Below are 252,275 nucleotides of genomic sequence, written 5' to 3'. Positions count from 1 at the left end.
TCATTCGGGCGACATTTTTTTCACTCGTTCATAATCGATTGTGTCCACCAATGGGAATTATTTACAACCAATCCGATCAGAATTTCTGATCGCTCGAACGATTTTTCGCTAGAAATTGGACCGTTAGTGGCCAGCTTTAGGCTGGGTTTAAGTGGCCAGAGCAGTCTTGATATTACAAGAAACAGAGGGAGGCCTGGAACCCACTACAAATCGCAAATCGCTAGTACAATCGCTAGCGTTTTTAATAAGCGATTTGTAAGCGATTTCATGAGCATTTTCCGGCGCTTTTTGGGATCAATTTTAAACAGTGTAAGCTTTTTGCTAGCGATTGTGTAGTGATTTGCGATTAGTAATTTTAATTCTGATTGGTCCTTTCAATGTATCATAATTTTATTTACAGTTGCAATCGCACTCAAATCCCTATGTGTAGCGATTCATGAGCAATTTGCCAGCGCTTCAGTACATTACATTGAAGCGCAAACGCTTTCAAAATGCTGCATGTCCTGTGATTGCGATTTTGCTAATCGCTATCTCTACTGTGGAATTTGTTACATTTATTTACATTGGCAGAGCGTTTAGGGAAAGCGCTCCCCAAACGCTCAAAAAATCGCTCTAGTGGGTTCCAGCCCTAAGACCATGTTAAAGTGGACCTGAACTCTCTTGCACTAGACAGAAGGAAAACACAGAGAAATGCAACCTGTATGTATTTAGAGAGTTTAGCCTGTGTAAATCCCCCTCATCTGGGACTAATCACAACTGTAATTTGATCTTTCAGCTGTGTCAGCTGGCTGCCACGGCAGTGCAGCTCATTTGTAAACACATCTGCTTCCATGAAGCAGGAAGTAGACTGCAGATTTATTGCAAGATTTGTATCAACTGTACCAAAGAAATACTATTCTTTAAAGGTTACGTAGTTCGTTTGGCTGAAAAAAGACATTCGCCCATCAAGTCCAACCAGAAAAAATAAATAAATAAAATAAGACTAAAACACCATCCTGAACCTGCACAGATCCCATATATTATATAGGAGAGAACAGAGGCGCCAAAAGGGTAAAAGGGGTTTTAAAAGAGCTTAAAAGCCAAAAATTTGGTAATTAGAGGTGGCAGTGGTGGACTTACCTCCTCCAAGCAGACACAACACGACTGTACATTCAGTCTATTTATTAACGAACTCCTGCACATATCCCAATTGATCCAGTAGAAGACGAAAAACCTTACAAGGCCTGGGCAAATTAGCCTTAAAAGAGAAATATTCCTTCCCGACTCCAGATGGCAGTCAGATAAATCCCTGGATCAACTCTTCTGGGAATCAACTAAAGAGTATAGCCGTGGATGCCCTTCAATGCAAGGAAAGCATCCAAGCCCTCTTTTAGGCTATGTTCACATCTAAAATTGAAATCGCTTATGGCAGCGATTTTTGTTTTTTTTCCCCTGCCGGCGCTCCACTGTGCTGTACGATTTTGTGCAAAGCGTTTTTGTAAGCGCTTTTGCAGAGTGATTCCATTTTTTCACTTCCTGACGTCAGTCAGGAAGTGAACTCTTTGACCCGGAAAAGAATAAATACAATGTAATTATTCTTCAAACCGCAAACGCAGTCGCTGGATAAAAAAAGAAACGATTTGTGAGCGTTGTGTTTTTCCTATGCTTTCCATTGTAGCAAAATCGCCCCAAAAATGGTACATGCAGCCCTTTTGTGAATGGAAAGCACTCAAAACGCGCTAATATGAACTATCCCATAAGGATTCATTGCGCAAGGTATTTTAGAGCGTTTTTCAAAGTCGCCGGCGCTCAAAAGCGCAAAACACCCTAGGTGTGAACAAGCCCTAAATGCAGATATAGAGTTTGCCATAAGTACTTCCTGAGGTAGGATATTCCAGATTTTAACCACTCTCACTGTGAAGGACCCCTTTCTAAATAGATGACAAAACATTTTTCCTCCATGCGCAGATCATGTCCCCTTGTCCGCGGTACAACCCTAGGAAAAAAAGCTCATCTGCCAGGCTTTTGTATTGCCCTCTGATGTATTCATACATGTTAATCAGGTTATTATGCTGTTGCTTATCTTTTAGAGCAGGGAGGAAGTTCGGAGTTCAGGTCCGCCTTAAAGTAAATCAGATTGGTTTATATATCAGACAAGCCATTTTACAGTACCCAGAGTTGTCTTCATATTACAAAATACAGAGCAAGGTCATGTTATAATTGCCTAAATAATCTCCTTATTGGCAAAACATGAGTGGTTTCCATTAGGGATGGTCAATGAGATGGAAAAAATTCTGAGTGAAGAAGGATTGTGTATTGTGCAAATTACATATGCAAATGTATGCGGCTTGAAAATGGACCAATCAAATTCCACTATGGCCGGATTTGATTGATCCCTTTTCAAGCTACATACTGTACATACTAAAATTTGCATACTAAAATCTGCATAATCCTGCAATAACTTGGAATTATTTGCAGCTCATTGCCCATACCATTTCCATCACAGTTTCCATCTTACAAGCACCAGGGTAAAAATGTACCTGAGGCGGCGTGGGGGGCGGCAGATGGGATACAGAGGCATGTTCCATGGTCTATACCAGAGGTAGGGAACCTATGGCTCAGGAGCCAGATGTGGCTCTTTTGATGGCTACATCTGGCTCTCAGACAAATCAGTAGGGGTTGATTCACTGAGCTACACTGCTCAAGCAGCGCAGCTTTATGTGGCAGAGCATTCTCAAAGTAGGCACGCTACTGCTGTAGCATGCACTACTTACTCGCGCTCCCCCGAAACTAACAGCTGCTCCAATTATCCCACCCTGGACCCTGTCAGGTCCAGTGACTTTGTAGGACGAGATCCCTGCACTTTGATTGGCCCAATAGGCTGCCTGTTACTTGACAGGCGCCTATTGGGCCAAAGTGGGGATCTCGCCCTACAAAGTGAAACCCCAAAGTCAGTTAGCTAATTGTACAAGCTGTTAGTCGGTATTTCTCCTGTCTGGCTCTCGAGGAAATTGCTGATGTTGCTGAAACCCAAGAGAAGCTGAAGACGTGTCTGACACTTCCACTGCCCGGCGGATCAACTGTATATTCATCACCATGGCAACAGGGATGTGAGCCTCTGCTGCGCATGTGCACTGTGCCAGTTTGAACCATTTTGTATGGCTCTCACAGAATTACATTTTAAAATATGTGGCGTTTATGGCTCTCTCAGCCAAAAAGGTTCCCAACTCCTGGTCTATACCATACCTGTGTGATGCCTATGCGTCCCCTCCCCCTCCTTGCACCGTAATGTCACCCTCCCCCCTGAATTTGCCGACATGCAGCTTGTCAGCAATCTCGAGGGGGAAGAGGCATTGCTTGCAGGAGGGGCACTCATTCAAAACACCCACTCTGAGCGTCAGGAAGGCTCCCTCCCTCCTCTTACCGGCCATTCACCGCCTTTCTGAACTCTGGGCTTCTCAGATGAAAGCACAGAGCTCTGAATGCAGCGTCGTGAACCCTGAAAGCAAAAGTAAGCCGTTACAGGCTTTTCATTTTAAAAAAGTAGCCAGCTTGCGTTCTCTTTAAAGAGGAACTGTAGTAAAAAATAACGTAAATAAAACTTACTTAACCACTTCGCACACAGACCTTGTTTACCACTTATGGACCAGAGCTGTTTTGACAGTTTAGCTATGCCCTTATTTATTCAGAAATAACTTTATCCCTACTTATGACACAGAAATGATATATATATATAATGTTTTTTTTCAAGACAAACTAGGCTTTCATTGTATGACATTTTTTCCTCAAACAATTTTGTTTTCTATGCATTTTAATGGGAAAACAAAGAAAAAAAATAGAAAAAAACATTTCTCAGTTTTACCAATTCCAGTTTAAAAATAAAAAGTGCTACTGTAGATAAAAAACACAAATTTTGTTTGGCTATTCTTACTGCTTATTATAACAAAACTTAGATTATGTTCCTGCCACAATTTATGGTGAAGATATTTGATTCTGAAATAATGTTACAGAGTGTATTTTTCACTATGAAATGAGAAGATAAAAGTATTTTTAATGGTAAAAATCAGTCTCATTAGCTCAGGAAATATATATTCCCATTCACCAATTAGTGCTGCATCAGCTAGTACCAGAAATGAGCACAGGAGCAAGCCCAATCCTGCACAGCACTGCTTCTGTACGGCATAAAGAGACACTGAAGCGAGACTAAATCTCGCTTCAGCTCTTATATATAGCAGGGGCACATGTGCCCCTGCTAAAACGCCGCTATCCCGCGGCTGCACGAGGGTCCCTGTCCCCCCAACCCACCCCCCGCAAACCTTGGTCGCAAGTTGGTCGTAGGTTTTTTTCTTCCTGGAGGCAGGGCTAACGGCTGCAGCCCTGCCTCCAGTCGCGTCTATCAGACGCGCATCGCCGCCTCTCCCCCGCCCCTCTCAGTGAAGGAAGACTGAGAGGGGCGGGGGAGAGGCGGAGATACGCGTCTGACAGACGCGCATGGGGCAGGGCTGCGGCGGTTAGCCCTGCCCCAATGCGGAAGCGCTCCCCCACATTACGGAGGGGATTTGGGGGGACAGGGACCCCCGTTAAGCCGCGGGATAGCGGCGTTTTAGCAGGGGCACACGTGCCCCTGCTATATATGAGGTCTGAAGCGAGATCTATTCTCGTTTCAGACTCTCTTTAAATGAAGTCACAGAGGACGTATATCTACTGACTTGTGGATAAAGTGGTTAATTTTGTCCATTGTAAAATCTATTCTCTCTCTGGTTTACTTTATTACAGGTGACATCTTTAGTTTGTCAGGTGCAATGTTTGTTTCTGTGAATTCCAAACCCAGTGAGAATAATGTCTGCTCTCCCACAATCCTCTGGGAGGAGAATTCTGCATAGCTGAGCAGCCTTGGCTAATCATGACTGGGAGGGTGGAGTTATATATACCAATATATAAAAACAGGACATGTTTCTGAGGCTGACACCAGGAAAATTACCATAAAAGTGCATCTCCTGAATAATTTGCTGCATTCTACTACAGTATATGTTGCTACAGGATCTCTTTAGGCTTCAGAGAAGATTGCAGCCTGTAGGCATGAAAGTCTGTGGAGGAGATAGGGGCCAGAAAAGGAGATCATAACCAGTTTTATTTTTTTATTTTATTATTATTATTAATCAAAGATTATGTGTAGATTAAAAAAAAAAAAAGTTCTACCGATTGGCCATGGCCACACATATCTGTAAAACTTTTTTTTAGCATAAGGCTTTAATTGTTTTTGGTGTTTATACTTTATGATATATTGTACATGACATTTGGTGATTAATCCATGCACGGATGGGGTAGTTTTTAACATTCCAAAATGCTAAACACAACATTTGCAGGGATTATATAATTGCGGTGACATATCCAAGTTCATATTTGCTCAGTTAATCATATGTAAATAAGAATGGAATTAAACACAAAAGAATGAATTCAGGCAGCCCCGTGTGCCGCGGCCCGCAGATAATCAGCCTCCACTTGACATTTAAAGTTTCAACAAGGAAGAAAAAAATTCTATCCAAACAATTTCACATATCGTCATACTTGCACCCATACAGTATATTTACATTTCCTGCAATTATTGTACCAAAAGTGGCACAATTTGTTTTAAGTGTATTGTGTATTTTATATTTTAAGCATTTCTGTGGACCGTTATGCAGTGGCGTAGCAATAGGGGGTGCAGAGGTTGTAACCGCACCAAGGCCCCCCTGGACCAGAAGGGCCCATTAGGGTCCCTCCATCCATCTTATTAGCTTTTCATTGTTGCTATGCTGGTAATGAACACCTCTATAAGTGCATTGAACAGTAGTAATGCTTAGCTAACTGCAGGGCAGTTTCTAGGCTACATTGCGCCCAGGGTGATGGTGTAAAAATTGCGCCCCTTCCCCCCCACCCTCATGGACTCACGAACCCTTACTATTTAGGGACAGTCACACAGCCACAGGTCACAAGTAGATCTGCCTACTTACTAGTGACCAGCTGCTCATCCAGGAGGAAGCAGGACCGGGAAAACACACAGGCGAAGAGAGCTTGGGAAAGCAGACTCCTCCATGGGCGCCGCGCACTGACAGCCTGCAGTACCGCTACAGGACATCAGGTGTCATCACACGGTGGTGACGTGATAATGACTTATCGTCTGACGCAGGCAGCCTAGGAGGAGTCAAGGAAGGTGATCACGCTGGTAATCTTCTTCCATTTGGCTGCACCGCGCGTCACCAGCTAGGGAGCTGGTGACATGCAGGGCAGCCAAATGGAAGAAGAAGATTATGACCTTAGCAGAAGTTATGTCCTTCAGCCTTCACCCCCCTTCTTCTACTTGCCAGTCTGCCGCACTGCCCAAGAAATGGCCCTGACTAACTATTTCCTTACTCTGATTACACTTCTCTGACACTGAATCTGTCCTTGGTAAGTTTTGAGGCTCTATATCAATAGAGTGCTTGGGGCCCCATGTAAAACTCGCACTGGGGCCCCAAGCAGTAGTGTTGCTGATATTTTTTTTGGTTTTTTTTACACTTAGAATTTTTTATATTGGATCCAATACAAACAGTTGAATGTGCCGCCTGATGTGATGATGCAGTGTGCGTCCCCTGGTGTTGGGCGTATGCAGAGTCATCACATCAGGCAGAAATTCAAATCATCATCAGTAGGACACGCCGGGGTACATGATCGCCGAGCGACAGGAAGCAACAAACGCAGAAGAAGAGGAGATCGCCGCCGGGGATCCCGCACAACGGCAATGCTGCAGTCGAGTAACAGCAATTGCTTGACGAGCCCGACTCATACTTACCCATTGTAGCTATTTTTTTTAGAATGAGTCAGGCTCGTCCAAAACAATAGGAAGGCTAAAATAACGTTTATCTGGATAGAAAATAAGAGTGAGAGTTCTTCTTACAGAAGGTGGACCGGACCACTGGGTGGGGTTAAGAGATTCAGCCACATAAATTTGGGTGGACAGAAATAGTCGATAGTAGAATATTGGTAAATTTACTGATACTCTTGCCATGCTAATGATGATAGTATAATATAGGTAATAGATATCCTAACCCTACAAAGTTATTCCCAGAAGAGTTGATCCAGGGGTTTATCCGATTTCTATCTGGAGTCGGGAAGGAATTTTTCCCTTTTAAAGTGGATCCAAGATGAACTTTTACTCATTGCATAATTGTGTTCCTTTCCTATTGTTTATAGGGCATTCCTCAAGCCAAATACTTTTTTGCTTTTGTTTTAATACTCTAATTCCCTATTCCCTATACTCTAATTCCCTATTCTACTGACCACAATAGCATATGTGGTCAATAGAAGAGCCAGGCACAGAGGTGCCTGGCTCTTCTACTGACCACATATGCTATTGCTCCGTTATTGCCTGATGAAGTGGGATCAAACCTGCGAAACGCTTTGCATATTTGGAGTTCATAAATAAAATATATCGACTGTCTTTACTACAGTCGTTGTGTGTCTACTTGGAGGAGGTAAGTCCACCACTACCTCCTCTATTTACCAATAATTTGTTTTTTTAAGCTCATTTAACTTCCTTTTATCCTTTTGGCGCCTCTGTTCTCCTGCATAATATTGAGTCCACCCCTTTTTCTCATCTACAGAGAGCAGCTTCTTATTCCTGAGTGGGGTCAGGAAAATCTCCCCACCTGCCTTTACAGTGGTTGCCTAATGGTAACCCTGGTTTGTGAGTATTAATATTTACTCTATCTAGTAACCATTTACCAGTACATATTACACTATTGGGGCTCTTGGTGTTCCTTGTTTTTACACTTATTTCACGACCTTGTGAGATGGGCCCCAAGGTCGTGAAGGGCACCAAGGGGAGGGGTGTGAGCATTGTTGGGGCCCCATCAAAGCTTTCAATGAATTGTAGTTCTGCGACTGTATTTAATGTTCCAAGGTATACTCCTTTAACTTTATTTTGCGTCTAAGGACTTGCAGCTAGGTTATAAACAAACCAATTAACCAAAAATAAAAATGAAAAAAAAAAATCTGCAATTTGCAAGTAAGGAAGTGCTTAGTAACACTGCAGCCCAATGTCACTGTGTGTGGTGTGACCTGCCCGCCGCCATGCTTCATCAGCAGTAAGAGAGGACAAACAGTGTTCAATAAGTGCTGCGTTCTGCAATGTATGTGCATTTCTGTGTGTTTATCCCAGCTGGGGCATCCCCAGTCTCTCTGCTGAGTAATGTCCCAGCACCGGCCCTGAGTGCTGCTGACTCATCCCATAATCCCCCGGGAGTCCGCTACCTCTGCAGATTCTGAGCCAGGTTCCTCTAGGTGGAGAGGCAGGAGACACCAGGATAATTTATCCCGTTATCCCATCTGTATGCGTTATGGAGGACAGATCCACATGTAAAGCTACATATCCACCAGCAGATGCGGCTAAATGGGTTGGGGATCTCCGCCAACGAACGCTCGTTTCCCCCGATCCATCTGGCCGAATCTACAGACGTCACTTACAGTGTCAGAAATGAACGATCATGTACTGCAAACGATCGTCCACATGGTCATGGTAAAACCCGCACAAGTCGGTGAGGATCGGAATGATCCTCAATGACTTAATCGAACATGTCGGTCATTCAAAAATAAACGATCGCCATGGGTGGTGTGCATTGTTAAACATCTTTTAACTATTTTTTGTTGAACGATGTTGCACTATATCGTGTGAAAAATCATTCACCACGCAAAAATTAAAAAAAAAAAAATCGGTAAGTGGGTACGGGCCGTAAGTGTAGCTGAACACTTAACAATTTTTCCTGTTGATATTTGGCAGATCCAATCACTCATCAATGGTGCAAACCATGCCCAATTTCCAACCAAAATCAATGAAATCAGGGTATCCCCCCAGACAGAAAATATTGCTTGATCGACGGCAGGTCGGGGATGCAGCAGAAGTGGTGTTCAATTTTGGCACGACCCGCAGTGTTGGCAGCGGAGCTTACACATCTGTCTGCCGGCGTGTATTCGCTTGATAGCCGCTGTGCGCCGATTCCTGCTGCTTCTCTCCTTGAGGTGCTTGTATCCCGTAACAAACAGTAGAAGCCGAACACTAGAGGTTTATAGTGGTAAGGTATGTGCCACCAGGCCTCTAGTATTTGGCCTCTTGCGTTTGTCACGGGTTTTACAGGCACTCCAGGAGGCACAGGGAGGAGCTCCCAGCGGACAGGTGAGTGTAATGAAGGCACAGGGAGGAGCTCCCAGCAGACAGGTGAGTGAAGTGAAGGCACAGGGAGGAGCTCCCAGTGGACAGGTGAGTGTAGTGAAGGCACTGGGAGGAGCTCCCAGCGGACAGGTGAGTGTAGTGAAGGCACAGGGAAGAGCTCCCAGCGGACAGGTGAGTGTAGTGAAGGCACAGGGAGGAGCTTCCAGCGGACAGGTGAGTGTAGTAAAGGCACAGGGAGGAGCTTCCAGCGGACAGGTGAGTGTAGTAAAGGCACAGGGAGGAGCTGCCAGCGGACAGGTGAGTGTAGTGAAGGCACAGGGAGGAGCTTCCAGCAGACAGGTGAGTGTAGTGAAGGCACAGGGAGGAGCTCCCAGTGGACAGGTGAGTGTAGTGAAGGCACAGGGAGGAGCTCCTAGAGGACAGGTGGGTGTAGTGTAGGCACAGGGAGGAGCTCCCAGCAGACAGGTGAGTGTAGTGAAGGTACATGGAGGAGCTCCCAGTGGACAGGTGAGTGTAGTGAAGGCACAGGGAGGAGCTCCCAGCAGACAGGTGAGTGTAGTGAAGGCACAGGGAGGAGCTCTCAGCAGACAGGTGAGTGTAGTGATAGCACAGGGAGGAGCTCCCAGCGGACAGGTGAGTGTAAGCTCCCCTGCCAACACTCTGTATACCCCGGGGAGGGGGGGAGGTGGAGGACATAGATAGGGTAGATCTGGGGTACCCAGCATGCTGAAATCTATTGAAAATCTGTGTATAGTATGTGGAAGGGTTCAGTCCCTCTCAGATCAGATTTGGAGAGGGATTTATCTGATGGCACTGTCTAGCCACCTTAATGCTAGGTACACACCATACAATTTTCTGTTAGATTTACCTGCAAGATCGATTTTTTTCAAAATGTCCGCTCTTAACATCGATCTATTTTTCAATCGATTTCCATAGAAGTAAACAGAAATCAATCAGAAAATCAATCTGAAAATCGATCAAGATTAAGATCAGACATGTTGGAAAAAAATCTATCTGGCAGGTACCGGTAAATCCAACAGAAAATTGTATGGTGTTTACCTGGCATTAGTCTTTCCTACTCCTGCCACAACGATGTTGAGGATTTAGAAAGCCTACGCATGTGGAAAAATATGAGGAATTAACAGAGCAAACCTGACGTGGAAATATACATATGAGAGAAACAATTATATCTATAGTCCTAATCCTCAATGGGACTTTCTTGAAATCCCACAGCCTTATTTTGATTTCAAAGGTTAAAAGTCTAGTTTCCAGTTCTGACTTTCTCGAATGAATGACATCAGATTTTTAACCACTTGACGACCAGGGGATATTTTCCTGCGCTGTGCTGCGTGGGCTCTTCAGCCCCCAGCACAGATCGTATTAGCAGCAGGGCGATCAGACTTCCCCACTTTTTTTTCCCACTAGGGGGATGTCCTGTTGGGGGGTCTGATTGCCGCCGCTATGTATGGCCGAGCGGGGGGTGCTCCTCAAAGCCCCCCTCCGCAGCGATTCCCAGCCTCCCTTTCTTTCCCTCCCTCCCCTCCTCTTTCTGGGCGGCACAGGACGGCGATCCGTCCTGCGCCTCCTCTGATAGGCTTCAGCCTATCAGATGCCGGCAATCCCCGGCCAATCAGAGGCCGGGGATCGCCGATCTCCTTTACGGCGCTGCTGCGCAGTAGCACCGTATGATGTAAACACCGGGGATTTCTTCCCTGCGTGTTTACAATTAGCCTGCGAGCCGCGATCGGAGGCTCGCAGGCTGTTCACGGAGACACCCTCCGAGAACTGACATGGAACATGGAAACACCACTTCGACCTGCCGACGCCTATCGGCGTTAGGCGGTCGTTAAGTGGTTAATGTTCACGCAGCTCTCAGATCTCTTAAGGTGGTCACTAATGATCCAATCTTTTTCATCCAATTTTACTAAATCTACTGTATGTAGTATAAGAGTAAATTGAGTGAGTATACTGAATGGATGAAAAAGATTGGATCATTAGTGGCCACCATTTAGACTTTTTATCTGTTCTGTGCACCCAGGTGTGTTTCTCAGCCATACAGGAGCTTTATTACCTTTAATTTGTTATCAGTGATTCTGATTTGCCAATCACTGACCAATTTTATCACCTCTATCTAGTATGAGAGTTTACCTACACAATCTGGTCATAATATTCAAAATCTGTTCTACATGGGGATGGTAAAATTAACCAATCAAAATTGAAGGTGTATATAAGGCTTTACAGTGACAAGACAATAATAAAAAGGCACACAGCCAAGCTGCAAGTAGGGTTATCACATACACATTTATCTTATGTTACACACACATTTTAAGGTTAACTTACACACACATTCAAGGTTCCTGTCACCAGAAACAATCTTTTATGTAACTGACCATCCCTATTCCCCATATAATTATCCTGCCTAATTTATCTAAAGTAATGTGTTCTGTGTAAAAAAAAAAATCATAATTCCTCCCAGGCCACAGCCAGCTAGTTATAGAAACAACCAAAGTGCATTAAGTACTGTATATCCAATTCAATCAGAAAGAGTTCTGCTGCTTACAATCAGTGTAGCCTGTGCACAGAAGCTCTCTAATGTGTTTATTTTAAAAAAAGCAATACTTTATCTCTCTTTGTAGATCAAACAACCTTCCTGCTTCTAAGTGTCAGGTATATCAGTATTACCTCACCAGCTGAGAGCGGTGCGGCCGCCGCTTCCGACGTCACCCCGGCGGCTGCCACATCCTCTCAGACATCTTGCGCAGCCTCTGGCAGGACAGGTCTATCCTCTGCACATCAAATTAGGTCAGCACGCTCGCGGGCGGGGCAGCAGGACCTTTATAACTTGAGGAGACGGGTCAGCTGATCTTGCGGTCAGCTGACACCAACCTGCCAATCACACGCTGCTGATTGGTTCAGCCCTCTGGGCGGGTGGCTTGAATTTTCTTTCTGTATTTAACCACTTAACGACCGCCTAACGCCCATAGGCGTCGGCAGGTCGTTAGTGGTATAGCACGGAAACGGCCGCTCGATCGAGCTCGATCGAGCGGTCTTTCCATGCCAGTTCACGGAGGGTGTCTCTGTGAACAGCCGGAGAGCCGCCGATCGCGTCTCGCCGGCAAAATGTAAACACGCGGGGAAGAAATCCCCGCTGTTTACATCATACGGTGCTACTGCGCAGCAGCGCCGTAAAGGAGATTGGCAATCCCCGGCCTCTGATTGGCCGGGGATCGCCGGCATCTGATAGGCAGAAGCCTATTCTATCAGGCGCAGGACAGATATCCGTCCTGCACCGCTCAGACGGGAAGGGAGAGGGAGGGAAAGCCGGGGAGGGCGGAAAGCGCTTCGGAGGGGGGCTTTGAAGAGCCCCCCCCGGAAAGTGCGGGTAGCTGGCGGTGATCAGACCCTCCCCAGCAGGACATCCCCCTAGTGGGGAAAAAAGGGGGAGGTCTGATCGCCCTGGCTATTTCCTGATCGGTGCTGCGGGCTGGAGAGTCCACGCAGCACCTATCAGAAGAAAATCCCCTGGTCCTTAAGTGAGAAGCTTGGAGATGTCATTTGCTCATTGGCTGTTGTTGCGAATACTTCACAGTGCTAGCACTCAGACCTTAGTCAGATCTGTGTGTGCTTTGATCCGGCAGGACCCCGGGGATTTCACACTAGACTAGGATTATTATTATTATTATTTGTAAACTGATATTAATGTGCATGACCTTTTGCCTGTTCCTCTGATTACTCTCTGTCTTTCGATTCTGTACCTTTATCTATCTGATCTGTTGCTGACTCCTGCCTGAATACCTACTACTACGAGTTAGCCTTACGATTCTGTACCTCTGCCTATCTGATCTGCTGCCGACTCTTGCCTGTATACTCACTACGATTTTGCCTAACGATTTTGTACTGCTATATGACCGATCTGTTACCGACTCTGACCGTACGACAACTCTCTGCTAAAGTGATAGCCCCTGACACTAGGACTATCACTTTCCTCAGTTACTGAATTATTACGGTGCACCTAATCACGTGTGATCACACTCTGAATAAAATACTGACTTCTGTACTGAAAAAGCTAGTACTGATTATCAGATCCATTAGTTCGTTTGGTAGCTAGTGAAAGATTAGGGATTTGTGGTAATGCTTAAATGCACGCAAGAGGACCCCAGTGTGAAGGACACACGAAAAATACGTATTGACACGGAAAATACGTATTAATACGGAATACAGCCACTTTAGGACCCAGGGGAATCCACACCAGCAGGAGAGGAGGAGCTAATGGAGTATATCAATCCAGAGATGGCTGTTCACTAATCACAGGCTTTGAGAAAGGCGGCCGTAGTCCGCTGAAACGCGTAAGCCCTCATCATACAACCCACGCTGTCCAAAATTGCTACAGGAACAAATGCCTTGCAGCCGCATCAACTAGGTACAGGACGCACTTAACGGACTGACCCACCCAAGCTGTTACCAGGCAACAGCTGAGCAATACAGGACGCGGGGAATAGGTGACGTCACCGGAAGTGAACCAGCCGTCACCCGGAACTACCTTAGTGGTGGACGGCGGAACGGATTGAGGATACAGCGTGTGCACACGCTGAGTTGAGTCACGGAGCGGCCGGCCGGAGCTCTGATTCAAATACTGGACTCCAACCTGACCCTAAACCTACCCGTCAGGAACGTGAGTAGAACTAGTGTGGATGCTTTATTGCAGGAACCATAGACGCCAAGGTAAACACTAATAACTCATCTGGCTCTACTTGGAACTTATAGTGAAGAGGATACACCCTTGTGATGTGATAACTAGTTCCCCATGGGGTATCTCTATTGGAGCACATCAACTTACTTTACTCCTATTAAGGATTAAAAAGACATTACAAGTGACACATATTCAGAGCTATCAATAGAGACTATACCATACAGATTTTTTATTTCAAAACCTCTCTATTTTAGTTTTTATCCCATTTTTTATCCCAATTTTTATCTTGATTTTTTTCATGCACATTGGAAGGTCTGTGTATGTCTGAGTGAGTGGATGATATGTATATACATTAAATATGAAATATATGCAATATCGTGATGAAAAAATTGCTTTATTTATACAACAACTGACAGTTTGTGTTTTATAAATATATTTTGAATAAATTCTGATAAATGTTTTCATTAAGTTGAACAGTATCTATTATTCGCTAAACTGCTAGATAACATCTTTAGGCCCAGCGCAACTAGTCTCTTTGTTTACTATTGATCTATCAATTTATATGAGGTGAGTGGGTCCCCATATTTAACTAGTCTGCAGCAGGTGAAACAGCACGCTCATAGGAGCACCTCCACAAGCGCCCTCCATATTGCTTATAAACCTATGTGACTAATCTATCAGTATACGGGAAATTGTAATTGTAATCCTGCTTTAAGAAATTAAAGGGGAACTGAAGAGAGAGGTATATGGAGGCTGTCATGTTTATTTCATTTTAGACAATACCAGTTGCCTGGCAGCCCTGCTGATCCTCTGCCGCTAATACTATTAGCCATAGCCCCTGAACAAGCATGCAGCAGATCAGGTGTTTCAGTGGTTCAGACTTATAAGTCTGATCTGACAAGACTAGCTGCATGCTTGTTTCTGGTTTTAATCAGATACTACTGCAGAGAAATAGACCAGCAGGGCTGCCAGGCAACTGGTATTGATTAAAAGGAAATAAACATGACAGCCTCCATATACCTCTCTCTTCAGTTCCCCTTTAAGTAAAACAATATTACAGGCCAGCGAAGTTCCACTAACCTAAAGAGGTGACGTCACCGAGAAGCAGTGCACGCGAAGAGCCAACAGACTGAAAGTACAGCGGGCGCACTTCCGAAGTGGACACGGAAGTGACGTATGCAGCACAAAGGTATCAGTCCGGCGAGCGGCGGGCATAGGAGCATTATCCGGGGACGCTGAGCCAGATGAGACCTACATAGGAACGGTAACCAGCAAGGATCCCAATAAAATCCAAAGAGAGTGTCATACCAATATCAGGGAACACGTGAGTGTAACAAACACTGCCTGTCTGAAAGAAAGATATATACTCAGGAAACTGTATCTTGAACTGGAGAGACTTTCAACACTTGAAGATAATCATATTTATCCAAAAAGAAATGAGTAGTATGATAAGAGACTAAATACAAATCCCCTGAATAGATTTTTAGATCTTTTAGATTGCTAGTGTCAGTTTAACGCTTTTATATTACTAGTGTTAGTAGTCAGGTAGGTGGGACAGAGAGGCCTCTCTGAAGTATGTGTGAATGTTGATGGTGTATGGACAGTGATACAATTTGAATTTTATACAATTAAACTGCTATTTGAATTTTCAGCGCGTGCCATTGTGATACATATTTTGAATATTACAGGCAGTTCTTTAGCATACAAATTCACCTACTAGGCTCAATTCACTGAACATTACCACATTAAATACTGCAGAAAACAGCTGCTCTTACTGAGCAGTGTGTTAAATGTCAATTCACTAGGACTGTTACCACATGGAATACTGAATTTACCAACTAGTGAGGGCTTTGGAGCTGGAGTTCAGGAGTTGGAGTAATTTTGGGTACTTGGAGTCGGTGGTTTCATAAACTGAGGAGTTGGAGTCAGAGGATTTTTGTACCCACTCCAAAGCCCTGAAGACATGTTCTTAACCATTTCAGCCCCCGGGTACTTTTCACCTTATGCATCAGAGCAATTTTAACCTCCCATTCATTCGCCAATAACGTTATCACTACTTATCACAAAGAATTGATCTATATCTTGTTTTTTCTGTCACCAATTAGGCTTTCTTTGGGTGGTACATTTTGCTAAGAATTATTTGTTCTAAATGCATTTAAACAGGAATATTTAAAAAAAAATGGAAAAAATAATTTTCTTAGTTTTCGGACATTATAGCTTTAAAATAATACATGCTACCATAATTAACAACACGTCTATAACTTCAGTTCCCAAAGCACGGTGCTTAGGGGTAATATTTGATTCTTCTCTCTCATTTACTCCTCACATTAACTCCCTAACCAGCTCCTGCCATCTCCAACTCAAAAACATAGCACGTATCCGACCTTTTCTCTCCCATGACACAACCAAAATGTTAGTACATGCTCTTATTATATCTCAATTGGACTATTGCAATATATTGCTTGGTGGACTTCCAACTAACAGACTAGCACCGCTCACTTCTGTACTGAACTCTGCTGCTCGACTTATTCATCTCTCCTCTCGCTCTTCCTCTGCTGCTCCTCTATGTCAAGCTCTTCATTGGCTACCAATTAATGAGAGGATTCAGTTCAAACTCTTAACCCTAACCTACAAAGCTCTCCACAATCTCTCCCCTATACATCTCCTCACTAGTCTCCAGATACCAACCCAGCCGCAATCTCAGATCTGCACACGAGCTTCTTTTATCCTCTTCTACAATTACCTCCTCACATTCACGTGTACAAGACTTCTCACGTGCCTCACCCCTCCTCTGGAATGCCCTTTCACAGCACATCCGCCACTCTCCCACCTTTGAAATCTTTAAACGCTCCCTCAAAACCCACCTTTTCCGACAAGCATATTCTCTAGCTTAGGCCATGCACCCACTAAATAACCTAATTACGCACTGCCTGTACATATACTGTATACTTCCCCACCTCTTGTTTCCACCCCATTCCTTTAGATTGTAAGCTCGCAAGGGCAGGGCTCTCACCCTTTTGTGTCATGGAATGTTATTAATTTAATTGCTTGCACACTGTTAGAAATTTATACATTTTAGTCATCATGTTAAATCAAATTGTAATCAGCAGTGCTGTATTGTGTATCAGTGTTCATATTTGATGTATATCATTGTCTGTATCATTATGTATCCCTTGTTTGTTTTCTTACATTGTACAGCGCCATGGAATATGTTGGCGCTTTATAAATAAATAATAATAATAATAATTAAAACCTATGTATTTTATTTGCCCATTTGTCCTGGTTATTAAACCATTTAAATTATGTCCCTATTACAATGTTTGTTTTATACATTTTGTAACATTTTATTTGGAAATAAAGATGCATTTTTTTCATTTTTGCGTCCATCACTATTTACAAGTTTATAATTTTAAAAAAATGCTCGTAATGTACCCTCTTCACATGCATATTAAAAAAAAGTTCAGACCCTTAGGGAACTATTTATGTTTTTTTTTGTTTGTTTGTTTTTTAATTGTAATTTTTTTTTTTTAATATTAATAATTTTACTTGGGTAATTTTTGGTGTGGGAAGTAAACAGTTAATTTTAAAGTAAATAATATGTGTTTATTTTATTAGAAAATGTATGTAGATGTAGTTTTACTATTTGGCCACAAGATGGCCACAGTGAAATCTTTTTTTTTTTTTTTTTTTTTTTTTTTTAGTTGTGGAGAGGAAGATTTAATTTTTCAGCATGACCTGGCACCTGCTCACAGTGCCAAAACCACTGGTAAATGGTTTACTGACCATGGTATTACTGTGCTCAATTGACCTGCCAACTCTCCTGACCTGAACCCAATAGAGAATCTGTGGGATATTGTGAAGAAAAAGTTGAGAGACGCAAGACCCAACACTTCGGATGAGCTTAAGGCCGCTATCGAAGCATCCTGAGCCTCCATAACACCTGAGCAGTGCCACAGGCTGATTGCCTCCATGCCACGCCGCATTGAAGCAGTCATTTCTGCAAAAGGATTCCCGACCAAGTATTGAGTGCATAACTGAACATAATTATTTGAAGGTTGACTTTTTTTGTTTTAAAAACACTTTTCTTTTATTGGTCGGATGAAATATGCTAATTTTTTGAGACAGGAATTTTGGGTTTTCATGAGCTGTATGCCAAAATCATCTATATATATAATAGAGTAAGTGCCTCAACCTTCAAGCAAGAAGAAGAAGTACTTTGCATGAGAAAATGTATGCGTGCTCAATCACCAAGTTTTAGGCTTCTTTTCCACGGACTGTTGAGCTGTGTGCTCAGCAAGCAGTTACCAGGCAGCAGCAAGCAGTTACCAGGCAGCAGCAAGCAGTTACCAGGCAGCAGCAAGCAGTTACCAGGCAGAAGTGAGCAGATACCAGGCAGCAACAAGCAGTTACCAGGCAGCAGCGAGCAGTTACCAGGCAGCAGTGAGCAGATACCAGGCAGCAACAAGCAGTTTCCAGGCAGCAGCAAGCTGTTACAGGCAGTAGTGAGCAGTTGTAAGAGTTTGAGAGGCATGTTACTGCCTATCAACTGTCCGTGGATAAGAGGCCTACCCTAGCAAGTCTGGCTTTGCAAATCTGGCTTAATTGGCTATTCATGAGGCAATGCTCATGCAAATATGCATTTGCTTTTGCATGCCAAACTATGCAGGGTCAAAAAACCAATACTGCAAAGCGGTCGCCCTGCTACATGCCAGTGACGAGCGAAAATGCAAAAATTTGTTTCGAGAAATTTTTACTGAATTTTCGCCTAATTTGACAGGCAAATTTTCCATCTAATTTTTTCACGTTAATTTTCGCCTAAGGTCAGTCATTTTCGCATTACTTGCGTATGATTGCGGACATTTTCCACATAAGGGCATTAGCGCCCGCATTCAGAGAAGTTTCTTGCGCATTATTGCGGGCATTTTTCCGTATAAACGTCCGCATAGATTGAATTTCCATGCGGATTATTGTGGACATTTTTCCGCATAAGGGCATAAGCATCCGCATACAATGAATTTTCGATGCTGGTCGAAAACGCAAATATTTCTGAAGATTTTCGTGAAAATTCGCCAAAAAACGAAAACGGGATTTTCGAGGCGAAAATCCGCAAGCAACACTGCTACATGCTACATTAGCACTATCCAGGAGCGCCACGGGGAGGATTCCCAATGCCCCCCTTTTATACAACCAGGGGGACCACAGGGTCCCAGGCTCTCTCACTGCCTGGGAACCACAGCGACACCCCGGAGGGGGAGGCGCAGGCGACCCCCCCCCCCCAAGCGTGGCCAGCGTCGGGGAGAGCCGTCCACACCCACCTCCCAATATTAAAAACAGGCACTTACCTTAACGTCCATTGCGTTCTGCTACATGCGCATTAACTTGAGGGCACCATATGAGAAAGGAGTGAAGCATGGGTCACCCCGAGCTTTAGAGCTCAGGGCTGGCTCACATACAGCACTCCAGAGGGGGGGGAGGACAGGTGCAGACAACTCACTGCAGGGCTCACACCACCGGAGCAAGCCATCCACCACCTGCCTCCAAAGGATACAAACTGCAAAAAATGATTTCCATGAGAAAATGAATGCGCATGTAGCAGAACGCAATGGACGTTAAGGTAAGTGCCTGTTTTTAATATTGGGAGGTGGGTGCAGACGGCTCTCCCTGGCGCTGGCCACGCTTGGGGGGGGGTCGCCTGCGGCACCTAGCCTCCCCCTCCGGGGTGCCGCTGTGGTTCCCGCGGTCGCTCCGGTTGTATAAATAGGGGGCATTGGGAATCCTCCCTGTGGCGCTCCTGGATAGTGCTAATGTAGCATGTAGCAGTGTTGCTTGCAAATTTTCGCCAAAGTCATTTTCGCATCGAAAATCCTGTTTTCGTTTTTTGGCGAATTTTCACGAAAATCTTCAGAAATATTTGTGTTTTCGACCAGCATCGAAAATTCATTGTATGCGGATGCTTATGCCCTTATGCGGAAAAATGTCCACAATAATCCGCATGGAAATATAGACTATGAATGTATTTTGTAGGTACTGATCTTTTGCAGGAACGGATCTTTTGCAGATAATGATCTTTTGAATGTGTACAGCAACTTTTGTGTGCAGCATCTTGCAAATATTTCTATCTAATGGGGAGTGCAGCTCAATAGAATAGACTGTGTAGGTGTGGCTCTGATACTACATGGAAGGGGATTAAATTGGTCTGTGATCTTTCATTTTTCCAAAGACTTTTATCTGATGTGTGTACCCACCTTTATTCTTCTTGCTTCAAGGTTGAGGCACGTACTCTATTAGATAGATAGAAGATGCGGCGTATGCTACGACGCGGGACGGCTAGTCAATATTAAAACAATAAAAGGCTTGAACTACTTCAGTTGTGTGTATTTGAATCTAAAATATATGAAAGTCTAATGTTTATCAGTACATTACAGAAAATAATGAACTTTATCACAATATGCTAATTTTTTGAGAAGATCCTGTATATTTTCTCTGTTAGATCTTTTCCTGCATTGTTCCTAACAAGAGAAAATACAGACGAGAGTGAGCGGGATCCAGAGGCGTAACTAGAAATCACTGGGCCCCGCTGTGAAACTTTGGATACCTCCCCCCTTGCACAGGTAAACTGAGAACCAATGTTATTCAGTTGGCTAGTGCACATTTTATGTGTTTATCCCATGCAGATAAAAAGAGACAGCAGTGTAGCACTACAGGCATTTTCTCTATCAATTACATTGGCTACTGGGATAAAACATGCATGTTTTCACACATACAGACACACGTGATGTGCAGATAACGCACATAGAAAACTAAAACATGATTGTGCTCCCAGCCTCAGCTTATTACACCCCCCGTCTGTTCATCTCTGATGGAGCAGAACTGGCTTTGCAGGTTCCTCCAGCGTTACTACAGTGCACACTGCACAGCACTAGGGAAGGGGGTTGAGAGGCTGGGAGTGGGGCCTGTACACAAGACCCTGCTGCACACTGAATAGGAACTGTCTACAAATCTTCCTTTCTCTTTGTATGATTTATTATCAGTGGCTGAGCAGAGGCAGCCATTACAATAATTGTGCAGAGAGCAGAAACTTTTTTCTCTCTGTGCTCTTAGTTGTCAGTCTCACAGGACAGGGAAAAGAACTTCTCCCCTACGGGGCCTCCTGTGGCTTCTGGGCCCCCCTGCAGCTGCATCCCTTGCAGGGTCTATTGTTACGCCCCTGGGGCGATCATAACAAGATATATCAGTAATCATGACACCCCTCCCCCAAGAAAAACAAACAAACCCCTTACCTCGATAACAAGAGCTGTACGAAAATAATAAACTAAGTAGTGTAGATAGTGTATATATTGTTTTCCACGACTACTTCTAGAAATAACATAATTAAGCAGGCATATCCCCCAAATAACATAATTAAGCAGGCATGTACCACAAATAAAATAATTAAACAGGCATGTCCCCCAAATAACATAATTACATACAGGCATGTACCTCAAATAACAAATACTTAGGCATGTACTCCAAATAACACAATTAGGCAGCATGTTCCCTAAATAACAATTACTTAGGCATGTGCCCCAATTAATAAAATTTGCCTCAACGCAATGCGTGCCCACCCACCCCTCCCCCAAGAATGAATATATATATATATATCTCCTATGTAATAATTAGCCTGTGTCTCTGTGTCCCATCATCACGTGCCGCACTGACAGCTGTTGGGACAGGACGAGGATGGGTGCGCGCGGCGGGAGTGCTGACATGCGGCGGTGACAGACCTAGAGCCCGTTTTTAAATGGGAATCTAGAGGGAAGAACTGCACATAGCAAGAAGGTGGGGCTAGCGAAGAGCTGTGCATATTTAATTAAGGGTCACGCCAGCACACACATAGGCCCAGTCAGAGCCGGGACAAGGTCCTTCAGCGCCCAAGGCTGAGGCTGCATAGTGCGCCCCTCCATCCCTCCCACCCCAGCCGTCACACACTAATTGCTATTAGACTAAGAGGGCCACAGGGCCCCCAACATCCCCAACACCTTAATATCTAGTTATCTGGCTTGCAGTCACTGCTATGTATGTCCTTTTCTTATTTCTTTGTGCTTCAAACACAATTGGGAATGACAGCTGAATGAATTGTGCGTCCCCTCCTACACTGCGCCCTGAGGCTGGAGCCTCTTCAGCCTCTGCCTCGGCCCAGCCCTGGGCCCAGTGCACACCAAAACCGCTAGCAGATCCGCAATATGCTAGCGGTTTTGGGAGCTGATTTCAGAGCGATTCTAGGTATGTTTAGAGAGGTTTTCTAAACATACCTAGCGGTTTTTGGTGCGTTTTTTTTTTGTATAGCAGATTACACATATTGTTACAGTAAAGCTGTTACTGAACAGCTTCTGTAACAAAAACGCCTGGCAAACCGCTCTGAAGTAGCGTTTTTCAGAGCGGTTTGCGTTTTTCTTATACTTTACATTGAGGACGAAACGCTTCAGAAAACCGCAAATGTGCAGCAGGAGGCACGTTTGCGGCTGGGAAAAAAACTCAAACCGCTGGTGTGCACCATCCCATTGCAATACATTAGTCAAGCGTTTTTACAGGCGGATGCGGCCGGCGGATCGCTCAAAAAACCGCTCGGTGTGCGCTAGGCCATAAGCCTGGTGCACACCAGAGGAGTTTTTCGGAGCGTTTTGAGTTTTTAAATCTGCTGCTTATGTTATCCTATGTGTCTGTGCACACTGGAGCAATGAGGTTTTGTAAAAAAAAAACCATAGCATTAGGCCCAGTGCACACCGGGCGGATCCGCCGGCCGAATCCGCCTGAAAATCCGCATGGCTAATGTATCTCTATGGGCTGGTGCACACCGGCGGTTTGAGGTTTTTAGCAAGCTGCAAACGTGCCTCTTGCTGCACGTTTGCGGTTTGCTTAAAACCTCAAACCGCTGGTGTGCACCAGCCCATAGAGATACATTAGCCACGCGGATGCTGATGCGGATGCGGCCGGCAGATCTCATACAAAATCCGCTCGGTGTGCACCCGGCAAATATCGTCTCTCTGCTCCCAAAACCGCTAGCGTTTTGTGGATCTGCTAGCGGTTTTGGTGTACATTGGGCCTCACATTGGGAAGAGCTTTTGAAACCTCTAGCGTTTGGGCGCTAGAGGTTTCAAAAGCTTTTCCCAATGTAATGCTATGGGTTTTTTTTTACAAAACCTCATTGCTCCAGTGTGCACAGACACATAGGATAACATTAGCAGCAGATTTAAAAACTCAAAACGCTCAGAAAAACTCCTCTGGTGTGCACCAGGCCTCAGGCCCAGTGCACACTGAGCGGTTTTAGGTGCGATCCACCGGCCGCATCCGCATGTAAATACGCTTGGCTAATGTATTTCAATGGGATGGTGCACACCGGCGGTTTGAGGTTTGTAGCAAACCGCAAACGTGCCTCCTGCTGCACGTTTGTGGTTTTCAGAAGTGTTTCGTCCTCAATGTAAAGTATAGGAAAAGCTCAAACCGCTCTGAAAAACGCTACTTCAGGCCTGGGGCACACCAAAACCGCTAGCAGATCCGCAATACGCTAGCGGTTTTGGGAGCCGATTTCAGAGCGATTTTAGGTATGTTTAGAGAGGTTTTCTAAACATACCTAGTAGTTTGGGGTGCGTTTTTGTGTAGCAGATTACACATATTGTTACAGTAAAAGCTGTTACTGAACAGCTACTGTAACGAAAATGCCTGGCAAACCGGTCTGAAGTAGCGTTTTTCAGAGCGGTTTGCGTTTTTCCTATACTTTACATTGAGGACGAAACGCTTCCGAAAACCGCAAACGCGCAGCAGGAGGCGCGTTTGCGGCTTGGCAAAAACCGCAAACCGCTGGTGTGCACCATCCCATTGCAATACATTAGCCAAGCGTTTTTATAGGCGGATGCGGCCGGCGGATCGCTCCAAAAACCGCTCGGTGTGCACTGGGCCTCAGAGCGGTTTGCCAGGCGTTTTTGTTACAGAAGCTGTTCAGTAACAGCTTTTACTGTAACAATATGTGTAATCTGCTACACAAAAACGCACCCCAAACTACTAGGTATGTTTAGAAAACCTCTCTAAACATACCTAGAATCGCTCTGAAATCAGCTGCAAAAACCGCTAGCGTATTGCGGATCTGCTAGTGGTTTTGGTGTGCACTGGGCTAGGCTCTCAGCAGGCAAGCTCTGTGCTCCATGAGTCAGGCAAAAGCAGCAGAGCAGAATGAGAGACTGAAAAACATAAAGTAAGTTTAGCACTGATGCTGCACCTAGTCTGTTGCCCTGAATCCCGTGATTCAGTCTGTTTCATGGTAGGGCCGGCCCTGATATGGATGTGAATGTGGAGGTTAGTGGTGAGACTGTCAACATGACAATGTTGGATAACAACAAGCATGGTGTCAGAAGCAGCCCCACCCTCAAATCTCCCCTACACACACACCTTCCCCCCAGCCCACTACTGTAGATGAAGGATGACGTGACTTATTTTTTGAAAGTAAAGTGAAGGTGAGCAAGTGGAGGCTGCCATATTTATTTCCTTTTCAGCTATATCAAATACCTGGCAGCCCTGCTGATGTATTTGGCTGCAGTAGTGTCTGAATCACACCAGAAACAAGCATGCAGCTAATCTTGTCAGATCTGACAATAATGTCAGAAACACCTGATCTGTTGCATGCTTGTTCAGGGGTAAAAGTATTAGAAGCAGAGGATCAGCAGGATAGCCAGGCAACTGATATTGCTTAAAGCGGAATATAACCCTGCATTTCAACTTTGCTCTAAAATATTATTTACAGCATATTATATGCAAAAAGCATTTTTTTTTTTACTAGACCAGCATTGGAAGGGTTAAACACAGAGGTTTCAAGGTCCGTGGAGAGATATGCAGAAGTTCAGATAGATACATTCTATTTAGTTACATATATCTATTGATTAATGTTACACACTCTTTGGCTGTCCTCCAAGCTCCTTCTCAGTCAGAGAGATGAGTCACATTCAACACTTAGGCCTGGAACCCACTGAAAACCGCAAACGCAAAACGCAACCGCTAGCGTTTTGTCTGAGCGGTTTGCAAGCGGATTCATGCGCGTTTTGGGTTGTGTTTTGCAACATTGTATTTTTTTCCCCAGCGGGTGCCTAGCGTTTTGCGTTTTGCGTTTTTATCCTGATTGGTCCTGTGAATTATTTTTAATTTTGTTACAGTGTGCTGAACCTCAAAACGCTAGCAAAACCGCTCAGTTTAGGTTTTGCTGAGCGTTTCTGCTAGCGTTTCAATACTTTACATTGAAGCGCTAACGCTCCCAAAATGCTGCATGTCCTGCGTTTGCGTTTCTGGGAAACGCAAACGCTCCTGTGGAAGTTGCCCCATCCATTAACATCAGCTGAGCGTTTTGGCAAAACGCTAGCGTATCGCAGCGCTGCCAAAATGCTCAAAAAAACGCTCTTGTGGGTTCCAGCCCTTAAGGTGCATACACACATCAGACTATAGTCTTTTGAAAATGAAAGATCACAGACCAATCTTACCACCCTTCATGTAGTATGAGAGCCATACTCCACACAGTCTATTCTATGGAGCTGAACTCCCCATCAGAAAAAAATCTTTGCAAGATGCTGCACACACAGATACTGTACAGACAGAAAAGATCAGTATCTGCAAAAGATCTGTTCCTGCCAAAAATGCATTCCTGCAAATTGCAATGATAGTCTATGAGATCTGCAGATCATCATACACACATGATTTAACTGACATTCATTTGCAGATCAAGCAATCATCCGCAGATCTGAAAATCCATCCTGGTGGATCTGATCTGCAGATGAATGTCAGTTAAATCATGTGTGTATGATGATCTGCAGATCTCATAGACTATCATTGCAATTTGCAGGAATGGATTTTTGGCAGGAACAGATCTTTTGCAGATACTGATCTTTTGTGTCTGTACAGTATCTGTGTGTGCAGCATCCTGCAAAGATTTTTTTCTGATGGGGAGTTCAGCTCCATAGAAAAGACTGTGTAGAGTATGGCTCTCATACTACATGAAGGGTGGTAAGATTGGTCTGTGATCTTTCATTTTCAAAAGACTATAGTCTGATGTGTGTATGTGGCCTAAGGCCCAGTGTACACCAAAACCGCTAGCAGATCCGCAATATGCTAGCGGTTTTGGGAGCTGATTTCAGAGCGATTTTAGGTATGTTTATAGAGGTTTTCTAAACATACCTAGCGGTTTTGGGTGCGTTTTTGTGTAGTAGATGACACATATTGTTACAGTAAAAGCTGTTACTGAACAGCTTCTGTAACAAAAATGCCTGGCAAACCGCTCTGAAGTAGCGTTTTTCAGAGCGGTTTGCGTTTTTCCTATACTTTACATTGAGGACGAAACGCTTCAGAAAACCGCAAACGCGCATCAGGAGACGCGTTTGCGGCTTGGCAAAAACCTCAAACCGCCGGTGTGCACCATCCCATTGCAATACATTAGCCAAGCGTTTTTATAGGCGGATGCGGCCAGCGGATCACTCCAAAAACTGCTCGGTGTGCACTGGGCCTTAGATACATTTATGTAAACAAAATGTATCTATTTCAGCTTCGGATGCGTCTGCAGAAATCTCCAGGAACTTTAAAGCTCTGTGTAACCCTTCCAATGCTGGTCTAGTAAAAAAAAAAATGCTGGTTGCATATAATATACTATAAATAATGTTTTAGAGCAAAGTTGAAATGCAGGGTTATATTCCGCTAAGGAAACAAATATGGCAGCCTCCATATCCCACTTGCTTCAGTTGTCCTTTAAAATAAAAAAAAATAAAAAATGTTTTTTTTTGTTTTGCACTTTTCATAAACCGCCCCCCCCTAGTGTTATCAGCACTGCTGTGTATAGTTATAAATATACATCTTTATTCCACCTCTGAATATAATTTACACGGCACACTATTTAAAGAGACTCCGTAACAAAAATTGCATCCTGTTTTTTATCATCCTACAAGTTCCAAAAGTGTTCTGGCTTACTGCAGCACTTTCTACTATCACAGTCTCTGTAATAAATCAATGTATCTTTCCCCTGTCAGACTTGTCAGCCTGTGTCTGGAAGGCTGCCAAGTTCTTCAGTGTTGTGGTTCTGCTATGAACTCCCCCTTCCAGGCCCCTCTATGCACACTGCCTGTGTATTATTTAGATTAGGGCAGCTTCTCTCTTCTCTCTTATCTTTTACAAGCTGGATAAATCATCCTCTGAGCTGGCTGGGCTTTCACATACTGAGGAATTATAGACAAAGGCAAAGCTGTTTGCAGGAAGAAACGAGCAGCCTGAATCTTCAGTGCATGAGAACTGCAGGGGGAAAGAAACACACAAATGATCTCTTGAGATTCAAAAGGAAGGGTGTATACAGCTTGCTTGTGTATGGATGTATTTTCTATGTGTGGACATACTGTACATCAATCTACTTCCTGTTTTGGTACAGTTTTAAAAAGTTTGTTTTTAACCACTTTTAATGCGGCGAGGAGCGGCGAAATTGTGACAGAGGGTAATAGGAGATGTCACCTAACGCACTGGTATGTTTACTTTTGTGCGATTTTAACAATACAGATTCTCTTTAATATTTTATTAGCTGTTTATCCCCTCATTGTTCCTGTAGCTTGATGTACGATGTACTGTCTATTATACAGAACCACGGAAGATGTTGGTTCTGTACGTATCAGAAATAATAATTATAATAACAATATGAAATAAAAATACCCCAAAAAGTGAAAATGCAACGCTGACCCCGCGGCCCCCGACAGTATTATGTAAACACACATTGGAAGCAAGAAAGCGCCCCTTTGCCTCACATTGGTTCACATGGCGCTAAAGAAAAAAATGCCATTTTCTGTCCCCGCTTGTCCCTATTATTGCAGGTCGCCCGTGACTTTTAACTCGTTTGCTCTATGTAAATTAATCAGGGCCGCTTTTCTTCCACGCGCGCTTTCTAAAGTCTGCCATTTGCAGCATTATTATCATGTCTTTGACCTTTCTGAAATATTTAGGACCTCATGCAGGCTGATTGCTGGATGAATATGTGAGAACGTGAGCCGGATACTAAGTGGCTCTATTATACGCAGAGCTGGGAGGGAGGCGCAAAGCACCGACAGCGCAAACTGGGACTGTGATTGAGCCTGGCTGATTCCATACACCTCCAGCATGAAAGTGTGTGTGAGGAAATTAGAGGCCAGTTATACTGTTCTTTTACAGAGAAGGCACCTCGGAACCATGGGGCCCCCGAATGTTCAGCACAACCCTTCCCTTGTTGTATCACCCTTGTGAGACGGGCCCCCAGGCTATAAGGGTTACAGGGAAGGGGTGTGAACATTGTAGGGCCCCATCAAAGTTTTGCTGGGGGCCCCATGATTTGTAGTTACGTCTCTGACTGGGGGCACCTATACTGGACTGCCTATACTGGGGGCTCTTATACCTGGCTACCTATTCTGGGGGCACCTATACATGGCTACCTATAATGGGGGCATCTATATTTGGCTACCTATACTGTGGCATTTATACCTGGCTACCTACACTGGGGGCACCTATACTTGGCTACCTATAATGGGGGCACTTAGAGCTGGCTACCTATACTAGGGGCACCTATACTTGGCTACCTATACTGGGGGCACCTATACCCGGCTTCCTATACTAGCGGCACCTATACCTGGCTACCTATACTGGGGGCACCTATACCCGGCTTCCTATACTAGGGGCACCTATACCTGGCTACCTATACTCGGGGCACCTATACTTGGTTTCTTATACAGGGGGCACCCACACTTGACTACCTACCTACCTATACTGAGGGTGTTTTTTTTTTGTTGCACTGCGGCTATAACATGTGGTGCAAATTGTGAAATGCTGTGAAAGCAGGATAATTTACAGTGTACCGGAGCCAAAGCTTGCGCACAAAATGACATACTTACCTTAGAAGAAGGAAGCCTCTGGGTCCTAATAAGGCTTTCCTCCATGTCCTCTCTGGTCTCCCCATCACTGATTCATTCAGATGAACGCTGCCATTCACCTCAATGCAGGGGGCGGTGGATTCTGGCGTTAAATGACAAGGATGGACCCAGGCAGCTGTCTGCCCAGTGGGGTAGCAATAGAGGATGCAGAGCTTGCGAACGCACTGCGGCCCCTGGACTAGAGGGGACCACTAGGGGGCGGGGCCCTCCATCATCCCTCTTACTAGCTTTTTATTGGCACCCGCAATGCTTATCAGTTAGGCGGGTGTGTGTGTGTGGTCAAGATTAGGCATCAGGTAGGGTGTTTGTACGGTGGAGGGGTTAGGGTTAAGCGTCAGTTAGGGTGCTTGTGTGGGCAGCGGTTAGTGTTAGGCATCAAGAAGAGTGTCTGTGCAGGGAGGAGGGGGTGATGGTTAGGGTTAGACGTCAGGGGGAGGGTTCTGTGTGAGAGTAGGGTTAGCTTTAGCTGTTTAGCTCCCTTACAGGGGTTGCTTTTGTTTAAAAAAAATCCCACATGAGGAGATGGACTAGTCCAAAACCTGCCAGCTCTGTCATATTTCTAATACCTATTGAAAGTGACAGCAACATAGGAGAATAGTCATTCATGGATCATTTTACTCTGAGGGAAATGTACTTTTTATTTGTGGGTGTTTATATGTATTGTAAATTTTACAATTGTCCTAGGCGCCCCAATTTCCAACCCCCCTTTTATTACGTACCTGCCGTGGTCGACATATGTAAAGATTCAAGTTCTTCTGATCTGAACACTCATGTCTAATAAAGGAGTAGGAAGAACATTTGTACCCAGAGTTCCTCTTTAAACAGCCACTTATTAACAGGGAAGTACCCTAGATTAGGTCCAGATCTCAAATGATTCATTGTTTATCCTCTCAAAGTCAGCAAAGTTTCTATAGCAGACGTACTGCGCCGGCGTTTTCAGCTCAGTGCGTTGGTGGGTTAATGACGCCCTGCTTTCGTTTTACTTTACGTCTTAAAATACCTCCCGCGCTATTACCTGCTAAAATATTTACTCAGCGAACCTTATATGAGTTATAAATAGCCATAGGAAGTCGAGAGTAATGTAGTCATCATTTCTTAAAGCATTGATCTTTATTAATATTAATGCGCCGTAATGCGGGCTGACGTCAGTCTGATAGTTTAGGAGTAAGCAAGTTCTTCGTGTTTCTCCCTCAAGGTTCCTTTAGAGCGCAAGCTCCTGAGGACAGAGCCCACCCTGACGCAATTTTTTTAATTGGTGTTGAGAAAAATGAAAATCCTGGTGCGGTTTTGTGATTCCTGCTGTCTGCTGTTAGGTAGTGAGATATCACATCAGAACGCAGTAAGGTTTGCTGCAAGGCTATTACATAGGGTGACCAGACATGTCCTCTTTTTTAGCATGGTTTCCTCTGTCCTCCAGGCACTCCAAAAGTTCAGTAAAATGTCCTCCTTGCACAGAATCAGAAACAGAGTTGACTGCATTTTACTTTATTACATATGTGATATACATATGAGATATACTGAGATTGAGCAGACTTTGGCTTCCGTTACCGGGTTATCAATATTTATAACCTTAAGAAGTGGGAGTATGGCAACACAGTTTATATTCTAGATCAGGGGTAGGGAATCTATGGCTCGGGAGCCAGATGTGGCTCTTTTGATGGCTATATTTGGCTCACTTACAAATCAAGCAGCACAGCTTAGTGTGGCAGCACAAGTAAAATTTTCTAAATAGGCACGCTACTGCTGTAGCATGCACTAATAACTTACTCACACTCCCCGCAAAACTAACAGCTGCTCCAATTGTCCCACTCTGGACCCTTTCAGGTCCAGTAACTTTGTAGGACAAGGTCCCCGTACTTTGAATGGTCCAATAGGTTGCCTGTCAATTGACAGTCAGCCTTTTGGGTCAAAATGAGGGGATCTCATCCTACAAAGTGAATCAACCCCCAAGTCAGCTAGCTAATCGTACAAGCTGTTAGTCTGTATTTCTCCTGTCTGGCTCTCGGGGAAATTGCTGATGTTGCTGAAACCCAAGAGAAACTGAAGATGTCTGACACCTCCGCTGCCCGGAGGATTAACTGTATACACATCACCATGGCAACAGGGACGTGAGCCCTACTGTCCCAGTTTGAAACATATTGTATGGCTCTCACGGAATTACATTTTAAAATATGTGGCGTTTATGGCTCTCTCAGCCAAAAAGGTTCCTGACCCCTGTCCTAGATCCATCCGACAGCGCAACTAACCAATACTTTTTGTAAAATGTCAAATGAAAAAGAAATAGAAATGTCTAAAACAGAGAAGTTGCAAGTTTTCTGATTGTCACAAGACAAAATGTCCATGTTTTGAGGCAGGACGAAAAGAAACTGTCACATATGGCATTGGTACTAACCAGAGATGGATTAAAGAGGATCTGTTATGTCAAAAGATCCCCTGGGGGGTACTCACCTCGGGTGGGGGAAGCCTCCGGATCCTAATGAGGCTTCCCACGCCATCCTCAGTGCCTCAGGGGTCTCGCTGCAGCCCTCCGTGCAGCGGTGACGTCAATATTTACCTTCCTGGCTCCTGCGCAGGCGCTCTGACGGCTGTCGGCTCCGAAGTAGGCGGAAATACTCGACCACCGTTGGGTCTGCTCTACTGCGCAGGCGCAAGTCTCCGGCACCTGCGCAGTAGAGCGGACCCGACTGAGATCGGGTATTTCCGTCTACTTCGGAGCCGAAAGCAGCCACAGCGCCCCCGCTGGAGCCAGCAAAGGTAAATATTGAATCTACAGTCGGGTCTGTCGCCGGCTGTTCGGAGGGCTGCAGCGAGACCCCCGTGGGACAGAGGACGGCGTAGGAAGCCTCATTAGGATCCGGAGGCTTCCCCCACCCGAGGTGAGTACCCCCCAGGGGATCGTTTTGACATTACAGAGTCTCTTTAAGATGTAATGGGACCCTAGGCAAGTTTCTTAGATTTTCCACCCCTTTGTGGTGCTTTGGTAAGCAGAAGTGGAGAGAGGACAAAGAAGGAAGCAGGTGGGCCTCTTGACACCCTTTAGACCCCTGGCACTTGCCTAGGTTGCCTGGTGAATGATCCTGCTCTGATGGTAACCGTGGAGTTGGAGTTATTTGGTCATACAGCATTTGTTCTCCTTTCTAACGGTCTCTGTCCTCCTTTTTAGCCGACCCCATCTGGTCACCCTACTATTACAGTAGATGCAGGAGAATTTGAGCTTCTGCAGACCTATGCGCAAACCCCACAGCATGAACAGCCTGCAGGTACAGTATGAGAGATTCTGATGCCGGGTGTGCGCACACAACTGCAGCTCCACATCTGCTATGTCACTACCCTTTCAACAACTTCAGTATTGTGCCGCAGGTAAGTCCCTAGTATAGGTAGGTAGAGATAACCGCCTGTATAGGTAGTAGCTATAAGTAGTAAATATGGGAAGCCGGATGTGCCCCCCCGAGTAGGTAACCAGAAGTAGCCACCCCGTATAGGTACCTCAGATGTGCCATTCAGTGAAGGTAGCCAGAAGAAACCCCCACCTGTATAGGTAGCCACCCCCCCACTATAACACTGTATAGGTAGCCCCCACTGTAACAAGAGGGGGTCCCAGTATAGGTAGCCAGATATGCCCATTGTGTAGGTATCCTAAAGTTGCATTTACTATAGGTAGCAGTATAGTTGGCCCTGGTATAGGTAATAGGTAGGCATGAACCTCCAGTATAGGTAGCCAGACAACCCCCCCCCCCAGCATCGGTATCCAGAATAGCTCCCCCCTCAGTATAGTTAGTCAGAAATGAGGATGCTTGGAGGTAGGTAGACCGCCAGAGACTGGCGTGATATGTCACTTCTCACCAGAGCCTAAGGGAAGGGGTGGGTGCCGTGGGTCTCCAGGGATAGGTGCCTCGGTATAGATAGTTAGGGATAGGTGCCTCGGTATAGATAGTTAGGGATAGGTGCCTCGGTATAGATAGTTAGGGATATGTGCCTCGGTATAGATAGTTAGGGATAGGTGCCTCGGTATAGATGGTTAGGGATAGGTGCCTCGGTATAGATAGTTAGGGATAGGTGCCTCGGTATAGATAGTAAGGGATAGGTGCCTCGGTATAGATAGTTAGGGATAGGTGCCTCGGTATAGATAGTTAGGGATAGGTGCCTCGGTATAGATAGTTAGGGATAGGTGCCTCGGTATAGATAGTTAGGGATAGGTGCCTCGGTATAGATAGTTAGGGATAGGTGCCTCGGTATAGATAGTTAGGGATAGGTGCCTCGGTATAGATAGTTAGGGATAGGTGCCTCGGTATAGATAGTTAGGGGTAGGTGCCTCGGTATAGATAGTTAGGGGTAGGTGCCTCGGTATAGATAGTTAGGGATAGGTGCCTCGGTATAGATAGTTAGGGATAGGTGCCTCGGTATAGATAGTTAGGGATAGGTGCTTCGGTATAGATAGTTAGGGGTAGGTGCCTCGGTATAGATAGTTAGGGATAGGTGCCTCGGTATAGATAGTTAGGGATAGGTGCCTCGGTATAGATAGTTAGGGATAGGTGCCTCGGTATAGATAGTTAGGGATAGGTGCCTCGGTATGGATAGTTAGGGATAGGTGCATTGGTATAGATGGTTAGGGATAGGTGCCTCGGTATAGATAGTGGTATAGATGGTTAGGGATAGGTGCCTCGGTATAGATAGTTAGGGATAGGTGCATTGGTATAGATGGTTAGGGATAGGTGCCTCGGTATAGATAGTGGTATAGATGGTTAGGGATAGGTGCCTTGGTATAGATAGTTAGGGATAGGTGCATTGGTATAGATGGTTAGGGATAGGTGCCTCGGTATAGATAGTTAGGGATAGGTGCCTCGGTATAGATAGTAAGGGATAGGTGCCTCGGTATAGATAGTTAGGGATAGGTGCCTCGGTATAGATAGTTAGGGGTAGGTGCCTCGGTATAGATAGTTAGGGGTAGGTGCCTCGGTATAGATAGTTAGCGATAGGTGCCTCGGTATAGATAGTTAGGGATAGGTCCCTCGGTATAGATAGTTAGGGGTAGGTGCCTCGGTATAGATAGTTAGGGGTAGGTGCCTCGGTATAGATAGTTAGGGGTAGGTGCCTCGGTATAGATAGTTAGGGATAGGTGCCTCGATATAGATAGTTAGGGATAGGTGCCTCGGTATAGATAGTTAGGGATAGGTGCCTCGGTATAGATAGTTAGGGATAGGTGCCTCGGTATAGATAGTTAGGGATAGGTGCCTCGGTATAGATAGTTAGGGATAGGTGCCTCGGTATAGATAGTTAGGGATAGGTGCCTCGGTATAGATAGTTAGGGATAGGTGCCTCGGTAGAGATAGTTAGGGATAGGTGCCTCGGTATAGATAGTTAGGGATAGGTGCCTCGGTATAGATAGTTAGGGATAGGTGCCTCGGTATAGATAGTTAGGGATAGGTGCCTCGGTATAGATAGTTAGGGATAGGTGCCTCGGTAGAGATAGTTAGGGATAGGTGCCTCGGTATAGATAGTTAGGGATAGGTGCCTCGGTATAGATAGTTAGGGATAGGTGCCTCGGTATAGATAGTTAGGGGTAGGTGCCTCGGTATAGATAGTTAGGGGTAGGTGCCTCAGTACAGATATCCAAGAGTAGGTGCTGGAACACAGGACAGGAAGAAGTATGTAGATGCAGCGCCGCAAACTGAGAATTTGATATTCCCTCTGCCGCTGCTGGTGCACGTAGGGAGGACGAGCAGGCCCCTCAGTGGTCCCGGTCGCACGGGCGACTGCTGCGGCTGTGGCCCCTGCGCCCCTGGGGACAGCACCGAGGCAGTGTCACAAGGCTGATTCCAGAGAGATTTCATGCTAAAATCAATCTGCAATCGGCCCGCGGTGTATGGACAGCTCATACAAATCCTGCAATAAATTTGCAGTGTGTCTACTTCCTGCTTTCGTGGAAGCAGACATAGGGTTAACATCCTGTGTTTACAAATTAGCTGCTCTGCCATGGCAGAGGAGATTCCTGAGCTGACAGCTGAGAGATTGAATTACAGTTGTGATTAATCACAGATGAGGGGGAATTAGGCTAAACTCTCTAAATACACACAGGGTGCATTTCTCTATGTTTTCCTTCTGCCCTGTGCAAGAGCTCAGGTTCACTTTAAGATGAACTGGGGCCCTATTCAAGTAGTAGCATTGGCTTCCCTTCTGGACTTTTTGGTAAGCTGGGGTGGGAGAGAAATAAAGGAAGTTGGCAGCTGGGCCCCTTGACATTTACTAGGCCCCAGGCACCTGCCTAGGTTACCTTGTGGATGATGCTGCACTGCTGCCAGGAGCCCGTACCTCTTGACCCAGTGACCAGTGACCACATACATGCCGTCAGGACAGCTGAGCGTCACCTCTGCTGCAACACTCTCCATCGGTCCAGAGGAAACCTGGCAGTGGATCCATTGGTTATCCCATGAAGCATCGATCACTGGCAGATTTGATTATAATGATTGAACCTGCTGGGGAAAATTAAGAAAGTCTATGGGAACCTCAAAGAGACTCAGAGATGAATAAAAAAGAAGAATCAATACTTACCCGGGGCTTCCTTCCGCCTCATAAACACGTCTAAGTCCCACGCCGTCCTCCTGCGGTCTGTCGTTCAGCCGCGGTGAGCACCGGTAACAGGCTCAGTGACGTCAGTCCGGGTCTACTGCGCATGTGCGGGAGGTCTGAGCATGTGCGGGAGGTCTGAGCATGTGCGGGAGATCTGCGCATGTGCGGGAGGTCTGCACATGTGCGGGAGATCTGCGCATGTGCGGGAGGTCTGCACATGTGCGGGAGGTCTGCGCATATGCGGGAGGTCTGCGCATATGCGGTAGGTTTGCGCATGTGCGGGAGATCTGCGCATGTGCGGGAGGTCTGCACATGTGCGGGAGGTCTGCGCATGTGCGGGAGGTCTGCGCATGTGCGGTAGGTCTGCGCATGTGCGGGAGGTCTGCGCATGTGCGGGAGGTCTGCGCATGTGCGGGAGGTCTGGGCATGTGCGGGAGGTCTTGCGCATGTGCGGGAAGTCTGCGCATGTGCGGGAAGTCTGCGCACGTGCGGGAGGTCTGTGCAGATCCATAGGGTAGGATTTAGACCAGGGGTGCCCACACTTTTTTGGTTCGCGAGCTAATTTAAAAATTGCAGAGCCGAGGAGATCTACCACCTCCCCCCATACACACAGTGTCTCTACCCCCCCCCCCCCCCCCCCCATTCTAGATAAACCATGCAGCAGCTACATCACCTGCCAACAGTAAAAATGTTCACTGGAGTTCCTCTTTAAACGATCACTCCATTTCTAGTAAGTTCATATAACACTTCCCTGGTACTTGCGCCACTGCAACAGCCGCTGGAGAGATACGTAGAGGGCGCACTTCTCATGCGTAGACTGGCCGCGTGTGATGGAAGTGTGAGGACCCGTACCGGCACGGCAGAAGACTGAGGACAGCAGCGTGAGAGCGATCCGAGCGAATGGGGCTGGAGGAAGCCCCAGGTATGTATAAAACGTTTAATGTAATCCAGCTCTGAGTGCCTTTAAGAGCGTCTAAATCTGAGGGCCTCATGAAAGTCTTGCTATGCGGCCCAATAATCTCTAGCTACGCCACTGCTAGGGGGGACAGCATAAGGGCTGGCGAGGCGGCGTTACTAGTCCGATCTCCGAGAGATTTCATGCTGTGGTGTATGGCAGCCAACATATTCGATCAGAGAGAGTTCTGTCTCTTGGGAAAATGTATGGTCAGATGAAGAATGTGCTGATCGACCAAGAGACAGATCTCTCTCTGATCGAAGAGAGATCTATTGCCCGTTCATACACCACAGGCAGATTCCTGATCAATACCTCGGGGCTGGGTCCTTCATCCATACACGCACCCCACGTGGTTGCCGGAGTAACGTGGCCACGTGTGTGACGTCACATACGCGCCCACGTGTACGCCGATAACCACGTAGAGCACTTACGGATGAAGGACAGATCCATAGTGCGTTCGACGCTTGTTCCGATATCACTTATTATTACCGCCACACACTTGACTGAATACGGTGGCCTGACATCTTGCAGCATGTCCAACCGATTAATGCGACCGATTTTGGCGCCAAATTGGTCGCATCCTCGATCAGGCATGCACTTGGCGGTACCAATTTTCCTTTGATTCAGATAATCAGATGGTCGATTGGCCGCCAAGTCACCTGATGTATGGCCACCTTTGCAGTGTATTGCACTGATCTGTGGTCCCCAGAGACAGCACTGAGCTGAGGTAAAGCAGAAGTGCTACAATAACACGTCCATAAGCGGTGATCTGCAGAAGCTGGGCTGCAGGTTGCTTTGTGCTGCACTAAGCAGTGGGCAGAAGTAGAGTTCTCAGGTTCACAGCCCAGGGAGAGCGGGGGAGTGGAGTGGGCGGCTGCCCATTGGCTGCCCTGTGTGGCACTCAGGCAGCGGGGACGGCCAGTGTCTGTGTACAGGAGCGAAGCGTGCGGGCGCAGAGCAGGAGAGGACGCCGAGCACACACTGCAGGTAGGAGATAATTGCCTATAGGGGATTGCAGCAGCTCCAGCCTTGCCTGACAACAACTGCTTCATCTGCAGCAGCCTGGTTAGCACTGACACAGCGGAGGGGAGAAATCTCACAAGCGATGAATCCCCCCCATGCAGAGGCTGTGCTCTTGTGCAAGGTGAGGGAGAGGAGGAGGAGGAGGATGGGGATGATGGGAACCTGGAGCTGCTTGTGTGAGGACAGCTGGATCAGGTTGACACGGGGGCAGCCTGATATACATTGTACTGAGAGTAAAGCTATACATTACAGGAAGAGGATCTATACACTATAATCTACAGGGGATAGGCACACCTCCTATAGATTGGGGCAGCCTGATATACATTGTACTATATAGAGGAGCAGCTGATAGAGTATATACATTATAATGCACAGGGGATAATAATGTACAGGGGATAGGTACACCTCCTATAGATGGGGGCAGCCTGGTATACATTGTACTATATAGAGGAGCAGCTGATAGAGTATATGCATTATAATGTACAGGGGATAGGTACACCTCCTATAGATGGGGGCAGCCTGGTATACTATATACAGGAGCAGCTGAGAGTCTATACATCATAATATACAGGGGATAGGTACACCTATAGATGGGGCAGCCTGGTATACTATATACAGGAGCAGCTGAGAGAGAGTCTATACATCATAATATACAGGGGATAGGCTCACCTCCTATAGATGGGAGCAGCCTGATATACTATATACAGGAGCAGCTGAGAGTCTATACATTATAATGTACAGGGGATAGGCACACCTCCTATAGATGGGGCAGCCTGGTATCCTATATACAGGAGCAGCTGAGAGTCTATACATTATACTGTACAGGGGATAGGCACTCCTATAGATGGGGCAGCCTGGTATCCTATATACAGGAGCAGCTGCGAGAGAGTCTATACATCATAATATACAGGGGATAGGCACACCTCCTATAGATGGGGGCAGCCTGATATACTATATACAGGAGCAGCTGAGAGTCTATACATTTTATAATATACAGGGGATAGGCACTCCTCCTATAGATGGGGCAGCCTGATATACTATATACAGGAGCAGCTGAGAGTCTATACATCATAATGTACAGGGGATAGGCACACCTCCTATAGATGGGGGCAGCCTGATATACTATGTAGAGGAGCAGCTGAGAGTCTATACATCATAATATACAGGGGATAGGCACACCTCCTATAGATGGGGGCAGCCTGATATACTATGTAGAGGAGCAGCTGAGAGTCTATACATCATCATATACAGGGGATAGGCACTCCTCCTATAGATGGGGGCAGCCTGATATACTATGTAGAGGAGCAGCTGAGAGTCTATACATTATACTGTACAGGGGATAGGCACTCCTCCTATAGATGGGGCAGCCTGGTATATACAGGAGCAGCTGCGAGAGAGTCTATACATCATAATATACAGGGGATAGGCACACCTCCTATAGATGGGGCAGCCTGATATACTATATACAGGAGCAGCTGAGAGTCTATACATTATACTGTACAGGGGATAGGCACACCTCTTATAGATCGGGCAGCATGATATACAGGAGCAGCTGAGAGAGAGAGTCTATACATTATAAGAGGATCTATACATTACACTGTACAGGGGATAAACACACCTCCTATAGATGGACACAGGGGAGATCTGAAGGGGGGTGGGGGCAGCCTGATATAGTATATACAGAAGCAGATGAGAGAGTCTATACATTATAATGTACAGGAGATAGGCACACCTCCTATAGATGGGACGCATGGGAGGTCGGGGGGGGGGGGGGGGACAGCCTGATCTACTATATACAGGAGCAGCTGAGAGAGAGTCTATACATTATGAGAAAAAGGAAGCACAAGAGGATCTATACATCATAATGTACAGGGAATAGGCACATCTCTTGTAGATGGGCACCGGAGAGATCTGGAGGGACAGCCTGATATACTTTAGACAGGAGCAGCTGAATGAGAGTCTATACGTTATAATGTACAGGGTATAGGCACTCCTCCCATAGAAGGACACGGGAGATTGGGGGGGGGGGGGGGGGGTTCTATATACTGGAGCAGCTGAGAGAGAGTCTATAGGTCATAATGTACAGGGAGTAGACACATCCTATAGGTGGGCACAGGGGAGATCGGGGGGTGGCTGATATACTGTATACAGGAGCAACTGAGAAAGAATGATATACATTATAATATACAGCCAGGGAATATGAGGGGAGCCCAAGAGAGTATATACATTACAATATGATAGGAGGGGACCATAAGTACAGAAGTAATTGCCTCTGCAGCCTTATAGATGGGCACTGGGGGGGGGGGGGGGGTGCAGCCTGATATACTATATACAGGAACAGCTGAGAGACAGTTTATACATTAGAATAGGAAGGGGAGCACAGGAGGATCTATACAATACAATGTACAGTGGATAGGCACACCAGGCATGGAGAGATCTGGGGGGTAGCCTGATATATTATATACAGGAGCAGCTGAGAGAGAATCTATACATTATAATGTACAGGGAATAGGCACACCTCCTATGGATGGGCACAGGAGAGATCTGGGGGTAGCCTGATATATTATATACAGGAGCAGCTGAGAGAGAATCTATACATTACAATATAATGTACAGGGAATAGGTGGTGAGCACAAGAGAATATATACATTACAATATAATGTACGTGAAATAAGGGGGGGGGGGCACAATAACAGCAGTGATTGCCTCTGCAGCAGGGGATAGGCACACCTCCTATAGATGGGCACAGGGGAGATCTGGGTGGACAGGAGGATCTATACATTATAATATACTAGCTGATTGCCCGGCGTTGCCCTGGTATGTATTTGGCTGGTGTTGACTCCGCCCACTTTCCCTAACCCTAACACACAATGACTCAATGACCTAGTTTGTGAGCTTTGCATTGTTTGGCATCAATAATTTGCATTGAAATGAAACAAATCTGATTGGCTTTGGCTCCACCCTCTTTTCTGAATTTGAACCCCAGTCACCCAATGACCAACTGTAACAGGTTTTAAGCTTGTGTCCTTAACAGTGCAAGAATGGCAGCAATTGAATATTCCCCTTGAAAAGCAATACATGAATTTGGATTGGCTTTTGTAGGATCCACCCTCTTTTATGAATATTAATCCCAGTCACCCAGTGACCAACTGTGCAAAGTTTGAGAACCCTACCGTTAACAGTGTAAGAATGGCTGCAGTTTACACTTTCCCAGTGAAATTTGTATTTGTCTCCGCCCACTGATGACTCAGCATTGCCTGGGTATGTATTTGGCTGGTGTTGGCTATGCCCACTTTTTCTAACAGTAACAGACAATTACTTAATTACTCAATGACCAAATTTGTGAGCTTTGCAGTCTTTGGCATCAATAATTTGCATTGAAATGAAACAAATCTGATGGGCTGTTTGTGTCTCCACCCCTTTTCTGAATTTGAACCCCAGTCACCCAATAAATAACTGTACCCAGTTTGGGGCATGTGCCATTAACAGTGCAAGAATGGCAGTAATGAAATATTCCCCTTGAAAATCAATAGGTGAATTTTGATTGGCTTTTGTAGGCTCCATCCACTTTTATGAATAATAGCTGATGAATCGGCGTTGCCCGGGTATGTATTTGGCTGGTGTTAGCTCCGGCCACTTTTTCTAACCCTAACACACAAATACTCAATGATCAAGTTTGTGAGCTTTGGGGTCTTTGTCATCAATCATTTGTATATTCCCATAGAAATTAAACAAATCAGATTGGCTGTTTGTGGCTCTGCCCCTCTCCGGCATTTGAACCCCAGTCACCCAATGATCAACTGTAGCAGGTGAATTTTGATTGGCTATTATAGGCTCCACCCACTTCCCATAATATTAATCTCAGTCACCCAGTGACCATCTGGGCAAAGTTCGAGAACCCTTGCCAGTAACAGTGTAAGAATGGCTGCATTTTATATTTTCCTAGTGAAATTTGTTTTTGGCTCCGCCCACTGTTTGTAACCTTGACACACATTCACTCAATGACCAAGTTTGTGAGCTCTGGTGTCCTTGGCATCAATTTGTAATTTACCAGTGAGATGAAACAAATCGGATTGGCTGTTTGGAGCTCCACCCCTTATCTGAATTTGAACCCCAGTGACTTAATGACCAACTGTAGCAGGTTTGAGGCTTGTGCCATTAACAGTGCAAGAATGGCAGCAATTTAAATATTCCCCTTGAAAATCAACAGGTGAATTTTGATTTTCTTTTTAGGCTCCACCCACTTTCCTGAATATTAATCCCAGTCATCCATTGACTAACTGTGTCATGTTTGAGAACCCTGCCAATAACAGAATGGCTGAAATCAATCTAACAACCAATCCTAAAATAACCAACTGTGCCAAGTGTGGGGATTCTGGCTCGATTACTGTGAGAATGGCAGCCTTTTCCATTTTCTCCATTCACTTTAATGGGTGGAATCTGATTTGCTGTTTGTAGCTCCGCCCAGGTGTGCAGGGGGGACGCGAGACCCCCAGAACATATCATCCCAGGTAGTAAGGGATCTGTGTACCAAGTCTTGTTCAAATCGGTCAAGCCGTTTTCACGTGATCACACACACGCACGCACGCACGCACGCACGCACGCACGCACACACACACACACACACACACACACACACACACACACACACGATTTTATATATATAGATAATGTACAAGGGATAGACACACCTCCTATAGATGGGCACAGGGGAGATCTGGGTGGACAGGAGGATCTATACATTATAATATATAATGTACAGGGGATAGGCACACCTCCTATAGATGGGCACAGGGGAGATCTGGGTGGGCAGCCTAATATACTATATACAGGAGCAGCTGAGAGGGAGTCTATACATTATAATGTACAGGGAATAGTACAGTACTGATCAGTGATGCTGCAGCAATAAATACCATCAGCTTAGCTTCCTGTCTGTGCGGGTTTCCTTCAGGCACTGTGGTTCTCTCCCACATCCCAAACACTTCCTGATTAATTAATTAGTAACCCCCTCCCAACCCAACCAAGTCTCCAGTATGTGGTCAGGATATTGGACTGTGGTAGGGAGGTTAGATTGTGCGATCCCTTAAGGGACCCACACGAAAGGGCACACCCTGGATCTTATATTTCATTCCGGACTTTTAATATCACACATGGATATAAACCCAGTGGTATGGTCAGACCACCACACCATCCACTTCTCTCTGACAGCACCAGCGATAAAACACAGAGGGAAAGAACTCATAAAATACCGTTCACTGAAAGATGTCTCACCCCAGCATGTTCAGAATATTCTCAACTTCGACGCATTAACCAATCATTGCGCAGACCCAGACTCCATGGTCCTGATATACAACCATGCAGTGTCATCTGCCTATGACGCCCTCGCTCCAGTTCGCATCAAACGATCTACACCACTTCACCATGCACGGTGGTTTGACAGCTCACTAAAGGACATAAAGAAAGAAGTGCGCAGACTAGAAAGGAAGTGGCGAAAATCTCAGAATTCAAAAGATAAACACACCCTTGTCTCTCACCTGGAAAGCTACCAAAATGCGATCACCAAGAAAAAATCCTCCTACCTATCACAGGAGATCGCAAAGGCCGCCAACAGACCAGCCCAACTATTCCGCACAGTTGATAGACTATGTAATCCATCCTGTCTAAAACCCACTATAACTCCCTCAAAGGAGCTATGTGAGAAATTTGCTTGCTACTTTGCTGACAAAGTATCTTCTATTCGGTCTCTCATTCAGTCCACAGCACCCAAGACTCATGCAACTAATGGAAATAGCTGCAAAAACAACCTAACACCCTGGACTGACTTCAAAAGTATTAGTGAGGAAGAGATCTCAGACATCCTCTGTCGTCTCCGCCAGACAACCTGCGACCTGGACCCTGGACCAACTAAACATATGCTGAAATGCCCTGACCTGCTTGGTCCAGCATTTCACAAAATAGTAAATTGCTCTCTGCAAGCAGGAAGGTTTCCTACCTCTCTAAGGCCTGGAACCCACTGCAAACCGCAAACGCTAAACGCAACCGCTAGCAATTTGTAACAGCGGTTTGCAAGCGGATTCATGCGCGTTTGCGGTCGCGTTTTGCAACATTGTATTTTTTTGCCCAGCGGGTGCGTAGCGTTTTGCGGTTTGCGGTTTTATCCTGATTGGTCGTGTGAATAATTTTTCATTTTGTTACATTGCGCTGCACCGCAAAACGCTAGCAGAACCGCTCAGTTTAGGTTTTGCTGAGCGTTTCCACTAGCGTTTCAATACTTTACATTGAAGCGCTAGCGCTCCCAAAATGCTGCAGGTCCTGCGTTTGCGTTTCTGAGAAACGCAAACGCTCCTGTGGAAGTTGCCCCATCCATTAACATTAGCACAGCGTTTTGGCAAAGTGCTAGCGTATCGCAGTGCTGCCAAAACGCTGCTAAAAGCGCTCCTGTGGGCTCCAGCCCTAAAAGAAGGAATCATCAAGCCCCTTCTTAAAAAACCTTCCATGGATCCAGATGCTATGAGCAGCTACAGACCTGTCTCCAACCTCCCCTTCTTAGGTAAAGTTATTGAAAAGGCTGTCTATCTGCAACTTGAAACCAGGCTGTCAGTAAACAACATCCTGGACCCTCTACAATCTGGCTTTAAGAAACACCACAGCTGTGAAACAGCCCTCATCCAAGTCTGCAACGATCTGCTCATGGCAAGGGACAGAGGGGAATGCTCCATCCTAATCCTGTTGGATCTCTCAGCTGCTTTTGATACAGTTGACCATAAAATCCTGCTTAACAGACTGCAGGAGTACTGTGGCATCAGTGGATCAGTCCTCCAGTGGTTCAGATCATTCCTGACTGACAGAACACAGAGAGTATCCCTAGGACCTATAATGTCCAAACCTGCACCTCTACAATTCAGAGTGCCACAAGGATCAATCCTATCCCCTCTGCTGTTTGCAATCTACATGTTGCCAATCGGTACACTTATCCAACGACATGGCCTGACGTACCACTGCTACGCCGATGACACACAGCTATACCTGTCCTTCAAACCTGGTGGAACAGACCCTACCCCAAAAATAAACTCTTGCTTAGCTGAGCTTCAGGCATGGATGAATGATAACTGGTTGAAACTGAATGCTGTCAAAACTGAGGTCCTGTTTGTCCAAAGCCAGCACTCACCATCAAAACAGCTCTATCCTAAAGCAACACCAATCAGGATTGGGAATTCAGACATAAACAGCTCCAACCTTGTGCGCAGCCTTGGCGTACTAATCGATGGGGAATTGAGTTTCAGAAACCAAATTTCATCTGTAGTTAAATCTTCCTTCTTTCATCTGAAGAACATTGCAAAGATTAAACATCTGATTCCCCCAGAGGATCTTTAAACCCTAGTCCACGCCTTCATTACATCACGGCTGGACTACTGCAATGCCCTTTATGCTGGCCTCCCCAAAAAGGACCTGCGTCGCCTGCAATTAGTGCAGAATGCTGCTGCCAGATTGCTAACAAACCAGCCTCGCCACTGTCACATTACACCGATCCTTCGCTCACTGCACTGGCTACCAGTAGAATGGAGAATACTCTTCAAGATTGGACTGCTGACATTCAAATCCCTGCACAATCTGGGCCCTGGATACATGAAGGACTTGCTGAAGCTGCACCACACCTCTCACAACCTCAGATCAGCAAGTTCTATAAACTTGGTCACTCCCAGAGTGCACCTCAAAAAATCTGGAGACAGAGCCTTCTGTCATGCTGCCCCTACTCTTTGGAACTCCCTACCACACCCAGTAAAGACAGCACCTTCCCTGGAGCTATTCAAATCCAGACTGAAAAGCCACCTGTTTAGCCTGGCATTTCCAGATTTATAAAATTCTTCCTCTGTACCACGATGGTCTGAGCCATGCTTATGCGCTTTGAGTCCCACGGGAGAAAAGCGCTTTACAAATGTTATTTGTTGTTGTTGTTGTAGTGATAGGAGTTACTCAGTGTACTCTGTATGACCCCGTATAAAATGTCAGCGCTGTATAAATACAGAATAATATCCTAAAACTGATGTTATTCAGCCTTCATTTTGAGTGAGGGACTTTTTGCTCAATAAAGGGGCCCTTACACTGTTCGATTTCAGCCATCGATTGATCGACCGATCGATTTATTTATTTTAAAACATAGAAGGGGCGTAACAATAGACCCTGCAAGGGATGCGCCTAGAAGCTGCAGGGGGCCCATGGGGAAGAAGTTTCTTTTCTCTGTCCTGAGAGACTGAAAACTTAGGGCACGGATAGAAAAAGCTTTCTGTTCTAATAACTGCATCTGCTCAGCTACTGATAAGGAATCATACAAAGATTTGTAGACAGCAGGCACGGGCTTAAATTCGGATTCAGGTAATCTGGATAGTTACTACCCGCCGGATTTCACCCAGTAATGCTGTGCGGGCTGGGCGGGGGGGGGGGGGGGCGTGGGTGTGAAGCTTGCCCGTCTGCGTCTTCTTCGCTCGTCCCTTGGCGCCTTCCACGATGCGTTCCAATGCGCCGTCACATGACTACAAACACTTCCTCCTTCAACCCGGAAGGAGGAAGTGTTTGTAATCATGTGACGGCGCATTGGAACGCATCGTGGGAGGCGCCGAGGGACGAGCGAAGAAGACGTCAGACGGGTAAGCTTCACACCCCCAGCCCCTCCCCTCCGCCCAGCATTACTGGGTGAAATCCAGATAGTAACTATCCGAATCACCCGAATCCGAATTTAAGCCCATGCCTGGTAGACAGTCCCTATTCAGTGTACAGCAGGGTCTTCTGTACAGCGCCCAGCCCAAACCTCTCTACCCCTCCACAATTGCTCTGTACTGTAGTGATGCTAGGGAAGTCTGCAGAGCCAGTTCTGCTCCATCAGAGGACAGAGTGAGGCCTCGTTCACACTGCGTTCCGCTTGCATTAGCGTTTGCGTTGGACTTTTGTTTAGCAATTTTTTTTTATTCCTGGGGCTTGGGTGGGTGTTGCGTTTTTGTGAAAAGCGCTTTTCTAAGCACTTTTCCCGAGCGTTTATTTAATACACTCCCTGACACATGTATGTATATTTAAAAACGCGAATGGAATCACTGCACAAATCGATTTTGTGAGCGTTTGCGGTTTTCCTATACCTTCCATTGAGGCAAAATAACCCCTAAAATGGTCCAGGCGCTAGGCCTGAACGATAAATCGTTTTTGAATCGAAATCGCGATCACGGAAATGACGATTCCGTGATCGCCATAGCAGCGATTTTTATCCCCCTCTCCTGTCAGCATTCCCCGCTAACGCTCGGTGCAGCAGCGGTTTGGGGCGGCGCAGCGCCAGTACTTTCAGTCGCCGTGACGGAAGCAGCTCAGTCTCTCCTCCAACTTCCGCCTACTAGTGTGCAGCCAATCAGCAGAACGGATGGCAAACTCCGCCCACGGGCTCTCACACTAGCGGCGGCTGTCTCCTCTCAGTACCTTAACATCACTGGTCCCCAGCCCCCAGCCCACTATTGGGTCACAGGACAAGTTGCACCAGGCCACAGCTACATCCCCTGCCTCTTCACTGCCGTGTTCAGCCGCGGCTATAATGTAATTTAAACTTCGGCCGAAAAGCCTCCAGTCCCGCCCCGTCCATCACAGCTCCTGCATCAGCCGCGTCATGTGCACGTCCCGCCCCATCCTCTCTTTTCAGCTTGTCAATCATGGACAGAACACCCCCTCCATTGCTGCTCATTCCATCGGCTGTAGCTTGCCAATTATGCACGGCCCGCCCCCTCCATCTTCATCAGCTTGTCGCTAGTGTGCACGGCCATGTATGTGGCCATGCAATTTGGAATTGTACAGTCCTGCCCCCTCCCTCAAAATAGCCAATCACGGGCAGCGGGACTTTTTAGGAAACATGGGGGGGAATGTAATCACAAGATGTCCACAGATTACAGCAAGCAGGTAAACCTTTCTCATTACTTTGTGCAATATTTTGTTAGTTTATTCCTCCTGATTGTACTTGCAACCATTGCTGAGGGAGGTTTAAGGTGGCCATACATCTGCAGATTAAGCAGCCAATCGACCATCTAATTCGATAATTAATATTGAATTGGATGACAATCGGCGCTGGCAAAGACATGCTTGATCAACAATGCAACTCGCCCTCCCTTTTCCTAGTGGTGTCCATTGTGAATTTAGTGCTGAATCTTGATTTAAAGAAAATCGTGAATCGAATCGAAATCGCAATTTCTGACAGAAATCGTGCGATTCAATCTTTTCCTAAAATCGTTCATGCCTACCAGTCGCTGCTTTGCTGCACGCACAGCGCACGAACCGCGCTGATATGAACCTTCTCATAGAGATTCTTTGCACAGGCGTTTTGTGGGCAATTTTAAGAATCGCCTGCGCTTGAAAAAAGGCTGAAAACGCCCCTAGTGTGAACGAACCCTGGGTGTAATAAGCTGAGGCTGGGAGCACACTTGTCTGTCGCATTTCTGTGTGTGTTTTCTGCACACCACGGGGCTTGAGTCACTAAACCGTGATAACTCAAATATCACACCTTATCAAAGATATCACACCTTATCAAAGATATCTCACCTTATGAAAAGATATCACACCTTATCAAAGATATCACACCTTATCAAAGATATCACACCTTATCAAAGATATCACACCTTATCAGAGATATCACACCTTATCAAAGATATCTCACCTTATCAAAGTTGACGCGCCTTATCAGAGTAGCATAGTGTGTGCTGCAAATTTATGCCTGCTAATTGGCAATGGCACTCGTCCTGCCCTGAGCCCCTGAGGGTTCCTAGCGCTCACTATGCTACTCTGATAAGGCATGTTAACTTTGATAAGGTGTGATATCTTTGATAATATAAATATGGCAGCCTCCATATAGCTCTCAATACAGTTGTCCTTTAAGAGAACTCATGGAGAAGCATATGATCAGTTTGATCAGCTGATAGATTTGTAAGGCTCTGATTTGCTGGTTGGTCATGATGATGTGCTAAACCAGGAAGTCATCACAGCAAATCAGAACCTTTTAAATCTATCAGCTGATCAAACTGGTCACATGACCCTCCATGAATTCTAAGCATTTCCATCCCTACAGGATAGGGTGATTATCATCAATCATGTGACTGTCGGTGGCTGTTGGGCCTGGTTCTGTCAGCTCCTTGGTGTGACAGGGCTGGTGTGTTGTGCTGCTGTGTGTTGGGGAACAGATGCAGAGAGAAGCTGTAGAGTGGAGCATTTGTAGAGCAGGTACAGAGAATTAGGGCTGCTCAAATCCTATCCGGGAGACACCGAATAGTTGCTATCCGGATATCTCCCAGTAAACCTGTGCGGGGCGGGGTCAAGCTTACCTGTTTGAGGTCTTCTTCGGTCCGTCCCTCGGCGCCTCCCACGATGCGTTCCACGCGACGGTCACGTGACTACAAAAACTTCCTCCTTCTGGGTTGAAGGAGGAAGTGTTTGTAATCACGTGATGCACGTGGAACGCACCGTGGGAGGCGCCAGGGACGTACGAAGAAGATGTCAGACAGGTAAGCTTGAAACCCACCCCGCACAGGTTTACTGGGAGATATCCGGATAGCAACTATCCGGGTGTCTTCCAGATCCGGATTTGAGCAGCCCTACAGAGAATGCATGCTTTGGAAAAATAAATGCAGGAGTATCTATAGAGCGGCTTGCCTTGGAAAGAAGTTGCATACTAATTATAGGAGGTGTACTCTCCGGAGATCCGGGCCGTGACATCTGTGGAGAGTACGCCTGTGGAAAAAGCTTTATACAATCTTCAGGGAGGAAAAAAGAAAAAAAACCATCATTAGTATGCATTACTGTGCGGGAATAGTGACTGTACCTGGAATACTGGTGATCTCCCATTAATCAGCCAAAACATTAAAGAGACACTGTAACATCAAAAAGTTCCCCTGGGGGGTACTCACCTCGGGAGGGGGAAGCCTCAGGGTCCCAATGAGGCTTCAGACTCCATCCTCTGTCCCACAGGGGTCTCGCTGCAGCCCTCCGAACAGCGGCCTGACAGATCCGACAGCCTGTTCAATATTTACCTTTCCAGGCTTCAGCAGGAGCTTTCGGCTCTGAAGTAGACGGAAATACCCGATCTCAGTTGGGTCCGCTCTACTGCGCAGGCGCCGGAGACTTGCACCTGCGCAGTAGAGCAGATCTGACAGCGATCGGGTATTTCCGCCTATTTCGGAGCCGAGAGCCGCCACAGCGCCTGCGCAGGAGCCGGGAAAGTAAATGTTTACATCGCATCTGTTCGGAGGGCTGCAGCTAGACCCCTGAGGGACGGAGGATGGTGTGGGAAGCCTCATTGGGACCCTGAGGCTTCCCCCTCCCGAGGTGAGTACCCCCCATCGGAACTTTTTGATGTTACAGGTTTTTTTTAAAGAACACCCAAGGCTAAAATAAACTAATGAAATAAACAATTGTATACATCGGCCTTCTCCTAAAAATGACTTTTTAAGTTATTCCACGGTTTTATTTTATGTTTAAATCTACTTTTTAAGATTTAACTGTTTTATTGTTTTTGCTCAATGACACATTCATTGAAGTATGCCAGAGCTAAAATCTATGAACTATTGACCCTTTTATCTCTTGCCTGCCCTAAGAAGCCATTTTCTGCTAGGAAAGTGTTTTATAGGTGGAATTTCTTATCAGTGAGGGTCACACTGTAGTCACTTCCTGTCTGAGTCAGGACTGAGTCAGCCACTTACTGCCACAGCCACTTATATTTAACTCTTTCAGACAGAGTAAGAAAAAAAGGAACACAGCATAGTTATTTGTGTGCTAGGCACTGTACATACCTATGTCTATCTTATAATGTCACATGTCACTTCGGGTATCTTTTAAGGCTGCTTTCACAGTGGGACGTTACAGGCGCACGTTAGAGCAGCCTGTAATGCAGCCCAACTCACAGTAATGAAAAATCAATGGGCTGTTCACATTGCCCACGTTGTGTTACAGTGTAACGCTGGACGTTCAAAGAAAGTGCAGCATGCTGTGCGTTATATGTGGTTTTAGCTGTGTTAGACTGTTTGCACATGCTCAGTAAGGGGAGAGTCCTATTGTTCCTAGCCACATGGCTAATTAATATTCACTGCACTGTAGTGTTGTCCAGATCATGAAGGATTCGGATCTTTGATCCGGATCTTTTTTGTGAGTCGAATCATCCGGATCATCACAATGAAGGATTCGGTTCACAGTGGATGTCTGGAAGAAACAGGAACTGCAGCTTCTGTGCACAAGCACAATCTTCCTGCTGCATCTCTCCCTTCCCCATTAGCACCCTTAATGTGCCCTCATTCTCCTGCACCTCTCACTCTGCTGCACCCCTGCTTCCCTAGTAAAATGATTCAAAGATTCGGTTTAAAGATCCGGATCTTTTCAATGATCCGATTCGAATCATCCGAATCAATGAAAAGATCCAGACTTCCCAGGATAGCACCAAGAACCTCTTAACGCGGCTCAATCTGACGTCCAACTTCAACACCACCATGTTTTGCGTTAGGGGCACGTTATGCGACCTTAACGTCCCCTAAAACGCAACGTCTTGGTGTGAAAGAGGCCTTAAAACCATGCTCTGTCTTTTAAGCTATAAAACAAAAGCAGAAATAATAACCCTTTGAACTTTTCTGCAATAAAACCTTATCTAAAGCTGTCTCTCACTGTTTCTTGGCTGACAACCGAGGTGACATGTGACATGATGAGATAAACATGTGTATGTACAATGCCAAGCACACAAATGAAAAAGTTAAACATCAGGTATGCAAGTGACAGTTTGTGCCCGGGTCGGACTGGGTCAGACTATAGCAAAACACTCACTGAAAAGTAATTACAGCCATAAAACACTTTCCTGTTAGTTAATGGCTTCTGAGAGCAGGAAAGAGCAGATTAGTGAATAATGGCGCACAGCGCCTATGCATAAAAATGGCGCTGCATTAAAATGATACGCTTATCGCTATTTATCGTTGGTACTGCATAATAATGGCGCACAGGGAAAAAAGTAGAAAAACGGCACACACTAACGTTATTTATCAATAGTGGCACACACTAACGTTATTTATCAATAGTGGCACACACTAACGTTATTTATCAATAGTGCCGTTCATTTGCCAAACAGCAGACGTTATTGCCCACAGTAACGTTATTTACCAATAGCGCCCTACATAACCCAAACTGCAGACGTTATTTAACTGCAAAACGGTGAATGAATTTAATGTAACACTGTCAAGGTTAGGGTTTGGCACCACCAGGGGAGATTTAGGGTTAGGCACCATCAGGGGGGTCTTAGGGTCAGGCACCACCAGGGGGGTGGTTAGGGTTAGGCACCACCAGGGGGATGGTTAGGATTAGGCACCACCAGGGGGGTCTTAGGGTTAGGCACCACCAGGGGGGTGGTTAGGGTTAGGCACCACCAGGGGGGTCTTAGGGTTAGGCACCAACCGGGAGGGTCTTAGGGTTAGGCACCAACCGGGAGGGTCTTAGGGTTAGGCACCACCAGGGGGGTCTTAGGGTTAGGCACCAACCGGGAGGGTCTAAGGGTTAGGCACCACAAGGGGAGTCTTAGGGTTAGGCACCACCAGGGGGGTCTTAGGGTTAGGCACCACCAGGGGGGTGGTTAGGGTTAGGCACCACCAGGGGGGTGGTTAGGGTTAGGCACCACCAGGGGGGGTCTTAGGGTTAGGCACCACCAGGGGGGTGGTTAGGGTTAGGCACCACCAGGGAGGGTTTAGGGGTTATGGATAGGTACAGAGAGGGTTCTGTGTGTTAACGCTAAATAACAATAAGGCTTTAACGCTAAATAACAATAAGCCTTTAACGTTAAATAGCGATAAGCGGCAAACGGATTAGCGGCAACACCGTGCGCCATTATTCGCAGGCGCCATTTTCAGATGGATCCGGAAAGAGATAAAAAGGGTTAGATTTGAGCTCTGGCATCTTCAGTGAAGGTGTCATTGATCAGAGACAATGAAACAGTAAAAACTAGATTTAAATATAAAATAAAACTGTGGGATATCTCTAATAAGTCATTTTTAGGTTACTGAGGATAGATACAATTGTTTTTCTTAACAGTTTATTTTTGCCTCGGATGTCCTTTAAGGCTATTTTCACAGTAGGACGGTGCATTTGATGCGGCGTTAATGTCGCTCAACGCGTTCCTAACGCAACACATATACACTTTCACAGTGCAACGTTAAAGTCGCACGTTAGAAAATGTATTTACTGTGGAACTAAAACGGGGCATGCGGAATATTTTAACCTCCTGGGCGATACAGGGCAAACAGGAAATCCTGTTCAGAACGGGATTTCCTGTTTAGCTTCCCCCGTCGCCATGGCGACGATCGCGATGACGACTTTGTGACGTCAAAGGGAGTCCCGATCTACCCCTCAGCGCTGCCTGGCATTTATTGGCCAGGCTGCACACGGGGTCTCGGCGGGGGGGGGTTGGGCGGCCCTATAACGCGGAGGGTAGCGGCAGATCAGCTGCGTGTGAAAAAAAAAATATGCAAATCGGCCAGCAGGGCCTGAGAAATCCTCTGCGGTGGTAATGGACGGGCTAAGCTCGGGATTATCGCCCAGGAGGTTAAAAAAGAAAAAAAAAACATTACTGAGCATGTGCAACACAAGTAACGCAGCAGAATCATTGCTAAAAGCACAGCATGCAGCACTTTCTAATAACGCTACACTAAGTGCTCACTGGGTCGGAGAGCTCAGAGAAGCTTTTTTGCATAGATAACTGAAATTTCTTAACTCTTCCTGTACTGGAAAACAATATGGGACTCTTTTCTTTGCTACTAGTGTTCTATTTTTTAGCTGTACTACACATACAGTTCATTACCTCAGAAAGTTTATTTTCACTTCAGGTTTGCTTTAAAAGCACCAGCGTAATATTGTGTATACTGTAAAAAAAACAAAAAAAACCCCACTGTCCTGTCACCTTGACATCAAACTCCATGCGATAGAAGAAGGGGCGCCTCTAGCCATTTTGTCACTCCAGGCGAGAAAGCCTGTGGCGCCCCCCCACAAGTGGCGGCCACTACGTGTGTGTCCCCACAACCCCCCCTCCCCTTGCGTCCTCCCCATGGGAAAAAAATCGGAATGCAGGAGTGTTTCACCAAAAAATAATCATATTGCAGCAGCATTTCACCAGAAAATAATCATAATGCGACAGCGTTTCACCAGACATTACACTTACTGCGGCAGCGTTTCACCAAAAGATACACATAGGCAGGGCTACTTTCATGAGGCACAAAGGGGGACAGAAGGAAGTGCAAAGCGGGACCGAAGGAGGCACAGGGGTACTGAATAAGGCACACAGGGTGACATAGGGAGGCACAGGGGACAGAAGGAGGCATGAGGGTCAAAAGAAGTCACAAAGGAGGCATAAGGGAACAGAAGGCTGTAGAAATCACACTTCACACACCTGTCACAGGCCTATTCTTCTCCAGGCCTGGAAGCTGGTGCCGAACTCCCGCAGGTACACCACTCCTGCAAACACTTGTACTCTGGACACAATAAGGAGACAGCACACAGGTAGCTTCTTCAAATAATCTGTATTAGTGCCATACAGTTACAGAGCAGACAGGGGACACAACATGTTTCGGGCGTAGCCCTTCCTCAGGTGTCTGAGGGAACAAAAGGAGGCACATAGGGGAACAGAAGAAGGCCCAATGGGTGACAAAAGAAGGCATAGTGAGGCACAGGAGGACAGAAGGAGGTACACAGAGGGGAAGCGGGCGGTACAGGGGGACAGAAGAAGGCATGAGGGCCAGAAGGAGGCACAAGAAAAGGACAGAAGGAGGCACAGGGGGACAGAGGGAGGCACAAAGTGGGGCAGAAGGAGGCACAAAAGGGGGCAGCAGGAGGCACAATGCGGGACAGATTGAGGCACAAATGGGGACAAAAAGAGGCACAGGAGGAAAGAAGGGAGCACAAGGAGACTGAAGGAGGCACACAGAGGAAAGAAGGAGACACAAAGGGGGCAGAAGGAGGCACGATGGGGGACAGAAAAACAGTTTATTTTTGCCTCGGATGTCCTTTAAGGCTATTTTCACAGTAGGACGGTGCATTTGATGCGACGTTAAGGTCGCTCAACGCGTTCCTAACGCAATGCATATACACTTTCGCAGTGCAACGTTAAAGTCACACGTTAGAAAATGTATTTACTGTGGAACTAAAACGGGGCATGCGGAATATTTTAACCTCCTGGGCGATACAGAGCAAACAGGAAATCCTGTTCAGAACGGGATTTCCTGTTTAGCTTCCCCCGTCGCCATGGCGACGATCGCGATGACGACTTTGTGACGTCAAAGGGAGTCCCGATCCACCCCTCAGCGCTGCCTGGCATTTATTGGCCAGGCTGCACACGGGGTCTCGGCGGGGGGGGTTGGGCGGCCCTATAACGCGGAGGGTAGCGGCGGATCGGCTGCGTGTGAAAAAAAAATATGCAAATCGGCCCAGCAGGGCCTGAGAAATCCTCTGCGGCGGTAATGGACGGGCTAAGCTCGAGATTATCGCCCAGGAGGTTAAAAAAGAAAAAAAAAACATTACTGAGCATGTGCAACACAAGTAACGCAGCAGAATCATTGCTAAAAGCACAGCATGCAGCACTTTCTAATAACGCTACACGTTACACACTAACGCAACGTGTGCACTGTGATTTTTGCACAGACTTTGCATTGCTGTGCGTTAGTCTGCGTTAAAATATTTTATAACGTGCGACTTTAGCGTCACACTGTGAAAGAGGCCTAAGTGCTCACTGGGTCGGAGAGCTCAGAGAAGCTTTTTTGCATAGATAACTGAAATTTCTTAACTCTTCCTGTACTGGAAAACAATATGGGACTCTTTTCTTTGCTACTAGTGTTCTATTTTTTAGCTGTACTACACATACAGTTCATTACCTCAGAAAGTTTATTTTCACTTCAGGTTTGTTTTAAAACCATATTGTGTATACTGTAAAAAAAAAAAAAAAAAAAAACCCCACTGTCCTGTCACCTTGACATCAAACTCCATGCGATAGAAGAAGGGGCGCCTCCAGCCATTTTGTCACTCCAGGCGAGAAAGCGTGTGGCGCCCCCCCACAAGTGGCGGCCACTACGTGTGTCCCCCCACAACCCCCCCCCCCCCTTGCGGAACAGATTGAGGCACAAATGGGGACAAAAAGAGGCACAGGAGGAAAGAAGGGAGCACAGGGAGACTGAAGGAGGCACACAGAGGACAGAAGGAGACACAAAGGGGGCAGAAGGAGGCACGATGGGGGACAGAAAAAAGCACAAAGGGGGCAGAAGGAGGCACAGGAAGACAGTAGGAGGCACAAAGGGGAACAGAAGGATGCATGAAGGGAGACAGAAGGAGGCACAAAAGGGTGATAGAAGAAGGCAGAGGGGGAAGTAAGGAGGCACAGGGAGACAGAAGGAGGCAGAGGGGGACAGACAGACCCACAGGGAGACAGAAGAAGGCACAAAGGGGCACAGAAGGAGGCACAGGGGGACAGAGGAAGGCGCAGGGACAGAGGTGACACATGGAGACTGAAGAGGCACATGGAGACAGAATGAGGCACAATGGGAGACAGAGGGAGGCACATGAGGACAGAAGGAGGCACAGGGGGACAGAAGGAGGCAGAGGTGGCACAGGGGGACTGAAGGAGGCACATGGAGACAGAAGGAGGCACAAAAGGAGACAGAAGGACAAACAGGGGGTCAGACATGACACAAGGGACTGAAGGAGACAGAAGGAGGCACAAAAGGGACAGAAGGAGTCACAAAGGGGAGAAAAATGATGCACAAGGCACAGAGGGACACAGTGGCAGCCTGCAACGCTAAACAGATGCAGCAGAGGCAAGTAATAGAACACCAGTTGGGGCGGGGCTTAGCCAGGGGGAGTGGTTTAGTCCAGGGGGCGTGTCTTAAGCCAGCAACATGGCGCCCCCAGGACCAATGGCACTCCAGGCAATGGCCTGTACTGCCTATGCCTAGAGGCTCCCCTGGATAGAAGAAAACTCTATGCAGTTCCATTCAGTGCTATGACTCAACAAAAGGACTTTTCCACAGATTCAAAATCCAGTATTAACCACCTTTGGTCAAAGGGCTGGAATTTGTCCCAGCAACCCCGGTGCTCAGTGTCACAGGGACACCACCCCCTGGAATCCACTTGACCAATACAGAATAAAGAGATGGCACACCACGGGTTAGCAATCTCGCTGTATTGAAGTTTATCAGACAGTGCACAACTGGTTTCGTGCAGCCCCCTTCCTCAGGTGCCACAGATTGCCTCTATGGATCTGATGTCGTCCATTGTCCCGTACCACACTCAGCTTAGTGGTGGGAGTAAAATGACAGGAGGGACACCTCAGTAAATTTGTCCAATACGAAGTTTATTGTAAATAAAAATAAATCTCACAATAGAGGATGTTGTGTGCATTACTTGCATCCAGGGGTCCTATTCCAGCTAGGACCTCCAAGTCAAATTGCACTTCCCTCCCCCAAGTGGTACTGAATCAGTTATGCAATGTCGTTATAAGTGGTTGCCCGATCTCACCCGACCGGTTTCGATTGATACAGGATAAAGCGCGACAGCAGGACAAGGGGCGACATCAGACCCACAGAGGAAATCTGTGGAAAATTCCTTTTTTGGAATCGTAGACAAGACAAAAAACATTTTATATTGTGTTTTTCTCCTGATGGACTCAAAACGCTGGAGCTGCAGCCTCTAGGGGGCGCTCAGTAGGCAGCAGCAGTGTTAGGGAGTCTCAAGATCTCCTTACTGAATAGCGGCTGGCTTACTAATCAGGAAGAGATGAGATTTGAACCCTGATCTCCTGTGTTAGAGGGCAGAGCCCTTAAAGAGACACTGAAGCGAAAAAAAATGATGATATTATGATTTGTATGTGTAGTACAGCTAAGAAAAAAAACATTAAGATCAGATACATCAGTCTAATTGTTTCCAGTGCAGGAAGAGTTGAGAAACTCCAGTTGTTATCTCTATGCAAAAAAGCTATTAAGCTCTCCGACCAACTTGGTCATGGAGAGGGCTGTTATCTGACTTTTATTATCTGAACTGTAATTGAACTGTTTACTTTTCCTCTAGCAGAGAAGAGTTTATTACTTCACAGACTGCTCTGAAAGTCTCATTTTGAATGCTGAGTGTTGTGTAATCTGGACATATTATAGAGTGATGCAATGTTAGAAAAAACACTATATACCTGAAAATAAAAATATGAGAATATTTTCTTTGCTTCTAATCTTCTAGTAATTATTCATAGTACACAACCAATTCATTATATCATATATTTTTTTTCGCTTCAGTGTCTCTTTAAAGGGAACCAGAGAGGAACGAGGGGTGAAAAAAGGCAAAGATTTTATACATACCTGGGGCTTCTTCCAGCCCCATAAGCCTGAATCGCTCCCACGCCGCCGTCCTCAGCTTCCTGGATCCGCCGGTACCGGGCCCGTCACTTCCGGCGGACGCGGTCAATTGTCCGCAACACAGGGGCTCCCTCCATACATGTACGCATGCGGCTGCGCAGTAAGCAGCCACATGCGTATCTGTATGGGGAGAGCACCCTGTGATGCGGAGAATTGGCCGTGTCCGCCGGCCGACTTGCCAACTCGCGGCAATGACGGGACCCGGTGGCAGGGGATCCAGGCAGCGGAGGACGGCGGCGTGGGAGCGATCCGTGCGTATGGGGCTGGAGGAAGCCCCAGGTATGTATAGTTCATCCTCTCTGGTTCCCTTTAACCAGTACTCTTGTAGCACTGAATGAAGATAGGTACGGGACTTGGCCTTCTACTGGCAGCTGCATGTACATTAGAGATGGCCCGAACGGTTCGCATGCAAACTTATTCGCGCAAACTTCGGTGGTTCACGTTCACGATCGAACGCGAACTTTATTGCGGTTCGCCCCGCCCCTTATAATACATCATCTACATCACAGTCAGCAGACACAGGGTAGCCAATAAGGCTACACTCCCTCCTGGAGCCCCCCCCCCCCCTTATAAAAGGCAGGCAGTGTCAGCCATTTCATTCACTCGTGTGGCTGCAGTAATTAGAGAAGGGAGAGAAGAACCTGCTGACATAGGGAAAGCTTAGTTAGGCTCTTGTGTTAGGCTTGTTAGCTTGCGCCTTGCTTTTACTTATTGCTAAAAAGCACTCCTCATCCTCAACAGCTCTTTTGAGAGCTAATGTTGTTCTTGTGATCTATTTTTTTTTGTGTATGTCCCACTGACACTTGTGTTGCATACACAGCCTTGGTAATTCCTACTGTGCCACTGCCAGCCCGGCACATTCAGTGACTACCTGTGTGTATGACAGGTGCATATTTGTGTGACAGGTGCAACAATCACTGCATACCCACCTGTTGTTGTTGTTGTTCAGTGCACCTACCTACATGACCGCACCTGTTCCGGGTACCTGTGTGTGTGACAGGCAGCCAGGGCTGTGAAGTTGGGACAAAAATCTTCCGACTCCGACTCCTCAGTTTATGAAACCATGACTCTGACTCCAACTCCGACTCCGGGTACTCAAAATGGCTCCGACTCCTCAACTCCAACTCCTTAGCCTAATACTTAACAGGGCTGTGGATTTTGTACAAAAATCATCCGACTCCGTCTCCCGACTCCTCCGTTTATGAAATCAATGACTCCGACTCCAACTCCGGGACTCCAAAATTGCCCCGACTCCTCGACTCCGACTCCACAGCCCTGCAGGCAGCTGCACATTTGTAATAACTATCACTGCATACCCACCTGTTGTTGTTGTTCAGTGCACCTACCTACCTACCTACATGATCGCACCTGTTCATAGTACCTGTGTGTGTGACAGGCAGCGGCACATTTCTAATAACAATCACTGCATACCCACCTGTTGTTGTTGTTCAGTGCACCTACCTACCTACGTGAGCGCACGCAGTTTCACTGCACCTGTTCAGGGTACCTGTGTGTGTGACAGGCAGCTGCACATTTCTAATACCAATCACTGTATACCCACCTGTTGTTGTTCAGTGCACCTACCTACCCCCCCCCCCCCCCAGATATGGACAAAACAGGTAGAGACAGAGACAGGGGCAGACCCAGAGGCAGGTCACCCGGCAGGTCTGTTCGAGGTCGTGCTGACGTGATTTCGTCCGGCCCTGGACCAAAGTACAGTGCTCCAAAGAAGGCACGTCCCATCAACTCCCAGGATTGTCAGGACGTGGTTGACTATTCAACACAGAACACCTCATCTTCCGCAGCCACCAGCGCTACTACAAGCACCACATCCGCTGCATTTGACACTTCGCAGGAGTTATTTGGTGGGGAATTAACTGATTCACAGGAATTATTGTTACAACAAGATGAAGGCGCTAAGCAAGTTACACCACCTCATATGTCTGAGTCACTATGGACATAGCGTGTGAGGAGGATGATGATGAAGTACCTGCTGTTGGTGCAGTTTATGAGGTGTCTGAGGCAAGCAAAGCTGGGGAGGATGATTATGATGATACGGATGCCACGTGGGATCCTAAGAGACAAGATGACCAAGGGGACACTTCAGAGGGGGAGCCAGAGAGGAGTAGGAGGAGACAAGTTGCTGAAAGAAGCAGGGGGAGCTCGTCGTCAGAAACAGCTGGTGGCAGTGTCCGGCGCCATGTATCACCACCTATGGCCAGCCAGCCAACATGCCCTTCAACGTCAGCTGCTGATGCCACCTGCTGATGCCACCTGCCCGCGTCACTTCCCTCCAATCAGCGGGAGGGAAGGGACACGGGCGGGTAGCGCCGATACGGAGGAGGCGGGGGAGCGGCGCTGACAGACAGTGCATAGGTAAACATTGTGCTGGCGACACGCTGTGTGTCTCCAGCACTGCGGGGGGTATAGCGGCGCGCAGGGGGGTCCTGGAGGCACACCATTGGGCAACAGAGGCTGGTGTTAGTGTGCACAACCAGCCTCTGTGCCCCACTAACATAATTAAATCCCACCTCGGGTTCTCTTTAAGAAGACACATGGAGAACAAACTGCAATGGGAAGAGCACCAGAGGAAAAGCAGCACACAAAAGCAAAGCCACCCTCCTTCTCCTCTTCCTCCTTCAGGTGCATCATCTTCAGCCGCTTTCTACCTTGCACCTTCACAATCACAGCCACCCTCCTCCACTTCGCCTCTCACCTTGAGAGGTTCCTGCTCCTCTGCACACAGCTAGCCAGGTGTCATCGAGGGAAATCTTTGAGCGGAAGAAGCCAATGTCTGCCAGTCACCCCCTTGCCCGGGGTCTGCCAGCTGGCTTGACGAAACTGTTAGCTTGCCAGCTGTTACCATACCAGCTGGTGGACTCTGAGTGGAAGTGCAGTGGAAGATACCAGGCCGCAATTATTTCTCAAAAAAGGCAATACCCAAACTATACTGTGAAGTTGAAAGGCAAGTGGTGTCATTTCTGGCACACAGCGTTGGGTCAATGGTCCATCTGACCACGGATGCCTGGTCTGCCAAGCACAGTCAGGGCAGGTACATTCCTTACACAGCCCATTGGGTCAACTTGACTGCCTTCTCCGCCACCATCAACAGGGTCCAGCAGGACTCCAGGCGGATTTCTGAATTTTTAAGGCCGCTGCTAACAGCGGCCGCTATAATAATTTTTCTGGTGCGTGTACATGTCTGCCTAATTTTTCTGGCTGCACTGCAGCAGCAACAACAACAAAACAAAAGGCATGTACATACATGTGTCAATTCTCCTTCGTGATTGTTACCTTGCTGCGGGGGGCTTGCGTATCACAATGAAGCAATGACCACCGGCTATATGAGTGTCTCGGGGGGTGGGGGGGGGGAGGAGGGGTCGTCGCTTCATTGTGGACAGACCAAATTTGATCAGCTGGACAGTCACTGTTGTTCTGTCATTGAGCTACCTTAGCCCTGCGACCATATGGGCTTGAAAACCGCCATGGCCTGCACTCTCGCCATGGTGCGCACCAGTCCAGCATAGCCGTCACTACACAAACAGCTGTGTGCGGTGTGTTACACAGTGAGTTTGGTGTGTCAGTGTGAAGCAGTACACTAATTACACTCCCCGATTGATGTATACGCATGCAAGATGTTTTAAAGCACTTTAGGCCTCCAATTTAGCATTCAATGTGATTTCTGCCCTTAAAACGCTGCTTTGCGTCACATCCAGATTTTTCCCCGGGACTTTTGGCGTGCATCCCACTGCACCATGCCCCCCTCCAGGTGTTAGACCCCTCGAAACATCTTTTCCATCACTTTTCTGGTCAGCATAAATGTTTCTAGTTTTCAAAGTTCGCATCCCCATTGAAGTCTATTGCGGTTTGCGCGAACCGAACTTTTGTGGAAGTTCGCGTTCGAGGTTCGCGAACCAAAAATCGGAGGTTCGAGCCATCTCTAATGTACATCGCCCTAGCCTAGCGAGTGGTGTTGGGATCTGGCGATAAGGGGGTCTGTGATGGGCCCCTGAAATGCAAGCGAAGTGTGGGAGAGTTGGGAGATACCTCTTAGGGCTCCTCCAATGATCTTCCTAGGTGTCCTCATCTCCATGACTACAGCTGTGGGCTACATGAAGTGAGAGGATACTGTAAACATCGAGGTGAGAACACAAGGAAAAGATAGATAGTGGGTGGAGCCTGGAGAGGTATGTACCTCCTCTCCTGCGAGGGAAAGGAGGGGACGACGACGACTTCTACTTGTGTCTACCCTTACTGGGGGGCTACTTCAGGCTACCTACACTGTGAGCGACATCTAGCTACTTACAGTAGGGCTCCTCTTTCTATCTATATTGGGGGGCTACTTCAAGCTATCTATACTGGGAGGCACATCTTTCTATATATACTGGAGGCTACCTAACATTGGGAGCCTGCTCTGGCTGCACAAACTGGGGGGAGAAGCTCTGTAATACTGGGGGGGGGGGGCAAAGTATATGTCGCTATCTAATACTAGGGGGATACCACTAGCTACCTATAAATCTTTACCAGTTACCTTTAAACAATGCCAGTTGCCTGGCAACCCTGCTGATCTACTTGGCTGAAGTAGTTTCTAAATAACACCAGAAACAAGCATGCAGCTAATCTTGTCAGATCTGACCATAATGTCAGAAACACCTGATACGCTGCATGCTTGTTCAGGGTCTATGGCTGAAAGTATTAGAGGCAGAGGATCAGCAGGACAGCTTCAGTAAGTGGGTTTGGGTTGCAGTTTGGGCATTCGTCTCTAAAGTGTCCACCATCACAGCTCTATAGCATCTTACTTAAGGTGGCCATACACTTATAGATTTGCAGCAGATTCGACCGTCAGATGGATTCCTGTCAGATGCCTGTCAGGTCGAATCTGAATCTGATGTGTGCCACACACTAGGAACAGATTTTTAATAGATTACAGAATGAAATCTATTGGAAATCTATCTAAATGCATTATTGGACCATTAGATCCAATGCAACTCTATGGGCCATCTATCTGCTGCCAGCAGCAGATCAACCTAGATCTTCCATCCTGTCTGATAGATCAAATTGATCGAAATCGGTCTCACATCGATCAATAGATTTGATAGAATCAATTACCAATCGATCGATTCCATAGAATCAATCGATGGCTGAAATCAACCAGTGTATGGGCCCCTTTAGTCGCATCTGTGCTGCCATGGGCGTTCATTCTAAATAGGTGTTCATAATAATGTGACCGCAACTGTGTATTTACATTATTTATCAGTGAAAAATTTGAGATTGGCCTATTTTATTTATTTAAGTATTTATATAGCGCCGACAGATTACACAGAGTATATTGTCTTGTCACTAACTGTCCCGCAGAGGAGCTCACACTCTAGTACATAGTCATATGTCTAGTGTAGTGCATGCATCATAGTCTAGGGCTAATTTAGGGGGAAGCCAATTAACTTATCTGTATGTTTTTGGGATGCGGGAGGAAACCGGGGTGCCCAGAGGAAACCCATACAGACACAGGGAGAACATACAAACTCTTTGCACATGTTGACCGGGCTGGGATTCGAACCAGGGAACCAGTGCTGCTAGGCAAGAGCGCTAACCAGTACGCCACCGTGCTGCCAACATATATATGTTACAAATACACTTCTTGTTTTGCTATGGGCAACTACACCGCTTTTATACTTCCATTTCCTTGCCCTTGTCTCTTCCATGGGGTCTTCATTTCCTGCTGGGACTTGCAGTAGGCAGGCCAGCAGTCGGCGGTGTACAGGCAATGTGCGGCTGCAGTGTATCACAGAAGTGCCTCTTCCTGCTGGGACTTGTAGTAGTCCAGCAGTCAGCAGTGTAGAGGCAGTGCACGGCTGCAGTGTATCACAGAAGTGCCTCTTCCTGCTGGGACTTGTAGTAGGCCAGTGGTCGGCGGTGTACAGGTGCAGTGTATAACAGAAGTGCCTCTTCCTGCTGCAACTTGTATTATGCCAGCGGTCGGCGGTGTACAGACAGTGCGCGGCTGCAGTGTATCACAGAAGTGCCTCTTCCTGCTGGGACTTGTAGTAGTCCAGCGGTCGGCAGTATACAGGTAGTGTGCAACTGCTGGGATTTGTAGTATGCCAGCGGTCAGCGGTGTACAGGCAGTGTGTGGCTGCTGGTACATGTATTATGCCAACGGTCGGCGGTGTACAGGCAGTGTGTGGCTGCAGTGTATCACAGAAGTGCCTCTTCCTGCTGGGACTTGTAGTAGTCCAGCGGTCAGCGGTGTACAGGCAGTGCGTGGTGTCAGTGTATCACAGGAGAGTGCCTCTTCCTGCTGGGACTTGTAGTAGTCCAGCGGTCAGCGGTGTACAGGCAGTGCGTGGTGGCATTGTATCACAGGAGAGTGCCTCTTCCTGCTGGGACTTGTAGTAGTCCAGCGGTCGACAGGTAGTGTGCGGCTGCTGGGACTTGTAGAAGTTCAGCGGTTTGCGGTGTACAGGCAGTGCATGGCTGCAGTGTATTACAGGAGAGTGCCTCTTCCTGCTGGGACTTGTAGAAGTTCAGCGGTTGGCGGTGTACAGGCAGTGCATGGCTGCAGTGTATTACAGGAGAGTGCCTCTTCCTGCTGGGACTTGTAGAAGTTCAGCGGTTGGCGGTGTACAGGCAGTGCATGGCTGCAGTGTATTACAGGAGAGTGCCTCTTCCTGCTGGGACTTGTAGAAGTTCAGCGGTTGGCGGTGTACAGGCAGTGCATGGCTGCAGTGTATTACAGGAGAGTGCCTCTTCCTGCTGGGACTTGTAGAAGTTCAGCGGTTGGCGGTGTACAGGCAGTGCATGGCTGCAGTGTATTACAGGAGAGTGCCTCTTCCTGCTGGGACTTGTAGAAGTTCAGTGGTCGACGGTGTACAGGCAGTGCATGGCTGCAGTGTATTACAGGAGAGTGCCTCTTCCTGCTGGGACTTGTAGAAGTTCAGTGGTCGACGGTGTACAGGCATTGTGCGGCTGCTGGAAATTGTAGTGCCCCAGTGGTCGGTGGTGTACAGGCATTGCGCGGCTGCTGGGACTTGTAGTGCGCCAGTGGTCGGTGGTGTACAGGCAGTGTGGGGCTGCTTGGACTTGTAGTAGTCCAGTGGTAAGCGGTGTACAGGTAATGTGCGGCTGCTGGGACTTGTAGTACGCCAGTGGTCGGCGGTGTATAGGAAGTGCATGGCGGCAGTGTATCACAGGAGTGCCTTGGCTCCGTACGCAGCTAGGCTTACCGCCGGCTTATTGGGGTGTCAGGTTTAGCTGGCTAGTGACTGTTTCTTTGCTAACACAACAGGGCTTAGACACCTAATACCAGGCGGAATTTCCACAGCCCTGCTCTGGTATTTTAATAAGGTTAAAACTTTTCAGACAAAATGAAACCCTATTCATCGGTGTGAGGTCACGGCGCTGTGTACACATGGATTATTCACCAGGATTAGACGAGAGGTCTAACAGAGCTGCCGCAGCTCCCCTCCTGACCTTCATGCTGAAACTGTGGGGATCACTCCGATGGGGTGCAGGGGATCATGGGAATGTAAATATTAAAGTGGACCTGAACTCTTGTACAGGACAGTGGGGAAACCTAGAGAAATCCACCCTGTATGTATTTAGAGAATTTAACCTGATTCCCCCCTCCTCTGGGGCTAATCACAGCTGTAATTTGATCTCTCAGCTGTGTCAGCTGCCTCGGCAGAGCAGCTCATTTGTAAACACAGGATGTTAACCCTATGTCTGCTTCCGTAAAAGATTGCAGATTTATTGCAGGATTTGTATCAGCTGTAATAAAGAAAAGTTTTTTTTTACTTTAAAGGTTATTATGCTGTTGCTTATTTGTTAGCAGATAGGAAGTTCTGAGTTCAGGTCTGCTTTAACCACCAGCAAGCAAGAAAATACTCAGAATCATTTTTATATTACTTTTTCAACTGCAAAGTGATGAAAGGTTATTTTAAAGAGACTCTGAAGTCTCCCAAAAAATCGGGTTTTTACTTTAAAACCCTCTGTAACATAATTGTCCAACCTAAATCGCAGCATCCCCGCAGCTGAAAATTTGATTAATCACCACAAACTCCCTGGGGCACATTGCGGGGAGCGCTTCCGCATAGAGGCAGAGCTTTGTGCTGTAGAGAGGCAGAGCTTTGTGCTGTAGAGAGGCAGAGCTTTGTGCTGTAGAGAGGCAGAGCTTTGTGCTGTAGAGAGGCAGAGCTTTGTGCTGTAGAGAGGCAGAGCTTTGTGCTGTAGAGAGGCAGAGCTTTGAGCTGTAGAGAAGAAGAGCTTTGTGCTGTAGAGAGGCAGAGCTTTGTGCTGTAGAGAGGCAGAGCTTTGTGCTGTAGAGAGGCAGAGCTTTGTGCTGTAGAGAGGCAGAGCTTTGTGCTGTAGAGAGGCAGAGCTTTGTGCTGTAGAGAGGCAGAGCTTTGTGCTGTAGAGAGGCAGAGCTTTGTGCTGTAGAGAGGCAGAGCTTTGTACTGTAGAGAGGCAGAGCTTTGAGCTGTAGAGAGGAAGAGCTTTGTGCTGTAGAGAGGCAGAGCTTTGTGCTGTAGAGAGGCAGAGCTTTGTGCTGTAGAGAGGCAGAGCTTTGTGCTGTAGAGAAGCAGAGCTTTGTGCTGTAGAGAGGAAGAGCTTTGTGCTGTAGAGAGGCAGAGCTTTGTGCTGTAGAGAGGCAGAGCTTTGGGCTGTAGAGAGGCAGAGCTTTGTGCTGTAGAGAGGCAGAGCTTTGTGCTGTAGAGAGGCAGAGCTTTGGGCTGTAGAGAGGAAGAGCTTTGTGCTGTAGAGAGGCAGAGCTTTGTGCTGTAGAGAGGCAGAGCTTTGGGCTGTAGAGAGGCAGAGCTTTGTGCTGTAGAGAGGCAGAGCTTTGTGCTGTAGAGAAGCAGAGCTTTGAGCTGTAGAGAGGAAGAGCTTTGTGCTGTAGAGAGGCAGAGCTTTGTGCTGTAGAGAGGCAGAGCTTTGTGCTGTAGAGAGGCAGAGCTTTGTGCTGTAGAGAAGCAGAGCTTTGTGCTGTAGAGAGGAAGAGCTTTGTGCTGTAGAGAGGCAGAGCTTTGTGCTGTAGAGAGGCAGAGCTTTGGGCTGTAGAGAGGCAGAGCTTTGTGCTGTAGAGAGGCAGAGCTTTGTGCTGTAGAGAGGCAGAGCTTTGGGCTGTAGAGAGGAAGAGCTTTGTGCTGTAGAGAGGCAGAGCTTTGTGCTGTAGAGAGGCAGAGCTTTGTGCTGTAGAGAAGCAGAGCTTTGTGCTGTAGAGAGTCAGAGCTTTGTGCTGTAGAGAGTCAGAGCTTTGTGCTGTAGAGAGGCAGAGCTTTGTGCTGTTGCTCTGCCTCTACACGCATCCATCTGCCCAGATCGCCGCCTCTCCCCGCCCATCTCAGTCTTCTTTTACTGAGAAGGGCGGGGAGAGGCGGCGATCAGCGCTGATTGACGTGCATGCAGGCAGAGCTACAGCCCAAAGCTCTGCCTTCCCGGGCAGCAAAATCCACGGCCAGGAAAGTCGTGGATTTTTGCCCAGGGAGTTAGGGGTGATTAATCGAGTTTTCAGTTGCGGGGATGCTGCGTTTTAGGTGGGGCAATTATGTTAACAAGGTTTTTAAAGTAAAAACCTGATTTTTTTTTTGAAGGCTTCAGAGTCTCTTTAAGGTGATGCTGAAAAATGATCTCCTGGAAAAAAAGGTGAATTGAATAAGGGCTGTAATATCAATTTGTAGTGCAGCTCAAATCCGGAACCGGGAGATACCCGGATAGTTGCTATCCGGATATCTCCCAGTAAACCTGTGCGGGGCGGGGGGGGGGGGGGGGGGGTGTCAATCTTACCTGTCTGACGTCTTCTTTGGTCGTCCCTCAGCGCCTCCCACAATGCGCTCCACGCGCATCATGTGATTACAAATACTTCCTCCTTCAACCCGGAAGGAGGAAGTGTTTGTAATCGCGTGACCACCGCTTGGACCGCATTGTGGGAGGCGCCGTGGGACGGACCAAAGAAGACGTCAGACAGGTAAGATTGACCCCCCCGCCCACCCCGCACAGGTTTACTGGGAGATATCCGGATAGCAACTATCTGGGTATCTCCCGGTTCAGGATTTGAGCAGCCCTGTCAATTTGTATGCTGAAAAGTAAGTGTTGAAACTGCTGATCATGTATGTTTTCAAAGGGTTGCTGTATGAATTTAAGGTTATACTTATTGTAATATTTATATAGCGCTGACATATTCTGCAGTGATGTACAGAGTATATTGTCTTGCCACTAACCGTCCCTCAGAGGGGGTCACAGTCTGATCCCTACCATAGGGAAGCCAATTAACGTACATTTATGTTTTGGGGATGTGGGAGGAAACTGGAGTGCCTGAAGGAAACCCATGCAGACACAGGGAGAACATACAAACTCCATGCAGATAGTGCCCTAGCTGGGATTTGAACCGGGGACCCAACGCTGCAGGATGAGAGCGCTAACCACTACACCACTTTGTTGCTGTTTACTGTATATTCCTGCGTATAAGCCTATTTTTTAAGCCTTGAAATCCTTCTGAGAAGTCAGGGGTCGTCTTATACGCCGGGTGTCATTGATGCCGGATGATGCACCCTATCCTGTTACCGCCTCTCAGATCTCGCTGCTGAGGACTGTAGTGATGCGGCGCAGGCCCACGTGTGCGAAATCTGAGAGGCAGAGAAGGAGGTAAATAGGATACAAGGGCGGGGCCAGAAGGGTGAAAGAGGCGTGTTTTATAGGCACAGCACAATCTATTCTTCCATACCGCTCTGATAAACAGGGAGGGAGGGAGAGCTGACCAATCCGCTTATGGAGAGGGAGAGTTGACCAATCCAACCAGTCAATCACCTGTATACGGTCATATACTGGGTACCACGTACAGTACCAGTATATGATGTTTGTTTTTTTTAATTTTTATTTGGTGTGCGTTGGAAGTGGGGTAGTCTTATGTGGCGAGTATATCCCAAACTCTATATTTTAACTGGAAAAGTTGGGGGGTCGTCTTATACACCCAGTCGTCTTGTACGCTGGAATATACGGTACTTAGGAACTAATAAATTAGAGGAGCCTTCCCGGTCCTCTTTCCTTGTCCATGATCCTCCGCTTCCTCGCGATTTATTCAACCAACTGGTGTGATAAGCGTTTAGGAGCCCTCGGAAACCTTCCCTGAGTGCTTTTGAAGACAAGCGAGTTGCGCATGCGCAGCACAGAGCCGCCCGTCTTATGAAGTGCTCGAGGGCTGCTACCGAAGCCTTCTAAGGACTCCAGAAGGAGTGGGATTTCAACAGGGGGTTAAGGGTGGACCGAGGGCACAGAGAAAGAGGACCAGGAAGGCTTTATGGCAGGGGTAGGGAACATTGGCTCTCCAGCTGTTAAGGAACTACAAGTCCCACAATGCATTGCAGGAGTCTGACAGCCACACTCATGATTAATAAAGGCAAATGCATGCTGGGATTTTTAGTTTTATCACAGCTGGAGAGCCAAGGTTCCCTACCCTTGCTTTATGGGATAGTCTTTCTTCTACATAGGAGTATCAAACATTTTTTTAGCTGGCTTTCCGAGTCGATGCAGCTTCAATAGAGTTATCTCATATGACATAAGTGCACTGCTTTTGGCCCCAGTTGGCAGAACTTGTTGTACTGTAAATTCTTATTCTTAGAATGCTGTCATCTCTCTCTCTCCTAGCAGGTAATATAGAAACCGAAAGTAAAAGTCCTCTGTCATTTTCTCACACTGCCCCCTAGTGACAAGTGGCCATAAATACACATTACAGCAGTACTAATTAGAAGCAAGAAAATGTAACAAAATAAATAAATAAAAAAATGTGCTAAAATAAATTGGCCTGGAGCACTTGCAAGCCCTTAAATAAATTGGCTGCTAAAGGGTTAATATGCGAGCACTCTGAGCCAAGACAAATGTTAACAGTGTTTTCTATTCCTGACATTACTGCAACTATTCAGAAATGTAGCTGCATCTCTTGATCAGTTTTGCATTCCTATCGGTTGCCTTTGCTTTTGTCGTGCAGGGATGAGGGAAGACTGTTACTTTGCCAGCATGAGGGACACCAGTTATTTTGCCTGTTTGGTTGGAGGTGGAGACCTGCTGCTGCTCTACCCGATACACAGAAACAAGGACTTGTCCGGATACTTGACAGAAGAAGACTTTCAGGGCATCACAGACTTCAATGACCTGCCCACCTCTCTCTTTGCCTGCAACGTCCACCAGTCTGTCTTTGAAGATGAGTCCAGCAAGGTAAGGTCCCGGCCTAAGAGGAGAAATGAATATTACTGGCGCTTGTCAACCACAAGATTCGCCAGATACGCTGTTGGGGATGGTCTACGAGATGAAAATAATTCCGTGTCAATGCAGGATTATGCAAACTTTGTATGCAACTTGAAAATTGACCAATCAAATCCTGCCGAGATGGAATTAGGTCCATTTTCAAGATGAAAAAAATTTGTACACAACATTTGCATAGTCTTGCATATATTTAGAATAATTTGCATTTCATTGACCTTTCCTTTTGTCAGTATAATGTACATGTTAACCATGTTGTGTGATTGTAATATCATGGAGGATTCTTACAGAAGACAAGGTGAAAAACTCATTGGTCAATTCTTGGCCAATCAGGAGTTGTCTTCTACTGTGTATTCTGGAGCTGGTGGAATCATACCCGGGGTGTGAGGAGATGCTTGATTAAAAATACAAGACCGCCCTGGCGTTATAAGCGTGCTAGCTCAGTTATGTATGTAAATAGAGGTGCAACAATAGTGGATGCAGAAGTGGCAACTGCACCCAGACCCCTGAACCAGAGGGCCCACCCAGCATGGCAGGTCATTTTCCCATGTGTCCCACCTTAGGGCCCTTCCTTAGCCACAGTATTACGATAGCTCTTCATTAATAGACAGCTGAAGTGAGAGGGATATGGAGGCTGCCATATTTATTTCATTTAAAGGACCACTATCATGAAAAAAAGAAGGCAGTTAAAAATCTGACAGAACCAACAGATTTTGGGCCAGTCCATCTCCTCACCGGGGGGGGGGGGGGTTCTAGGGGAGGGGAGTGGGGGTTGGGTTGGGGGGGGGGCGTAGGAGCATAGAAGGTAAATATTGCAGAAGCTGACATCCACGACGGCTGATTTTTGGGGGGCTGCCACCACTGGATCCCGGAGGGTGAAGAGGAGGGAGAAAGCCTCATTAGGATCCAGAGGCTTCCCCCTCCAAAGGTAAGTACCCCCCAGGGATTTTTTTTTACCATTTCCCTTTAAACCTAGGCAGTTGATGAGACTCCTCAGAACAGGGCAACGTCAGTGTAAAATGCATCGAGAGGAACGAGTTGGCAATTTGTGGATTAAGCTTCTTACCATCCGCCATTAATGAATGAATCTCTGTATTTGCTCCTTTCTGCAGAGATGGAGATGGCTTAGAAATGTCCTGTAAGGCACACAGTTTATTTACAGGGCACTAGTGAGAAGCAGTGGCTGGCATTGTCTAGTCATGCTGTGTAGTTACATGGAGGATGCCACATTGATCTGTAACCTCTCACCACCTTGTAGGAAGCCAAAGTTCTGCCTCTCTAAATCAAACCGAAACACAGATGATCCAAAAAGTGAGAAGACGGCATTCACTAAGCAGTGCTAAGCTATTAACCCAAATGGTCTTGGTGGACTCCCGTCCATGCAATACTACTACTTCTCAGCCCAACTTCAACATATGGCAACATGGTTCTCCATGGAGAAATTATACAACCCAGAAGCCCTGGAATACAGTCTGGACCCCTGGAAGTCAAGTGTAGCTATGGACCTATTATCCCAAAATATTCCTACAAGAAAATCCACAAACACTATTCTAGCTCAAGCTCAACTGGTATGGAAAAGGGCACACTTCCTGTACAACATTGGGGGGCTTGATCCACACACACCGCTATGGAACAATAAAACACTTGCAGAATTTATTACCATCCCAGATACTCCCTTCTGGCAACGCTCAGGTGTGATCTTTCTGGACCATATTCTGCATCACGGCAAACTAAAAACCTTTGATATGCTTGTAGCCCAATTTCCTAGCTTATCCTCTCAATATTTTCTTTACCTCCAGCTAGCTCATGCCTTCCGCAGACAATTTACTCTGACCCCTGTTGTGACAATGGCACACCCAATACTTACATTAATTAAAAATGGGCCCCAAAAACATCTAATAGGGGATATATACAAAGAATTGATTAACTCTAAGGCTCTAGACCGCACGCAAACATCCAAAAACAGTTGGGTAGCAGTAGGGCTAGATATTGATGAGGATGATTGGGAAGATGCCCTAAGCAATGTACGCAAAGTCTCAGTATGCATTAAAGAACGTGCCACTCAACTATACATCTTGCATCAAGCATATTTAACACCAACCAGAGTGGCCAAATATAAATCTGACTCCAATGCAAACTGTCCCAAATGCAACTCGACCAACCCTTCCTTCTATCACCTTATATGGGAAAGCCCGCCTATAGCGGCATTTTGGCTACAGGTTGTTAACTTTCTGCACGATAAAATGGGCTGCCCAGTTTCCCTCGACCCTAAAATATGCCTGTTAGGACTACAAATAGATGAAGACACTCAACCCTGCACTAAAATATTTAGCAGCGAGACTTTGTTTGCGGCAAGGCAGGAGATCGCCCTAAAATGGATATCCATAGAATCACCATCACTATCGGGTTGGAGGAGACGCATAGAAAATACCCTAGCATTTAAAAAACTAGTGTACACGCATAGGAAGCGTGCACAGCAATACTCCTTAATTTGGGACAGGTGGAAAGATAAAGTTTGACACGTCCAAAGTCTGTGTAATTTCATATGGCCAACTTGCCTCAGGGCAACATGTGTACTGTGGTGGTCACTCTATCCATCCTAAACTGTGTTTTACACTATCCTACATGATGTACCACTGTAGTACTGCACTATTAATCATTTATAAATATATGACTGTTCCCTTTAGCTATATATGTACATTATATATCCTACTTGCACCTTGTTTTCGTGCTGTGCGGAGAGCCCCCTTTCTCTGTATAATGTTGTTATATGCCTGTTCACTGTGACCTTTGGAAATATGCCAATAAACTTTGTTTTTGGTTAAAAAAAAAGCAGTGCTAAGCTGGTCAGGTCCTTGTGGCATTGGGTTTAGGGATTAGCAGCGGGTAGGGTATCCAGCCTTCTTCTTTCCTTTGGTTATAAAGGGCTCAATTCACTAACCAGTACTGCATGTATTGTTACTGTGGTCTGTGTGCCTGTTGGAGAAATGTCCCCCTGACGTCCTGCTGTCACCTAAAGATTAAAGTGATCCAGAGCTGAGAGGGTTATGAAGGCTGCCATATTTATTTCCTTTTAAGCAATACCAGTTGCCTGGCAGCCCTGCTGATCCTCTTCCTCTAATACTATCAGCCAAAGCCCCTGAACAAGCATGCAGCAGATCAGGTGTTTCTGACATTATTGTCAGATCTGTCAAGATTAGCTGCAGGCTTGTTTCTAGTGTAATTCAGACACTACTGCAGCAAAATAGATCAGCAGGGCGGCGAGGCAACTGGTATTGTTTAAAAGGAAATAAATATGGCAGTCTTCACATCATTCTTACCTCAGGTTCACTTTAAGGGAGCAAATTCTACTTAAAGTGAATCGGAGACGAAGCACCCTCATGTATTTTACCATATATATCAGTGGGAACATTAGAGAAAACACCTACCCTGCTCTCTGTTTCATTCTTCACTGCTCAGCCTGCTTCTAATCAGCCCTGATGAAATCCCCGACTGAGCATTCAGTCTGGCTTTGCTAAGGAATCATTATAGCTGAGTTATTATAGCAGAGCCAGCAGGAGGCAGGCTTGGGCTTGAAAAGACATCAGAGAAGACAGAATCAGCTATGATGATTCCTGAGCAAACCCAGACTGAATGCTCAGTCGGGGATTTTATCAGGGTTGATAACAAGCAGGCTGAACAGTGAATAATGAAACAGAGAGCAGGGTAGACGTTTTCTCTAATGTTCCAACTGATATATATGGTAAAATACATGAGGGTGCTTCATCTCTGGTTCACTTTAAACTTCTTCCTAGAAATCCTCTAATGTATGTTCCCTATTCTGATTCACTTTAAAGTGAACCTGAACTCTTGCACTGGACAGAAGGAAAACACAGAGAAACACTCCCTGTATGTATTTAGAGAGTTTAGCCTGTCTAATTCTTCCTCATCTGTGACTAGTCACAAGTTGTAATTTCATCTCTCCCCTGTGTCAGCTGACTGCCATGGCCGATAAGCTCATTTGAAAGCACAGTATGTTAACAATGTGTCCGCTTTTATGAAAGCAGGAAGCAAAAACTGCATATTTATTGTAGGATTTGAATCAGCTGCTGTTGCGTATCTCTTACAGCAGTAAGAAAGTTCTGAGTTCAGGGCCGCTTTAAAAAGTTTAAAGTAAACCTGTAAGGATAAAAACCTCCACTAGGGGTGCTCATGAGGGGTAAGCCTCTGGTCCTCAAGCCGCCTGCCATCCATACTAAACTAACGCCCTTAATTAAACATAAGAGCCCCCCACAACCCTGCATGACAGCGGTGGCGTTTGCGTCGTACAAAGTGGTTGTTTGCGTGCGCAAGGCTTTCGGCAGAGGTGTTGTTTGCGCTGTAGGTGGGGATTGTGTTTTGCGCAGGCATTGGACGTTGTTGGCTTTTACATTGTAGGCGGTGGTTGTGGTGTGCGCAGGATTTTGGGGGAGTGGTGTACGCGATGTAGGCGGTGGCTGTGGTGTGCGCAGGATTTTGGGGGAGTGGTGTACGCGATGTAGGCGGTGGCTGTGGTGTGCGCAGGATTTTGGGGGAGTGGTGTACGCGATGTAGGCGGTGGCTGTGGTGTGCGCAGGATTTTGGGGGAGTGGTGTACGCGCTGTAGGCGGTGGCTGTGGTGTGCGCAGGATTTTGGGGGAGTGGTGTACGCGCTGTAGGCGGTGGTTGTGGTGTGCGCAGGATTTTGGGGGAGTGGTGTACGCGCTGTAGGCGGTGGTTGTGGTGTGCGCAGGATTTTGGGGGAGTGGTGTACGCACTGTAGGCGGTGGTTGTGGTGTGCGCAGGATTTTGGGGGAGTGCTGTACGCGCTGTAGGCGGTGGTTGTGGTGTGCGCAGGATTTTGGGGGAGTGGTGTACGCGCTGTAGGCAGTGGTTGTGGTGTGCGCAGGATTTTGAGAGAGTGGTGTACGCGATGTAGGCGGTGGCTGTGGTGTGCGCAGGATTTTGGGGGAGTGGTGTACGCGCTGTAGGCGGTGGTTGTGGTGTGCGCAGGATTTTGAGAGAGTGGTGTACGCGATGTAGGCGGTGGTTGTGGTGTGCGCAGGATTTTGGGGGAGTGGTGTACGCGCTGTAGGCGGTGGTTGTGGTGTGCGCAGGATTTTGGAGGAGTGGTGTACGCGCTGTAGGCGGTGGCTGTGGTGTGCGCAGGATTTTGGGGGAGTGGTGTACGCGCTGTAGGCGGTGGCTGTGGTGTGCGCAGGATTTTGGGGGAGTGGTGTACGCGCCGTAGGCGGTGGCTGTGGTATGCGCAGGATTTTGGGGGAGTGGTGTACGCGCTGTAGGCGGTGGTTGTGGTGTGCGCAGGATTTTGAGAGAGCGATGTACGCGATGTAGGCGGTGGCTGTGGTGTGCGCCGGATTTTGGGGGAGTGGTGTACGCGCTGTAGGCGGTGGTTGTGGTGTGCGCAGGATTTTGGGGGAGTGGTGTACGCGCTGTAGGCGGAGGCTGTGGTGTGCGCATGCAAGCTTTTGATGTTGATGTTTGCATTGTGTTGTGCACGCATATGCTTTCGGGGGCAGTGGCATATGCGTTTTAGGCAAGGATAGCGAGGTGAGCGCGCGCACAGACTTTCGGTGGCAGTGGCATACAGGTTGTAGGCTGCGATTCTGGTGGGCTTGCTTACAGCCTCTGGGTGGTTGTGGTGCTTTGTCTTTAAATTAATGCAAAAGTACCCACTAACAATGAAATTTTTTTATCAGATGCGATCCTCTGACACAATTTTATTGATTTGAAAGTAATCGCAGGATAATTATTGCTCCCATAAACTGGTCATTAGGACATTTTTCTCTCTTCAGATAGGATCGTAAAATCCATCATCCTGATTGATTGCATTTTCCATGCCAGTCAACCAAAGAATCATTTTGCATTGATTTTTCGATCATAAAAATTGCGTCAAGATCACAACTGCTGAAAAAATTGTGCCGCTAGTGGGCACCTTTATGCAAATAATGGGGAATAACTTGATTTTTTACTTTTATTTTCTTAGTGCGATCTGCTCTACTCGAGCCCGTATGACAGTTCTGACAGAGTAAGTGGTGTCGCGTAGTTGGCCAGAGGCCTTATCCTCAGATTCCAGTGACTTTTTTTCATTTGCTATATTAAGCTGGAAGATAAGCCCGTGAGATGATTGGTTTAAAAGGATGAGCGTCTGGGCAAAAAATAAACTTATCTGTGATATTGTCAGTGCTGGCTCTCCAGTCATTTTCTGCTTGGATTCCCATGTATTCTGTTCCACTTACTGAAGCTGTGTGAACGCTAATCTCTTAGCCTGTACAAAGCCTATATGGGATTAACGTACTACTCGCACAATGGCAACTTCCACAGATACTTGTAATACTCACAGCACATAACTTTCACCACAACGGTACAAAACGCCTCTCTTCTCTAATGCTCAACACAGCGCCCAACACCTAATGGATTGTCAGTCACTAAGACTCGAATCATGAGGTGTAGAGATGGCCCGAACCTCCGATTTTCGGTTCGCGAACCTCCGCAAACGTTCGCGAACATGCAAACTTTTGCGAACCGCAATAGACTTCAATAGGGAGGCGAAAACTAGAAACATTTATGCTGGCCACAAAAGTGATAGAAAAGATGTTTCAAGGGGTCTAACATCTGAGTTTTTGCATGGAGGAGTGGGATAGATGCCAAAAGTCCCGGGGAAAATCTGGATTTGACGCAAAGCAGCGTTTTAAGGGCAGCAATCACATTGAATGCTAAATTGGAGGCCTAAAGTGCTTTAAAACATCTTGCATGTGTATACATCAATCAGGTAGTGTAATTAGAGTTCTGCTTCACACTGACACACCAAACTCACTGTGTAATGCAGGGTAAACAGCTGTTTGTGTTGTGACGACCATGCTGGACTGGTGCGCACCATGGCGAGAGTGCAGGCCATGGCGGTTTTCCAGCCCAAATGGTCGCAATGACAGAACAACAGTGACTGTCCAGCTGATTGAATTTGGTCTGTCCACAATGAAGCAACGACCTTATTATCTTTGGTGTTCCACCCCCGAGACACTCATATAGCCGGCGGTCATTGCTTTATTGTAATACGCAAGCCCCTTCACCACGGCAAGGTAACGATCACGAAGGGGAACTGACACATGGGAAAGCCTTTTGTTTTGTTGTTGCAGCTGCAGTGCAGCCAGAAAAATTAGGCAGGCATGTACACGCACCAGAAAAATTATTATAGCGGCCGCTGCTAGCACCGGCCTTAAAAATTCAGGAATCCGCCTGGAGTCCTGGACCCTGTTGGTGGTGGCGGAGAAGGCAGTCAAGCGGCCTGCAGGCAGAGATGCTGACGTGATTTACGAAATCACGTCAGCACGACCTCGAGCAGACCTGCCGGGTGGCCTGCCTCTGCCTGTTGTTTTGTCCATATTGGGGGGGATGAAGTGAAAGGTATGCACTGACTTGACTAATACAATATGCAGTCACACAGGTGCAGTGAACAGGTAGCAGTGACTGGTATTACAATACAATGTGCAGCTGTCACACAGGTGCAGTTAACAGGTATGCACGGACCGGTATACTAAACAGTGTGCGGTCACAAACTGGTGCAGTGAACAGGTAGCAGGGACTAGTATTACAATAATGTGCAGCTGTCACACAGGTGCAGTTAATAGGGATTGGTATTACAAATGTGCAGCTGTGTGTGACAGTTGCACATTTGTAATACCAATCCCTGTTAACTGCACCTGTGTGACAGCTGCACATTGTATTGTAATACCAGTCACTGCTACCTGTTCACTGCACCTGTGTGACCGCACGCTGTTTAGTATACCAGTGACAGGTACCGTGAACAGTTGCAATGACTGGTGGTATATTACACTGCTTGCGCTCACGTAGGTGCACTGAACAGGTTACAGGTATGCACTGCAGTGAATGGAATTACAAATGTGCACCTGTCACATACACACACAGGTGCCGTGAACAGGTGCAACGACTGGTGGTATTAACACACACACACAGGTACCGTGAACAGGTGCAATGACTGGTGATATTAACAATGCGTGCGCTCACGTAGGTATAGGTAGGTAGGTGCACTGAACAGTGAACAGGTGCAATGATTGGGATTACAAATGTGCAGCTGCCTGTCACACACACACACACACAGGTAGTCACTGAATGTGCTGGGCCTGGCAGTGGCACAGTAGGAATTACCAAGGCTGTCTATGCAACACAAGTGTCTGTGACACACACACACACACACACACACACACACACACACACACACACACACACACACACACACACACACACACAAAAATAGATCACAAGAACCTTATGTACAGAGATGAACAGAAGAGCTGTTGAGGGGTGCTTTTTTTAGCAATAAGAATCAGCAAGGAGCAAGCTAACAAGCCTACAAGAGCCTAACTAAGCTTTCCCTATAGCTCTCTCTGCAGCAGCAGCAGCAGCTCTCCCTTCTCTAATTGCTGCAGGCACACGAGTGAGTCCAATGCCTGACGCTGCCTGCCTTTTATAAGAGGGGGAGGTGGGGCTCCTGGAGGGAGTGTAGCCTGATTGGCTACAATGTGCCTGCTGACTGTGATGTAGAGGGTCAAAGTTGACCCTAATGATGCACTATGGGGGCGAATCGAACTTCCAGAAAAGTTTGCGGTTCTCCGCGATTGCGAACCCCCGGAAGTGCGCTGCTTCCCGTTCGGGCCATTTCTAATGAGGTGTAGAGAGTGCTGTTTATTCTAATAAGATGGATATCTCCTTATAGAATCCTCTACAACCGATCCTATAATGGCCAGGACTATGTCATAGATGGAACCAAGTAGAGTAAGAACACTTACTGTATATAAGTTTAATTATAAGGTTCTATGATCCAAGTACAAACATAGGCTATAGCGCTTTATTTCCTTCCACAAACTTATATAATCACAATCTCAGATCACGACATGACCTTCTTTTGCCCTCCTTGAGAATCACCTCCTTGCATTTACAGTGGTGTGAAAAACTATTTGCCCCCTTCCTGATTTCTTATTCTTTTGCATGTTTGTCACACTTAAATGTTTCTGCTCATCAAAAACCGTTAACTATTAGTCAAAGATAACATAATTGAACACAAAATGCAGTTTTAAATGATGGTTTTGATTATTTAGTAAGAAAAAAACCTCAAAACCTACATGGCCCTGTGTGAAAAAGAAATTGCCCCCTGAACCTAATAACTGGTTGAGCCACCCTTAGCAGCAATAACTGCAATCAAGCGTTTGCGATAACTTGCAACGAGTCTTTTACAGCGCTCTGGAGGAATTTTGGCCCACTCATCTTTGCAGAATTGTTATAATTCAGCTTTATTTGAGGGTTTTCTAGCATGAACCGCCTTTTTAAGGTCATGCCACAACATCTCAATAGGATTCAGGTCAGGGCTTTGACTAGGCCACTCCAAAGTCTTCATTTTGTTTTTCTTCAACCATTCAGAGGTGGATTTGCTGGTGTGTTTTGGGTCATTGTCCTGCTGCAGCACCCAAGATCGCTTCAGCTTGAGTTGAGAAACAGATGGCCGGACATTCTCCTTCAGGATTTTTTGGTAGACAGTAGAATTCATGGTTCCATCTATCACAGCAAGCCTTCCAGGTCCTGAAGCAGCAAAACAACCCCAGACCATCACACTACCACCACCATATTTTACTGTTGGTATGATGTTCTTTTGCTGAAATGTTGTGTTACTTCTATGCCAGATGTAACGGGACACGCACCTTCCAAAAAGTTCAACTTTTGTCTCGTCGGTCCATAAGGTCTTTTCCCCAAAGTCTTGGCAATCATTGAGATGTTTTTTAGCAAAATTGAGATGAGCCTTAATGTTCTTTTTGCTTAAAAGTGGTTTGCGCCTTGGATATCTTCCATGCAGGCCGTTTTTGCCCAGTCTCTTTCTTATGGTGGAGTCGTGAACACTGACCTTAATTGAGGCAAGTGAGGCCTGCAGTTCTTTAGATGTTGTCCTGAGGTCTTTTGTGGCCTCTCAGATGAGTTTTCTCTGCGCTCTTGGGGTAATATTGGTCGGCCGGCCACTCCTGGGAAGGTTCATCACTGTTCCATGTTTTTGCCATTTGTGGATAATGGCTCTCACTGTGGTTCGCTGGAGTCCCAAAGCTTTAGAAATGGCTTTATAACCTTTTCCAGACAGATAGATCTCAATTACAGTACTTTTGTATTTGTTCCTGAATTTCTTTGGATCTTGGCATGATGTCTAGCTTTTGAGGTGCTTTTGGTCTACTTCTCTGTGTCAGATAGCTCCTATTTAAGTGATTTCTTGATTGAAACAGGTGTGGCAGTAATCAGGCCTGGGGTTGACTACAGAAATTGAACTCGGGTGTGATAAACCACAGTTAAGTTATTTTTTAACAAGGGGGGCAATCACTTTTTCACACAGGGCCATGTAGATTTGGAGTTTTTTTTCTCACTAAATAATAAAAACCATCATTTAAAACTGCATTTTGTGTTCAATTATGTTATCTTTGACTAATAGTTAACGGTTTTTGATGAGCAGAAACATTTAAGTGTGACAAACATGCAAAAGAATAAGAAATCAGGAAGGGGGCAAATAGTTTTTCACACCACTGTATATTATACAAGACTTCTCACGTGCTTTACCCCTCTTCTGGAATCCCCTGTCACAATACATCTGTCATTCTCCAACCTTTGATATCTTTAAACGTTCCCACAAAACTCACTTTTTCCGACAAGCATACGCTCTCCCTTAGGCCAATCCCCCTTTGACCTCTGGCCAACTTGTACTCCTACTAGATAACCTAAAACAACCTGCCTCCAGGTATGAATAACAAAGAGTCAGTGCAAAATACAGTAATATGAATAAAATGTGTAACAAATTCCAAGACACAAAGGGGTGAGAGAGCCCTGTCCTTGGGAGCTTACAATCTAAAGGAATACTGGGGGAACAAGAGGTGGGGTAGTATACAATATTACCCCACCTCTTGTTCCCCCATATTCCTCTAGATTGTAAGCTCTCAAGGACAGGGCTCTCTCACCCCTTTGTGTCTTGGAATTTGTTACACATTTTATTTGTATTACTTTTGTCACTGTAATTACCATTTCTGTATGTAGTACTGACTCTGTGTTTTGTATATTGGTGTATAACATTGTCTGTATTATTTTGTACCCCATGTTTGATTCTTACATGTGCAGCACCATGGAATATGTTGGTTCTTTATAATTCAATAATAATAATAGTATTAGGTTAATTATAAGGTTCTATCATCTAAGTAAAAGCAAAGCACTTTATTACCTTCCACAATATATAGGGCCTGATTCACAAAGCGGTGCAAACTTTTTCGCGGACTTTTGCGTGCGGAAAGTGCTGCGATTCGCGCGATCGCGGCACTTTGCGCGCGCAAAAGTCCGCGAAAAAGTTTGCACCGCTTAGTGAATCAGGCCCATACAGTGGCTTGCAAAAGTATTCGGCCCCCTTGAAGTTTTCCACATTTTGTCATATTACTGCCACAAACATGAATCAATTTTATTGGAATTCTACGTGAAAGACCAATACAAAGTGGTGTACACGTGAGAAGTGGATCGAAAATCATACATGATTCCAAACATTTTTTACAAATCAATAACTGCAAAGTGGGGTGTGCGTAATTATTCAGCCCCCTTTGGTCTGAGTGCAGTCAGTTGCCCATAGACCTTGCCTGATGAGTGCTAATGACTAAATAGAGTGCACCTGTGTGTAATCAAATGTCAGTACAAATACAGCTGCTCTGTGAGGGCCTCAGAGGTTGTCTAAGAGAATATTGGGAGCAACAACACCGTGAAGTCCAAAGAACACACAAGACAGGTCCAAGACAGGTCAGGGATCAAGTTATTGAGAAATTTAAAGCAGGTTTAGGATACAAAAAGATTTCCAAAGCCTTGAACATCCCACGGAGAACTGTTCATGCGATCATTCAGAAATGGAAGGAGTATGGCACAACTGTAAACCTACCAAGACAAGGCCATCCACCTAAACTTACAGGCCGAACAAGGAGAGCGCTAATCAGAAATGCAGTCAAGAGCCTATGGTGACTCTGGATGAGCTGCAGAGATCTACAGCTCAGGTGGGGGAATCTGTCTGTAGGACAACTAACTATTAGTCGTGCACTGCACAAAGTTGTCCTTTATGGAAGAGTGGCAAGAAGAAAGCCTTTGTTAACAGAAAAGCATAAGAAGTCCCATTTGCAGTTTGCCACAAGCCAAGTGGGGGACACAGCAAACATGTGGAAGAAGGTGCTCTGGTCAGATGAGACCAAAACTGAACTTTTTGGCCAAAATGCAAAACGCTATGTGTGGCAGAAAACTAACACTGCACATCACTCTGAACACACCATCCCCACTGTCAAATATGGTGGTGGCAGCATCATGCTCGGGGGGTGCATCTCTTCAGCAGGGACAGGGAAGCTGGTCAGAGTTTATGGGAATATGGATGGAGCCAAATACAGGCAATCTTGGAAGAAAACCTCTAGGAGTCTGCAAAAGACTTGAGACTGGGGCGGAGGTTCACCTTCCAGCAGGATAACGACCCTAAACATAAAGCCAGGGCAACAATGGAATGGTTTAAAACAAAACATATCCATGTGTAAGGATGGCCTAGTCAAAGTCCAAATCTAAATCCAATCGAGAATCTGGCAAGATCTGAAAACTGCTGTTCACAAACGCTGTCCATCTAATCTGACTGAGCTGGAGCTGCTTTGCAAAGAAGAATGGGCAAGGATTTCAGTCTCTAGATGTGCAAAGCTGGTAGAGACATACCCTAAAAGACTGGCAGCTGTAATTGCAGCAAAAGGTGGTTCTACAAAGTATTGACTCAGGGGGCTGAATAATTATGCACACCCCACTTTGCAGTTATTTATTTGTAAAAAAAATGTTTGGAATCATGTATGATTTTCATTCCACTTCTCACGTGTACACTACTTTGTATTGGTCTTTCACGTGGAATTTCAATATAATTGATTCATGTTTGTGGCAGTAATGTGACAAAATGTGGAAAACTTCAAGGGGGCCGAATACTTTTGCAAGCCACTGTATATTGGGTGCTAGTAAGTTCCTCGTTTTGCCAAGAAAGAAGAAAGAATCATCCAACTCCTTCGTTTATGAAACCACCGATTTCAACTCCAGGTATCCAAAATTGTTTCGACTCCACAGCCCTTGCAGGGCTATGGAGTGGGTACAAAAATCGTCCGTCTCCAACTTCTTAGTTTATGAAACCTCCGACTCCAGGTACCCAAAAATTGTTCCGGCGCAGATTCTCCGACTCCACAGCCTTGCAGGGCTATGGAGTAGGTACAAAAATCATCCATCTTCAACTCTGACTCCTCAGTTTATGTTTAATGTTTTGTCAGTTCAGGTACTCTTTAAACAAAAATTGCATCCTGTTTTTTATCATCCTACAAGTTCCAAAAGCTATTCTAATGTGTTCTGGCTAACTGCAGCACTTTCTACTATCACAGTCTCTGTAATAAATCAATGTATCTTTCCCCTGTCAGACTTGTCGGCCTGTGTCTGGAAGGCTGCCAAGTTCTTCAGTGTTGTGGTTCTGCTATGAACTCCCCCTTCCAGGCCCCTCTATGCACACTGCCTGTGTATTATTTAGATTAGGGCAGCTTCTCTCTTCTCTCTTATCTTTTACAAGCTGGATAAATCGTCCTCTGAGCTGGCTGGGCTTTCACATACTGAGGAATTACAAACAAGGGCAAAGCTGTTTGCAGGAAGAAAAGAGCAGCCTGAAACTTCAGTGCATGAGAACTGCAGGGGGAAAGAAACACACAAATGATCTCTTGAGATTCAAAAGGAAGGGTGTATACAGCCTGCTTGTGTATGGATGTATTTTCTATGTGTGGACATACTGTACATCAACCTACTTCCTGTTTTGGTGGCCATTTTGTTTGATTATAAACAAACTTTTTAAAACTGTTTTTAACCACTTTTAATGCGGCGAGGAGCGGCGAAATTATGACAGAGGGGAATAGGAGATGTCCCCTAACGCACTGGTATGTTTACTTTTGAGCGATTTTAACAATACAGATTCTCTTTAAAGCCCAAAGCCATACTGATTACACCTTTATACCTTATCATGTGTTGCTGTGCCTTCTCCATAATTTCAGTATTATGCGCACACTTTTTACTTAGGCTTGTTCTAATGAGGGATATCCCTGTGTGTGCGCCGAGATGGGGAACACATTAACCTGTGGGCCGTTGTAAAATATGCCACATCTAATTATTACCACACAAATACAAAATCTCTGAGGTAAAACAATGGAGGTTTCTTGTCATAAGTGGAGCACGGTTCTGCCATATGCGCTTGTCATGTCAGACGGTGCTCCGGGGCCTGTGTCACCTTGTCATCTGGCTGGCGGGACTGTAGTAAAGAAGGTATTTTAGTTCTGCGCTGTTAATGTCACACTAGAGAGTGTCTGCCGCATAGTGAGGAGTCTGGGTGAGTTTTTTTTTTATTATTACTTGTACATTTCTGACAAAAAAGATTTTCCTCACAGGAGCCTCCCTCACAGCTAGAGAAATGTCACCTCGCCATGGGAAAACTAGAATCGTCAGGGGAGGACCAGTTAGCAAGCATGTCTGTGTACACGGGTTACACAACCAATTTTTTTTTTCAAACATGTGTTATAGTAAAACATTTTGTATTCATTCTATAAAACATTCAGTAGTTGAAGTTTTTGAAGAAATGCACAACCCCACAAAAATATACGTAGATGTGCCCAGGCAAGCTCAATCACCACTTGAGCAGCATGTAAAAAGAGGATGTAGCCGGCACCAACATTAGCTCTTAAACTTTTTATTAAAGACTGTCATATGTATATAGATGGCAAAATATACAAAACAGCGACGTTTCGGAGCGTTCAGCTTGCTCCTTTCTCAAGCCATGACAGTCTCAAAGTGCTACAATAATAATCACGTTTATATACCACATCACAAATTTAAACTATCCAATAACAAGGCTTACAGACCTCACAAGCCAATCCCCATCCGTTATAGCAAAAACGGACCTGATGGGGAACTTATGTATATATAGTTTGACCAATGGTAGGTGTAACTCACCCTAGATGTGCGTCTGCCCCGCCTGACATGCCGGACTCGGTACAGCCTCCTAGCCACATCCGGGAGATGGTAACTCCCCCTGGTCAGCGGACCTGATGGGGAACATCCGGGCGGGACGAAGATGTAACATCATAGCGTTACCAGGGAGACGAGAGGGAAGCACACGGAGCTCTCCATGTACTTCCCAAATGCGGAAGGATGACGTCACCGCGTAACGCCGGCTGGTCATGTGGAAATAATCCACCAATCAGCCGGCCCTGCGTCTCCCTGACTGGCAACAGCGGCGCCGAGCTGGCCGCGTTGTCATAGAGATGGAGAGGAGGCTGTAGCAGCATAGTCATAGGGGGCAGGCACACACACACATGCAGAGAAGCATCATACTAAAGGAGCAGATAAACGCACCAATACACAGCACAGTAGAGAACACATATGGAGATAATAACATCGCCCCAGATACACAGCATATAGATAACATAAGGCCAGGAACATAAGTAGTAATGTATAACATGAGAAATTACATGAATGGTGTTAGATCATATTCCCGATTCATGCCGCGGGGCTCTAGGGTATCCAAAGTGCGAATCCAGAAAGCCTCACGGAGCAACAGACGCCTGTTTCTATCACCACCTCGTTTTAGCAAGGGCACGCTGTCAATAATTTGACAGCGCAGCTGACTAACAGTATGTTTGCACTGAAAAAAATGACAGGCAACCGGTTGGTCCACGAGGCGTTCTCGGATTGCATGCTTATGTGCTGACAGTCTAACTTTAAATTTTTGAGTGGTCTCTCCTACATATATGAGGCCACAAGGACATTTTAGAATGTATACTACAAATCTTGAGTCACAATTGTAGGTACCCCTAATATGATATTTTTTACCTGATCTAGGGTGAGTAAAGACATCACTCCTGATGACCGAGTTGCAGTGGACACAGTTAAGGCAAGGGTACATGCCTTTTCTAGATCCCTCAGGGGGCCTAACAAGTGACCCCATATCAGCATGGGTCAGTTGGTCCCTCAAAGTGGGGGCCCTTTTGTATGAAAAAAGAGGAGGGATATGGAATTCAGAGACCTGGGGAAATGCTAGGCCTAAAGAGGGCCAATGTTTTTTAATTATGCGTGCTATGTCCACACTTAGGACATTATATTGAGAAACAAAAGGGATGCGACTACCAGCATCTCTCCCAGGTCTCTTGGATGTACACACAGCCGTCCTGCGCGCCTCTGCAACCAGGTCCTCAGGGTAATGTCTAGCTAAAAATTTCTGAGATATCTCATTAAACCGGATTTCTCTCCGAGTGTCATCACCCACTATGCGATTGACCCTTCTAAATTGGGACTGGGGTATAGACCTTATGGTGTTAATAGGATGAAAGCTCTTGTATGACAGGATAGCATTCCTGTCAGTGGGCTTAACGTATAAGTCAGTGTGAAGAACACCATCAGAGAACATAACCAAAGTGTCTAAGAAATTAATTTGTTTGTCATCACAATGAGATGTGAGTCTGATGGAATCACACTGTACATGTAATTCACCCACAAATTGGTCAAGGGTCCAACGTGGCCCCGCCCACACGCAAAACACATCATCAATATATCGTAGCCAACAAAGGGCATATTTTTTGAACAATACATTGTTATACACAAAAGACTCTTCATACTGGTTCATATATATGTTTGCGTAGGACGGGGCCACATTGGACCCCATCGCCGTTCCGCGTACCTGTAAATAGAATTTGTCATTAAATATGAAATAATTACAGGTTAATACAATCCTCAGTAGCTCCACAATAAATCTAGTCTGATGCTCATCAAAGTCAGAGGCAATAAATAGTGCATGCTGGACAGCCTCCACACCCCCATCATGCGGGATGGAGGTGTAGAGGCTCTCCACGTCCAGCGTCACCAACAAACTGTCTGCGGGTATATTATCCATGGTAGAGATAAATTCCAAGAACATGGACGTATCTCTGATATATGACTTTTGTGCAATCACAAACGGTCTAAGTAGAAAGTCCAAGTATTTGGCAAGAGGGGATAAGATGGAATCAATGCCGGCCACTATGGGCCGACCTGGAGGTGACTGTAGCCTCTTGTGTATCTTTGGGCATAGGTACAGACAAGGGGTCCGTGGATGTTGAATTTTCAAAAAGTTACTGAGTTTGTCATCAATAACACCTGATGTAACAGCTTGATCCAATAATTGGTCAATCCTACGTTTAACGTCTGATAGGGGGTCGCAGGGTAGCAAAGAGTAAGTGGACGCATCCCTAAGTTGTCTCATAGCTTCATCTAAATAGTCCAAAGTGTCCATTACTACCACTGCGCCCCCTTTGTCAGCCGGCTTAATAGTAATAGAATCCAATGAGGAAAGTTCCTTCAAAGCTTGTCTTTCTGTTGCTGACAAATTGTGACGTACTTTCAGACCAATGTAATTAGATCGTATCAATTGATCCACCTCCGTCTGTACCTTAGTAGCAAAAATATCAATCACCTGACACGATGGAGGATTGAATTTACTAGGGAGTCTCAAAGTAGTATCACCCAATCTTAGCATACTAGGATCATCATTGTGAGACACAGCAGCAGTGGAGATAAAACGGGACTGTGAAAAATAATGTTTCAATTTGATACGTCGGAAGAAGCGTTGCAGTTCGATATCAAGTCCCAGAGGGTCAGGCCAATGGGTGGGGGCAAAGGAGAGTCCCTTGTTCAACAAGGTCAGCTGTGCATCTGTTAGTTGGTGAGAAGAAATGTTAACCACTATGTTGTGGACGGGTCCGGCCTCTGCTTGGGCCGCTGACGAAGTCTTTCCTTTATGTTTCCTGCGTCTGCCCCCCCGCCTTGTTCGTCCTGACTTGAGAGATTGTCCGTGGAATCCTCTGGCGTACTCACAGGGAGAAAATCCGAGGATCCCCCCAGGTTAGGATCAGTGGGAGGTATATTAGGTTTAGGTATGCCTTTGGGATTACGAGGTTTTTGAGGTCTCATGGGGCGTTTATACGGCTGTTGCCAGACATAGACGTAACCCGTCGTGTAGTCAGCTTCGTCCCTTTGAAACTTTTGCCGCTTGATGGTCTCAATCTGGGTTTTTACTGTGTGACAGTATTTGGCAAAGTCATCTAAGAACTTCGACCACTGGTCATCCGATAAAATGCTTTGAAGTTTGGATTTAAGGTCGGAGATTTGTTTATCCAGTTTGGGAATTTCCAATTGTATACGTGACATGGTGAGAACCATGGCGTCAAAGGCAGCTCGGTTCCAGATCAAGGACCATGTTTGGCAGAAGGCTGTATCGGTAGGAAACATGATGGGGCTTACATGAGCCCTGATGCCTCTGGGAATACGTCCCAGTCGGTGGTATTCTGCAAGTGTTGCAGCATGTAGTTCAAAAGCGATCCTAGTTTTTTGGATCTTCTCCAGTTGTCTCCTAAGGCCTCGTTCATCTGCCGCACTAAGGAAAGCAACTTCAGCGGTAGCAGCAGATACTATCTCTGCCGTGGCTTGTTGTGTAAAGGCAAAGGTGAGTGTCTCCATATCCACTGGATCCATGATGCAAAAAGAAGGGGGTGCAATTCAAGTGGTAACAGCAGTTGAAGTTTTTGAAGAAATGCACAACCCCACAAAAATATACGTAGATGTGCCCAGGCAAGCTCAATCACCACTTGAGCAGCATGTAAAAAGAGGATGTAGCCGGCACCAACATTAGCTCTTAAACTTTTTATTAAAGACTGTCATATGTATATAGATGGCAAAATATACAAAACAGCGACGTTTCGGAGCGTTCAGCTTGCTCCTTTCTCAAGCCATGACAGTCTCAAAGTGCTACAATAATAATCACGTTTATATACCACATCACAAATTTAAACTATCCAATAACAAGGCTTACAGACCTCACAAGCCAATCCCCATCCGTTATAGCAAAAACGGACCTGATGGGGAACTTATGTATATATAGTTTGACCAATGGTAGGTGTAACTCACCCTAGATGTGCGTCTGCCCCGCCTGACATGCCGGACTCGGTACAGCCTCCTAGCCACATCCGGGAGATGGTAACTCCCCCTGGTCAGCGGACCTGATGGGGAACATCCGGGCGGGACGAAGATGTAACGTCATAGCGTTACCAGGGAGACGAGAGGGAAGCACACGGAGCTCTCCATGTACTTCCCAAATGCGGAAGGATGACGTCACCGCGTAACGCCGGCTGGTCATGTGGAAATAATCCACCAATCAGCCGGCCCTGCGTCTCCCTGACTGGCAACAGCGGCGCCGAGCTGGCCGCGTTGTCATAGAGATGGAGAGGAGGCTGTAGCAGCATAGTCGTAGGGGGCAGGCACACACACACATGCAGAGAAGCATCATACTAAAGGAGCAGATAAACGCACCAATACACAGCACAGTAGAGAACACATATGGAGATAATAACATCGCCCCAGATACACAGCATATAGATAACATAAGGCCAGGAACATAAGTAGTAATGTATAACATGAGAAATTACATGAATGGTGTTAGATCATATTCCCGATTCATGCCGCGGGGCTCTAGGGTATCCAAAGTGCGAATCCAGAAAGCCTCACGGAGCAACAGACGCCTGTTTCTATCACCACCTCGTTTAGCAAGGGCTCGTTTTGACAGCGTGCCCTTGCTAAAACGAGGTGGTGATAGAAACAGGCGTCTGTTGCTCCGTGAGGCTTTCTGGATTCGCACTTTGGATACCCTAGAGCCCCGCGGCATGAATCGGGAATATGATCTAACACCATTCATGTAATTTCTCATGTTATACATTACTACTTATGTTCCTGGCCTTATGTTATCTATATGCTGTGTATCTGGGGCGATGTTATTATCTCCATATGTGTTCTCTACTGTGCTGTGTATTGGTGCGTTTATCTGCTCCTTTAGTATGATGCTTCTCTGCATGTGTGTGTGTGCCTGCCCCCTATGACTATGCTGCTACAGCCTCCTCTCCATCTCTATGACAACGCGGCCAGCTCGGCGCCGCTGTTGCCAGTCAGGGAGACGCAGGGCCGGCTGATTGGTGGATTATTTCCACATGACCAGCCGGCGTTACGCGGTGACGTCATCCTTCCGCATTTGGGAAGTACATGGAGAGCTCCGTGTGCTTCCCTCTCGTCTCCCTGGTAACGCTATGACGTTACATCTTCGTCCCGCCCGGATGTTCCCCATCAGGTCCGCTGACCAGGGGGAGTTACCATCTCCCGGATGTGGCTAGGAGGCTGTACCGAGTCCGGCATGTCAGGCGGGGCAGACGCACATCTAGGGTGAGTTACACCTACCATTGGTCAAACTATATATACATAAGTTCCCCATCAGGTCCGTTTTTGCTATAACGGATGGGGATTGGCTTGTGAGGTCTGTAAGCCTTGTTATTGGATAGTTTAAATTTGTGATGTGGTATATAAACGTGATTATTATTGTAGCACTTTGAGACTGTCATGGCTTGAGAAAGGAGCAAGCTGAACGCTCCGAAACGTCGCTGTTTTGTATATTTTGCCATCTATATACATATGACAGTCTTTAATAAAAAGTTTAAGAGCTAATGTTGGTGCCGGCTACATCCTCTTTTTATAAAACATTCAGTAGAAACATTGCAATTTTTGAATACAGTTTTAGAATAAGAAAACACTGCTGCACCAGTTCTTAGACCCTCTGCCACTCCCTACTGCCAGCTCTTGTCTCTTTGGGCCCTTATTATTTCATTCACTTTTTTTTCCCTCTTAGGACAGTGATCTGCAAACTTGGCTCTCCAGCTGTTAAGGAACTACAAGTCCCACAATGCATTTGTCTTTATGAATCATGACTGGCTGTCAGACTCCTGCAATGCATTGTGGGACTTGTAGTTCCTTAACAGCTGGAGAGCCAAGTTTGCAGATCACTGTCTTATGGCCCATACTCACGGGCTACAATTGTCGCCGCAACACGCGGCGCGCGCGTGTTGCAGCAACAGGTCGCCCGTGAGTATGCGCCGTTGCACGGGCGCGCACCCCGAACTGTCGCCCGTCGCTGATGTCGCCAGGTGATTGAACTGTTCAATCGCCTGGCGACAGTCGCCGCCGCAACTCCGCTGCATCTGTCGCTAGTCCGCGTGAGTACGCGGACTAGCGACAGCAACCTCCATTGAGGTATACGGAGCTTCCGGCAGGGGGAGGAGGAACGTCGGCGACAGCTTCCGTCGCGCCGCTGGTCCCTCTTCCGCGTGTGTACGCGGAGGGACCGGGCGAGGAGCTGTCGCCGGCCTGTCGCCCACACGCTCACGTGTGCTGGCGTCAGGCACAAAAAGTTGCTCGAGTATGGGCCATAAGAAGATACAGTCATTGTTCAGCTTTTCAGCACTCTGCAAATCAAAAATTGCAAAAAAACAAGTAGGTATAAAAAGTACTGTGAAAATTATACTTAGTATTTTGTTGCTTGCTGGCGGCTTAAAAGACATTTTATTTATAAGGTGTGATATCACCTAGGAGAAAACTTAGGATGAAAAAACAGGCTTAAAGGCTCTTTCACGCTTGGACGTTGCGTTGCAGGGGACGTTAAGGTCGCATAAGGTTCCCCTAACGCAACGCATGGTGCTGCTAAAGGTGGACGCTACATAAAGCCGCGTTATGCGGCTCTTGGTGGGCCGTTTTCGTTTGATAGTGATAGAACGAAAACGGTGCATGCATATGAATCATTGCTAGCAGGCAGAGAACCGGCAATGATTCATATGAATCATTGCTAGCAGGCAGAGAACTGAGAATGATTCATATGAATCATTGCTAGCAGGCAGAGAACCGGCAATGATTCATATGAATCATTGCTAGCAGGCAGAGAACCGGCAATGATTCATATGAATCATTGCTAGCAGGCAGAGAACCGGCAATGTTTCATATGAATCATTGCTAGCAGGCAGAGAACCGGCAATGATTCATATGAATCATTGCTAGCAGGCAGAGAACCGGCAATGATTCATATGAATCATTGCTAGTAGGCAGAGAACTGAGAATGATTCATATGAATCATTGCTAGCAGGCAGTGAATGATTCATATGAATCATTGCTAGCAGGCAGAGAATGATTCATGTGTATTCAATAAAACAACATTACTGAGCATGTGCAAACAGTCTAACGCGGCTAAAACCGTGTATAACGCACAGCATGCTGCACTTTTATAGAACGTGCAGCGTTACACTGTAACGCAATGTGGGCACTGTGAACAGCCCATTGATTTTTCATTACTGTGAGTTGAGCTGCATTACAGGCTGCTCTAACATGCGCCTGTAACGTCCCACTGTGAAAGCAGCCTAAAGAAAACCTGTACCAAAAAAACACTCTGGGAGATACTTACCTCGGGAGAGGGAAGCCTCTGGATCTTAATGAGGCTTCCGCCATCCTCCTCCGTCCCGGCAATGCAGCGCTGCGACCCCCCAAAAAGCGGCGAGGTAAATATTTACCTACCGCGATCCAGCGCAGGTGCTCTAGCGACTCTTCATTCGGGCTAAGGGGGAAATAGCCGATCGATCTACTCTACTGCGCAGACATGAGTTCTTTGCGCCTGCGCAGTAGAGCGGATCGATCAGCCTTGGCTATGTCCGCCTTAGCCTGAACCAAGAGCCACTACTGCACCTGCGCAGGATCACCATAGGTAAGAATTGCCGCACCTGTGCACTTTTTGTCAGGCTTTGTCGAGGAAGCTTTGGGGGAGTCGCAGCTGGATTTCCCCAGGCCACAGAGGACAGGGAAGCCTCATGGGATACAAAGGCTTCCCCTCCCCTGGTAAGTATCCCCCAGAGGGAGAATGTTTTGGTACAGGTGTAATAGTGAACCTGAATTGAAAATAAACTTATGAGATTAGGAGTTTTATGTGTACTATGGATGATAAATGGAGCATTATTAGCAAAGAAATGAGTCTCATATTTTTATTTTCAGTTTTATAACTTTATTGTTAAGATTGCTTCAGACTGTCACTGCTGCTGTTACAGAACGAATGACCTTTTGAACTTTGCTGCAGTAAAACCTTATTAGAATCCTTATCTCACTGCTTCTCAGCTGTTCTGCTTCTATTTACTGTTTACTATGGAAACCATACTGAATTGGACAAGCTGTTGACTATTTTTTTTTTTTGCATAGATAGCAACTCAAGCTTTTTAACTCTTCCTGTACTAGAAAAAAGGATAGGAACTTCTAATTTCTTAGTAGGGATAGTACTATTTGTCTGTATGTTTATCTAATCATTTGTCACATGTCCCTTCGGGTATGCTTTAATAAACTATTGATCTGTAAATATATGTGAGTATGAAAAGGTGGGAAATTCATTAATGGGTGTATAAAAGTTTTAAGAACTTGCCCCTTTAGTGGCATGCATGCACATCTAAAGGGATGCCAGGAATGCCTTTTACTTTTGAATGTTGTCACAGAACAGAAGCAGGAATGGCTAATGCAGACCACTTGCCATGTTTTTCAAACCTTTAGATGCACCGGACCTTAAAGTGAACCGAGCACCATTTTAAGCACCCAGGCATCTCATTAGCACATTAAAAATACATGCCAACAATATATCTCATTATTAAAAAAACCTTCCATTTTACCATTTATTTTTACATTTAAAGTTTTACGTCACGTTGTTAACACAATACCTTTTCATCAACAGAGGGGGGTGGATAATTAGAAAGAAAGAAAGGTTGCTTAGTTCCCTTTGAAGCGGGATTGTCACAATAAAAATCAAATTTCAACAGCAACTGGTCTGAGTGTATTAAGTGATAAAGATGCTAATCCTGCATTCAAAACATGGCTGTCCACAGCGGCTGTCTGCTGCTGTACTGCTCAGAGTGCCCTGTTCACGTGGCCTCCGTCTTCTTCTCCCGCATTGGTCCAGGCGGTTACTGTTACACTAGTGGCGTACGTACGCCAGCGTCACGTCAGCATCTTATGGTCTGAAAAATACGGTATACCTGAATAATCAACTCTCTGGCCAGAAGTGTGAGAACAGCCCCTAGTGAACTGAGGCCAGTGTGGAGTGTGCAGAAGATGCTGACTCTCATTGACTCTCATGAGCACTGGGAGACTTTGGAGCGAATGAGTTTTTAATAGGTGTAAATGACAATTACAGTTATGGGGCATCGAGTAATGCAGGACAGTTGCCTGTAGTGCTTCTTAGGGAAAACAATCAGGATTTGTGTTTATATTGTATAATGTGGGTCGTTCTCTATTCCGCAGTAACTGATTAATGTAGAGCAGGATTATTTCCCCTGTGATAGAGCAGGCTGCAGCTTTGCATCACTGCAGGATATGTTGTTGCTTTCTTATACATTTTACTAGACATGCCGGACTTGCCCTCAGTTCTATTCAGGAATGTAGATGTAAATAGACTCTAGTAAGTGCCACATTGTGTTAGCGTGTACGTGTGTGTGTGTGTGTGGGGGGGGGGGGGGGCTGTGTAGTTCTCAGTGTAGGCTGAGGGATTGCGTATCTTTATTCTGCACTGTTGCCAAAGCAGGCCATACCCTACAGGGTTTCTCTTTTTTAATTGATAGGACATTTGACTCAAACACAAGACTCAATTTTAAAGAGGAACTCCAGTGAAAATAGCGTAATGAACAAAAGTGCTTAAGTTTTACAATAATTATGTATAAATGATTTAGTCAGTGTTTGCCTATTGTAAAATATTTCCTCAGCCTGATTTACTTTGTGACATTTATCATTTGGTGACATTTTTACTGCTGGCAGGTGATGTCAGTGGAAGGAGATGCTGCTTGCTTTTTTGGTAGTTGGAAACAGCTGTTATTTCCCACAATGCAACAAGGTTCACAAACAGGAAACTGTCAGGACCATGGTCCTGACATTCCACTGTGGGAGAGGTTTCACCACAATATCAGCCATTCAGAGCCCCCTGATGATCCATTTGAGAAAAGGAGTAGATTTCTCATGGGAAAGGGGGTATCAGGGTATTGGGATGAAGTTCTATTCTTGGTAATGTTTTCTCTTTAAATAAACTTATTTCCACACAATATCTGCCCTACTAACAATCAGGGTTGCTCGGGTAGTACTTTTTAATACCCGCCCGGATCCGGGTACCCAGATATTTGGATTCGATTCGGGTACCCGGATCCGACCTTGTGGATACCCGAGTGAATTCGGGTATCCGACCAAATTACCCGCGGGTACCCGACCTATTCGGGTATCTGGATAGAAAAACCGGAAGTGTCCTTTAACCTTCCTGCCGCGCAGGAAGATATCTCAGCCCCTGGTGGGGCGATTCGCCCCATTTAAAGTGCTGTGCGCGCATCTAGCACTTTGCTAGCCGCGCGCACAGCTTGATCGCCGCCGCTCTGCGGCGATCGCCCGCACGCAGTGGCGGAAGAGGGCCCCCCCCGCCAGAGCCCTGCGCTGCCCGGACCAATGAGTTCCGGGCAGCGCTATGGGCTGGATCTGAGGCTCGTGACGTCAGGACGTCGGCTGACGTCCATGACGTCATTCCGATCGTCGCCATGGCGACAGGAGAAGCCAAACGGGAGCGCGTTATATACGCGTTCCCCTGTTTGCTATAGATGCCGGCGACGATCGCACTAGAGGGACACATGCGCCCTCTAGTGGTGTTTCATATAGCTACCACTATGGTAGCTTTACATGAAACAAAAAAATAAAAATAAAAAAAAACAGATTTCTGCCAATTTGGCACAAAAAATCAACCGCCAGGAAGGTTAAATAGCTCATGTTTTTTTTTTAAAGGAAAACACTAATTTATTATTTGGTGGACATAAAATGAAAAAAAAAAAAAAGCTGTCAATTAACATCAGGACTGGTTCCAGACAGCGGTCGTGCAGCCCACATTGTGTCCACATTCCAATCGCACAACTGAGACATGACAGTTTTCAGCCCAGACACCTCCAAAAAATGACACCGCAATTGTGTTTTGGGTTGAATTTAGGTGGTGGTATCAGCAGCAGTGGCCTGTGGCACCGTGGCGGTGGGAGCCAACGCCAGCTTGCTTCAGCCTCTTGAACTCCTCTTGCTCAACAACATGTTTTTTGGCCAGATGGGTGATGAAGCTGGAGGTGCCATATTTGTAGGGGTCACAACCTCTGCTCATCTGTAGTTTGCACACATTGCATATGGCAAACTTGCTGTCCAATGAGGGCAGAGTGAAAAAACGCCGGATTGGGGAGGTGAAGATCCCCCTGCGGCCTGAATGGGATGCTGCGTTTTTTTTCCCTGTGGCGGTTGAGGGTTGAGTGGTGCGGCTGGTGGTAGCGGCAGAAGGATGTAGTGGGTCCCGCATTCCACTGTCTGCAATGCTGATCCTCCGTGCCAAACCCACCGATGCATCCTCCTCCTCAGAGTCAGAGCTGACATCCCCATCCTGTGGATGGTAGTCACGGTCCTTCATCCCATCATCAACGTCATAACCCCCCCCTCCTCAAAACCCAGAACATCCTCCTCAAACTCCTTGCGGCTAACAGCCCTGAGTTCAATCGTGGCGCCTGGATCAAAAAGTTTGCTGACTGAGGGTAGGCTGCCCGCTGGGGTCAACACTGACATGGCAGACCTTCTGAGGGTGGCCGTAATGTTGCTCCCTGTCCTCTTGCCCTTGCTGCCCCTCCCCCGGCTGCCGGTGCCAGCAGACATAGTACAACTTATACGTGATGATGTCACCAGATGATGTGGGGTACTTTTACTTTAATGATATCGGGGTTGGACTTTAAATCAAATCAGCATGGAGTGACAGACCGTAGAGTAGAGGACTGACAGTGCACACTATCTGTCTAACTGTCACACTGACAATGCTCAGCACAGCAGCACTGCAGTAATCTGTAGTAAGCTAACACAGTACTACTCTTTCTAACAACTAACTGCAGTACTAACTAACTATATAATACAATACAATAACACAGTACTCCTATTCCCTAACCTATACTGTCCTGCTGGCCTGCACAGCACACACAGACAGAGACAGGACCTAACTCAGTGAATGAAATCAAACAATTACACTAGCTAGCTAAAAAAACAATAGAACAATAATGTAGTAAAGGTGTTTAGCACTCAAAGCTTTAGGTTTATCACTGTATACAGGCAGCACTTTCTAAGCCAACAGCACTGGAGCAAGTCTGTCAGTGACTAGTGTTGTCCGGATCATGAACGATTTGGATCTTTGATCCGAATCTCTTTTATGAGTCGAATTATCCGAATCATCAAAATGAGTGATTCGGATCGCAAAAGGGGCGGGGCCAGGAGCGACACCCCCCGCCTCTCAGCGGGCAGCGGGGTCCTGGAAGCTGAGCAGAGATGGATCGCTCTGTTGGAGGGGAGCCAGCCTTGCAGGGACAGGTAGATGAGAGAGAGGGGACATTGGTGCCACTGCCAGATATGTGTAGAGCACACATACTGGCTATAATGTGCTGCTCATTATAGGCTGTCTGTTCCGTAGTTGTGCACAGTGAACACATTGGAAGCTTTTGGCTCAGCTCAGCACAGCTCAGTAACTTTGCAGGCACTGTGATTGCAGGGCAATATGATCCTCCTGCACTGCTCTAAACAGCTGCACTTCACTTCTGGGAATGCTTTGGGGAATGCTTTCTTTCACTGTGTGACGTTTGCATTCAAAGTATACAGATGAAATATATGTAAAGCATATGATTGCAGCATGTGGGTATTGTGTGCAAACAAACATTTCTGCTCTCTGCTCGTCTCTCCTCCCTTCTCTGTCCACTCCCTGCCCTCTGTCCATCTTCTCCCCTTCTCTGTGTGTCCACCCCCCTCCCCTTCTCTGTCCACCGCAGGGAAAGACCTGTCCTGCTATTCATTTCACCCCCGAATGCTTCCGTAGTAAAATGATCCGAGATTCGGATCAAAGATCCGGATCCTTTCAATGATCCGATTCGAATCATCCGGATCATTGAAAAGATCCGAACTTCGCATCTCTATCAGTGACCAGCCAGCCAGCCAGCCATACAAGCAAGGACGATCTGTCTCATCCTTATTACACAGGGGGGCTGGCCAGGGTTCCCTTCTGTGATTGGGTGCCAGGGCTTAGGCTGGGAGGCCTCTGATTGGCTCAATGAGGTCAGGTGGGGCTGGCCAGAGTTCCCCTCTGTGATTGGTTGCTAGGGCTTCTGCTGGGAGCCCTCTGATTGGCTGGGAGCCCTCTGATTGGCTCAATGACATCATCTCCCTTGTTACAGTACCCAGATCCGGATATCTGTCGGGTACCCGCAGGTATCCGGATTATGCGGCCAGATACCTGCATAGAGCTATCCAGATATTGGCCCAGGTATCTGGATCTGGATCCGACCCGGATAGCGTAAAAATGGTCGGGTACCGTACCCGGATCCAGATGAGCATCCCTGCTAACAATATTCTCCTGTGTTCCTCTCTGGTCACCTCTACTCACTCCCACTTACAAGACTTTTCTCGATCCTCTCGTCTCCTCTGGGACTCCCTCCCTCGAAACATCCGCCACTCACCCACACCCTTTTAGGCACAATTTGGAAACTCACCTCTTCAGGCAAGCATACTCTCTCACTTAGGACACTTCGGCCACTGACCACCATTTTAGCATCTCATACACAGCTTCCTTTCACTTGCTGTCCTATTCCGTAACCCTTTGGACTGTAATAGTCCAAATGACAGACGAAAGATCGTTCCAACTGACATCGTGTAATTATCTTTCAAAGAAAAAATGGTTAACGGGCGGTTACAGATTGCCGATATATGACGATGCTCTTGCATTTTGAAAGACCGTCATGACGGATCAAATCTGATCTGTTTTTTTTCAACATCCCTTGTGTGTATACATTTTTAAACAATGTTTCTGTTAATGTCTATGGAACTTCCTCCTGCATCCTTCTTCACTTAACGATCCTATCGTTGGTAATCTTGCAGTTTATTGCTGTTGTCCACAACCCATCGGTAAAAAATTCGTTAGTATAATGATTGTGGAAACGTTGTTGGTCTAGCTAATTGGTCAGTGCTGTCTTATCCTTCTGTCTCTCAATGCTGTGTAATGTGCGTATGTATCGTCCACCCCTGTGGAAAAATCTGTCATTGATTTGTTCACTGCAGCAGCCGCAATCCACCATTGTGTTGTTGTGTTAACCATTATATTGTTTATATCCTATTTTTATACCTATACGTTGTTCAGCACCATGGAAGATGCTGGCGAAATAAAAAAATCATAATAATAATTTACTTTGATCGAATTAGCAATCAAAAATTAATTGGTAAAGGCAGTAGTATTTATTGATCGCATACAGAGAGGAGCCTTGAGTGGATTGATGCCTGCATAGCTTTGTACTGCATTGAGAGGTACAAAGCTAGCAGCTGAGGCTGTTTGGGATATTTGTGAACAGATTTCTGCTGAAGTCTGATGCAAATTGAGTGTTGCAAGCTGATGAAACACAATAGGGGAAAGAGGCGCCCTGGTGTGTATAAAACTTATAAAAGCAATTAAAATGGAAAAAAAATTGAGGTGGCTTACCTCAGTATTAACGAGAACTTTGTAAACACAAAGGGTATTTATTAAGCACAGGCAACACGTTTCGTGAGTCTGAGCCCGCTTCCTCAGACCAAAAAAAGTGCTTAAAGAGACACTTAAAGGGGAACTGAAGAGAGAGGTATATGGAGGCTGTCATGTTTATTTCCTTTTAATCAATACCAGTTGCCTGGCAGCCCTGCTGGTCTATTTCTCTGCAGTAGTATCTGATTAAAACCAGAAACAAGCATGCAGCTAGTCTTGTCAGATCAGACGTATAAGTCTGAACCACTGAAACACCTGATCTGCTGCATGCTTGTTCAGGGGCTATGGCTAATAGTACTAGAGGCAGAGGATCAGCAGGGCTGCCAGGCAACTGGTATTGTCTAAAAGGAAATAAACATGACAGCCTCCATATACCTCTCTCTTCAGTTCCCCTTTAAGCCAGAAAAATAAATGAGTTTTACTCACCTGGGGCTTCTACCAGCCCCCTGCAGCAGTCCTGTGCCCTCGCAGCCACTCACTAATCCTCTGGTCCCCCGCTTCCAGCTAGTTTCGTTTTTGCAGACAGGCCCGTCAGGACTGGCAATGCGTAGATTTTTCCGCATTCCCGACTGTAATTAGCACTACTGCGGGCCGCAATGCGTACAAAAATACGCGTTGCGGCATTACGCACGCATAGATATGCGGAAACGCGTATTTTTGTACGCGTTGCGGCCCGCAATAGCGCTAATTACAGTCGGGAATGCGGAAAAATCTACGCATGGCCAGTCCTGACGGGCCTGTAGGCAAAAACGAAACTAGCTGGCAGCGGGGGACCAGAGGATGAGTGAGTGGCTGCGAGGGCACAGGACTGCTGCAGGGGGCTGGTAGAAGCCCCAGGTGAGTAAAACTCATTTTTTTTTCTGGCTTAAGGTTCACTTTAAAACAACAAATAGCAGACCTCAATATATACATTCAGTTTCTAGAAGCAGCATGCATGGTGAAACATTTTGCATGAATACTAAATTTTAACCTATCTAAATGACCATATCTGGCAGAATCACAGTGGGGACATGTACCTAATATAGACCCAATTTTCCAAAGAAAGAGGGATCAATGTCACAACAAACAACCATACTAATATCTGCTGCCCGTGTATAAAGAGAAACCTCTATGGAAAATTGCAGCAAAAGGCTCCGTGTGCAAAAATTGCAGCTGTGAGACAAGGAGTGTGGCTGCATCACACTATATACAACTATCTTTGCACACGGATCCATTTGCCGTAATTTTCCATAGAGGTGTCTCTTTATACACATTGCGGTAAAATCACTTGCCCAAAACAGAAGCACTACTGTTTTGCGCTTTTAAAGAGAACCAGAAACGAAGCACCCTCATGTATTTTACCATATATATCAGTGGGAACATTAAAGGACATCCGAGGTGAAAATAAACTGATGAGATAAACCATTGTGTCTATCCTCTTCATCCTAAAAATGACTTTTTGTAGATACTCCACAGTTTTACTTTGTATTTAAATCTAGTTTTTTTTTACGTTTTTACTCTCTGCTCAATGACACCTTAATTGAAGTATGCCAGAGCTCAAGTCTATGAACTATTGACTCTTTTATCTCTTTCCTGCTCTCAGAAGCCAGTTACTGACTGTAAAGTGTTTTATGGCTGGAATTTCTTATCAGTGAGGGTTACGCTATAGTCCGACCCAGTCCCAACCCGGACAGAAGCCGTCACTTGCATACCTGATGTTTAACTCTTTTGGGCAGAGAAAGAAAACATTTAACACAGCACAGTTATTTGTGTGCTTGGCACTGTACATACACATGTCTATCTCATCATGTCACATGTCACCTTGGGTATCCTTTAGAGAAGACACCTACCCTGCTTTCTGTTTCATTATTCACTGTTCAGCCTGCCTGTTATCAGCCCTGATAAAATCCCCGACTGAGCATTCAGTCTGGCTTTGCTCAGGAATCATTATAGCTGAGTCATTATAGCAGAGCCAGCAGGGGGCAGACTTGGGCATGAAAAGACATCAGAGAAGACAGACTCGGCTATAATGATTCCTGAGCAAAGCCAGACTGAATGCTCAGGGATTTTATCGGGGCTGATAACAAGCAGGCTGAGCAGTGAAGGATGAAACAGAGAGCAGGGTAGGTGTTTTCTCTAATGTTCCCACTGATATATATGGTAAAATACATGAGGGTGCTTCGTCTCTGGTTCACTTTAAGTGTGAATGTGCCCTAATGGGTTATAACTGCATTACTGATCACTAGGGATGGTCAGGATAATGCTAATGATTGTGAGTTTCTTTCAGATAATTCAATTTGGAATGAAAAGACTCTCATTGACCAGCACTACTGAACAGTAGGCATGAGAGTGAAACTATACCCGCTCGTGTCCGAGATGGGGCCATGGCAGGGAGGGTTAATCTACCTGTGTGATGCGCTCCATCCCCTGACACTTCCCATGTGAAGGAGGAAGTATTGCGAGGATGGAGTGGTGAATTAAAGGACCACTATTGTGAAAAATTGTAAAATTGAAACTACATACATATAAATGCACATTACTCACACAGTATAATGCACTGCAAATTACAGTTTTCCCATGTAGGCACTGAACATCTGACTGATCGATTTTTAATTTTTCCATCTCCTCATGGGGATTCTAAGTATTACTTATTACTAGCCACTATGGTGGTGTAGTGGTTAGCACTTGCAGCCGTGCACTGCGTCTACACCGCCGACCGCTGCACTACTACAATTCCCAGCAGGAAGTAAAGACCCCATGGAAGAGACCAGAGCAAGTGTGAGAAAATGCGGAAAAGCCGCCGCGTGCGCTCAGAGTAAGGCGGCTGTTTCCGCGTCCAACGCGGCGGTCTGCACGCGTGGGCCTACATCTGCTAGTATGGCCGAACGCGGAGAAACCGCCGCATGCCTTGATAGCGGTGCGGCGGTTTCCGCATCCAGCGCGGCGGGTGGTACGCAAGACATGTCTGGTGTGGCTGGGACTGATAGTCCACACAGGTTCAGAAGGACGCGCGCGCGCGTTGAGAGGCAGAACTTTTATGACAGCCAGAAGGGAGTCAGCTGACCAAGCCGGTCAGCTGACGATTGTACCAGTTCCCATTGGTCCAGCACTTAGGGGAGGCGCTGGAGAGCGCTGGGCTATATATACTGGGTGCTGGTCATTCTCTGGTTGTCTGCCGTTGCGATCAATACGTGGAAGCACTCAGACCTTATTGTCAGAATCTGTGTTATCATTCTGTTATACCTCAGACTAGTTCCAGGGTGTTGATGATCAAGGACCTCACACCCAAGATTAGGAATCTGTATTATCATTCTGTTATACCTCAGACTAGTTCCAGGGTGTTGATGATCCCAAGGACCTCACACCCAAAGATTAGGAATCTGTATTATCATTCTGTTATACCTCAGACTAGTTCCAGGGTGTTGATGATCAAGGACCTCACACCCAAAGATTAGGGACTTGTGTTACCATTCTGTTATACTTCAGACTAGTTTCAGGGTGTTAATGATCACGGAGCTCACACCCAAGACTAGGCATTGTTTATTATCTGTTATGACCTTCTGCTTTCCTGACCACTCTTCTGTTCACTGATTTGGTACTTCGCTATATCTGATACTCTGTTGCCAAACCCTGCTTGCCTTAGGATTACCGAATCAGCCTCCTGTCTTTGTACTTTGTATGTCCGTGTGTTGCCGACCTGGCTTGTCCGACCTTGAGAACTATCTCCCCAGTTAAGAGATAGTTCACAGATCAATCAGTGACATCCTCCTATTGGTGTCACTCACGCTCTGGTCCTTCCCTCTCCCAGTCTGACTCCTCCCTGCGGGAGATTCTCAGGCTGCTGGAAGGTACTCATACTCTAGCAGTATTCCTTACTGCCTTTGTACCTGTCCTCCTGATATTGTTCTCAAAGTATTACTGTTGCACCAAACACTCATATCTCTCAGGTGTCCAGAGGTTAGTAATATATCTGATTATTGGTGATACTGCAGCTCGTCAATAATCAGGTATATATCTGTATTCTTGGTGATACTGCAGATCACCAATAATCAGACCCTCTCTGTGTTACACCGATCGTTACAGCAAGGAAATTGAAGTATAAAAGCGGTGTAGTCGCCCATAGCAAAACAAGAGGTGTATTTGTAACATACATATGCTGGGCAGCACAGTGGTGTAGTGGTTAGGGCAGCACAGTGGTGTAGTGGTTAGGGCAGCACAGTGGTGTAGTGGTTAGGGCAGCACTGTGGTGTAGTGGTTAGGGCAGCACAGTGGTGTAGTGGTTAGGGCAGCACGGTGGTGTAGTGGTTAGGGCTGCACGGTGGTGTAGTGGTTAGGGCAGCACGGTGGTGTAGTGGTTAGGGAGCACGGTGGTGTAGTGGTTAGGGCAGCACGGTGGTGTAGTGGTTAGGGCAGCACGGTGGTGTAGTGGTTAGGGCAGCACGGTGGTGTAGTGGTTAGGGCAGCACGGTGGTGTCGTGGTTAGGGCAGCACGGTGGTGTCGTGGTTAGGGCAGCACGGTGGTGTCGTGGTTAGGGCAGCACGGTGGTGTCGTGGTTAGGGCAGCACAGGGGTGTCGTGGTTAGGGCAGCACAGGGGTGTCGTGGTTAGGGCAGCACAGGGGTGTCGTGGTTAGGGCAGCACGGTGGTGTGGTGGTTAGGGCAGCACGGTGGTGTAGTGGTTAGGGCAGCACGGTGGTGTAGTGGTTAGGGCAGCACGGTGGTGTAGTGGTTAGGGCAGCACGGAGGTGTAGTGGTTAGGGCAGCACAGTGGTGTAGTAGTTAGGGCAGCACAGTGGTGTAGTGGTTAGGGCAGCACGGTGGTGTAGTGGTTAGGGCAGCACGGTGGTGTAGTGGTTAGGGCAGCACGGTGGTGTGGTTAGGGCAGCACGGTGGTGTAGTGGTTAGGGCAGCACGGTGGTGTAGTGGTTAGGGCAGCACAGTGGTGTAGTGGTTACGGCAGCACAGTGGTGTAGTGGTTAGGGCAGCACAGTGGTGTCGTGGTTAGCACTCTCACCTTGCAGCGCTGGGTCCCCGGTTCGAATCCCAACCAGGGCACTGTTTTCACAAAGTTTGTATGTGCTCCACGTGTCTGCGTGGGTTTCCTCCGGGCACTCTGGTTTTCTCCCAAAACCATACAGATAAGTTAATTGGCTTCCCCCTAAATTGGCCCTAGACTATGATACATGCACTACATGAAACATACATAGACATATGGGGCCCATGATGGGCCCTGGGACAATTTCCCCCTTTGCACAAATGATAACACCGGCACTGTGGGGACGGCACAATAACTACTGGAGTGTTGTAGGCTGGACGCCACGGCTGACAGCAGTAAAGTCTGGGTAAGCCTGAAAACCACAATGTTTTCTCCTTTAAAAAGAAAAATGTAGCGACTGCAGTTCTCATTTCTTTCCTGGCAAGTTCCTAACAATGCATACACAATACTGTATGACTATAAATAACCCTCTGAATGATTCCCTGGAACTGGCTGGTGTATTGTGAGAGCAGCTCCCTCCAGTGTTGCTGTTGTGCAGTTTGCTGTCCCAGAAGCCTTTGCAGGCAGTATAAATAGGCTCACAGCAGGACAGGTTGTGTGTGGAGGATCATATTAATGGGAATAGGGCTTCCTTTTCACACGGGATCATACTCTGCCTCATCTGATCTGCCTCTATTTTTAGGGCTATGAACACTTTTTCTTTTGTTTTATTAATAGGGTGACCCCAGCCTGGTGGAAAGTGACCTCCCTGCGGCTGAATGATGTCACTATTCCCAGGCCCAGCGTGGAATGTCTGCCCTGGCGCTATACGTCTCCTATCTAGCTTTTATCAGATGCTGCTTTCCATTTAGGGATGTCACTATCTCGCTGGGCACGGGGTTATCATCCTATAGAAGTGGCAGGCAAGAGGCTGTAAAGTGATGCTGACGTCTCAGCCACGATAGCGCTATCACTTTAAAAGCTCTTAAAGTGGACCTGAACTCTTGCACAGGACAGAAGGAAAACATTCAGAAATGCACCCTGTATGTATTCAGAGTGTTTAGCCTGTTTAATTCCCCCTCATTTGTTACTAACACCACAAGTTGTAATTTGATCTATTCCATGTGTCACATGACTGGCACAGCATAGATGGCAGATAAGCTAATTTGAAAGAACAAGCTTTTAACAATATGTCTGCTTCCATGAATCAGGAAGTAGAATCAGTGTAGATTTATTGCAGGATTTGTAACAGCTGTAAAAAACAAATGGTTTTTTGTTTAAAGGTTATCATGCTGTTGTGTATCTTTTAGAGTCGAGAGGACATTCTGAGTTCAGGTTCGATTTAAAGGGAACTTGAGTTCATATCCTGTGAAAGAAAAAGAAGGGACACCGAGAGCCCAATATAGTGTAGTAAGTTGGGTGATGGGTAAATGGAAAAGTATATGATGGATATACTCACAAGTCAGGGTTACCAATTAGGCAACCACTGTGTAGGCAGGTAAGGAGATTAGGCCTGTCCTCACTCAGGATTAAGATGTCGCTCTCTGTAGATTAGGAGAAGAACGGGAAATCAACCCCTCCACCAGGGGTGGATGCTGATATTGTAAGGAGAACAGAGGCGCCAACAGAATAAAATATATCTAAAAACTTTAAAATTCCTCGGGAGGCGGTGGTGGACTCATCTCCCCGAAGCAGACATGATACTGACGGTTTTAGTACAAACACATTTATTTATATACTCCATCATACAGCGCAACGCGTTTCACGGGTATATTCCCGCTTCAGGCAATAATTAACAGGAGTACACACAGTGCAGTCTTTAGGTCACTGTGAGCAGCTTATCGTGACCTAAAGACTGCACTGTGCGTACTCCTGTTAATTATTGCCTGAAGAAGCGGGAATATACCCGTGAAACGCGTTGCGCTGCATGTTGGAGTATATAAATAAATGTGTTTGTACTAAAACCGTCAGTATCATGTCTGCTTCGGAGAGATGAGTCCACCACCGCCTCCGGAGGAATTTTAAAGTTTTTAGATATATTTAAGTCTGTTGGTGCCTCTGTTCTCCTTACAATCTCATATCCTGTGAAGTAGAGATGAGTGTTCCGCAGCAGATCGCTGTTACGAAGGTATCAGAACTGAACACTCATTTCAAGCACAGCGGACTGCGGTCCTGGGGGTTAACTTGCCCTTGTAGCCACCTTTGTGCGCTCCCCTCCATTGTGCTTTCCAGCTACTCCCTCCATTCGGCTGATAGTGGCGGCGTCAAGGGTGAGTTAACAGCTGCAGTCCTGTGTGCAAGCTATTCGACAAGCTCTTTTGCATAGATAAGAACTCAAGTTCAATTCTTACCGAACTTCAGATTATGTCTTAATAGGGTTAGCACTATATGTACATATGTTTATCTCCTTATGTTAAATGTCACTTTAGGTACTCTTTAACTGTATAAAAACCCTCCTGGTAGGACTGCTGATAGTCCTTTTTCTGGACCCAGTTTGACTATTCTTGGTCATCTTTTGGTCACAACCCGGTTTTCCTGACTGTCCATGATTTTCTGCCTTGACTTGGCCTTCCTGTTGCTAACCTCTGAAAGCTTGATATTGCTTGACTGGAGGCAGCCCTGATCCTTGTTTGACCCCTTGCCCTTGTCATCTTTTGAGCCTGATTGCTTACAGCCCTGACCTCAGTCTGCCATAGTTGCTCCTTCAGCCAGCTTCTGTTATCACCATCATCTGCATAATCTCTCTGATCTCTGGTCAATCTCCAAGCAGCAGAGTCACCTAATCAGCTCAGGGAGAGGCAGAAGGTTTGCAACTTGGGATTTCTCATCAGCAGTGAATCCAGTGGCCAGTAGACCATCATCCCTTGCAGGTGAGTCTGCATCCCTTGCTATTGGCTGGCTTTATTCTCTATATCAATTCTCGTGTTCCTGTACCCACTAAAATGCTAGATGCAAGAAGCCGCAGCCATGATGTCCATACAGCGGAGGATGTGGGCAGACAAAGGGGATTCAAGTAGGAAATTGTATCTGGAATTTTGGTCCCTTAATTTACCAAGCTTGGAATCTTGGTGCTTATAGAATAAGAGGAAACCAGGAGCCTGATAATGCAGTACCATTAGGTCAGATGTAGTAGGACAGACATGTGAGTGTATTATATGATGCATCCTATGTGCCTACAGTGAAATAAATGTCCCCGCTCGGTCATATCAGTCTTCAAGGACCTGGATGGTCGCTCTCATTGTGTCTTTCCTAATTGTAGATGAACTACAAGTAAGAGGAACTATCACTTCCTTTTTTTTTTTTGCAATTGAAGTTTATTGGAAACTTAATAGTACAAATCTGCATTACAAGCACAACATAGATTTTCATACATTAAGTACAACCGTAGCTTGGTATAACGCTTAGTAAACAGGGTCATCACTTGTTATAACAGGATACAAAGAACATACCTCTTAGTATATTCATAGTACTTGGAAGATACTAATGTTTAAATTTACAAGAAAAAATCATATAGAGGCTTAGACACTAAGAATACCTCTATATAGAACTAGTTGCCCATGGCGCTTCATCCGGAACAGGCCTTATGAAATAAGCCTCATCTCTCACGATGGGAAGAGAAGTATATAGGGAGATGTAGGAAGATGGGAAAGGTAGATGCTATATTTAGTTATTACTCATATATCGTTTGTATTCCTCCGTGCATTGGAATTCATTCCAAGATGACCAAGTCAGGGTATAACGCTCCGCCTTGTCTTGTGACAAAAGCATCATATGTTCCATGGTCTCTATACTATCTACTCTTTTCAGCCATGATCTAACCGAGGGTGCGTGAGGAGATTTCCGTAAAAGGGGAATCATGGCCCTGGCTGCGTTGATCAAATGAATAACAATTGATTTTTTGTATACTTTGATTGGATCTGGAGTATCATGAAGTAGGAGCCGACCAGGAGCAAAGGCAATTTTATCGCATGATATTTTTTCTATCAGGCGATGTATTTCAGTCCAGAATGGGACAATCTTAGGACAAGTCCAGAAAATGTGTAGAATATCACTTCCAGTTGAACCACATCTCCAACATGTATCTGGAGAGGTGGGGAAAATCTTATGCAATATCTGAGGTGTTCTATACCATCTTGACAAGATCTTGAAGCCCAATTCCTGAATGTTAACATTCAGTGAGCCTTTATGATTAAACAGAAATATTTTCTGCCATTGCTCCTCGTCTAACCCCATGCCTAGGTCTCTCTCCCAAGCCTCCTGAAATTTAATTTTAGATGGAATCATTGTTGAGACAAGCATTTGGTAGATTTGTGAAACCAGGTGTCTATGTGGCTCAGTACATAGCAATAGTTTTTCAAAATATGTCAGATCAGGGGACCATGCAGAATTTTTACACAGGGATTGCAAGAAGTGTCTTATTTGAAAGTATTGCCATTTGGAAAGAGGAGTGTTATCTCTTTTTGCGGACATTTCCTGGTAGAGCATAATCTGGCCCCGTGTCAGAAAGTCCCTTACTCGCGGCACAACTATCACTTCCTTAGGACGTTTACTAGATAATACAATGAGGTTTTTAGGAGGGGCCCATTATCAATTAACATATGCACTAAACTATAAGAGTAAAAAGAGATGTCTTACCTTCTCAGAAGAATGGACACCAAAGTTGGAAAATGTTTTTTTTTTATTCAAGCCTAATTACTATGTTCACAACGCATTGCGTGGGTCCCTATCAGGACCCAAGAAAGCAGGCAGGGACCTGCAAAATGTGTTGTCAACATTGTAATCATGCTTGAATAAAAAATATTTTCCATTTGTTGGTGTCTATCATTCTGAGGAGGTAAGACACCTCTTTTTTTATTCTTCTAGTACATATGTTACTTATATGATATTGGATGCCTCCTAAAAACCTTGTTGGGCTAAGTTGGAGATGGGTCACTCTTTTAAGTACTGTTGAGTTTGATTTATGTCTGTCCAGCCAGTTCTGTGGTTCGGATACCTCTGGGCAGCTCAGCCAGTTCTCTGACCTAATTTCTGTCCACTGCAGCAAATGTAGACCTCTGAAAACTCACTTCAAGCTGCCTTTTTTTGTGTGCCTAGAGAGTTGTAATGTTTTAGCCACAGTTAAAAGAATGACCTTCCAAAAAACATTTCTATACCACTTGCTGTGTTGACTGAGATGAAAGTCTGTAATTGTTGGATTTGTTGAAGCAAACCTGGGACATTTAAAAAACAAAATAGATACTAAGGTACACTTTAATTGCCTCTGTTCAACAAAGAAAGAGCCAAATAACTGCTAGCACAGCACTGAAAGTGGGCAACATTTAGGGACAGGGACAGTGAAAGCTTTATCTGAATTCCAATGTTTTCCAGCTTTGCTTGTTCCCTAGATGTTCTTTATTAGGGCAACTTCTATGCATACCATACTTACCAACAGAAGAACTTAAACAATGCTGCCATCTAGTGTTTAAAACCCTCATTGATGTAATATTGATGGAGTTCATTAAATGCTTGTTCTTTGTGGCAGTTATTTATTTACATACAGATGAACCTTGGTTTGCAAGCATAATTCGCTCTGGAAACATGCTGGCAATCCAAAGCACTCTTATATCAAAGTGAATTCCCCCATGAGGATTACTGTAAACTCAAGTGATTATAGAGAAATATTTAAAGCGGACCCAAACCAAACATTTTTTTAATTTAAAATATTTAGTTGCACCACTCTGACGTATACAAAGATAAATAAACACTCCTTCAAGCCTATGAGCATTTCAGTGCATGCTTTTCACCCTTCTCTTTTCATAACTAGAGTTATACAGGTCTCAGCCATTAGCAATTCCTCCTTTGCCGGACACCACCTACTCCACCAGTTTGCCGGATTCTGTCCCGGCAATATGAAAGGAAGGGAGGGGTTCCTCCAATAAATGTAAAATATTTTATATTTGTCATCATGCAGCTGAAAAAAGGCTGCTATTTATTATTATAATTTAGAAAATAGATTTTATTTCTGAAATCTTGTATTTTTAATTTGGGTCCACTTTAATACAAAGTACTGTACTGTATACAATAAAAATGTACACAAGACTTTCCCTATAACAGAATTATTGCCATATGTTGGCTCGCCTCAACCTTCTTTTTTTTTGTGTGGCTTTAAGGTCCTGTTCACATCTAAAATCACAAAACGCTAGCGATTACCTCTAGCGTTTTAGGAGAGTAATTTTTCAATGAATAACGCGGAACAATCACTGGACACTGTAGCGTTTTGGGAGTGATCGCGATTAGCGGTTCTATACATGCTAATTGCGATCACTCAAGAATCGCCACCAAAATGCTGCATGTAACGTGTTTGCGATTATCGTTAATCAGTGAGAACACTGCATGTGCTAAGCAATTTTAAAAACCGCTAGCGGTTTGCGGTGAGCGGGAATTGAGTGATTCCCGCTCAGATGTGAACGGGGCCTAACAAGGGACTAATCCAATGATCGTTATTTTTGCCTTCTTTAAAAGATTTTACTGAAATGTGACATTATACGGTCCCTACACTCATAGTAAATACAGTTAAGTACAATCCTGCAATGCCAAAGGGAGAATAAACATTGTCTCAGTTTTGATAACGTGGTACGCTTAAACATTTTTGTTTGTATATCAAGACGTTCCTTGTAAGTTAAACACGCACTAAAACCAAGTTACTCTCAATCCAAGGTTTTACTGTACTATTTTGTTTTGGTTCATCCGTAGAGGGGCAACGTTTGTAATAATGAACTCAAAGTGACACTGAAGAGAAAAAAAACTCATGATATAATGATTTGGTTGTGTAATACAGATAATGAATAGAACATTAGTAGCAAAGAAATTAGTGTCATATTTTTATTTTCAGGTATATAGCCTTTTTCTTTATAACATTGCATCATTCTCTAATAATTGCAGTTTCCACAATAAAATCAGCATTTTAAATGATTTCACAGAGCAGGCTACTGACCCTTTGAACTTTTCTCTGCAGAAAAACCATAAGCAAAGAGGAAACAATGAGAGACAGTTGAGTTAAGAGCTTCAAAAGACAGTGCTGTCCACGTCTTTATAAAGTCCCAGAGCTCACAGAAACTCTTTTGCATAGATAACAACTGAAGTTTCTTAACTCTTCCTTATGTCTCTGCTCCTAATGTTTTATTTCTAAAGGGGCCCATACACCTAACTGTTTTTCTGCAGATATACAGCAGATTTGATCACTGTGATTGAATCTGCTGTGAAATCGTTGCGCAAACGCTGACCGAATGATCAATTTCCGTCCGAAATCGATCATTCCCATCGATCCGTCCGTGCGGAAGATTTCGCTCGATCGCCGGCGGGTCGGGAGTGCGTCGATAGCGGCGTTCCAATGTCCTGCGGCCCACGCTGGCGGCAATACATTACCTGCTCCACCGGCGTGTGTCCCAGCTGTCACCGCTGCTCCTTCTCTGCTGGGTTCCGGCAGGCTTCACTTTTTCCTGTCCCGACAGGAAGTTTAAACAGTAGAGCGCCCTCTACTGTTTAAACTTCCCCGGACAGGAAGAAGTGAAGCCTGCCGCTGCCCCCCCTGCATACATTACCTGCTCCGCCGGCGCAAGTCCCCGCTGTCACCGCTTCTCCTTCTCCGCTGGGTTCCGGGTTTCGGCTGGCTTCACTTATTTCCTGTCCCGACAGGAAGTTTAAACAGTAGAGCGCCCTCTACTGTTTAAACTTCCCCGGACAGGAAGAAGTGAAGCCTGCCGGAACCCAGCAGAGAAGGAGCAGCGGTGACAGCGGGGACATGCGCCGGCGGAGCAGGTAATGTATGCGGGGGAAGGGGGCAGCGGCAGCCCAGCAGATGGTGAATCGGTTTCAGGCTGAAATTGATTCACAATCTGTTTGCAGTAAAGGCAGCCATACGATCCCTCTCTGATCTGATTCGATCAGAGAGGGATCTATCTGTTGGTCGATCTGATGGCAAATCGACCAGTGTATGGCCACCTTTAGCTATACATATACAAATCATTATATTATAAGTTTATTTTCACTTCAGATTCCCTTTAACGGGGATATAAAGCAGAACCTAGGCAGGTGGTTAAGCAAACAATTGACATAAAAAACTTGAATAATGATTTAGGCCTCTTACACAGTGGGACGTTGCGTTTTGACGTTAAAGTCGCAACGCAAACTAACAAAAATGTCACAACGCAACTCTATGCCCCGTTATCGTCGCATACAGTAGAGCATACAGGCAATGAAAAGTATGCTTCCAGGTCATTACTGAGCATGTGCAAACAGTCCAACACAGCTAATAACGTGTATAGCGCACAGCATGCAGCACTTTCTAACAACGCTACACGTTACACACAAACGCAACGTGTGCACTGTGAATGTTGCACAGACTTAGTATTGCTGTGTGTTAGTCTGCGTTAAAACATTTTCTAATGTGCGACTTTAATGTCGCACTGTAAAAGAAGCCTGACACAAGGCTGTGGAGTCGGTACAAAAATCCACCTATTCCAACTCTGCCTCCTCAGTTTATGATTCCTCCGACTCCCGACTTGACTCCGACGCCTCTAATTTGAATATAACAGTATTGATGATTGAAAGTATGTAACAGAAAAGGCATTGGATCACTGTCAAAGCTTTGGAATTTCAAAGCTATATTAAGATGGCATTTGCTTTTGGGAACAGAAAGCTCCTGGCCAGGAAGCTGACACTCTTACCTGTGAGCCATCACGGCCTGTCATTGCCAACATGAGTGCCCCAGTATGTTGTAGGTATATTAAGATTCACCGGAGCCCCATATCTATTGGGTTCCAGCGTGTAGCCCTGCCACGTTGTAGAAGAAGACCTCTCTACCTTTTCAGTGACTGATATAGAGAAGGCCAGTGCTATTTTCTGCAAGGGGCAGATCTGTGCACCGAAACCCAGCTGATACAGAGTTTCAGTTTATCTTATTAAACAGACAATGGCCTTGATTCAGAAAGCATTTCCGCATGTAGTAAAGCATAAAACAGCTGACTTTACCAACCACTTAGCAAAATGTCAATCATAAAAGCAGTTACCGCATGAAAAGCTGACATTCCTGAGAAGTGAGGCAAATTATCGCCTTATGCGGTGATTATCTCAACACATGTCAGTAAATGTCAGTTCATAAAGATTAGAGCAGGCGGTAATGGCATGAAGAATACCGCCTGCTTTGAAGAGGTGATAAGACAGCGATAAGTGCAGGGATTAATGGAGACTCAGCAGAAGCAGTGAGCAGTGATGCTCAAATCCGAACTTTGGGTGAACCGGGATAGTTGTTATCCGGATATCACCCAGTATACCTGTGTGGGCTGGGCGGGGGTGTCAATCTTATCTGTCTGACGTCTTCTTCGTCCTTCCCTGGCGCCTCCCACGATGCGCTCCACGAGCGTCACATGAGTACAAACACTTTCTCCTTGGACCGCATCGTGGGAGGCGCCGAGAGACGGACCGAAGAAGACGTCAAACAGGTAAGATTGACCTCCCCGCCCACCCCGCACAGGTATTTGGGTGAAATCCAGATAGAACTATCCGGATTCACCCAAAGTTCAGATTTGAGCATCACTGGCAGTCAGACACAGGCAGCAGCAGAGCGATCAGAGCAAACAAGGCTTCCCTGAATACCCTAGGCTGTGTTTTTAACCTCTTGGGTACCTGTTTTTCAGATGTATATTTGCTGGAGAATCTCTGTTGCCAACTCATCCCGTTAATTACTGACACATATGAATTATACAGGTTTCGTGGCTAGGTAGATGCAGTTAAGGCACTGATAATGTGTAAGTAGCCCCAGAACCTGTATAACTTAGATGTGTCAGTAATTAAAGGGATGAGTTGGCAACACTGCTGGAGATGAATATCAAGCGTGGCATGTGTAACGTTTCTTGAAGTTCTTCTGCGCTGTGGCAATTAAATAGAATGTTTAGAAAGGCTAATAGCCCGATACAGAGCAGATTCAGGGCAATGAGAGGCAGTAAAACTAAACATGCACATCTAAACTGAAGCTGGGATGCCTTTTTTATTGTAATGCTGTCTCTGCAGAACAGCCAAATGTAACAAATCAGCCAGCGACATTCCTCATGTTACCACAGCTCAGTTCGGTAAATCCCCGCATTTCTATTGCAGCTGTGAAAATGTTTATGAATTAGCATACAAAAGTCTAAAATACTGAATGCAGTATTTTCCCGACGAGAGTTTTTTTTATCACAAAGCCTTTTATGAATCGAGGCCAATGTGTTGGGACATCCTAACTTTCAGGGCGCATTCACAGTGGGACGTTATTGTCCTGCATTGTAAAGTCATTATAACACAGGATAACACACTGTAATGTTAAGCCTATGTGACATTCACAGTGTGACGTTAACATCGCTTTGCAAAATGTTGCGTTATGGATACTCACTGCTTGCAGTGTGCTACCTCTAAATGCAGACGTTACACATATACAGAGAGGCATACTTTTCATTGCCTGTATGCTTCACTGTATGTACTGTATGCCATGGTAACGTAGCGTTAATACCCTTTTTTTTTTGCATTACAACGCAACCTCCCACTATGACTATGCCCTGAAGCATTAAAGTACCTTTTTTTTTTTTTAATGTTCTCGAGAGATGCATTTTAACAAAACTTGGGATATAGCTGTAGAGTAGCTGTTAAATAGAACGCAAAACTAGACAAGACAAATAACATTTGTATTGCGCTTTTCTCCTGGCGGACTCAAAGCCCAGAGCTGCAGCCACTAGGACGCGCTCTATAGGCAGTAGCAGTGTTAGGCAGACTTGCCCAAGAAACTCCTTACTGAATAGGCGCAGGCTTACTGAACAGGCAGAGCCGAGATTCGAACCCAGATCTCCTGTGTCAGAGGCAGAGCCCTTAACCATTACACCAGCCAACCACCCTTCTTCTCCTATACTGTTCCCTGATGTCTAGTGCCCTTTATCTATACAATTCCCTGATGTTTAGTGGTCCTCCCTCTCTCCCCTATACAGTTCTCTGGTGTTTAGTGGCTTTCACTTCCTCCCCTATACAATTCCATAACGTTTAGATGTCTTCTCTCCCTCCCCTATACAGTTTCCTAGTGTCTAGTGACCCCCCTTCTTTCCTCATACAGTTCCCTGGTGTCTAGTGGCTCCCCTTCCTTCCCAATACAGTTCACTGGTATCTAGTGCTTTTCCCCTCCCCATATGGCTTCCCTGGTGATCTGGGGCTTACCATCCAATATAGCTTCTCTGGTGGTCTAGAGTGGGCCAAACATAATGCAAAGTGGAGAAACCATCTCAGGGCCAAATCTGATGCCTCTGAGGGCCACATTTGGCCCATGGGTCGGAGTTTGACAAGTATGCCTTAGAGAATATAACATGCAAGACTGTTTCTTTGGATAGTCATTTTCATGACTGCCCGTAGAGGGCACCAATGCTATTTAACATTTTCACAGGCATTTTTCAACTTCTGTAATTTAATTTTCTGTGACAAAAGTACAGTACTACAGAATACCCAGAGCTCATGGAGACCCAGAACCACCAGAGACCGAAAAACCCACTTATTAAAACGCTGAAGGAAGAATTATGAAAAGCAGATCCTCTTCACGTAAACTAATTATGGAAATATTGACAGGTAAAAACTTTCAAGAAAAGAGAAACAATCTCAGAGGCACAATGCTGGTGTCTGTGCCAGGAGGCGGGGCATGGGGAGGAGGGGACATAAAATCCAACATTCTGATCAATTTAAATTTCCTTTTTTTTTTTTCTTTCTCTGCCTGAAAGAGTTAATGATCAGGTATGCAAGTGACAGTTTTTGTCCAGGTCAGGACTAGTGATGTATCGAACATCAAATGTTCTATATGCGAATTTACCGCAAATGTTCGCAAAGTGGTAGTTCGTGTCGGGCTCTATAGACTTTAGTGACAGGCAAACAGCTGCCGACTTTAGCGGTTAATAGCAAAGCCCCCTTACGTGCTAAAAACACCAAAAGGGGAACTGAAGTGAGAGGAATATGGAAGCTGCCATATTTATTTCCTTTTAACCAATAGCAGCAGCCCTGTTGGTCTATTTGGCTGCAGTAGTCTCTGAATCACACCAGAAACAAGCATGCAGCTAATCTTGTCAGATCTGACAATAATGTCAGAAACACCTGATCTGCTGCTTGCTTGTTCAGGGGCTGTGGCTAAAAGTATTAGATGCAGAGGATCCACAGGGCTGCCAGGCAACTGGTATTGCTTAAAAGGAAATAAACATGGCAGCCTCCATATCCCTCTCACTTCAGTTGTCCTTTAAAGTTCTTGTGTTGAGGGTGGGAAATGGGTTTCCCCGAACGTGTTAGAAACACTAAATTTGCAGGGTATTTTAAAGGGGAACTGAAGTAAGAGGTATACAGAGGCTGCCATATTTATTTCCTTTTAATCAATACCAGTTGCCTGGCAGCCCTGCTGGTCTATTTTTCTGCAGTAGTGTCTGAATCACACCAGAAACAAGCATGTAGCTAGTCTTGTCATATCTGACTTTAAAGTCTGAAACACCTGATCTGCTGCATGCTTGTTCAGGGGCTATGGCTAACAGTATTAGAGGCAGAGGATCAGCAGGGCTGCCAGGCAACGGGAATTGATTAAAAGGAAATAAACATGGCAGCCTCCATATACCTCTCACTTCAGTTGTCCTATAAAGTTCTTGTGTTGAGGGTGGGAAATGGGTTAATGGCCGCAGACTTTCCCCGAACGTGTTAGAAACACAACATTTGCAGGGTATGTTAAGAAGAACAGTGGGAATAAGAGGAAAGTTGGAACAGTCTTTAATGTTTTCCTTTCTTCTACTTTTCTTAGCCTTTTCTCTGTTTTGTCCTATTATTTTTAGGGCTTATGCCATAGTGCATCTCCAGGTCGCTTTTTCCAATGATCTTCCCCAGACCTTGGATTGATATCTTTCTTCTCTGTGGGGTGGGCTCGATTCATATTTTCCGATGGGCCCTGGGCTCACCTGAAGGGTTATTATACACCGGTTGAGGTGTACAGTGGGGTCTGTTACACGCACACAAGGGCAGCCATGTGGATCATAGGTTATTAGGTGCATGTTACAGTGGCTTGCAAAAGTTTGGGCAACCTTGTTAATCGTCATGATTTTCCTGTGTAAATCGTTGGTTGTTACAATAAAAATTTTCAGTTAAATATATCATATAGGAGACACACACAGTGATATTTGAGAAGTGAAATGAAGTTTATTGGATTTACAGAAAGTTTCCAATAACTGTTTAAATAAAATTAGGCAGGTGCATAAATGTGGGCACTGTTGTCGTTTTATTGATTCCAAAACCTTTAGAACTAATTATTGGAACTCAAATTGGCTTGGTAAGCTCAGTGACCCCTGACCTACATACACAGGGGAATCCAATTATAAGAAAGAGTATTTAAGGGGGTCAATTGTAAGTTTCCCTCCTCTTTTAATTTTCTCTGAAGAGTAGCAACATGGGGGTCTCAAAACAACTCTCAAATGACCTGAAAACAAAGATTATTCACCATAAGGGTTTAGGGGAAGGGTACAGAAAGCTGTCTCAGAGATTTCAACTGTCTGTTGCCACAGTTAGGAACATATTAAGGAAATGGAAGACCACAGGCTCAGTTCAAATTAAGGCTCGAAGTGGCAGACCAAGAAAAATCTCGGATAGACAGAAACGACGAATTATGAGAACAGTCAGAGTCAACCCACAGACCAGCACCAAAGACCTACAACATCATCTTGCTGCAGATGGAGTCTCTGTGCTTCGTTCAACCATTCGGCGCACTTTACACAAGGAGACGCTGTATGCGAGTGTGATGCAGAGGAAGCCTTTTCTCCACCCACAGCACAAACAGAGCCGCTTAAGCTATGCTAAGCACATTTGGACAAGCCGGCTTCATTTTGGAATTAAGGTGCTGTGGACTGATTAAACTAAACTAAAATTGAGTTATTTGGGCATAACAAGGAGAATATGCATGGTGGAAAAACAACACAGCATTCCAAGAAAAACACCTGCCACCTACAGTAAAACATGGTGGTGGTTCCATGATGCTGTGGGGCTGTGTGGCTAGTGCAGGGACTGGGAATCTTGTCGAAGTTAAGGGATGCATGGATTCCACTCAGTATCAGCAGATTCTGGAGACCAATGTCCAGGAATCAGTGACAAAGCTGAAACTGCGTCGGGGCTGGATCTTTCAACAAGACAACAACCCAAAACACTGCTCAAAATCCACTAAGGTATTCATGCAGAGGAACAAGTACAACATTCTGGAATGGCCATCTTAGTCCCCAGACCTGAATATAATTGAAAATCTGTGGTGTGAGTTAGAGAGCTGTCCATGCTCAGAAGCCATCAAACCTGAATGAGCTAGAGATGTTTTGTAAAGAGGAATGGTCCAAAATACCTTCAAGCAGAATCCAGACTCTCATTGGAGCCTACAGAAAGCATTTAGAGGCTGTCATTTCTGAAAAAAGAGGATCTACTAAATATCGATTTCATTTCTTTTTTGTTGTGCCCAAATGTATGCACCTGCCTAATTTTATTTAGATAAATATTGCAAACTTTCTATAAATCCAATAAACTTCATTTTATTTCTCAAATATCACTGTGTAGGTCTCCTATATGATATATTTAACTGACATTTTTTATCGTAACAACCAAGATTTATACAGGAAAATCTTGACGATTAACAAGGTTGCTCAAACTTTTGCATTCCACTGTATAACACGATGAGTGGCTTGGTTATAAATGGACCAGGGCTGTCTACATGTGGAACTGGCAGTCTCATGCTTGTGGTCCTGGGTGTCTCTGCTCACCTCTGCATCTTTAGAAGTCCTCAGTGTCACTATTGTCATGCAGGAGGCCTGTGTGTGACAGCGCTGTCAGCTCTGTGAATAACACGCCATACAAAGGTCTTTGTCTATAGTTTGGATACAATGATGGATTCCACCTGGCAGTGACAGCTTGCATGGCTTCTTGTACTGGACGCCTATCACCTGCAATTGTCTGAATAAATACAGCATTATCTTATTATCATCTGCCTTCCTTTTCAAACTTAACAGATGCTTTTTACATAATATTCAGCATCAGTGAATTTCCACTTCACGTTGTAAAACGCTTCTATGGCTGATTAAAGAGGAGCTGTCAGCCATACTATCTCAGAAAAAAACAAAACACATATCTAAGTAGATAAATGCTTGTTCCACTTACATAACAGATGTATTGCACTGTCCACATGTTGATTTTAGTGATTGGCATTTCCAATTTTAAGTGTGGCTATTTTGAAGCCAATCCTGATGTCATTTCCTCCCTTACTCTCCTCTGCCTGATTGTTTATGAATTGCTCGTCCTCCACTATAGAAAGTTCATTGTCTCAGCATGAGAAATATTGGCCAATCAGAGAGGAACAGAGGTGTGGGAGGGGAATCAGAATGTTTTATTTCACCAAGCATGACTGGGTCATGCCCGGAATTGGTTTTAGCAGCAACAGGGCCCGCTGGCAGTGAGAAAAACAAGACAGTGCAGGAAAAATGATAATGCTCCATAAATACAATGACATTTCAAAAAGGAAGTCCAATGAAACAAAAAACAAAATAAATAAATAAATAAACACACACAACAGTAGTAGTGCAAAACCCACTCGGTGACATGGGTGCAGCCCCTAAAAGAGGAGGCAAAGAGGCTTCAGCCAATCAGGCTGCATTAGTTAAGTCTGAGGGGAAATAGAGAAGCAAAAAAGGACAACCCAGCATGCCCTGCAACTTCCTTTTTGCGTACCAAATTTTGCGTGTACCAAATAAGAGTCAGGTAAACTGGGGAATGATCATTTATCAACAAGAAAAGTAATAGAGATTTTACCTTTTGGATTGCCTGGTTAGCATCCTTATTACTTGTTTACCAGATAAAAATAAAGAATGGATTTTTGCTTTTATGCCCGACAGTTACACTTTAAAGCAGGAAAAGTAATAGATCCAAATGTTGGATTTTAGGATCTAAACGGGAGAGGAAATGCCCTAATCGATAATTATCTTCTGATTACTTTCGATTGTAAAAAGCGTGCTGCAAGATCGCATCTGATGAAAAAATTGTACCGTTAATGGGCAGTCCACACACATTTATTTTACAAATTTTCCCACTGCTGTGTCTCCATGCTCTGGTCACTCAGACAGAGTTACCGGCTAGGCATGAAATAGTTGACGGCCAAAGCAAAGCTGACCAATAATTGTGGAGTATTTCCTGTAGCTGGCTATTGGCTGTGGTGGACTATGATTTCCTCTAATAGATGTGCTGGGAAATATTACAGCTCTCTCTTTTGCTAGTGACCAGTACCTAATATGGCTAGGGTTGCCAGGTGTCCGGTTTTAGACCGGACAGTCCGGTTTTTGGCCGCTGTGTCCTGTCCAAAAAGGCATGTTAAACCGGACAATTAAGATGTCCGGTTTTATGCCTTTTGCCACTTGCCGCCACCCGTCCGCCAGCGCTGCGCGACCGCTGATTCGCTGCCTGGCTGTCAGTCAAAGGCACAGCCAGCCAGCTTACGCGGCGTAAGTTACGCCAGCTTATGTACCGCCCCCGAGCCCGCGCTTCCCGACGTTGCTACGGCAACGCCAACGCTGCGTTGCCAACGCACGCATGACGTGCGTCACTCACGTCATTTGCAATGCGATTCTGCATCTGCGAAGGAAGCAAGGTAAGGTCAGGAGTCTGGAGATATGGTGAGTGAGTGACCCATAATTCTCTGGTTGTATTTCCGCTCTTTGTGTGCATTGGCTCCGCTCTATCTCCCCTCCGTATAGTCCAGGCGTGACTTTCAATCTCATTCAATCTCGCCTGAGCCCGCTGCTTACTATACTTTACACTTGAATTCATACTATTGTACAACACAATTTATACTGTTATACTGTTATATTTGTTATATTTGCTCAAAATGTGTACATACATGTATGCACAGATTTATATTTTAACTTTATGCCTATGTATGTCCACTTTATTGTTCTCAATAAAAAATTTTGGTGGGAAAAAATAAATAAATTTTAAAACTTCCCGCAAGAAATCGACCACTTCACTGTGCAAAAACGCCATAAATGCATTGCATTATTTGCATAGTTTTCCAGTTTTGTAAAAGTTTTCTGCTCTGTCTCTTATTATGTGCATTTACTGGTGAAAAGCGGTCTCTTATTATGTGCATTTACTGGTGAAAAGTGGTCTCTTATGTGCATGTACTGGTGAGGACAGTTAGTGACATGGCTATGTACTCTGTAATGTGCTGCAGAAGATGTCAGTGCGATATAAATACTGTAAAAAACATTTTTTAAAAAGCCCATTGCTTAGCCCCACTCTACATAAAAGTGCGCTTCTGACTCCGCCCCTAACTCCACCCCCTGTCCGGTTTTCTCCATCAGCCGACCTGGCAACCCTAAATATGGCTGGGTTAATATATCCAGTATGGAAAGCAGTGAGGGTCATTTTCTCAGCCTGTAATGATCTGGAAGAAGGGTCAATAATTGCAATGCCTCTAAGTGCATTCACAGGACAAGAATAGCCACTGACAGGCCACAGCCAGGGAAATCCTTGTCCATTATACAATCATTGTCAGCTCCCTGCTGCCCTGGAGTGCTTGGCCTTGTCACCTCGTCTCTTCCTGCACAAGCGCCTGACTATATCAGTAATTCTGACAGGCAGGAAGACAACACAAAACATGAATCAAATCTGAAGCGACGCTGGGAAAAAAGTCAAATACTCACCTATGGAGAGGAAGTCTCTGGGTCCCATAAAGGCGTACGTAAATTTCAGGTGCCATGGAAAACTGGTGCCGGAACCGGGCCGATAGTATAATATTGGTCAATGTAACAGTACTTTTTAAAGTGTTAATTTTTGTTAGTAAAATATTGGTAATTGTTACCAATATTTTACCATAGCTAAACCTAACCCTACTCTCATGCAGAACCCTCCACTACCAAAGCCTAACCCTAAGTACCCCAAGTGCCCAAGTGGTACCTAACCCTAAGACCCCCTCCCCCAGTGGTGCCGAACCCTAAGACCCCCCCTTGTGCTGCCTAACCCTTAGACCCCCCCTGGTGCTGCCTAACCCTTAGACCCACCTGATGGTGCCTCACCCAAAGACTCAATGGTGGTGCCTAATCATAAGTTTCCCTTCTGCACAAACCGCCTTCCTGATGCCCACCTGCCCCCCCCCCCAAAAAAAAGCCCTTTGTTGCCGGCTTCAAATCAGAGAAAAAACACGCAAAACATGATAATTATCGGGCGTAGCTTGGCGCCCAAATTACCCTTTTGGCGCCGGCTTGACGATATTTTCAATTGAAGTCTATTGCCACGCCCAATTTGTCCAGAAGACGCATGCGCCTGTTTTGCCTGATACCCTCATAGAGCCTTCCTGGTGCTCTCTCTCCGTGCCTTTCTTCCACTGCTGTCCCCATCTTGAAGTTATTTGAGCAACTGGTAAAAGACACCTTTGGGACTCCTCATGAAAGCTGCGGAAGAGGACTTGCGATGGTTTGCGTTCGCCAGCGCGGTAAAACGAGCACAGGCAGCACGGTGGCGTATTGGTTAGCGCTTTTGCCTTGCAGCGATGGGTCCATGGTTTGAATCCCAGGGAGGGCACTATCTGCAAGGAGTTCGTATGTTCTTCCTATGTCTGTGTGGGTTTCCTCTGGGCACTCCAGTTTCCTCCCACATCCCCAAAACATACAGATACGTTAATTGGCTTCCCCCTAAATTGGCCCTAGACTATGATACATACACTACATGATACACACATGATTAGATTGTGAGCCCCTCTGAGGGAAAATCAAGTGACACTATACTCTGTACAGCGCTGCGGAAAATGTTAGTGCTATATAAATAATACTAATAATAATCGGCAGCTTGCTCATGATTGGTAGCAATGATTGGATGAGATGCCCTGATTCCCAGCCTGGCACTGGATGCCAGTCTCCAAATGTATCTCTATTGCTTTCTTCAAATCTATCACTATAATTTGTTATACCAGGAAATAAAATAATACATTAAAGAGGAACTGCAGTGAAAATAACGTAATGAATATATATTTTTTTACAATATTTATTCATAAATGATTTAGTCAGTGTTTGCCCATTGTAAAATCTTTCCTTTCCCTAACATTCTGAAATGTATCAAATGTATCACAGGTGGTCTTCCTGTCAGGTGATCTCTGCGGAATGTTTGTTTCCTGACTTTCCAAAGCCAGTGCAAAATGTACCTGGTCTCCCAGAATGCTCTGGGGGGTTCAAGAATTCTGCATATCTAATCAGCCTAGGCTAAAGATCACTCGGTGGGCGGGGCTACTTACCAATATAGTCATATGTAAATATAGGAAGTGTTTCTAATGCTGAAACTAGGAAAATTACTATAAAAGTGGGTGGCCTGAATAATTTACTGCATTTTACTGTGGGTCACTACAGTGCCTCTTTAAAGCGGACCTGAACTCAGATCTTCCTCTCTGCTCTAAAAGATAAGCAACAGCATAATAACTAAAGAAAAACATGTCTTTGTTACAGCTGATACAAATCCTACAATAAATCTGCAGTGTGTCTACTACCTGCTTTCATGGAAGAAGACATGGGGTTAACCTCCTCTGTTTACAAATTAGCTGCTCTGCCGAGGCAGCCAGCTGACACAGCTAAGAGATCAAATTACAGTGGTGTTTAGTCACAGATGAGGGGGAATTAGACAGGCTAAACTCTCTAAATACATACAGGGTGCATTTCTCTATGTTTTCCTTCCATTCTGTACAAGAGTTCAGGTCCACTGTAATCTGGTTGGTATCAGTACGCTGCATACATACGATCAGGTGAATGCGTTGTCCTGTTTCCTAGCTGTGTTTGCGTGTGGAGGCTGAACACATGGGAATGAGCACATATATAGCACGCTGTGCCCTCTGGTATGCCGCGGTCTCCCGTTAGGTCAGAGCAGTGACTGCGTTGTCAGTGACTGCAGAGTCCTGGTAGGATTCAAGTTTAGTACATAATCGTGTTGCGTTTGCTCCGCTGCACTCGCCTGCAGCTAAAAGGCTTCAGAAAATAGACCTCTCTTATGTCAGTGCTGCTGGTGATGTCACTGCTGGGAGAGACAGACTGTTACTATGCTCCCCTCGCTCACTGTGGCCACACGCACAGAGGAGAGCGGAACAGCTGTGACAGGCAGGCATTGTCACCGAGCCCCGAAGAGTTCTGTGCTGGGAACAGCTGACCTGCAGGACAGCGGACGGGATCTAACGATCAAGCTCGCCGTTCACAGATGAGGTCTAACGATTATTTCCAAGCAGCGGACGAGGTCTAACGATCATTCTCAAGCTCACTGACGAGATCTAACGATCGCTCCCAAGCTCACCATTCATAGACGAGGTCTAACGATCATTTCCAAGCTCACTGACGAGGTCTAACGATTGTTCCCAAGCAGCGGACGAGGTCTAACGATCGCTCCCAAGCACACTGACAAGATCTAACGATCGCTCCCAAGCTCACCATTCACAGACAAGGTCTCACGTTCGCTCCCAAGCTCGCTGCCAAGGTCTAACGATTGCTCCCAAACTTGCCATTCACAGACGAGGTCTAACGATCGCTCTCAAGCTCGCTGACGAGGTCTAACGATTGCTCCCAAGCTTGCCATTCATAGACAAGGTCTAACGATCCTTTCCAAGCAGACGAGGTCTAACGATCAAGCTCGCCATTCACAGACGAGGTCTAAAAATCGTTCCGAAGCTTTCTGTTCAGCTTCTGGCTTTTCGCTGGCGCCAAACTACGCCCCCGCCATGCCCGCCCGTAGCGTGGACTTCGATGTCACCTCGCTGGTGGCATGTGCGGTCGACATGGAGGTTTTCACCAACCAGAACGTGAAGGTAATGTGCCGGCTTTTTGCAAGGCCGGGTGTGCTGGGATTTGTAGTGCCACAGAGAATTGTAGCGGTGCTTTAGTGTGTGTGTATGATTAAGTATGCTTAAGGACACCTGAAGTGAGAGATATATGGAGGCTGGCATAGTTATTTCCTTTTAAACAACGCACATTGCCTGGCTGTCCTGTTGATTCCCTGCCTCTAATACTATTAGCCATAGACCATCTACAAGCATGCAGATCAGATGTTTCTGACTAAAGTTGGACTGGATTTGCCATATGCTTGTTTCAGGTGTGTGATTCATACTCTACTGAGGCCAGATAGATCAGCAGGGCTCCCAGGCAACTGCATGTGAGAAATTGATAGATGATTTCAGTACAAGAAGCATTAAAGCACACCTGAAGTGACAGCGATACGGAGAGTGACATATTTGCAGTGTTTCCATTTAAACCATGCAAATTGCCTGGCTGTCCTGCTAATATTAGTTTTAGCCATAGACCCTGCACAAGCAGAACTGATGTTTCTGAATGATTTGACTGGATTTGTTACATGCTTGTTTCAGGTGTGTGATTCAGACTCTACTGATGCCAGAATGATCAGCGGGTCTGCTGGGCAACCATGTTAGATAAAAGAAAATATATATTGCAGCCTCCATATTCCTCTCTCTTCAGGTGTCCTTAAAATGGCTTAAAGTGACCCCAAGGTGAAAGTGATATGGAGGCGGCCATATTTATTTCATTTTAAGCAATACCAGTTGCCTGGCTGTCTGGCTAAAAGTATTAGAGGCAGAGGATCAGCCGTAGACCCTGAACAAGCATACAGCAGATCAGGGGCTTGATTCACAAAACGGTGCTAACTGTTAGCACGCCTGTGAAAACCCCCTTAGCACGTCTAAACAAGCTTTTCGCGCATAAAACTTTACGCGCGCAAAACTTTATGCGCGTAAAACTTTATGCGCGTACTGCACAGGGCGCTCCGCGCGAAGTGTCCATTGAAGCCTATGCTTAGCGCGCGTAAAACTTTGCACGCGTAAAACTTTGCGCACACAAAGTTAGCGCACGATCTGATTGAGAAATCCGGTGCTAACCTACTTAGCACCCCGGTTAGCGCATCTAAAGACTTTAGACGTGCTAAGTAGGTTAGCACCGCTTTGTGAATCAAGCCCCAGGTGTTTTTGATGTTATTGTCAGGTCTGATAAGATTAGCTGCATGCTTGTTTCTGGTATTATGCAGACACTACTGCAGCCAAATAGATCAGCATGGCTGCAAGGCAACTGCTATTGTTTAAAAGGGAATAAATATGGCAGCCTCCATATCACATTAAAGTGGGGCTCTGATATGTAATTTCCAGGCATTGCTGATTTTAGTCTTCTTCTTTCATGATGCTGGTACCTCTCCTGCAGCATGGAGAGTATAAGCTGTTACCGTGGTGCTGAATTACAATGTTTGGAGAGAAGAAGAGAGCGTTGGTGATTCAGTAGACCGCGACGTGTCAAGTGGCAGATCCTCACCTGTGTCATATTAGATCATAGTGAAGATTGCTGAAAGGTTAGATGAAATGACATAGCATGACTGCAGCTGCTTGGCTCAAAAGGTGTTTTTTGAATGGTGTTCTTGATTTATTACAGAAATTCTCCCTTTATAAGCACGTTTGCTACAGCTTTTGCTTCTATTTCACTTATTTTGTAGCAATTCCTACTATCCTCTGATATGACCCAGGCTAAAATTTCAAACCCTGGCCACCTACTAGTAGACTTAAAAAATAAAAAGTCCAGGATTGCTGGCCCTCCAGCCTTTGTAAAATAAGGCTCATACTGATAGCGGTACTTATCCGTTAGCCGGGTGCATCCTCTAGGTGGCGATAATTACTATTCCCCCTCCAGGCTGCCATGGACAGTAGGGAAAGATTTAACTCTGCTGGAGTTCTATCGCCACCTAGAGGATGCGCCCGGCTAACGGAAAATAACCCTGATAGCAAACTAGCTACAATGTATTATGAAGTCTGCTTCAGTAATGTTAGAAATATATACTTCCCACTGTTTCTTAAAGGGAACCTGTAGTGAGAGGAGTACGGAGGCTGCCATCCTTATTCTCTAATAAACAATGCCAGTTGCCTGACTTCTGTGCTGATGCTCCGCCTCTAAGGCCTCTTTTCTACGGGCAGTTGATAGGCAGTGAAATGCCTCTCAGACTCTCACAACTGCTGACTGCTGCCTGGTAACTGCTCACTGCTGTCTGGCAACTGCTTGCTGAGCACACAGTTCAACGGTCCGTGGAAAAAAGGCCTTAGGCCTCTTTTCCACGGACTGTTTATAGGCAGTGAAATGCCTCTCAAACTACAGCCTCTCAAACTAATGCCTCTCAAACTACAAACAACTGCTCACTGCTGCCTGGTAACTGCTCACTGCTGCCTGGTAACTGCTCGCTGCTGCCCGGTAACAACTCACTGCTGCCTGGTAACTGCTTGCTGCTGCCTGGTAACTGCTCACTGCTGCCCGGTAACTGCTCGCTGCTGCCTGGTAACTGCTTGCTGCTGCCTGGTAACTGCTTGTTGCTGCCTGGTATCTGCTCACTGCTGCCTGGTAACTGCTTGCTGCTGCCTGGTAACTGCTCACTGCTGCCTGGTAACTGCTCACTGCTGCCTGGTAACTGCTTGCTGCTGCCTGGTAACTGTTCACTGCTGCCTGGTAACTGTTCACTGCTGCCTGGTAACTGTTCACTGCTGCCTGGTAACTGTTCACTGCTGCCTGGTAACTGCTCACTGCTGCCTGGTAACTGCTCACTGCTGCCTGGTAACTGCTCACTGCTGCCTGGTAACTGCTCACTGCTGCCTGGTAACTGCTCACTGCTGCCTGGTAACTGCTCGCTGCTGCCTGGTAACTGCTCGCTGCTGCCTGGTAACTGCTCGCTGCTGCCTGGTAACTGCTCGCTGCTGCCTGGTAACTGTTCACTGCTGCCTGGTAACTGCAGATTTCAATTACGAACAACATCTGGAACCATTTAAAAGGAATTGATAGTACAGTAATACCTGTGCTACAGCGCAAACTGACCAGCAGGAACAATTTCTGAGGTAGCAGGGAGCCCAGCTCCAATACTGGGGGTCAGTTATGGGGATCTAAGAAGGAGAATAAAGTGCAGTAAACCTTTTTTTTTTTTTTTTTTATTTCAATTCACAAGACCATATTGCACTTACTATCGTGTTTCCCCGAAAATAAGACACTGTCTTATATTAATTTTTGCTCCAAAAGATGTGCTAGGGCTTATTTTCAGAGGATGTCTTATTTTTGGGGGAAACACTGTTAGTTTTCCTATACAAAATGTATATACTGCATGCCATGCTGAAACACAAGCTGCATACACAGCGCTTGTGGTTTACAGATATTGGCTCTCACTTTCAATAATTTGATTCTGCTGATCATGTGGGTAAGAGTCTATTTCTTGCAGGCAGAGAACTCTGTCAGAGGTATGATAGGATAAGCTGTGTGTCTTAAGGTGCGTACACGCATTACATGCGGCAACGACGGGTCTATCAGACCCTCACGCTGGGCGGACGTTCAGCCAACAGTAGTGCGTGTGTACGTGTTGTCGGCGGACTGATAAGGCTGTTTCTGAACGATCCGCTGAGCAGATCGTTCAGAAACAGCTTGATCAGTCTGCCGACAGCGCATACACACGCGCTACTGTCAGCTAAAAGTCCGCCCAGCAGGAGGGTCTGACGGGCCCGTTGTTGGCGGCCGTAGTGCGTGTGTACGAGTCTTTAACGGAAGAGGAGAAGTGCTGCTGATGTTTATCAGGACAGATCAGGAGGGCTGGCTCCAAGAAAAACACAAATTGCCTGACACATATACAACAGGACTGTAGAACTCACATTATACTGCTGCTCTCCTGTATCCAGGCTTTGTATTGAGCGTGACTTGCTGGTGTCATGTGGGCTGCTGCTAGGGCTTACATTCGGGGGATGTCTTATATTTCAAGCATGCTAGGAATTCCTGCTAAGTCTTATTCTCAGGGGATGTCTTACTTTAGGGGAAATACGGTAGAATGTAAAAGTTGCAGGCACATAATAAAATCATGAATTTCCCTCCAGCTCTGACGAAGGCGGATATGGCCGAGAAGGAAGGATCGGACTAGGCACCAGTGAAGGGAGATCCTTAAAGGGATTCTTAAAGAGAAACTGTGACCAAGAATTGAACTTCATCTCAATCAGTAGCTGATACCCCCTTTTACATGAGAAATCTATTCCTTTTCACAAACGGATCATCAGGGGGCTCTGCATGGCTGAATTTGTGGTGAAACCCCTCCCACAGGAAACTGTGAAGACCATGGTCTTGGCAGTTTCCTGTCTGTGAACCCTCGTTACATTGTGGGAAATAGATGTTTACAGCTGTTTCCAACTGCCAAAAAAGCAAGCAGCAGCTACTTCCAAGGACATCACCTGCCAGCAGTAAAAATGTCACCATGTGATAAATGTCAGAATGTAAATCCGGGAGAGGAAAGCTTTTACAATGAGCAAACACTGACTAAATCATTTATACATAATTATTGTAAAAAGAAGCACTTTTATATTACATTATTTTCACTGGAGTTCCTCTTTAAGCCTTAGGTAAAATAAAAAAAACAGTTTAACTTACCTGGGGCTTCTACCAGCCCCCTGCAGCTGTCCTGTGCCCTCGCAGTCACGCATGGATCCTCCTGTCCCCCGCTGCGATTTCGGCCGCTGGAGCACTGCGTAGGCCTAGCCACGCGTCTCCTTCTTCGTGTTCCCGTCTGCAATAGAGCTATTGAGGACGGGAACACGAAGAAGGCTACGCGTGGCCAGGCCTGTCGGCCCTGTCTGTGAATTGAAACTAGCTGGTGGCGGGGGACTGGAGGATCTGTGAGTGACTGCGAGGGCACAGGATGGCTGCAGGGGGCTGGTAGAAGCCCCAGGTTAGTAAAACTGATTTTTTTTCTTTGGCTTAAGTGTCACTTTAAGGCCGGTTTTACACTGATCTTTTGCATTGTTGTGGGGATGAAATGCTCCTGCCGCGTCCCACCGCAACAAATAAATATCTTAGGAGGGCTTCGCCGATGGTGGCGTGAGGGTAATTTCCAACAGATTTCATGCCAAGATTCAGGGCTGTAGAGTTGCAGGCAGAGTAATTTTTGGGTCGCTGGAGCCGGAGTCGGTGGTTTCATAAACTGAGGAGTCGGAGTTGAAGTCCGATGATTTATCAGTGTTCTCCCCAGAATTTTTATCCAGCCGGGTGGCATGAAAAAGTAGCTGGGTGGGGTGCTACCGGGGGAATGCCGGGGCGGTGCAAGTCTACTTACAGCATAGGAGTAGGATAAGTAGTCAAGCCGATGACAGCCGGGTGCTCCCTAAAATTAGCCGGGTGGAGCACTCAGCTAAAAGAGCCTGGGGAGAAAACTGTTTTTGTACCTACACCATAGCCCTGCAAGGAGGGTGGAGCAGAGGTATTGGAGTCGGAACAGTTCTGGGTACCTGGAGTCAGTCGGAAGTTTCATGAACTAAGGAGTCGGAGTTGGAGTCGGTTGATTAAGGGCTCATTCACACTGCCTGCGTTTTAGCGTACTGTAGCGCAACGTACTAACGCTGCGCTTTGCTATGGTACAGAAAGTCCATAGACTTTCATTGTACCATTCACACTGAACTGAACGATTTAATGCGCTGCGTTACAACGTGTCAAGAGACATCGTAACGCTTGACGCATTGAAGCGCATGTGACACGGACCACAATGGTTGTCTATGGGCAGCGCAAGTAATCGCACAGTGCATGCGATTACATGCGGTACAGCGGCCGCGCTATGCTAATTGTACTCCCACAATTCAACTTGACAGCTTCCTCTGCGCCACATCCTTTCTGGACGACAGAGAAGCGTCAATAAAAGAAAATCATAGGACAACTCTGCTCATCACTGATTGGCTACTGCTTCAAATGCTAGATGTTTCAAATTTCGCAACGCAACGCAACGCATACAAAACGCATATAAAACGCATGACAACGCATGAATACTCAACGCAGGAACTTTCCAAAAACGGATGGTGTACTGCACACGATTTGCAGTGTGAATGAGCCCTAAGAGTTGAAGTCAAGGAGTCTGAGCAGTTCTGGGTACCAGTAGTCGGAGTCCGAATCCAAGGTTTCATGAACCGAGGTTTCGAGTCGGATGATTTTTGTACCGACTCCATTCCACTAAATCTATTGGAAATGGTGTGTAGTGTGGCCAAGCAGTGGATCAGATTCGATCTGAGAGGGATCTATCTAATGGTCGATCTGGTCATACATGGGGTGATGTACGACCAGCTGTCTCTTTCTACAGATTGCCAGTTGTCTGGCTGTCTTCAGCTCAGTAGTGTCTGAGTTGCACACGCAAGACACACACACAGCGCACATCCCATCCACCTGCTGCTGCCGTCCCCAGGGGAGTCCTGCTGCACATCTTCTTATCAGAGATGTCTGGAATAACCTGCCAGCTATTATCTGTCTGCACATGATTGATTTTCATAACAAGGACAAGACAAACCAATCAATTGTTCTAATGAATTTGATGCGCGCCAAGTGTCGTTCCTTACACTCTCACCACCGTTGCCTGGACGGCAAGCCGTAGCCCGCTAATCATTGGCTGCTGTGGCTCGTACATTCTGTCTTCCTGGCGTATCTTTGTCATCTTCATAACACAATATTTCAGGCACGAGCCGCTGTGTGAGGGCGTACCATGATCCCTTCATCACACCCGTTCTCTTGGGGGGGAGGAGGCATGATAACATAAAGTGAAAGGTATATGGAGGCTGCCATATTTATTTGTTTTTAAATAATACCAGTTGCCTGATCCATCATGGGTCTAAATCACCCACCTGAAATCAGCAGCGCAGCCAGGCAATGTGTATTTTTTCTTAAATGAAATAAATATGGCAGCCTCCATATCCCTCTCAGTTCAGTTGTCCTTTGAAGTAGAACTCTACAGCAGAGGTGAGTTTGGGAGCACAAGTCCTTCTTAAAGGATACCCGAAGTGACGTGTGACGTGTGACATGATGAGATAGACATGGGTATATACAGTGTCAAGCACACTAATAACTATGCTGTGTTCCTTTTTTTCTTTCTCTGTCTGAAAGAGTTAAATATCATGTATGCAAGTTGCTGACTCAGTCCTGACTCAGACAGGAAGTGACTACAGTGTGACCCTCACTGATAAGAAATTCCAACTATAAAACACTTTCCTAGCAGGAAATGGCTTCTGAGAGCAGGAAAGAAATAAAAAGGGTCAATAGGTCATATATTTTAGCTCTGGCATACTTCAATGAGTGTGTCATTGAGCAAAAACAATAAAACAGTTAAAACTTAAAAAAAGTAGATTTAAACATAAAATAAAACTGGAATATCTAAAAAGTCATTTTTAGGAGAAAGAAGATAGATACAATCATTTATTGCATTAGTTTATTTTCGCTTCGGGTGTCCTTTAACCTTCCTGGTGGTAAGCCCGAGCTGAGCTCAGGCTATGCCGTGCAGGAGGATTTCTCAGGCCCTGCTGGGCCGATTTGCTCACTTTTTTTTCTGCAACACGCAGCTAGCACTTTGCTAGCTGCGTGTGCATTCCGATCGCTGCCGCTCCGCGCTGGATCGCCACTGATCGCCGTGCCCCCCCCCCCCCACCCCGTGCGCTGCCTGGCCAATCAGTGCCAGGCAGCGCTGAGGGGTGGATCAGGACTCCCTTAGACGTCACTAAGTCCATGACGTCGGTGACGTCATCCCGCCCCGTCGCCATGGCGACGGGGGAAGCCCTTCAGGAAATCCCGTTCTTTGAACAGGATTTCCTGATCAAAGATCGCCGGAGGCGGGGGGATGCCGCTGTACAGCGGTTATCATGTAGCGAGCCCTAGGCTCGCTACATGATTTAAAAAAAAAAAAATAGTGCTGCGCAGCCCCCTGTCGGTTTCTAATAGACCGCCAGGAGGGTTAAGTGCACCTGAACTCTGGCACTAGACAGAAGGAAAACATAGAGAAATGCACCTGTATGTATATAGAGAGTTTAGCCTGTCTAATTCTCTCCTCATCTGCAACTAATCTCGCGTGTAATTTGATCTCTCAGCTGTTAACTGGCTGCCTCAGAAGAGCAGCTAATTTGTAAACACAGGATGTTAACACTATGTCTGCTTCCATGAAAGCAGGAAGTAGACACCGCAGATTTATTGCAGGATTTGTATCAGCTGTAACAAAGAAATGTTTTTCTGTAAAAGTTATTATGCTGTTGTGTATCTTTTAGGGCCCGTTTCCACAAACCGCTCCGAATCCGCAGAGTTTCCCCGCAGGCAAATCTCGCGGGGAAACTCTGCCATAGGAAACTATGGTGCCGCCGGCCGAATCGCTTACCCTAGCGATTCGGCCAACACTGCCCACAGTTTTCACGCGTGAGGCTGGGAGTCCCATAGCCGCGCACGGCTTCTGGGATTCGCCTGCGTTCCCGCAGACCCGGAGGTGCCGCCGTGCGTCTCACTGACGCATGCGGCACAAGTGGAAACGGGCCCTTAGAGCAGAGAGGAACTTCTGAGCTCAGGTCCGGTTTAAAGGATGCATAGAGTGAGAGAGATATGGAGGCTGCCATATTTATTTCCTAATAACGATACCAGTTGCCTGGCAGTCCTGCCGTTGTTTCATGCTTCAGTAGTATCTGAATCACACCCCTGAACCAAGCATGCAGTCAAACTTGAGTCAAACATTGACATGCTTGTTTAGGGTCTATGGCTAAAAGTGTTAGAGGCAGAGGGTCAGCAGGACGGCCAGGCAGTGTGCATTTTTTAAAAGGAAATAAATGTGGCAGCCTTGATATCCCTCTCACTTTAGTTGTCCTTTGAAGTAGAACTCTACAGCAGCTAGCCTGCAGGCTAGCGAAGCATCTGTTACTATGGTGGGGTAAGAGGGTGACAGTGTGGCTTTCTGTGGGCATGGAGGTGTGCACCATTAGGCTATGTTCACATTATAAATCGCCAGCGCTATAGCAAGAACTGAGCGATTTATTGAGAGTTTTTAAAGTGAACCAGAGATGAAGCACTCTCATGTATTTTGCCATATATATCAGTGGGAACCGTAGAGAAAACACCTACCCTGCTCTCTGTTTCATTCTTCACTGCTCAGCCTGCTTGTTACCAGCCCTGATAAAATCCCCGACTGAGCATTTAGTCTGGCTTTGCTCAGGAATCATTATAGCCGAGTCTGTCTTCTGTTATGTCTTTTCAAGCCCAAGCCTGCCCCCTTGTGGCTCTGCTCAGAAATCAATATAGCTGAGTCATAGCAAAGCCAGACTGAATGCTCAGTCGGGGATTTTATCAGAGCGGCTAACAAGCAGGCTGAGCAGTGAGGAATGAAACAGAGAGCAGGGTAGGTGTTTTCTGTAATGTTCCCACTGATATATATGGTAAAATACATGAGGGTGCTTCCTCTCTGGTTCACTTTAAAGCACTTTACCCTGCGCTTTGCACATAACGCTTTTGCAGAGCAAATCATTTTTTTCACTTCCTGACGTCAGTCAGGAAGTTAAATCTTTGACCCGGAAATGAATAAATACAATGTATTTATGCATAAAAGCTCTCGGGAAATCTCTATACAAAGCGTTTTTTCAAGTGCTTTGAGATTTCCCTATACCTTCCATTTAACCAACGCGCTCAGAAAATGGTACAGGTAGCGCATTTGCAATTTTAGTTAAATCAAAAATGTTCATGCGCAATCACACATTTTCGCATCAAAACCGTTACGGCAAAATGCTAGCGCAGCCGTGATATGAGTTAGCACGGTTTAGTGAATTAACCTGCTGAGCGGTCTGGACGAGCTCAGCTCGTCCAGTACCGCCGGAGCCTGCCGCTCAGGCCCTGCTGGGCCGATTTGGCTCAAGTAAAAAGCAGCACATGCAGCCGGCACTTTGCCAGCCGCGTGTGCTGCCTGATCGCCGCCGCTCTGCGGCGATCCGCCGCGAGCAGCGGCGAAAGAGGGTCCCCCCAGCCGCCTGAGCCCAGCGTAGCCGGAACAAAAAGTTCCGGCCAGCGCTAAGGGCTGGATCGGAGGCGGCTGACGTCAGGACGTCGGCTGACGTCCATGACGTCACTCCGCTCGTCGCTATGGCGACGATGTAAGCAAAAAAAGGAAGGCCGCTCATTGCGGCCTTCCTTGTTTATTCTGGGCGCCGGAGGCGATCGGAAGAACGCCTCCGGAGCGCCCTCTAGTGGGCTTTCATGCAGCCAACTTTCAGTTGGCTGCATGAAATAGTTTTTTTTTTATTTAAAAAAAAACCTCCCGCAGCCTCCCTGGCGATCTTATCAGAACGCCAGGCAGGTTAAGACCATAGTGTGAACCAGCCCTTACACACGCTAGACTCTTGCCAGAGGCAGTTTTTATTAGCCGAATTCGAATGCTCTCATATATAGCTTTATGGCAGACATACAGACATACACTATGTATTGTTTTTAATAGATTCGATATCGGGTTTGATGAAGACTGACTATAACTAAAACCTTTTACAAAGCAGGGCCTTCAACTATGGATTTTGGCCAAACAATCGATAGAATATTGATCGGAATAGTCCATTCTTCTATGGTAGCGAATGTAAGGTTACAAGGTAGTAAAATGGTTGATATTGCCTGACGGATTTGTAACTGAAGATCTCTTATTACCCAGACTGAGCACCATCTATGCCTAGTGACAGCAGTAAAATGCTGCTGAAGGAGATAAGAAGCGAGATGGAGTAATCCAAATCCAGCAATCAGCAGTCATCTTCCAGGATTCTGGCGGCTCTTATGTGGAGATAATAACTGGTTGCTAGGGGTTACAGCACATCCGCCTCTTTCTTTGAACAGCGTTTGTCCCGATTTTATCTGCCGCTTCCATTGTATGCGCTGCCTGTTCTGCTTGGCTGCCTCTCCAGGGCAATCACAAGCCTAATGAAGTCAATTATCCTCTCGTATGAATTTCTTTGCTTGCGACTGCAGTAGAAAAATCGTGAGCCGCTGCCGGCTCTCCCTGGGTGATATGTAAATGAGCTGCGAAGAGGGGGAATACAATCACCCTCACCACCGGGAGGGGCGGGGAGAGCCCAGAGTACGGACCTCAGATAGTGGGAGAAATTAGTGCCGCTGCGAATGGGTCATGCATACAGATTGCTGGATTAGAGCAAGTTGCCTGGGACACACAAACACACACACACACACACACCACATTACACACACAACACACACACACACACACACACACACACACACACACACACACACACACACATTACACACATTACACACACACACACACACACCACATTACACACACAACACACACACACACACACACACACACCACATTACACACACACACACACACACCACACATACATACCACACACACACCACCAACACACACACTCACCCACACTCCACACATACACACACAAACAACACCACAAAAACACACTCCACACACACCTCACACACACATACACACACACACACACTCCACACACACCTCACACACACACACACACTCCACACATACACAACACCACAAACACACACAACACCACAAAAACACCGCAAACACACACACCACACACACACACTCACACTCCACACACACACACACACACACAACACCACAAACACACACACCACCTACACACTACACACACATATAGACACCACACACTCCACACATGCATCTAGGCTTTGTGGTCACTGTGGCAACAACAGAACATTCATAACCACATTACTCAGAACATGATCCCAAGGTAATAAATACTAGGAGTCAACAATATTACTATTGTTGTTGTTGTTCCTGATGCGTCTCTTTTAGTCCAGAAGGGACATGCGCACAGTACTTTGGCGCAAGAATACTCTTCATTCACCTGATTTGTATAGTGGTTTCTAAACAAAATCTTTGAACCACTTGGATCAGTTCCTGTCCCACCAGTGAGCCTAGAGATGATACAGTGGGATGTGAACGTTTGGGCATACTTGTTAATCATTAATATTTTTCCTGTATATATAATCGTTGGTTGTTAATATAAAAAATGTCAGTTAAATATATCATATAGGAGACACACACAGTGATATTTGAAAAGTGAAATTAAGTTTATTGGATTTACAGAAAGTGTGCAATAATTGTTTAAATAAAATTGGGCAGGTGCATACATTTGGGCACTGTTGTCATTTTATTGATTCCAAAACCTTTAAAACTAATTATTGGAACTCAAATTGGCTTGGTAAGCTCAGTGACCCCTGTCCTACACACACAGGTGAATCCAATTATGAGAAAGAGTATTTAAGGAGGTCAATTGTAAGTTTCCCTCATCTTTTAATTTTCTTTGAAGCCACTCGGGGGTCTCAAAACAACTCTCAAATGACCTGAAGACAAAGATTGTTCACCATCATGGTTTAGGGGAAGGATACAGAAAGCTGTCTCAGAGATTTCAGCTGTTTGTTTCCACAGTTAGGAACATACTGAGGAAATGGAAGACCACAGGCTCAGTTCAAGTTAAGGCTCGAAGTGGCAGACCAAGAAAAATCTTGGATGAACAGAAGCAACGAATGGTGAGAACAGTCAGAGTTAACCCACAGACCTGCACCAAAGACCTACACCATCATCTTGCTGCAGCTGGAGTCACTGTGCATCGTTCAACCATTCGGCGCACTTTACACAAGGAGATGCTGTATGCGAGAGAGATGCAGAGGAAGCCTTTTCTTCACCTACAGCACAAATAGAGGTATGCTAAAGCACATTTGGACAAGCCAGCTTAATTTTGGAATAAGGTGCTGTGGACTGATGAAACTAAAATTGAGTTATTTGGGCATAACAAGGGGCTTTATGCATGGAGAAAAAACAACACAGCATTCCAAGAAAAACACCTGCCACCTACAGTAAAATATGGTGGTGGTTCCATCATGCTGTGGGGCTGTGTGGCCAGTGCAGGGACTGGGAATCTTGTCAAAGATGAGGGACGCATGGATTCCATTCAGTATCAGCAGATTCTGAAGACCAATGCCCAGGAATCAGTGACAAAGCTGAAGCTGTCCCAGGGCTGGATCTTTCAACAAAACACTGCTCAAAATCCACTAAGGCATTCATGCAGAGGAACAAGTACAACGTTCTGGAATGGCCATCTCAGTTCCCAGACCTGAATATAATTGAAAATCTGTGGTGTGAGTTAAAGAGAGCTGTCCATGCTCGGAAGCCATCAAACCTGAATGTACTAGATGATCAAAATACCTTCAAGCAGAATCTAGACTCTCATTGGAACCTACAAAAAATGTTCAGAGGCTGTAATGTCTGCAAAAGGAGAATCTGCTAAATATTGATTTCATTTCTTTTTGGTGGTGCCCAAATGTATGCACCTGCCTAATTTTGTTTAAACAATTATTGCACACTTTCTGTAAATCCAATAAACTTCATTTCACTTCTCAAATATCACTGTGTGTGTCTCCTATATGATATATTTAACTGACATTTTTTATCGTAGTAACCAACGATTTATACAGGAAAATCATGACGATTAACAATGTTGGCCAAACTTTTGCATCCCACTGTATAATGCTGCTATGACAATCACACGTCTTCACAGTTGGTTTTGGCAACATCATTACTGCTAGTATCTCGGTGCTGATATATTATGCTGTAGTAATAACAATGCCAATAACATCCTAACTAATGAAAGGCACGTGGCCCTGCATCCTGTACCTGTGTCAGTGCTTTTGCACTACTGCGCTTGGCGGGCTGTGCGTGCGGTAGGTGGGTGCGCACTTGCGGTGGTGACAGACCTTCAGCCCGTTTTAAAACAGGCTTAGGTCACTAGTGGCTAAATAATAAGCCTTGTGACTAGCCACACCAAATTTTCAGTGAATTGTGTGTGTGTGTGTGGGGGGGGGGGGGGCAGGGCACCTCGGTAGGGGGAAGCTTCTGGACCCTATCGAGGATTCCCCCGTTCTCCTGTGTCCCACGGCGGTCTCGCTGCAGCCCACGGAATGCACAGCCGACAATTTGTCAGGCTGTGCAATATTTCCCTTTTCTGGTTCCAGCGGGAGCGCTGTTGTGCTCGGAAACAGCCGATCTCAGTCGGGTCTGCTCTACTGCACAGACGCAGGAGACTTGCACCTGTGCAGTAGAGCGGAACCGACCGCGTTTGGGTATTTCCGATCCGAATGCCGCTACTGCCGCTGCGCTGGAGACGGGAAGATAAATATTTACATCCGCGCCATTCGGGGAGCTCGATCGCTGCCACTGTGGGACGGAGGAGGACCTATCGAGTTGAGTACCCCCCAGGGGAACTTTTTATGTTACAGATACTCTTTACAGAGGAGGCGAACTACCAGGTACATTTAAAGCAATACCAGCGTGCAAATGTGTTATTGAATAAGACTACTTTATTGCTGGACTTATCCAGAAATCTATATACAGTATTTTTCGGACTATAATACGCTCATGACCATAAGACGCACCTAGGTTTAGAGGACAGTAACCAGGGGAAAAAATATGCTAAACCTGGAGCATTCATGGTGAAGGGGCATCTTGTGGCTTATGCCCCCTTAGTACCTCATTCCCCCTTGTACGTCTTGTGTCTCCTTGTGTCCTCTTCTGTCCCCCTTGTGGCGTCCTGTTTCCCCCTTGCGTCCTCCTCTATGCCCCTTTGTGTCCGCCTTGCGTCCTCCTCTATGCCCCTTTGTGTCTGCCTTGTGTCCTCCTCTATGCCCCTTTGTGTCTGCCTTGTGTCCTCCTCTATGCCCCTTTGTGTCTGCCTTGTGTCCTCCTCTATGCCCCTTTGTGTCCTCTGTTTGTCCCCTGTGTCCTCCTCTGCATGGGCACCGTACAGGGAGTCCCCGACATTGCAGCGGGTTGGAGGTTTGTATTGACAGTCGTTCACAAATCAGGAACTCTCTGCATTTGGACTATAAGATGCAGTGACTTTTTTCTCCACTTTTGGGGGAGAAAAAGTGAGTTTTATAGTCCAAAAAATACAGTATATCATACAGCTGTGTAATATATGGATTTCTGGATGTGACCAGCTATATCGTAGTCGCGACGGACAAGTGCGGACCATCTCTTTTTTATTATGTTGTTGCCAAGTTTTTGCTAACCGGGTTCAGGGACCGTGTGGAGTGAAGTGGTATCCACACTTTTTTGTACACATTTCGAAGGACACAAGTATTTTAAAAAGCATAGATGACAAAGGTTATTGGTATTGAACGCCCGATCTGATGAAACGTCTTGCAGGTCAGGCCATCATGCCCCCATCACGTCCTCGTCCCAGCTTGTTTCCTGTTGCCATGGCAGCACTGGGATGTTAGTCCGGGGGAAGCATAAGGTGAAGATTGTGCTGATGTCCTAATAGGAAGACGGGAGGAGGGTTTTATACCACATCCCTGGAGCCCCGTGGCCTCGCTCGCGAGTTAATGCTCAGCTGCTGGCTGATTTGCCGTAGAAGAGGATCATCCTGACCTCGCAGCTTCCTTCTGCTTGTTTGTCAAGAACAGAAAGTACTTTCAGAGAAGAGCTGAAACTTTGGGCAAAGGTTGAGATCTAAAATGTCAAGTTGTTGTGTCGGCACTTATCAGTGGATAATGGGTAAATACTGCCTCTCAGGGCGGCATCTGTGCGCGTGTGATATTTACCGCTCCCTCGGGAAAACAGTCAGATTGCAGTCTAGATGGGATGACCTTGCGTTCTCCTCTGTGCACGCTGCACGCCAGAAGTGCCTCATACACAGGGACAGAGGGGTTCCGGAGAACTGATAATGTTTTCGCAGGGATTCATGTTCAACGTAATCTGTTTGGTCCTCAAGTCATCCCCACTACCTCAAAACCACTGTTAAAGTAAACCTGAGACAAAGATAGCGAGGAGAGGGCCAGCGCATACCGCAACAGGCTGCATCTGAAATGACCAGCAGTACACATGTGCAGCACCTCTAATAAGCTATATGCACACTTTGCATTAAAATCAGATGCAAAACATATGCACAACTACTATTACTTACCATGCAAACAGGAAACTCAGGAATATGGGCTGGGAGAAGCTAACCTGGTAGTTACATACTAGCAAAATTAGGAAAAGGGGGGGGGGGGGGGTTGCGCATCCCTAAAAACATGCTGCAATTGACTGGTTAATCGTTCAGGCATGCACCACCTCTATTAGGCTGAAAATGCATGCCCTGCGTCCAAAAACAAATGCTACATTTATTATGCTATGGAGGAACTTTGGCTTCCACTATAGTTTGCATACAAAGCATAATATACTGGACACTTGCACCACGGTGAGGTAGACCTCCGGGCAAGTGGCCTAACCGAAGTTTAAATCAACATATGTATAACCCTGGGAGCAGCTAAGCAAAATTGTGTAACTTACATTTTAATGGACAGCGAGGAGAGGGCCAGCGCGTACTACAACAGGCTGCATCTGAAATGACCAACAGCTCACATGTGCAGCTTCTCTAATAAGCTACCTGCACACTTCGCTTTTTAGGGATGCGCAACCCCCCCCCCCCCCTTTCCTGAGACAAACATAGCACAATGATTTGTACCTACCTGCAGCTTCCTCCAGCCCCCTGGAGTCGTCCTGTGCCCACGACGTCCCTCTGAGTCCCACTGGCCATCAGCAGCTACCCCCGCTACTGCGCATGCGCGGCCCTGAGACACGCGCACCCTAATCACGCTCCCATGCCCGGCAGTGCTATGCGCAGTAGCAAATTTTGCGTACTGTGCATGTGCAGAACACTCCCTGCTGTGGGAGCATGGTGAGGTGGCGTGTGGCCGGCCAGCTTTGTGGGGGTCACCGCTGCTGGCGGACAGCGTGGGCACAGTACGACTCCAGGGGGCTGCAAAAAGCCCCTGGTAGGTTAAACTCCTTTTTTAATTCGACAAGATTTCCTTTAAAGTAAACCTGAGACAAAGGAAGCGCAAGGATTTGTACTTGCCTGTGGCTTCCTCCAGCCACCTGTAGTCCGTTAGCTTTCTCCCTTTCAGTCCGGGCCCCTCCATTCTATCACTGGGGCAACCACAACCCAGCTGGGTTGTGGGCCACTGCGTATGTGCAGTCCTGGCCATGCACCCCCCCTATCATGCTCCAATCGCCAGGAGCACAGATATAGTTTTCCAAGCCCAGAACACAAGGGCACCTGGTATATAATGTTAGTTGTGTGGTTATTTTTACATAAAGCTCGGTTCACACTTAAATCCGTACATTTCAGGTCCAGTCCAGTACTGTCCTGTCAGTTATGCATCATTTTTGCATCAGTTTTCTATCAGTTTTACCTGACTGGACCAGAAATGTACACCTTTTTTGTGTGAACACAGCCATAGAAACTCATACAAAACTGATGCCCACTGTCAAAAACTAACAGGACTGGACTAGACACTTTTTTATGTGTAAACCAAGCATTGTGATGCAAGCACCATCCAATTTTCCCCAATGCTTGTTGCATTGTTTAGCATTTCTGCTGTTCCTAGCATCCAGTGGAAACTGCAAAACGCAGAAAAAACTGCAACGTAAGGCTGGGTCCACACTTGTGAGGTTGCAGATCGGAATGCATTTTAAACGATTGTTCAAAATGTTGTGCTTTTGCAGCATACATTTCCAGTCCGTTTAAACAAATGTCAAAAATGTGTCCTTCCTTCCTGTGTAAAGATGACGCTGAGGGGAGGAGCAGGCAGTAGGCAATCCGCTTTGGCATCCGTTTTGTGTGCAAAGTAGTGATGGGAATTCCGGCTCTTCTCGGAGAATCGGCTCTTCTGAATCGGCTCCCATTAAAGAGCCGGCTCTTATGGCTCTGAATCGGCTCTTCATTAAAATTCACCAGACACCACTCAGAATCGGAGTAAAAGCCCCGCCCCCGTCTCCATGACAACTCCAGACTGCTTCTCTGACTCGGCAATCCCTCCTGCTACTGCTCTGTTCCGCCCCTACAAGCTGCAAGAGGAGGACTACATCTCCCAGCATGCCTCAGCGCCCTTTATTACACAGCAAATCAGAGCTGTGTGGGGCGGCTGAGGCATCGGCTCTTTCAAAACTGGGAACCGGCTCTTGTCGTTCGCAGCAAAGAGCCGGCTCTTAGAGCTGGCTCGTTCGCGAACGACCCATCACTAGTGCAAAGTTCTCTGTGTAAAGGGGGATGCGTTTTTGTGTTGCCTTTCATTGCCTCCATGGGGATCTGGGCTCCGGGAAAAAGTGCAAAGTCAGGATTCTCCATTCAGTTTTCATGCACAGAATCCCACGGATCCCTTTTTTTGACCAGAGTGAAGATGGACGCTATTTTTAACATTGGGATCCGTGACTCCGATTTTCTCTGCGTCATAATGCATCAAAAACATAAAACACGATTATGGTTCCTAAACAAGTGTGAACCGGCCCTTATATCACAAAGAAACTCATTGCATTTACATCTTGCGATTTTCAGTGGAAAACAGCCCTAGAGGTACGGTAAGCAGGAGAGGCCAGTGCATTGCTGATCTGCATGCATTGAGGTCCCGAGGTCTGACTTTGTCGACCGCCTGCACGATTCAGGTCAGGGCTTCAATAACAGGTCCTCTTTAGGGATGTTGTGTGCTGCAGCTCCGGTGGTCTGGCGGCTGTTTTTCCAGCAGTAGCATTAGTCTAAGCTCTGTGGAAGTGCCATTACCTGACCCTGCGTGCAGAAGTCTCAGAACAAGCTGTTCCAGTCATTGATGCGCTATTACTTCTCTCATTCCCTCTCGTACAGAGCTGACGTCACCAGGTAGCGGGGCTGACAGGCACACTGTGACTCCTGAGTGCTCCGCAGCCAGGAACATGCCGAAAATTACAGCCTTGCTTCCTGTTCAATATAATGACAACCTGTCGTAAGAGGAACACTAGTGCTTTTTATTCCCAACCCTTTATGAAAATGCACGTTCCTCGCCTTGTTAATAGGGTGCTCTAGGCTAGAACAAGTGTGGATTTGGGTAAACACCCTCCATGCGACTCAATAGCCTCCGTATACATTCTGCCCTGGTCATTTCATCTCTGACCGCTCATTACCGCGTATTTTTGTTTATGGGCTCTGTCCAGGGCTGGATTTAACATAAGGCACTGTAGGCAAGTGCCTACAGGCACCCGATGATGATAAGCTGACTCAGGGCTAGTGCACACCAAAATCGCAATTGCTAGCGCTTAGCGATTTGGGATTTTGTAAAGCAATTTTCAGAGTGATTGGTGAACGAATGAGCATGTTTGCACATTCATTCAAGCTGAATCACTCCTATAAATGCTACATACAGCACGATTGCAATTAAAAAAAAATATCACAACGCTGCTGTGGGAACACCCTCATAGGGTTACAGTAGCCAAACGCTTTTCAAAGCCCTTGCGATTTGAAAAGCGATCAGAAGCACTCTTGGCGTGCACCAGCCCTATCTCTACGCCTCTAGTGCCTCCCTCCCTCGTTACCTATGTAGAGTCCTGGGGCCATATACAATTCACTTTTTCACCTGAGTTTTCTCCCAGGTGATATTTTCATAAGTTGTCATGAAATGCTATTTAAAGAGACACTGAAGCGAAAAAAAAAATGATGATATTATGATTTTTATGTGTAGTACAGCTAAGAAATAAAACATTAAGATCAGATACATCAGTCTAATTGTTTCCAGTACAGGAAGAGTTGAGAAACTCCAGTTGTTATCTCTATGCAAACAAGCCATTAACTCTCTGGAGAGGGCTGTTATCTGACTTTTATTATCTCAACTGTAAGTGAACTGTTTACTTTTCCTCTGCTAGAGGAGAGGTCATTACTTCACAGACTGCTCTGAAAGACTCATTTTGAATGCTGAGTAGAATGTGTAATCTGCACATATTATAGAATTGTTCAATGTTAGAAAAAACACTATATACCTGAAAATAAAAGTATGAGAATATTTTCTTTGCTGCTAATCTTCTAGTAATTATTCATAGTACACAACCAATTCATTATATCATATTTTTTTTTCCGCTTCAGTGTCTCTTTAAACAAGTAAGAATCAAAATAATTTTGATAGTACCTCTTCACCAACTTCTTGGTACTTTTTTAGTTGTAAAATCCTGAAAATTTAATTTACAGAGAATTACAGAGATTAGACATTTTTCTCCTATTTTTCTCCTAGCAATCCGCTGACTGGATCTCCCTTCAGTTGGGGGCACCTCTAGCAACTTAAAGCTGAGGATAGCTCTGGCTACCTATGAGCTATGACCCTGACAGCTCCTACACCAAGCCACTCCTACTACCAAAATCTAGCAAAAATAACTGGCATAAAATACCGCCTCCAAAACCTAACACAGCACCTCAGGGCAAAATATATATTTCCCTCATATCCTAGTGCAACACACCCTGGTGCCAAATACATATTCCTCCTCTAAACCTAGTATTACCTCCCTTCAGTGGCATAGCTAAGGAGCTGTGGGCCCTGATGCAAGTTTTACATTGGGGCCCCCCAAACACTCTATACGTTTCAATTGATACAGTGCACCAAAACCTGCCAATGGCAACCACAGTGTCAGAGGTGCAAGAAGAGGATGGGGAACAGTTTATTAATAATTACCACTATTCAAAGTATCTATAGAAGTCATTATTATGAGCTCAGGACCAATAGAGAGCTAATACTGAAGTTGAGGGAGGGTCCTTCGGGGCCCCTCTGGCCCAAGGGCCCCGATGTGGTCGCAACCTCTGCAACCCCTATTGCTACGCCTCTGCCTCCCTTGGTGATAAATAGCATTGCTCCTTCTACCCCCTTCCACTTAAAGTGACACTGAAGGGAAAATAAACGTATGAGATGAATTGTATGTGTGGTACGGATAATTACTAGAACATTAGTAGCAAAGAAAAGGGTCTCATATTTTTGTTTTCTGTTATATAGCTTTATTTATATCATGCTGTCATATTTGCAGTTTAGAAACCACACTCTGGGGTTGATTCACTATAAGGGCCTGTTCAGATCACAAATGCGGATGGCCATGCGTGCGGAACGCGTGCGGACCGCAACGCGTACGAACGCATGGCCATCCGCGTTTGTGTGCGTTGCGTGGCTGATCCCATCACTGAAAAGTGAATGGGACAGCCACGCGTTTTAGCAAAATCTGCATGCAGCATGCGTTCCCGGACCGCACAGGTCCGGAACGCATGCAGTGTGAACATCAGACATTGCACTCTATGCAATGTCTGATGTCGTGCGTATCGGCCACCTGCACGCGTTTCCAAAACGCGGCTGGAAACGCGTGCAGTGTGAACGGGCCCTAACAAATAGCGTGCCTTACCAGAGTTACCATGCCTTATCAGAGTTAACGTGCCTTATCAGAGTAAGATAGCGAGCGCTACAAACTTATGCCTGCTAATTGGCAATGACGAGAGCTCCATACGTCCTGCCCATCAGGGGGCTGTGTATGGCTGATATTGTGGTGAAACCACTCCCACAAATGATGTCATAACCATTGTCCTGACAGTTTCCTGTCTGTGAACCTCATTGCATTGTGGGAAATAGCTGTTTACAGCTGTTTCCAACTGCCAAAAAAGCAAGCAACATCTCCTTCCACTGACATCACCTGCCAGCAGTAAAAATGTCACTATATGATAAATGTCAGAATGTAAATCAGGAGGAGGAAAGATTTTACTATGAGCAAACACTGACTAAATCATTTATACATAATTTATTGTAAAAATGAAGCACTTTTTTATTACATTATTTTCACTGAAGTTCCTCTTTAACTCTTCCTGTACTGGAAAACAACATGAAACTTTTAGGGTTAGGCATCGGAAGAGGGAGGGTTCTGTGTGTGAGTAGGTTTAGGTTGAAGAGAAACCGTAACCAAGGATTGAACTTCATACCAATCAGTAGCTGATTTTTATTCCAGGTGCCTTTTTGAACCTCCCTGGCGGTAAAAATAAAAATTGCGCTATATTCTTCAGTTAGCACTTTGCTAGCTAATTATGTCCCCCAAGTGCCTCCGGTCCCCACCGATCACCCCCGATCACTGCCGTAATACGTACCCCCCCCAGGGATCCTGCAATGGCGCAGCTGCAGCCTTCAGCTCCAGGCTTCGCTATGGGGAGGATCGGGACTGCGCATGACGTAGATGACATCATGTCCGCTAATCGCCATAGCAACGAGTGAAGCTGGATCGTGAAGCTGCGGCTCTCGCGGGATCTTGGACAGGTAAATATTGCCGACGGCGATCGGGGGGATCAGAGCGGTGCCAAGGGCCTTGGGGGACATAATTAGCTAGCAAAGTGCTAGCTTGGACATATAGCGCAACTTTTATTTGAAATAATCCTCCCGCAGACGTAGCCTCTACAACTGCGTACCGCCAGGGAGGTTAAATGTATGGCGTTTAGACATTATTTGTTTGTACTGTTCATTGAATAACTTCCAATAAAGCTTTGTTGTAATTGTGAAACTCATCACTGATCCCGCCTCCCCAGAAAGAATCCATTTTTGCTGATCTGTCCAGGGAAGTTTGTTTTGTTCCGCATCATTTGGGCTATCACATTGGATTATCTTATTTGGGTTTATTTTTAGTTTTAAGTTTCTTTGTTGTGATTTGTTTCTTTCAGGAGAAGTTTGAATCCCTGTTCCGATTGTACGACGATTGTGTCACCTTACAGTTATTTAAGAGCTTCCGGCGGGTGCGGATAAACTTCAGCAATCCCAAAGCGGCAGCACAAGCCAGGATAGAGCTCCATGAGACACAGTTCCGAGGGAAGAAGCTAAAGCTATACTTTGCACAGGTAAAGCTGCTCCGCCCATCACTGAGGTGTGACGCACAGAGAACTCCTTGATTGGAGGAGAACGCCTGCAGTGCAAAACGGAAATTATGGCAAAAAATGGTAATTACAGTAGAATCTCGTTATAGTAACTCTGATATAGTTAATCTCTGGATATAGCAAGGAGTTTTGAATCAGGATGATACCATTTATTAGCTAACTTAGAGATGAATAAACAGTGAGCTTTCGCCTTCTCTGGATATAGTAAACTCAGTCTTCAGGTCCCAGCAAATGCCTCTGTATAACTATACTATGGCCTCAATTCACAGCAGTTTAGACTAGTCTACAGATGTTTTTTAGTCTACTGATGGTTTGGTCAGTTGCATCAAAGGGGAATTCACTGTTACCAAATGTTATAGACCTGTTTTTAGACCTGGTCTAAACCATTTGGTAATTAGGAGGGTAAAGCAGGGGAAATGATCAAAAGATGCAATTCACAAACGAGTAACTATGACTGACGTCCTTCTCCTCCGATGAGCTCTCTGCATACAATTAAACTCCTGCATAGTTAATTCAAAAGGTTCCAGCCTCACATCTAAAATACCTCACAGAATTACTTTACCTACAGAAATCAGCTGGCCTAATCTGGCAGAAAAAGTGGGTGTGGTTACTGCTTGCTTGCCTTTGCGAATTGTGTAATTACTTAATGTTAGACCAGGTCTAAAAACAGGTCTAAAACATTACACCAAACCATCAGCAGACTAAAAACCATTTGTAGACTAGTCTAAACTGCTTAGTGAATTGAGGCCAATGTATGACCAATTCTGATATAGTAAACTTCTGACATAGCAAACTACTTTTCCTGGTTCCTTGGAGTGTATTATAAAGGGATTCTACTGTATGAGTAATTATAAGCAGGGCTGTGGAGTTGGTAAAAAAATGATAAAGAAAGACTCCGACTTCTCAGTTTATGAAACCTCCGACTCCAGGTACCCGAAATTGTTTCGACTCGAAGGCCTGGTGCACACCAAAAACCGCTAGCAGATCCGCAAAATGCTAGCAGATTTTGAAACGTTTTTCTTCTTTTTCTGTAGCGTTTCAGCTAGCATTTTGCGGTTTTGTGTAGTGGTTTTGGTGTAGTAGATCAGTGTTTCTCAACATTTTATTGGTATGTACCCCTTTTAAAACCCTGTACTCACCTAGCATAGTAAACATTATCACAAGTACCCCTTGACAAATATATATTTAATCGTACTACATGATAATTGGTTCTAAACAATTTCCAAGCATTTACTATTGCTTTTAACTAGCTAAAATACTAATTTGATGTTGTTTAAATATGATGTATCATTTTCTAAAATTCTAAATTGGTTATTTTTGGTGAAGTATATCAAGCCTGAGTACCCCCTGGAACCATCAGAAGTACCCCCTGGGGTACGCGTACCACACATTGAGAACCTAGGTAGTAGATTTTATGTATTGTTACAGTAAAGCTGTTACTGAACAGCTACTGTAACAAAAAACGCCTGGCAAACCGCTCTGAAGTGCAGTTTTTCAGAGCGGTTTGCGGTTTTCCTATACTTAACATTGAGGCAGAAACGCATCCGCAATCCAAAATCTGCAGCAGCCCGGGAGTATGCGTTTCTGCAAAACGCCTCCCACTCTGGTATGCACCAGCCCATTGAAATACATTACCCAAGCGGATCGCAAACCGCAGCCGAAACGCTCTGGTGTGCACTAGGCCTTTCTGCTTGCCACTGATTGGCTCATCTGGGTCTTGTTGAGCAATGAGAGAAGAAGAGAATTTTACTTCCTTCTGGAAGAAACAGCTTTGATTGGTTGTCACAAAGGTCAGACTCCTTAATGGGAAGGGCTTGACATTGTTATTTTGCAGCTTTGTTCACTTGAACAGCCTTTTCCACCTAAAAGGAGGTGGCTGTTTTTTAACATTATTAGAGATTTGTCGATTGCTTCTTCATGAATCGTATAGATAAGTTCTTGTGTTTGTAATAATGTGAGCTGATAGTTTTTATTTATTGATATGGCACCAGCATCTTCAGTACTTTACTCTAATGTGTTACCATATTATTATTACTACTGTACTTTTCAGACCATAAGACACTCCTGACTATAACACCCAGGTTTAAAAGGACAAAAAAACCCAGGAAAAATATATACTGTGTACTAAACCTGGTGCGTTCATGGTGCAGAGGACGTCTTATGGAGCTTCTCCCCCAAATATTATGTCCCCGCTGTATCTTATTTTTCCCTTGTACCTTTTGTGTCCTCCTGTGTTCTCCTCTGTCCTCCTTGTGTCCTCCTCTGTCTCCCTTGTGTCATCGGAGTGTCCTCTGTACCCCTTGTGTCCTCCTCTGCTGCCCTTGTGACCTCCTCTGTCCCCCTTGTGTCCTCCTCTGTCCCCCTTGTGTCCTCCTCTGCCCCCCTTGTGTCCTCCTCTGCCCCCCTTGTGTCCTCCTCTGTACCCCTTGTATCCTCCTCTGTCCCCCTTGTGTCCCTGTGTCCTTGGAGTGTCCTTCTCTGTCCCCATAGTGTCCTCCTCTGTCCCCCTCTGTGTCCTCGCCCCTCCTGTGTTCCCCCCGTGCAGAGTAATCCGCAGCAGAATTAGCAGCAATGCCTTCATTCTCTCACGGCTTCCCTCTAGTGCCAGTCAAGTACAATGACACAGTCAGCAGAAGCCAGCACTAGTGGAAGCCATGAGGTAGAGATGACATCACTAATCGCTGCAGCCGCCTGCGGAGTAAGGGAGCTGCCACTTCTGCTGCGGATTGCTTTGCACGGTGGAGCTCAGTCCAGGGAGTCCCCCCACATCCTGACAGTTCATTTTGGCCACCTTGTACTCCTGACAGAGTACTGTAGTTGTGGATGCCAGCAGTGGTGCTCAGCAGAGCTCGAATATTCGAGTAGCTCGAATATTCGAGCTCTTTTTCAGCTATTCGAGCTCGGTATTCGAGCTCCGAATAGCTGGAGCTATTCGAATGGGCTATTCGAGTGAACTCGAATAGCCCATTCACTATTCGCGCTATTCGAGCTAACAGCGCTATTCGAGCTCGAATACCGAGCTCGAATAGCGTCATAGCCCAGATTGATGTCCTTAGAGCCAATCAGAGGGCTCCCAGGCCCTCTGACGGCAGCCAATCACTGAGGGGGACCCTGGCCAGCCCCTACCCTATAAATAGCGGCCGCCATGTTCCGTTTCTCCGTCCTTGCCCGACTTTGCACAGAGAGAGATCTGCTCCTTTGTGCGTTGGCTTAGCAAGAGCTTTATTGTGGTCATTTACCTAGCGTTTTTGCTCACATACACCTCCTATATACACCTATATTGTTGTTAGTTAGATAGACATTGTATTTTAGTTAGTAGCTTTTGTGTTACATAGAGAGAGACTCAGACAGCTGCTGCAGGCTTACAGCTTTAGGCCTCAGGGCCTTGCCTGTGTGGGCAGCTGTTCTCTCCTGTCCTCTGTTTATTTCTCATCTATACCAGTATTTCTGCTGTCCTTTAGTACTGATTGATTGTATTTTGTATTGTAGTTATATACTGTAACTGTACTAGGACACTCACTCAGTCACTGTTCATAGGCTACTAGCTCCTGCGTGTGCGTGCACTCACTGTCTGTGTACTGTACACACACTCTTTTTCCTTCTGAATAGTTATATACTGTAACTGTACTAGGACACTCACTGACTGTCACTGTTCATAGGCTACTAGCTCCTGCGTGTGCGTGCACTCACTGTCTGTGTACTGTAGTGTACACACACTCTATTTCCTTCTGAATAGTTATATACTGTAACTGTACTAGGACACTCACTCACTGACACTGTTCATAGGCTACTAGCTCCTGCGTGTGCGTGCACTCACTGTCTGTGTACTGTAGTGTACACACACTCTATTTCCTTCTGAATAGTTATATACTGTAACTGTACTAGGACACTCACTTACTGACACTGTTCATAGGCTACTAGCTCCTGCGTGTGCGTGCACTCACTGTCTGTGTACTGTACACACACTCTTTTTCCTTCTGAATAGTTATATACTGTAACTGTACTAGGACACTCACTGACTGTCACTGTTCATAGGCTACTAGCTCCTGCGTGTGCATGCACTCACTGTCTGTGTACTGTACACACACTCTATTTCCTTCTGAATAGTTATATACTGTAACTGTACTAGGACACTCACTCACTGACACTGTTCATAGGCTACTAGCTCCTGCGTGTGCGTGCACTCACTGTCTGTGTACTGTACACACACTCTATTTCCTTCTGAATAGTTATATACTGTAACTGTACTAGGACACTCACTCACTGACACTGTTCATAGGCTACTAGCTCCTGCGTGTGCGTGCACTCACTGTCTGTGTACTGTAGTGTACACACACTCTATTTCCTTCTGAATAGTTATATACTGTAACTGTACTAGGACACTCACTGTCACTGTTTATAGGCTACTAGCTCCTGCGTGTGCGTGCACTCACTGTCTGTGTACTGTACACACACTCTATTTCCTTCTGAATAGTTATATACTGTAACTGTACTAGGACACTCACTGTCACTGTTCATAGGCTACTAGCTCCTGCGTGTGCGTGCACTCACTGTCTGTGTACTGTACACACACTCTATTTCCTTCTGAATAGTTATATACTGTAACTGTACTAGGACACTCACTCACTGACACTGTTCATTGGCTACTAGCTCCTGCGTGTGCGTGCACTCACTGTCTGTGTACTGTAGTGTACACACACTCTATTTCCTTCTGAATAGTTATATACTGTAACTGTACTAGGACACTCACTGTCACTGTCCATAGGCTACTAGCTCCTGCGTGTGCGTGCACTCACTGTCTGTGTACTGTACACACACTCTATTTCCTTCTGAATAGTTATATACTGTAACTGTACTAGGACACTCACTCACTGACACTGTTCATAGGCTACTAGCTCCTGCGTGTGCGTGCACTCACTGTCTGTGTACTGTAGTGTACACACACTCTATTTCCTTCTGAATAGTTATATACTGTAACTGTACTAGGACACTCACTGTCACTGTTCATAGGCTACTAGCTCCTGCGTGTGCGTGCACTCACTGTCTGTGTACTGTACACACACTCTATTTCCTTCTGAATAGTTATATACTGTAACTGTACTAGGACACTCACTGTCACTGTTCATAGGCTACTAACTCCTGCGTGTGCGTGCACTCACTGTCTGTGTACTGTACACACACTCTATTTCCTTCTGATTACTGATTGATTATTGTAATTTCTGGTTGTACTTACTGTTACTACTTACTGTACTAGTAGGGACACTCAGTCACTGTTCATAGGCTAGCTCCTGCGTGTGCGTGCACTCACTCACTGTCTGTGTACACACACTCTATTTCCTTGTGATTATTACTACTGATTATTGTAACTTCTAGTTGTACTTACTGACTCTGTTACTACTTACTTACTGTACTAGACACTCACTCAGTCACCTCACCCACCAACCCACTCCATTAAAGTACCCCACTTTTCACCCGCCCTTTTAAAAAACTTTTGTGTTTACGCCCAAAACATCGAAGATGTCTGGAAGTGGCAGCCACCGCGGTTTGGGCAAGGGGAAGGGCAGCAAGGGAATCAGGAGGAGAGGGAGCAGCATTGTGGCAAGCCGCGGGCGCGGCCGCGCCACCATGCACTGTTCCGCAGCAGCAGCGTCAGTGGCTAACATTCCTCCTATAGCCACTGGCCGTGGACGCCTTGGGCGCCGCCCAGCAGGAGCATCTGCAACTCACGCTGCAGAGACACAGCAGCAGCAGCGTGTAGCACCTGCTCCGATTTTCCTCCAGCCGAGTCGGAAACGTCCCATTGAGGAAAAGGATGCAGACACTGTGGTGCAACTGATGACGGAGGATGAGCAGCCCGCCATCAGCTCTGCATCCGAGGCCTCCACCCTCACCACCACCACCACCACCCCTGTTCGCAGCAGCCGCCCAGCAGGGCCTGGGGAGGAGGCCAGTTCACCGTCAGTCGCCGACCTGTCACTCAGCACTCTTTTGACCCCAGGCATGATGAGTCAATTGTCTGCTGTTGTTGGCGATTTGGAGGAGGAGATGCTGATGGGCACTTTGGGGGATGAGGGATTGGACAGCAAGACTGTGGCGACAGTCAAGCAGCCCATTAATGCATCAGTAGAGGAGTTTGGGGGGGTCATCATCCCAGCAGGACATGTTTCAGGAGGGGGAGGATGATGATGACACGGTGACAGACAGAGACTGGGTGCCACCAGCTCCAGGGGATGTCGTCATCAGCAGCTCTGAGGAGGAGGAGGAGGATGCACTTGTGGGCCTTGCAAGGAGGCGCATCATTGCAAGCATTGGCAGCAGTAGGCAGGTCCCCCAGCCTGCTGTTGTTTCAGGCTCAGCAGCAGCAGCAGCAGCATCTGCCAGTACCACCACCAGCCGCACCCAAGCCCCCCCCCCCCCCCCCCAACCACCACAGGGAGACAGGCAGCAGCGGTTCCATGCCGTAGGGGGTTGTTTTTGTCACCAATCTGGCGCTTTTTCACCATGCCCACAGTGTACAGCAAGTACGCCACTTGCAACCACTGTCAGCGGAAGTTGAGCAGAGGTGCAGACCCCTTAAAGTTCAGCACCAGCTCGCTCATCAACCACCTTGCTGTGAAACATTTCCACCAGCATGAGGAGTTCCAGAGGCTGAAGGCATCTGGTGCTGGCAGTGGCACCACACCCATCACTGCACAGCCTTCAGCAGCAGCAGCAGCAGCAGCAGCAGCCACCCGCCCTCCTGCTCCTCCAGCAGCACCAGCAGGAGTGCGGAAACGCACTGCTCCTCCCCCCTCTGCAACTCCTGCCGCCGACACTGAGGCCTGTTCTGGCAGCCAGTCCTCAGTGGCCTCCTCTGCTGTGTCTGCTGATTCCCGTGCCAGCAAAAGGCCACGCCAGAGCCTTTTGAGCGAGTCCTTCCAGGGGGTGGTTAGGGCTCTGCCTCCCAGCAGCCGTCGCGTGCGGCAGCTGAACGGCTTGCTGGCACGGGCCATGTGCTCCCAACTCCTGCCGTACACGCTCGTGCAGGAGGGGAGCGACATTCGTGCGCTGCTTGCTTGCGCAGCCCCAGACTGGCAGCTCCCCAGCAGACACTTCTTCGCCCGCAAGGCCATTCCTGCACTGCACCGCTTTGTGATGGCCAATGTGGAGCAAGGGCTGGAGCACGCGTTTGGTGAAAGGGTCCACGTCACCATGGACTCCTGGAGCAGCCGCTTCGGGACAGGCCGCTACCTGTCCTTCACTGTCCACTGGGTCAGCTTGGTGGAAGGGGGTGAGAATGGGAGAGCAGCAGCGGGCACAGCAGCAGCAGCAACACAGTGGGTGGTGCCACCCCGCAGGGTCGGGGGAACTGCAGCAGGTTCCTCCGATCCTCTGCCATCCTCCAGCACACCTGGCCAACCCCCCCGCCTCAGCAGCAGCGTGAAGGCCCGCCACTGCCAAGCGCTGCTGCACTTGGTCAGCCTTGAGAAGACCAAGCTGACGGCAACCCATGTGTTGGCCAAACTCCAGGAGCAGGAGAGGATTTGGCTGACCCCCAGAGGCCTCAGAGTCGGAGAGGTGGTGGCCGACAATGGGGCCAATCTGGTTGCCGCAATAGACAGGGGAAACCTGACCCACATCCCCTGTCTTGCCCACGTGCTGAACCTGGTGGTGCAGAAGTTCTTGCGCACCTACCAGGGGATGGGCGAACTGCTGGAAACGGCAAGGAACGTTGTGCGTCACTTCCGGCGCTCGGCTGCAGCCTGTGCGAGCCTGGAAGACGTGCAAAAGGAGCTGGAGCTGCCACGCCATCGGCTGATCCTTGACGTTCCGACTCGCTGGAACTCCACCCTGGCGATGTTGGAGCGTCTGGTTGAACAGAAGCACGCTGTCAACCAGTACCTTGCCCAGGCCACTGTTTCCGCCGCTCAGAGAAGGGACAAGACCAGCAACATCCCGTCCATCGTCCCCGATGATGACTGGAGGCACATGCAGCAGGTGTGCTTAGTGCTGGCTCCCTTTCTGCAGGCCACTAACATGGTGAGCAGGGACCATGCTATGGTCTGCGAGTGGGTGCCCCTGGTTTGTCTGCTGAACAGGGCCCTCGATGCTTTGCTGGAACAGGGAGCGGCAGCCTTGGACCAGCAGGAGCGGCAAGCAGCTGCACAGTCCACCTCTGAGGGGGAGGAGGAGGAGGACTTGGTGGAGGTCCCTAACCTTGCTGCTGATGAGGGGGATCAGCACAGTGCAGCTGAGTTGGTGCGGGGGTGGAGAGAGGATGAGGCGGCAGAGGAGGAGGATGAGGAGGACATCACTGCCGTCGATGTGCCAGCAGACGTGGCCCGCCTCTTCCCAATGGCAGCGCACATGCTGACGTGCCTGCGCAGGGACCCCAGGGTGATCCAGATGAAGCAGAGGGAGGACATCTGGATCAGCATGATGTTGGACCCGCGCCTCAAGGGGAAGTTGAGCCAGTTCCTGCCGCCTGCAGGAGGAGACCCAGCGCAACAAATAAGGAGCTTGCAGCAGGCCCTTGTTGAGCGCTTGGAGGAAGCCTTCCCCCAGCCTTCCACCCCCACTGTCCAGCCAGCACAGAGGCAGCAGCAGGTGCCTGCATCCAGCAGCAAGCGCCCCACAGACCTGCTGTCTCTCAGCCACGAGCTCTACAGGACTGTAGAGGCTCCGGCAGCAGTGACTAGAGAGGAGGTGCATGCAGCAGCATCCTCCTCCGGTCACAGCCAGCGCCTGACCCGCATGGTGGCTGACTACATGGGGTCCTACAGCGGGCTTGACAGCGATGCCCCTGTTGATCCCATGGAGTATTGGGTCAAGCGCCTGGAGATCTGGAGTGAGCTGGCGCAGTACGCCCTGGAAGTGCTGTCCTGCCCCCCTTCCAGCGTGCTGTCCGAGCGCTGCTTCAGTGCAGCTGGTGGCGTGGTCACCGAGAAATGCTCACGTCTGTCTCACAAGTCTGTGGACAGACTGACGTTTCTCAAGATGAACCAGGCGTGGGTGGAAGGCGAGTTCCTGGCCCCTGTTGTCGGCGAGAGGGGGACATGAACTGGCTGCCGGAACTTAGAACCATCGTTAATGTGCCTTACCACCCTTTACCACCTCCTGGCTCCTGCTCACTAAGCCAGCCTGGTTCACTTTGACTATTACGTCGCCTGCAGCCACACATTTTACAACTACAGTGGGCTGCTGTGTACTGCCCTTCTGCTGTCTGTCTGTGTTTCCCACTGCCAGGGTACACAGATTTACATTCTGCTGCCACTCTGCCACCAGCTATTACGTCAAAAAATAGCTATATCTGTGTAATTGGTTGTAAAACCAAAACTACAAAACCATAAAAAAAAAAAAAGGTTTAATTTTTCTGAGGTGCCCGGGTTGAAAACTGTGTTGTCCCAGTTGTGTATTGGACACGATGTGGGCTGCACGACCACTGTCTGGGACCTCCTGTTGTGTTTATTTACAGCCCTGGTATCACCCGCTAGGTACCAGGGCTATTATGTCACGCTGCCTGCCTGCTGCCACACTCACACTACTCCTCCATTCCTCCTGCTGCTGCTGCTGTCTGTCTGTGTTTCCCACTGCCAGGGTACACAGAATTACATTCTGCTGCCACTCTGCCACCAGCTATTACGTCAAACAATAGCTGCTCACATTACTCCTCCATTCCTCCTGCTGCTGCTGCTGTCGGTCTGTGTTTCCCACTGCCAGGGTACACAGAATTACATTCCGCTGCCACTCTGCCACCAGCTATTACGTCAAAAAATAGCTATATATCTGTGTAATTTGTTTTACAAACAAAACCAAAAAACCATAAAAAAAAAAAAAAAAAGGTTTAATTTTTCAGAGGTGCCCGGGTTGAAAACTGTGTTGTCCCAGTTGTGTATTGGACACGATGTGGGCTGCACGACCGCTGTCTGGGACCTACTGCCTGCTGTGTTTATTTACAGCCCTGGTATCACCGCTAGGTACCAGGGCTATTATGTCACGCTGCCTGCCTCATTGACTGCCTGCTGCCACACACTCATCCTCCTCCTCCTGCTGCTGAATTTACCTCCTGCTGTCTGTGTGTTTCCACTGCCAGGGAGCACATACAATGGCGCTTCCAACATGCGTGCGCCACCAGCTATTTGTTACGCTCAAAAATAGCTGCATTTCTTTAAAAAAAAATTTGAAAAGAGAAATAAGTGAAGAAGAAGAAGACGATATAGAAAAAGAAGGAGAAGAAGAAGAAGGAGAAGAAGAAGAAGGAGAAGAAGATGAAGAAGATGAAGAAGATGGAGAAGAAGAAGAAGATGAAGAAGAAGAAGATGAAGAAGAAGAAGAAGAAGATGAAGATGAAGATGAAGAAGAAGAAGATGAAGAAGAAGAAGAAGAAGAAGAAGAAGAAGAAGACAATATAGAAGAAGAAGAAGAAGATATAGAAGAAGATATAGAAGAAGAAGAAGAAGATATAAAAGATAAAGAAGAAGAAGAAGAAGTATATACAGTACTGAACAAAATTATGGACACAACTTCTCTTTCCACCTTTTTTTTTTTAAAGGAACATCCCCACATAATCACTTGCTGTTGTTACTTGGAAAAAAAGATGTTTCTTGCATCATTCACCCTCAAAACAAGTGTTGGAAGCTATTTAAGGCCAATTCGAATAGTCAGCTCGAATAATGAGCTCGAATACCGACTCGAATAGTGAGCTCGAAGTCCGAGGTCGAATCGAATAGTAAAAATTATTCGACTCGAATATTCGACTGACCTCGAATAATTTACTATTCGAATTCGACCAAACTCGAATTTTAAAAAGGGGTATTTGAGCACCACTGGATGCCAGGCCCAGGAACTGGCTGAATAGACTGAAATGGAATGATCGTTTATTTTAATAGCATTATAAGGAACCCTGACGTTAGAAGTATATGGAGGCTGCCATCTTCATTCCCTGATTAAAAAAAAATGTCAGTTGCCTGGCTGTCATGCTGGGCTTTTAGCTTTATTTGTGTTTGAGTCCCACACCTGCAACAAGCATGCAGCCAGTGGAGTCACACCAGAGTCACAGCATCTCATCTGCCTGCTCATTCTGGGCCAGTGACTTATAGTGCAAAGCCCGATGCACACATACAATTTGTATTGGCCAGTCACCTCTATGTAGCATGAAGGCCAACTGATTTTGAATACTATGAACAGATTGTGTAGGTAAGCTATCATACTATATTGAAGTGGTAAAACTGACCAATCAAAATTGGATGTGTGTACTAGGGCTTTACAGGCAGAGCATCTGCACAGAAGTCAGGCAACTGGCATTGCTAGAGAATGAATATGACAGCATCTATATTCCTCTCACTACAGGTTCCCTTTAAAGCGGATCCGAGATGAAAAACTAACTATAACAAGTAACTTGTCTATATATGTAATCTAAAGTTTAGATCGTTTACACAGCATATCCAGCTGCAAACAGCTTCAATAGTTTATGATTATTTATTCCTGTGGTACAATGAGGGCAGCCATGTTCTGTTTGTCACATTGTCACAGGCTGAGGGCTGGAGATGCTATCAGCTTGCCTGTGTGTAAATTCAGTCCCCTCTTCTCTTCCCTCCTCCCCTCTGCCTCTGAAATCAATGGCTAGTAACCTCCTCCTCCTCCTGCCCAGACTGAGCTCCCATAAGCCCTTGCTACACAAAGCTCTGGGGGCGAGGCTTGTTTAGTTCATAGGGAATTAGAGTATTAAAACAAAGCAAAAAAAAGTATTTGGCTTGAGGAATGCCCTATAAACAATATGAAAGGAACACAATTATGCAATGAGTAAAAGTTCACCTCGGATCCCTTTAAAGGGACTCCGAGCAGTGCAGAAACTATGGAAAGATGCATATCATTTTAAAGCTCTCTTTCTCCTCTTTTCAATGATATATAAACCGCCGCCCTACGCCTTTTAGTTTTCGCTATTTTCGCGATCAAAATTGCCGCGGCCGTGATTTCGATCGCGAAAATAGAGAAAACTAAAAGGCGTAGGGCGGCGATTTATGTGTCGTCAGAAAGAGGAGAAAGAGAGCTTTAAAATGATATCCATCTTTCCATAGTTACATTGTATTACACAGGGTGACTTTTTCCTAAAGTCAGCAGCTCCATTCTGCGGCAAATCGCGGCAATGTCGATCGCGAAAATAGCGAAATCTAAAAGGCGTAGGGCGGCGGTTTATATATCCTTGGAAAGAGGAGAAAGAGAGCTTTAAAATGATATGCATCTTTCCATAGTTTCTGCACTGCTTGGAGTCCCTTTAAAGTTCTACCATTTCTCAGCACTGATAGGTTTAGCTGCGTTTCCCTTTTGACGTGATGCACAATAACTGCTGGTGCTTATGGGGTTAGTTATGGGCCTTGAAGGAAGTGAGGTTGTGTTTCTACTCCACAGTGACCAAACAGGTGTTCTCATTCCGTTTCTAGTCTGAAAGATGACATATTTTACATTTAGAGCTGGTTCCTGTCTGTGACGTTCTCACCTTGTGGTAACTGTGTGGCGTGATCCCGTCTGTCATTGAGGAGTGTAACCGATCTGTCACTTCCTGTCACAGGTACAAACAGCCGAGAAAGACGGAGACAAACTCCACCTGGCGCCGCCACAGCCCGCTAAACAGTTCCTCATCTCACCACCTGTATCGCCCCCTGTTGGCTGGCAGCCCATAGACGACGCCACGCCCGTCATCAATTACGACCTTCTATATGCAGTCGCCAAGCTTGGCCCAGGTAAGACTTGTGCTAATATGATTGAGCATCTTATATACTAATAAGCAATGGACACGCATGCGCATACCTCCCAACTTTTTGAGATCAGAAAGAGGGACACTTAAGCCACACCCCTAATCACACCCCTGGCACACCCCTAGTCCTGCATACCATAAAGATTTCATAAGAAAAATATGTTGTTTTATAATTCAATCCATACTGGTCTTTCTATTCTGGTTGATTTTTCTTCATATTAACTTTTGAAATAAGAATTTAAAGTATGGGAATACAGTTTAGAGTCAAATAAACACAGTTTTTCAGTAGGAAAATACATATATTTACACAGATCTAAGTCCTAAAAGAGGGAAAAAATTTCACACATTTCTGCCATGCAAAGCCCGGTGATGATCTATAAGGGCTCGTTTCCACGATCGCGAATCTGCATGCGTCCAACGCATGCGGATTCGCACATGTAATGCAAGTGGATGGGCCTGTAGCGTTGTTGAGGTGCGTTTTTTTCAGCGGTGAAAAAACGCACAAAAGAACCGCAGAATTCGCCTGCGAGTGGAATGCATGCGAATCGCTGCTAATGTATTTAATAGGAAATTCGCATGCTGTTTTGGTATGCGAATTTTAATGCGAATTCGCATGAAATCAATGAAAAAAGCACACCGGCATTGCCATGGTTAAATTCGCATACATCGTCATCCATGCGAATTTTCATGCGACTTCGCATCTGCATGCGAATTTGCCGCAGCGATTTCGCAACGCAATAGTGGAAACGAGCCCTAAGAAAAGAGATTTCTCATGGGAAAGGGGGTATCAGCTACTGATTGGCATAAAGATCAATCCTTGGTTATAGTTTCCCTTTCATTCCAGAAACAGATTTACAGGTCCTCCTTAATTGCTTTTTGTCCAAAATTTTCCTTTTGTGTGTGGCTTCCGCAGCTAATCAGTCTTTTTCAAAAATGTATTTGTGTGAACTGAGGAGTTAACAGCGGACTGCTGCAGCTTTAGAGCTCTTTCTACACCTGCTATGATCCGCTTCAAAAAGTGAACCGCAGCCATTTTGCCGATCGCAACAGCATCACGATTTACCTATAAATTGCTGTGCTAATTTTCCATTTCATTTTTTGCCAGTATTGCAGTCGCTGGCCTGCGCGATTTGTGGTGCGATTAAGTTTTGTTTCCGCGGGCTTCACGGTGCAGTCATGGCAAGTGGAAATTGCTGGTTGCACAATCGCAGGCAGTGCGCTTGCGAACACGCTTCCTAGTGGAAAAGGTCCTTTAGGGCCCTTTTCCACTGAACTGCTATTCAGCAAAATCGCAAAACGCTAGAGATTTTTAAATCGCTAGGGTTGCTACTTTAACATAGGAATCGCGGTAGGTATTTTCCACTACCGCGATTTGATTTTTTTTACAAAGCGCAATCTCTTTCTGGAGCGATTCTGAAAGCGATTTTGCAATGCAAGTGTATTGCATATGTAAAATCGGAATTGCGTAACTAAATTAATGAAAAATCACAATCGCTGGCATTGCTAAAGTCACTAATTTTTTTGCTATTTTGCATATGCAATACGCTTGCATTGCAAAATCGTGGATAACAATTGCTCCCGAAAACAATTGCGCTTTTGTATTAATCAAATTGCGGTAGTGGAAAATACCTTCCGCAATTCCTATCTTAAAATAGCAACCCTAGCAATTCTGACCTGGCGAGGTTGGCATCTTCCTCCACTCCAGCGTGCGGCTTACTGAGTCGCACTTACGTCATCCTGGCAGTACTGCACAGGCGCGGAACTACTACAAGTCCGGATGACGTCAGCGTGACTCTGAGAGCTGCTCACGCGGGCGCAGTGGACATCTTGCACTGGAGGGGGCCACCGGCAGGGAACCACTGGAGCTGCGGCGAGGGCACAGGAGGAAGCCCCAGGTAAGTGGCTTTTTTTAGTTTTAGTTTGCTCGTTGTGTCCTTTAAGGAGAAAAAGACACCATATCTGCACTCTGACTGCTAGCTAAATGTCCCTTGATATATCACGCCATGGGGATTACAGACGAGTTGTTAATTTGGTATTAAATATCAGTAATTACAGTTCTAGGCAGTACGTGAGGGATTTGCCCGCATGCCTCATGTCACTAGCGTACAGCATGAGTCAGAACGCGTCGGCGGTGAAGCGAAGGCCAGTGACGTGTTGCCGTGTGCATCATAACTGTACCGGGTCCCCTGCGGAGGAATCATGTCGTCTAATGAATGCTGGGGAATCCTGCGGCTACTCAAATGGAGAAGGACAAGTTCTAGCGTGTCCTGTCAGCTCTTGTCCTCGTCACTTGTGTCTGACATCATCATCGCTGAGCCAGTCCATTCACTGATCGGCTGCAGATATACCACTGTGACCGTCGCTGTTTTACTGATCTTCAACTCGAAGCAAAAAGAGAGACGCTCTGCAACTCAACAGCTATTAAAGGGAATCTGAAGTGAAAATAAACTTATGCTATAAGGAATTGTATGTATAGCACAGCTAAGAAATAGAACATTCGTAGCACAGATATAAGTCTCATATTGTTTACAGTTCAGGAACAGTTAAAAAACGTCACTTGTTATCTGTGCTAAAGAGCTTCTCTGAGCTCTGCCACTAATTTAGTCAGAGAGCAGTGCTATTTTCTGAAGCACTTATACATCAACGAAACCATGAAAGACAACTTCAGATACGATTTTACTGCAGAGAAATTCAAAGGCTCATTAGCTTTGCTCTGTTTCATAGTTTAAAATGCAGAGTGTAGTTTGTAAACGTCAAATATTAGAGAATGATCCATGTTATAAAAAAAAAAATGAAAATAAAAATGAGACTCTTCTCTTTGCTACTAATGTTCTGTTAATTATCCGTACTACACATACAATTCATTATACTTTTTTTGTTTCAGTGTCACTTTAAAGTGGACCTGAGCTCTTGCACAGGACAGAAGGAAAACAGAGAAATGCGCCCTGTATGTATTTAGAGAGTTTTGCCTGTCTATTTCCCCCTCATCTGCGAATAATCACTGGTGTAGTTTGATCTGTGTCAGCTGACTGCCATGGCAGGGCAGCTAATTTTAAAATACAGAATGTTAAGCCTATGTCTGCTTCCATGAAAGCAGGAAGTAGACACACTGCAATTGTATTGCAGGATTTGTATCAGCTGTAATAAAGAAATATTTTTTCGTTAAAGGCTATTTAGAGCAGAGAGTTTTGAGTTCAGGTCCATGGTAAAGATGAATTTATACAGGTCACCCACTTCTACTGTATTTGTCATGGTTTCAGCATCAGAAACACTTCCTGTAGGCATCCAAACTATGAATTAGCACATGTGGAAGTATATTGCATAACCAAACAGTGTGAAACAACTGAAAATATGTCATATTCTAGGTTCTTCAAAGTAGCCCCCTTTTGCTTTGATTACTGCTTTGCACACTCTTGGCATTCTCTTGCACGTGACAGTTTCTGTCTGGGCCGGGACCTGGTCGGACTATAGCATAACCCTCAATGAAAAGAAATGACAGCCATAAAACATTTTCCCGGCAGTAAATGGCTTCTGAGAGCAGGAAAGAGATAAAAAGGGTCATTAGTTCATAGATTTTAGCTCTGGCATACTTCAATGCATGTGTCATGAGACAGAAACAGTATAAACTTAAAAACTAGATTTAACCTCCTTGCCGGTTATCCCAAGCTCAGCTCGGGGTAACCTGCGCAGGAGGATTTCTCAGGCCCCGCTGGGCCGATCTGCATAATTTTTTTTGTTACATGCAGCTAACACTTTGCTAGTTGCTTGTAACATTCGATCGCCGCCGCTCGTCGCCGAGCCGCCCCCCCCCCCCCCCTCTCCCCAGACCCCTGCGCAGCCTGGCCAATTAGTGCCAGGCAGCGCTGAGGGGTGGATCGGGATTTCCTGTGACGTCCATGACGTTGGTGACGTCATCCCGCCCGGTCGCCATGGCGCCCGGGAAAGCCCTGCAGGAAATCCCGTTCTGAACGGGATTTCCTGCTTACTCTGATCGCCGAAGGCGATCGGAGTGGGTGGGGGGATGCCGCCGCTCAGCGGCTATCATGTAGCGAGACCTGGGCTCGCTACATGATTTGAGAAAAAAATAAATTAAAAAAAAGTTCTGCGCTGCCCCCTTGACGCCGGGAATTAGACCGGCAAGGAGGTTAAGTATAAATTAAAATGGGATATCTAAAAAAGTCATTTTTAGGAGAAGAAGGGTAGAAACTATTGTTTCACTCACCAGTTTATTTTCAACTTGGATGTCCTTTAAAGCCTGCATCATAACCGTCTAGTAGCAGACTGATCATCACACACGGTCATCCAGCAGTGATTCTATTTAATGCGGTTTATAATGCCATCCTTTAGATAAAGTTGCAGAATTATCGACCCGACTGCGAAAGTCACTGCAGGGTGACTAACAGAATGACAATGGATAAAGCGGCGCTCAGTGCCGGCATGACTGGATTACCGGCACTGAAGTCATTTCGCCTGAGGTGACGTCCTTGCTGCTGTTGCCGTAGTAACATTTAAGTTTTCAAATGTTCCAAAACAGTGTGTGGAATTGTATGAAGCATACAAAGGCTTGTCAGCCCCCTCGGGTCCTGGTGTGACTCTGTAGGTGTGAGCTGTGCCAGGAAGCCACTCTGCAGTGTACTGAAGACCCCCATAGGCTGGGATACTTTAGCACAGCAGACATGTAACTGCTAAACTCCATTAAATATAAATATATGTATACATTACCTGGGGCTTCCTCCAGCCCCATCCGCTTGGATCGCTCCCACGCCGCCGTCCTCCGCTGCCCACAGCTTCGGGAACCGGGTCCCATCACTTCTGTCAGTCGGAGCCAGTCTAACGTAAGAGAAGTGCGCTCTTTGTGTATGTCTCCAGCAGCGTATGTCTCCAGTAGAGGGCGCACTTCTTCTGCGTAGACTGGCTCCAACTGATGGAAGTGACAGGTACCAAAGCTGCGGGCAGTGGAGGACGGCGGCATGGGAGCGATACGAGCGGATGAGGCTGGAGGAGACCCCAGGTATGTATATATATTTTTATTTAATTGAGCTCTGGTACACTTTAAGCTAGCCATACATCTAGCGATGTCGGGCAGATTCGACCAAGAGACAAATCGCTCTCTAATCAATTCTGATTAGAGAGAGATCTGTCGGCTGCCCATGCAGCAATTGCCGAATCCATGCTGAAATTTATCAGGAATCGGCCTTGTGACGCCGCATCCGACCGCCTCACTGACCTGCCGCTGTCCTCCTAATGTTAAATGTGGCCCCTGATGCTCAGCACATGTTATATATTACCTGTCCGCAGCCTTGGCTTACTCCAGGCTCCCTCCGCTGTCCATATATATGTGCATCACTTGGTTGCCTAGTAAGGGCGCGTGTGATGTAAGACGCACCCATATTACTAGGCAACCACGTTGTGCACGTGTGTATGGACAGCGGAGGGAGCCCGGAGCAAGCGGACAGGTAATGCGCATGCGTCGTGCAAGTTGGCCTCACATCTTGCAGCATGTCCGACCAATTAATGTGACCAATTTCGGCCCATAATTGGTCGCATTGTCGGTCAAACATGCACTTGGGGGCACCGATTTTTATCCGATTATAATAATCGAATCGGATGGTCGATCATCTGCCAAGTCACCTGATGTATGGCCACATTTATCTTCTTTACAGCAAATCTGTAGCAAAATTAAAACAAAAAGAAGTCAGATAGTGACCTATGAAGAGAGAAGGCTCTGGATCTCATAGAGCCTTCCCTGTCCCCTCTCGGTATCCTCATTCCAGCGATATCCCCCATTCCTGTTTACCATCCCCCGAGTGCTGCCGTAGATGGGCGGCTTCGTACTGTCTATACGCTTGTGCTTGCGCGGAGCAGCCGGTCTACACTCAGGAACACAGTTGTTTCCGAAGCCTTCAGAGGATCCTCAAAGGCGTATTCGCCCAGTTGGGGGCGACGTCACTGAAATGAGGGGACTGATCGAGGACTAGTAATGCCCTAAAGGATCCAGAGCCTTCACACTACATGGGCAGCATGTTGGTGTAGAGGTTAGTGCTCTTGCCTTGCAGCAATGGGTCCCCCATTCGAATCCCAGCCAGGGCTCTTTCTGCATGGAGTTTGTATGTTCTCCCTGTGTCTATGTGGGTTCCCCCTGGGCACTCCGGTTTCCTCCCACATCCCAAAAACATACAGATAAGTTAATTGGCTTCCCCCTAAATTGGCCCTAGACTACAATACATACACTACACAATAAATACATAGACATATGACTATGGTAGGGAGCCCCTCTGAGGGACAGTTAAAGGACCTCTGTCACGAAAATCTTATAATTTAAAATACATATAAACACACACAAATAAGAAGTATTTTTTTTCTAGAGTAAAATGAGCCATACATTGCTTTTCTCCTATGTTGCTGTCACTTACAGTAAGTAGTAGAATTCTGACATTACCGAAAGGTTTTGGACTAGCCCATCTTCTCATGGGGGGTTCTCAGGGTTTTCTTTATTTTTAAAAGCACTTAGTAAATGGCAGTTGCTCCGTCCAACTGACAAAAAAGTGGGAAGTGGGCAGGGAAGCTGGCCAGCATCATTGCATAAATCTTTATCAGGAAATGTCTTTGTATAGAATAAAGGACATACTGAGAATCCCACATGAAAAGATGGACTAACCCAAAACCTGTCGGTAATGTCAGATTTCTACTACTTACTGTAAGTGGCAGCAACATAGGAGAAAAGTAATGTATGGCTCATTTTACTCTGGAAGAAATGTACTTCTTATTTGTATGAGTTTTAAATTTTAAGATTTTCGTGACAGTTCCTCTTTAAGTGACAAGACAATATAGTCTGTACAGCGCTGCAGAAGATGTCGGCGCTATATAAATATTAATAATAGGTAAGTATCAAACTTTTTCTTTCTTCGCTTCTGTATTACTTTACAAGGTAGACTGTAATGCATTTTAACAAAGAACACAGCTGCACCCGGTATATGATAGGTGTCTTTACTGTTCTGTAATCTCATAGCTGCTTCATATACAGATGTTTAGATTCTGCTCCTGATGGCACCTGCACACCAGACAGTGCAGTCAGCACCCGTGTGAATACATGCTACAATAAAATTGGTTGTAGAATACGCTTCCTGGAGACTTGTATTGATTTTCAGGCAGTCTGAAGGTGCGTACACACATCCAATTTTGATTGGCCAACGCCTAGCCAATTTTACCACTTCCATTCAGTATAAGGGCTCACTTAGGGCTTGCTCACACTAAGGGCCCTTTTCCACTAGCAATCGCTAGCGTTCACGCTGAACGCTAGCGATTGCTGAATCGCAATTACCGGCGATTCCCCGACGTTCGCGGCCGCGATTTTGCTATGCTATGCACTGCATAGCAGAATCGCGGCAATTATCGCTCCGCCGCGCGTTCACGTTCCCGGCAAAAACGAATTGCGGTAGTGGAAATGACCTACCGCGATTCCTATGTTAAAAAGCAAACCGTAGCGATTGTAAAATCGCTAGCGGTTTGCGTTTTTGTGATTCAGCCAGCGCAAACGCGCTGGTGGAAAAGGGCCCTTAGGGTGCTTTTGTGTTTTTTTTAAGCGCCAGCGATTTTCAAAATTGCCCTAAAAGTGCTTGTGTATTGATCCTTATGAGAGTGTTCACACATGAGCAATTCGATTCCGATCCGCTCACCAAAGCGCTAATTGTACCATCTTCTGGTCGGTTTGCCTATAATGGCAGGTATAGGGATATGGCAAAGTACTTGAAAAAATGCTTTGTATAGCGATTTCCCCAGCGCTTTTAAGAATAAATACATTGTATTTATTCTTTTCCGGGTCAAAGAGTTCACTTCCTGCCTTGTGTCAGGAAGTAAAAAAAACAAATCGCTCTGCAAAACCGCTTAGAAAAGAGCTGTAAAAAAAAACCTCACGTGCAGGTAAGCGCCAGGAGGCTTTTAAAAAAAAAATCACTCACAAAATCGCAAAACGCTGGCGTCAGCGATTGTGATTTTAGATGTGAACAAGGCCTTACACAATCTGTTCATATTATTTAATACCTGTTGGGTCCCCATATTACATGGGACTTGCACTTGGTTTAGAAGGGGTTAAATAAGGCCACTCAGGGCAGCAGATAACAGGAAGGTGATGAGACAGCTAAACTTTGGTATGTATGGAACAGTCAGTCACGCTCCGGTGGGGAGGGGCGTCTCCACGCACTCACATGCCGAGGCTGGAGAACATCAATTTTCCATTTAGCTGCCTCTTTTTGTCACTGTGGTGGGCTGCTGTGATTTGGGCAATCAGTGATGTTCTGAGGAAACCGTGCATGATGGGGAGAGATAAGCATTTGTTTCGCATTCTTTAAAACTGGGAAGAAGCGTCAGTGCAATCTCTCTCTCTGTGGATTAAAGATACTGTGAGGCAGAAGATTTGATCAGGAAGCGACTGTGACATTTAGAAGGCTTTTATTAGCCTGTGAGCAGCAAGAGGGGGGTCATCTCCTGACCGTGCGCAGCGACGCATCCCTTTTGTGTCTGCACAGCCACCGAGTCGCTTGTGGCCATCAGAGACCAAATTGGCCATTGGTGCTGGCTGGCAGTGCTGACGTCAGCTGAGAAATGAGATGGGACCTGCGGGGCAGCAGAGCAGAGACCGAGCAAATCATTTCCTCTTTTACAAGGCAACCGTTCCCTCATAATCATTTGCTTCAATTACCATGGATCTCATTCTACTCCCCCCCCCCCCCCCCCCCCCCCCGCCCTTCACTTCTGAGACTGCAGGAGGCCCCATTCCAGATTATCAGCTGTGACACCCCACCTTTCCCCCCAGTCATGATGACATAAATGCCTCTCTTCCTCAAGGATACGACGGGGCAGGATTGGCAGAGCTATAAATGGCATTGGACTTGTTACCGTAGTTCTGCATTACTCTAGATAAGGCTCCGGCCTGCAGACGCCTCCACTTGCTGAAGGAACCGTTAAGTCTAAATGACATTATTTCCATAAATATAAACTGGAAGATGCTGCAGGCCGTTTGTTTTTCTATTGCTTCCCTCATCGTGGGCTCAACCCAGAACACAGTGAGGTATTTCGAATGTTACAGATTGCCCAGCAAGCTCATGGTAAATCAGAACCCCTAGAAGTGTGTGAGGGGCTAAACAAGGAAATGTCTTCTTTCATGAAAGAAATAGTTGGAAGTGGACCCCCAAAAAATGAAAATAATTAACATCTAAAAAGGAGTGTAGCTTCCTACTTTGGACAGCACGCGAATTAACCTGGTAACATGCACTGCTTTTGTTGGCAAAACTGGTCGTGCTGTAAATTCTTGGCTTGCATTGATCTCTCTCTCTCCAAGCATAAAACATAGAAACTGAAAGCAGAAGTCCTCTTTTATCAACTCACACTGCCCCCTAGTGACAAGTGGCCATAAATACACATTACAGCAGTACTAATTAGAAGCTAGGAAATCTAACAAAGAAGAAAAAAATTTGTGCTAAAATAAATTGGCCTGGGGCACTTGCAAGTCTCTAAATAAATCGGCTGCTAAAAGGTTAAGAGCTTTTTTTGGGAAAGCGGCCTTCATACTTTGTTTCCACACACGCAATCAACCCAAGTGGGACGGCCTTACAATTTTCTCTACCTGTAGTTCTGCAATTACTAATGGTTTGCTTTTCCACAACCCATCTTCCAGCGGTTTACTTATTTCCAGTCTGTCATTCACCATGTCCTCAATATACTACACTTTTCTTTTTTTGGAGGGGTGGGGGGGGGGGGGGTTCTTGACACAACCGATTTGAGTATCTTTCTTATAAAGGGGTACACACAGGTCCGGCACTACCATAGAGGCAAAGGAGGCAATCGCCCCAGGGCCCCAGAGCCTGTAGGGGTTCCAAGATGCCCCCCCCCCCCCATCCTAACTGTTGCTTCCTGTGGCCTCTGCAAAGTCTTTCTAGCGTCTCAGCTGTGCTGGCAGGAGAGGTGAGACACTACATTGCCAAAGACTCTGCAGGGGCCTCAGGGAGTTCAGTTAATTTGGGAGGTGAGTCAGCAGCCAGCTCAGGGGCCCAGGAGGAAAATTTGGTTGCATCTAAGGGCCCCTAATGTCACTTTTTGGGGTGGAGGGGTGGGCTAATTTTGCCCTGGGGCCCCATTGATACTAAAAGCGGCCCTGGGTACACACTTTACCAGAGCTAAAGAGCAAATCTCTACAACTCTCCACACCAACAGTCAGCACAGAGCCATCCATCAGGCTGAAGATGAATGGTGACTCATACACTTCATTCATTCACCACTCCCTAGACGGCTTGGACTCCAGGTGACCTCATCCATTCTGGGTCTATTGGGTGAGATTACTACAAAGCACAAGATGATGGCACGAGGCACAGAAGACCACAACGTGACAGGTCCTCACGTGTCATCAAGGTGCGCCGCTCAGATTCTGTATCTAAACAAATACTCTGCTTACACCTAACAACAAAAACAAGACACTTACGTTGTGTTTCCAGAGAGAGCTGGGCGGGATTATAAATAATTCCAGGCACACAGTCAGAAGAATATGCCAGTGTGGCAGCCAGGCAATGGGATAATGGTGTCAGTTTCACTGAAGACTGTTGACTTTACAGAATATGAGATAATTAACCATTTGAGGACCACAGTGCTAAAGACCAGGCCATTTTTTACTTAAAGGGCCACTGCAGGTTTAAGCGCTTGCTGCAGGGCCGCACAACTCAGCACACAAGTTTTGTAAATATTTACAGTGGGTTGCAAAAGTATTCGGCCCCCTTGAAGTTTTCCACATTTTGTCACATTACTGCCACAAACATGCATCAATTTTATTGGAATTCCACGTGAAAGACCAATACAAAGTGGTGTACATGTGAGAAGTGAATCGAAAATCATACATCATTCCAAACATTTTTTACAAATAAATAACTGCAAAGTGGGGTGTGTGCGTAATTATTCGGCCCCCTGAGTCAATACTTTGTAGAACCACCTTTTGCTGCAATTACAGCTGCCAGTCTTTTAGGGTATGTCTCTACCAGCTTTGCACATCTAGAGACTGAAATCCTTGCCCATTCTTCTTTGCAAAACAGCTCCAGCTCAGTCAGATTAGATGGACAGCGTTTGTGAACAGCAATTTTCAGATCTTGCCACAGATTCTCGATTGGATTTAGATCTGGACTTTGACTGGGACATTCTAAAACATTGATATGTTTTGTTTTAAACCATTCCATTGTTGCCCTGGCTTTATGTTTAGGGTCATTGTCCTGCTGGAAGGTGAACCTCCGCCCCAGTCTCAAGTCTTTTGCAGTCTCCAAGAGGTTTTCTTCCAAGATTGCCCTGTATTTGGCTCCATCCATCTTCCCATCAACTCTGACCAGCTTCCCTGTCCCTGCTGAAGATGCACCCCGCGAGCATGGTGCTGCCACCACCATATTTGACAGTGGGGATGGTGTGTTCAGAGTGATGTGTAGTGTTAGTTTTCCGCCAAACATAGCATTTTGCATTTTGGCCAAAAAGTTCTATTTTGGTCTCATCTGACCAGAGCACCTTCTTCCACATGGTTGCTGTGTCCCCCACATGGCTTGTGGCAAACTGCAAACGGGACTTCTTATGCTTTCTGTTAACAATGCCTTTCTTCTTGCCACTCTTCCATAAAGGCCAACTTTGTACAGTGCATGACTAATAGTTGTCCTATGGACAGAGTCTCCCACCTGAGCTGTAGATCTCTGCAACTCGTCCAGAGTCACCATGGGCCTCTTGACTGCATTTCTGATCAGCGCTCTCCTTGTTCGGCCTGTGAGTTTAGGTGGATAGCCTTGTCTTGGTAGGTTTACAGTTGTGCCATACTCCTTCCATTTATAAATGATCGCTTGAACAGTGCTCCGTGGGATGTTCAAGGCTTTGGAAATCTTTTTGTATCCTAAGCCTGCTTTAGATTTCTCAATAACTTGATCCCTGACCTGTCTTGTGTGTTCTTTGGACTTCACGGTGTTGTTGCTCCCAATATTCTCTTAGACAACCTCTGAGGCCATCACAGAGCAGCTGTATTTGTACTGACATTAGATTACACACAGGTGCACTCTATTTAGTCATTAGCACTCATCAGGCAATGTCTATAGGCAACTGACTACACTCAGATCAAATGGGGCCGAATAATTATGCACACACCACTTTGCGGTTATTTATTTGTAAAAAAAAGTTTGGAATCATGTATGATTTTCGTTCCACTTCTCACGTGTACACCACTTTGTGTTGGTCTTTCATGTGGAATTCCAATAAAATTGATTCATGTTTGTGGCAGTAATGTGACAAAATGTGGAAAACTTCAAGGGGGCCGAATACTTTTGCAACCCACTGTATGTTCTTTATTTTTTAATAAATTCTTCTATTTTTTTTCTAAAACCCCTCCCTCCCCCTAGCCAGCCAATCATGGCGATCAGCTGTCTTAGGCTTCCGCCTATGAGAGCCGATCGCTCTCCTGTGTCCCAGGAGAACGCAGCGCTGTGCAAAGTTATTAGGCGGTTTCGCCGTCTAACAGTTGCTGGAAGACTGAAGGCCTTCCACGCGGAGATGTGTGCGCATTAGCGCACGCGATCTCCTGCAGTAGCCAGACGCCAATTGGTGTTAGGCGGTCTCCTGGGGCTGCAGCTGCGGTCATGCCCATTGGTGTGACGCAGTCCTAAGGTAGTTAATACATTGCTTTGCTTTTTTTAAACATTTATTTATAAATTATTTAGTCAGGGTTTGCTCAGTGTAAATTCTTTCTTCACCCCTGATTAATATTCTTTAACCACTTGCCGACCGCGCACTCATACCGCGCGTCGGCAAAGTGCCAGCTGCAGGACCAGCGACGCAGTTCTGCGTCGCCGGCTGCAGGCTAATTAATCAGGAAGCAGCCGCTCGCGCGAGCGGCTGCTTCCTTTCAATTCACGGCAGGGGGGGCTCCGTGAATAGCCTGCGGGCCGCCGATCGCGGCTCGCAGGCTAAATGTAAACACAAGCGGAAATAATCCGCTTTGTTTACATTGTATGGCGCTGCTGCGCAGCAGCGCCGTAAGGCAGATCGGCGATCCCCGGCCAATCAGCGGCCGGGGATCGCCGCCACGTGACAGGGGACGTCCTGTCACAGGCTGCACAGGACGGATAGCGTCCTGTGCAGCCCCGATCACCAGGGGGCCAGGTAGGAGAGGGGGAAACGGAATTTCACCGCGGAGGGGGGCTTTGAGGTGCCCCCCCCCCTGCCAGCCACACGCAGGCAGGAGAGATCGTACCCCCCCCAGCACATCATCCCCCTAGTGGGGAAAAAAGGGGGGTGATCTGATCTCTCTGCCTGGTGTTTGATCTGTGCTGGGGGCTGTAGAGCCCACCCAGATCACTGGTCCTTAAGGGATGGTAAAGGGTGGGTCCTCAAGTGGTTAAGGAACCACTTGAGGACCCACCAAAAACCGGCCCATGCACTGATCGATTTTAGCCATCGATCGATTGAAAATCAGCTGATCGATTTGCAGTCGATTCCAATTGATTTTGATTGATTTGATCTATCTGACTGAAAGGAAAATCTAAGTCGATATGATGCTGGCAGCAGATCGATGGCCCATAGAGTTGCATTGGATCTAATGGTCCAATACTGCATTTAGATAGATTTCCTGTTCCTAGTGTGTGACACACATCAGATAGATTCCTGTCAGAAAATTGACTTGAAAGGCATCTGACAGAAATCTATATGATGGTCGAATCTGCAAATCTATAAGTGTATGGCCACCTTCAGTCCTTAAAATATTCATAAAATGACGCAGTCTTTGTGCATAGGGAGTAATGCAGTGATTTACCGCACCTCCGTTTTTATGAAAAACTTCCCGTAACAATGAAAAATACGACGGGGAATGCCGGTGACGTACTTCCTGTCCAGCACTGGACAATGGGCATTTGGGGGGGGTGGGGGACGGCGCGATGCATATGATCCTGGTGGCGCACTCTGCCACAGGGACATAGGTTTGTGGCTTTGTGCAATGGGGCGGGGCATCGCTACGCCCGTAAACGCACATTTCAAGTGTAAAACCGGCTTCAGTCTCCCTTCTGAAAGTGGCCTTGTAGGGGTTGCAAATCCTTGCCATCGAATAGCAAACATTTAGACAGAAAATTCCAGTCTAGGCTTGCTGCATGACACAGACTCCCCTTAGCCATTAGTAAAGCAGGAGCAGCGCCCCCTGCAGTGCGCCCAGCCTCTGTACACGCAGAGCAGTCTCCCTGCAGAGTCCTACGTGCCGCACTGACTGCCTGTGTGATAGAGAGGCAGCCAGCAGGACACGCTCCTCTCATTACCTCCCTGGGATCAGGCCGCGCTGCACGTAGCCTCAGCACAGTAAGTAGGAATGGGATATCTAATACTCTCGCCCTGCCAATTACATCGCTAATGGTTTTCGTGGAGCTGTCCAACAATTCAATTAGATCCGTTGTGGAGCCGGTGGCAGACCTGTTATCTATCGTTACATGATATTAAGATTTCAGCACGTTTCCCGCGTCAGAACATTGAGATAAAACACGCGGGCATCCTGTATTCCTGGGAATAAGTCAGCTCCTAATAACAAAGGCACCTGTTGTAAAAAGGCTTATGTGGCAGGTGTAACACATAGGAATGGGCAGTGAGGCGAAAATACAGGTAGTCCCCCCGTTAACAAACAAGGTAGGGACTGTGGGTTCGTTCTTAACCTGAATCTGTTCTGAAGTCGGAACGGTATTCCACTTCTGTCACCTTCTGATTCCACTTCTGTATCCTGTGTCTTCTCTATACCCCCTTGGCCTTCAGTGCCCTTCTTTGCCTCTAGTGTCCCCCTCTGCCGCTGCTGTGCCCCTCTATTTGCCTACTTTTATCCCCATTTGTGCTCCCTTCTGTCTCCTTTGTGTTCCCCTGTGCCTTATTGTGTCCACCTTGGGGGTGACAGGAGGACACTTGGGGGAGACAGGAGGAAACTTGGGGGAGACAGGAGGACACTTGGGGGAGACAGGAGGACACTTGGAGGAGACAGGAGGACACTTGGGGGAGAAAGGAGGACACTTGGAGGAGACAAGAGGACACTTGGAGGAGACAAGAGGACACTTGGGGGAGACAAGAGGACACTTGGGGGAGACAAGAGGACACTTGGGGGAGACAAGAGGACACTTGGGGGAGACAGGAGGACACTTGGAGGAGACAGGAGGACACTTGGGGGAGAAAGGAGGACACTTGGAGGAGAAAGGAGGACACTTGGGGGAGACAGTAGGACACTTGGGGGAGAAAGGAGGACACTTGGGGGAGAAAGGAGGACACTTGGGGGAGAAAGGAGGACACTTGGGGGAGAAAGGAGGACATTTGTAGGAGACAGGCGGACACTTGGGGGAGACAGGAGGACACTTGGGGGAGACATGGGGGATACAGGAGGAGATATGGGGACATAGGAGAACACCATTTGGGGGAGAACATGTACAAGATGCTCCTGAAATATGGACGCACCAGGTTTAGTTTATATTTTTCCCCTGGTTTTTGCCCTCTAAATCTAGGTGCGTCTTATATTCCAGAGCGTCTTATACAGCGAAAAATACGGTATATAATAATAAACTAGAAAATGGACCAATCAAATCCCACCACGATGGAATATGATTTTTTCGTTTTCAAGCTGCGGTAATGTGCCTACAAATGACTAAGTGATTGGATGACCAGCCTTGTACAATCTGCAAATCTTTACTGTTTTTTGTTCGATATCCCTTCGAGAACAGCCTCCAATAGTCACTTTGCGTTTATTTTCATATTTTTTGAATTATTTAATTACAAGCTCACTTTAACTTTGCTGTGTTTGATTTCCTGCAGGCCAGAAGTACGAGCTTCATGCAGGAACAGACTCCACCCCCAGCGTTGTGGTTCACGTGTGCGACAGCGACTTGGAGGACGAAGAAGATCCAAAGAATTCACCCAAACCTCGAATCATCCCCACGCGGCGTCCTGGCCCACCACCAACCAAGGCCAACTGACCTGCAACCTGGGGACAGTGTTACCAATCGCCCTCCATTACACAGATTTATATCGTTCTCTCCTTTAGGGAATAGTTCTCTTTTTTTTTTTTTTTTCCTAATTTTTATAGGAAGGCTGTTGCCACGCGGTAATGTTAGCGTGTGACTATATAAAAGATGTAGCCGAGGTGTCCCCTTCTCTAGACACACGAAGAATGTTGGCATCATGTCTGAAAGAAGAATTGTAGCAATCGGTTAAAGATAATCAAATTCTCCTACACGATGTCTCTTGTAGGTGAAACCACACTGCTGGCAAACATGTCACGTGATACATTTGTAAGGCTCTGATTTGTTGGCCACCATCACATGATCTTGTGTCACACCCACTTCCTGTCTTATGCTACACAATGCAGGAGAACTTGACATTTTCTGTCAATCATGTCCATTTCTCAATGCACCGTGGAAGACCAAATGGAAGATCGGCTGCCAGAAGCCACACAGACTGGATTAATCTGACCCTGAAGAAAACCTGAGCAATATAAATTGAACTAACATTGTTTGGCTGAAACATTGAAAAGGCCGCCTAACGTTGTGTAGGTCCCCCTTTTGCTGTCAAAACAGCTCTGGCCTATTGAGGCGTGGTCTACACAAGACCTCTGGTGGAGTCCTATGGTGCCTGGCACTGAGAGGTCACCAGCAAATCCTTCACATTCTGTACATTGAGATTGGGGCCTCCATGGTCTACACAAGACCTCTGGTGGTGTCCTATGGTGCCTGGCGCTGAGATGCCACCAGCAAATCCTTCACATTCTGTACATTGAGGTTGGGGCCTCTATGGTCTACACAAGACCTCTGGTAGTGTCCTATGGTGCCTGGCACTGAGATGCCACCAGCAAATCCTTCACATTCTGTACATTGAGGTTGGGGCCTCCATGGTCTACACAAGACCTCTGGTGGTGTCCTATGGTGCCTGGCACTGAGATGCCACCAGCAAATCCTTTAGATTCTGTAAATTTTGAGGTTAGGGCCTCCATGCATTGGACTTTTTTTTCAGTTTTGTTATATACTTGAACTGTGTTTTAAATAATGTGTCCGATCAGTGTATGAAGATAACATGCACAAACAGAGCAGTTTATGTTAGCTACAGTTAAAACTGCATGATCAAACCGTCCTTTCTAGCCTCCTGGTTGGTCCTTTAAAGTAAAGGTTGTCTTCACTGACAAAACAAAGTTCAGGAGCTCATTGCGCTCTCTGTGCCCACCAGCTTATAATGACATGCTTAGTTTATATTGCCCAAGTTTACTTCAAGGTAACTTAAAGGGGAACTTCAGTCTCAAGAAACATACTGTCATTAAGTTACATTAGTTATGTTAATTAAAATAGATAGGTAATATAATCTCTTACCCACCCTGTTTTAAAAGAACAGGCAAATGTTTGTGATTTCATGAGGCCAGCCATCTTTTTGGTTGAAAGGAGGTGACAGGGAGCATGAGACACAGTTCCAACTGTCCTGTGTCCTTATCACCCCTCACAGCTACGCGCGCTAGGCTTTAGATCTCAAATTCAAAATTTAAAGAAGCAACTTTGAGCCAAAACAGCAGAACGAAAACATCAGAAATCCCATCATGCTTTGCAAAGCATCAGGGGAAAAATGCCCAGGGAGATTTTTTTCATGGGCCGGAGTTTAGCTTCTGTGCAGCTAGAAACTAGGCTTGGGTAAGAAAAACAAATTTCTGATGCTGTGCAACTGTTAAACGCCAAGCCTTTTCAGTGCTGCTGAGTATATTTTTAGTCTGGAGGTTCACTTTAAACTTTGGTCACCTGAAATAGTCAAGATCAGCTTCTTCTGCTAATCCTCTGCTGCCCAAAAGAGATTCTGATCTAATCAAATTGTCTAGAAACAGCCAAACAAATCATTCTACCATTTTTTCGATTGGTTTAGAATAATTGTTCGGGCCTCTTTTCCACAGTTAGCTGAAGGCGGTGAATTCACTGCCCATTAGCTGCTCCGGTTCCCCCGGCCCGGCACTTTTGGGCACCGTGTACCATCTCCGCGTGTCGTGGTGGTACAAAAGCCTACCAATGGGCTGCATGTAATTGCTGAAAGGGGTACGTATTCGTATGTCGCCAGTGAGCTGGCCACAGGGTGAGCAGAATGATGGCTCACTCTGCTGGGGAATTGATGTCATGACTCCACCCCTCATGTCCATTTAATCTAATCTAGACAGACATCTGAAATAAGAATTATAGCAGACAGACAAGATAAGCTCCAGCAGTTTTCCTGTGTCTTTTCTCTCCTACACACTGTGAAAAGAGAAGTAATTTGATCCAGGCAGACAGCAGAGGAGGGAGGAGCAGGGGAGGGAACCAGGCTGAAGAGGTGGGCACAATGCCTTCAGTTTCAGGAGGAATAAGGAAGTGCTGCTTACACATATAAATGTGAGTCTGATCTATCCAATATGATGTACCAGATATAAACTTTATATGTTCATCTAGCTGTACACAGTGCTTAGACTACATATATGTATTGCCATTCAGACCTTTTTTTGACTGGAGGTGGTCTTTAAATACTATTCCCCTTTTGAGTCATCGCACCTTGGAGGGAAAAGTAATTAAGGGTCTGGCGATTCCAACGTAACCCGGAATTACCCTTACGCACCTCACAGACTATAGCATTATGGCTATAGCAGTGACTAGTTTTGGCGCTATGCTCCCAAGCCACCTGCTTCAGCAGAATGGGGCTTATAGGCAGGAGCCAACCTGCCCGACAAAAGAGCTGTCCAGCCGCCTGTGGAAAAAGGGCCTAAAGAAGATTGCATGGAAATCTGTGTGTGTGTGGCCAGCATTAGGTTTCTGGTCTACGAGCTCTGTTATACTCACAGCAGTCAATCACAACCCATCATGCTTTGCTCCAATTTCAGGGAACATTCTGTTATTTGCAACTCTCCCTCAGTGTTCAGCTTTTTAACCTGTTTATTGAATAAACCTGAATGTGGGTGAAATAATTCTTCTCTCAGACATGCTGGCCACCTCTATACTGCTGTTAAAAGAGAACCCCACTTAGAATACGAATCCCCAGTAACTATAGGCAGAGGCATCTCCTGTATTTATAGGGGGGCTTTGGCTGTGGGAGTTGCAAGTGAAGACAACAGCGCTAGATTATGACAAGGCAACATTCCAGAAACACAGGAAGTGGCTAATGTAGTTACCTCTGTGGTGTGCAAGTCATTTTAAAGAGAACCTGTTGTCACAAAACAAATGAACTTGTAATACCACTAGGTATTTGAAACAGTACCACTGGCAGCAGGGATGACCAGGGGGAGCAGCAACTGATGTGAATTATTTGTTAAAAGGAACCCGAGGTGAGAGTGTTATGGAGGCTGTCATGTTCCCTGGCAGTCCAGCTAATCTCTATGACTTCAGTAGTGTCTGAATCGCCCTCCTGAAACTGGCATGCGGCTAATCGTGTCAGATTTTTATCAGACACATCTGATCTGCATGCTTGTTCAGGGTCTATGGGTGAAGGCATTATGTTAAAGTGGACCTGAACGCTTGCACAGGACAGAAGGAAAACGTAGAAATGCCTCCTGTATGTATTTAGAGAGTTTAGCCTGTCTAATTCCCCCTCATCTGTGATTAATCACAACTGTTATTTGATCTCTCAGCTGTGTCAGCTGGCTGCGTCAGCAGAGCAGCTAATTTGTAAACACAGGATGTGAATGCTATATTTGCTTCCATGAAAGCAGGAAGTACACACACTGCAGATTTATTGCAGGATTTGTATCAGCTGTAACAAAATTGTTTTTCTGTAAAGGTTATTATGCTGTTGCTTATCTTTTAGAGCAGAGAGGAAGTTCTGAGTTCAAGTCCACTTTAACCACCCTGGCGTTCTGATAAGATCGCCAGGGAGGCTGCGGGAGGGTTTTTTTTTAATAAAAAAAAACTATTTCATGCAGCCAACTGACAGTTGGCTGCATGAAAGCCCACTAGAGGGCGCTCCGGAGGCGTTCTTCCGATCGCCTCCGGCGCCCAGAATAAACAAGGAAGGCCGCAATGAACGGCCTTCCTTGTTTTGCTTAGATCGTCGCCATAGCGACGAGCGGAGTGACGTCATGGACGTCAGCCGCCTCCGATCCAGCCTTTAGCGCTGGCCGGAACTTTTTGTTCCGGCTACGCTGGACTCAGGCGGCTGGGGGGACCCTCTTTCGCCGCTGCTCGCAGAGCGGCGGCGGTCAGGCAGCACACGCGGCTGGCAAAGTGCCGGCTGCGTGTGCTGCTCTTTATTTGAAGAAAATCGGCCCAGCAGGGCCTGAGCGGCAGCCTCCGGCGGTGATGGACGAGCTGAGCTCGTCCATACCGCCAGGCTGGTTAAAAACACACGAGGCAATTACCCATCCTAGTGACGGGATTGGACGATTATTTCCGTCATGATCGGTACATGTACACATGATACAACTTCCCATCAGATTACGGGTCGATCGGACAGGAAATTGAATTGTGTGTACCCAACATTAGAGGCAGAGGATCAGCAGGACAGCCAGGCAATGTGCATGGTTTAAAAGGAAATAAAAAATGTCAAACTCACCACAGGTTCCAGGACAACTGAAGCAAGAAGGATATAGAGGCTGTCATTTATTTCCTGTTAAGCAATACCAGTTGCCTGGCTGTCCTGCTGATCCTCTGCCTCTAATACTATTAGCCATAGCCCCTGAACAAGCATGCAGCAGATCAGGTGTTTCTGACATTACTGTCAGATCGGTACTTATCCGTTAGCCGGGTGCATCCTCTAGGTGGCGACAAAACTCCACCAGAGTTACATCTTTCCCTACTATCCATGGCGGCCTGGAGGGGAATCGTAATTAGCGCCACCTGCGCCCGGCTAATGGATAAGTACCGTCAGATCTGACAAGATTAGCTGCATGCTTGTTTCTCATGTGATTAAGACACTACTGCAGCCAAATAGATCAGCAGGAGAACAAGGCAACTGGTATTGTTTAAAAGAAAATAAATATGACAGCCTCCATATTCTTCTCACTTCAATTGCTCCTTAACAGACAATAGCAGGTACTACTACTGAAAGGAGCTGCAACTGTGAAATCAAGCCACATTGGAGGAGGGAGTTTACTCATGGATATTGTTTGAATTAATTCACTTACCCTTTAAAAGGAACTGAAGTGAGAGGTTATCCTCTGCCTCTAATACTTTTAGCCATAGACCCTGAACAAGCATGCAGCAGATCAGGTGTTTCTGACATTATTGTCACATATGAGATTAGCTGCATGCTTGTTTCCGGTGTGATTCAGACACTACTGCAGCCAAATAGATAAGCAGGATGCCAGGCAACTGTAAAATCACTGCTCACACTAAGAGCAATCACGATCAACGCTTTAAGCACTGTACCACGATCACTCCAGAATCGCGGCAAAATGCTGCATGTCACGCGTTTTGTGATCAGCATCAATCATGGCAGTGAGACCACTGCCATATACTTTCTATTGCGCTTGATTAGGTGACCGGGCAGAAGTGCCTAGGAGGTTTTTTGTCTTGTTTTTCATTTCCCCCCCCCCCCCCCTTCCCCTTCAGAAGACTTGACTGTGTTTTCTCCCATTTCACCATCACACTATCCTGCGGGAGCTCATATTCAGCTAGCGGCAGATCCTCGGCACAGCAGACTGGCCACCATGCACACGGTAGAGAATATCAATGCGGTGTCATTATTTGGAGCTGATACCAATTTCATGCTTACTTTATGCAAATCTATGCCACTTTAAATTGGACCAATCAAAAGCAGTAGCCGTTTTTGATTGGCCCAATTCCAAACTGCATAAATTTGCCCAACATTTTCATCCAGTGGAAATGCTTATCTCTGGCAGACGGCCACCGCTTGTTTCCACACTACAGATCACCATTATTTCACCGCAGCCCGACCACCAGAGAGATCGTTATTAGATCTGGAGAAGATGTGTTGAAACAAATGCATTTTTGTACATTTGTATAATCCCCAGAGTATGGTGTTTTGTATGAATAGTTACAATTTGAGTAGAAGAAATAAATTGTGATTATTTAGGAGTTTGGCTCTGCCTCCTTATTGTGACACCTACAGGAAGATACACAGGATGTTTTTATAATACTGGCAGGGTTGGAACTAGATTGTGCCAAGCCCCCGCCCCCCTCCCTCAAAGAGATTTGTTGGCCATCACCCTCTCCCCCCCCCCCTTCCCCCCCATCACTGCGGCCGAACTACGTGTTTAGTGAGCAGTACCTACCTACACTGAGGACCTCATACCTACCTACCTATACTGAGGACCCCATACCCACTCACCTACCTATACTGAGGACCTCATACCCACTCACCTACCTATACTGAGGACCCTATACCTACCTATACTGAGGACCCCATACCCACCTACCCATACTGAGGACCCCATACCCACCTACCCATACTGAGGACCTCATACCCACCTACCTATACTGAAGGCCCCTATACCTATCTACCTATATTGAGAACCCCATACCTACCTACCTATACTGAGGACCTCATACCCACCTACCTATACTGAGGACCTCATACCCACCTACCTATACTGAGGACCCCATACCCACTCACCTACCTACCTATACTGAGGACCCCATACCCACTCACCTACCTACCTATACTGAGGACCCCATACCCACTCACCTACCTATACTGAGGACCTCATACCCACCCACCTACACTGAGGACCCCATACCCACCTACCTATACTGAGGACCTCATACCCACCTACCTATACTGAGGTCCCCATACCTACCTACTTGTACTGAGGACCTCATACCTACCCACCTATACTGAAGGCCCCTATACCTACCTATACTGAGGACCTCATACCCACCTACCTATACTGAGGACCTCATACCCACCTACCTATACTGAGGACCCCATACCCACCTACCTATACTGGAGAACCCCATACCCACCTACCTATATTGAAGGCCCCATACCTACCCACCTACCTATACTGAGGACCCCATACCTACCTATACTGAAAGCTCCTATACCTACTACCTACAATGAACATACCTATACCTACCTACCTATACTGAAGACCCCTATACCTAGCTATATATACTGAAGGCATCTATACCTACCTACCTATACTGAGGACCCCATACCTACCTACCTATACTGAAGGCCCCCATACCCACCTACCTATACTGAGGACCCCATACCCACCTACCTATACTGAGGACCTCATACCCACCTACCTATACTGAGGACCCCATACCTACCTACTTGTACTGAGGACCTCATACCTACCCACCTATACTGAAGGCCCCTATACCTACCTACCTATACTCAGGACCCCATACCTACCTATACTGAGGACCCCATACCCACCTACCTATACTGGAGGACCCCATACCTACCCACCTATACTGAAGGCCCCTATACCTACCCACCTATACTGAAGGCCCCTATACCTACCCACCTATACTCAGGACCCCATACCTACCTATACTGAGGACCCCATACCCACCTACCTATACTGAAGGCCCCATACCTACCTACCTATACTGAAGGCTCCTATACCCATTTACCTATACTGAAGGCCCCATACCCACCTACCTATATTGAAGGCCCCATACCCACCTACCTATATTGAAGGCCCCATACCTACCCACCTACCTATACTGAAGGCCCCATACCCACCTACCTATACTGAGGACCCCATACCCACCCACCTACCTACCTATACTGAGGACCCCATACCTACCCACCTATACTGAAGGCCCCTATACCTACCCACCTATACTCAGGACCCCATACCTACCTATACTGAGGACCCCATACCCACCTACCTATACTGGAGGACCCCATACCCACCTACCTATACTGGAGAACCCCATACCCACCTACCTATACTGAGGACCCCATACCTACCTACCGATACTGAGGACCCCATACCCATCTACCTATACTGAGGACCCCATACCTACCTACCTACCGGTCCCAGGCTGGGTCAGCATCACCACCAGCAAGCCCAGTATAACCGCCAGCCCAGTACAGCACACAGGCCAGCCAGCTGAAAACAAGACAGAAGCCAAGTGAGGGGCTTATTTATGTTATCCCATGATGCTGGTGGTTGTAGAGGCCATTGTTATGCCCCTGAATACAAATGCTTCTGTAAAATAAATCTGAAATAATCTGTCAGATCAGACATTTGGATTGAATGACACAAGTAAGAACCCTTTCACACGGGCAGTTGAACTGTGTGCTCAGTGAAGTTACCAAGCAGCAGAGAGCAGTTACCAGGCCTCACGCTCGCCGATCACCCCACTGCACGCTCCTGCTGATCGAGCCAGTCTCTTGTTGCGGTAGCCCCCTCGCTCTGCTGTCGCTATGACAGCAGAGTTCCCTGAGATGGTCAGGAGTCGAATTCATTGGCTCTTGACCCTGTGATCACTGTGAGCCATCCCATTGCCTCACATTGATCACAGGGTCAGGAGCCAATGAAATAGACTCCTGACCATCTCAGGGAGCTCTGCTGTCATACCGACGGCAGAGCGAGGGGGCTACATCAATGGGACAGCAGCGTGAACAGAGGGTCAGTGCAGTGTGACATCGGTAAGCACCATTTATTCAAACCAGCAGGCTCTGGTCCTTAAAGTGAACCAGAGACGAAGCACCCTCATGTATTTTACCGTATAGATCAGTGGGAACATTAGAGAAAACACCTACCCTGCTCTCTGTTTCATTCTGCACTGCACAGCTTGCTTCTAATCAGCCCTGATAAAATCCCCGACTGAGCATTCAGTCTGGCTTTGTTATAATGACTCACCTATGATTCCTGAGCAGAGCCAGCAGGGGGCAGGCTTGGACTTGAAAAGATACCAGAGAACACAGACTGAGCTATAAATATCCCTGACCAAAGCCAGACTGAATGCTCAGTCGGGGATTTTATCAGGGTTGATAAGAAGCAAGCTGAGCAGTGAAGAATGGAACAGAGAGCATGGTAGGCGTTTTCTCTAATGTTCCCACTGATATATATGGTAAAATACATGAGGATGCTTCTTCTCTGGTTCTCTTTAAAGTGGACCTGAACTCTTGTACAGGACAGAAGGAAAACAGAAATGCACCCTGTATGTATTTAGAGAGTTTAGCCTGTCTAATTCCCCCTTATTTGTGACTACTCACAAGTTGTAATTTGATCTCTCCCCTGTGACAGCTGACTGGCACGGCAGATTGTTAACCAGCTCACAGTGCTCTGTCATCATACAGACGGCGGAGCAGGTGGGCTGAGGAAACGGGTGTGTAGTTTACAGCGGTAGCAGCGATGGGTCAGAAGATGGTTTTTGGTGCCAGTGGTCTCTGGTCCTTAATGGGCCAGAGACCACTGGTACTGAAGTGGCTAATCATTTAGGCTAAGTTCACAGTGGGGCGCTGTGTTGCACATCCTGCAAAAGCAAGATTGCAACAGAGGGGAAAAGTAGCACTGCGCATTTTAGATGTGGTGCAATGCATTCAGTGAAGCATACAGTGCATGCTTCACTGCAAAAGTCAAAGCCATACTCTATCCCTCCTAATATTTGCATAACCATAACAGATACCTTTCACCATCTGTAATGAATCCAGGATCCCACCTCCAATTCTTCCAGAGGCTGATGATTGCACCAGTACCATAGGCCTGCTGGTAACGTTGTGTCCACGTGAAACAGATCCTACTACCTTATCCTCGTCTGGAGCCCCAAATACAAAATCACCCACCTGCAATGTAACATGCATATAGTGCAGTGAAAATGAATGTATACTATGGGAGTCCAATACAAGTCTGACATCTAGTGGTTAAAAAATGAATTGCACTACAAGGAAAAAAAAAATGAAGCATATCTGCTAACTGAAAAAGAACAGCGCCCAGTAAGCACAAAATTATCCAAAATTCAGCAACAGGATTTTTCTTCTTTTCTTGAATAAATCTGCCCATAAAGGGAGGTTCATAATGGAGTGTGCCATTGAGAGGGAGGGGGAGTTGGGGTGAGCATCACTACTAACCTATGGGGTGCTGCTCCTCTGGCCCCCGACCCGTACGGGATTGGCCATCTAAACGGTCCCGCTGCGTCTGCTGAATTTGAATTTTGTAAATCCAGACACTGGCCTCAATTCACTAAGCTTATCTCCTGTCTTTAGTAACGTTACTAGAGTGATCACCACGGTGATGAGGCATGTCGTATTCAGGAAACATTGTACCTCAGGCAAACCTAAAGTTAACTCTTCTGTCTTTAAGTTAATTCTTCAATCCTTAAAATAACTCCAGAGTTAAAGACAGACTGTTTATTAACTATGTGACAATAACTACAGAGGAGGTAACTTATGGAATAAAGAGATAAGATAACTCTCTCACTGTGTGGTGGTAAGTTTTCTTTTGCCTTATCTCAAGCATGATCTTAGTGAATTAAGGCCAGTGTCTTGTGTGCTGAAATGCATAGTGGGAGATGTAGTCCGTGGATGAGAGCATCCCCAGACTACATCTCCCAGCATGCATTGGGGTGTGCACGCGACACTACCTGGAAATACAAAATTCAGTGGAGGCGGCCGGTCCATTGAGAAAATGGTGGACTCCATAGAGGCGGCGGGCTAGATGGGCCGTACCCTGTAGATAAGTAGTGTGGCTCACCACTGTGTCCCCCCTTTCCTTAAATTCCCACCTGCCCCAGTGTCCTCCACTGACAGCCCCATTACCACAGCCTCCACCATATTGCACCAGGTGTGTGTGTGATGTCACAGATCTGATCAGAGACTGACCTGTCTCATGGTCGATCTGCTAGATGTATGGGCACCTGAATACTGGCAAGATGTTCCACACTCACAGGCAGGTCCGGATATACATCACTGGAGCCTATAGGCACAGATGTCCTGGCACCCTAGACTCTGCCCTCCACGAGCCTACAAACACCCGCCAAACCGCACCACAAGTGTGCTGGCTGGTCCAGCTGTCACCCCTCTCTTACTTCCCTTGCCTGTTACCGCCAGAGCTAACATTGGTATTAATAAGCTAGAGTTCACCCCAAGTATTGGGTAGCTAGAGGTGCCCCTGACTGAAAGGAGATCTGGTCAGTGGAATGCAGAGAGCTGTGTGAGTAACCTCTCATTTACACTTCGCTCGGGACTCTGCATAGGGAAGAAGGGAGGGAGGGACTTGGGGAGAGGACTGAGCCACCTTTCCATCACCAGACGCCTATAGGCACGTGCCTTCAGTGCCTTATGGTAAATCCAGCCCTGCACACAGGCCAATACATTCACACCACTAAGACAGTTTAATAAATACAACACACAAACAACAGATCAAATAATTTATTACAAAAAAATATAATACATCAGCAGATTTAGGAAAATAGGACATTTTTACTATGTTGTTTCTACTAATAAAGCTATTAAACGGTCATTTTATACAATTTCCGGTAAAGAGAAAATTACAGAAATGAAAAACACACACAATAACAATCTACACCCAGAACAGTGCAATTCCCAAACACCAGATTACACACCCCAAAATCAGTACTACCGTTATGTCACAATGCTGCTTCTACAGTCCCTGGAGTGGAGGCACAATAATTACAGGTAACGCGGACCTGAACTCTGCACAGGACAGAAGGGAAACACAGAGAAATGCACCCTGTGTGTATTTAGCCCGTCTAATTTCCCTTCATCTGTGACTAATCACAACTGTAATTTGATCGCTCAGCTGTGTCAGATAACTGCCTCGGCAGAACAGTTCATTTATAAACACTGGATGTTAACCCTATGTCTGCTTCCATGAAAGAAGGAAGTAGACACACTGCAGATTCATTGTAGGATTTATAGCAGCTGTAACACAGAAAGTATGTTTTTTCTTTAAAGGTTATTACGATGTTGCTTATCTTTTAGGGCAGAGACGAACTTCTGAGTTCAGGTCCGCTTTATAATTAAGCTCCATAAATGGCGTCCTCTTGTGGTGACTTGTGTTCATTGCAAGTCCAGAGGCAACACTCCAATAAACAGCGCCTCCAACCCGCACAAACGGGATGGTATCGCCCTCCACATGCCTATTCTGAAATCGCATTTCTCTGCCTCTTATTTGCTGTACCAGTGATAGGTCCACAGACAAAGGTGAAGAGGGAGAGAAAAATACACTCCCACACAGATGTTTTTCTGAATGTGCAGAGATCGAACAACTGTGGCTCTAATGCACCGGAATAAAAGAATGGTTAAAATAATGACGTTCTATTTAACTTATTGAGGAGTGAGGTGGGGATAAGAGGTAAGAAAATCAGTGAAACTGTCCACAAAACATTTAAGTAAACTTGCCACGTCCTTCACTATAATAAAGAAACACAGCTCTGCACTGCATACAGTATACGCATTATAGATGTGCTCCTTATTTCATTTTAGCTGCCAGTGTTCAGGCATTTGTAGATAACTAACCAATCAGCTTCTATTTTCTAAAGTTAAAGGGAACCTAAATTGAGAAGGATATGGATTCTTCCTTTTAAATAATACCAGTTGCCTGAATCACCTGCTGATCCTATGTGTCTAATACTTTCAGCCATAGCCCCTCAACAAGCATGCAGATCAGGTGCTCTGACTGAAGTCAGACTGGATTAGCTGCATGCTTGTTTCAGGTGTGTGATACAGCCACTATTGCAGCCAAAGAGATCAGCAGGACAGCCAGGCAACTGGTATTGTTTAGAAGGAATCAACCATATCCCGCTCAGTTAAGGTTCCCTTTAAAGGCTACCTCCAGTATAAAAGACAGAGTCTGTCATGTTAGGCTCTCAGGAGGGGGGTTACTTACTTATCTGATCGGCTATAATTCTTACACAAGTGACGTTCCACCCCCCTCCTGAGCAATACAGTCACGACTACGTTTCCGAAGTCTTCCAAAACCTCCGCCTGCTCCGCTGCGGCCCGCCTCCTGCTTGGCAGCCACCAATTAGGCTGTAGTTATGAAGATGGGGGTGGCCAGAGTCTAGATCTGAAAAAACCTGCCACACCCGCATTTCCAAGAGGGGGCGGAGCACTCACCTGACTGATTGAATTACAGCAGATTAGGTAAGTGCCTAACCCTGCATTATTAGTTTGACACGACAGGCTCTCTCTATTCTACTGGAGGTACTCTTTAAAGATCCGTTGCATTTCTGGCTCTGTGCTTTCATTGGTCGCTCAACTATCATGTGACTCTCCTCACAGCTACAGGTGGTCAGCAACTTTCCCTCACCTCAGTCATGTGTTAGGTTTGCCTTCATGTCTATCCTAATTGCTGCGATACACACGATTAGCGGGGCGGCTGACGGAAGCTTTGTCTTATTTCTCTACACAGACCAATCACTAACCTAAGCCACCGGACAGTTGTACTGGCAAATAACTTCCACAGAGGGCAGCAGAGGCCCAACGACCAGAACACAATACCCGATCCATCCTCAGGGCTAGGCTAGGAGATAGCACTCACTTCACACTATTCATAACTATAACCGCTGATCATGGAATTCGACTGATAAACCTAGGGCTGTAAAGTATTGACTCTCGGAGAGCCTCTTTAGGAACACAGCAAGACTATGGAAAACCCCTCATCTGCAAGACAGATACATACCGATGGAGGCTGTCTCCATTAATATAAATCAAACCACCACTTTCTTAAAACAACCAGATTTGATTTTGTAAATCGCCATTCGTAAAATGTACCATTTCCTGTATAAATGAATGGAGTGAATATAGCCTCCCTCCACTACAACCCCCCCCCCCCCCAAAAAAAAATAAAATAAATAAAAATAAAGAAATAGAGGGAAACACATTTAGCATCTCCCAGCCTGGACCTCTGCAGGTCACCCATGTTATGACATTGGCCAGGATTTTGAAACGGTGTGTGGTGAATGCTGCCTTGCACACACGTTCTAATGGTTTCCTGAGGCAAGGAAGAGGTTTTGCAGTAGTCACTCTCTGACCCTTCCACAGAGGATCCTGGGATGCCAGCAGAGCCAGCCTGCCCTTCTCTCTTCTAGTGCTCTTTAGAGTTTGAGCATAGTTGGGTCAATGGGAAGGGTCTACAGCTGGAAAGAAGAGAGCCAGGATATGGATTTTCTTTCCCGCCCCCCACCCTCTCCCTACTGCAGTTGGTCTGACACGTCAACACAGTGGTCTGGCCTAAGGACACTCCACCTACCTCCCATCTTCTGCAGCACTTTACAGAGTATATAGTCAAGTCACTAGCTGTCCCTCAGAGGAGCTCACAATACAATCCCTGACATATAGTCATATGTCCATCGTAGTCTAGGGCCAACTGAGGGGGAAGCTAATTAACCTATTTTTATGGTTTTGTGATGTAGGAAAAAACTGGAGTGCTGTGAAACATAATCGCAACCGCATTCCCAAGGAGGGGGGGGGGGGGGGGGTCTGGGGGTAACCTGTGTCCCAATTAAGTCGGATCAGGTAAGTTTTTAAGTCTGAGGCCCCTCTGATCCACCATCATTAAGACAGAGTCATGTTAGTCCTTGTCCTTTTTTTTACCAGAGGTGACCTCTGTAGGACAACAATTTGGTTGCTTACACAGTAGGGCGAGTACACAAGGTATATTTTATTGTCTATAGTGCATAATACAGGCCGACGGGACAAAGTTCTTGTCCAGTCCTAGCAGCTACCTATGCTGGCGCATCCAACAGAGCGGCACATAGATGCACAGAAAGTGTACCACCAAAACACAGTTGCGTATAAACAATACATTCTTATAAAACTAGTACCGCTGAAGCCCTAATATAGGCATATTTCTTGCCCTTCACAGAATTAAATTCAATTATGAAATATAAATTTGCTTCTCTTTTTGCAAAAAAAACGAAAACAAATATATCTGTTCAGCCCCCTTTTGGTGACAACTTGCAGCTCCTCCCCTTCCTGCTTTGCCTCTGATGCCCACGATTATACAAATGTATGCATCCTGAAGATAGAGCAATCAAATGCGGCAGCTATGGCATTCAACTGATCAATTTTTGAGCTAAATACGTTTGCATTAAATCAGAATCAACTCAGAATTATTTGTTTCTCACTGACCATCCCTCCCCAGCAGTGTCAAGTCTGGTTAATTTGTGAGGCGGGAGAAACTATAAGAAGATGCAACTCTTTTAGAAGTGACAACAAATGGATAGGTTTCCAGGGAGGTGTAGTGATGACAGTGCCAACCAATAGAAAGGTTGCCAGTCACCAGGGAGGTGTGGCCATGGTAAAGGCAAACAATGCACAGATTGCCAGTTATATGGGAGGTGTGGCTGTGCCAGTGACAACTAACAGATAGGATGCCAGTTACTAGGGAGGTGTGGCTGTGCCAGTGACAACTAACAGATAGGATGCCAGTTACTAGGGAGGTGTGGCTGTGCCAGTGACAACTAAAGGAGACATTATCAGTCACTAAGGAGGCAGCGCTATGCCAGTGACAACTAATGGATAGGTTGCCAGTCACTAAGGAGGCAGGACTATGCCAGTGACAACTAACGGATAGGTTGCCAGTCACTAAGGAGGCAGGACTATGCCAGTGACAACTAACGGATAGGTTGCCAGTCACTAAGGAGGCAAGACTATGCCAGTGACAACGGATAGGTTGCCAGTTACTAGGGAGGCATGGCTGTGCCAGTGACAACTAACGGAGACATTGTCAGTCACTAAGGAGGCAGGGCTATGCCAGTGAAAACTAACAGATAGGTTGCCAGTTACTAGGGAGGCATGGCTGTGCCAGTGACAACTAACATATAAGGTTGCCAGTTACTAGGGAGGAATGGCAGAGCCAGTGACAGCTAACAGAGTTTGTCAGTTGCTATGGAGGGGTGGCTTTGCCATTGACAATTAATGGATAGGTTGCCAGTTACTAGGGAGGTGTGGTTACAGCAGTGCCAACCATTGGATAGGTTGCCAGTTACTAGGGAGGCGTTTCCCTAGAAACTGGCAACCTATCCATTAGTTATCACGAGCACAACCATGTCTCCTTAGTAACTGGCAACTAATAAATTGGTTGTAAAAACCAATGGATAATTTGGATAATGTGGCTTTAGCAGTGACAAGCAATGGATAGGTTGCCAGTTACTAGGGAGGTGTGGCTCTCATTTACAACCAATGGATGAGCTTCCAGTCACTAGGGAGGCGTGGCTGTAGCAGCGATAGCAGCTGGCATCACAATCCTCACTGCAGAGGGCGGTGAAAGCAGAAAAAGAGGCTGCAAATGTTTACACTTAACACTTGTAGACAAAATTAAAATTCTTATATTTACTGTATATTACACTTTTTTTAATAATCCTATTTTTATGAAAAAAATATACACAAACCAGAGCTATAAAAAGACTACGTCCATCCAAAAGTGAGTCAGCAGAGGACGCAGGCTGGTAGGCGGAGACAATAAGAGCGTCTAAAACTAAGCCCCTCCCACACACAGAACATTGCTCTTACTGCTGCACACTCCTGAGATTCTACATTTCAGAGAAAGCAGGAAGACTTGTTGGGAGACCAGGCTGCTTCAGTGCCATAACCCCAAGAGGTATTCAATAAAGACAAACTGCGACATACATCAACTGCTGATAATGTAACTTTTGGATGGAAATAACCGTAGAACGGGAAACGTACAGTTATTTTTCTATTTTGCTAATTAGGTTTAGCACTAAACAAATGTAGATTATTTAACCTCTTCTGGAAGTAGCTAGCTGAAGTCTAGATGTTTGTGGCCAGGGCATAGATGTCAATGATCCCGTCGCTCTCACCTATCCAGCAATGCTGCAGCCTGCTTGCTGTACCATCATAGTGACAGCAGAACTCTGTATTCAGGCCACAAGGCGATTTCATTGGCTCCTGACCCTGTGATCACTGTGAGCCAATCACAGTAATTACAGAGGGAAAGGACAGCTCTGGCCCTTAAAGGGACACTTAGGCCAGGTATAAAAAATCAGTTTTACTTTCCTGGGGCTTCTACCAGCCGTCCTGTGCCCTCGCAGTCACTCACAGAGCCTCTGGTCCCCCGCTGGAAGCTAGTTTCATTTTCGCTGACAGGACCAACAGGCCTGGCCACACGTATTTTTCTTTGCTTTCCCGTCCGCAAGTGTCCTGCGCCTGTGCAGCATGCTATTGAGGACAGGAACATGAAGAAGGATATGCATGGCCTGGCCTGCGCAGGTGCAGAAAGCCTGCCGACTCCCTGTCAGCAAAAACAAAACTAGCTGGCGGCGGGGGACCGGAGGCTCCGTGAGTGACGGCGAGGGCACGGGACTGATGTTTTATTCCTGGCTTAAGAGTCCCTTTAAGAGGTTAACAATTTAATTTATGTTTTGGTTTTTTTTTAAATCAGAAAAATACGAAATATAACAGATGAAAATGCTGGTCTGACTGGCAAGCTTTACACATACTAAAAAGTTCCTGGTTCACTGCTGTGTAGTAAAGAGAAGACCGGCTACATACTGAACAATGGGGCTGAAAGCCTCAGTTAAGGCACATTTCTATGTACACTTCTACATTTACTAAAACGGCATTTTAATGTAAACAAGCTTATAAACGTTTTAGTACAAAAACATGGTAGTAAAAAAAAAAAAAAAAAAAAAAAAAAAAAAAACACGACCTGCTGTACCAGTTTCTAGACCTTCATCTCCTTCTCAGTGACTTACAGCTGCCCGTTTACACTAGATCAGTCTGAACCACACCCGTTTAGTCACATGGACATGGCGGTGTTAGCTTAAGTTCAGCCTCTGTGCTGAGTGACAGCCTATCATAACTCATCTCTAGTGGGGAGGTGGAGCTTCATAATAAGGGAAGCAGTGAGGTTCCTGAGGAAGAGGGGAGGATATAAGAATTGGTAAGGAGGCATTTTGAGATTCCTTAGAAGATATATATATATATATATATATATATATATATATATATATATATATATATATATATATATATATATATATATATATATATATACATACACAAACGTGTCGTGATAAGGGTCTTCTGTAATGGTAGGAACTGCTGCAGTAAACCAAGGCACTTGCACTGCTTTCACTACTTTACCAGCCAGACCAGCAGGTGGCGCTAGTAGCAACAGAAACTTGGTGGGTAACATACTTTCTATGGGTTCCCACTAATATACATTTATATGGTTCTAAACCCAGTAAGTAAAACGAATATATTCTAAAATACTCTACGTTCCCTTTGGAGACAGCCTGTGATGTACACACTCGTAGAGTATTACGGCATATCAGCTGTCAAGGAGGATCCAATTATTTGTACTATGCTGCCTACAGTTGTGTACATGACAGGTTTCCTGTAGTTGCAGTGTTTAAGGCCATATATATCTATAGATAGTGCTCAAAGTGCGTATTTTCTTCTCCTATTCTGTGCTTAAAGGGTACCTGTGACTTTAGAAAAGGCAAAAGTTACTCACCTTAGCAGAAGGAAGCCTCTGGATAACCCAGAGCAAGGCTGTCCAACTGGTGGCCTGGAGACCGAATGTGGCCCTGGGGACAAACTCACTTGCACAAACTATTTTTTGTGTCAGGCCACCTTCTCTGGGAGGCTTACCTTCGGTTTGCACTTGGCTCCGCCCCTGAAGCCAGGACATTGATGCAATGCCCCATCCAGCTGAAAAATCCAGTGCTAGACACACCCCCGTCCATGAGGTTGGACAGTTCTGACCCAGAGTCTTCCCCCATCCCCCTTCACCTCAGCGTTACAGCACTGGGACCCTCTGAACCACATCGACAGGGGCTTGTTGACAGAGCAGGTTCACAGTGTGCAAGCAGCTAGCGACTGCGCAGTCGCACAACACGGAGCCACTGGGCTTGCTGAGTATGAGTGGCTTTATGCTACAGTGCAGGCGTGAGCCGTCCTGTGGCTATGCAGTGAGGCCGCACCACTCGTTCACCGACAGGAGCTGCGATCTGTCAGAGGTTTCCAGTGAGAGGCGTGGTCTGGAGGATGTAGGAAGACTCTGGAGGATCTGGAGGCTTCCCTTTACTGAGGTAAGTATGGTATGTGACTTTTCCCTTTTTTGAAATCACAGGTTTGCTTTAGATTTCTGTATCACCCGATTAAAGGATCGTCGTCTTCTTGGAACTGCAGTCGAGTGAAGGGCCGGGCAGTGGACGGCATCTTCTTCCTCATCATGATAACGATACAAGTCAGTGTGGTGAGCACCATGATGGCTCCCATGACGATACCAATGGCTTCTGGGAGCTGGATGCACCACTGGTCGGACAGCATGCACTTGACGCTGGTCAGCGTCCCGTTGTTGGGTTCCGGCTTCAGTTTGAGAATGTGACACATCATGGGGTAGATGTCCACGCTGTTTATGCTGTTCACCTTATAGTTCTTCTGGAATGCCGGACCATGGGCGGCCAGCAAAGGGTGCATGCTGGGAAGAAGGTTGTCGTAGCCATGATTTCCCACTGCAATACACAAGGAAAGACCTACATCAATATTTGAAAATAAGTTTAAAGAGTACCTTCAGCATACAAAGGCAGAGCCTGTCATGCCAGGCCCGGTCTGAAAGAAAACCACTCCGACTTCCGTCAGTCGGAGCCAGTCTACACAGGAGAAGTGCGCTCTTTGCATATCTCCCCATCTCTCCAGCAACTTCTCTTATGTCAGACTGGCTCCAACTGACGGTGCGGGAACCCAGTACCGGAGCAGCAGACATCGGAGGACAGCGGGGTGGGAGCGATCCAAGTGGATGGGGCTTGAGGAAGCACCAGCTATGTATAAATCTTTTTGGTATAGTGAGCTCTGGTACACTTTAATGGTGCAGGATCGGGGGGGGGACTGGTCTCAAGGTTAGGGCCGGTTCACACAGATGCTTGTCGGCTTTTACCGCCAAGCATCCAGGACTCGTTGGTTAAATGCTCCCATTCAGTTAACATCCCGCGATTACCGGCGATCCCAATTTTCCCTGTCGTTTCAGGCGACCCTAGAAGCCTCATGTGGCTTCTAGGGTCACCTAGCCGCCATGTCTTGCGACAGAATGCAGACGATCGCCATAGCGCCGCCCCCTGAACGAAACGTCACAGGACAAGGTGGCTTTCAGCCACCTTCGACACATGCCATCCGTGTGAACCAGCCCTTAATTATGTACCTCATCCAACGTAATTGGGACACAGGTGACGCCCCCCCCATAGGGAAAGCAGTTGCGGCCATTCTTCTAAAGTCTGCCAAAGCTCTTTGGAAACCTCTGTCTGTATTGCCACGACCTGCCCTCAGCTCAGCAGCCACCAACTAGGCCGCAGCTCCCGAGCTGGAGGCAGGTACCGGCAAGGCAGAGCATCAGCAGGAATTTGAAAGGACCAGCCACAGACGCAATTCTGTGAGGGAGGGGGGGAGGCGGAGTGATCACCTGCCTGAATGAAATACGGGCTGATCTGCTAAATATTTAACCCTGAGACAACCCCCAGTCCTGCAGCATTAACCACTTAAGGATCGGGCTGTTTCGCTCAGATCTGTGCTGCGTGGGCTCTCCAGCCCGCAGCACAGATCATGTTAAAGGCAGGGCGATCAGACTCCCCCCCCCCCCCCTTTTTTTCCCCACTAGGGGGATGACCTGCTGGGGGGGACTGATCGCCGCTGCTCCGTGTGGCCGAGCCCAGATCCCTCTGGATCTGGGCGCCACAGAACGGCGATCCATCCTGTACCGCCTCCAATAGGCATTAGCCTATCAGACGGCGGCAATCCCCGGCCAATCAGAGGCCGGGGATCGCCGATCTCCTTTACGGCACTGCTGCGCAGCAACGCCGTATTGATGTAAACAGCGGGGATTTCTTCCCCGCGTGTTTACAGTTAGCCTGCGAGCCGCGATCGGAAGCTCGCAGGCAATTCACGGAGACACCCTCTGTGAACTGACATGAAACGGCCGTTTCTGTGTAATACCACTAACGACCAGGCGCCGCCTATCGGCGTTAGCTGGTCATTAAGTGGTTAAGACTGAGCCTGTCTGTGTTTTAAGATTGAGGCTGATGAAAAGAGAATAGCAAATTGCAAAAAAAGAAATATTTCCATACTAAAAGTCACATTTGCAGTGCGGCTGTATTGCATTTTTGGCGCAAGACGGTCCTTAACCACTTCACTTTCCCCTTAAGATTCCTGACAATTTGGGCATTTTGGTTGTGCCACTATTGATACAGCAATACATTTTATTACTTATGTCACCCTTTTATTTCTCATCTTTCACCCTTCCTAAAAATTCACTTGACAAGTGCCACAGTTGTAAAACACCTCAAAATACATTATTTTACCTGCCAGATCACTTATTTCCAACACGGCTGATATGATTTTCGATCGATTTTCCGTTCACTTCATGGAAAAATTGATCGGAAAATCAGATTGGACTTGTTGGAAACAATCAATCTGACAGGTAACTGCCAGAAAATTGTATGGTGTGTGCCTAGCATAAGGATACCACAATTACACATATAAAAGGATGAGTGATGTTGAACATCTTACAGCTGATCGGTGTAGATCTATTCTGCACGATTGTCCATCCCTCATCCGCCACCAGGAGGAGGGGCTGTATCCGGGCATTGTTCATGTAGTGGTAACGTTCCGGTATCTCTTCCTTCAGGTAGACGTTCATATGATGGCTGCAATTTGTCAGCAGGTGGTACAAGTATGCTATTTCTGAAACAAAAGGAGAAACATGAAATGCTCTCCTGAAGAAAATTACATTTACCGAGAACAATAGGGTTAACATCCTGTGTTTACAAATAAGGTTCTCTGCCAAGGCAGCCAGCTGACACTGGTGAGAGATCAAATTACAGTGGTGATTAGTCACAGATGAGGGGGGGGGGGGATTAGACAGGCTAAACTCTCTAAATACATACAGGGTGCATTCTCTCTGTTTTCCTTCTGTCCTGTGCAAGGGTTCAGGCTCACTTTTAGCAAACAAGTGGTCTTCTCTTTTTGTCATAAATTAGCTAGAATCCCTGTGCGACCCTCCTGATGTTGTAATTCAGGCATCTAATGACATTTATTGAGGTTTGCAAAATAATGTTTCTCCTTTTAATGTCCAGTGTATATAAGCTGTGTGTTTTAACATATTGTCAGTATACAGGAACATAGTCTGAGGAAGGCTTATTAGCTGAAAGCTTACTTTTTATTCACATCTAAGTTAGCCAATGAATGGCATCATCCTGATTCAGAACTTCTTGGAAAGGACAACTATCAAAGTTAAGGCCTTGTTCACATCTAAAATCACAATCGCCGATGCCAGCGTTTTGCAATTTTGTGCTCAATTATTTTTAGCGCATACCTGCGTGTTGCGCTTTTTGTAAAGCGCTTTTCTAAGCGTGTTTTATCACGCAAGGCAGAAAGTGAACTCTGTGACCCGGAAATGAATAAATGCAATGTATTCATAAAAGCGCCGGGGAAATCTCTATACAAAGCAATTTTTCAAGCGCTTTGCGATTTCCCTATACCTGCCATTGAGGCAAATCGCTGCAAAAATGGTACAGGCATTGCTTTGGTGAGCGGATCGGAAATGATCCGCTCAGATGTGAACACTCTCATAGGGAATCATTGCACAAGCGTTTTTAGGGTGATTTTGAAAATAGCCGGAGCGTAAAAAAAAGCTGAAAATGCCCTAGATGTGAGCAAGCCCTTACTGAAATTCTAAATACCACATACAGCAAAGTCCTCATTATCTGGACCTCAGGCAACCAGGTGTCTCAACTAACTGGCATGCCTGAGAGATAACGGGGACTTTGCTTTCGGCGAGTTTTGAGGCTTTTTACATACTTCCGAGCCTCCAGCGACGTGTAGCAGCCTTCCTGTAGCGGCTAGAGGGCTCCTAGTGGCTTCCGTGCATGCAATGACCATGCAGGTCAGGTGACACACTGGCTTGCGTGCACGGAAGAAGCCAGAAAGAGCCCGCTAGTTGCTGCAGGAAGGCTGCAACACGTCGCTGGAGGCTCGGTGAGTATTTAGGGGGGAGGTTAGTGCTTTTTAGGCAAGCAACTGGCAAGCAAATGTATCCGGCATCAGGCGATCTCTGCCGATGCCGGGTACTCTGCTGTATATTTCTAGTAATTACCTGCAAATAGCAATACAAAGGCTTTTTTTCCCATATTTGCATACCTTTCGTGAAGAAAATGACATTTGCAGAGAGCAGTTCTATCTGTGGCCATTGCTATGGAGAGCTGTATCCAGCATACAGAGACCGTCCTTACTGGCTGTAATCCTGTGACTGAATTGTATTCAGAAAGGCAGCATGCAAATAGTGTGTGACTAACTCATCAGCTCTGTGTGCCTCTATCCTGCCCTGCCCTGGTCTCTGCTTCATGCAGTTCCAAAGCAAACACAGCCAGGAAGGACTCATTCTTTATGGTGGATGTAAGCATCCAAGAACAGGAATAAAGTAAGGATCCTTCTCTTTAGAGCAGGGGTGTCACACCCAATCATGTAAGGGGCCAAAATCTAAAATATACTCACGGGCCACATTGTTTATTAAGATTTAACATTTATAGAACAGACTCCAAGGGACCGTTTTCATTAGACTCGGTGCAATGTGGCTACAGGTGTGCTGAAACACATGCACGGCAATGGAAGAGTTTCCACTGAGTGCGTGTTGTGTGGAGCGATCCGGGAATCTGCAGCATGCAGCAGATTCTCACACGGCCGCATCGGCGTCCCATCTAATCAGCTGACTTCCGCATGCGGAAGTGACACGGACGCCAGCGGAAGTGATGCGATGCGGCTAGGTAGCCGCATTTGAAGCACTATCCCTGTGGAAACGAGCCCTAAGTGCTGTAACTATAGTGACCCTTTGGGGGCATGAGGGCTATAAGGGCTCGAGTAGCAGAAGGTGGCAAATGGGGGGGGGCAGATGGAACACAGAGGCATGTTCCCTGGTCCGTGACATGCCTTCGTGTCCCCTATGCACCGCTCTCTGCCCCTCCTCCACCATTCTGTAAACTCCCTCAAAATTGCCGGCATGCAGTTTGTCGGCAATCCTGATGGGAAGTGGCGTCCCTTGTAGGAGAGAAACTCCTCCAAAATGTTTGCTGGGGGCGTTCTTAACACCCCTTCCTCAGCTGCCAATGGCCGGTTCTGCCTCCCTGCACTCTGCTCTATGATGAGACACGCAGAGCAGAGCTTGTGGCGTCGTGACCCCAGAGGTTACTGAAAGTGAAAGTCATGGATTGCTGGACACAGGAGTGGTGGAGAGCTGTGGGAATTGAGGCTACCTGATCCGACTAGCCCCCCGAATCAGGTATGTTTTCTTTTTGTTATAAAATTGCCCACTTTGGATTTGCTTTAATATTTACCTGCTCCAGGGCTGCTTCGGGTTTCCTCTGATCTTCCTGACAGCCACATGCGCTATGCTGCATACCTCCGGCTTCAAATGCATGTCATGTGATCAGGAGCTGGAGGTATGCAAGCATAAAGTGTGCAACTGCCAGGAAGTACAGAAAGGATCCAATGCAGTACTGGAGCAGAACATTTTAAACTGCAATGCTATGCTACTCTGCATTGTGGGGAAGGTTACCCATGCCAGGCATTGTGTATAGATCCTTTAATGTAAGAAATTAGCAGCTTACATCACTATTACCTGTAAGCGGCACAACTGCAGCAATCGTGGAGATGTCCACCACCGTGTAGTTTCCACGACCAATGCACTCATCTAGCGCAATAACTCTGTCCGGCGAGCACTGAGCCATCCCGTGGTCACTAGTGATAATTACATTGACCGTATCCCAAAGCTTTGCTTCTTTCAGTTTCAACATCAAATACCCAATATCCTCATCCACGGCCTTCAGCACTTTGGTCATGTTCTCCTTGTCCTCAGGTCCATACTTGTGCCCTCTGCCGTCAGGTTGTTCAAAGTATAGTGTTGCAAAGTTGATTGGATCCTTTGGCTTTGTAAACCAGCCAATGATGCTGTCCACTCGCGTCTCGAAGGGGACACTGGAGTTGTACGGCAAAAAGTTACTGAGGCTGTTGTTCTGTATCTTCACATCGCTGCCAGGCCACATGGCCGAGCCGCTCTGCCGGCCTGCCCGTTGGTTGGTCACCCAGATGGGTGTGGCTTCATTCCACCAAAAAGGATCCATCTTTGAGGCCAAATCGGACAGGTTGAAGATCTTCTTTGTGGTGGGGTCATACATGGAGTTGGCCACAATGCCATGGCTTTCTGCATACAGACCGGTCACAATGGTATAATGATTGGGGAAGGTCTTGGTAATGAAGATGTTTTTCACCTCTTTCACCAACACGCCACCACTGATGAAGTCTGTTAGATTAGGCATGGAGTAGTTTAATAGATAGTCTGCCCGGAATCCATCAAATGATACCAGTAATAGCTTTGGTGCATTAGAGGTATTAGTTTCTTCTCCGGCAGACAGTGCTAATCCAAAAGTCAGGAGAAGGGCCAAAGTCCGCATCTTACCGATCACTCCAGGGCAGGTTATCTAGGAATGGAAACATTTTATTAATGTAAGTTTTTACAGTGTCACTTAACTCATTAGCAGCTTCAATAAGAGTTATTTTGTTTGAGATCAGTGCACTGCTTTAGACCTGAATCGGCAGACCTCATTGTGCTGTAAATTCTTGGAATGCTTTGATCTCTCTCTACTAGCAGAACATATAGAAACTGAAAGCAGAAGCCCTCTGTTACTGCCTCACACTGCCCCCTAATGGCAAAAAGCCATAAATAAACATGACAGCAGTACTAATTAGAAAGAATAAAATGTAACAAATAAATAAAAAAATTGTGCTAAAATAAACTGGCCTGGAGCACTTTCAAGACTTTACATAAATTTGCTGCTAAAGGATTAAATACAATCTGACCTGAGAGTGATATGGAGGCAGTCATATTTAATACCAGCTGCCTGGCAGCCCTGCTGATCTTTCATGCACCAGTTGGGTTTGAATCACACAGCTGAAAAATGCAGTTCAACTTACGGTAGGTCAAACGTCTGATCTGCATGCTTGTTCAGGGTCTATTATTAAAAGTATTAGAGGCAGAGGATCAGCAGGACAGCCAGGCAATGAGCATTGTTTAAAAGGAAATAAAATTGGCAGCCTCCATATCCCTCTCAGGTCAGATGTCCTTTTCAGTAAACCTGAGAAGGGGGAACAAGTTCTATTTCACTTAGGAGTTTATTCCAACCCCCACAGCTTTACAGGTCCTTTGGTTGCATACATCCAAAAACGGTGCAAAGAAATTTGGGCGATGGTTGAAGCCAAAAAAAAAAACGCTCACCCTGCTCCTGCATAAGTCCCAGGCACCATTAATTACTATTCCCCCCCCCCCCCCCCTCAGCCTGCTGTGGACTGTGTTGAAAGATGCAATTCGGCCGTATTGCACTTTTTTTTTTCCTGTAAACGTACTCCTGTAAGATAACCGATCATGGGCTCCTGTGCATTTGCAGTAGCCTGCAACTGATATAGTCAACAAGCTTTCAGTGGGGCACAAGCTGGGGGGCAAACTGAGGGACCCATAAGGTTACAGGGGCTGGAAGAAGCCCCAGATAAGTAAAAACAGAGCTTGTTCCCCCATCTCAGGTACACTTTAAATTGTGTATTTATTTTATATAGCAATGCAGATGTCGTCAATGCTATACAGATACATAATACTTAAAGAGACACCGAAGTGAAAAAAATGACAGTATGATATAATGAATTGGTTGTTACTAGATAATTACTAGAACATTAGTAGCAAAGAAAATATTCTCATATTTTTATTTTCAGTTATATCGTGTTTTCTATAACATTGCATCATTCTCTAATATTTGCAGTTTACACAACACTCAGCATTCTAAATGATTTTACAGAGCAGGCTAGTGAACTTTTGAACCCTTCTCTGCAGAGAAAAATAAGATACAATGACTGACAGTTGAGATAACAAGCTTCAGAAGACAGAGCTCTCTGGGACTTTGAAAGTCGTGGAGCTCAATAGCTCTTTTGCATAGATAACTGGAGTTTCTTAACTCTTCCTGTACTGGAGACAATGTTAGACGTATGTCTCTGCTCCTAATGTTTTATTTCTTAGCTGTACTACACATACAAATTATATCATTTTTTTCACTTCAGTGTCTCTTTAATAATACATTTACTATGGCATATCCACAGTGGAGACAACATGGCTAATCCAGCAAACCTGGGCTGGGTCAATTAGCTATGACATGGAACTACTCTTAAACACTTGCCAACTCCATTTTTACTCGTGTACGCCTAGAGGTCCAACTGACACTTATAAGCAGCCATGTTCTATGTACAGTATAGTTCATGGTGCTCGCCAGGCTCTTTTATTAAGGTTCTCCACCCGGCTAATTTTGGTGAGCACCCTGCTGCTGTCATCGGCTCACCTCCTCATCCTATGCTGTAAGCAGAGCTGCGCCGGTGTAATGTCTGATCGCGCTGCCCGGAAGCTCCCCTCCACACTGAGTAGCACACATGCTCAGTGTGAAGTTAATTATGCTGCTGATGGTAACATAATAAATATCTCCGCTTCCGCACATCCTACACTCCTCAAATTTTCAGGGAAGGGAGAGGATCCCCTGTACTACCTATATGCCAAATTGCAGCCCCCGAGCCTCGCTGGTTCAGGAGATAGATTAGAGAAACCTATCTCGGGAACCAGTGTGGCTCGGGGGCTGCAATTTGGTATAGAGGTAGTTTGGGGGCTCCCCTCCCTACCCTGAAAATTTGAGGAGTGTAGGCTGTGTGGAAGCGGAGATATTTATTATGTTACCATCAGCAGCATTCTGAAATAGGAAATATGGCCGCACAGTCTCCTACTGCGCATGCGGGGCAGCGCAAATCCACAGGCAGCGTAATCAGACACAACGCCGGCACTGCATCCCCCATAACGCCAACCCGGCTATTTTTCAGGTCACCTGGCTGAATTTTTTTGGGGGCGAGAGTGCTGAACTTGTACCACTACTGTTAGCTGGCAGGGCATATCACCCCTCAGTGTCCCATTTACATTTTTCTTTTATAAAAGCTCTAAATAAAGAATCTTACCACGATACAATAAAATGATCCGATTTTACAGCACTTCGATTAATAAGATCGGATTCCCCCCCCCCCCCCCCCCAAAAAAAAAACCGAAAGCTTTTTTTTTTTTCATTCCAGCAAGAAATCCGATCGGATTTCTCATTTTTATTCGATAAAAGTTGATCGGAGGGCTGGTTTTTTTAATCAATTTTTATGAAAATTGAATGGTGTGTGTGGTAGATTGTCAGTTTATTAATATATACACCCAAGCAATTTTCTCAGAGTTTCCAATCATTTTTATCATAATTGAGAAAAAATGTAACATAGGTGTGTGGTACATTGGACAGATTTTTGAAGTGTTACAATCAGTCAGAGAAATTGATTGTAATTCTTGAAATGAACAGATATTTAAAAAAATTGTATAGTGTGTGGCCACCTTTAGGCCTGGAACCCACTGCAAACCGCAAACGCTAAACGCAACCGCTAGCAATTTGTAACAGCGGTTTGCAAGCGGATTCATGCGCGTTTGCGGTCGCGTTTTGCAACATTGTATTTTTTTGCCCAGCGGGTGCGTAGCGTTTTGCGGTTTGCGGTTTTATCCTGATTGGTCGTGTGAATAATTTTTCATTTTGTTACATTGCGCTGCACCGCAAAACGCTAGCAGAACCGCTCAGTTTAGGTTTTGCTGAGCGTTTCCACTAGCGTTTCAATACTTTACATTGAAGCGCTAGCGCTCCCAAAATGCTGCAGGTCCTGCGTTTGCGTTTCTGAGAAACGCAAACGCTCCTGTGGAAGTTGCCCCATCCATTAACATTAGCACAGCGTTTTGGCAAACTGCTAGCGTATCGCAGTGCTGCCAAAACGCTGCTAAAAGCGCTCCTGTGGGTTCCAGCCCTTAAAGGGAAGCTAAACTGAGAAAGATATGGATTTTTCCTTTTAGGCTGCTTTCACAGTGAGACGTTACAGGCGCACATTAGTGCAGCCTGTAGCACAGCCCACCGCACAGCAATGAAAAATCAATGGGCTGTTCACAGTGCCCACGTTGCGTTACATTGTAACGCAGGACGTCAGTTGAATGTGCAGCATGCTACGGCGTTATGCGCGGCTAAGCCGCGTTAGACTGTGCGCACATGCTCAGTAGTGTTGGAGGAGGAGGTCTTCCCTCCTCCTCCTCGGCCAGAATCTTCTAGGACTCAAATGGGAAAATTGATGTGTAAATGGCCAGCTTTAGTTCTACTGTTGTGATCCCGGCTTGTTCTTGACCTGGCTTGCTCTCCGCCTGTCCTGATGTTTGCCCTGTTATTGGAATATCTTTGGTTGCCACCCACCCCAATTTGTGTCTTGTCTTTGACCTCATCAGGCTGCTCTCTGCCCTGAACTTGGTTTGTCCTTTGACTTTGCTTCTTCCTCACTCCCGCTAGCACCTGCCGTGCATCTGGATACCATATGTTGTCTTCGTCAACGGTGGGGCAAACCCAGGGCTGATACTTGGTGGCTAACAGGCAGCAAAGTAGTCCATCGCCCACTAGGGGTGGTGTCCTACCAACTTGTGCAGGGTGCTCTGGTAAAGGACTGTAGCCACTTAAACTCAACCTCGAGAGAGCCCATGCCTACCACTGGCGCCAAGATTAACAGGGTATGCCGTCACCATAACACTAAGGTAGAGAGATCAGGGTTGCTCAGCTAGATCTGAGAGGTCATCAAAACACAAGTGCACTGGAAACTAAAGGAAGAAATAAGTTTTGCGAGAGTGGAGGTAGAGAAAGAAGAACATGGGGTCAAGGACAGATCCTTGGGGGACACCAACAGAGTGTGGAAGGTAAAAGCAGAGGAAGCGGGATAAGATATCACAGGGCTGGATACGGCTCTATTGGGATGAATGGAGTACTGTCCCATTTCTGTGCCTGGAGGAACACTTTAACAATATCAATAATAACAGTACTCGTTCCACAGGAGGTTCTACTAACATAACATTTACAAAAGCAATATCAAGTAAAGTAAGGTAGTTTACTTTCGACCGGCATTCTGTTGTCAAGTCCAGCTCACATCTTTCATCCCAAACATGTACATGAGGTATCTGTTTACCTCCAGAACTGGAACTTCCAGTCTGCCATGTGACAGGCTTGGCCTAGCCCTCAGTCACTTCCCATTTAACGCTGTAACCTAATATAATTAGTGTGACTCTGAAATGCAAAATGACAGCAGGCCAGTGTTCATCGAGGCCCGATGTTTGAATCGCTCGTTCTCCCAATGTACTATATATAGTGGAAGGGGACTCCTAGTCTGACCGGCAACACACGCTATCATTTTGGACGTGTACAGATCTCTCTTGTTATGAGATTAGCTCAGGAGGAAGCAACTAAACATTTTACATCTTTTGAAAAAAAAACTCTAAATTGCATCTAGCAATTTTGGTGACCGAGTGACCAAGAGACAGATCTTTCTCTGATGGGAGAGTGATCTGTAGGCGATCATAAACAGCGGGCTGAGTCCCGCAGTATATGGCCTTGTGACACCACCACGCCTGCTGCCCCCCCTAATGTTTTATGTCCCATCCTGTCCCCAGTGCCCCTGCAGTTATACTTTACCTACTACCATGCGCTCTGCCGCTGTCCTCGTACATGCCCATTTGCAGCTCAATGTGGTTGCCGACATTATAGCACATGGGGCGGTGTGATGTCACATGCACCCCATGTGCTACATGCCCATAGCCATGTGATGCCCAAAAGCAAATGCATGTGGGGCCCGAATGCGAGGGCGGCGGCAGCACAAACGGTGTGCCAGGCAAAGTATAACTGAAGGGGCACCAGGAGGGATATAAAACATTAAGGGGGACAGCGAGCAAGGGTTTCTGTTGCTTTCTTGTTACGAGATCATTGCACGCCATTACCGTCACACACTCGATCGAGCATGTCGGGCCAAGATTGGTGGCATCGTCTGGGCATGATATGGCAGGACAGATTTTCATTCGATTCAATAATGGTCGATCAGCCTTCAAGTGAAGTAATGTATAGGCACCTCTAGGGCGCTGATATACAGCCGATTAAATCATAAATCGAATGTGCCAGATGTCAATGTTGCAACATGGCCACCCGATCGATCGCTTCTGGACTAAATCAGTTTAATGTATGAATCAGGCATGCTGGAAATCCCAAGGGCTTGATCAGCTGTGCGACGGTAAGTGTTCGATTTTCTGATGACAGATGGACCCTCGGCCCGTCTCCCCCGGAGTATATGTGCCTCCCCTGCGGGCCAGTGGTGAACTCCTGCCTGAAAGTTTCCTCCCTTCTCTCATCTCCTCCCCCTATCTGTTCACTTGCCCTGCCCATCTAACTTACTCCATGCCCATTCATCCACTGACCAAGCGGTTCAACCTTTCCCACTCCACTCTGCTCCATTTTTACTTGAACCAACACACAATTAACTGTTCTTCCAATACTACAACATAAAGAAAAACCTCCATAGCCCCCTCCTCATTATTCTGCCATCACCCCAGTATCCTTCTTCTATAAGCTTCAAAATCATGCGAGTGCCTTGGTGTTCTCCAAGGCTCAGTCTTTGGACCCGGCTACAAAACCTCAAAAGCTTACCATGTCCACCTGTGCGGAACACTCTGGGCAACGGACATGTGGGGCTGGGAGGACGCACCTCACCAAAGGACTTTCTGTGCTGAATTGCAGGGGGAGGGGCGAGGGAGCAATGAGCCTGTAGGGGGGTGGAGGTATAATTTCTTTTTAAATCCCCCTTGTCTTAGGTGCCCTTTAAAATTTAAAAAACAAACAAACAAAAAAAACGTAGTGGCACTGTCATTACACTTTGCTTTATAAATGTTTTTTATCGGACATTCCTATAGCAAGATAAGCACTATTAATGTACTGTCACCCAAACTGTCAACACTGCACTATGTATCGTTGTACAGAATATTATAGCGATTTATTAAAAAAAAAAAAAAATCAGGAGTCTCCTGCCCAACCCAGCATTGTCTCCTGTGGGAGGGGTGGGAAGGGTCATGGTATTGGCACCGTAGATTGCATTATTCACCGCAGAGCATTGTGAACGCTACATTTGGGATGAGGTGACGATGAAGATGGCCTTCCAGTCAACCTTCCTCTAAAGGAAGTCAAAGAATCACTTACCTACATCCAACATTGTATTAAAGAGACTCTGAAGCGAGATTAAAACTCGCTTTTTACCTTATATTTAACATGGGCATGCTTGCCCCAGCTAAAACGCCGCTCTCCCTCGGCAGAACGAGGGGTCTTTACCCCCCAAATCCCCCCCCCTGCAAAATCCACGATCAACTTGGTTGTAGATTTTGCTGCTCCTGGAGGCAGAGCATTCTGCTGTAGCTCTGCCTCCATGCGTGTCTATCAGCGGCGGAACTCCGCCTCTCCCCCGCCTCTCTCAGTGAAGGAAGACTGAGAGGGGCGGGGGAGAGGCGGCGATCAGCGCTGATAGACGCGCTGAGAGGCTGCGGCCATTAGCCCTGCCTCGACAGGAAGCGATCCCTGGGCACTACGGAGGGGATTTGGGGGGTAAGGACCCCCCGTTCTGCCGCGGGATAGCGGCGTTTTAGCTGGGGCAAACATGCCCCTGTTGAATATAAGGTGAAAAGCGAGTTTTAATCTTGCTTAAGATTCTCTTTAAAGAGGAACTTTAAGCCAATATTAAATTTTATGCCCATCAGCAGCTTTATATTCCCATGATAAATCTTAACTTTTTCCCAAATAGATCATCAGGGGGGTCTGTGTGGCTGATATTGTGGTGAAACCCCTCCCACAGTGTGATGCCATGACCATGGCCCTTCAATCAAAAGAACCGTTACTCCAGTAATCCAAAGAGGGATCTGCACACAGACTTCAGGAACAAACTGTGTTTATTGTTCCATATGCACACATGTAAGACATCAACAGTCGTCTACACCGACGATCGTTTCGGGGCCAATGCGGTCCACTTTGTCAAGGCATTAGCAGACTGACATACACAACAATAACAGTGTGACTACCACCATATATACTGAGGAAATGAGCACACACCCTAACTGACGTTCAAAGACATGCCCGGTTTGGGCAATCTGTCACTTAAACCTGCATTTCAAACCTATTGGCCAGATGACTTAAGTTCCTACATGATCCGACAATTCATAGTTGTCGCTCGCTCTGCTGTAAAAGTGCTCGCCTCGCCACCGCAGGTACATCCCTGAGCAACAGAGTCAATAGATTCTGTGTCCGATCGGCGCTTCCCTCCAGGCCGTGCAATCGCTCTGTGACGCCATCCAGACATGCGCATACGCGCCATCATCACGTGGTCCATGTTTACTATGGTCACATGGGCCAATGTGCACCCCCGGCCACTGTCCAATCCGCCATGGCCCTGACAGTTTCCTGTCTGTGAACCTTTTTGCATTGTGGGAAATAACTTTTTTTTTATTTTTCAACTGCCAATCAAGCAATATCACCCCCTGCGCATAGAACTCACAGTCAAACATTCAGCAGAGATCACCTGACAGGACTAAAGACGTCACCACCTGTGATATTATAGTAAATCAGAGAGAGGAAAGATTGTACAATGGGCAAATACTGACTAAATTCATAAATATATATATATATATATATAAAGTAATGTTATTCATTATGTTATTTTCAGTACAGTTCCTCTTTAAATTACCGTACTTTGCACGCAACTGAGTAGAGATGGAGATTACCACAAGATCCTATCTGTGACAGGTTCTCTTTAAAGTCCTGGGAAACTGGAGTAACCAGACAAACAAGCAGTCGTGAAGTGAAAATAGAAGCAGCGGACGGGGCCCATAACACACAGCCAATCATCTGCATTCCCCGTCACTGTGCACAGCAGGCTGTGGCCAGAATACTAGCTGGTAATTATAGCATGCTTGGAGGCAGCGACGCTGAGCTGGCATCCATGCTTCACCATTAGCTTTATATGAAGCAATGGCCACACATCACGCTCTGTCAATCTAGATGGCTTGTCCACGCCACGTAAAACCTTATTCAGCTTATCAATGCTTGCAAAGAAAACCTAAAAAAGGGAGAAAAAAAACACACACACCACACACACGAATAAATAGACCCACACACACACCTATTAATAAAGAAGAATAAATAGACACTGCTTACAGGTGCACATATATGCGACAGTAAAGGCACATGTGAAAAAGGTTAAGAAAATAAGGATAAGGCTCAGTTTACTCAACCGCTCTTCAATGCCACCGATACTATTGTCAAAAACCATTCTGATCCCTAATTTTCCCATAAGCTGGCAAGTACACAATACAGTTTTGCCAACCTGCATGTTGGTGGGCACAGGCCGCAACAGAGAGCTAACTTATTTTGCTCCTGCTCTGCATGCTGCTCTCCATCTTCCTGACACTACTGCTTTTACAGAAGACCTTCCAGTTGTTAAAGAGAACCTGTAACAAATAAAAGTTCCCCTGGGGGGTACTCACCTCGAGAGGTGGAAGCCTCAGGGTCCCAATGAGGCTTCCCCCTCCCCTGTAGCTGCAGGCAGTCCAGCACTGGCTCTCCCGAAGTGTCCTGGAATCCTCCCCCGACAAGAGCCGATTTATTTACCTTTCCTGGCTCCAGCGGCGGCGCTGTTACGGCTCTTCGCACGGAGATAGGTGAAAATAGCTGATCTCTGTCGGGACCGCTCTACTGCGCAGGCGACTTGCGCCTGCGCAGTAGAGCGGCCAGACAGCAATCGGCCCCAGTTAAGCTTCGTACACATGCTAGATTAGAAGAGGGGCACGCGGTTAGTATCTGATAACAACCGCCTCTGCCAAGAATCTAGTGCAGTGATGGCTAACCTTGGCACTCCAAACAAACTGTGACAAAACTACAAATCCCATCATGCCTCTGCCTCCCCGAGTTATGCTTAGAGCTGTCAGAGTACTGCAATGCCTCATGGGACTTGTAGTTCCACCACAGCTGAAGTGCCAAGGTTAGCCATCACTGATCTAGTGTGTGTACATTGGCCCCTGAATCCCCCCCCCCCCCCCCCCCCACCAGTGATCAGCCCAGTGGATCTATTTGGCCATCATCAGCCAAGAGCACTGTCCTCCTTTCTCACCCGGCCTGTAGTCTGACATCACTCCCACATCGCTTTGCCGGCACTCTGCTTCCCCACATAACAGGACATGTCGCTAGCCTACAGGGTAGCAACACATCTGTATAGTGTTGACACTGCAATGATCAGGTTCCGATCCCCGCAGGGCGACATGCCTCATAGGTGTGTACATGGCTTAAGTGTTAGGTACAGGGGTAGTAGAGAGGGCAAAAATGTATTATAAAACATGATGAGGTACAACTAATCGCATCATCATGCTCATATTAGTCCAGACATGCTTACTCTGGGAGGAGGCGGTACAGAACCAGTGAAATTAGTCAGTACTGCAGATTGGAGCAAAGAGCTGAGGTACAGTTTCATTTCCTCCTTTGCATCCTGACACTATTGCAGTTTTGTTCTACCGCACATGACTTCCTCTGAGGTCACCACAGACTGTCCTTGTGATTGCAGAGGGTTAAAGGGAAGGTCCAAGCAAAAAAAAAAAAATGAGATTCACTTACCTGGGGCTTCTACCAGCCCCATGCAGCCATCCTGTGCCCTCGTAGTCATTCACTGCTGCTCCAGTCCCCCGCTGGCAGCTTTCTGACCTCGGAGGTCAGGGCCGAATTGCGTACATTTTTACGCATTCCCGCTAGTGCATGAACATTAACACATACATTTTTACGCGTTAGTGGTGAAACGCGTAAATTTTTGTTCCTGCACTAGCTGGAATGCGTAAAAATGTATGCAATGTGGCCCTGACCTCCGAGGTCAGAAAGCTGCCAGCGGGGAACTGGAGCAGCAGTGAATGACTACGAGGGCACAGGATGGCTACATGGGGCTGGTAGAAGCCCCAGGTAAGTGAATCTCATTTTTTTTTTTTTGCTTGAACCTTCCCTTTAAAGGGGATCTGAAGTGGAAATATATGAGATAATGACTTGTATGTGTAGTACAGCTAAGAAATAGAACATTAGTAGCAAAGATATGAGTCTCACATTGTTTCCAGTACAGGAAGCAATACGAAACTTCACTTATCTATGCAAAAGAGCTTCTCTGAGCTTAGTCAGCTACAGTGCTGTTTTCTAAAGCACTTATCTCAACCCATCTCTCAATGTTTCTTGTTTCAGATTTTACTGCAGAGAAGTTCAAAGGGTCATTAGCTCTGCTCTGTTTCATAGTTTAAAATACAGAGTGTAGTTTGTAAGCTTCAACTGTAACAGAATGATGCAATGTCATAAAAAAGCTATACAAGTGAAAATAAATATGAGACTTTTCTTTGCTAGTTCTATTAATTATCGGTACTACACATACCATTCATTAAACTGTATCATACTTTTTTTTTGCTTCAATGTCACTTTAACCACTTAAGGACCACGGGCTTAAAGGGAACCTTAACTCAAAAAAAAAAAATGAGTTTCACTTACCTGGGGCATCTACCAGCCCCCTGCAGCCATCCTTTGCCCTCGCAATCACTCATGGCTCCTCAAGCCCCCCGTCGCCAGCTAGTTTAGTTCTTGCCGACTCGGAGCTGGCGGGCCGCCATGCGTACATTTGCACGCATTCCCGCTGGTGCAGGAAGCTATTGCGGACATTAACAAGTACATTTGTACGCGTTCCAGGTGCAATGCGCGTACGCTTACGTGTTAATGTCGTGATAGCTTCCTGCACAGCAGGAATGTGTGCAAAGGTACGCATGGCAGCCCACCGACTCCGAGTCGGCAAAAATGAAACTAGCTGGTGGCAGGGGACCGGAGGAGCCATGAGTGACTGCGAGGGCACAGGATGGCTGCAGGGGGCTGGCAGATGCCCCAGGTAAGTGAAACTCATTTTTTTCTAGAGTTAAGGTTCACTTTAAACCCCCCCTAAAGACCAGGCCATTTTTCACAAACTAGGCCACTGCAGCTTTAAGGCCTCGCTGCATGGCCGCACAACACAGCACACAAGTGATTTTTTTTTTTTTTTAATTTTCACCACCCTCCCTCATTCAGCCAACTACAGTGATCGTGGACCACTCCTGTGTCCCCCAGGGTGACAGCCGTGTCACACGGCTGTCCCCAGTATAGCACTGCTGTAGATCGCAGCGCTGTACACTGCTACTAGACGGCTGTTTCACCGTCTAACAGTCTCCTAGCGGCAATCGCCGATGGGAGACTGATGGCGGAGCGGAGATGTACGCACATCGGAGGTTAAAGTAGAACTCATCCCATGGTCATATGGTGGAGGTGCATGTATGAAAGCGATACACACCTATCTTAAAACCTTCTCTGTGCCTTCTTTCCTAAACATTACATTGTGACATCACTTGCTTCAGCATCACTCTGCCCTTCACTTCTTCTGCAAGTCTCATGTGTCCTCCAGAAGAGTGGGACACTTGTCAGGATTTTCAAGCAAGAAGATATGGAGCAGGCCTTCAGGCAGGTATTACTCTCACACATATGCAACTCAACCCATCCCACCATTAAATGATGCTTCTGTGAACAGCAACAACCATCGCTTCTCTACGGAGGCGTAGTGGTTAGAACTCTTGCCTTGCAGCGCTGGGTCCCCGGTTTGAATACCAGCCAGGGTACTATCTGCCCGGAGTTTGTATATTCTCCCAGTGTGTGGGTTTCCTCCGGGCTCTCCTGTTTCCTCCCACATCCCCCAAAAAATAAAAAATTAGGTTAACTGGCTTCCCCCTAAAAAATTGCCCTAAACTACGATACATACACTACACGATACATACAATGAGATTTTCTCACAGTGATGACGGGGTCAGGAGCCAATGAAATCGGACGAGAAATTCAGCATGATCGGCGGTAGTGTTGGGGAAGTTGAAATCTACGTTCTGTCAGTAAGTAAGTGGAGTCAAACAGGACAAAGATTTCAATCATAGAAAGGTTAAAAAGATTTTTACAGGATGTATAGACCTCTTACTGTTTCAATAATAACATGCATTTTATTCTAGGCAGAGTCTATCTATTCTATTGCCATTTAAAGTGGATCCGAGATAAACTTTTACTCATTGCATAATTGTGTTCCTTTCATATAGTTTATAGGGCATTCCTCAAGCCAAATACTTTTTTTGTTTTGTTTTAATACTCTAATTTCCTATAAACTAAACAAGCCTCGCCCACAGCTTCTCCAGTGCCTTGGCACTCTGAGAGCCATGTAGCAAGTGCTTATGGGAGCTCAGTCTGGGCAGGAGGAGGTGTTTCTAGCCAGAGATTTCATAGGCAGAGGGGAGGAGGGAGGAGGAGAGTGAAATTTTCACAGGCTGAGGGCTGGAGATGCAGAGCAGCTTGCCTGTGTGTAATGATCACAAGCAGAATATGTCTGCTCTCATTGTATCACAGGAAGAAATAATCAAACTGTTGAAGCTGTTTTCAGCTAGATTTGCTGTGTAAACAATCTAAACTTTAGATAAGATATATAGACAAGTTACTTGTTATAGTTCGGATCCGCTTTAGGATAACCCTATTCTCCTTGAGACTAGGCGCACACTGGTCAGTTGCATAACGTTCGTGTTAAAATGAGTAAGAACTGCAACGGAGACTGGACATTGACTTTAATATAAAGCCTGCATGCAGCAAGTTAGAATAACATGGTCAGTTACAACGCAGTACTGTGAACAGCCCCATAGAATAGTAGGGGCAGTGGGTTGACATGTAGAATTACTCTGCAGTGCAACTAGGCACTGTGAACTAGGTCTGAAGCTATTGGCCACATAACCTGTTTCCCTAGCTATCCCATGACTCATTTACACAGAGGTACAGATTACCCAGCGAGCTCATGGTGAACCAGAACTCCTAGGAGTGTGTAAGGGGCTGAAAGAGACCAAAACGCCTCCTTACTAAAATGCTATGCAAAACAGATATTTGCCTCATTAAAACAGAATGCATTTGCGATTATTCAGGTTGGCCTGAGTTTTGAGGTCTCCCATAATGCATCACTACTGAATACGCAAATCATCTGTTTGTTGTCCCTGAAAGCTAAACACACCTCCAGAACCGCTAGAATGCAATGATGTGTCAGTCTGGTTATATTACAGAGCCACACTAGACAGGTGAGTTGGTCGGGTGGCTGGAGAGAGTATTTAGTGCTTCTACTCTGGATCGACTGGGAAGGGCAAAACATCTCTAAAAAGGTGTAAATTGTAAATGGAATGCCTATTCCAAGCCAAATCCAATGACACTTCAGAGATCAGTCCTCTCACAACAGAAGTGGGGGGAAAAAGTCACTGTATCATAGTCCAAATGCAGGGAGTTCCTGAGTTGAGAACGCTGCCAATACGAACCCCCAACCCACCGCAATGTCGGGGACTCCCTGTACTGTGCCCAGGCAGAGGACGACACAGGGGGACAAACAGAGGACACAAAGGGGCATAGAGGAGGACACAAGGTAAACACAAGGGGGACAGAGGAGTACACAAGGAGACACAAGAGGTGCGTCTTATAGTCAGAAAAAAACAGTAAATTCAAATTTTTATGCTCAGCCATAAAGCTGAGTATTATTAACTTCTGCCTGCTTTATACTTCCGATCTTACAGAAGTACACTTCTAAAACTGGCCATACATTAGGCCTGAATGATTTTAGGAAAAAATTGAATTGAGCGATTTCTGTCTGAAATTGCGATTTCGATTCAACTCACGATTTCCTTCAAATCAAGCTTTGTTCCCCCTCTGTCCCCTTGTCTCTCTTTGTGCCCCCTTTGCCTCTTATGGGTCTCTCTCGCCCCCTTTGTGTCTCTTTTCCCTGTTTCTCTCTGTGCCCCCTCTGTGTCTCTCTTTGTCCCCGCTCTGTCTCTGTACCCACTCTGTGTCTCTCTGTGCCTCCTGCATCAGTTCTGGACATGGCTTCCAGCACAAGTCCAGCGATGCATGTTTATCCACTTCGCCTCCTGCAGGCTCTAATGCATGGAATACTTCTTGTATGTCATGTGACATACAGGAACCTGGAGTTTTACCAAGCACAAGAGCCGACAGACCACGATAGAGGACAGACAGCGTTGGACTCGTGCGGAAGGTATGTCCAACGCTGCTGATACTGCGGGCCGCACGCAGCGGGACTTTGGGGAAGTTTGAAGCCACTTCTTCAAACTTCCCCATGTGAAAATGACGTGATCGCGATAATTTCCGCTTTGACGATTCCGAAATTGTGATCTTAGTGATCACGATTTCGGTTTAAATTCGATTTATCTTTCAGGCCTACCATATACTTATAGATTTCTACTCAATGTTCCAAAACATTTGATTCATTGCTGAAGGGAATCAATTCAAGAGGAATGGATTCCTACCACACACTGCACATCAATTTCCAGTCCATTCCAGTAGGGAATCTATTGAAAATCAATGGAACTGCAGAGTTGCACTGTTTAATGCTGTGCACAGCTATGGGCCATTGGTCTATCAATGGTCTTGTCCCACCTCCAATTGCATAAAATTTTCCATCCAATCCGACCGATTCTTTTAAAGTTTTTTGTTTACAATGGATTAAAAATAAAAAAATTGATCGATTGACTGACATTGTGGAGAAACGAATCCCAGCTATTGAATTACTGTATTTTTTGGACTGTAAAGGTCCGTACACACGCCGGACTTTTGGCAACGACGGGTCCGTCGTTGCCTCCCGCTGGGTGGGCGTGCCAGTGACAGTCCGGCGTGTGTACGCTCTGTCGTCAGACTGATACGGCTGTTTCTGAGCGATCCGCCGGGCGGATCGCTCAGGAACAGCCGTATCAGTCTGACGACAGAGCGTACACACGCCGGACTGTCGCTGGCACGCCCACCCAGCGGGAGGCAACGACGGACCCGTCGTTGCCTAAAGTCCGGCGTGTGTACGGACCTTAAGACTCACTTTTTCTCCCCCAAAAGTGGGGAGAAAAAGTCACTGCGTCTTATAGTCCAAATGCAGAGAGATACTGACTTGTGAACGCTGCCAATATGACCCTCCAACCTGCCGCAATCTCGGGGACTCCCTGTACTGTGCCCATGCAGAGGAGGACACAGGGGGACAAACAGACACAAAGGGGCATAGAGGAGGACACAAGAGGGACAGAGGAGGACACAGGGAGACACAAGGGGTACAAGGGGGCGTGAGGTACAAAGGTGGACATAATCCACAAGATGTCCCTTCACCATGGATGCACCAGATTTAGTATATATTTTTTTTCCCCTGGTTTTTGTCCTCTAAACTTAGGTGAGTATTTATGGTCAGGAGCGTCTTATAGTCCGAAAAATATGGTAAATCTGCAAGGAATCACCACGGTTGGATGCAGGGACCTCCTGGAATTTTTCGGCCTTGCACCAGTTTGTAAACAAGCAGGTCAGTGCTACTGCGCAGGAATCCTGGGGCTTGTTCACAAATAAGAGCGCGGCCGCGCACACGCTTCAACAAGTCCCTTATCATGGAAGTTTGGGGGGGTCCTTGTGTTGGATGGGTGGAGGCAAGTGTGACGGGGGGGGGATCCTCTGCATTAATCAGAGCTTTCCCTTAACTTTGGCAAGGTTCCCTTTTTATGCAGTTATTTCTCTTCAGGTTTCCTTTGGGCAGTCTCTCCCTCCAAACAACATAATTATGCATCAACTCCGAATTACTAGAATCTCCTTGACCATCCCCAAGATTAGACCCCAAGAGACAATTAGAAATGTCATCAAACACTGGCAGACCTTTTCCCAACCTGCGTAATGGATCATTCGTGTTATGCATGGAAGTCTGCAATGTGTGCCCTATGATACCCTGTGCAGCAATGTGTATTAAGTGTTGGAGTTTTAAAAACGATGAACAATTTTAAGCTCCATCTCCAGGTACATAAGGAAAAAACATCAAACAACTAAGAAATCAGACTGTTTAGAGGTAACCCTTTTTGTGTGAAACAAGGCTCTAAAATCTTTTCCAAAACTTTTGTCATGTGACAAGAAGCCTCTAAGCACAGTGAGCGAGTTTCAGATTTTGAGGGTGTGACTACAGCTGGAACTTGTATTGCATCATCCTGCTGTTCAGACCACAGGCACAGACCGCATCTGTCTAAGAAAACTGCAGCCTATAGCAGTAACAGTCCATGGTCCAAGCAGGGCCGGATTACCGACCAGGCAACAAAAGCAGTCGCTTGGGGCCCCATTCATAGTCAAAGGGGCCCCATTAGCACATGAACCAGCCCTTGCCATCCTGTCAGCGGTGGCTGGATGGTATAATGGTTAAAGGGACTCTGAGCAGTGCAGTAACTATGGAAAGATGCATATCATTTTAAAGCTCTCTTTCTCCTCTTTCCAATGATATCTAAACGGCTGCTCTATGCCTTTTAGTTTTCGATATTTTCGCGATTGAAATCGCGGCCACAGGACGACTTTTCTCCAAAGTCAGCGGTGGCTGGATGGTATAATGGTTAAAGGGACTCTGAGCAGTGCAGTAACTATGGAAAGATTCATATCATTTTAAAGCTCTCTTTATCCTCTTTCCAATGATATATAAACAGCTGCTCTATGCCTTTTAGTTTTCGATATTTTCGCGATCGAAATCGCGGCCACAGGACGACTTTTCTCCAAAGTCAGCGGTGGCTGGAAGGTATAATGGTTAAAGGGACTCTGAGCAGTGCAGTAACTATGGAAAGATGCATATCATTTTAAAGCTCTTTTTCTCCTCTTTCCAATGATATATAAACGGCTGCTATATGCCTTTAGCAGCTCGATTCAGCACAATGCAATGAAATATAAGGAACCCAGGGGGATATAATTACAAACATCATGCTGGTAGGTGTGAGGATGTAATGAATTAGTTGTGGGTATGCTTAAAGGAATATCCACAGGCACTGCTTGGAGTCCCTTTAAGGGCTCTGCCGCTGACACAGGAGACCAGGGTTCGAATCTCAGCTCTGCCTGTTCAGTAAGCCAGCACCTATTCAGTAGGAGACCGTAGGCAAGTCTCTCTAACACTGCTACTGCCTATAGGGCGCGTCCTAGTGGCTGCAGCTCTGGCGCTTTGAGTCCACCAGGAGAAAAGCGCGATATAAATGTTATTTGTCTTGTCTTGTCAAATGATGCCGTGCGCTGCTGATTGTCTTCAGAGCCAGGCTCTCCTCCTAGGTCCCCCTCCTGCTACTGTGCGCTCTGCCGCTGCCCACTCCACCCTCCCTTCCCACAGAGAACCACAGCTGCAGCAAGAATGATAGCAGCAGATGGCAAACGCTCACTCACCTATCCATGATCCAAGCAATAGAGATCCCGTCATCTGAAACCCATCTGTCTCTTCTACAGTGCAGCCGCTCGCTCTGAACTTCCTGATTCTCAGATCAGACATGAAGTAGGAAGTAGTAGTAGTAGTAGTAACAGAGCGGAAGCACTCTAGAGGAGACAGATGGGCTCCGGATGACGGGACCTCTATTGCTTGGATCGCAATAGGTGAATGTGATTCATCTGGTGCTGTCATTCTCCCCCACTGCGGCTGCCTTCTCTGCTGGACTATCGTATTCACTGGGATGGAGGCTGCATGGTGGCTGTCTAGTTTGGGAGGAAATTGGTTGTTCGGTGGTGGGAGTGGTTATGTAATTCTGTCTGGGGAACGGCTTCCGGTTTGGCAGTGTCCAGAGCTTTCTGCTATTGCCAGGCTGGAGATGCAGGGGGAAAGTGCTGCTGCTGTGATATCTGGCGCCTTCTTCACAGGGGTGCCCCAGCCCCTGAGTGCAAATGTCCCAGCGATTCATCTCTCACTCTGCATTTTGCCGCTGCTATTCCCTGCATTGTGCACCCACAGAGGAAAGCGTGCTGTTGCCCATAGCAACCAGTAGCTCGGCTGCCCGGTGTGTGCGACATATTGCTGTGCAGCTGCATCTTCTGATTCTATTACGACATGATGGGGGGGGCCCAAATCAGTTACTTTGCTTAGGGCCCCATTTAGCCTTAATCCGGCTCTGGGTCCAAGGATGTGGTCAGCCACTGGACTTCCTACCAGTTATTTTAAAAGGGGAGCCGGGATGGTTTAGCTGACCCAGCGAGAAAATCAATAGGGAACAGTTATCCAATCACAACGTTGTCTACAACTCTAACTGGTTAAATTCTAATATTGGCGTATTATTACTACAACCTATCTAACACCTACACGTTCGAGAGGGTGCCGTTCACCCAATTACATTAGCGGAATTTCCCTATGGATGTCCTCGCTGGGTCATCTAAACAATACTAGCTCCTTAAAGGTTAATATCACTGAAGCATGGTGTTCCACAGACCTAGGCCTACACAGATCTGGTGAAATGGGGCGTGTGACAAATCACAAAGTGTCACTAGGAAAGGTCATGGCATACAAACAGACAACTTACCTGTACAGCCGGAATCACACTCACACAACTTCTCTGAGTTGTCCTGGTGACAATGAGTAGCCCTGGGACGCACTACAATATCCTGCAGCTGCTTACTGTACAGGTCCGACACGCCAGCCACGCACAATAAAACACCACAGCCCTCTCTAGTGAAACAGTAAGATGCAGTCTCACAGGTAGGACTTCCTGGTTTTGACTTCCTGACACCTGACCGTCCTTACCAAGCCTGGAGATCAAGGAACAAAGCCAGCCTGAACTATGCAACCGAGACAGCACTCATTCAATACAATACAGACCAGCTGACTGACTCCCTGCCAATCAAAATGTGACTTTTTTTGCTGAAAGGAAAGTTGGCTGCAACTAGTTGTGAGGAAATGGATAACTGGTGGCTGTCAAACAAATCATGTGTCTGACCCTTTAAAGAGGAACTCCAGTGAAAATTATGTAATGGGAAAAGTGCTTAGTTTTTACAATAATTATGTATAAATGATTTAGTCAGTGTTTGCCCATTGTATTGCTGTAAACAGCTATTTCCCACAATGCAATGAGGTTCAGAGACAGGTAACTGCCAGGACCATGGTCCTGACATCACACTGTGGGAGGGGTTTCACTACAATATCAGCTATAGAGAGCCCCCTGATGATCCGTTTGTGAAAAGGAATAGATTTCTCATGTAAATGGGGGTATCAGCTACTGATTGGGATGAAATTCAATTCTTAGTTATGGTTTCTTTTTAAAGCAGGCAGAATAATGCACAGGTGTATTTGTGACTGGGGCACTAACACTGTATAAAAATTCAGACTTACCTGCAATAATTCAACTACTCAAATTCTACCTCGACAGGATTCAAATGGTCCATTTTCAAGCTGGATACAAAAAAATTGATTAAGGGCCCGTTTCCACTGGCGCGGAAACCGTACGGGAAAACTCTGCCATAGAGATGAATAGCACCGCTTGCCGAATCGCTTGCGCTAGCGATTCGGCCGGCTTTTCCATCCGAAGTTGTGCGGGAGGCTGCGAATCCCATAGCCGTGCATGGCGCGGCTGATGGGATTCGTCTGTGTACCGCGCGGCTCGCTGACATGTGCGGCACAAGTGGAAACGGGTGCTTAGGGTCCTTTCACACCGAATCGGTTGCGTTCCGCCACATCGGACGATATCATCGTATCCCAACGTGATGCAATGATATTTTTATGGTACATCCATATACACTGAGTGTGCAGAAAATTAGAGACACTATCTAATAACGAGTTGATCCACCTTTAGCTCTGATCACAGCCGATATTCTTCCTGGCATGGACTCAACAAGATGCGGATATCGTTGCTGAGGAATGTTGGTCCATGCGTGTAATACACTGGCAACGTCCTGACGGCGAGTCAAGGGACACCCTGTTGCCATGAAGACGACGCTGGAATTGGAGCTGGTAAGTTCACCGCTTGCCGCCCGCTCGCGACTCTGCAGGGAGGGAAGGGGGTAGAGGGGAGTCCGGCTGCCTATCGGTGGGTCAGATGTACAGCGTACGCGGGCGTAATCTGGCTTGCAGGCTGTAGTTTGCCCAGCGCCGCTGTAACCTGTACCCCAGGCCTAACCTTAATGTCTCTATGACTGTTGGGACCTGTTTGTACTCCGTGCATTTCAATCTGATTTTCAGAGGGGGTGCATTTTCCTGATCACAAAAACACTTTCAATCTCAGTATCTCAGTATTCTTTTCCCACTAGTGCAATCCAGTTCTTAGAAAACGGCATGCTCTTGATGTGCCACTGATTGTCGGTTCCATTGACTACAACTATGTGTGTGTACATATGAAATCGCCGTGGCTAAGTTTCGGCACAGGGTTAAGCCAAAAGACGGTTCACCTTGACGCAGGCAAACTCCAGGGTGGCGTTAATGCCAGTAGTTTTTCCTCTGAGTTGGCGCAACTCAAGGGAAGACTTAATTCTGGCACTGGCTATTGCCAACGGCCAAATTACCTCTTTTTGCTAATTTGAGCTCTGGCTAGTGCCGGCCTGGAAATAAGTTACTGAGTGCAGCTATAGCCGTAGTTCTCAATACAGCCTATGGTGCAGCTCTATGCCAAAATTAGCTGATTCGCTACAGGTTCCCTTTAAATCTGTTGATTAATTGAACAGCAGTTTGTGGCTATGAATTGTCTGTGACTATTTCCGCTCAACTGGCATTGTTTAACATTAAATAACTATATCATCCTCCATATTCGTCACACTCCAAGGGCCTTAAATATGTCAGCCTCCTTATTCCTCTCACTTCAAGGGTTTCAAATATGTCAGCCTTCTTATTCCGCTCACTTCAAGGACTTCCCGTAGGGCTTATTTTCACTGGGAGCTGTGGCTGTTTCCGATTTGGCCCGGCTCAGAATCGCTAAGGGCTCATTTCCACTATCGCGAATTCGCATGCGTTTTTCGCATGCAAATTCGCATAGCAATACAAGTGAATGGGACTGTTAACACTTGTCAGGATTCCTTTGCGTTTTTCATGGACCCGCATGCGAATTTCGCATCCGCATGCAAATTTTTACCGCGCCGATTCGCACCGCACAAGTGGAAATGCAGCCTGAGCCGTGCCATGCTCGGCTATAGTGATATGGTTAAATGCTGCAGAAATCTGCAGCATGCAGTCCAGATTCACACCGCAGTGCAATCTGGATGGCACTCCATTGAATAGATAGGCCTCTCCCTGTGCAGCTGGAATGCAGGGAAACGCTGCAGATTTGCTCCAGATTTGGGCTTAGTGGAAATAGGGCCATACTCTGCAGACTATGGGCTGGTGCGCACCAAGAGCGCTTCTGGGAGCTTTGAAAAGCGCTTGGCTAATGTATCTGAATGGGATGGATCACACCAGAGCGATGTGATTTTCTCCCAAACGCAAACGCGGGCCCTGCAGCATTTCTGCTGATTTCTGAGGTGATTCAGTCTCAATATTAAGTACAGGAAAGTGGAAAATCGCTCTGAAAAGCACTAGATCACAGCGATTTTCCAAGTGTTTTTGTTACAGAAGCTGTACAGTTCCAGCTCTACTGTAACAAAAAAATAAAAACATGCTACACCAAAATGCTCTAAAAACCGCTAGGCATGATTAGAAAATCGCTAGGCACATGCCTAGAATCACTCTGAAAAATCAGTTCAAAAAGCACTGAGTGTTTGCGATTACGCTAGCGCTCTTTGGTGTGCACCGGCCCTTTCTGTTTTATCCTAAATGATGGAAACTGAAATGGCGCTGGTGGAAAAGATAATTGAAGTCAGCAGCACCGAAGAAGCAACTCCTGTGAAGGCTGATGGGTTTGCTGCAGACATGGCTGATTCTGCCACGCTCTATAAGATGTGCATAGAAGCTTTATTAGCGTTACATGTGTGGCTGTGGTTTGCCAGTCAGCTGCTCTGACCGGATGTCCCTTCAGTCCAGGCCACCACTTACTGCTTATTATTGAGGGTACCTCTGTCTACCTAATGCTATGAGGCATCTGTAGCTACCTATGACAGGCATGTAAGGAAGTGACAGCTGGGCCAGCCAGCACACTTGTGGTGCCGCTGTTTGTAGGTTTATAGAGGGCGAAGTCTAAGGTGCCAGGACATCTGTGCCTATAGGCTCCTGTGAGGTTTATGCGGGCCTGCCTGTCTCTAACACACGATACTACAATTTTAAAGGGCAACTGTAATGAGAGGGATATGGAGGCTGCCATACACATTTCCTTTTAAGCAATACGAGTTGCCTGGCTGTCCTACTGATCTTCTGCCTCTAATACTTTTAGCCATAGACCCTGAACAAGCATGCAGCAGATCAGGTATTTCTGACATTGTCACATCTGACAAGATTAGCTGCATGCTTGTTTCAGGTGTGTGATTCAAACATTATTGAAGTTCAGCAGGACAGCCAGGCAACTGGTATTGTTTGAAAGGAAATAAATATGGCAGCCTCCATATCACTTTACGCCGGATGCACACACAGCAGACACGATAGCGTTGCGTAAAACACTGCGTTTTTGTCGCTAATGGAAGTCTATGGGCCATAGGAAAAAACGCATATGCGTTTTTAAAAATGCTGGTTTTGTTGCATAATATTCATAGATGCATCAAAAATGCACATAATGAAAGTCAATGGGAATACAATGGTATGCAGTCTTCATATGTGTTTTCCCCCCCAAAAAATGTTTTCCTGTATTTCCGCTTCCTGTTGTCTTCCTAGAGATTTGCATAACTGGAAATATGAAAACGCATACAAAACTGCAAATACATTAATACGCACGCAAAACGCGTGCAAAACGCGTGAAAACACACACAGCATTAACATAAAACATGCCATGAAAAGCAGCCTTTCACGTTATGTTATGTGTGCACCCCGCCTCAATCATGTGTGTATACAGGTCAGAGATAAGTGCCAGAGATCACGAGGAAGTGATGACACACAGAATGACTCCCCTGTAAATCTGCATGGACAACTATCCGTTGCAAATGTAACGCTGTAATTGTCACTTCCTGATATGGGCTTCCGTCTGAGTACTGATACAAGCAGGAGAAAACTTTAGTTGTGAAAAAACTAAAAAAAGTATTTTGCTATTGTTCAAACAGCTGATAAGAAGTCAATCCAACTGTTGGATTGTCATGTGGACCAGTGTTTGTAAGGATTGACTTCTTATCAGCTTTTTGAACAACAGCAAAATAAATTTTTTTGGTTGTTTCAACTTGTTTCACAATAAAAGTTGTATGACAATTGTGCTGCGTAAAAGACCGCAGTTGAGCGTGTGTATGTCGTTGTTGCTTGACAATTGTGCTGCAAAATGCTGGGAATACACGGGTCGATTCTGGCACTCGATTCTGCACACGATCGTTTTGCCGCTAGATTCCCATTGGGTTCCCTCATCTTCCACATGTTTTTATCTTTTTTCAATTCACTTCAATAACATATCGACCGGCAAAATGATCAAACACGTTGGACATTATCTAACCATCTAATCAGCTCAGAATCGAACCGCATTAAAGACCGCTGTTGAGCGTGTGTATGAGGCTGGGGTCTCGCTTGAGTACAAATCTGTATACTGTAGCTATCTACCAGCAAGATCCCTAAACCAGTTATACCAGATCACTAAACCAGACTGTATCAGATATGAAAAGTTAAAGGAAAGGTAGTGGTAATTTATAAAAATACCATTACATCAGTAAGTGATTTATTAACCACCTTAGCGGTAACCCCGTGTGTGTCACGGGGTAAGCCGCCGGAGGGTGCCGCTCAGGCCCTGCTGGGCCGATTTTCATATTTTTTTTTTGCTGGACGCAGCTAGCACTTTGCTAGCTGCGCCAGCACCCCGATCGCCGCCGCCGCGCGCCCGATCGCCGCTATCCGGTGCGGCGCGCCCCCCCCCCCCAGACCCCTGCGCTGCCTGGCCAATCAGTGCCAGGCAGCGCCAAGGGGTGGATCGGGTCTCCCAATGACATCCCGACGTCGGTGACGTCATCCCGCCCCGTCGCCATGGCGACGGGGGAAGCACTCCAGGAAATCCCGGAGGCGATCGGCGGGGCTGGGGGGATGCCGCTGAGCAGCGGCTATCATGTAGCGAGCCCTGGGCTCGCTACATGATTTAAAAAAATAAAAATAAAAAAAAAACTGCTGCGCTGCCCCCTGGCGGTATTTTTCATACCGCCAAGGGGGTTAAAGGACAACTGAAGTGTGAGGGATATGGAGGCTGTCATATGTGTTTCCTTTTAAGCAATACCAGTTGCCTGGCTGTTATGCTGATCCTCTGCCTCTAATACCTTTAGCCATAAACCCTAAACAAGCATGTAGCCGATCAGGCGTTTCTGACATTAGCTGCATGCTTGTTTCTGGTGTGATTCAGACACTACTGCAGCCAAATAGATCAGCAGGGCTGCCAGGCAACTGGTACTGATTAAAAGGAAATGTATGGCAGCCTCCAGCCTCATTACAGTTGTCCTTTAAAGGAACAATGAAGTATGTCTAAATTTTATTTTTTACCATGCAGTTATGTGAAGCAGTATAACCCCTGCTAAACCGCAGCTATCCCGCGGCAATACCCCCCAAATCCCCCCAGAAAAATCCACGACTTTCTTGGTCGTGGATTTTGCTGCTCATGGAGGCAGAGCTATGAGCCGCAGCTCTGCCTCCATGCGTGTCAGTCGCCGCACGGATCTCCACCTCTCCCCGCCCCTCTCTGTGAAGGCAGATTGAGAGAGGCGGCGTTTTAGCAGGGGTTATACTGCTTCACATGACCGCATGTTAAAAAGGAAATTTAGACTCACCTCAGTCTCTTTAAGATTCAATATATACACTATCAATGTATTAGGACACCTACCCAGTGTCATTTTGCCAGATCAGCCCACACAAAACAACACACAAGGTGCCCACTAATGATACAATCGTGATAGTACCATCTCAAACCTCCCAGCTTTTTGAGATAAGAGAGAGGGACACTTAAGCCACACCCCTGATCACACCCACTAGTTACACATACCATAAATATTTCATAAGAAAAATATGTTGTTTTATAATTCAAACCACACTGGTCCATTCTATCCTGGGTTATTTTCCTTCATAGTAACATTTTAAAATTAATAATATATCAAATTAAAGGATGAAAATAAAGTTTAGAGTCAAACACATTTTTAGTAGAGAAATATATATATTTACATAGAAAGAGGGACAAAGTCCTGAAAGAGGGACAAATGAGGAGGAAAGAGGGACAAAGAGGGACGGTCCCTCCAAAAGAGGGACAATTGGGAGCTATGCCATCTCCCCCTTCTATGTAATATGAGGGACGACCTAATGTATCTATGTTGCTCAGTTTAGCTTTGTATTACATGGTTTTAGTAAGATTGCCCCATTACTGGGCACCCCACACATATTACACACACAGGTGTGATATCATTGGCGCCTAATGTGGCAACATATAGAAAGTGATGGAAGCTGCAGGGTACCAGTATCACAGAGGGCCACATGTAACTCCCTTCCCATAGCCCAGCACTCCGGCTCCACCCCAGGGACCCCCATCACTGCCCCCCACGACACAACTACTCACCAAGCAGCACAAGACGCTTCTCCTTCCTGGCTGCACCAGGATCGATGGGCGGGGATTAGTGTAAGGGGGCGCGGCGTTGTGTCAGGCGGCGCAGCGGATAGGCAGCAGCAGGCGTGGTCAGTCTGTTGTCAGTGCGGGCGGGCGGCGTGCTCGGAGCACGTGACGCAGCTGGTGACGTCACTGGCTGTTAGAGAGATGGTGCAAGTTGTGTGTTTCGTTTCTTGGCGGACGGCGGTTACCTCCAGCTGGGGGGAGGGGGGGAGGCTGACGTCACTCCCATCTCCTCAACGAACACGTCTGCCTGCTCTGTTCTGATGTTTAGTGGCTGCTTCTGAGTTTCAGTTGTATAAATTTAGACTATATGTATATGTGATACCAGGAACAGGCTGCTGCTGCTGGCAGTACTTTGTATGAAGAGTGGGGTTATGCATCTGTATGATAGTTGCATAGTTATTTGGGTTGAAAAAAGACATGTCCATCGATTGCTGCATATGGAACTCATCATTTCTATCTAAGGAAGGCCTATACGGAATTTGATTTCTTACATTTTTCTGCTTGCAGTTTAAAGGGCTGAAGTGAAAAAGATGTGGACAGTTAAAGTAAACCAGAGACGGTATTATAGAAAGATTTGATACTTACCTGGGCTTCCTCCAGGCTCCTAATCAGCACTGAATCCTTCGCTTTCCTCCCGAGTGCAACTGTTTTGTCTGCATTCAGCTCTGGTAACTGGCTCAGTCGCGTCAGTCTGGGTCTTCTGCACATGTGCATCTCCGTGCATGCGCAGAACGGCGGCACTCGGGAGGACGGCGAGGGACTCAGTGCTACTTATGGAGCTGGAGGAAGCCCTGGGTAAGTACTCAAATCTTCAAATCAAAGATAGCTTTATTGGCATGACCAAGATTCATACAGATATTGCCAAAGCAAGGGGAAAACGGGGACTTGGAAGGGGGTGGGGTAGGGGGACATGGAAGGGGGTGGGGTAGGGGGACAATGGCTAAGCAGTCTGTGGACATTTTTAGGTTTACAGTTCCGTTATGCTCCTCTCAGTCTGTGGCATGCATGCTGTGACATAGTGTGCAGCGATTGACATTGTGGATTCCTAATGTGAGAAAGTCTGGGAATAGTTCCATCAATTTCTTAAAGTAAGTGTCTTTCTATACTACCGTCTCTGGTACACTTTAAAGGAAACCTGTACTATCCCCCCTCCCCCCCCCCAAAAAAAAGTTTCACTTACCTGGGGCTTCTGCCAGCCCTGGCCACGCACCTCCTCTTTTGTGTTCCCCACCGGGAGTGTCCTGTGCATGCGCAGTACAAGGTTTACTCATATTGCACCTGTGCACGGGAGCGCTAACGATGCGTGCGGCCAGGGCCGTGCAGGCGCAGCAAGTCGACAGTAGCCTTGCTAATCACGAGTAACCACGGTGGTTACTCATGATTAGCTCGCGATTAGCAAGGCTAGTCGACAGTAACAAAACTGACCTGCGGCGTGGAACCAGAGAATCATTCAGAGACACCAGGCACAGGGAGGCTGCAAGGGGCTGGCAGAAGCCCCAGGTAGGTGAAACTTTTTCTGGACATTACAACTAGTGAAAATAACAAATAATTGCTTATTTTTACAATATTCATTAATAAATGTAGTCAGTATCAGGGCTGAGCAGTTGGAGTCAGATAAATTTTTGGGTACCTGGAGTCGGAGGTTTCATAAACTGAGGAGTTGGAGTTCAATGATTTTTGTACCTACTCCTTCCTTAACCCTGCAAGGGCTGTGGAGTATGAGTTGAAGTCGGAGCAATTTTGGGTACTTGGAGTTGGAGGTTTCATAAACTGAGGAGTCTGAGTTGGAGTCTGATAATTTTTGTACCGACTCCACAGCCCTGATCAGTACCTGCCCGTTGTAAAAATCTTTCCTCTTCCTGATTTACATTTTGAAATGTATCCCTCGTGATGACATCTTTAGTTCTGCCAGGTGATCTGTATGGAATGTTTGTTACTGAGTTCTATGCACAGCGGGAGATACTGGTTGCTTGGCAGTTGGAAAAAGCCATTATTTCCAACAATGCAACAAGGTTCACAGACAGAAAACTGTCAGGACCATGGTCAAGACATCACACTGTGGGAAGGGTTTCACCACAATATCAGTCATAGAGACCCCCCTGAAGATCTATTTCAGAAAAGGTAAAGATTTCCCAAGGGAAAGGGGGCATCAGCTACTGGCTGGATAGTGTACCAGTTATGCGCTCTGCCTCTGGGGGCCGGTGTACACCAAAAAGCGCTAGTGAAATCGCAAACTCTCAGTGCTTTTTGAAGTGCTTTTTCTAGGCGATTCTAGGCATGTGCCTAGCGAGTTTCAAATCACATTTTTTGGTGTAGCGTTTCTTATTTTTTGTTATAGTAGAGCTTTAACTGAACAGCTTCTGTAACATACGCTTGGAAAATCGCTCTGATCTAGAACTTTTCAAAGCGATTTTCCACTATTTGGCTGCAGTAGTGTCTGCATAGCACCTGAAACAAGCATGCAGCTAACAGCTGACAATAATGCTAGAAACACCTTATCTGCTGCATGCTAGTTCAGGGTCTATGGCTAAAAGTATTAGAGGCAGAGGAACAGCAGGGCAGCCAGGCAACTGGTATTGCTTAAGGAGACTCTGAAGTCTCCAGAAATTGAGGTTTTTACTTTAAAAACCTAATTAACATTATTGCCCCTCTTAAAACGCTGCATCCCCGGGGCTCAAAACACCGTAAATCACCCTAAACTCTCTGGGGTACATCGCAGGCTCCTTCCGCATAGAGGCAGAGCATTTGGCTGCAGCCCTGCCTCTATGCACGTCAATCAGCAAGGATCGCCGACTCTCCCCGCCTCTCTCAGGCAGGGAACACACTTGAATGTTTTCGTATGCGTTTTCTGCACAGAAAAACTGAGAACTCATGTTAATCAATGGGCTAATTCACACATGATATGTTTTTCGGGCGCAGAAAAAAAACTGACATTCTGCATGATGACTCTGCACATTTTGTCAGTTTTCTCTATCAATTACATCAGCTGCTGTGAAAAAACGTGCGCGTTTTCCTGCATAGAAACACACTTGGTGTGCAGAAAAACGCGCGCAGAAAACTGAAAGATAAGTGTGTTCCCTGCCTCAGTCTTCCTTCACTGCGAGGGGCGAGGGAGAGGCGGAGATCAGCGCTGATTGACACACATAGAGGCAGCAGCAAAATCCACAACCAAGAAAGTGGTGGATTTTGCCGGGCGAGTTAGGGGTGATTTAGGGTGTTTGCAGTTACGGGGATGCAGCGATTTAAAAGGTGCAATAATGTTAATGAGGTTTTTAAAGTAAAAACCTCATTTTTTAGAGACTTCGGAGTCTCTTTAAAAGGAAATAAATATGGCAGCCTTCATATCCCTCTCACTTCAGTTGCAGTTTTTGATTGAAGGGTTTACAGCAGTGGCATGAGAAGACTGCAATGTAATCACAGGGATGTCACTGTAATGTAAACTTGTTAAAGTATAGAAATGATCTGATGACTTGTTTTTCTTCTTTGGGAAAGTTAAGATACACTTTATTCATGTTGTCAGTGCAACAACTGCCCATTCAGGTATGTTTGCGATGTACAGCGCTGTACTATATGAACTATTATTATACACTCACCATTAGTACCATTAGTAAATAGGTTGTCACCATAATTTTAGTGCAGTGCAGCAATTAGTATAATAATAGTAATAACTGGCTGCAGGTTGGACTGGTCTGATAAGTGCAGGCAGGCTGCTGTATGTATCTCGTTAAAGCGGACCTGAACTCAGAACTTCCTCTCTGGTCTAAAACACAAGCAGCATCATAACAACCTTTAAAGAAAAACATTTCTTTGTTACAGCTGATACAAATCTTGCAATAAAGCTGCAGTGTTGTCTACTTCCTGCTTTAATGGAAGCAAATTTTGTGTTTAAAAATGAGTTGCTCTGTCGAGGCTGCCGAGATTCCTGAGCTGACACAGCTTAGAGATCAAACTACAGTTGTGATTAGTCACTGAGGAGGGGGAATTAGACAGGCTAAACTCTTCTAAATACACCCAGGTTGCATTTTTATGTCCTGTGCAAGAGTTCAGGTCCACTTTAAGCTTGTGTCTTATTCATTAGCTTACAGAGGCCCTGTAGTGACATACAGTGGTTTGCAAAAGTATTCGGCCCCCTTGAAGTTTTCCACATTTTGTCACATTACTGCCACAAACATGAATCAATTTTATTGGAATTCCACATGAAAGACCAATACAAAGTGGTGTACACGTGAGAAGTGGAACAAAAATCATACATGATTCCAAACATAAAAATAAATACATAAATAACTGCAAAGTGGGGTGTGCGTAATTATTCGGCCCCCTGAGTCAATACTTTGTAGAACCACCTTTTGCTGCAATTACAGCTGCCAGTCTTTTAGGGTATGTCTCTATCAGCTTTGCACATCTAGAGACTGAAATCCTCGCCCATTCTTCTTTGCAAAACAGCTCCAGTCAGATTAGATGGACAGCGTTTGTGAACAGCAGTTTTCAGATCTTGCCACAGATTCTCGATTGGATTTAGATCTGGACTTTGACTGGGCCATTCTAACACATAGACATGTTTTGTTTTAAACCATTCCATTGTTGCCCTGGCTTTATGTTTAGGGTCATTGTCCTGCTGGAAGGTGAACCTCCGCCCCAGTCTCAAGTCTTTTGCAGACTCCAAGAGGTTTTCTTCCAAGATTGCGCTGTATTTGGCTCCATCCATCTTCCCATCAACTCTGACCAGCTTCCCTGTCCCTGCTGAAGAGAAGCACCCTCCGAGCATGATGCTGCCACCACCATATTTGACACTGGGGATGGTGTGTTCTGAGTCAAATGCAGTGTTAGTTTACTGCCACACATAGCATTTTGCAATTTGGCCAAAAAGTTCCATTTTGGTCTCATCTGACCAGAGCACCTACTTCCACATGTTTGCTGTGTCCCCTACATGGCTTGTGGCAAACTGCAAACGGGACTTAATGCTTTTCTGTTAACAATGGCTTTCTACTTGCCACTCTTCCATAAAGGCCAACTTTGTGCAGTGCATGACTTATAGTTATCCTAAGGACAGATTCCCCCACCTGAGCAGTAGATCTCTGCAGCTTGTCCAGAGTCACCATGGGCCTCTTGACTGCATTTCTGATCAGCGCTCTCTAGGGCTGAACGATTTCGCGGTTTTAAACCGAAACCGCGGTTCCTTTTAAGACGATCTTGGGATCGTCAATAGCTGCGGTTTTCCCCTTTCCCTGCTATGCTGGTCCATGCGGCTCCACCTACCGCTGTGCAGTCATACCACATAGATCCGGCTATTGGCAAAGTTGTGTGCCACTCTGGTTCCGCCCCCCCCCCTGCTGCGCTCATACGTGATGAGAAGATCCAGGGAATGGGAGGAGCTGGGCTGCTGTCTATAGGAGCGCCTGCCACCGCCGTCACACCAACTAGATCCAATGATTGGTGAAGCCGCTCTGGATCCGCCCCCGCCGCATCTCATACCCGATGAGACTCTCACTCCACCACAGTCCGCACTGTCCCCAGCATCATCACAGAATCCGAGCAGCGACATCACAGAAGGCTTCACAGCCTTCATACATGCATTGCTCTGTGAAGCTCCGCTGTCTCGCACAGAGCACACCGCTACCACTAGGCTCCGCCCCCCCGCCCTCATACACTCCAGGTCCACTCCAGAGTGTTTAGCCCCCTGCCAGCAAGATCACAGACCCCACCCCCATACACTATCTCCGTTTGCCATGCAATTAATATAACATCACCCTGAAGGTGAAACTGTATTAAAATTACATGTATTAAAATAAATGGTGGGGCCGGAGGACAGCACAGTGCCTATGTATACTAAAGGGGTGATCTGGCTATTTACACTAAAGGGAGGGGGAAGAATCTGCCTATATACACTAAAGGGGGGTGGGATCTGGCTATATATACACAGTACCTATACTGGAGGCACCTACCTAAATAACCTGTACTGGGGCAACTATACTGGAGGCGCCTACCTGGCTAAACTATACTGGGGGTATTGTGAATTAAGTGCTAAAGCTCAATTTGAAAAAAATCGTGAAAAAATTGAAATCGCAATTTTTGAGAGAAAAATCGCAATTTCAATTTTTTCCTAAAATCGTGCAGCCCTAGCGCTCTCCTTGTTCGGCCTGTAAGTTTAGGTGGACGGCCTTGTCTTGGTAGGTTTACAGTTGTGCCATACTCCTTCCATTTCTGAATGATCGCTTGAACAGTGCTCCGTGGGAGGTTCAAGGCTTTGGAAATCTTTTTGTAGCCTAAGCCTGCTTTAAATTTCTCAATAACTTTATCCCTGACCTGTCTGGTGTGTTCTTTGGACTTCATGGTGTTGTTGCTCCCAATATTCTCTTAGACAACCTCTGAGGCCATCACAGAGCCGCTGTATTTGTACTGACATTAGATTACACACAGGTGCACTTTATTTAGTCATTAGCACTCATCAGGCAATGTCTGTGGGCAACTGACAGCACTCAGACCAAAGGGGGCTGAATAATTAAACACACAACACTTTGCAGTTATTGATTTGTAAAAAATGTTTGGAATCATGTATGATTTTCGTTCCACTTCTCACGTGCACACCACCTTTGCAAACCACTGTATAGCAGGATGCAGTAAATTATTTAGGATACCAAATTTTACAGTAATTTTCGTGGTTTCATCATCAGAAACACTTCCTATATCTATAAATTGCTGTATATTGGTATGTAACTCCACCCTTCCAGCGATGCTCAGCCTAGGCTGTTTAGATATGCAAATTCTCCTCCCCCCCTTCCCCCTCAACAGAGCATTGTGGGAGACCAGGCAATATTTACATTGGCTTCGGAATTCTCAGAAACAAATATTCTGCAGATGATATAAATCACAGGCAAGGAATTCCAATGACAAGCACATAGTATCAGGTAGGTTCGAGCGGCAGGCATAGTCTGTAGATGCTAATATTAATGGCTCCCAAGTGGCAGTGAGCGCTAGGTATAAGTAGATTGCAAGCTGCATTGGGTGTCAAGTGTGTAATATATTAAAAAATGAATAAAAATACATTTGATGTCCGCATGAGATTGTTCTCGATAATTGTTGGTTCTAAATTATATAAAGAAATATGGTAGAAAACACGTGGTTATTCTTCATCATTATATTGGAAAAGTTGTTTTATATGAAATAGCTTTGCAGTCCAGCAAGTCCTGTGTCAATGTCAAACGCTGACATTTAGTGATCATATGTTTGGCATTCTTTACACTATTCTGAGCCATGGCGTCTCCTTCAAGACAGAGCTCAATGTTAGCTTTACCTTACATAGAGTAGCCAGTATGGATCTCTGACATTATGATGTCACGCATAATAAAGTCAATTGACTAGTTATTGTCCTTGTAGGGAATATACTGTATGCCGTGATTTTTTTCTAATGGGGAGTGATCACCTGAAAGAGAGGGATATGGAAGCTGCCATGTTTATTTCCTTTTAACCTCCTTGGCGGTTCAATTTTTCTGGCAAGGAGGCTGCATTGCACTTTTTTTAAAATATTTTTTTTTGTTTCATGTAGCTACCTGAGTGGTAGCTACATAAAACACCACTAGAGGGCGCATGTGTCCCTCTAGTCCGATCGCCGCCGGCAACAAAAGTAAACAGGAGATCGCGTATAGAACGCGATCTCCTGTTTGGCTTCTCCTGTCGCCATGGCGACGATCGGAATGACGTCATGGACGTCAGCCGATGTCCTGACGTCAGAGCCATCCGATCCAGCCCTTTGCGCTGCCCGGAACTGATTGGTCCGGGCTGCGCAGGGCTCTGGCGGGGGAGCCCTCTTCTGCCGCTGCGTGCGGACGATCGCCGCAGAGCGGCGGCGATCGAGCTGGACGCGCAGCTAGCAAAGTGCTGGCTGCGCGTACAGCAATTTACAGCACAAGAATCGCCCCACCAGGGGCTGAGATATCCTCCGCGGCGGCTTACCCCGAGCTCAGCTCGGGGTTACCGCTAAGGAGGTTAAGCAATACCAGTTGCCTGGCTGCCCTGCTGATCCTCTGCCTCTGATACTTTTAGCCATAGACCCTGAGCAAGCATGCAGCAGATCAGGTGTTTCTGACTGAAGTCAGACTGGATTAGCCACATGCTTGATTCAGGTATGTGATTCAGACACTACTGCAGCCCAAGAAATCAGCAGGGCAGCCAGGCAACTGGCATTGTTTAAAAGGAAATAAATATGGCAGCCTCCATATGATTCTCACTTTAGGTTCTCTTTAACAGCATAAGTTTTGTAACACCGCCGGTAAGTTGGGCGCAGGGTGAGCCAAATTCCTGGTGGTGTTAAATACTATTCCTCCTCCGAGTTGTTCCAACTCAGAGGGAGGAGTAATTTGGGGAATAATTATGAAAATCACATTGATATTGACCTTGATGCGGCGACGTGGGACCAGAAGTTATGCAAGTCTATGGCGATGCTGGGTTTGCCGAAATGTTGGTGCTGCGGCCTCACATGTGTGGAAGCGTATTTTTACAATGCACTTCCATATCTCCAAAACAGGAAGTGACAGCATGCGTCACTTCCTGTTCGGATCACGGCTAAAGGGGATTACCGCATACTAACGCAGTAATCCTCAAAGGCCTGTTTTTTTGAGTGGTGTGGTGCAGTCCTCGAGCCGCACTGCAACGCTGCCAGCGATACACAATCTGAAGCTCTTCAATGCTGCTTTGGTGCCACAGAAAATGGTATCACAATCTGTTTTTTTTATTGCATCTATTTATGTTTAAATTACAAATATGCACCAACACCCTTATAGCGCACCTGACAGGAAAGGAGTCTCGGATTTAATACTCACCTGGGGCTTCCTACAGCCCGCTTGATGCTGCTCGGTCCCTTGCCGTCGTCTCCCCAGGCCACTCCTGTCGCCCACTGGGCTTGACTTTCACCTCAGGTTCACTTTAAGGACTGGGAGGAAATCAGAGGTAGACCTGCTTTGGTGAACCATCAGTGCATTTTGTTTTACTGAAGTGCATACACACGTCCAACAAAGTGCACAACCAACACCACGACATGACTGACCCCATGACAAACTGTTTACATGACTTGTATTTTCTGCACACCAACCAACTGCATGACCAAACCATTTGCATACTGCATGCAAGCACACCGATGTACTGCACAACATGGCTGCTTTCAAAAGTACATTGTTCAAATGACTTGTACACTCGTAGCCACCTGCACAGTTGAGTAAGTTGATCCACCTGATGGATCGGGCAAACGGGCCTTCAGATGAATTTTGAAGGGTCTGCCCGCTGCTGCAGTCGGCTGGAATACCCTGCTTTGCCTTGACTATGCCTAGTTCATGAAAGAGGAAATCAATATTTTGACATTGTGGAGAGTGGAAACCAGTAGAATGCCACCACAGTGATGTCACTGAGCAGACAGGATATCACCTAATAACATCCTATCTGTGATAACAATGTAAACAGGCTGTCAGTTTATCTTCTTCTCAAGGAGTCGAGTCTGGAAACAGTACATAGGGTAAAAGATTCAGTTAAGGTGGCCACACATTAAGCAATTTTGGGGGCCAACCGACCAAGAGACAGATCTCTCTCTGATCGGAGATAGTTCTGTTGCCTGCCATAAACCGCAGGCAGATTCCCGATCGATTTTAGCATGACATTTTTTGGGAATCATCCTAGTGATACTACCTCATCAGTCACCTCCAGCCACATCCTCCCAATGTGCCCCGCCCGTGCCTGTGCATTAATACTTACCTGTCTGTCACTGTCTCAGCACTCTTGTTCCTCATTCGCACCCCATGTGGTTGCCGGCGTATTGCACATGTGTCCCATTGCGCATGCCCCCCACGTGCCATACGCCAGCATCAACGTGGGATCCAAAGCACATGTCTGAGATCAGTACGTAGTTGTGGTTTGTGATGTGTTACAGGGGAAAAAAGTTATGTGATCCTAAATGTAAGACTAAACAGATGGCTTTTTTTTTTTGTTTTGATTTAAAGAGACACTGAAGCGAAAATTATGATATTATGATTTGTATGTGTAGTACAGATAAGAAATAAAACATTAAGATCAGATACATCAGTGTAATTGTTTCCAGTACAGGAAGAGTTAAGAAACTCCAGTTGTTATCTCTATGCAAAAAAGCCACTAATCTCTACGACTTTCAAAGTCGTGGAGAGGGCTGTTATCTGACTTTTATTATCTCAACTGTTCCTGGACTATATACTTTTTCTCTGGCAGAGGAGAGGTCATTAGTTCACAGCCTGCTCTGAAAGAATCATTTTAAATGCTGAGTGTTGTGTAATCTGCACATATTAGAGAATGATGCAATGTTAGAAAAAACACTATATAGCTGAAAATAACAATATGAGAATATTTTCTTTGCTGCTAATCTTCTAGTAATTATTCATAGTACACAACCAATTCACTATATCATATTTTTTTTTCCCGCTTCAGTGTCTCTTTAACCACTTCCTGACCGCCGTATAGACAATTGGAGGCCGGGAAGTAGACCCCGCAAGGACCGCCGTATTGACAAATGGCGGCGGTCCTTGTAGGGGCATGGGCGGCGCGATCGCGTCATTCGTGACGCGATCGGCCGCCGGGGACTGGCTCCGCCCACCTCGCGCTGTAACCCGCCGGCCGTTCGGAAACGCCGGCGGGTTACTAGCACCCAGATCGCCGCATACAAAGTGTATAATACACTTTGTAATGTTTACAAAGTGTATTATACAGGCTGCCTCCTGCCCTGGTGGTCCCAATGTCCGAGGGACCACCAGGGCAGGCTGCAGCCACCCTATGTCGCACCCAAGCACACTGATTTCCCCCCCCCCTGCCCCAGATCGCCCACAGCACCCCTCAGACCCCCCCCCCCTGCCCACCCCCCAGACCCCTGTTTGCACCCAATCACCCCCCTAATCACCCATCAATCACTCCCTGTCACTATCTGTCAACGCTATTTTTTTTTATTCCCCCCCCCGCCCCCTCCTGATCACCCCCCCCCACCCCTCAGATTCTCCCCAGACCCCCCCCCCCCTGTGTACTGTATGCATCTATCCCCCTGATCACCTGTCAATCACCTGTCAATCACCCCCTGTCACTGCCACCCATCAATCCACCCCTAACCTGCCCCTTGCGGGCAATCTGATCACCCACCCACACCAATAGATCGCCCGCAGATCCGACGTCAGATCACCTCCCAAGTGTGGTGTTTACATCTGTTCTCTACCCTAAACACCCACTAATTACCCATCAATAACCCCCTATCACCACCTGTCACTGTTACCCATCAGATCAGACCCTAATCTGCCCCTTGCGGGCACCCAATCACCCGCCTACACGCTCAGATTGCCCTCAGACCCCCCCTTATCAATTCGCCAGTGCAATATTTACATCTGTTCTTCCCTGTAATAACCCACTGATCACCTGTCAATCACCCATCAATCACCCCCTGTCACTGCCACCCATCAATCACCCCCTGTCACTGCCACCCATCAATCAGCCCCTAACCTGCCCCTTGCGGGCAATCTGATCACCCACCCACACCAATAGATCGCCCGCAGATCCGACGTCCGATCACCTCCCAAGTGCAGTGTTTACATCTGTTCTCTACCCTAAACACCCACTAATTACCCATCAATCACCCCCTGTCACTGCTACCCATTAGATTAGACCCCTATCTGCCCCTTGCGGGCACTCAATCACTCGCCCACACCCTCAGAACGCCCTCAGACCCCAGCCCTGATCACCTCGCCAGTGCATTGCTTGCATCTATTCCCCCCTCTAATCACACCTTGAGACACCCATCAATCACCTCCTGTCACCCCCTAGCACACCTACCCATCAGATCAGGCCCTAATTTGCCCCCGTGTGGGCTCCTGATCACTCGGCCAAACCCTCAGATCCCCCTCAGACCCCCTTCCGATCACCTCCCCAGTGCATTGATTGCATCTATTTTCCCCTCTAACCACCCCCTGAGACACCCATCAATCACCTCCATTCACCCCCCCTAGCACTACTATCCATCAGATTAGGCCTAATATAACCTGTCATCTAAAAGGCCACCCTGCTTATGACCGGTTCCACAAAATTTGCCCCCTCATAGACCACCTGTCATCAAAATTTGCAGATGCTTATACCCCTGAACAGTCATTTTGAGACATTTGGTTTCCAGACTACTCACGGTTTTGGGCCCCTAAAATGCCAGGGCGGTATAGGAACCCCACAAGTGACCCCATTTTAGAAAAAAAGACACCCGAGGTATTCTGTTAGGTGTATGACAAGTTCATAGAAGATTTTATTTTTTGTCAAAAGTTAGCGAAAATTGATTTTTATTGTTTTTTTTTCACAAAGTGTCATTTTTCACTAACTTGTGACAAAAAATAAAATTTTCTATGAACTCGCCATACACCTAACGGAATACCTTGGGGTGTCTTCTTTCTAAAATGGGGTCACTTGTGGGGTTCCTATACTGCACTGGCATTTTAGGGGCCCTAAACCGTGAGGAGTAGTCTAGAAAACAAATGCCTCAAAATGACCTGTGAATAGGACGTTGGGCCCCTTAGCGCACCTAGGCTGCAAAAAAGTGTCACACATGTGGTATCGCTGTACTCAGGAAAAGTAGTATAATGTGTTTTGGGGTGTATTTTTACACATACCCATGCTGGGTGGGAGAAATCTCTCTGTAAATGGACAATTGTGTGTAAAAAAAAAAATCAAACAATTGTCATTTACAGAGATATTTCTCCCACCTAGCATGGGTATGTGTAAAAATACACCACAAAACACATTATACTACTTCTCCTGAGTACGGCGGTACCACATGTGTGGCACTTTTTTACACCCTAAGTACGCTAAGGGGCCCAAAGTCCAATGAGTACCTTTAGGATTTCACAGGTCATTTTGCGACATTTGGTTTCAAGACTACTCCTCACGGTTTAGGGCCCCTAAAATGCCAGGGCAGTATAGGAACCCCACAAATTACCCCATTCTAGAAAGAAGACACCCAAAGGTATTCCGTTAGGAATATGGTGAGTTCATAGAAGATTTTATTTTTTGTCACAAATTAGCGGAAAATTACACTTTGTGAAAAAAAACAATTAAAATCAATTTCCGCTAATTTGCGACAAAAAATAAAATCTTCTATGAACTCGCCATACTCCTAACGGAATACCTTGGGGTGTCTTCTTTCTAAAATGGGGTCATTAGTGGGGTTCCTATACTGCCCTGGCATTTTAGGGGCCCTAAACCGTGAGGAGTAGTCTTGAAACAAAAATGTCCTGTGAAATCCTAAAGGTACTCATTGAACTTTGGGCCCCTTAGCGCAGTTAGGGTGCAAAAAAGTGCCACACATGTGGTATCGCCGTACTCAGGAGAAGTAGTATAATGTGTTTTGGGGTGTATTTTTACACATACCCATGCTGAGTGGGAGAAATATCTCTGTAAATGGACAATTGTGTGTAAAAAAAAATCAAACCATTGTCATTTACATAGATATTTCTCCCACCCAGCATGGGTATGTGTAAAAATACACCCCAAAACACATTATACTACTTCTCCTGAGTACGGCAATACCACGGCAATACGGCCTAACTGCGCTAAGGGGCCCAAAGTCCAATGAGCACCTTTAGGCTTTACAGGGGTGCTTACAATTTAGCACCCCCTAAATGTCAGGACAGTGAACACACCCCACAAATGACCCCATTTTGGAAAGTAGACACTTCAAGGTATTCAGAAAGGAGCATAGTGAGTCCGTGGCAGATTTCATTTTTTTTTTTGTCGCAAGTTAGAAGAAATGGAAACTTTTTTTTTTTTTGTCACAAAGTGTCATTTTCCGCTTACTTGTGACAAAAAATAATATCTTCTATGAACTCACTATGCCTCTCAGTGAATACTTTGGGATGTCTTCTTTCCAAAATGGGGTCATTTGGGGGGTATTTATACTATCCTGGAATTCTAGCCCCTCATGAAACATGTCAGGTGGTCAGAAAAGGCAGAGATGCTTCAAAATGGGAAAATTCACTTTTTGCACCATAGTTTGTAAACACTATAACTTTTACCCAAACCAATAAATATAGGCTGAATGGTTTTTTTTTTTATCAAAAACATGTTTGTCCACATTTTTCGCGCTGCATGTATACAGAAATTTTACTTTATTTGAAAAATGTCAGCACAGAAAGTTAAAAAAATCATTTTTTTGCCAAAATTCATGTCTTTTTTGATGAATATAATTAAAAGTAAAAATCGCAGCAGCAATCAAATAGCACCAAAAGAAAGCTTTATTAGTGACAAGAAAAGGAGCCAAAATTCATTTAGGTGGTAGGTTGTATGAGCGAGCAATAAACCGTGAAAGCTGCAATGGTCTGAATGGAAAAAAAGTGCCTGGTCCTTAAAGAGGAACTCCAGTGAAAATAATGTAATAAAAAAGTGCTTCATTTTTACAATAATTATGTATAAATTATTTAGTCAGTGTTTGCTCATTGTAAAATATTTCCCCTCCCAGATTCACATTCTGACATGTATTACATGGTGACATTGTTACTGTGGGCAGGTTATGTAGCTGTTTTTAGCTGTTCTGGCTGTTACAGACAGCTGTAAACAGCCATTTCCTGTCTGTGAACATTGTTACATTGTGGCAGTTTGCCCAGAGTACCGCGGTATTCAGAGCTTCTTGTGGGAGGGGTTTCACCACAATATCAGTCATACAGCGCCCCCTGATGGTCTGTTTGTGAAATGCAATAGATTTGTCATGTAAAAGGAGGTATCAGCTACTGATTGGGATAAAGTTAAATTCTTGGTCGGAGTTTCTCTTTAAGGGGGGTAAAGCCCACGGTCCTCAAGTGGTTAAACCAGGGGTCTCAAACTCGCGGGCCATTTGCGGCCCTCGATACAATATTTTGTGGTCCTCGCCGGCAAAAGCTTCCTTATAGTTCGCTTCAGTGCTCCCAAGTAATCCGCCGCATCCCCACCGCTAAACGAGGGCTGCAGAGCCCCCAAATCGCCCGGGGGGGGGGCAATCCGCCGGCATTTCCTGGAAGGGGCAGAGCTTTCAGCTTCAGCTCTGCCCCTCCTGACGTCAATCGCCGCCTCTCCCCGCCCCTCTCTGTGAAGAAAGAGTGAGAGGGGCGGGCAGAGGCGGCGATGCGCCGCGATTGTGAAATCCCTTATGCGGCCCAGCCTCATCCTGACTTTGCCTCCTGCGGCCCCCCAGGTAAATTGAGTTTGAGACCCCTGGGTTAAACATCTTCAGGGTTGAAGCTGTCTTCACTGGGTGTGGTAAGGCGTTCCAAAGGTTAGGGACAACATGACAAGACTCAAGGCTTTAAGTCAGACTCTGGAGTTGGTCAAGTTATTAGAAACTGTTTACAGGGGTGCTCGGATACCAATTTTCACTATCTGGAACTAATTCGGATCTGGATACCCAGATATCCGATCCGGGTCGGATATCCAAGTTCAAAATTTTCCAATCCGAATCGGATATCCGACCCCAGTATCCGGGATATCTGGCCGGATTCGGATATCTGGATAGAAAAACCGGACGTGCCCTTTAAATTGCCTTAAAAGGGTTTTTATGGTCAATGAGGCATGTATCATCATTATTTTGCAAAGGGGAACACTAATTGATGATGTGGAGACTTAAAATCCCCCCCCCCCCCCAAAAAAAAATAAGGCTGTCAATTAACACCAGGCCTAGGCTCCAGACAGCGGTTGTGCAGCCCGCATTTGGCCACATGCAATTCATTTTTTCCCCTGAGTTTTCTCCTAGGAGATATTTTTTCATCTTTGATTTAAAATAACTTTTTAACACTTTGCAATGGAAAAAAGTACCAAAAAGTAGGTGAAAAAGTACTATCAAAATTATTTTGAGCATTTGATTGCTTGCTAGTGGTTAAAAAAGCATTTTATTTTCATGTTGTGAAGATTTCACCTAGGAGAAAACTCAGGTGAAAAGTGAATTGCATATGGCCCATTGTGTGCAAAGTGCCAAGTGCAAACCAAGTGCCATGTGCAAAGTTCCACGTGCAAAGTGCCATGTGCAAACACGTGCAAAGTGCCACGTGCAAAGTGGCACATGGCGCTTTGCACGTGGCACTTTGCACATGTTTGCACGTGGCACTTTGCACGTGTTTGCACGTGGCAGACAGCAGCTGGACTGGTGTGTGCACAGCACACACACAGACACATAGCTGCTGCAGCAGCACTGCAGCACACACTGACTGTCACACTATGACATCAATCAAGCTAATTAACGATTTAACAATAGAGTAGTGATAGTAGTGAAGGGGTTAATCAATGAACAGCTTTAGGTTTATAACTGTGTACAGCCCTTGCTAGGCCACCAGAACTGGAGCATGTCTCTCAGCGAGCATTCAGCAAGCCAGGACTATCTGTCTCATCATGGCAGCCCTCCTCATTATACAGGGGGGGGGGGCTGGCCAGTGTTCCTTTCTGTGATTGGGTGGCAGGGGTTAGGCTGGGAGCCCTCTGATTGGCTCAATGAGGTCAGGTGGTGCTGGCCAGGGTTCCCCTCTGTGATTGGTTGCTAGGGCTTCTGCTGGGAGCCCTCTAATTGGCTCCAGGACGTCATCACCTTAGTTTCAGTATTTCAGATCTGGATACCCGCAAATATCCGTGGATTTTCGGATTATGCGCCCAACTATTATGCAGGCTTAGGCTACAAAAAGATTTCCAAAGCCTTGAACATCCCACAAAGCACTGTTCAAGCGATCATTCAGAAATGGAAGGAGTATGGCACAACTGTAAACCTACCAGGACAAGGCCATCCACCTAAACTCACAGGCCAAACAAGGAGAGCGCTGATCAGAAATGCAGTCAAGAGGCCAATGGTGACTCTGGACGAGCTGCAGAGATCTACAGCTCAGGTGGGAGACTGTCCATAGGACAACTATTAGTCGTGCACTGCACAAAGTTGGTATTTATCAGTGGCGGCTCCAGGAATTCTTTTTAGGGGGTGCTATGCAGGTGCTGGACCAATTTCCGGGGGAGCTGACGACCTGCGTCACGCTTTGCATGCCGCGGCAAAAAACGGGTGTGGCTACAACCTGCGCGCGCCGCAGCGAACAAATGGGCGTGGTCATGACCGGATGAGGGTGGGGCTAACTGTAATTTAACGTGAACCCAGGGTGAGAGTGATATGGTGGCTACCATATTTATTTCCTTTTAAACAATTCTAGTTGCCTGGCAGCCCTGCTGATCTATTGGCTGCAGTAGTGAACTGAATTACACCAGAAACAAGCATGCAGCTAATCTTGTCAGTTCTGACAATATTGTCAGAAACCCCTGACCTGCTGCATGCTTGTTCAGGGTCTATGGTTGTAAGAATTAGAGGCAGAGGACCAACACGGCAGCCAGGCAGCTGGTATTACTTAAAAGGAGATAAATATGGCAGCCTCAATATTATTCTCACCTCGGGTTCCCTTTAAAAGTGCAACGCAAAGACAGAGGGCCCAAGTTTTGGTGACCCTGTCCCCAGAAAATTCACATAATGTGAGCAGATTTGAACAAAAAACATGTTCAATGACCCCAATATGCACAATCGTTATCAGATATGACGCCAATATGCACAATCGTTATCAGATATGACCCCAATATGCACAATCGTTATCAGATATGACCCCAATATGCACAATCGTTATCAGATATGACCCCAATATGCACAATCGTTATCAGATATGACCCCAATATGCACAATCGTTATCAGATATGACCCCAAAATGCACAACCGTTATCAGATATGACCCCAATATGCACAACCGTTATCAGATATGACCCCATTATGCACAACCGTTATCAGATATGACCCCAATATGCACAACCGTTATCAGATATGACCCCAATATGCACAACCGTTATCAGATATGACCCCAATATGCACAACCGTTATCAGATATGACCCCAATATGCACAATCGTTATCAGATATGACCCCATTATGCACAACCGTTATCAGCTATGACCCCAATATGCACAACCGTTCTCAGATATGACCCCAATATGCGCTACCTTAGGCCACTTCCCTTTGTCCTAAGAGCAAATTGCACTCCTACTAGGTGTCCTAAAACACACTGCCTCTATATATTTGCTGCATACTACCCCTCCTCTTGTTTCCCCCCATTCCCTTTAGATTGTAAGCCCGCAAGGGCAGGGTTCTCTCCCCCTTTTGTGTCTTGGTAACCATTATACATTTTATTCATCATGTTAATTTTATCACTGTCATTACCAATTCGATAATTTGTATTTTGTATCATTCTTTGTATTTTGTCACTAATTATGTATCTTGTATATTGGTGTACACCATTGTCTGTATTAATATGTACCCCATGTTTGTTTCTTACTTTTTACAGCACCACGGAATATGTTGGCTCTTTATAAATCAATAATAATAATAATATGCACAACTGTTATCAGATATGACCCCAATATGCACAATCCTTATCAGATATGACCCCAATATGCACAATCCTTCTCAGATATGACCCCAATATGCACAATCCTTATCAGATATGACCCCAATATGCACAATCCTTATCAGATATGACCCCAATATGCACAATGCTCAGCAGTTCTGACCCCATTCAGCAGCACCATCTGAAAAAGAAAAGAAAAACCCATTTACTCACCTAGTCAGAAGACCTCCTGTTCCGACCTCCTCCTCTTCCGACCTCCTTGTGGCACGCAGCTCAGCTCCCACGATCCTCTTCCTTCCTGCCTGCAGCCTGCATTACCCGGTGAGCAGGGCTACGGGAAAATGGCCGCCCGAAGCCCTGCACTGCAGACTCCAAGTCTGCAGAGCAGGGCTTTGGGCGGCCATCTTACTGTAGCCCTGCCTGCTGCTCCGGGCTGCCGCTGTGAACTGACTTGGCGTCTCTTAGACGCCTGAAGTCAGTTCACGCCAGGGGGTGCTTTGGGGGTGCTTGGACAAATTTAGGGGGTGCTTGAGCACCCCCAAGCACCCCTCTGGCGCCGCCACTGGCCTTTATGGAAGAGTGGCAAGAAGAAAGGCATTGTTAACAGAAAGCATAAGAAGTCCCCTTTGCAGTTTGCCACAAGCCATGTGGTGGACACAGCAACCATGTGGAAGAAGGTGATCTGGTCAGATGAGACCAAAATTGAAATTTTTGGACAAAATGCAAAACGCTATGTGTTGCGGAAAACTAACACTGCACATCACTCTGAACACACCATCCCCACTGTCAAATATGGTGGTGGCAGCATCATGCTCGGGGGGTGCATCTCTTCAGCAGGGACAGGGAAGCTGGTCAGAGTTGATGGGAAGATGGATGGAGCCAAATACAGGGCAAACTTGGAAGAAAACCTCTTGGAGACTGCAAAAGACTTGCCTTTCACCTTCCAGCAGGACAATGACCCTAAACATAAAGCCAGGGCAACAATGGAATGGTTTAAAACAAAACATATCTATGTGTTTGAATGGCCCAGTCAAAGTCCAGATCTAAATCCAATCGAGAATCTGTGGCAAGATCTGAAAACTGCTGTTCACAAATGCTGTCCATCTAATCTGACTGAGCTGGAGCTGTTTTGCAAAGAAGAATGGGCAAGGATTTCAGTCTCTAGATGTGCAAAGCTGGTAGAGACATACACTAAAAGACTGGCAGCTGTAATTGCAGCAAAAGGTGGTTCAACAAAGTATTGACTCGGGGCCGAATATTTACGCACACTCCACTTTGCAGTTATTGATTTGTAAAAAAATGTTTGAAATCATGTACGGTTTTCGTGCCACTTCTCATGTGTACACCACTTTGTATTGGTCTATCATGTGCAATTCCAATAAAATTGATGCATGTTTGTGGCAGTAATATGACAAAATGTGGAAAACTTCAGGGGGGCCGAATACTTTTGCAACCCACTGTGTGTGTGTGTGTGTATATATATATATATATATATATATATATATATATATATATATATATATATATATATATATATATATATATATATTACATAGAAAGAGGGACAAAGTCCTGAAAGAGGGACAAATGGGGAGGAAAGAGTGACAGGGCTCCCAAAGAGGGACTGTCCCTCCAAAAGAGGGACAGTTGGGAGCTATGGCCTACCAATACAATATGTTTATACCCATATATTAGGTGTGTATAAAGCAAATTGTCAAAATTTCCCAGACTCTCCAGGAAAAAGAATCTGACTCGAAAATACAAAAAAAAAATATTTCTACATACTACTTTACTAGGCAAACAATGTTTAGTAAAAACCAATACGGTAGAATTCCTTTAAGATAAACTCCAAAGAACCAGGAAAAGTGGTTTAGTATATCAGAAATGAAGTTTGCTATGATACTATTTCTGAATTCAGTCTTTTCAATGGTTCAGCCAGCGAGCAGTGTCTAAGCTAGATCAACATTCAATTATTCAAGGATTTGCATGCAATGATTATGCAACAGCTTGCGCAGGAAGCATAGATCTCACCAGTTAATGCAGGTACAGTACTGATAGTTTGCTCCTATGTCCACATTTCTGTGCAGCCTGGATGATTCTGTAGCATTGCAGCCATGCACAAGCAAGTCAAAGATGATAGGCAATTCCCTCAGTAATCAGGCAGCAGCTTACACAGGAAGTATAGGTCTCACTGGCTGGCGCTTTTGAAGTAATCCACGCAGGCCCAGAGTAGTGTGCAGATAGCGAGTAGAGTACAATTTGTTGACCACAGTTCACGGGTCTCCGACTGATGTATGCCTCACGAGCCCGCCCACTTTCCACTATAGCTGGATACAGAATACTGCAAGGGCCAAAACACAGGTCTACTGTAACAGGAATTCTATTATACCAGGGTTTTAGGCCAAAACCAGAGTTTTCTATATCAGGCATTACTCCCATATACAGTGCTGTGAAAAACTACCGGTATTTGCCCCCTTCCTGATTTCTTATTTTTTTGCATGTTTGTCACAATTAAATGTTTCTGCTCATCAAAAACCGTTAACTATTAGTCAAAGATAACATAATTGAACACAAAATGCAGTTTTAAATGATGGTTTTTATTATTTAGTGAGAAAAAAAACTCCAAATCTACATGGCCCAGTGTGAAAAAGTGATTGCCCCCCTTGTTTAAAAATAATTTAACTGTGGTATATCACACCTGAGTTCAATTTCTGTAGTCACTCCCAGGCCTGATTACTGCCACACCTGTTTCAATCAAGAAATCACTTAAAGAGACTCTGTAACAAATTGTTTATCTTTATTTCTTCTATGCTATAAGTTCCTATGCCTTTTCTAATGTGGTCTGGCTTACTGCAGCTTTTCCTAATTGCACAGTAGCTGTGTTATCTCTGTTATATGATCTAATCTTCTCTCTATAGTCGGCACAGTCAGGCTGAGGCAGTCAGACTGGAATGTGCAGGGCTGCTTGTGATTAGCTAGAAGCTGTACACACCCCCTGCAGGCTCTGTGTGACTAACACACTCTGCTTAGCTGAGCCTATTAGAAGCTGGTTAGTTTGTTTGTAAACACTGCCTAAAACTGGCAATTACAAGCCAGGTTTGCAGCAGAGAATGGCAGAAACAGCACAGAGGGGACCAGGAGCACATAATGAATAGAATGGTATGCTTTTTATTGTAAGAATTTCAGAGTACAGATTCTCTTTAAATAGGAGCTATCTGACACAGAGAAGTAGACCAAAAGCACCTCAAAAGCTAGACATCATGCCAAGATCCAAAGAAATCCAGGAACAAATGAGAACAAAAGTACTGTAATTGAGATCTATCAGTCTGGTAAAGGTTATAAAGCCATTTCTAAAGCTTTGGGACTCCAGCGAACCACAGTGAGAGCCATTATCCACAAATGGCAAAAACATGGAACAGTGATGAACCTTCCCAGGAGTGGCCGGCCGACCAATATTACCCCAAGAGCGCAGAGAAAACTCATCCGAGAGGCCACAAAAGACCCCAGGACAACATCTAAAGAACTGCAGGCCTCACTTGCCTCAATTAAGGTCAGTGTTCACGACTCCACCATAAGAAAGAGACTGGGCAAAAACGGTCTGCATGGCAGATATCCAAGGCGCAAACCACTTTTAAGCAAAAAGAACATTAAGGCTCGTCTCAATTTTGCTAAAAAACATCTCAATGATTGCCAAGACTTTTGGGAAAATACCTTGTGGATCGACGAGACAAAAGTTGAACTTTTTGGAGGGTGCGTGTCCCGTCACATCTGGCGTAGAAGTAACACAGCATTTCAGCAAAAGAACATCATACCAACAGTAAAATATGGTGGTGGTAGTGTGATGGTCTGGGGTTGCTTTGCTGCTTCAGGACCTGGAAGGCTTGCTGTGATAGATGGAACTATGAATTCTACTGTCTACCAAAAAATCCTGAAGGAGAATGTCCGGCCATCTGTTTCTCAACTCAAGCTGAAGCGATCTTGGGTGCTGCAGCAGGACAATGACCCAAAACACACCAGAAGAAAAACAAAATGAAGACTTTGGAGTGGCCTAGTCAAAGTCCTGACCTGAATCCTATTGAGATGTTGTGGCATGACCTTAAAAAGGCGGTTCATGCTAGAAAACCTTCAAATAAAGCTGAATTACAACAATTCTGCAAAGATGAGTGGGCCAAAAGTCCTCCAGAGCGCTGTAAAAGACTCGTTGCAAGTTATCGCAAACACTAGATTGCAGTTATTGCTGCTAAGGGTGACCCAACCAGTTATTAGGTTACAGGGCCATGTAGGTTTTGAGTTTTTTTTCTCACTAAATAATAAAAAACATCATTTAAAACTGCATTTTGTGTTCAATTATGTTTTCTTTGACTAATAGTTAACGGTTTTTGATGAGCAGAAACATTTAAGTGTGACAAACATGCAAAAGAATAAGAAATCAGGAAGGGGGCAAATAGTTTTTCACACCACTGTACTTATGATGGTTCTTGACTGGAACTTCGACATTAGTTTACTATACCCGAATATTTACTATAAAGGCAGCACAGTGGTGTATTCGATGTCGCTCTCCCCTTGTAGCGCTGGGTCCCCGGTTCGAATCCCAGCCAGGTCAACATCTGCAAGGAATTTGTATGTTCTCCCAGTGTCTGTGTGGGTTTCCTCCAGGCACTCCAGTTTCTCCCACATCCCAAAAACTTACAGATAAGATAATTGGCTTCCCCCTAAAAATTGGCCATAGACTACAATAAAATACACTACACAATACATACATAGACATATGACTATGGTAGGGATTAGATAGTGAACCCCTCTGAGGGACAGTTAGTGACAAGACAATATACTCTGTACAGCGCTGCTTAAGATGTGGATGCTATATAAATACTAAATAATAATATATCAGTTTACTATATCAGTTTACTATAACGAGATTATACTGTACAATACAGTCACTAAATTTCTCAACCAATTCAGCTCCTTGCCCACAAATACATCCCAAGACCCGCACTAAGATACAAAGTGCCAAATCAATAGTAAGTTGTTGACTGTGGCAGTAAAGACTTAGGGAACGTAACTACAGACAACGTGTGACCTCAGTGCCAGGCCCTATTAGTGACTGGCTGCAAAGCAGTCAGAAGCAAGTCTTATTTGTGCTCCATCACCATCATACAATTTATAGGAGCCATGCTTAATGACCTTTTTATTAAACTATAGGAGCCAAGCTTAAAGGATACCCGAGGTGACATGTGACATGATGAGATAGACATGGGTATGTACAGTGCCTAGCACACAAATAACTATGCTGTGTTTCTTTTTTTCTTTATCTGCCTGAAAGAGTTAAATATCAAGTATGTAAGTGGCTGACTCAGACAGGAAGTGACTACAGTTTGAACCTCACTGATAATAAATAACACCTATAAAACACTTTCCTAGCAGAAAATGGCTTCTAAGTGCAGAAAGAGATAAAAAAAAGGGTTAATAGTTCATAGATTTTAGCTCTGGCATGCTTTAATGAATGTGTCATTGAGCAAAAACAATAAAACAGTTAAAAATTAAAAAGTAGATTAAAACATAAAATAAAACTGTGGACTAT

The 252,275-nt window shown here is 46.1% G+C and overlaps 2 protein-coding genes across 8 annotated transcripts; one reads left to right on the top strand and one right to left on the bottom strand.

Moving 5' to 3' along the window:
• The first annotated feature begins 37,227 nt into the window (after positions 1 to 37,227).
• RCAN2 (regulator of calcineurin 2) lies at positions 37,228 to 182,959 on the top strand. Of its 5 annotated transcripts, none has more exons than XM_068280176.1 (5): positions 37,228 to 37,310; positions 69,753 to 69,979; positions 147,980 to 148,153; positions 160,737 to 160,908; positions 176,751 to 182,959. In XM_068280176.1, exons 2-5 carry the CDS (start codon positions 69,755 to 69,757, stop codon positions 176,909 to 176,911), a joined length of 732 nt encoding a protein of 243 aa, XP_068136277.1. In that variant the 5' UTR covers positions 37,228 to 37,310; positions 69,753 to 69,754; the 3' UTR covers positions 176,912 to 182,959. The 5 variants fall into 5 exon arrangements, with proteins under 5 accessions (XP_068136277.1, XP_068136278.1, XP_068136279.1 ...); XM_068280177.1 differs by lacking the exon at positions 37,228 to 37,310 and adding an exon at positions 37,330 to 37,467; XM_068280178.1 differs by lacking the exon at positions 37,228 to 37,310 and adding an exon at positions 61,986 to 62,055.
• A 5,246-nt stretch (positions 182,960 to 188,205) lies between these two features.
• Positions 188,206 to 228,892, bottom strand: ENPP4 (ectonucleotide pyrophosphatase/phosphodiesterase 4). 3 transcript variants are annotated; one of them, XM_068280175.1, is made up of 4 exons: positions 228,871 to 228,892; positions 201,445 to 202,303; positions 198,342 to 198,515; positions 188,206 to 196,297 (listed from the first exon to the last, which is right to left on the bottom strand). In XM_068280175.1, the coding sequence occupies exons 2-4, from the start codon at positions 202,274 to 202,276 to the stop codon at positions 195,933 to 195,935; spliced, it is 1,371 nt and encodes a 456-aa protein (XP_068136276.1). In that variant the 5' UTR covers positions 202,277 to 202,303; positions 228,871 to 228,892; the 3' UTR covers positions 188,206 to 195,932. The 3 variants fall into 3 exon arrangements, with proteins under 3 accessions (XP_068136276.1, XP_068136274.1, XP_068136275.1); XM_068280173.1 differs by lacking the exon at positions 228,871 to 228,892 and adding an exon at positions 228,232 to 228,301; XM_068280174.1 differs by lacking the exon at positions 228,871 to 228,892 and adding an exon at positions 221,188 to 221,288.
• Between the last annotated feature and the right edge of the window lie 23,383 nt (positions 228,893 to 252,275).

The sequence above is a fragment of the Hyperolius riggenbachi genome, chromosome 4 (genome assembly GCF_040937935.1).
Source record: "Hyperolius riggenbachi isolate aHypRig1 chromosome 4, aHypRig1.pri, whole genome shotgun sequence".
In the NCBI taxonomy this organism is placed as follows: Eukaryota; Metazoa; Chordata; class Amphibia; order Anura; family Hyperoliidae; genus Hyperolius; species Hyperolius riggenbachi.
This window is presented reverse-complemented; position numbering and strand designations above follow the sequence as displayed.

Coding starts and splice junctions, on each gene's coding strand:
- ENPP4 (XM_068280175.1), bottom strand. CDS start 202,276: ATGCGGACTTTGGCCCTTCTCCTGACTTTTGGATTAGCACTGTCTGCC. Junction 198,516..201,444: donor TGCAGTTGTGCCGCTTACAG/GTAATAGTGATG, acceptor CTTTTGTTTCAG/AAATAGCATACTTGTACCAC. Junction 196,298..198,341: donor TAGATCTACACCGATCAGCT/GTAAGATGTTCA, acceptor TGTGTATTGCAG/TGGGAAATCATGGCTACGAC.
- RCAN2 (XM_068280176.1), top strand. CDS start 69,755: ATGAGGGAAGACTGTTACTTTGCCAGCATGAGGGACACCAGTTATTTT. Junction 69,980..147,979: donor TTGAAGATGAGTCCAGCAAG/GTAAGGTCCCGG, acceptor TGTTTCTTTCAG/GAGAAGTTTGAATCCCTGTT. Junction 160,909..176,750: donor AGTCGCCAAGCTTGGCCCAG/GTAAGACTTGTG, acceptor GATTTCCTGCAG/GCCAGAAGTACGAGCTTCAT.